Genomic DNA, 283,812 nt, shown 5'->3' on the forward strand with positions numbered 1-283,812 from the left:
TTTTTTTTTTTCTTTAACTTTTGTAATTGCTACCTGAAGAGCAGAAGAAGCAAGTTTTAGATAAATGTATTCTGAAAAAGCATCCTTTCGGATTCAGCCAGGGTGTTGTTGTCAGATCACTGGCTGGAGTCCATAGTAAATAAGTTTTTTTGTGTGCCCTGCTGCAGCTACACCCACTGCTGGAGCTATGGCAAACCCTTGTCGCCACCAGGACCAAAGCTGGCATCTTCCCGTCCGGCAATATCTGAACTCAGGAGATGGCTGTAGTCATTCCCGTAAACACACCAAACAAGCTGATGCGTCTATAAAACAATATTCAAATATTGTTACTAATACTATCAGTGGCACTGCTTGTGGCCTTGTTAACAGCCGATTCTGACCTGAAGTAAATATTCCAGGGGTTTATAATTCAGGTGTAAAAATCTGTGCTAATCTAGTTTAACAACTCAGCCCAAATCTCAGCTTCAGAAGTCATTTCTTGTTACTGCAGTAAAATCAATGTATTTAAAATTTGTTTTGTTGGAATACACGCCATTCCCAGATATTGTATCGCTTGGATAATTAAAGAACAATTAACACCAGTTCTAATGTGAAATTACATTTTATTTAAAATCTTTAGTTCCCTACTAAGGATAATACCAGAAGACAACCGAGGAATTGATATTCCTGGCAAATAGCTGTGGAAAGTCGCCGTGTGGTGAATCTGCTCCTTCTCCACAAGCGTTGATGGCACCTTACAATGAACTCAGCCTAAAAGGCTTCTGGTAAACTTATAAAAATAAAACACATTGGAGAACAAGAACCGCAACGGGTGTATCATACGTCAAGAAACACAAAGGACAACTCAGTACTTTAAGGATGTAACAAAACTTCTCAACTTCGAGCAGAAAACATTTGACTTTTCCACCTCCTGCAAGGGGACAATGGTTGGCAGCACCGCGTTTCCCCTTGCATATATTTAATCGAGCACTGAATAGAAACACGCTTTCTGCTGGCGGGAGGTCCCGAGGTGTCCCCGCTGCGGTTTTTCCCGGCGCAAAGGCGCCTTTTGTTCCTGCCGGGGGGCGCCCCCACACCGCCCCCGGCCCCTCAGCAGCCCGGCGGCCGCCGCCTCCCCGCCGGGGCCATTTTTAAATGGCCCTGCGAGGACGCGGAAGAGGGAAGCAGGTGCCCGATGCTCCACGAAGGGGCTGCCTCAAGCGGGACAGGGCGGATTATCCCCCGCACAGCCTCCTCCGAGCCCTCAGGGCTGGGGAAGAAGCGTTCAAACACAGGGGGCTCAGTGCGATCCCCACCCGACCCCGGCTCTGCCCGACCCAGCCCCACACTGAGGGGACGCCTCGCATTTAAAGGGCAGCCCGCGCGGAGGGATCCCTCCACCGGGACTTCTTTCCTCACACGGCCGGGACGCCCCAGACCTCGTTTCCTACCCCCCCCTCCGCCCTCCCTCAACAAATCCCTGCGCTGCCTGCACGGCGCCGCCACGGGGGCTGCGAGCCGCGCCGAGCCTCCTCCGGGGGCTCGCTGGATGGCGGCGTGAGGGAGAGGAGGAGAAAGAGGAGGAGGAGGAAGAGGCGGCGCAGGTTGAAGAGAAGGCGAGGTTTATTTCGAGCGCCGTATCCTTCCGCCAGGCGCAAGGCGGCCGCGGTGTCCCTCCGCCGCCGGCACCACACGGGCAGGCGGCGTCTCCCCGGCCGGGGCGAGGAGGTCGCGGGCTGCGCGGCGGAAAGAAGAAGAAGGAAAACTTCGCAGCGCCGCGGCTCGCCTCGACCGCCGGAGCGGCGGAGAGAGGGCTCCCCGCGGAGAGAAGGAGAAGCGACAGCAGGGGGGAGCGGCGGCGGCCCGGCCTTGCCGCCGCCCCGCGGGGGCTCCGTGAGGGAGCCCGGGGGACTCTTTTTCGCGGGGGCCGGCGGAAGGATCCGGCGGCGGCTCTCGCCATCGCCTCCCCCCTGCATCGCTCGCCCCTCGGCGCCGCCATCTTGGATTTTAATCCGCCATTTTTTTCCTCCCCCCACTCGGAATTATTTTTTTACCATTATCGCCGCTTTTTTTTTTTTTTCTCCTCCTGATTTTTTTTTCCTCCTCCCCCTCCTCCTTTCTCGCCGGCTCTCCTCTTTTTCTCCCCCACCTTCCTCCTTTTTTTTTTTTTTTTTTTTTTTTCCTCCCCCCCGTCCTTTCTCGCTCTTTTCCTTTTTGATGATTCATTTTTTCCCCCCGGCGGAGGCTGGGGCAGCACCGGCGGCGGGGGCACCCCAGCGCGGCGGGCGGCCGGGAGGTGAGTGACGGGGAAGGGGGGGGGGGGAGGGGGGCGAGATGGCGGCCGGCGACCCCCGGGGCCCTGCGAGCAGGGGGCTGGGGGGGAGGAGCTGTGGGCTGTGGGGTTTGGGGGGGAAGCTGTGGGGTGAGGGGGGTGTGGGGTGGAGTATGGGGTGTGGGGTGAAGGGGGGGGTGTGGGGGGTGAGGGGGGAGCTGTGGGTTTGGGGGATGGGGGGGTAAGGGGGGGGTATAGGGAGGGTAAGGGAGGGGTGTGGGGGTGAGGGGGGGCTGTGGGGTTAAGGGGAGGGGTGTGGGGTTAGGGAGGTTTAGGGTTAAGGGGGGCTGGGGTTAGGTGTGGGGGCTGTGGGGTTAAGGGGGTGCTTACGGGGGGACTGGGGTTCAGGGCGGGGCTAAGAGGGGGCCTGTGGGGTTAAGGGGGGGCTGTGGGGTTGGGGTAGGAGGTGTGGGGTTGGGGGGGGTGTGGGGTTAAGGAGGGGGTTAATGGGGTCGCTGGGGTTAAGGAGGGGCTAAGAGGTGAGTGGTGGGGTTAAGGGGGGTGTGGGGTTAGGGGTGCGTGGGGTTGAGGGGGTGACCGCGGGGTTAGGGGGGCTGTGGGGTTAGGGGGGGCCTGGCGTGGCGCTGCGGGGCCGCTGGGGGCCGGGGGGCGGCCGCAGGCGGGGCCGGGCCCTAGGGGGCAGCAGGGGAACGGGGAGCGGCTCCCGGCCCTCCTCGGCCCTCCCCGGCCCGCAGCCTCCTGGCCGGGCACCCTCCGGGCCGTGGGGGCCGTTTGGGGCCGGGCCCTGCCGCTCCCGAGCCCGCCGCGGAGCCGGCGGCACTCGCCGGGAAAGGCGGAGCGGGGACCCCGTGCGGCCGCGGCACGGACAATGGGAGGGGCTGCGGCACGGGGCTGCGGGCATGCAGCACGGGACAGCGCGCAGGGGGTGGCCGGGGGTGGGAACCCCAGAGCGGTGGGAGCCTTTAATCGACGAGGCTAAAGCTTGTTAGAGAAGTATCAATCGGTACGAAGCCGTGGCCCTGCTCGGGAGGCCTGCCGCTGAAGCATCCTTTGCTGCTTTCGTTTAAAAGGAACTTTTCCTTTGCATAAAGGAAGGCTTAAGGCACTGAAGTGGCACCGTGTGAGGAACTTGGAAAGATTTCAGTCAGATTGAGTAAGCACATCAGGCTCACTTGGTCGAAAAATGAGATATTTTTTTTGTTTACCTTCGTGCTGTTTTGTTTCTGGAGCCCGGCAGAAACACACAAACAGCTCCGCGTTACGCCCGGCCGAGCTGGACGATAAGACCCGCTCAAAGCCCGGCATCAGTGCTGCCCGTTTGGTGGCCGTGCGGCGGAGGTGCCTGCACCTGCTGGCAGCACCAGCGCGGCTCCTGCAGCTCCCTCTGGCCCCGCTGGCGCTGCCCCGCGGCAGGACTACAGCTCCCAGTGTGCTCCTCGCGGGGAGCAGCGGCCCCGGCGCAGCGGGCGGCAGGTAGGGTGCTCCCGGGCTGAGCAGCGAACCCAGTGCTGGGTTCAGGCAGCTCGGAGAAGGATTTGGGAGCAGAACGAGCTGAGTGCTGCTCACCGCTTCCTAGAGCGCGTCTTGCTGCCTCCCCACACTGTCCTCGTGCCCTGCGAGCTGCTCGCTGCTGGAGTTGGGGCTTTGCCGGTCCCTGCTCAGCTGTTGTGCTGCTGTTAGGCTGCTGCGAAGTGCTCGTGGCAGCCAGCTCGTGCCCACTGCGGCCTTGGCTGAACGTGTTGAGCTCATTCAGCCAGCAGAAGGGACCTGCTCCTGCCTGCTGGGTTAACGATGTGGAGCCCTTCAGGGTGCTTGGTGTTGGCTTGCTGCAGACTGAGCTTCACTCAGGTTCGCCCTAAAGGGGCACCGTGGTGGCAGAGGTGAGGGGAGAGAAGGAGCAGGAGCTGCTCAAGCCCTGCTGTCCGTTCGTTCCCTCTCTGCCTCTTCATACTGGCACGCTGTTCCTTCTGTGCCCACCTTGTAACTGGATTAGTTTCCAAACTGGTAGGCAAAAATCTTGTGGCTGTGAAAGAACCGGTACAGGAGAAGGTGGGAATGTGTAGACAGAGCTGTTGCGGAGGGACTGGAGCCCGGTTTGGGGTCAGTTTTGAATCCATGTCCTGTCACGAACCTGCTGCCCAGGGCTGCAGATCTCCAAGCGTTTGAGTTGTCCTGAGTGAGTTTTACCGTGGTCCTGGAGCCTCCAGTGCCATGTCTGAGCCACGTCCCGTGCTGCCCTGAGCTAGTTGTGAGAACTAACTAGTTGAAATGCTACGGGAAAAGCAAATGTTCTCCTTGTGTTTTAATTTGCTGAACAGCTCCATGCTAGGGGCAAGCAAAGTCTAAAGGGGGTGTGGGATCAGGTGGCCAAAGGCAGCACCGCAGCAGCAGGGTTGCAGAAGCTGCTGCCTGGGTGCTTGTGACACCCCCGAGGAGCTGCAGCCTCAGCTCCTGGATCCCTGAGGTGCTTTGGGACCGCCTGAGCTTTCTGTAAGATACGGCTTGGGCTCCAGAGATTTGTGGGACATAAACCAAATCTCTGCTTCTTTTGGGGCCTTCTGTGGTTGCAGAGACCTCTGCTCCGTGGCCAGATCTGCTTTGGCTTATTACCCGTAACAGCAGGTCGTGGTGTCACGTATGGCACCGGGCTCCCTTTGGAAGTGACGCTGGGCCCTTTGTGAGCCAGCAGAAGGGGAGGCACAGTGAGCTGCTGGCCTCAAAGGTAGTAACAGAAATCAGGTGTAGGAAAGCTGTAAGAATGACTTGAAGCTACGGGAGGTTTTTATTCAGCTCAGCTTTTGCCCGGAGGCTTTCTCTCATATCCCCCCAACCTGAGTGCTTTGAGTAGTGCTCATCTTCTGTTGCCCAGGTGAGGCGGTCGCAGCGAAACCATCTACAGCCTGGGGATCCCACAGAGAAACTGACTGCGTGCTCTGGCTCTGCCTCCTGAATGCAGAGGTCTGCTCCTCTTCTAGAGCTCCCAGCAAGGGAACATCCCCCGTCTCTTGCTCTCACTGATTTGGCCGGAGAAGCAGGAGATGTGCTCAGTGGGTCTTTTTTGTTTGCAGCCTGCATGTACTTTAGCTGCTGTCCTCTTGAGGAAGGCTTTTTGCAGCTGTAATTAAATTACAAAATGACTGGGTCAGGGACCAGCGCTTACCCTGCCTGCCTGTGCACTGGAGGGGAGGATGACCCTGCCTGTTTGGGAACCTGGTGGACCAGATCCCCTGTTTCTGCTCAAAACTGTCCCTGTCCTTTAAATAATAAGGATTTATATGCCAAAGCTGTGTTATGGAAGACTAAAGTAAATGATAGCTGAATTCCTTAGGGTCGCTGATCTATACGTTTGTATGGTGTAGGGTTTAGTGATTGGTTGTTTTCGTGCAGCTGTGGTTTTTCTCTTTTCCCTCCCAACAAGCCGTTACTGACTGCATAGATAGCACAGACTGGAGCTCGGGAGGATCAGCCAGCCTTTGAAGTCTATTTTAACAGTCACAGAACTATTTTACTCAAATGCATGGAGACTTTACTACGTTTTCTACTGTACAAAGCCTTTCATATGCAATACAAATCAGAAGGGTTCTCGTTAGTCAGCCTCAGAAACACTTGTGGCAGCAGCTGCCTTCGGGAGGGCCTGCTGAGCAGTGGCAGGGTGAGCGTGCTTCAGGTGCTTCCCGGTGGGGCTGAAACAAAATAACGTTTGGGAAATGTGTTGACAGGTTCAAGAGACTGAACATCAGGTGAAGGAAGGTGGGGCTCTGTTTTGGAAGCACTGAAGTGCTCCATGAGAGGCACAGCTGAGATGCGTTTCGAAGCTTGGGGAAATAGTAAAGCTACAGCAGGAGGAGTGTAAAAAGCAGCAGAGTTACAAGAAGTAGGAGGAGGAGGGGTAAAGGGTTAAAACAGTGGGGATGTTTCCATCGAATTAGTGTTGCTTGGAAGCTGTGATTTTGCTGGGGGCTGTAAAAGCATGGGTAAATCCATCCGGTAGGTGAGCTGTGCGCGGGGTGAGACATTCGGTGGCAGAGCCCTTCCCCAGGACTGCAGGAGTGTGGAGGTGCAGGTGGGCTCCAGGCAGAGCTGCTTGCTTGAGCAGGGAGGTGGATTTCCTCTCTTCCTCTTCTCCCTTTATCCCTAAAGGGCCTGTCAGTCGGTGTGAGCCTGACGGGGCAAGCAAGTCACGTCTGAGGCTGTTAGAGGGTCTCCCGGTGGTGATCAGTGGGGCATCTCTCGCTCGGTTCTGTCTGGGCATAAGGAGCCGTGATGCTCGCTGTGAAGGAGCCTCTGTTGGTGCCATCTCCTGAAAGCAGCATCTGTGTGTTGGTGGAAGGGGAGCAGGGGCAGCAGACGCACGCTGGGGTGCCTGAAGCTCTTCGTTTGGCCAGCGTTGGAAAATAAGAGGCAGCAGTCAGTGGAGACAGAAGTTTCCTTGCTCACCCGGCTGCTGGGCTCAAACGAAGAACGGGTTTTCGTGAGGATTTTTGCTGGGCTTCACTGAGTTACTCGCTGGTTTTGCTGCGGGGGAGACTTTTGGTGTCACCTCTGTAAATACGTTCTGCAGCAGAAGCAAATATTTATTTTTCCTAATGCTCAGTGTGGTGTGAGTGCTCTTCTGTAGCCGTGGTCCTTCTTACCTTGCTGTCGTACTTCCCTTTGCCACCTCGTGTTTAGACAGAAGCGTCTTGCTGCAGATAGCAGCCGCCCTCCTAAAGCCTTGCATCATCTTCAGAAGTGGGTTTCCTTCTCCATGCAGCAGCCACTTTTTTTTCCTAGCTCGAGTGCAGCTCCCATACTTGGTAGCTGCCAGTCAGCTGCTGCCTTGTGCCAGTATTGGTGTGCGGGTGGCTTCGTGCTGCCCTTGGGTTGCCTGCGGCCCCTTAGCTGCAGCGCTCTGCCATGCCAGGGCTTGCTCCTGGTCACAAAGACAGAGCTTGAGTTTGGTAGAAGTCTGTAGCAGTTTGGTTTAATGCTCTTTATTACCATGGCTACTAACACAGAGCACCAGGATTTAAGTGGCATATGCAGACCTGTTCAATCAGTGGATTGAGGAGCGGAGAGAGTGAAAGGTAAGGGTTGTTTTATCAGGTAGATCTTCCCAGAGCGGCTGTATTCCAGAAGAAGTTGGGGTGGCAAGAAGTTTTATTTTCCTTGCTAACGTATCTGTGCGTATATATTTATCTTCAGGTAAAAGCCAACCCCTTCTGTCACTGGCAGCAAGAAAATTCCTCATCCACTGAACTCCTCTTATTTTCCTCTCCACATTGAGGCAATAGCTTGGCTGCTTTGTCCTCGGTCTACTCCCATTGCACTTGGTCAATAATATTCCTGTCCTGTGACAAGTTGTGAAAGCTCCTAAAACCTGTAAACCTCCGGGTGGTGGCTCTAGTGAGACGTTGGAGGCAATGCAGCTGTTAAGTCTCCACTGTCTAATGGCTCGTGTTTCTGAATCTTTTAAGTAACTTGTAGTTACTTATGATCTGGCCATAAATACTGCTGCGGCTTTAAGGAGCCTGAACACATCGGTGCCCAGCAGAAGTCCAGTATTTTGCCAGCCTTGGCTGATGAAAAGCAGAGCTCCTACACGAGATGCTGTTTCAAAACGTCTGGTAGTTTCTGATGAATTTCTTCCGCTGGATTTAAGTGGGGTTGTTCCCTGATAACATGTGCTGAGCGTAGACAGCTTGAGCACTAATGCTGTTGGAGTTTTGTTAATAATAAAAAAGGCACAATTTCTTTGTGCCAAAACTGCAAAGAGGAGAATGACTTTAAACCAAGTAAATGGATCAAATGCATAAATGCAATTGTAAAATTGTGCAGATCACCGTTAGGCTTTTTTTCCTTGCAAGTTATGGACAGTTATAGACACAGCCATGTACAAAAGCATTAGTAGCTTTCTTGTATGATAATTATTTATGCAAAAGGTATCCAGCCTGCAGGCGAAAACTAGCGTGTGCTGTGCTGCCTGTTCCTATGCTGTACGTTTAATGCTCCGCTTGTGACCCCACGTAACACAGCTGGCTCAATGGGCCAGCAATGTGCTGTGTTGGTTGGTGGGGTGGGTGGTTAGTTGGTTGGTTTTGTTACCTGGACCAGTAACTAAAATAGCTGCCCAGGTCCTCTAGATCATCACTGAAGATTTTTTGAACTCTAATTCTCCAAGGAGGTTGTAACATCTTCCTCCCCCCTCCGTTCCAAAAATGCTGCCAGCTTTCTGTGTTTTTTAATATCTCACTGTCGTCTTCACTGCTTTTTAGGGGATGTTTGTATAATGTCATTTGTAGCTGTAGAGCTCAAAGCAGGTTACGTTACATTTATTAGGAAATCCAATCTTAATTGGGGGTATATGTAAAAGTGACATTTTGGAGTCAGACACTTTGTATGTGACATTTGTGGAGTCACATAGCTGTGTATTTGTGTGTGTCTCAGTATAATTACATAGGGGGTGTCTCTCTCACTGTATAGATGTTGCCTTTAATTTATCAGCTTTAGGATTCTGTCTTTGCTTCCAGATGTGGTAGTAAGTTGTAGGACAGAAGTTCACCCATGGATGTCTGTATTTGTGACAGTTTCCCGTACCGGTGCTAATCAACTACTTTTCATTCTTCCTAATGCAAATACAGCTCACTTTTTTTTTTGTTGGTTTTAAAAGTTGTGTCTTGGAAACAGGTCTCCCAGGAAGTTCTAATTATGATTATCTTTTTTCTTCCAGTAGGAATCGGAACTGAAATTATTCATCCACTTCTCCGAGCCTTTTGAAAAGAGACTAAATGCAACTGGGTCAGGCTGTCTGGGGGAATGAAGTGGCTGGGAGAATCCAAGAACATGGTGGTGAATGGCAGGAGAAGTGGAAGCAAGTCGTCTAATGACCACGCACAGAATCAGACCAAACTGCAGCATACAGGAAAGGAGAATCCGAAGACTGGCAAAAATGGAGTCGAGAGAAGATCAAACAGATGTACGTACACATTTGTGCAGTTTATTGTTCTTTGTGGCTCTTCCTTCAATTTGTAAGTCAGCTTCTGTCAGATCTTAATTCGCAAAGGAGGTATGCACTCAGCATGAAGCTCTCACCAGCAGTATGAAGTAGGTTTGTATGTGTTGGATGTAGTAACTAATTTCAGGAATATGGATCTCTTCAGATCAGTTTAAAAGTTAAGTAATTGTATTTTGCACATAACCAGTTCAGAATTTACATACATGATGGGCACTAGCTGAGACCTAGTGTGATTGGAAGTAGATAAGATCCCATTTGAGTTATGAGCCCAACTCTTAGTGAATGTGCATGTAGAAGTAAACCCTGTTTTCAGGGAGGTTACGTGTATCAATAATAGCTATGAAGCCGTTTTAAGGACCATGGATTTTTATTTTTTGCTGTTGACTTGGGGTGAAGAACAAAATATGAAGTTGGAGTAAACCCTTGATTCGGGTTTTAGGACAATCTAGTTTAAACTTTCACGGCTTTGTCACACCTATAGACCTGAATAGAGTTGGGTATGATTGGGTTGCTTACTCTGGAGAGTTGCTTGCATTTGGGGAGGTGGAGAGAGCAGGAAACCAAAATAAAAGACACACATAAAATATATTCTAAAATACTCTCCTTGCTGTCAGCTATATTAACCAGCAAAAGCAAGAGTGAGAAATTTAACTGTGCTTTTGCTTCTTCAGAAATTCTATTATCTTCAGGGTGGTTTCTGTTGTTGTTTCTGTTTTATTTTGTGTGTTTTTTTTAACCTGCAACCTGCAGTTGCTTCTCATTCACCCCCCTGTAGCTGAGTTTTAGAACGTTCCATAAATGATATCTGCTTTATGCTTTCTCGTTTGCAGGTAGCGGTGCTTCAGGATTTGAGGGTCAAAGTCGTTATGTGCCTTCCTCTGGAATGTCTGCCAAGGAACTGTGTGAAAACGATGACCTAGCAACTAGCTTGGTTCTTGATCCCTATTTAGGTTTTCAGACACACAAAATGAATACTAGGTAACTTGTCTTTATTTTCCTAGAAGAGAAATGGTCCTCTGATTACATCAATTAAGATGATAACTGTGGAATTTCCTGCATGTTTACAAAAGTCTGAAAAATGATAATGTGCAAGTGGCTTCAGCCTTTGAAGTGGTGCTGCCTTTGAGACTGGAACTCAGAGCTCTGTAGCGGTGTGGGTTTGTACCGCTGGTGTAGGTCGTCCTATCAGCCTTAACAACAGCTTCTGCTGTGGAACAGAATGTTAATAGACACTGCTTTCTGGCTTAAACAGTTAACTAATCCTAAGTTTTAAACCTTTTGTCATTTGAAATAACACTTCAAAGATCAGAGTTATTGTTTGGGGAGTGTATTTTCTATTTATTTCACGGGTTAGTTTTTGTTTGTTTGTTTTTAACTTGTCCAAGATCTCAAGATTTACTTCTGAGCACTCCAGTGTTGGTGCCACTTGATCTCAAGTTGTTGCAGATCCATGCTGAAGAAATGCTGCTCAGATATGTCTGTATATGGAAGACAAATTAATGTGCACACTGGGAGCCTGTTTATCAGAATTGCAAATGCTTTTGCACTGTTACGCGCCTGTACGGATACTCCTGCCTAAATTCAATGTGGACCTGTAGTTTAGTTGTTGCATGCTTCTTCCTGTTCTGCAGATGTACCACCAATTAGAAGTGTGCTCTGTAGATACCCATTAAGCTTTTGTTTGCACAAAAGATCTGTATTGGCAGCTTAATGAAGAAGCTGTATACAAATAAGTTTCTAAGGACAGGAACTATGTGCTTCTAACTGTACAAATAAATGGGGGAACCTTGGTCTGAGCTGGGGTTTCCAGGCAGCACATCATGAAAAGCAGGCTTCTCAACCCTCACAACTGTTGCTGTGGATGTTTTTAAAGAAGAACCTGTGCATAACCAGAGTATCAGTTGCGTAGAGTCTGTGTGTATGTAACAAGGTGATCGTTTGACAAATGAATGCTAGATTAATTGGTGTTCTCACATAACATAAATGGTCGCTGATATAAACCGACCTTGCAAATTCTACATGAAATTGCAGCAGTGTGGGTCTAGTAACTGTAAAGACTTGCTACAGAGAGATTTTTCTTTTTCCATGGAGTGTGCAACATTCATCTTTAAGAGGAATCCTGGCAGTCTCCCTGGTCTTTCCGTGCTGTTGGTCACAATAGATGTCCACATTTGGTAGATGCTCAGTTGTCGTTGTATGTTTGTGTTTCCAGCAGTTAATTGAGCTAAATATATATGCTCAAAACCCCGTTTTTGTTTGTCTTTGTTGCATGAATGGTAGTCTAAAACTTTATAGAAGTAGCTCATACTTTTGCTTTTCCCTAAAAAAGGGAATTCTATATTGTTCAATAGTTGGAGAGGCTGCTTTTTTAAACATTATTGTTTCTGCAGATGTTTTCAACGCATAAAATACTTTTTGAATTATTAATTTGAAAGAAAAGACTACACAAAGGCTATCACCATGTACTTCTTCTTTCTCAGACCTGGAGAATAGTTACAGGCAGTCGTCAAAGCCAGTAATTAATAATCTTGGAGTGCTGTGGGAAATACTTAGGTGGGGCTTACAACTTCCATCAGAAACCCATCTTCTCAACTCTTTCTTAATGTCCAGTTGAGAGGGTTTCTGTTATTGCAGTGAATGAAAATAAAGATATCAGCATAGTTCTCATTTGCCTTTTGGTGCAGTGATGACTTCTGCTTTTTATAGCTACATATCTTGGATTATCTTTGTTCTGTCTAACAAGCTGCAGTCTTTCTACAACTGTGGAGATTGCTTGTTGCCATATAACTCTGAGGGGAGGTTGGGGAAAGAGAATATGAAAAGTCTAGACCAACTGCAAAATATCAGTACCTGAGTACTGAGTTTGTAAAGTTCTCTGGTTTTGCCAGGAGTATGTTGGTCAGAGAAGAAACGTATACAATTCTAGGAAAATATCTAGATGATTACTGGAAACTCTTTCTTCTCTTCTGGTTTACCATCTTCTTTATACTGACGCAGTAGTAGAGTGGTGATGAGAACCTGACTGCATTTTTGTTTTTTTTTCCCTTGAGGCAATAAAATGAAGGTCCCCAATTCCGTCTTGGGAATTGGGCTGTTAGCTTTGTAAGCTGTCAAGTCAGTAATGTCTGGAAGAGCTGAAAGCTAGTTCTCAAAAGATTTAGGTTGGATCCCCACCTGAATTTGTCCAGTGTTTCGCTGAAATCTTTTCTTGCCACCAAGGATTTGACAGACTGCATAAAAGGTATCTGGAAATGTCTTTAGAGGCTTTACCCAAAAGTTATTTTTTTTTTTTTTTTTTTTTTTTTTCATCATCTTGGATTTCCAAGAGAAAAGCAGATCTGTTTCTAGAGCTTCTGGCCCTCTTTTTACAGGCCATCTGCTCATCTTCCTCATATTGGTAGCTCATATCTCAGCAAAAGAGCAGGTTAGTAGTTTGTTGTTGTTTGTTTGTTCTTTTTTAAAAAAAAAAAAAAAGTGATAGTAAGAATTATCTTGTCAAATGTAGATATTCCAAGAGGTTTTGTCATTTCTTGTACAACTCATGTGAAAGCAGACAAAGGCTATCCTGTGTGTATCATTAATACGGTTTGTATGCGTGTTCTGTTTGAAAAAAACAAAACCCATTTGTTGTTTTGCAAACTATTATTTTCTGGTTTGAAGGTTGTCAAACACTAGGGATTAAAACTGACAATTGGAAAAAGTGACTTGTTGCTTATCTCACCAGTGCTATACTCAGTTGCTTTTCCCCAGGCTGAGGCTGGGTCCCGAAGTTGCGTGTGTCGATTGCTAATCCACCTTGTAACAGATTGCCTAGTGTCAGTATTTCAATCTTAAGCAAGTCTCTTGATCATACTGCTGCTCTTACCTGTCCCTCTTGTTTCCTGATACCCTCAAACTTCAGCATCGTGCTGGGGATCACTGAAAGCAATTCCGTCTTAAGTTTCCTGGCAATTGAGGAAGTCAAACCCATCACAGCCTGTATCAGGAGAAGTTAGGGGTGTTTCTGAGCTCTGTGCTGCTGCTTTGAGTGAAGTTACAAACTGGTGGTTTTGTCTGATGAAGGAGCAAGCTTTAAGAACAATTGTTTTCCAGAGCAAAGGTGAGAAGGCGTGTTTGGGGATGGTGTAGTTGAAGCTGCTTTCTCTCCAGAGCGCAGTGTAAGCAGTTGCTCATTCCTGAGCTCGACAGGTTGTGCCACTCTGCCCCTTGGAGTCCCTGTGGCAATAAAGGCAAAAAGGGCAGAGCAGATCCATATCGCTTACATCCACGGGTCTGTGCTGAATCTCTTCTCTTCAGCTTACTGCAAGCTAATAATTAAAGGAGTCAAGAGTCATCTTGACTGAATAGAGTTCAGAGGTAGAAGAAGTTATTTGGCACCTGCTGAGGGAGGTGGCACGGCCATTTGTAGTTTGTTTTTGGCATTGTGGCACTGTGGAGATGTTGTGTTAGAGGCACGCAGCTCTTTTATGCAGTGATACGCTTTTTCATTCTGAAGTTTGTACGTTCTTCAGACACCAGTGTCTATGTGCTTACTGCCAAAAATGACTTTGACTTCGGTGTAAATTCCATCTTCCCCTATTTTTATTTTGTACTTTACTGAATTCAGTAAAGTTGTCTAACTTGCTCCTGGTTCTCTTCCTCCTCTCTCCTCCTTTCCAAAGACAGTGACACGTTGGAATTAGCTGCTCTGCTGCTGCTGAATGTTTTGGACCTAAAAAAAAAACAAAACAAAGCTACTCTTGCACGTTTTTTCTAGTTGCACCTTTAGCTGCACTGCATTAAGAAGTGTTCTGTTTCCAGAGGATGGAGAGGCTTACACACAGTAGTCAAGCTGACTGTTAAGTTAAATTTGCTGTGTGGAGTGGCAGGGTAAGAATGAAGGGACGTGGGCTTTCCCTGCTGTGTTCTGTCCCTAGCATTTATTGAAAAATGCATTTATTTGCCAGCTATATTAAGAAGAATGGATTTTTGTGGCTGCTGGAATTTTTGTTACTTCTGTCTAGGCTGTATTTGGGCTTTGACCACAGTGGTATGTGCAAGAAATTTTAAGTAAAGCAGATTATCATTAAAAAATGAGATCTTGAACTTCGGCCTTGAAAGAATATGGCATCTTTTTTTCTGATAACAGCACTGGCAGTTAAACGTGGAACAACTGGGGGGGGAATGTTAACTAAAAAACTGTTTCCACTTTGATTATAAACAGATTCTTTTCAGCTCTTGTTATACTGTCTTGAAATGTTCAACAGCCTTGCAGTGCTAGCTTTGTGCTGAATCTCTGGAATGAGCTAAACAGTAATTTGCTGTCTTTCTACAGCCACTGAAGTAAAATACCTATCAAGGGCTTGTTGATGAGAGAGGCCAGTGGGATGCTGTGTTTTGATAAATTCACTCTTCCTGGCATTCCCAGTCAGAATTTAAGAGTTAGGCCTAGCAGCAAAACTCTTTGCCATGCGGTGGTGCTGTCAGATGCACGCATTACATGGGGTTCTATTGCAGAACCCTCTCAGGGCCTGTTATCCTTTTTGTTCAAACTCACTGCTCTCAGTGACTGAGGAAGGTGCTGTGCTTCTGAACTTACCAGAACCTCTCCTTTAACTTCCTTTATAGGCAAGCATCTCACTGACCTTTGGCTTTATACCTTGGAGTTTCAAGATTCTTTAAGTATTCCGGAGGTAAGAGAAACTTGAGAGAGAAAGAGCTTTGCTTCACCAAGCCATTTTCCTACGTCTTGCTTGTTGAGACAGCCTCAGTTTGGCCCTTAACTGGGATAAGATCATCCTCTAGCTGGTTTGAAAATTGCAGTAGCCTAAGGTTATTTTTTTGATCTTGGTGACTAGGGAAAAATAAATATTTCCTATGGAAATTTAAAGTTTTCTATTCTGCAGCTTGTAAGGATACTGGGATAGCTGAGTTTGTCATTCCTAGCTTACTTCTAACAGCCAGACTGTTTTGCAGCAGACTCCATCCATGGTCTGTGAGACTTGGTCCCTGAAGCTGTTTGTAGGATAGCTCAAGGAGTCAGTGCCTGTGGTCAGGTTCAAAGAGCATCTTGTCCAGTTTCCACGATGGAATCTTATACAGGTGCTATTCATGGGAGCAAACCAGAAGTTTGGATCAGCATAATTCAGGCTTCAGTTGGCTCTCTGTTCAGAGACGGGGGTGTCTTGTTTTTTTTGGGAGTTTTGGGATTGTTGTTTGGGGTTTTTTTGTGCTCTCTGTCTCTCTTTCTCTTTGAAGTACTCTCCCATTTTACTGACACACAAAAGCCTTTTTAGGTATGTTTTTTTTTTTTTTTTTTTTTTTTAAATACATTTAGCTGCAGTGTCTCTTCAGGATCTCTTTGTGGTGTTGGTAAACAGTCATGTAGATGCTTCCAGTAGATAAATAGATTGTTAATGTCGTGTGTGAATGAGGAAGCTCTGTAACACCAAAATTGTAGCACTTAAAATAGTTTCTCATAACTAGTTGGCTTCCTTGTAGGTAGTGCTGGGAAAGACTAATGAATAAACTGCTATTTTATAATGCTCCTTGGAGAAGTCAGGTGTCTCTATTAAATACAGCAGGCCCTCGGGTTCTTAAGGAAGATAAAGGTTTTAGGCTTTCTTGGCACGTCGGCTTCCATAGTGTCTCAAATCGGCAGGTACCTGTTCCAGTCTACATGGCGATAGCCACTTGAAAGTACCGGGGCTTTCGTGTGGAATCGGCCTCGCAGTGTTCTCTACTAGCTCAGTCTTCGTGCTTTCAGTGCAGTTACATGTGCTGGTGAGCAGTGAAAAGCTCGCTACCTCAAGGTACAAAGCGGCATCCTGTCGCACTGAGTTTTGGGAACCCTTGAAGTGAGATGCTCTACATCATGTTGCTGGTTTCCAGTCTCTTTCCACATACCTTTGGACACTTCTGTTGCTTGTTTGGACACCTTCTTGTCTTTTTCTTTGTCTCTTTGCCATGTAAGTAATCTCAGTAAAACATTTTGGTAGAGATGCTGCAGGAGATCCTTGCTAAGATTTTTGAACCCTTGGCTAAGGAGTCATGTACTCCAAAAGACCCAGTTCCCATTTCAGATTTCAAATGCCTGACGTACACCCTAAGATTACCTGACCTTTTAATGGTTTGATTTGTTTGCTATCCCTTCACCGTTTTCTAGCCTTCTTTTTGGTCTTTTCAAGGCTTGGGGACATACTGTTCCTGCTTGCCAGGAATGATAATGCATGAGTTACAGCTAGACTACTAAAGGAATTCTCCTAGTGGTGTGGAATGACCAAAAAAAAAAAAACCAAAACTGCAGAAACACGTGTTGAATGTGATTGGTAGAGGTATGCAGGATTGGTGCCTGGTTCTGAGCTACTTATGGTAAGTAGTCCAGGCTAGGTGTCTAGTCAGCCTCTGAGAACAATATGTTGTGGAAGAAGGGAAATAAGAGAGCCACTTTGGGACTATTAGATGTGCTTCTAATCCCTAGAAAACATAGGCTGTAGTTTCTTTTTCTGTAGGTGTGTTAAGAGACACTGTTTAAGCTTTGCATCTGCTTTTATTTTTTTTTTCTTCCTGGGAGTTAAGATGCTGCTTTCTTTAGCCAGCTTGAACCAAAATGCTGCTTAATGTATTATTGTGTCTATCAGCGCAAAACATCTTTCAGATGCTAATGCAATATTGAATGTGATGGTTTTTCCATCTACCTTTGTTCCTGCAGATAGCTCTTCTAGGGAAAAAGAGATCAATTTTAACACAGAAAATGAAAAGGAGAGGGCAGTCATGCATTTAGCCCAGAAAGAATGGCTGAAGACCAGTTTTTAGCAGCAAATCGTACTCCTTTTCCTTGTGTAACGTTTGTAGTTACAGGTGTAAACAAACTGCTGACCTGTCAGGTTTGTGCGTGGCGTGTGCTCTGTACTTGTGCTGCAGTACAGAGGGTCTGTGTTTTGAGAGGTGTCAACGATTCCAACTGAAAACAAGTGTCATCTTCTGAAACTAGTCAGCTTCAGTTCAGGCAATCTCATTTTGAATTCCTGTCATACCTGAGGATGCTTTATGAGTTAGGACTATCAAACCTGGGAGAGCTCCTTTGTATTTTTAGGCTAACTGGGAGATTGTCTCCAGCTTGTATCTGACTGGGAGTTGAGGAGGACTTTGTATTACAGATTAAAATGCCAAGTGTGTCATATGAAGGGAATTTTCTTCCACAATAAGGTCTCACCAGCTTGTTAGGCAGTTTGTTCTGAGGGAGAGAGGATAAGTATGTTGTGTTGTTTTTTTTTTTGTTTTTTTTTAATTAAAATCTTAATTTGAAACTTTGGTGTAATATTTGCTTCATTTTTAAGTGGGTATGTTTTAGAAGCGCATCATCTGTTTCTTGACAGAAATACTGTAATTTTCTTAGCTCTAATCCCAGCCAGAAGAATACTTACCTGAAGTCCCTCAGAACTACGTACTGTATCTTCTGCTCTGAAAGCTCACAGGGTTATGCTGATATTTTTTTTGCAATATTCAAAAAGATCTGAAGACTTGCAGAGTCATTATCTTACATAGAAGCTTTTTCAGATGGAGACTGCAGAGAAGATAGTTCTGTGTAAAAGCATGGAAAGCTGATTAACCTGCACTGCCCCTAGAAGTGATAGTACTGTTAGGAGGCCTTTCTTTATTGTATCAGGAGCATAAATACAGCATTTTTCTTCCTAATGAATCCCCTCCATTATTAGCTATTTCTAATTAAACTAAAATTGGGATGTGCAGCACTTAGGGTTATTAGCCAAGGAGCTGATGAAGTTCCTTCCACAAACTTAAACAACTGAAGAACGTGTTTCCCATTTTTTTGCTTTTGTCGTCAAATCCGGGCTTCATTTGGTAAGTAAGAGGGAAGTAAAATCCATATGGTAAATCCCCACTAAAGATAAGGAAGCTGGTATACACTTAAAGAAGCAAATAATAGGTCTTAACAGCTTTTGATTAAATCCATAAGATTAACTTGTTTAACTGTTCTGTCATACGCTGTGTGAGCTGTAGAAGGAGCTACAGAAAATTGTTTCTTGTGGCCCTAGGAATTCTCTATCTTTCTGATGTCTCCCCTGGGGCGTGCTATCCAATTAAAAGCACACAACTCCACGCCCTCCCTCTGCCTCAAAACTATGTGTGGGTATATGCTTAAAGATAATTTGTAGAGATTTGACATAATCTCAAAATTCTACTTTCTCTTGATGGTTTTGTAGCTCAGAAATGGGGCTGCTCCTTCTTACATTGATATAGGGCATTGTTTTTTCCATAACCATTTTTTTTTCTGTTGAAAATACATGTATGAAGGACAGTTCGTCTTAAATCTCAAGCTTTGGGAAGAAGCCAGAATTCTCTGCTAATATACAGGGGTTTATTTCCAGATTTTTGTCTACCAGTGATTTTTAGTTATGTAAATTCTCTGTAGCAAGTATTTTTGGGGAAAAGATCTTAAAACTCTATGGGTATGTGGAAGATCACTCCTACAGTTTTTTACCTGTGCTATGTGTTACTTATTATCAAAACTTTGTGAAGTCACTAATGGGTGTATTTTCTATGAATGTAAGTAGTAAGTTTGTTTGGTAGGGCAAGAGCTGATCTGGAATCCCTCATGAAAATCGTTCCTTATTTTCTATTTTGAGATTTTTTTTTCTTCTGACTCAGACTTTTCAGTTGCATCATCTAATTGTTTGTTCGCTATTTAAAAAATCCTAAGTGCAACATGTGAAGTTGTAAAGAGCTTAAATTTCAAATGACACTTCTATCTCCCAGCCCAACTACAAAAGCCAGAACTGTGCATAGATCCCTTTATTAGGAAACTTGCAGCATCCAATTAATTTTCTGGATTTTCTTGTACATGTGTTTCTAGTGATATTAAATTGTCCTAAATCTCCTAACCACTGACACTTCTATTATACTAGTTCTTTAGCTGTTGTTTTTTTTTCCAAATGAGAGGTGTTGAAAATATTGAAACGTTACTCTGTGTTGGTCAATCTTAGCGATTTGTTTTATAAATAAAATGTGCCTCTCAGCAGAATAGAGGGCTTCAAAGTTCCAAGCAGTACGCTTGGCTTTACCTTACCTTTCTCCTTATCTCAGGAAATGAGGGGCTGTGATTTGATTGCATAATGGTCAATTTCTTTATGCTAGGAGTCGATTTCTTTATGCATTTATCTGGCTAGCAGAAGATCTATGTGCTGTGAGTTACTGTGAGGAAGAACTGCAAATGAATAACAGTGGACTGGAATAGCTTTATTCTTTATTTCAGATTTCGACCTATAAAAGGAAGGCAAGAAGAACTAAAAGAGGTGATTGAACGTTTTAAGAAAGATGAGCACTTAGAAAAAGCCTTCAAGTCCTTGACGTCAGGTGACTGGGCCCGGCACTATTTTCTTAACAAGAACAAAATGCAGGAAAGGTTGTTCAAGGAACATGTAGGTGTATTTGTAATTAATGTGCTTTTTCAGATGGTTGAAAGGCTAAGAAAATGTACAAGTTTCTTAGGATTGTAGCAGTAGTAAAGGGAAGTAATCTGCTGCTCTGTTATATATTACTTGTTTGACTGCTTTTTAACATGAACTTCCTGTGTTTTTCAAAACCCAGAGAACTTGAGAAGGGGGTTTGGGAAAAGGCTAACTTTCCATTGCCTTTTATTTAATAGACATGTAGAAAAAAACAAAGTTCCTTCTGCTATTGGCTTAAGTCCTCAGCAGAAGAGAGAAGTCCTACTGCTGGGAGAAAAGAGTTTGGAGGACTTTTTTGTTGTTACTCTTGGTTTGGGTTTGTTTTCATTATGGATTTTGGGGTTTGTTCTAATGTACAGCTACTGTAAATCAAATTGTGGGTCAAAGATGAAGGAAAAGGGAGAAGCCCTGATACCGCAGTATACCTCAGCTATTTTGGGTATAGGGCATTTACGTAGAAACATCATTCTGCTTCCTCCACTTCTAACATCCCAAAATGAATTTTGTGTATAGCACGAAGGTTGTTGACACACAAATTTGCAAAGAAATTATAATACTGTTTTACTTTTTTTAAAAAAGAGCTCCTTCTAGAAAGAGTATATTGTTTGCACAGACATCCAAAAGGAATTGGCCTTTTCCTAGTCTAAAATGGATCAAATGTAGTAGCATAGAATAAAGTAACAGCAAATGCTGCCTTCTAAAAATGTTTTTTTGAGTAATAAAACCTCTCTTTTAACTAAAGCCACCAAAAGGAACAACTTGAAAACTTGAACTGATCCAGCAGTCCCTGAATTCAGTAGCTAGACTTCTCATGGAGAAATCAATAAAATTGGACTCGATGAGATTGTTAGGTCTGAGTGGTTCTTAAAGACCCGGGAAGAATTCTTGAACACAAGTATTCAGTGACTTAAAGAAGAAATTATCCATTTTCACTAGCAGGGCCAATTTCGTTCCATTCAAGGCATCTTCAACTGCTTTAAATTTTTTGGATGGTCACGTTATCCATGTGAGAATTTTTGCAAGTCACTTTGAAGAAATAAGGTTATAAGGTTAACATCTTAACTATACGCATTATTTAAAAACATAAATATATGCATTTCAGCACAAAACATTCCTTTGCAATGTATTTCTTTTGTCTTTCTTACGTCATTTTATATACAGCTTTTCTTGCTTTTTTTTTTTTGTTTTGCTTTTAACAGAATAGTATTTTTTTTTTTCTTTCATTGCAGGTATTTATTTATTTACGGATGTTTGCAACTGACAGTGGGTTTGAGATACTGCCTTGTAATCGGTATTCTTCTGAGCAAAACGGAGCCAAAATAGTTGCAACGAAAGAATGGTAAGTAATACAGCTTACTGTTGCATTCTGTTTCTGCCTGTTATTTATTGTTTCTACTTATAAATCAAATTTGGGAATTTTTCTTTGACTAGTTAATACATGCTACATGCATCCATGAGGTATTCCCTTGTATAGCTGGACTTAGTCACAGAGTTTTCAATATACACATTTGTTACCTTGTTTCTGTCGGATAATTATTTTCCTCAAATCATTAGTCATTCGTTTGCTATGAGAAACAAACCCATGTCAAGACTCGGATGATGTCAGATTTGTTACAAAACAGGTAATTGAGGGGAGGAATGAGTTTTCTACCATTGTGAAACTGAAGGATGTTATTTGCATATTTTGATTGTGAAAGATAAATATCTCTTGGAAGCACAAAGCTGGAACCCTGGTGTATTTTTCCCTTCTCCTTTTTTCCTGTTTGAGTTTCAAGATAGACCTGTCAGTGGCAGCACTACAAGATAGCCAAATTAACCCAGATTTTAAAATTAATTTTCCCTTTCCTCACCTCCTCCCTCCCCCAGACATTTCTGTTTGCTTTGCTGTGTGTCTCTGGATGCTCGTAACAGCACATCCGGGATGATGATATGCTATTCTGTGCTGGGTAGGATTGAGTGGCTAGGCATTACACTGGCAGCATACCAAATAACCATGCTGTTACTGTGGGGCTGGGGCCTCAATATGTGGGAGAGCAAGCTTCAAGAAGGCTGAGGCCAGTTTCTATATCATGACTATAGCTGGAAGTTCCACAATCATGGTATAATCTTTTTGTGTGTGTGTGTGGTTTGTTTTTTTTTGTGTGTGTGTGATTTTGTTTTTAATTCTCCCTTGCCTGATTCTTTGGGGTAGAAGCTTTGTATATTTAGATGTGTTGAAAATGAATCAACTTCTTGTGCTCAAAATCCTGCCTGACAACCTGAGCGAGACAAACAAAAGTCGTGCTCCAAAATAGCTGGAAAATAGTCAGTAGTTTGAAAACTACTGTTCAGACATAATGCTAATAAGGAATGTTGAGCAGTCCCTATAAAAGGATAATTTTGCACTTAAAATGCTTGGTTTGAGGGAGTAAGTAAAAATGAAAAAAAATCATTTTAGTTTTAACAACTGTAGTAGATGAAGTAATCGACTCTCAGTCTCTTGCTTGTTTCTTCAGAGACCATAGAAACAATGACGATGATGTCTGTCAGAAGTGATGCATTTGGTACTGTATAGTACTATATATATATATATACACATACATATATACACTGTATATATATACAGTACTATATAGTACTGTACAATACTGTATATAGTACTACACAGTACCAAATACAACATTTATTTCATATAGATGAAAAAATATACTTATCCTAACTATTGACAGCTTTTTTTTTTTTGTGAAGAAATGCCATGCTATTATACTTCGTAATTTTTGATACATATTCTTATTTTTACTACTACTTACAATAAAGGAAACGGAATGATAAAATAGAATTACTTGTTGGGTGTATTGCCGAACTATCAGAAATGGAAGAAAACATGCTGCTGAGACATGGGGAAAACGACTTCAGTGTAATGTATTCCACACGGAAAAACTGTGCACAGCTGTGGCTTGGTCCTGCTGCATTTATCAATCATGGTGAGTAACAAATATAGGAACTACGTTGAATGACACAAGCAATTCTGTTCAAAGGTGTTATTGTATGTGAGATAAATGACACGGGAATTTAGAGAAAATACCTGAATCTGTTATACTGGAGTAGTGCAGGACAAAGCTCTGTTGGGAGTTTAACAAACAACAGCTAATGAGCTATGAACTGGGAAAGTCAAAGGAGGCTCTGGAGAGCGATGCCTTCTTCCTTCACAGAGGTTTTGGAACTGGCGGTTGAATTAGTGGAGCGCATTGGGGTCTACTCTGTCTTGCTGTAGCAAAGTTTGTGAACGTAGTCAGCTGTAACGTATTTTTTAGGTGAACTCATTGTGGCTCCTTCAATCTTGTACGCAGACCCTTTGCTTATTCTGTTGCATTTGTATGCTGAAGGAGAAGTGAGTAGGATTTACCATAAACCCTGTTACCTTAAAAATGAGGGAATTTGAAAACTTGCAGGTAGCATAAGAAGAGCTCAGGAACCAAATGATATCAAAGTGAATATCTCCTGGTACATACCTTCATGCAATACTAATATGACTCCCAGTATTTAGTTGAGATTCTAGAGTTACTGAAGTCAGAGTGAATCCTTACTTTAGATATCTACAACTATTCATGTTTCAGGTCTTATCAACAGTTAATTGACTTTATCTTTTGGACCTTTTTCAGATTGCAGACCTAACTGTAAGGTAAGCAAGACATTAAAAATAAATAAATAAAACACCCCACTCCTATATTTTTTTTTGTCCCTTCACCTTTTCCTCCCCAGCTGTTTTACTTCTTGTTTTCTCACTTAGATACTGTTCAACCTTAATGACTAGCCTTTCTTTTACTTTTTTTTTCCTCCCCTTCCTGTCATCTTCTTCCCAAGTTTGTGTCAACTGGAAGAGATACAGCATGTGTGAAAGCTCTAAGAGATATTGAGCCTGGAGAAGAAATCTCTTGTTACTACGGAGATGGATTTTTTGGAGAAAATAATGAATACTGCGAATGTTACACCTGTGAAAGGTATGTGTTGATATAAGTAAGTTTCCAATTGAAAGTTGATATAAATAAGTTTCCCAATTGGGCATATTCATGATATATTTTGTGAAACTGAAGGCACCTGGTTATGAGTACTCCAATCTTTGATATATTATTATTGCCTTCTAATTATTCATCATAATGATTTTTTTTAATTGTTACTGAATTATCTTGTTTCCTGATAACTCCTGCATTCTGTTTTTCTTTTAGTTTTCTGTCTTAGAAATAGCCAGAATGACAAAAAGTAGTCTAGATTCTTCAAAATATTTTTCTGAATAAGGTAGAATTGCAAGGAAAAGCAGTTTAGCTGCTATGAGCTCATTAGCATCTGGCTCCTAATAGCAGCTTTTTTTTTTTTTTTTTTTTCCACTAGAGAAGGCAAATTTCTCTGTTAATCTGAAGTCCTGTTCTGATGGAAATAGGCAAAGTAGTTTTCACCTTATATTACTAGAACTTAATTGTTTATTGAAGGTCTACAAGTTTGGACAGTACTTGACTGTATCTGTCCATTGCACCATAACAGCAAACTTGTTTCTATTTGTTTTTTACCCAGGTTATCACAACCTAGCTTCTTCACAAAATCAGTTGAAAGAATTTCATAGTTGTTTCCTGCCATGGCTAAACAACTTCTTACCTTGAGCATGGTGGTTCAACATGATTTGTGCCAGCCTTGCCTGGTTCCAAGAGGAACTATGCAGAACCCATAACAATTCTGTTAGTTTGAGCTAATTGTAGAGAGAAGAAACCTATGAAGGACAAAATATTAATAATATTGAGAAATAGTTTAATGCATACATATGTAAATAGTTTCATTACCAACCTTAATTTTTACTAGCTACTATGGTCACTAACAATTCTTGCAATTCAAGGGAAGACCTGCTGCTGTGGGCCTCCAAGGTCATATGATGTTGGTAGATCATTCCAAGTGAAGGCTACAGTCTTAGGATTTATCTAAAGAGTTATTAGTAAAAATGTACATCAGTCCTGGGAGCTGTTAAGTGTTGAATAAATGGGTACCATTTAATATTTTTCCTTGCTTCTTGGAGAGAGATGTTTCTTTTTCTTTTTGCTCAAGTTTCTTTGTTGCTTTTGATGTAATATGGACATACTTCCTTGCAGGACAGACCAAGATCTTGTGTCAGAATATTTTTTCAAACTAGTCATCTTTGGATTTTAAGTCCATGAAAATGTTGTAGTTTAAAGCTAAGACTTTGGTAATTCTCATTTCAAGAATCTACTTTTCAGTCACAAAATTATGTTACAGAAGTCAAATATGGGAAGTTTTGAGTTTAAGGAAGCTGAGCAAGGGAAAATGAGTCTTTAATAGCACAGATAAGCCAACCTAATGGATGACTATGTTATGAAAAAGGAGATGTGTAGTGAAGTCAGTCATCTCACTGAACACCAGGAAAAATAATTTTTAAGTGATGACATTTTGACTATTCTGCAAAGATTGTTAATTTTGTAATGTTAAAATGCTAGACTTGTAAGAGCCTAGGGGATATACTTGGGAGCTGAGGGAAGATGAGCACTGTACAAATATTTTTAAGCCTCCAAAAACCATCACCAAGAAAATGTGCATTCACACTGTTAGGTGAGCGAGCATGCTGTTCATGATGTCTAACTGGGATAACTGGGCACCGAAGATGTGTCAGAAGGCAGTTGTGGTTATTTATGGCATTGATCTGAAGCGACTGCTGCTTGTGCTGGGTTCAGCCTAGTATCTTATTTTAGCTGCCTGTAATTTGTGGAATTGAAAATAATACTGAAAGAATGTTCCATATCAAAGAAATACCAGTTAATTTGAGAACAATTATTGTATATGCATAATAATATTTAACCCTGTGACACTTGAGATCCTCTCCAATCTCTTTCCGGCGTACTTTTGGTTACGCTTTGTGGATTTTCTTCCAGTGCAGCACACTGGAATCCAAACTGAAGTTGTCTTCGATAATTCTCCAAAGTGCAAGCTTACTGGATGACAAGTACCAAAGTGAACATGGTGGTAGTGTTTGAAATGCAAGTGATGGAATTCTTAATCTCCACCCTTTTCTGTGATTAATTTTTTTAAAAAAAGTTTCAAGTTAACTCAGATGTTTTTGTGGTAAATAAAGACTAAAAGTATGTCAGTTCCAAAAGTAAACAGAAATATGAGATAATCTTATTCGATTTTATGCACTTTATAACTCTTGCTGATGCAGTAACAAGCATTGTAACTGCAGCTAGCTTTTTTTTAATTAGGCTGTTGTGAGTAAGAAAAATAATTAATTTAAACTGTTACCTCAGTTGATTTCAAGTAGTGTTTTGGACTACTGTATTTCATTTTCACCTGTATAACTTCATTATGAAAACGTACTAAAATAGACAAAAAGCAAAATTGCAAATTAGGTTTGTTCTTCTTCCAATAAATATATGGAAGGTATTTCGGAACTTCTTGCTGAAAAGAGATATCTATGTGGATATTTGTAGGCTGTTTTAATAAAATGTTAATAAATTCAATGGTTCTTGATATTGTTTATCCAAACACAACAAGATTCAGACTAACATATGAAACAAAGATGTAAGTTTATACTAACAGCTATTAATATATTGTCATCCTCTTCTTTACAGACGCGGAACTGGTGCTTTTAAATCAAGAGTGGGATTGCCTGCACCTACTCCTGTGATTAATAGTAAATATGGACTGAGAGAAACAGATAAACGATTGAATAGACTCAAAAAGTTGGGTGACAGCAGCAAAAATTCAGACAGCCAGTCTGTCAGCTCTAACACTGATGCAGATACCACTCAGGAAAAAGCTAATGCAAGTAAGTATGGGAAAAACTTGGAGTGCAGGACTAAAGGATTCATAAAAAAATGAAAAACTTTCACTGTGATGGAATTGCTGTCTTAATGTTGAGATGCATCTCAAATACTGTTTTTTAGAACTAATTGATTCAGGAATTCAAAGGTAATTTATATAGCAATTTAACAGATTTCCTTAAGCCTTTCTGTGATGAAAGGTAGTACATTCTTATTTTGTTTGTATGTTCTCATTTTCGTTTTTTATGTACACCAGTAGCTAATAGCTAGTGACATATTTCTAAATTTGTCAGCTAAAGAGCTCTGTTGGGAAGTTACATACTTCAGAAATATGGGAAATAATCACATGCAGTACTATTGCTTAGGAAAGAAAGCTCATAGAGCTTGAGGTATCTACATTCTGTAGGAAAACAGTTTTTATATAAATACTCCTAGTTGAGATTACCAAGCAAAATAGTCACTTCCTGTAGAGATGCTTTAAACTGAGCACCTATTCCCTTTACACATCCAGGACTGATAGTTTAAATACCTCTTCTGAAGTGACAGTGTACAGTTAGTAATCTCAGAAGAAATGGGAGGGGTTTTTTGTTTCTGATGCTCTTGACACTCACTACTTGATGAAGAGAAGTCTCATTTTTTCCTCACAGAATATAGGCAAGATATAAGTAATTTCAACTTTGACTTAACTAACAGTTTTTGAGTCACTTCAAATATTTTGGTTCCATATGTCTCCTGTTTGCTGCTCTGAAGCTGAAAAACAAAACAAACAAACAAAAAAACACAACCTTTTCCCAGTTATATGATCTCTAGCTATAAAGCTTTGGAGTTGTAGCTTTGCTTGAGCAGGCTATGCTCAGTTGCTTATCGCTGTAAGTAACAGACAACTGGAGACTTGAAAATGAAATCATTACAGTAGTTAAGTTTTGGGTTTGTCTCCCCAAAAGAAAAAATCCTGGGATTAAAACAAGAGCTTGCTGATCCTCTGCTTTTGCTGGAATAATGCTCAGTAAATGCTGAGGATCATGCATGATCAATTTGTGGAAAATTCAGTAGAAGAAGAAACTGAATAAAAATAAAACAAAACAAACAAAAACCCACCAAACTGCATATATTAGAGGTAGTAAGGGAAGTGTACCTGGAATGTAGAAGTACTTTTGACTTTTTTGACAATCTTTTCATCTCTGAGTTGCACATTAGTCAGTTTGTCTCCTTACTGCATACTCTATAGGCCATTTGACATATTCTGATTAAAGTGATTGCTAGAGCCGTAGTTAGTTAAAGTTTTGATTAAAAATAAATAAAATAACTACAGTGTTTGGGGAGTGGGAACCTTGGGTTAAATCAGTGTCATTAACACCTCTTTCTTTTGCAGCTAACAGAAAATCTTCAATTGGTGTAAAAAAGAACGGCAAAAATAGAACATTAACCAGACAGTCTATATCAAGAATTCCAGCATCATCAAATTCTACCTCATCTAAACTAACTCATCTAAATAATTCCAGGGTACCAAAGAGACTGAAAAAGCCTGCAAAGCCTTTACTTTCGAAGATTAAGCTGAGAAATCAGTGCAAAAGGCCAGAGCAGAAGAACGCTTCTAGAAAGCTCGAAATGGGAAATTTAGTTCTCAAAGAGCCTAAAGTAGTTTTATATAAAAACTTGCCCATTAAAAAAGATAAAGAATTAGAGGGACCAGTCAAAGTTGCAGTCTCTAGTGGATGCTTAACAAGGCATGCAGCAAGGGAGTATAAACTGAATTCTGTGAAAGGTGCTCATGAGCATGGTGATATACCACCCTGCACATACATAACAAGGAGGTCAATGAGAACAAGGATGAGTTTGAAGGAGACCTCTGACATAAAGCTTGAACCAAATACATTGGATAGCTATAAGAATAACTTGACTGGAACGCGATCGGACGTTTTAGAGCAGCAGTCTCATGTGACAAATGAAAATGATCTGGCTCATGGAGCATCACATAAAGGGGAGGTTAGGTGCCAGAAAAACGATGCAGGCATGTCAAAAAAGAAGTCTCGACAAGGAAAAGTGGCGAAACCACCTGCAAAAACAGATGAAACTGATAGTACGCACAATACACCCGTGACCGATGAAGTACCAGATTTGATCAGTTCTCATTCAGAACACGGAGAGAGGAATAATGTGGTAGAGACACCTGTTGGCTATAAAGACTGCGTCCCTGGATCTGGTGGCTGCTCTGTTGTAACATCTGACAATTTTAAAGCGAAGGACAGCTTTAGAACTGCAAAAAGTAAAAAGAAAAGACGAATCACGAGGTATGATGCACAACTAATCCTTGAAAATAGCTCTGGGATCCCTAAACTGACTCTTCGTAGACGCCACGATAGCAGTAGCAAGGCAAATGACCAAGAAAATGATGGAATGAATTCTTCAAAAATAAGCATCAAATTAAGTAAAGACCATGAAAAAGATAATAATTTATATGTAGCAAAGCTAAATAATGGGTTTAACTCAGGATCAGGCAATAGTTCAACAAAATTAAAAATACAGCTAAAACGAGAGGAAGAAAACCGAGGAACGTACCCTGAGGACCTTCATGAAAATGGTGTGTGTTGTAGTGAAACTCTCTCCCTTTTGGAGTCGAGAATGGAGGTAGATGATTATGCTCAGTATGAGGAGGAAACAGCAGATGAATCTTCATCAGAAGAAGATGATGAAGAGGAAGATGATTATGATGATGAATTCGATGACTTTATTCCTCTTCCTCCAGCAAAGAGATTAAGGCTCATTGTTGGCAAGGATTCAATAGATATTGATATTTCTTCCAGGAGGAGAGAAGATCAGTCTTTAAGGCTCAATGCATAAGCTTATAGGTCTTAAACTGACCTGGATGTCATTTTTAAAAAATAAAAATTTAAAAATTAAAAAAAAAAAAAAACAACAATAAAAATTCCATTTGATTATTCCTCAACTGAAGAACTCTCTGAAAGACTTAGTGGCAGCACTTCTTTATTGTTTATTCACCTATCAACATAATATTGTAGAAAGTGTACAGCATACTGACTCTTCTTAAGTCTGATTTGTGCAGATTTTTATTGTACTTTTTAATAGCCTTCTTATGTGCAATTCTAAGTTAGAGTAAGAGGTAATGCTCTGTTGTAAAATAAAGGCTCAAGCAAAGTTATGAAATTGCATCAAATCTTTTCCATGCAGGACAATGAGAATACAGTGTGGCTACACAATTATTTTTGATCTGTAAGAGCATTAGTTTGCTCTTACAATATTTGACTAAACAATTAAAAAAAAAAATCATAGTAGCAGCATATTTAAGGTTTTCTAGTATATGTTAATATCACCAGCAATGAACTACAGCTTTTCAATTTATTTGCTAGATGTTTTTTTCCCCTTGGAGTTTGTCAGTTTTAACACTGTATGCTGTCCCAGACGTACTGTTTGTGGCCTTTGTTATAGTAGCAAACCGTTGGTTGGAAGTCAAATTGATTTCTTTAAAAAAAAGAAAAAAAAATTAAAAGGTGTTGACAATTTGCTGACTTTTTAGTACATTATATGTACAAGGGTAGCAGTATGCAGAATAAAAGTTTGGATATGGTGTATTTATTGCTTGTTATGTAAATTAAACACCTTGTATTTAACACTTTTCAATACTTTTAGATAAAATTGTTCTTTGCAAGAATGATTGGTGCTTATTTTTTCAAGAATTTGCTGTGAAATAATGTGATTACAACGGGCAACATTTATCCAATGAACTGCAGCTATCCTGAATTGGTTCTTCATATTTTTTCTGTTGCACTTGTAAAATGCTACAAGGAATTTAAAGAAAATCTATTCACTTTAACTTATGATAGTTTTATGAAATTAAAAACAACTAAGTCACAGCTTTTGTTCTGTGGTAACCTATAAAATGTTTGTCTTTTAAGAACCAGTTGTAAAAGACTGAAAAAATATGTATATGTTGTAAATATTTGTGTGTTGTGAGAAATTTTGTCATAAGAAATTGAGATAACTTGCCAGAAGGGTTTTTAAGTTTAGAAATACATCCATGCCAATAAAATAGGAACTTGTAAACCTAGTTTTAAACTCTGCATCAGTTGGAGTTCTTTGCTTTTATGTAGTTCACTTGATACTTCAGAGTCTACTTTATAACAATGAAGAGCACCAGGGCAATGTTTGGCTCCTTTTTTTTTTTTTTTTTTTTTTTTTTTTTTTTTTTTTTTTTAATAAAAGAACGTTAGGAAAACTTACCACTTGTGGGCACAATGAACTTGTTCTTATGTATAAATCAGCTAATTTGCAGACCTGTTTCAAGGAAACTCTTTAAAGTTACCGTATTTCATAGTTGTCATAACTGTGTAGCAGTTTGGTATTTGTGTTCTTACTCAACCATGGGTTAAGGTTTAGAGTTCTTGTATCGAAGGGTGTAGAAACAGAAGTCACATCAAAAACCACGTACTGTTGTATTAGTTTAATCCCCTCTTAATTGCATAGTATTTTCATGTCAAGTCCAACCCTCTCTGCCCAGAGGAGCAAGAAATTGAGTTATGTGACAGCTGTCCTACCCAGGTTTGAAAGCACTGAGTAACGTGTGAGTAGATTTGCGTATGAGCTGAGCAGAGGGGTCTGGCCAGCTCTGACCCTCGCGTCTGTATTCTGAGCAGAGAATTAAGTGTAGAATTAAACACAACACTTGTAACTTCATTTTCACAATGTCCAGTCTTTGTTAAAGGCCAGCTGTGTCTCATGTACAGTGTGTGTGTGTATATAAATATATATATATATGAGGGATTTTTTCATCAGACGTGGTTGACTGAAGGCTGAATGCAAAAGGCTTGGGTAAGTATGCTGACGTTTCTGAGTCCTGAGTCAGCTGTGGGGGATCATCTTGTGGGCTTTGTAGTTGGAGTGCATCGTGTGTAACCTAGTTTTTCAGTGACTCACTTTCAATGAGAAGAGAATTGAAGAATTATTAAAGAATTCCCTTGTGGTAGGAAATTCACCAGCAAACGGTTAATGACAAATACGGCTCTTTCTCCAAACCCTCACTCCTGTTTTCACTGGGTGAAAATCCACGTGGCTGTATGAGCAAAGGACGGGACGTGTCCAACATGATGCTCAGTGTAGTGTGCACAGGGACAGCAGCCCTCCAGTTCCCCTTCTTGGCTCCGCAGTTATTCTTTCTTCCATTCTACTTCCATTACAAGTAGAAAACTTCCCTGGGATAGCTGTTCCTACTAACTCATATTTCAACGTGGGCTGGTTTTGGCTGTCAGGTGTAACAGGCTGCAAGGCTAAAGAAATGCTCCAAGCACCCCAGAGACAGCGGGTTGGCTGCTGCTTTACAAGCATCCTTGCACAAGTGGTGCGTGCTGAGGGCCCTTATAGGTGAGGGCAGGGTTAGCAAGAGCTTTTGGATGTGGGTGGTAGGAAGGATAGCTCTGTAACTTGGCTGGCTTGTGTCTTTGGCGTGGAGAGTCAATAGGGAGCAACAGTAAGGCAAAAGCAGGTGATTCTATTTCCCATGTCTCTTTGGCATATAAAATTCATAATTTATAGTTTTATAAGTATTATAATTTCATAGTCATTTCCAGAGTGATTTGGCTAGAAATAGCCAAATAGGAATCAAGCCCTCACCATTTCAGATGTTCAGGAAAGTTGCCCTGGACATCAGGGAATTTGTGGAAAGTTGCTTATGCAAAGAAGCAGCCTTCTGGTTTCTGCAAGCAGCAGAAGCTTGCAATTGTGAAATGCTCTTGTCACATTGTCTGAAATGTGTCTGAGCTAATCAAGCATCTTCACGTCTACCTCATCTGTAGCTGAAGCAGCCTACCAGCAGGGTTTGGACTTCAAAAATTATTTCTCATAAAATTGTTCCAGATTTTCTGCAAGACTTTTATGAACGTCCTGTTACTGGGGGTGTTGCAAAGTTTTTTTTTCCCCTGGCATATTTGCTGGCAATGGGGCGTTCCTGTGTCTGCTTTGAGCGCTCGGGTATTTGTTTCTTGCAGGTTACTGTCACTCAGTGTTGTTCCAGTTACCTTACCTGCCAGTATGTGATAAATGCATCCCAGGAGCTCCCCAAAGCATGGATCCGGGTCTGCTTTTGGCTCACCTTTTTGGTTTGTTTGGTCAGTTTTGCTTAGAGCTGCCAGTGCGCGCTCTTTAAAATAAACTCAGGAACATAATTCCTCTGCTCCCCACGTTGCTCTGGTTTGAAGGCTGGGGATCTGTGTGGAGTAAGACTTACTGAAAACAAAAAGCAAAGTCACTTAAGTTTGCCTTATCTCCTCCGGTATGTGTTTTACTAAATCCTCTTCTCTTCTTTGGGTTGGGTCACAAAGAAACCTATAGCCTCACATAATCCACTGCCCTTTTCTGAACTCCTGGTTTCACAAGTTACCACGTTAAGTTCTCTTTAGCGTCGTTTCATGGCTGTAACACTTAGTACATATCTGCTCTTTATTGCCTGTTACAGCTACTCCTTTTTGCCTCCATGTGACTTCTGTTCTAGTCATAATACCGTGTTTACGCCGATCCCATGAAACATGTTGACAATTGCAAGGCACAGGTGGTTATTTCAACACTATTCCTTCTCTCCACAGGGAAAGGAAATCTGCAGCTTCTCTGAACTAGGCAGCTGCACATGATTTAACTAATTTCACTTCATCCATACATAAAATGTGAGCAGAATAGCCAAGAGCAGCTTGAGAGGTGATGTTGGAGGCCTGTTTGCTGTAGGCACAGGGATGTCGGCTCTGAAACAGGTGTGGATGGGACCAGCTAGCCTAGGTTGCTCTGGAATTGGTTTGACTCAACAGGCAGACTCGTGGTTTTGGTGGTGGGCTGGTGTGGAGCTACCAATGGGTCCAACAAAACATGGATTTTTCCACTGGTGCTTTATGATACGCATCAGAAGTCAGTTCTATAATTAGATTTACAGGGTTTTTCTGCTCCAATTACTATGTCAGCTGCAACCTTTTACAACAGAATTGCTTGGAAACTGGTAGAACTAAAGTAGAGAATGAAAATCGTAGAATTCTAGAATGGCTTGGGTTGGAAGGGACCATAATGATCGTTTGGTTTTATTTTTTCAAAGTAATCTGTTGATAGCCAAATATCACAAGATACATATTTTTAAATGTTAAAGTATCTGTAGATGCCTTTTCTGCATGCTTTCATTTAAAAATATTTTGAAATGAAAAAATACTTTTGTATTCTTCTGTTGAGGAGGAGGAAGGCATATTTTTGAGGCAGTACATTTTTTTCCCCGTCTTCTCTCAACTTTCTGTTAACTTTTATATTGAATGTTGTAAAATTAAGTGGGAAAAACAGTTTCAACTCCCTCCCAAATCCGCACTGGTCTTACTATGAGCTGCATGCATATGAACAAGTCTAGGGTGAGACCCCTTCTGCAGGGTGAAGCTGGGAATTGTGGAGCAGGCATTTAGTGTCAGAGATGATGCATCTGTTGGCGATGACCAACAGGGAACAGTTCCAGCTTGCGAAACACGCCATGTAATTGAATGAAAATCTTCTCTGGATTAATATTTAAAAATAAATAAATAAATAAAGCCCGAAGCTCTCAGTATGTCTACTTTTAGTTTCCAGCACAGGATGGCAAATGTAATTTCTGTTGAAACTAACCGTGTTTGTGTGTTTTGGTTATTCCAGTTATTTTCAGCAGACACAAAGAGCATCAGGTGTGAACAGCACCAGTTTGTGCTGGTTTACTCTTTTTTTTTTTTTTTTCCCCCTCTCTTTTCTTTAAGGGCTTTTCCAATGTCATGCTTCGGTCCTGTGCAGCTGACGGGCGCGCAAGATGCAGTTGCTGTGCTAGAAATGGTTCATCTATAGAGGGAAAGAAGAATTTTTTGGTCTTTATTATTTTTTTCTCAATCTCTGAATATCTAGCAGTCGGGTCTAGGACTGCAGAGCTAGCAGTCAGCCAGAACCCCGAAGGATGCTCCCAGTGAGTGCTGTTCTTTGCCCTTCTGCTGATGTGGAAAGTTCAGCATCACCTCCAGGACTACTGCCGCAGTCATACTCAGACCTGCCTCCATCCCTGTGCAGATGCAGTGGGGTCACATCTCTTGGTCACATACAGGCACTGCTGGAGCAATCAACAGTGACTGGCACTGGCTGCCAGCATGGGCATCTCTTTGTCACCTCAGCTGCTGAACTGTGTGACAGCATAAATGATCCATCCTGCTATGCCAGGGCTTGTATGCTGCACATACCAAAGGAGGCAGGGACCTGGGAGAGGGAAATGGAAGGCAAAATCCAGTGGTGCTCCTCCCTCGGGATGTTACGATACTGTCTGTCAAAAAGCTGGGACGCACTCCCCCTGCCCACACAGTCACAGGGGTTAATTAGTAATGAGGAAAATGATCCATCCAGCTCTTAGTTTGATTCAGCTTTCTGGGTATGTGCGTAGAGGATAACTTTATATGCGTCCCTGGTCTTGCAGGAGACAGGAGGACTTGCTTGGACACGTGGCTTTGGGATTAAACTTCATAAGACCCTTTGAGGTGACAGCAATATGCTTTAATTGTGTTTCAGTGGCACATCCAGCTTTCTTCTGAATATGACCGCATTCCAAACATTATCATCTTTCTGCTTTTGCTCTGGGGGAACACAGTATTGTCCACGTGGTGTTTTAATCCTTAACTGCTGGATTCTGTTTGTGCACAGTTTTCACGAACAGGATACTCGTGCCCTGCTCATTTCCAAGGTGTTTGCAAAGGAATTCCTTCTTTGTCACAGAAATATTTATGAGAAAGTGCCTTTTTCCTTCTGAAGCTTGTTTAAAAAATAATAATAATAAAATAAAGCAAATAAAACTCAAAACAATACTGTCTCTGTATCCATAGGGAGCTTGTGTTTTCACACAGTAACAGCCTCCTGTTTTTAAACAAAATAAACATGTCCATGACCATGGTGAAGCTCTCAGCCAGGAGTGTCCAGGCATATGCTGGTTCAGGACAGCCACTTTAGCAGTGTTTTACATTTGGAAATTGCTGCCTAAAAAGCTTTTGGCTTTCGCAGTGGTGTTACCTAGCGGCTTACGTGTTGGGAACCAGGCTCCAGCATGGAAGTCAATAACACTGAGCACACCTTGGCTTTCTGACACTCTGCTGTGTTTATCCCAGGATGTCTGTGCTGAGGACAGAGTCATCCGTGGTCCATGCACAGTTACATCTGAGGCCTGACTCGTGTGGGTAGGCCCGTGCTGACGTTTGGGGTCAGGGCACGTCTGGAGGGAGCTGCTCGCTGCGGTCCAGCCGTCCCTTCGAAAAGATCAAACCACCTGCAGCAGGGCTGTGTTGGGCTGGGAGGGGTTTTGGCTGGTACCAGGAGGTACCAAAAGCCAGAGCTCCGAACGCAACTTTGCTCCGCTTCTTGCCCCGCTCTGGATTTACAAATTTTAATCTCTTTGGCATTACCACTCCCAGCACAAGGTGGCACTCGCCTTCCGAGAGAAGGATCTCTCAGCCCAGCTCCCTTTCCCGGTTGGTAAGGGTTTGCTACGAGCTGTTTGTCTGCTTACTGCTTTTCCTGTGCTATCCCAAGGGTGCACCTGAATGACAGCCGGGGCAGAAAGCCAGCAGCTGTCTGCAGGGAGGGATTAATCCAGGTTACTGAACAGTGCTTGGCAAGGGGGAACTGGAGCTAACGGGATGCTGAATGCAGTTGCGCTAACTTGAAACGTCCCCATTCCACCAGGAGGTGGCTCCTCCTTTAGCCCGGCCTAGCCTTGTTCATGCCCCTCTCTCTCGAGTTTCTGCTGTTTCCATTAGTCAGAATAATTCCTGCCAAGCTGTGCGTTGCTGTGCCTCCCCTCCAGCCAGCAGCCCCTGTGCCACAGATCCTCAGATGAGGGGACGTGCAGGGTGAGCGGGCTGGTGGAAAGAAGCAAGCAACGTAACGCTCTCCTCTCGTCCACTAAGTCTATAGGAATCCTTGCTTGGTCCAGATCCAGCATTAACACTTGCTTCAGGAATGCTGCATGCATTCTTGGGGGGGAAGGGCTGCTGGCTGGTCTTACACCTCCCAAAATCAAGTGAGAACAAGCTGGCTGCTGCCCCTTCCTGCTGCTATATTGCTCTTAAATCGCCATTTGCTCGGGGGCTGCACCTTCTCACAGCGCTGTCGGCAGTGGGAAGAGCCTGGCTGCCCTGACAGCATCTCTTTCTGGAAGGCTGATCTCTCATCCTTGGTTTGCTTCATGTTCTCTCCCACACTGCAAGGGATTGATTACCTAAAGCGATTAGGAGATTCATTTAAATGAAATCTGAATGAAGGCTCTGGGAGAACTTAAACTGTGAAGATGCAGCCAGCACTGCCTGGCCTTCCTTCCAGCTGGCCTACGTGACCCTTGCTCTTTGTTCTGGCTCTCCAGGCTTGTTACTCTCACCAAGGCCACAGAGTTAAGTCTCAGCTGTTACTTTTGCTCCTGAATTTCTGTGGATCAAGAAATACCAAGAACAACACAGCAGGAACCTTCCACATATCACAGTGGTCGCTGAAGGAGATCAGGTGCCAGTCGTTCTGCTGGAGGCCCTGAGGCACAGAAATGGGAACTGGCCTCCCTAAGGGTGCATGGCATAGCAGTGCCAGACTCTGGTCTCCTAAATACTGCTTATAGTGTAGAGGAAAAGGCTCGATACCCATGCACCACCTTCTGTGCAGGCTCAAGCGTCGCCTGACGTTGCCTGGCAATCACAACGCTTGCTGGCCTCAGTCAGAAAGGCTGCAATAGGCATCATTGTTTTATAGTCTTGAACTCCTCCACCTTATATTTATTACTTCTCCTGTTCCTCTCCTTCATTGGGCTTGCCTTACACATCGATAAAGAATTTGAAGTTTGGCTCCTGATCTGTGCTCTGTCTGTATGACAGGGATAATACTGCCTGTCACCAGCCTAACAGAGCTATGGCTCCTCAGGACAAGGACCTCTTACCCTGCAAAGTTTTCTGTATGTATTATCAGTCTTGAATTACGTAGGCATAACTCCTGTTGTTAGAACACTCCTATTGCTAGAATGAAAACTAAAATAATTAAAGGCCTCTTTTATGGCTTGTAGAAGCCATAGGATGGGTGATAGTAACTTTCTTTTCCTTTTTCTCTCTTGGAATTTTTTTTTTTTCTTCCCTCTATTCAGATCTAGAATATCTGTAAAAAGCAAGTCTTACACCCCTTTTATGTTGGCACACAGACACAGCTGCATTCGGTAGGAATGTGTTTAGGCAAAGTGGATTTTCCCCAAAGCTGGGCTGCCTTTTGCAGACCCAACTGTTATGGGAGGGCTTCTCAGCAGCTGACAGGCATGGCTGCAAAACGGGGTAAGAAGGAGGAGTTTTGGCTTCAGAAAGCAGCTGTAAAGCCACAGGGGAACAGCTGTAGGCCTTGTGACATTTTCTGATTGCGTGGTTGCCCAGTGTGATATCACTTGATGACTCTCATAGACTAGTAAGAATCAAGCAAGACTTTTTTTTGGTTTTTCTTTTTTTTCCCTCCTTGCATCCCCACGATAAAAAAGCTGGCACAGGCTGTGCACCTAAGCAAGGTGGATGACTTTGGTAAAATTCCAGGAATATGAAAAGCCTTAGTTGTTTTTTTTTTGTTTGTTTTTCACAGCCCTGCCACTTCTTCCTTCGCACAGTCAAGCCCGTCCCCCTTTTTCCCTCTGTAAAACTAAGGGAGTTGTCCTCTCGATTTTAATAGTGTCTGTTTGTCATACATTTCCTACAGCAAAGTTCTTTGACTGGGATTGAGAAGGAAGAGGCTAAAGGAGCACTGGTTTGGCACCAGTACCACCCGGTAGGGTTTGTGCCCCTGCACTATGAAGCTCAGCAGAGCCCTTCACCTCTCCCTCTCTCCCAGTCAGACCAGTGCTGCGTGATGTGGACATTTACTGGCAGCTGCCAGTACCATTTACTGTCCCATGCTGGGCCAGCTGGTTCTGATCTTACTGCAAGATCTCCCAAGCCAGCTTCACTGCCAAGATTTTAACTGGTCCTTGGAATCCCAAAGGAGTCAAGGGTAGGTAAGTGGTGAGTATTTCTCACCACAAGAGTACGTTTCAAGATTCTTCCTTCTCCTCACTCACAGACGCTCACATTTATCTTTGTGGCTACAAATACCAAGCCACTCATGCCTGGAACTGCTGATCTCTGTCCTCTTCCCAGAAAAGAGGCATTTTCACCCCGACATTCACTCTGAGGAGTGCTTGTGAGCACTTGTGTTGGGCTTTTTTCTGCCCATTTTCCCCAGGAGGGGGAGCAGGCCACGCAAGCGAAGGCTGGGGGATGAATCAGCTTGTTGCAGCTCTAGCTGAAAGGCCTTTGCTGGGATGTTGTGGATGCCTCCTTTCGTCACCCTACTCATCTTCAGCTGCTCTGCCATCACCTCCTGGCCTCCTGACATGAGCCTCCTGGCTCATGCCACTCTCGTGCCTTGGTCTGTGACAGCCATTTGAGGCTGCTGTGCTGGCAGCATGTGCACCGGCTGCCTTCGCCTCCTTCCTGCTCCAAACTGCCTTTCCAACAACCGTGTGCCCTAAGGGGGCTTCCAGCCCCCAACCCAGTGCCCGTTATTGTGCCACTGCTCCCCCAGCTGAAGCCATCCCCATCCCAGTGCCACTTCCCTGCCCGTCTCTCCCCTGGGAGCGGGGCTGCTCGGGGGCAGCTCCTGCAGCCGCTGCGGTGGCAGTGATCAGACAGAACAGGACGTCACTTCACTCGGGAATTTGGGGCTGCTTCAGTGAATAGCAGCTCCCGGAGGCTTGCTACTTCTTAAATACCTTTTTGAAGCCTGACTGTTTGCCCAGCAGTCGATTGCATTTCCAGTAATGCACGCATAGAAAACCAAGGCAAAGTGAGGGGTTGTGGAGTTCAGAACTGCCACCGCCAAAGTTCCTGTCTTTACGCTGTCTTTTGTTGCATCAGGAAAAGTTCCAAAAAATGGTAGCCTGGTTACTGCTTAAGGAAGGGTTTGTGGCTTCTTGCTGGCCCTTTTGTTCATTCTTTCATTCTTTCCCTGAGTAATAAGCGACAGAGGCTACAAGGGAGCAAAAACCTTGTGATAATTAAGCATCTGCCGCATTATATCCCGGTACATCTGATACAAAAACATCTCCTGACACATGCTGAGGTTCTCAGTGCTGCTGTAAGCTGAACTGCTCTGGGAAATTTTCCAAGGAATAATGGGCAAAGTTCTCAAGGACGAGGCGAGGAGGACAGAGCAAGGTATCTGCTCCAACAGCCGGCGTCTTCCCGGTGACTGGCACTTGGGACAGAGTTACTCCTTATCTCGGTGTGCCTGGAGAAAGATTTAAGAGTTGGGTTTCTTCTTTTTTTTTGGGGGGGGAGGAGGGATGACCCTGAAATGAAGGGAAAAACTTGAGTAGTGGATTTTTCAGCATGAACTCAGACTTCTGCAGTTGTTGGGGGAGTGAGATCTGCACCACGTCGTCTCTGGCAAGGACATAGCCTGAGATAGCAGCAGTCATTTAAGAGCAGGGTTGTGGCAATTAAATCTCTGCTGTTATATCTCTGAATGTTTGATACAAAGACATCTGCAGGCACACGCTGTGACTTTTAGTGCTACTGTCAGCTGAACCACTCCGGGAAATTTTCCAAGAGTGGAAATTTCCCACTCAGGGAAATTTTCCAATGGGCACAGTTCTGAAGGACAGGATGAGGAGGACAGGACAGGGCATCAGTGCCAGCAGCAATGCAAGGAGATGACTTTGCTGGAGGCATAGCCAGGAAGAGGGGAAAACATAGGAGCACAGAGTTTCTTTTAGGCTTGTACAAGTAGGCATGATCCAGTGCATGCAGAAATGCCGTGTTCTGAGCAGCCCCAGTACAGAAAGCACTCTGACTTAAACACATCTAGGCCCACACTTTTTTTGGGATTGTGGTTGCGAAATTGTGTGTGCCTTTTTTTTGGATAGCGTAGTGTATTTATTACCCCTGCACTGTGTTGTAATTCACAAGGCAGAGTCGTTGGATGGTTTACTTCTCTGGTGTTGCCCTGCCTGCTGTTAGCAGGTGTTATCTAAGCCCATCAGATCGTGTAGTTCATGTTGGTTTTGGAGCCTGGTGGGCGATACTGCCGGGTGGTCAAGGCAAACAGCTCACACTGCAGCCAAAGTTCACGACAGCAGGTCTGAGTTGTCATCTTCCAGTTTGCATTGACAAAAAGGCATCAGAAAAGGAGGGGAGGTGGAAGTGGGTGAGACAGCTCAGCCCGTGTTGTTGATGTGTCCATTCAAAGGGCAACATCAGAGTCAGCTGAGCATGAGTAAATTCCCATTTATGAGGGCCTGACCTTAGACTCTGGACCTCCCCAGGCTTGAAAGATCACAGAAGGACTGTGGAATGACATGTCCACCGAAACACAGATGGCTTGAACTTTGATATAAGCACCCTGCCTGCCTGGGCTGCAAGCTGTAAATGCTCTGAGATAACTGCACGTGCCAGCTCAGCTCAGAGGAACCTGTTTTGCCATCTCACCGTAGCCCCGTTGGCAGGTATCTTCCTAGGGCCAACACTCTCACGGAGCTTATCTCCAGGAGTTTCTTCTCTGGGCAAGGAATTCCTGCTTCCTCCTAGGGCTGGGTGTGCAGCAGGTTTTGTTTGTTGACATTGGCAAGCTTCTCAGGCTCCATCTCAGCGCCTCTCTATCTCGTGGATGTTTCATTTAGTGCTTTGTGCTGCTTCGCTTTTGTGCCTTGAGTTCTTCTCAGATGGCCTTCCAACCAGCTTTTTCACTTGAGTCTGGGGGCCTATTCAAACAAAGAGGAGAAACTACCAACCAGGATAAGCTGTTGCAAGAAGCTAAGCTCAGCTGACATTTAGAATGAGGCCTCAGGTGGGTTGTGATCCTCTCCTTTTGTAGAGGAACCTGGTTAAGGGATGTTGGAAGTGCTGCTAGGGACAGGAGGAAGTTTGTCTGGAGGGCTCTTCCCTACTGACTGCCTGCTCTGCAGGGCTGGAGTTGAAAGAAGCTTTCAATTGCACTAGGGGACAGAGAAAGCAGCCCAAGGGCAGTGTTTTTTATTTAATTATTTGTTTTTATATTACCAACTGGTGTAACTGCTGCCACATAAACCAGATTCGTCCTTGACCTCCAGCAGCAGCTCGGCAGCAGCTCCAGGCCAACATTACACGCTCCAGCAAATTGTCCCCTCGGGCTCTGTAAACCCTGGGCTCTCGTCCTCCTTTCGGGGCGCTGAGAGGATGCCCTGCGTCACCCCTGCTCCGAGAGCAAAATGTGTGCCCAGAGGGTTGTGGGGTGGTGCTTTAAGGTGCTAAACCTGGCATGCAGGGGGAAAGCTGCAAATACCAACAGCCAGATCCTGGTCGGTGAATGAGCATCACTTCTCCATGCCGGTACCTGCAGTATGTGCCTTCACCCAGCGCAGAAGGACAGCAACATTTATGCCTAGAGGTATAGCAGGAACATTGCTCCAGCAGCTGGGTTTGAGGGCTTTGGGGCAAGAACGAAGCTGAGTGACCTTGGCAGGGGAGGAAAAATAGGAAGCAGTGGCCCAGGAGATGGAAATGCAATAGGAGAGGGAAGGCCTTGGAAAGATGAAGGGACTAAACTGTACCGAGGAGGAGGGACCTTGCACTGTGATTTCCAGGCACCTGTGCAGCCATTTTCTCATGCAGTGAAGCAGGTAAACACATGCAGTATGTAGTGGAAAGCAGAAATCTATGAGTAAAAGTTTTCTGTTTTCTCTCCCAAATTGCTGAGTTCACCCTTTCTCTGGGGTTGCCAACTTTTCCAAGAGCTACTGCTTCAGAGGGAGCAAGCAATTTTGCAGTTCCCCGGCATGTGGATTTGAATTAAACATGTCAATATAATGCCTTTGTTTGGAGAACTGTTGGGCAGAAATAGAAATCTGAGTTTTTACAGCTGGTGGAGCAGTAATGATTTAAAGGCAATTCCCCTCCATGCAAGCCAAGGCATGGCACATTTACCCCTCCCCTGCAGCTTTGGGTCACTGTCCATGCAAGCAGGGCAGCGGGTCCAAGCAGGTGACATTTCTCATCTGCTTTGAAGTTTCAGGCAATGGTGGGACCGAGTGAAATCGGTGTCCTGCAGCTCTGCCTTCATGCCTTCCTGCAGGACGGGTCCTGTATGGACGTGGTCGCAGCTCTCAGCCTGCCCTGGTCTGCATGACAGCTGGCATGAACTCCAGCCAGGTTCTGCAACTTTGGGGCTGCCTTAGGCCAGGTGCTTCTTAAAAGCAAGATCAGGAGGTTTGCTTGGACCTGAGTGACCTCAGTGAGGGCCTGTTCTCGTTCAGAACAGACGGTTCTCCTGGCTTAACAGCTTTGGCAGATGCTCCTTTTACTTACTTTGCATAAGAGGGGGTGCTTAAAACAAGGCTTAAAAACCTGTCACTCTAGATGAGGTGGGTTTTTTTTGTTTGTTTGTTTGTTTGTGAGTTTTGGCACAGATTGCTTTTCCCTTATTAAAACGCTCATTTTCACTAAATCGTGGAGGACTACCCCCTTATTTTTTATATCCTCTTTGCTGAGCTTTTGCGATTACTTCAAGCCTTGGAAGTCGATAGGAAAGCTTCTGTTAATCCGAATCATTTCCATCTCTGGCCTCTTGCTGTACAAAGGCTCACTAGATCCTGGTCTACTGAAAGAGACCCTCTGGTGGAGTAAGGCCCTGTTCCACGAGGGCTGAAGAGCTGGTGCCCAGGAGTTACCGATCACCGCAGGCTCTAACAGAACTTGGCTATTAATTATCACGGGTTTTACACAAGCTGTGAGCACAAAAGAAAATCGTTGGCCTTATCTGCTAAATAATAAACTGAATTATTGTAGAGACGTGCTGGACTTGGGTTCCTTACTACTCCACAGCATTGGCTGCTTCTAAAGTAGTAAGTGGATTACTTAGAGATGCTTAGAGCTCTCCCTTTGTTAGGGTGAGTTGCACAAGAGGAGTGAGTTTGTTCCTTTGTACTGATATAAGATCCTTGGGATATTTGTGGAAATAGCACAGGAAAGAGGGCCAGGGAAGGAAAGGCAGGAATTAAATGGTGTCCAAAGAGGATACAAAATAGGAAGGGAAGGCACAAAGGGATCAGTAAGCACCAAGGTGTGTGCTGACAGTAATAAGCTGCGTGTGCTTTGGGTGAGCAGGGTCGCCTTACCAATCTCAGCTGAGACCCTGGAAGAAAAACTGCAGGAGTTAAGTAGAGAACAAGAGGCAGGGAGAGAAGAAATAGGGAAGCAACTGAATTACTGCACGGCAGTGCTGGAGGATCAAAGGATGTAGGGTAGTGTGTAATCATAACCAAACAGCTCTCGTCAGGAGGATAACCTGCTTTTCACCCTGCTTTTGTTTTGAATCTTATTTCCCCCTCCCTTACCTCTTCTTCTTGAGTCCTTAAAAGCCGTTTACAGAAGTGGACATTTCCTGAATACAAAGTGCTAGAGCTGCCCATTGCTTCTCTTGGGTGCTCCCCTTTCCTTGTGTGATTTCTTCAATGGCAGCCAGCCCTTATCACTTAGATATGATGCTAAAGCTGCATAAGCTGCAGTCCTCAATGTTCCAGCTGGAAGCAGCACCCCACCTCTTGCTGCTGCTGGGACTGCAACTTCAAGGCACAGGCTCCTCAACTGAGGGCTGGAGCTTTGTCTCTTAAGGATCCTTGGTCCTTGGTCTAAGTCCTTTGCCAGAGCCCCTTTCCTCCTGAACACTGAGCAGAAGCAACTTGTCTTCGGATGGGTTTCATCATACCGAAATGGAGGCATCCTACTCAGGCTTTCTGTGCCCTGCACACCCAGGATGGGCTGAGCTGCCCCCTCTGGCATTACTAGAAGTTGATGGTAAGGATGAACCTTGGAGGAATCTGTTTCTCTCCTTTGAACCCAGAGAAAACTTGTGTTAAGTGAATTTCTTCCTTTCTTCCTCTCCTATTTATGCGTTGAGTGAATATTTTCTATTCAGCTAGTCAATGAGCTGTGCCTACCACTGTGCAAGAAATGCTGGAGCTTGATTTAATTCTCCTTTCAGAAAATTCTGCTTATCCTGCCTATATATAAGACATACAGCTTGCTTAGGAGACCTCTGCTTGCATGCAGTGACTGCGGTGTGTTTTGGAATAGCCAGTCTTTTGTTTGGTTCATTTGTTCCTGCAGGTGTGATCCTTATCACAAGAGGTTTACACTGCTCAGTTGGCAACTAGCTCTGCTTCTGTCTATCCCCAGCTTGACACATCTGCACTTCATGTCATTTTCAGTGCCAGCTACAGTGATTCACAACCTTCCCTTGCAGAAGTGAAGTTTCTTGACCAATTATAAAAGAGCAGAAGACGTTTCTTGCCAGTCACATTATCTGTCCAGGAGTGATAGGAAATAATTTGATAGACAGAGGTGTTTCACCCTTAAAACATTGTTTTCTATGAAAATATGCATCTTTAGGACATGGCAGAGAGAAGGGCTCCGCATTTCGCGTCTCTCTTCCCAAGAACAGCCCCAGACATGGTAGTGCAATCCCTGGTGTTCCTGCTCTTCCTGGTGGTGTGTGCAGGGCTGGTGGTTATGTGGTAGGGACAAGCCTCTTTTACCAGACATTGCTTTGCAGAGACAGAAAAATCAGAAGATCTGGCAAATTGACTAAGCACTTTTCTGATGTCTCCAAGGTATTTCAGTGTTGGGGAGGTGGTGGAAGATGAGGACAGAGCACGGATGGTTATTGCAAAGGCAGAATTGGTCTTCTCTAAAACTATGGTAGCTCCACCTATCTCAAACAGGCAGATCAGCAACATTTTTCCAGCTGTTGGAAGCTGTTAAATTGACGGACTGCAGATATTTGGACTCACTGCTGTGGAGGAGACCATCCTCTAAAAACAAGCTTGCCTTCCAAGGCCCTACCCAGCCCCTGAGCATGTTTGGAAAGGCACCAGGACGTTGCTGACTTGTGGAATTTCTATTTCCCATGATGATTTTTGCCTTGGAAAGGGGAGCTGAGGTTAAGCCGAACTGGAGAGGTTTTTCTTCGTATGGAGCTTATAGGGGAGAAGAGGGAGGCCGCTGTTGCTGTCTCCGGGAGGCCAGGGGCAGGAGGCCTATTTCTATGAGCAGCACAGACGTTTCCTAGAGAGGAATCTCCTGAGTACCTGCTGGCCGAAGCATTCCTGGCATTCCTGCACTGTGCTGCTAAGCTCACACAGCTCCAGATACTGCTTGGGCTACGGCAGCCTGGCCTTGGCCAGTGGCTCTCATTCAGCCACGTGCATGTTGTTAACGCTGGCTGGTTCTCAGATCCATTGCTCTAATTAGCAAATTTGCTACCTGGTAGTGCCACAAGCTGTGAATTTGCAGGTGCAACTAACTGCAGGAGGATTTGGAGGTGGTTTTTGGTTTGTTGCCGTCATGAACAGACCTGCCAGAAGCAGGTGGGAGGATTTGCAGTGGGATAGTTACTGCAGTGTTTTCGTCTCAGGTTTCCTGGTTGCCTTGTGCGTGCTCCAAAATCTGCAGTTCCCCATAGCTGCTGTGTTGAGCTGTGTTTATTCCTACTGTAAGGGGTAGAGATTCACACCATCTCAGGGACAACAAGCTTGTAAATCATCTACTTAACAGTCCTGGGGAAGATAACATATTAAATACTAAAGGCACTAAGAAATCCTTCCCCCCTCACTCACCCTCCCCAGTGAGTGCTGAATCTTGTCCAAAGCTGCACAAACAGGATTCTGAGATAAAGACCTTGGGTAAGAATTACTAAAACAAACAGAGCGTGGAGTGGTTTCTTAAGGGACTGGCCTTCTCAAGGCCAGAGGGTGGGTGTGGGAGAACACACCTTACTGAAAGAAAAGCTAAGCACATGAAAAAAATACAGCTTGGAACGAACAAAGCCCTGCCCAGGAGTCTGTAATATTTTAATTAAATTGGTGTAACATGGGAGGATAATCATACGAGTGCTGTGTGCTCCATGGGAAGTGTATTGACCAGGACTTCAGTAACTCATAGCACAAAAACTTTCCAGATGCACAGGGATCCTGCTCTGCTTGGCGTGATGCAGCTGAGTTATTGCACTGCACTGTAGCAGTGCAGTCCCTGGGGACACATTAGTTCAGTCACCTTGTGGTGTCTGTCTGTCAATGACTGGCTTGATGTCATGTTTTATTATTGTTGTTGTTTTGGTTTGCCCTTTTTTTTTTTTTTAACTATATTTGTTTTTCACAACCCACATTAGAACATTATAACATCTACTGTTGATATGGCTACGTTCTGATTTAAAGAAAGTCTCTGGTTTTGGTAGCCTGTACTCAGTACCTGGGGGAGTTCTTTATAGGAGGGAACACAGTGGACTCTGTGACTGTAGTTTTAGATCAGTACCAGCTCAAAAACTCTTCCTTTTGCATTTTTTCCCCTAGAAGAGTACGTGGTCTGTAGCATCAGTCAGTGCTTGGGGGTGATGGCTACATCCCCTTGACTTAAGGCTTGTTTAACTTTCCTATGCTGCAGTGGAGCTATTGTTAGTCTGCAGATAAGGTAAGTGTTATCATTTTAACACAGTCTAAAAGAAAAGGATAGGAGAGAGCTATTAGATTCTCAACTGTGTTACTCTGCCTGATGGCAGGGTTGTCCTTCACACTGATCCCTCAAACGTGGTAATAACAACAGGAAAGCTTTGTTTTTACTGGTTAGCAGCCAACAGCAACAGCCAGGCTAGAACAGAAAGGATCACCTCTTCTACTTCTGCAGCACATGTGCCGAATCTTCATGCCAACGCACTGACACCTCTCCAGATCTTTCCTGAGTAGATAAGGGGACACAGAGACCTCCATCCTGCCCCAGATGACCTGGGCTACCTAAGCTTGGCCACCACCTCAGAACAAGCCTCTTGCCCTCTTCCCAGCAGGCTGACAGTCTCCTGCCCTCCTCGTGCAAACCTGTAACACGTTCCTTCTCTTCTGTCTTGCTTTTGCTATTAAGGGCTGGTAGTTTTTTTTGAGCTGCCTGTATCTGCCTCTATCAGTTGCTCCCTTGTCTTCCTTCTTCCTCCATGTGTTCATCAGTCTTCTGCCTTTTACAGGGGCTCCTTAGGTTACCCCTGTTGCAGACAAGTTGCCAAGTTTCAAATCAAGGAAGGGAAAGGACTCATGGCTGACCAAAAAGCCCCTATAAGGGCCAGAACTGTGAAAATGTGGGTACTGATCATTGTGTGGGAACTTCTCTGCAATGCAGATGTTCTTTAAGGAAATAAGAGGCTGTCTCTCCCAAGATGTAGAGGACTATACTGAATTTAGGTGGATCTAATCTCATTCATTTATGGCATCATTTTTAGGAAAGAGACCTTGCTGCAAGAGCAGGCCTGGCCCTCCTACTGGAAAAACGAACATGCTCCTGGCATGCTGAGGGTGCATGGCTCAGCTTCGTTTGTGTGGAAACAGTCAAGAGGTAAATGTTGATTCAGGCAGAATTCAGAGTCACTTGGGGTGGTATTCATTTCAGGCATCTACAAAGCGGATGTGTACCCAAGCTGCCTGGTCTGGCTTCCTTTAATAGCCAAACAAAAGAAATCGGTGCTTGTCTGAAGAATTTTCAGGAAGATGTGAGCCTTGCCCTTGATGCTGTTGACCATACACAGAGTCTGAGCTGAGCTGAGAGGCAGATGTCTGTGGTGAAATCCCAGCCATGGCGCAATAAAGTCTCACACAAACCTGAGGAGGTCTTGGGGGCTGAGTTGTTTTTCACCATGAGAGGAAGATAAGGGGCACAGGAAGACTGTAAATGAACAATCTACTAAGAACAAGAAAGTCCTGTTAAGGTTGTAACCCTACTGAGGTTACACAGAGAGTTTTGAATGGGGAAAAATGTAGAATTCAATATAGAGGAAGGCAGCAAGTCCCCCATGTCAGGCCTAGCTTGCTGGACAGCAAGGCCTTAGTGTGCTGATAGAAAGCCCTCGTGGGGCTTCCCAGTAGGTGAAAAGGATGGCAATTGGATTTTCTAGGAAGGCAGGTGGTGTTTGAATAGCACTTCTATTTTTGTTTTTTTGAGATCACTCTGTTTGTTCCGAGGTCATTCTAATTCAGGGCAGGGAGGGAGCAGGAGCCATTCCTGTGACTCCAGCCGGGGTTTGAACTTTAACTGAGCAGCCCCTGGCTGTGGCCGGGAGCCATGTGGCCATGAAGAGCATTTCCGAACGGCAGCGCTGGTGGCGTCACCCAGGCCATGCAGACATCACGGTCATGCACGAGTGCCAGAATGGCCTGACCCAGCTGGGGCTGTCACCGCTGAACCTCTGCCTCTCACTTCCCCAGTGCACTGGGGCTGCTGGGGCTGTGCCAGGGGATGATAGCTGGCAGGCGGGTACAGGGACGCTGGTGTCCCCTAAGGACAAATACACAAAGTCCCGAGCCAAATGGGCCAACAGCAGGAAGGAGTGTCCTGGCTCTGCTCACCTGTTGACACGGTAAGCGGCTCAGTGTCAGGTCCTCGACCTCCCCAGGGGGAGGGGAATGTCACAGGACAAGCCAGTTCTCCGTTCTTGAACCACAGCCTCTTCAGCAAGAGCTATAGCTTTGGCAGGCACATGTGGAAGAAGGAAAGCTTTTACAAAGGCTTAAATGGGCCCAGGGAGATTTCTTGTCCACTAACAGCACGCTTGGCTTCAAAACCCCTTGCAAAACGATGTGTGGCAAAATCTACCATGGTCCCATACAGGGCTAAGGCAAATTAATTACTCATGCTTGGAAGGGCTTATTCTCATCTGGGATCTCTTGCAGACAGTCCCCTGAAAACCTCAGGATAACACTGCTCTAACAGGTGTTGTGCTTGGAGTCTGAATTCAGTTGGGTTTTTCTCTGTTAGTGTGGAGGCCTGTAATCGCAAGTGTTTGATTGCATGACTGATGAGCTGGAACTATTTCTCTTAGCAGAACCAATTGCTGAGATAAGAAATATATTTTGCTCCTTTTCCATCTCAAGCATGCCCAAAACACACAGGTGCTAACTCAGGTACATCCTTGAACAGAAACTCTCATCCTCAGGGAGAAAATCCTCTAAATATTATAACTGTGGTGACAACAGTACAAAATTTCTCCTTTTCCCTGAACTCAGCACAGGAAAGGTGCTGAGAGGGAATTACACAACAATTGACCAGCCCATGCTGAAATACTTTCTCTGCTCCAGCATTGCCCCGAGAGCCTCAAAGTGGCTGAAGGGATCTTTTTTACTGAGCAGGGAGGGTCTGCAGCTGGTACAGAGCAGCAGTGCTGGAATTTAGTTCCCAAATTGGTCAGTTCAGTGTGTGTCTGAGGTGGCTGTCATTCGTCTGGGTACTGCACAGCTCCAGTTCCCTGTGCCGCTGTTCGCTGCCACAGCAGGGCTCTTTCCATGAAGGACAGCACAAGCTGTGCTGGGCAGCCGGGGTGCACATCCCACAGAAATATATATATATGGAGAGTAACAACTTATTGTGACCACTCTCATCCTCCTGCCCAGATGTGGGAGCACATCTCTGTGTGCATTATCTGACGAATGCTGTGAGGGATGCCACGCTTTGGTGAGGTGCAGAGCTGAGATCCCTGAAAGTCACTTGAGAGGTCAAAAACTTGTGGCTAGCGACCAGCCGGGAACCAAGAGGACTTTGTTTTAGTCACAGCAGCTAGACTGCAATAGCATAAAGCTCCTTAACTAGTTTGTCAAGCAGTGGACAAAAGAATTTCTTGCACAATTTAGAGCGGTACGCTAGCTAACGTAAGGAAAGGATTTAAAATTGCACAATATGCTGGAGAATGATATAAGTGAGGATTTTGTTTTGCAGGTATGGGCAATTAGAAAGAACGGAGGGATAACTGAATTCATTCTGTCCTTCATCCCACAGGGTACAGGGAGGTCGTGGTGGTGTCAACCCCAGCAGATACTGCAGGCCAACACTGCTCTGTTGTGCTTGTGTGGGACGTGCACGTGGCGAGCAGAGTCTGTGTGGAGACACTGTTTGAACAGCAATTTTCTGCATGTGCCATGGCATTGTGAAAAGCATACCATAGTCAAATTGTTACCAGAGAATATTTTCTTGGGCTAATTACTCTGAATTTAGTGACTGGATGGTATTGGATAAGAATAACGATTAAGGCCCAGAAGGTTCCCTCCTTGAGGTATTTATTTCCCAAATTTTATGATTTACATAATGTATCAGATGGTATGATGACCTAAGCTTTGATTCCAACCACTCCTTTTACAAGTAGTTTTGTTAAGAAAACAGTGTTACTCTGAAAGCTAAGACAAAGCATAGATGCATATTTCTTTTTCTGAATAATTTGCTTAGTGAATATAGCAATTACAGAGCTACTCTTACAAGTGAATATTCACATGAACTGGAAATTTAGAGCAGCTGGCTTGTATTATTCACAATCCACTTATGTATACTGGTTGGAAGGCAGCATATGTGCTCTTGTCTCTAGGTTGCTGGCTTAGGACTTGCTGAGACATAAGTGCCCAGGAGCCTTTGGGAAACTCATTCTGGTTCAGATACGTAACTGTGAAATGCCTCCAAAAGGAGATGTATTCCTCCTACTCAGAAGAACAATTGGGATTCAAGGCTAAGCGATAGAGATACCTGTATCACAACAGAAGAGCAGATTGCCAGTGTGGCTGTGGCTCACAAAACCTTGTGTTAGTGTGAAAACAAACGAGCAATTCTTTTCCCTTGAGTCTTCCTCTGACTGAGGAGAGGCTCCTATTTTCCAAAGTGTGGAAGATACTCTTCCATTTTATCATCATATATTTCTTTCACCTCAAATTCCTTCTTCTGTATTTTTTTTTTTTTGGGTAGCAGTTGTTACACCATCTGTATGATGGAAAAAAATACAGGTTCCTCTCTCCCCCTGTTCTCAGTGCCCCCTAAAAATAACTTCTCTCACTCCCCTCTTCCCACAAGTTGCATCTATATGCAGTGTAACTAGCTAAATAACGTAGAGCTTATACAGGGTACGGCACCTTTCAATTCTGAGCATCAAAACTAGGTTCTGATGTAGAGTGTTGATACCCAAAGTGAAGGGCAAGGCTCTGTTCCCCTGAACTCCAGCTGAAGTGATGACTTTGATGCGGATCTCAAATGGAGGGAGCAGTTCTCTCTAAAGCAGTTCAGCCGGCACCTGTAACCTCTTAAACTGCAGTCATATCTCTCATGCGAACCAATATTTGCTTAAGAGTTGGGCATGATTTATATGGGAGTCCTGGTGTCGCAACAATTGCTCTGTTACTCAATAGGATTCCCAGATGACTGGTTAATACATAACAAGCCAGGTTTATAAATTCAGTTGGTGCAAATTATCATCAGAGCGGAGAGGGGAAATTCTTGATAGCACATTGTGTTCAATTCCTGAAACTCTCAAATGCCTGTAACGGAGTACCACATGTTCCAGTTAAACCAACAGTGGGTTTTGGTTTGTTTTCAGGGGGATCCTAATTTGGATTAATTACTTGATGACAATTTTCTCATTGTCACGTGTAATTGTGTTATTCTCCTGGGTCAAGATGGAAAAAAAGTAGGATATAATTAGATAATTACAAAATGCCACAGCCAAAACTCTGTGGTGTGCGATATGATTCCAGTAAAACTTAGCAGCGAGCTGAGAACTGAGGCAAAGCTGAGGTACATCACAAAATCACTTTGGCTGTGTATAAAGTTACCCTTAAAAAAAGCAATTTTTTAATTAATAAATCAGCACAGGAAATTTAGGGGGATGTATTTCCCCTTCTAAATGGAAACGTTGAGTTAACACTCTTCAGAGAAGCTAAGAAATCCTCAGTGTCTGTGTAAAACAGCCAACACCTATTATTTTCTAGGTTTCAGTCTAGCACACTTGAAGTCAGTCAGTCTCTCAGGAAGAACACAGGCAGCACTCTGAAATGTTTTAATGTCTTTGCTCTGCAGATACTCCTGTATTTACACACTCTGCTCTTCAGCACGCATATACTTGAAGTCCAGCGATCACTTCCCTGTCAGGCGGCTCCCTAATTAATCCTACTGTTGCATATTTGGAAACGTTTTCTGACTTGATGACCTTTCTTTAACCTCGGGTTGCTAGTTGTTATCACTGGAAAGGAATAAATGTGTCTGAGTGACATGGATTGCTAAAGCTAGATCCTGTACCTTGCCTCTGGTGGAGCCCCATCTGCAGACTTGGCTCCCAGAAGATTCAGAAACTTCACCCTTCTACCTCCTTGCCCCAGCTGTGCCCACTGTGAATGGCAGAGGTGTGACAGCCCACGAGGAGACAGCCAGCTAGAAACCATTCTTTGGCTTAAACAATAAACTATGCAAGGATGCCATAACAGCTATGTCATTATAGTTACTTAAATACAAACAGCGCCCAAGTCAAAACCGTAGTGTCTGGCATCCATATCTGGAATTCACCCGTTTTAAAACCTAATACAGGAAAGAACTGCAGCATGCCTGAATAACCAGCAGTACTGGAGCTGCAAGTTCCATCACAAATCAGTTATTTCAGCTTGGTATTAGTCCATTGCTATGCATACTTAGCATAGCACTTTGTTGCATAATGAGCGAAAGGGAGGAAAAAATGACCACTTAGAAGTCCAAGCCATTTTAAGATTAGTCTGTGACCTACCTCATTGTCTGGGTAAAAAATAGGTTTTGAAATTTGTTAGAAATGCAGGCACATTTTTATTTTACTGCTGGCTGTTGCTCATGATTACAGCACTGTTCTGATGTGAGCATGCTCCGGGATCTTTTTATTGCATGGCACTTAAATATAGAGCATTCAATATCGTGTTAATGACAGTGACATGAACATGAACCTGAACAGGAACAGGAACTCCTTTAATTGGCTTTGCACCTGCTCTGTCCATAGAAGTGTCCAGTGAAGGCTCTTGGGTTCCTTATGGCCATCCGGGCTGAGAGCATCTAACATTTTTTTCTCCCCAGTCACATCACATCGGCCTCACACGAGGCCCCTTGTGGCGGGGGAACACGTCCCAGTGCGTGCAGTCACACGCTTGGGATGGCTGGAGGTGGCACTGGCACGTTCTTACAGCAGGTTTCTTTGGCTCCTGGCCATGGGATTTGTAATGTATTATAAGTCATTAGTCTGTTAGTCTGAGATCTGACTAGAGGAGGCATATTGGAAAAACAATTTTGTGCCGTTTAGAACCTTTTAAGTGTTTTCAGTAATCAGTACAGTCGTTTATAACCACGGGAAGAGTTGCAAAGAGGCGCTGTTGCAGAACAGAGACTGCATCCAGTTTCCTTTTCGGCTGTTGGGCTGACATCCATCCCAGAGAGGCCACGAAGGATGTGCAAGTGATCCCACGAGGCAAGAAGGGAAGAAAAGAGGCTGTTCCTCTGCAGGCTGGGTGGTTACAGGGCACAGCAGCAGCGTCACTGCCAGCAGAGCATAGGGTGCGCAGGATGGTGCCCCTGTGCCTGCAGGGCACCTCAGGCCTCTCCTCCGGCCCCAAAATCTGGCCTGATAAACCCAGAGATGATGAATAAGGAGGAGGAAGCCAGATCAATGCAGGTAGGGGCCCAGTTACTATAGCAACTCTTTTCTTCTTTGAGCATAGGCTGGGAGGATTCCCCTGTGAGGGGATTTCTGCGCAGTCCCCGGGCCAGGAGGGGAGGCTGCTCCGCACATCTCCTTTGGCGAAGGCTGCACTCTTGAACTTGCTGGGGTTTGGGGGGAGGCTGAGGTAGGTTTGTAGAAGTTTGACTCTCGTCCAAAAGTAAAACAGATGTTGAAGTGCCTGGATTCATGGGAGAGATTACTAAACTGGGGCTGTTAGAAGCAAAACTCGGCTGATGGTGCATTGTTCTGCGGTCTGACGCTGTTACTGCACAAGCCCTGCACAAGCAGGAGTTTCAAAGCTGGGATTTTTAACAGAAGAGAACATTTAGCTAATTCCTACTGGATTTTTGAAACCTTTGAGGTCCTGAGTTCCTCAGCCAGGTTATTCAATGAGACAAAATTGGTACAAATTAAGTAACTTCTAATATAATAAAGGTGTGCTCAGTCTGACTCCAGGAAAAGTCATTCTCTGGAACCTCAGCCAAGTAATGTTATCTCAGCATGCTGCTTGGAGTACCTGGCACTGTACAAGCTCTAGGTCTCTGTAGTTATCTTAGACCAACATAGCAAATGAATGAGCATATTATCTTTCTGGTAGGGCTGCTTTCTGCTGTAACACTTCCCTTACAGTCGTGGGAGGCATATGTACCAAGCCAGTTCCTAGGATAACCCCCCGTCTTTGGCCCGTACATGCTCTAGCAGTTACACTTCAAGTCCCAAGTTGCAACTTGGTTTTGGCCTGCATTTTGTGCTGGAAGCTAAGCAAACACAGAAGGAACATAAAACAACCTATCTTTATGGATCATCTCAAATTTCGTCCCAAAATTCTCTCTAAGCGTCAAAGCATAGATGTTGTTGCAAATTCCCCTGATAAGGAATGAGCAAAGAGGGCTTTGGATGGAATACTCTGTTCTGCCCGGGCTGTTCATTGTCTATTTTCCATATAGTATTGTTGCTGGACCTAAAGGGATGTTGTCCTCCATGACCCCAGTACCTTTCCTGTCACCAAGGAAGATGAAGCCAGGACAGCAGTGCAGCCTGCATCTTGCCTAGGTGGCTAATGCAACTTCCAACCCTCCTAATCCCTGGCTTTCAGAGTAGCACTTTTTGGCTGTTGATGCAAGAAATAAGAAACAGTACCCTTAATATCTGTTTAAAATTCAACAAGGATCTTACCAGACGTAGAACCAAGGAGCTGAAAAATGAAAGCATAGAATCAGAGAATATCCCGAGTTGGAAGGGACCCACAAGGATCATCGAGTCCAACTCCTGGCTCCACACAGGACCACCCAAAAATCAAACCATATGTCTGAGAGCGTTGTCCAAACACTTCTTGAACTCCGGCAGGCTCGGTGCCATGACCACTTCGCTGGGGAGCCTGTTCCAGTGCCAACCACCTTCTCAGTCAAGAACATTTTCCAAAAACCGAGCCCGAGCCTCCCCTGTTGCAGCTTCATGCCATTGAAGCAGGCTCTCTGCTCCAAGAGCAATTTGAACACAGAATTAGGCCACAGCAAAATGCTCCCCTCCTAAGGAGGTGAGCTGCCAGGCAGAGGGACGCGGGGACAGCCTTGAACTCTCACCCACACTCGCAATGACTGCACAGCTCCCGTGCCAAAGTCTCTGGCCTCAGCCTAGTTTCAGAAATGGGATCCAGAATCTCAGTAGCAACCCGCTCCTGGTACGTAAAGAATGTTTATTGACAACTGCTAAGATGTCTGCAAGCTTTTCAGCTGATATAAGTATCCGCATCCTTCTGCACAAGTGTCATTCCCCGTGTCATGTGGCAGTTCTGGGCTTAGCTGGCATTTGATCTTGCCAGTAAAATCTGCTGCTTCTCTGTATAATAATGAGAAAGACTTGTGAAAGAAAATAGAGCAGCAATGAGTCAGAATTCTAGACTTAGCTCTTTTGTGAGCAATAAGCAATTTCTACCACACTAATGCAATTGGGGTGAATAAAGTCATGCGTCAATCCAACTGCAATTCCCTTTGCTGAAGATATACAAGTGTTACAGAAAACTGGGAAGAAAAAAAAAAAAAAGAAAAAAAAAGAAAAAGAAAAAAACTTCAAAGCTTTAGAATATCACACAAATTAATAAAGACCAATGTTTCATGTTATGCTGTCATAGAGAGAAAGAAGACATGCTCTCTTGTGACTGAATATTTGACTGACTGCATTGATAATGGTTGAAAAGTAGAAATTTCCATCCAGACTTGGTGAAGAAGCATCTTCAGTATTTCACAGGACATAGTAGACTCACTGACCACTGCATTCTGTTCAGCTATTGAAAGAATAGATTATGTGGTCATGGTATGGGCGTTGAGGAAAAAGTAAATTACAGTGAAAAAAGAAGTGAGCTCCTGTTTGGGGGAAAGGAGGCTTCTGTGACAAGAAGTTTTGTGTCACTCCATGCTGATAGCCAAGGTCATACAAACTCTGGAGTCTCTTTGCGCCCCAGGGAACCTTAGTTCAGATCATTCCTTACTTACAGCATAATTAGTCGCTCGTGTTTTGTCTGTGCCCTAACTCTTACTTATCTCAGCATTACTTCCTTCACAGGACAAGGTAGGTTATCCAGGGGATGCAGGCAGCTGAAGAGTTATTCTCTTAATAAGTCTCATTTATTAGACACTACTGTAGATTAACCTATTAGATGGAATCGAAAATTGAACATAAATACAGAACCTGTGTTTGCTATCTCCAAAAATAGTGTGCTAATGCAGCTTGGTTGCTATGGTATAAAATCTGACATCAGGAACATGAAGATGCATTTGCCTTTTTCCATTACTTAAGAAGATGGCAGGTCGATTGACTAATCCAGTGGGTAGAATAGTGCAGTGTTACTTAACAACAAGGTGCTTCTAGCACACAAGAAATGGAAATAGGGAGAGGGATCAGTTGCTGCTGAGAACATAATCAGGGTTCTCAATTCTGATTCTAGTTATTTTCAGTCTTGGAGTGTTTGAGCTCATAATTCGGTACTTAATTCCCTTATTTGAGTTGTGGTTTTTTGTTTGGTTTTGGTTTTGTTTTTTTTTTTTTTGTGTGTGTGTGTTGTTTGTTTTTTTCTGATGCCTTTTAGTTTTCAGTATATTCTGATGTTAGCAGAAGCCTTAATTTTGTTGAATTTGACTATATGTATTATTTAAGAAATTTTTCCTTAGTAGCAGAAAAAAACAACACACGTATCCCAGTAGAAGGAAGATGTTTGTTTTATTTATTTTTTCTGATTGTTTTATTTGAACGCACTTTAAACTTATGGAAAACACCACCTTAGTAGCTATGGAATGAGAACCTTTCTCTTTTCATCCATTTAAAATATACTGCATGAAGAACAGCAGTGTGAATTTCTCATTCATTGATTCTCCTGTGTGCCTTAAGCCCAACGAGGAGAGATCTTGGGTAAGTGCAGAAAGTTAGTTATGTTGTGGGGGACATATTTCATGTTTTGTGAAATCTAACCAACAATTTAGTGAATTCCCTAACCCACATTTACTTCTGGGAATAATGAAAGAAAGACTTTTTTTTAGAAGTAACATATTGATTTGCCTTTATATGAACTAAGCCTGCAAGCCCTTGTTATTACTCACCTCTATTCCTATCACGTGTTCCTCTGCTGGTTTGTTCTTTGCCTTTATTGCACTGTACACGTGTGTGGCTCTCCAGAAGATAGACTGTGTTTGTTGTAAAACATTCTGAACGATTTTCAAGTGAGCTACACCCTTTTCGTACATACAACAAGAAATCACAATGAGTTACTAATTACTAATACAGTGTTAAAATAATAAATGATGTAATGAGCAAAACAAATGGCTTTAGCTGCTTCCTTTAGGAAATATGTGCATAGACTTCATACGGATCCAGACTACGTATCGAAACGGAAGTCGTTACACGACTGGAGCCTAAGTTACTGACATTACGAAAAGGTGAGTGTGTTGTAATCAGAAGGATATAAAACAAACAGAGCCATGATTTTCGTATCTCCTTCCAAGTTCTCTGAGGCTTTGAAAGAGATTATTTGAGTATTAAAGCAAAGCTCATGCCTTGGTAAGAACAAATGTCGATGAAATGGCCAATATCAACAAGCAGGAGTTTTCGAAGTTAAAGTGGATAGAATACTCTCTACTGAGGAAAAACAAGCCATTTCACTCTCTGACTTTTCTGCCTTCTCTTTCCACATTAAAAGCAATCTAGAAAAAAAATCACTCAAATAACTCTAATTAGAAAGAAAACAAACCTAAAAGTCCTGTTTCCAATGCTGCAAGAAAGTAGTGTGAAGGTCAAGCATGTGGAAACGGAAAGGACAGTTTGAAAGGCAAAATTTTCTCTTATTTTCTGCTTCTTCCTGCACGTGCAGAAATCACTGGTGGTTGTTGCAGAATGAGCTTTCCATCTGTAGAACTGGTTTTTGGTTTTGTTTTTTGATATTTAACTATTCAAAGTGTCTTCAGCTACTTCAACAGGGGCCTGCAAAAGAAGGGGTTTCCCCCCCAGCCCTGAGTTGCCATCTCCAGCAGCCACTGCATCTTCCCTCTCCAGCACCCTAGTCCATCCTCTGATTATGGGATTTTATTTCCACATGAAAAGCTGAGGCATAAAAGGAAGAAAAAGGAATCTTCTGTTCCAGTTTGGCATCCCTGACCCATACCTCACTCTTCCCGTAAACTAGGGCCTGGTATGCCTCAGCCGTGGCAGCGTCAGCGGTGCTGAAGCCACTTTGCAAGCGCAAAGCAGTTCTGAAGCCAGTTCTGGAGCTGCCCTTCCACTTCTCAAAACAAACCCAAACCCTGGGCTATTTGGGGGCTTTCCAGCACTGGAGTGCCACAGTGACGCACGGAGACAAAATGAGAAATAGTTCAGGGAGGGATGAGGGAAGGAGCATGCCACAGCCTCCCCCACAACCCCCAAATCCCATTTCATCAACCACCTACAAAACAACGGCAATTATTATCAGGAGAGCCCGCAAGCTCCTCTTCCCCACAGCAGAAGGCCATCAAAGGAGGGAGGATAACCGAGAGCGGACAAGAAAATGAAGGAAGCGCAGAGGCAGCTCGGAGTTTAAAGGTGATTTATTGCTTCACAGCAACACGACGAGAGGATTTCACACATCACACAGGGCAACGCTTCCCCCCCCCCCAAGGGCAGCGGGGGCTCCCCAGGGCCACGATTAGCGCAGAAACAGCCCCCCAGAGCCGCACATGACGGGAACCCCCTGCCCGCAGTCCCCCGGCCCCCGGGGGTCTTTTCCCCCCCTCCCTGAGGCGGCCGGGGCCGCGACCATTGAGTGGGGTGGGGGGCGGCGGGCGGGGGGAGTCACCTTGCTCTGCACCCCCCACACGCCCTCAGGTAGGCTCGCCCATCACCATGACAACAGCCAATCAACGTGCCCCTTTCCCCTCCCCACTAAGGTTGGCCGTCCGGAAGCCTGGAGAAGGCGCGCACCCCCTACTCTCCCTTTCAGCCAATCAGAACGCAGAGAAAAAGCGCGAGGTGGGCGGGGCCTCGCGCCGCGCCGCCTATAAAAAGCGGCCGGCAGCGGCCGCGCGGCTCATTCGCAGCTGGCACGGGAGGTGGAAGGGTGGTGGGAGGAGGGGGAGTCCAGCCGCGCCCGTCAGCTCATCGCCCTAACGGCCTCCTCACCGCCTTTTCCCCGCACCATGAAGACCAAATTCTGTAACGGCGACGCCGACCCGTCCCCGCTCGGGCTCCTCCTCGGCTGCAGCCCCGGTTCTGCCGGCGGCGGGGGCGGTGGTGTTCTCCCCGCCGGTGGGCAGCCCCCTTCGGCTCTCCCTCACGCCGAGCCCGAGGGGAAGGAGCCCGTCCCGCCGCCTTCCTCCCCGCTGCCCCCGCCGGCCCGCGAGGAGGAGCCGCCGCTCGACCCCCGCACGCGGCGCAGGGCCTATCTGTGGTGCAAGGAGTTCCTGCCCGGCGCCTGGCGGGGGCTGCGGGAGGAGCAGCTGCGCATCGACCCCATCAGGTCAGTGCCGGGGCCGCCTCTTGGCTTTATTTCCCTTCAGTTTCCCTAAATTCGCCTCTCCGCGCCCCACGCCGCGCTCCCCCGGGGCGCCGCGGGCACGCCCCTCCACCCCCCCCCGCTATTTCCCTACGGTTGTGGTGCGCCCCCACCCCCCGCGGCGGGTAATGGTGGGGTCCGGGTAGGGCAGGGAGCGCTGGGGTCCGGCCGCTTCCATCGCACCGCGGGGGGGGGGGGGGGGAGCGGACACTCGGAAAGCCCCAGCCTCGCTGCATCCTCCGCCGCCATCTCGGGGGGTGAGGGGATGGACGGGGAGCCGCTCTGTGCCCCCAGCCGGGCTCCCCCGGGGAAAAGAGGCTCCGAGGATGCCCAGAGCCGCAGAAATGAGCGGCTGGATGCCGTGTGTCGGGGATGGGGAGCATCTCTGGCCGTGCCGAGCACCGCTCGTGACTCAGCGCGCTGACAGCTTGTGGGAGACTGGGCTTTGGCAGCCCCTGGGCGTGAGGTGGGGGAGTTGCGGCAGCCCTGAGGGATGTGTGCAGGATCCTCGCCTTTTTTCCTGCAGGACTGCATCGCCTTTCGGTGTGGCTGCCCTGTATGCTCGTCCAGCCAACACTAGTTCAGGGTTTCGCTTACAGGCTGTGTGGTGTGTCGATGCGCAGTCATCCCACCTGATCAAACATCTGTGGTTTTAAAGGACACACTTGTCCATTATTCACCTCGGCTCACTCCGAGTTTGCCTTTCTGATCATTTATGCTTCTAAATATGTGGCTTTCCTAATCGTCCTAACATCTATCCTACTCTGTATTCATGGAATACATGCAAATACCCCCAGTTAGTGATGATAAAGTATAAAACTGTTGATGAAGATCTCAGATATATATGTGAGCATGATTAACTCCTTAAGAGTCAGTACAGAAAATGTATTTGTAAAGTACTTTTGCTCACTTGACAATGCTACTGACATAATAAGTTGTTAAAGGGAGAGAGTCTTTAGAAAAAGTGGCGCTGTTCCTAGGCAGTGTTCCTAGGCTACAGAAACCACCACACTGATATTTCTGTAATCTGACTTGCCTGATTCTGTTTTCATCCTTAGTAGTCTGTGCTGGTGACTCTAGTACTTTCTAAAGCCTTAGGTTTTAGCACAGTTACTACTGTGCTTCTTGGAAACTTCCTCTCTAAAATACTACTTGAGAAATTGCTTGGTATCTTCTGATTGGGAGGAAGAGAAGATGGGCTGAACTTTAAGAATGTGTTAGCTCACGGGAACTGGTGGTTGCATTTATTTTGGCAAAAGCCGTTTCACCACTGTAAGGAGAACACAGTCACGTTGGTTTGCAGATTCTGGTTTCACAACAGTTGAGCAGTGTGTGTTCTCCAGTTGCTACTGCTGTTTTGTCTGTGTTAGTACAAATCACGTTTATGAATGCCAGTTAAGTAAGTACATAATATCATAGGATGAGGCAGTCCATATTCTTTGTTTCCAATGAAGGAAATCCATGCCTAATCAGAATGCAAACATAAGTACACCTGATTGCTGTGGTTATTTGGGGAGGTTATGAATAGTTTTGAAAAAAGGTGACCCTTTTGGAAGTGCTTACCCTTCATTAATTGGTAGTAGACTAACTAGTAGCTTATCTATCTAAGGGTCCTTTAACTGTGTTAAGCTGCTGAGTACTTTTTAGAAGGAGCATACCTTTTATTACCTTCCTGTATTAATTTCCTTGATTAGAGGTAACTTCTAATGCAGGCAGTGTGTGTTCAAGTAATTTAAGTGTTCATACCGTGTTTGTTTAGCTCTATCCCAGTGTTTTTTATGAAGTCAGTTCCAATGTGTTTCCCTCCTACTTAAATATTGATTTTTTCCTTATGGACTTAGAAAAGGTGGAAGATGATTTTCAAAACCTGTCTTGGAATGGTTCCAGTGAACTCCAAAGTGTAGCTGGTATAACTAACCAGTGTTGATCCCCTCTGAAAGTAGGGTTTTGCTCTTCATTTGATACCCTTTCCATCTGGTTTTTCTACCTGTTCACCTTCATGGCTCAAAGTTCCTCCATGTTACTTCTCTAAACATCTGTTTTTGAATGCCTGCCAAGCCACCTGGTTCTCCTCTGCCTGCTTTCTTGAGCGTGTTGCACAGCTGCTGTTTTACCCTGTTCTCCTGATTTTTTTTTCCTTCTCAGTCATTGGCTTTGTGTCTGTAAGTCAGCTTTTCTGTGTCATCTCCCCGTATATAACTGTCTGCCACTTAATTGGTAGCCTTCCCCTAAAAGTCTTTACTACTTCCACAAAGATTGTAAGAGAATCCAGAAAATCACTTAAAAATGTTGAGATGAGTATCGGGTTGGGGATAAATATCACTTGTAGCATGCTTCTTTACCTGGCTTTTAAATCTGTGCTTCCTCATCCCTTTACTGGTAGCTTCTGTGTTTGGATTGTATCTGTTTTTGAAGGGTGTCTCTTTAATTATGAGACAGGTGTTGCAGTAGAACTGATTTGCATTTCTGTTCTGCAAGTAAACCAGACATTCTGGTGGTACTCTCTCTACTGTAAGAGGAAGTAGAAATAGGAAAAAATCTGCTGCAGCAAGTGTATTTGTGATCATATTAAGAAAAATGGTGATGCATCTAGACAACGTAGTAAAAAAAAAAAAAAGTTGACTAGACTGTCTGAAATGTGACTACCAGAAACCAAGGAAATTCACCTCTAATGTAGTATCTATTTTGTTTGATAAATCCATAGCATACAAAGACGCTGTCACTTTTTCCCTGATGATATGAAAAGCCAGTGTACTTGTGTAACCCCCAATGACTGAAGCACAGGTCTCCCCAGTTTGTGTCCTATCTGATAAGACTGGGTGATTTCTTTATTTTAAAGAATTGTTTCAAATTTAAAACTTAATCCTACTCTTAAAATGAGTCAGAGTGATAGCACAGTATGACTTGCATCAGTACCACAGATAGTCAGCTTTTAAATCTTTGTAGCTAATTCTTGTAGTTGGCAGCTCAGTGATACCAGCTCTTAATTCACACCTAGTTTTGTATGCACTGCATGATGTGAAACTACTGTCATCTCGATCATTTGTGCAAAAAAGTATTTCTGACAAGACTAGTTAGGAGTCTTGAAAATATTTACATTAACAGAAGTCCACATCTTAGCTGTGTAATGTGTTTCACTACAGTTTGTTCATAGCTCAAACCGTAATGTGGATTACAGTGAGCTGTATGTTAGGAAGCATGGGGCTGCCCATCTTTTTCCTGAAGTCTTATGGATTACTGGTAGTGTTGGAAAATTGTTTCTCATGAGAGTAGATCTGTCATGTGTATAGGTATGTTAGTATGTCTCCATACATGCTCATCCAAATTAGATAATCACTAATCACCCTTCTCTTTGCAGAGGTGGCCTCAGCAACATGCTGTTTCAGTGCTCTCTACCCGATACCATTGAGACAGTTGCAGACGAACCACGGAAAGTCCTCCTGCGCTTATATGGTGCAATCCTGCAGATGGTGAGTACATAGAGTGCTTTGGGAGTGGGAGGGCTTCTGTAGCTTAATTGTGCTATGTTTGGAGATCTTCATCTGTGACACACTGCAAGTGTGCTGCTTTATCCATTTGGGAATGTTTTAGTGGCAGTGGGGTAGATTGTTAGCTTAAGGCAGTTCTTTATAGTTTGTTATTGCCTAGAACTTACACTCCTTTCTACACAGATCCTGACTGGCGTGTATCAGCTGAAGGCTCATTTGCTGTCCGTTTGATCAGTAATGTTTTGTTCGTGGTGTTAAGTTTGGACTGTGGTGTTTCAGAAAAGTTATTAAAATCTGCTTCTGTACAGTATTGTAGGGCTCTGGCATAACTAGCAAGATTGCAAGAGACTAAACCGCTTAATTTTAATCTTGGTAGCACTTACGAATCTGAGATTGAAGTTTTTGTCAAACTTAACTGATACAATGCTCAAGCATTTTCTCAGGGACATGAGTAACTGTTACTGGAAAACTTGATCTGTAGTGTTAGAATAAAAATCAAGCACAAACATCAATATCATATAGCTATCTCATTCCAAAATACGTTTTCCTAAGTGCGTGATGTGCCCCGTAGTTGGTGTTAGAAACTTAAGACGTTTACCAAAATCTTCCACTGTTCCTTTTCTTTTATCTGGTCAGTAAAAATAGCAAAACGGAAATAACATTGAAATTTGTCAAGCCTTAGGAGAAATGGTTGGCAAATCCGTTTCAAATTGCAAGGTTTAAAATCAAGACAATTTTGTAAAGGTGATCTCTTCTAAAGCTTACAGGCTATTACTATAGGACTATACAGCAGATCTTTTCTTACCCATCTCTGCTAGACATTTGATTCTTCTGTAATAAATCATAACAAGTGTTTAACCTTACAAAAAATTGCAGCTTTGTAAAATTACATTTGGATGTTGTCAATTTGACTTTGAGGGTCTGATTTCATTATCTATTATAAATTTGTGATATTTTCCAGTACTCAGTATCTATCAAAGTTACTTGCTTTATCAGTTACTTGCTTTGAGTAACTGATCCAATATCTGCAGGAGATTGTTCTTGAAATTTCAGCCCATTCTTCCTGCATCTGCTGCCTTGATCAAGCATACTATCAAAAATACCAGTGATATTGTCACTTAACTGGCTTTAAAGTATTTTATTATGTAATGTGAGATACTAACTTTGCCATGGTAGCAAACTACCAGAAATATGTACAAGATCCTAGTGGCTTGAAATAACAAGGAACCCTTGGCTACAACACCATACATGTGTTGAGAAAGTTAAACTGGTAAACAAGAGAAATGTGTAGAAATTTATTAGATTCAGCTTAAATAGTCTGTCCTTTGGCTTAAGAGAAATCAAAAGCAAAGTGGAGGAAAAAAACTTTGGGAAACTTTTTGAAGTCACTAGGGTTGATAACATTTTTTCATAATAATGGCTTTAATGCAATGCTGACTTGATATGTAGAAGGCTTCAGTAGGATCATGGGCTGTAAAACTTACATAGTGATAGAACTTGTGTTGCCCAAGAGCTGTGAAGAAATGTAGCTTTTCTCCTTTTTCTCCTGTTTTTTTAAAGGAAATGTAGATTTCAGAGTTTGGTTGCCCTTCTCTTCCCTCAGGGTTTTTCTGAACTTGTCTTTTCTGTGCCCCTATTCACTGAAGAAATCAAAACAAAATTTTGGTCTCTAAAATCAGAGAACTAATTTGGTTTGAAAATTGAAAGTGTGTTCATAACTTTCTAACCTTTCTGCTCTTGGTGTTGAAGGATCTTTTGAGATGTCTAACTTCCTTTATTTCCATAGTGGCAGTGAAATGACTGCTCTTGTTGGTGCAGTTCACTAAAGGTTAAGTAAGCAGAGAAAGTCCCAAGGTAAAACTTTCAGATTGCATTGAGGTTCACAATTTTTGTCAATAAACATTTGTCTCTTCCAGCCCCTATACCTTAAGTACAAATTAAAATATAAGCAAACTGTTTTATTGGGGTATTTTGAAAGCCTCATTTAGGGTTTGTATGAATTTCAAGGTGGCATAAGCAGAATCTTATGACAAGCCTGTTGTCATAAGGGAGTGATTTGATAATTTTTTTTACTAATGTCACTGAAGCTTAAAGCCCCATAGAAATTAAGGGACACTGGTTAGCAAGTTGAGTTCTGAGACCTTAATGTTAAAATTGAGACTTTGTTCTCAATGACTTAACTTTAACTGCCACTGGGTATTAGTAGTTACTGCTTGTTTGAGCCTTTGTAGCATGTTTTAACTCTTGTCCATTTTATTTCCTGTTGAAATTGGAGTGCAAAACAGTGATAGCAGCTCCTCTTATTTCTTGCTGTAAATACTATAGATCTGTAGCAATCCATACCAAATTGATATAGGTACAGTTGATGAGTTTAAGTTAAAACATTGAATAGCATAGAGATGAAAAATAGATACCTGATACTAACTGAAGAGTGAATAATCCATCATTTTCTCTGAGCCACCTGTTAAAAGAACCTTTCTTTGCAGTTTGAAAATAGCCCCAGTTTGCTTATTATGAATCTTGGAAGACACAAATGTCAGTACATGAAACTCATCCAAAATAAACCATGCCAGTTGGCTAAAGCTGCCACACAGGGAAGGCTCTGTGCCTTCCTCTGTCATAGCTGATATGTTTAAGCCAATTTTTTTGTGTGCATGAATGTTTTGGGGGGAGCTGGGGGGACATGAACTGACCTGACTTGGCCATTACTATGAATGGTCGCACTGGCATGGATGTTTCAAAATCAAGGACTTCTCTTGAGTATATCCTTGAGCAGAACTTTTTTTTTTTTTTTAAGAGAAGAATTTGTGCTTGTGACAGGTTAAAGTACTAACCACATTAAAACTCAAATGTTTGAGGCACAATGCAGATATGTCATACATTGGAAAAAGGGAAATGTCTTACTCTGCTGCTTATATTCTTGCTCCGGCTTAGTAGCTAAATTGAAAGGGGAGCATTGAAAGTAAAACTTCCTCATTGCAAAATGGCATAACTGTTGGCTGTGTTCAGTTAAAACAACTGACACAAAAGTCTCTCCAACAGTGATATTTAACGTTCAGACTTGAAGATTGGATTTCATACAGATCACTGCAGTGGTTCTACTTAAATTCAGAACAATCAAAAATTCCCAAGTCTTAGAAATGCCAATAGGATTGCAACATGTGCTAGCGTCAACAACAGAGAAGCACAAATTAAGGTGAATTTCTTCAAAGTTCACCTATCAAAAGGTAAAATGGGAATTGATTCCCAGTCTTCTACACATGTCAAAAGAACCTTGAACTCTGATTCACTGGGGCTCTGTTACTTTGCAATAGCCAAACCAAAATCTTGTATATAAATGAGGAATACCAAACCAGTGTACCTAATTTTCATCTCTGCTCTCTCAACTTCTCTGTGAGCAGACACAGAATAAGTATAAATGGTTGCCACTGTTCTGTGGTAGATCTTTTCCCATACCTGCCTTGCTGCCTTTTATTTTTTTTAACTAAATAAAATGCAGACTGCTGTGTAACTGTAATTATCAACGTCTTCTGTGGTTGTTGGTGTCCATGTCTGTTTGTAGCATGGAGTAACTACAAATCCCTGGCACTGGCAGACGGCTTGAAAGAAACCAAGCACCTCTTACGGGGATATATTTGTGTTGGGTGGAGTTAAGGGTGTTCTGGGGGTAATGTACCACTTTAGTTGTATATGCATGTGTTCTCTGCTGCAGGCTTGCCCATGCGATCGTGCCTAGAGCACTCTGGTTTCCAGGTGACAGACACGATTCACGGTATAGTATGAGATCTCTGAAGTTGGAGCGTTCTCTACAGCTTTCATTTTCTTTAGTACTGGATTTCATTTGTTTAAAAATAAGGCTTATGTAGCACCAGCTACTGTCTGTGCATCTGAATGTTTAGTGCAATAACAAAATACCAAAATACTGCCCCTTCCTTTCCTCTGCTCCCTCATAAGAGAATGGTAACTTGAAATGAAGAGGATTAGAGATGTCTTTGTGGCTTTTGTAAGACTTGAACTGTGAATATTTCATGCTCTAGGAGTTCAGCAGGCTAGTTTCAGTTCCCATCAGTGATCAAGGGCAGGTCCTCAGGAGAAGAAACAGGTATTGTTAAATCTAAAATTCACATTCCTATCACGTTCAAATAAATGTCTTCCACTAGCTTCTGAAATTAAAAAAGCTTCCCCTGCATAGGTTGCTTCTGTAACTTCTCAAGCAGTTCCTTTTGGTGTTGTAATTCCTTAGGATTTGAAAATAGTGCACTACCTTGATTTAGACCAACTTGAACACAAATACAGCTGAGTATATTCAAAAAAGTGGAGTTAAAACCTAAGAATTAAATTTGCAGGCAGAGCCAACAGTTATTTTAGAAAAAGGTGAAAGTTCCTCCCTCCTTTGTACAGAATTCTTCTGTCACACGCCATTTGGTGTTTTTATGTAGCGTTGATCTAGCTACAAGAGAAATGTGAGAATAATAAAATAAGGAGAAAGTGCTGGAAGAACTCTATTTTCTCTCAAGTTGCTAGAAGTGTAAGCACTGTCTGGTCATCTTTTTCTAGTCAGAGATCAGGTAATGTGGAGTGTCACCCCTTGTAGGACTTCAATCTCATACCTGAATTGTGCTGCCTTAAAATCAATGTACATGATCAGTAAATTGTAGAGACTATAAACAACTTCTGATGTTGTTGTGCATCTAGTTATCCTCAATTGCTACGATTGTAGTGAGATTTATTAATGTGCTTTGAGAATAAGCCTTATTGCAGCAACAGAACACTGAACTATTTTAAATAGGTTGCTCCCAAAGATGTAGACAGCATGCCCCTTACTAGTTGATATTTCTGTTTAGAGGGAATGATTAAAAACCTGGAGTTACTTAATTGTTCTCTGGGGTAAATAAAATGTCCTCATTGCTGTAAATGTAAATAGCTCCCAGATTTTTTTAGTTAGCGTGCTATTGGAGTTTCAGCCAAGAACACAAGCTAGAAATGTAGATGAAAAATGTCATGGTATGAAATGTTTGAGTTTAATTCTTAAATTAAAATTCTTGCTATATAAAACTGCAACCTGCTTTACTTTGTGTTCCTTGACCACATGTACTAGAGGCTTTCCTAATTCTAGGCTGAGTACATGGCCACTTGTGAAGACTGATCCTCTCCAAGCTCCCATTCACATTTTCAAGTTATTTACAAATTACTTGATATTCATTCTCATCTTGACAATAATGCTCTGTGCTGAGGGAACAGAAAAGAGGAAGGGATGCTGCAGAAGTCTCCTTTTCTGATGACTCTGCGGTGCACATCCCTAACTGCCTCTTTCTAATGGCACGGTAGGTGCCATTGGGATATCTCCAACGCTAATTTGAGGTGGACTCGTAGAACTGGCTAGCTCTTTACACAGTATGACTTCTGTAAAGCGGATGCCAGTTCAGGTTCTAGGGAAAAGCCTAATCTGCTTACCTTCTGATGAACTGACCCATTCTGAGAGCACCATTAATCAGGAAAGACTCCTGGATGGTGAGTAACTTTCTGACTGTTCAAGAAAAATCTGTAAGATGCAATAGTGGTATTGATGTAGGACATGCTTGTTCAGAGAAGCCCTCTGTAAATTACTTTAATATTACTGTGTAGCTACACATTTAGCTTTAGTGAATGTTTTGACTTTATTAATTTCCCTGAAAGGAATATAAACTAATAGTAGTTCTCCTACTGTCTTGTTTTAAGCTTATTGTCCTAGTGGAATGGGAAGTACTTGCTGAAAGACCATCGTTTCCTGTTAACTATACTTCTTCTATAGCTTCTGAAGTACTGTAACTGCATAGCTTGTGTAAATCATTAGCTTGTTGTACTGTATTTAAGGCAGCTGGTGTTGCTTAACTGTATTCTATTAAGTTCCTACTTCCACCCTTGTTTTGGACATGTTAGAAGGTTGGAACAGAAAGGTATGCACCTGGTTCTGGCAATGAAATGCTTTTGTTCAGAAGGTGGAGATGCAGGCTACCTTTATGGGCCTCTGAACCTAGTCTGGTTTAAACAGTCAGCGGTGGAATTGCAACATAAGTAGCAGCCACAAACTGTCACTAAATCTAAGCAAATACTTGCTTTCTCTTCTCCTTACCTTCAGACCTTTAAAGGACAAGGTTTTTTATCGCATCTTGAATTTTAAATGTGCAGCTCCATTGAAAGTATGTGCCACTGAAGGTTTGGGTACTGAGGGTATGTTGTAATAACTCAAACTGCCTTGTAATGACCGTTATCAAACCTAACACAATTCATTATACATGGAATTGGTTAAAGTTTTGCTTGATTCAGCAGTAAGAGCTGCAGTATACTTACACTTATGTGGGCATTTAATTTGAAGAAAAATCCTGGACTTGCACAGCCAGTGCATTGTGGTCTATGCACATATAGCCTGGACAGTCTACAATTAAGAAATCCTAGCCATGAGAATTTTGGAAAATAAGGTAGCTGCAAGTGCTTTGCAAGCCTCAAAACATGCCTTTACTAATAGTCCTTCTAAAGCTTTTATGTAATCTATGTAATTTATCACAAGTGCTTTAGCTGCAAGAGGAATGTCATCCTAGATGTCATTCAGAGGAACTGAATTTTCTCTTAGTTAAAAACATTCCTCAAAGCTTCTGATACATTGAACTCCAGTTCTGAAATACTGGGAAACAACAAGAAGAAAAAAGCTGAAACCCAGCTCCTGGGCTGTTTATGGGAGTGGCTTGGTCTCAGTGGCACATCCTTTCGAAAGGTTTTGGAATTGGTGAAATAGTATTGTGGTCAGAGATGAGATGGATACTAGTGTTGTAGTTGTCACAGATCAAGACAATGTTGAGGCATCTAGTTAACTGTAGCTGGCACTTCTACTCCCTTTGTTCTGGTGGTTGCAGGTTAATCATGTTAAATTTCATCTTCTCATTGTGTTTGTTTTTTCTCATTCATAGAGGTCCTGTAATAAAGGAGAGTCTGTACAGTCTCAGAAGGAAAATGACTTGCAAGTAAGTAATTAAATTTGCTTACTTGACAGAATTTTATAAATAGTAGAGAAATGTTACGAGTCTGCTCATTCTGAACCAGTAGTTAGTAGTAGCCTGGTGTCTGGGCTGGATTTCTAGAAACCATAGAGAGTAATGAAGAAAACAAATCTATTTGTTCACAGAAGAGACACAATGTGAGTATCTGTACATAGTTTAGAAAGATTTAAGCATTCCACGTTTGCACTAAACATCCCTATTTCAACACTAAATGGCTTTTTACTGATTCCAACCCTTATAACACTATAGCTGTTTTGGGTACTAGGCTCTTTATGTGGTAGAGGAATACTGGTACTCTGCTTTACCTAATCCATATTTTATAATCATTCAGCTCTTCTGAGGAAAGTGATATGGAGCTGGAGAGAACTTCATTTTGAGCACAAAGTGGTTTTGATTAGCATAGAATTTGGTAGTTTAGATTTCTACCCTGATATTTCTCCAAAGAAATATCATTTTGGCATGTTAGCCAGATGCTTTCCTTGTCACTTCTCAGTTCTGTAATAGTTCTGGTAGTGATGAGGGAGAAGTACATCTTATTTGAGTTTAAGTGCTGCTTTTTTCTTTTCTGCTTTTTACCTTCTGGGAATACCATCTGAAAACAGTTCAAGCATTTATTTTCTAGTGAGTGGAAATCGACTCAGCTTAAACTGGCTTTAACGTTGTTCATGAGGGACTACTTCTGAAGCTTTGTTGAATTTTCAGTTACGGAGGTGATTTATTTATTTATTTATTTTACAACCCACCACCACTAAAATCCAATAAAAATGTTCCTGAACTTGTAAAAGAAAACAAACCCCACCCTGGTGCCAGCAACGCAGAAGTTTTGCAGTACAGGAAGCAAGGCTTTGAACTTCAGAGCTGTCTTCATTTGTTGCCTGAAAATAGTGATTCTAAGATGTGATCAGTGCTGGTAGACTGTTTTCTGCTAGGAACTCCATGTTGCTAGAACTTCACTGTTGGATTGGTCAATTTAATTGTTTTCAGGAGGCACTTGATAATTTTCTTGAGTCTAGGTAAAAATTGCAGTGAGATATGATCATAGGAGTCCATGGCATACTCTGGAGAGAGCTGTTTATTTCCACACCTGTATTTGACATTAGTGTGTGGAGTGGAGGTCGATCACATATTATGAAGGAGGAACGCTGGCACCAGAGATGTGTAGATTATATTACTCCAGAGCTCTCACTGTCCTTGTTCTCAAGTGACCAGTCTTAGAGCAGTCAGTTCTTTTGCTGCTTTGTTTAAACCTTTTTCCTCTTAAGAGCCAGGCCCCAGAGCATTTGAACTCAAATGTCATCGTGCTGCTGCTGTTAGGTAGTGTTTGCCTATACTTCTATCTTGAAGCAGATTGTTCATGGAGAGAGGCTGTCATTAATACTGCTGAAACAGAAGTTTACAAACTTGCAAGCACATAGTTTTGGATTATTTTAAAGTTCTAAATTCTAGAGTGTTTTACATGACAGGATTAGGCAGACACATGGCAGAAGTAACCCAGAAGTGAACTGTAAGTAAAAGGAAATCTCACCCTTTCTGGTTGTCATTCCTGATGTATTAAAGAACATCTTAAAAAGGAACAGGCACATGGCTTGTGAAAAACATGGCCCCTCTAAGCTCTGCTATTAAAATATGACTTGAAGTTCTACTCTGTAGGTGAAGGACTATAGAAAAACACTAGGATTATAAACCATTCTAGAGTTTTTTTTGTTAATGAATCATACATTTTCTTTGAACTTTCTTTGGGCTAAGGTGTCAAACTAGGTGGGTTCAAGGAATACATAAGTTTGAAATCGGAACAGAAAAACACTTCCCCTGCAGTAAGTGGATTGCAGTGACAGGAACTCATAGGGTATTCTCAGAGATGAAGGGTAATTGAGAAATCTGGTCATATCGGGTTATTCCTTTTCTTTGCCACTTGCTGTTATCCAAACATGGATTCTTCTAGTAAGATGTGGAAACAAGGAACTAACATCTTAGTGGACACAGCCACCAGGATTGCTCTACTCAGATTGTTAAAATGCCCTGTAGCTGTACTGGTAACACAAGTTTAGTGTCTGTTGGCACTGGGGTAGACATTTAGTAACCTACATCTAATTTGCTTTTTGGTCTTTAGTGTTGGGCTTCAGAAGTGAACTGAAAAGTTCACAGCTATAGTGGTGAGTGCATGTGAAATGATTAAAAGTATATTTTGGTGCGTGCATTCCTCCTCAAGGAGATGGAAAAGCCGTGGTGGACATGGATGTAATGCATCCATATACAAGGCATCGTACACTCTCAATTGATTCTTGATGGCCTTTTCACTTTTAACTCTAATAAAAACTTCAGAATGTTGTGCCAGTACTTTGTAATGAAATGCTAGACTTTCTTTAGAAGATACCGCAATAACAAGTGTAGGGGACAGCAATAAAAAAGCAATGGAACTGCCCAAAGTTCTCTTGGGAGTGGAACTTGAGTTATTTACTGTCTATTACTATCTGCAGTGAAGATAGTAATGCAAAATGCTCTGTAGTCCAGAATACCTGAGAGCTTTCCTTGTGTTGTGCTCTTACTGCTTATGCTTATAAGAATTGTGGGTCAGATTTTGAGGCAAGCTGCACAAATGGGGGAAGAATTAGCAAACCTCTAGGATTTAAGTACGGCTGGATGCCTGTTGATATAATGGCTAGATGTACTGATTTATTATTTTGTGGCTTCTGTTTACTTAAAACTAATCTTACATGTCAAGAAAGCTGTACTTCAGTAGTTTGAGACATACACCATATTTCTATTAACTTTAAAGCCTTTGTATGAAGAAAGCTGTCTGGCCTGTGATAGCTACAGAACGAGTTTATTAATTTAAGGAAAACTTTAAGATTGAGGCATGTTTGAAGATAGCAAAGGAATAATGCTTATTCACACCCACTCACCCTCTCCTTAGCAGGAGTTTAAACTATTCTCTCCCTTTAATAAAAAAAAACCCCTAAAATGTGCTTAACAGGCACAAATCCTAATTCATTCTTCTGAATGAAAAACTGGTTAGTTCAGTCACTTGCTTCATTCACTTGCATAATTAAAATGTCCTTTTGTAAGGCAGTGCTCCAAAGTTTGTGTTAAAATTGCTAAGAATAATATTTATAGTTTCTGTGATGTGCTTCAGTAGGATAAGCTGCTTCAGGAAATAAATTTGCAGAGTTCCCACAGGTTAGGGAGGAGAAAATAGTCTGCTTTTTGTGTAGTCTTCCTTTGACCTGGCCCATGTATTGGTATCGAAGTCATGCTTATTTCCTCCCCAGTTTTAAACTTGAAAGTAAAACATTTGTATTGCTGCCATGTTAATTACCACTTGTTATTAGTCAGGAAACTTGAGTTAGTAAAATGCCAAGTTCTCTTGAAGCTAGCCCTAAAATTTCTTACTCTGAAGCAGTTTAGCTATAGCATATACCTAAGTTATTGTTGTGGAAGCACCAGCTAATGTTATGTTTTGGTTTTTTATTTCATTTTTTTAATGAAGGGGGCAGAAGCCATGGTTTTGGAAAGTGTTATGTTTGCCATTCTTGCAGAGAGAGCTCTTGGTCCAAAGCTGTATGGAATCTTTCCACAAGGGCGACTGGAGGAATTTATTCCCGTAAGTTCTGTTCATGATTATTTATTGGGCTGGTAGTTGTTTTAATTGGTTGTGACAAGAAGGTCTCTGGACTGCCCGGAAAAGCAGGGATGTGGGAATGGAATACTTGGCAGTCTGTAGTAATTGCTGGCTGTAATTTGATACAGTTATACTGGGTGTTGGAGAGCCCAATTATAGCTCTTGCCAGGGAGAGATATCTAAAACCTCTTCAGCTGTAGCAGAGGCTAATAAATGAAGATAAAAAGGCTGTTAGATACCAAACATAGCATTGGAAGCTATAGGGTAACACTTTCCTCTAACAGCAGCAAGAGCAGGTACTTATGATGTTCTTAAATGCTTCTGCTCAGTCTGCTTTGAGGATATTCTTGGTGTGAGATTTGATATTCCCCAGGTCTTGATCTAGGAGGAAATTGACTAAGTTATAAGTAAGGTAGGCTAGTTAACTTGGCTTTTCCAAAGGCAGCAGTTCTGAAAGTTCATTTGGGATGGAAGAAAAGTGTATTGCTTGAGTACTATCTCATGCTAGTACTTGTATTTCTCAACCATGTTTACAGAATACTGTATTTTATTACAGAGCAGGAAACTAAATACTGAGGAACTAAGCTTACCTGACATATCCGCTGAAATAGCTGAGAAGATGGCTAGATTTCATGGCATGAAAATGCCATTTAATAAAGAACCGAAGTGGCTTTTTGGGACAATGGAAAAGTAAGTTTTATGTTACTTTAAACTACATGAAACAAGATTTCTTGTAAGCAGAGTACCCAAAAAATGTTCTGTAGTTACCCATGGAATTTAAAATAACTTCGGGGGTGGAGGGGCGTTTCATTTAGTCACTCTTTTAAACTTTCTTATTTTTAGTTTAAATCTTACTGTAATACGGGAAGACGTGTCTGTGACGTAAACACTGTACTGTTTTCTCTGTTTTTAACAGGTATCTAAATCAAGTGCTGAGGATTAAATTTACCAGAGAATCCAAAACTAGGAAACTGAACAAACTCCTCAGTTACAATCTACCCCAGGAAATGAAAAATCTGAGGTAAGCTTATCTACTATCTTCCACCTCACACAGTTTTATTACAAATGTGTACGTTTGCTCTAACACATTGAACAGCATAATACCCTATTAATTTCACTTGACAAGTTGGAGATTTTGTGATTCTGTGACCAACTTGAGTCTAATGTTACTACAAATTGATAATCACTTGCTGATCACTGTCCAACTTCAGTCCTGATCTTGTGCTCATAATTGAGGAAATTGGGTCTTGACAGAAATGAATAGTACTTAAAATTCTCACAGCAAAACTTGTCCTTTACCTGGAAGTTGAACTGAATGTAAGGATTTGTTGCTGACTAGGTTCTCTATTGCTGTTTTCTAGAGCTATGCTTGAAGCTACTCCATCACCGGTTGTATTTTGCCACAATGACTGTCAGGAAGGTGAGCTACTAATGGCTGTGATCAATGATGCATTGTTCAGCCTTTTTCTGATCATTTGTTTGCTCTCTGAGAGGTAGTCCCATTATCCTGGTACTGCCCTGGCAGCACTGGCAAGGCAAAATGCTTTGACTTTAACAGCCCTCCGAGACAGGTTATAGTGTCATAACTGTGTTAAACCAAGCGTGTGACCTGTACTAACACCTGCTGTTAGCGCAGGTCAGCTGATGCTGGGAGCCTTGGGTGATTCCTATCAAGACTGTATACCTTTCTTAGTGGTCTGAAATATGAGTAGGGTAGGATATCCCGTAGCCCTTTTGAAAGAAAAATAATGGAAAAGTACAGTGAATGGTGAAAATGGAGATGTGGAAAGATTGTCAGCAGTTGTCAATTTTTACTGATGAAAATGGGATTTTGTCTGGTTCTTAATTTCTCTGGGAGTCATGGAGGGAATAATACATTTTCTAAACCAGTTCTCCAAGGAGGTGAGGAAAGAGGAGGCAGGGCTCAAGGTGCTGAGTATGCTGTGCTGGGACTTCCTTTACCCTGTATGGAGGGTAAGCTGGGCTGAGCTGGAAGGATGCTGTACTAGGACCATATGTGGGGCTGTCATGTTCTTGTGGGTCCCAGCCTTGGTAGCTAAGGCTGAGGAATGGGCCTGGAAAAGGGTTGTCCTGAGGGATAAGTAGCATGAGGTGGTGGTATGGGGGAAGCCACTGGTCTTAGTTCTGAAGAGCCTGCTTAGTAGTGGTGGAGTTCAGGCTCTTGTTGCTGGTGTGGGCAAGGTGTGATACCAGAGGAGTTGAGCATGACAGGGCTGGGGTGAGCTTTGCAAGTTAAATTTCCAAGGCAGAAGGAAAGTATTTGAAGGCACAGGGAAAAATACTGTGATTGCTCTGTTGGTGCAAAGGTAGGGCATAGAAGACAGGTGTACATATGGGTAGGGGGCAAACTATTAGAGAAATTAGAATTAGTATAAATTGATTTACTGGCAGTAAAAAGTTATCACTTGGCACAGGCAGTCTCAGTGACTTTTAGATGAGTTGTAGTGACAGTGAATTGAAAGGATGGTTAAACCACGTCATACAGCAGAAGGCTGAGCTTTTCAGTGGGTACCTGTTGTGCCACATAGAGCAGCAAAGTAATCAAGGCCATGGCTTTCAGGCTGCTAAAAAGCAATTCCTGTCCAAGTGTTGTGTGATCAGCAATAGTGCTGTGCACATATGAGAGGTGCTGCATAATTTAGACCTCAAGCATTGGAAAGAAGCAATTCAGCAAGGGCTGCCAAGGCTGATGGTGTCACCTGATTTAGCTGCAAGCTAAACATTGTAATGGAGAAGCAGGACCCTTGGGGAAACTACTTCCCGGTCTGTACAGAAGAAAACCTTGCTTTCAGCTTCACAAGTTCTGTAGTATTTATCTCAATTATCTCAACTTCCAGTGAGCTGGTGTATAGCCAGTGCAACTTGACTACTCCTTTTGCTCATCTGTGTGGATGTAAAGGATAACTGGGATGATCTGAACAATGGTTCTTAAAGTGGTGTTGCTTTTCTGTAATGTTCATGTGACTTCACTGAATATGATGTACATCTTAACACTATCTTGCTTAATGTTATCTTACCATTTTTAGGTAATGTCTTGCTTCTGGAAGGCAGAGAGAATTCAGAAAAACAAAAGCTGATGCTCATTGACTTTGAATACAGCAGCTATAATTACCGGTAACCCATTTTAGTCTTTTCTGATCAGCAAACATGTGTATTGCCTTTTAAAAGACACAGTGAGAGCAAGTGCTGCACTGCTGATTATCTCTTCATTCTAATGAGATGTGTTCTGTTCTTAGTGGTGGACAAGAAATGTAACCAGTCAAAACAGCTTTGGTCCTGATGGCTTTGCGTAGGCATAGCAGAAACAGCATGGTTGCAGTTGCTGGAGCTTGTTGGACTAGAGAGCCTGTTTATACACACATAGCTTGTCTGCCCATCAAAACTTCTTTCTAGTGGCAAGATGATAATAGTGGATTGCTTGTACCTAATATATACAGGAAAAGCTTTGCTTTTCTACTTTGTGAAGTTCTTTCGAATGGTTTTCTCATCTGTGCAAACAATGCTAACAGTGATCCTAGGATTTCTGTTACCCAAAATGCTTTCTGTTCTTACCTCAGTCATCTCAGTCATGTGTTTATGGATGACTTAATGATCCCAACAACTCCACATATTTAAATGTTAGCAGAGTTGAAACATAAATAGAACTCTGAATGCCAACATATAAAAGTGGGGTGTGTTAAGTAGCTTGATCAGTATGATCTTGCCTGCAAGAATGCTGATGTTAGATGCATCTGACTTAGCTTTAAGAAGTAATGCATACTTGGGTATTTTAGGTGACTGCATTGATGTAAAACTTTCATGGTAGAGTTTTGATTTATAACTGCTCATTTTTACTAATTGATCTTAACTTGCAAAAAAGGTGCAGTTCATCTCTACCTCCTTTTGCAAAAACTGCAGCAAGTTCTGAGTAGCCTTGTGCTATTAAACTTGATTTTAGGCTTGCTTAAGCAAGAACAGATGACTAGTGTGTAAATAAAGGCTTTCTTTTTTTCCAGAGGTTTTGACATTGGAAATCACTTCTGTGAATGGATGTATGATTACACGTATGAGAAGTATCCATTCTTCAAAGCTAGCGCTCTGAAATATCCTTCAAAGAAGCAACAGGTAGGCACATTAAAATAAGTAATAAGCCAGAGTCCAGAGTTTTCAGATCTTAACCCTCTGATTCTGGTTTGGACTTGCTTTGTCACAAACCCTTTCTTCTATGACTTCCTCATGTATAATACTTGATACAATCCTGACTGTCTTTGCTTTAAAACCTTACAAACTTCATTACAAGCAGCCATTCAGGATAGAGTATTTATGATTTGCCATGTAGATATGCACCACAAAACCAAAATCCTGTAGTTGGGGAGTACAGCACTGAAACAAGCTGGCAGTAACAAAATGTCAGTAGTATTAATATGCCTTTGGTAAACCAAACTTCCAAGCAACTAGTGGAGTTGCTGATAGTCTTAAAACTAACTTCAACAGTGTCAATGTTTGGAAAATGTAAATAACACATGAAAAGGCCTGCTAAGTTCTGAAAGAAGTCAAATATGTTTTGAGACAAATTTGTAACTTTCTGATTCCTTGCCTTCTAGCTTCACTTTATTTCCAGTTACCTGTCTGCATTCCATGATGGCTTTGAAAATCTGAGCAATGAAGAGAAGTTCAAGCTAGAAGAGGAAGTGTTGATAGAAGTTAACAGGTAACTTACCGTTCTCAGCTGTCTTGAAACTTCCATGCTGCCTGCATGTATACCTCATTGGGTGGAGAAACTAAGCTCTTTCCTTATGGTAAAGAAAAATCTGTCAATGTCAAATATTAGACATGTGACATGCATTTAGTGGAGTACATAAAATATTACTCAGTGGGGGAACTAATGGAATCATTTGTAACGGGATATTGAAATAAGTGTTGTGACTATAGCTGGGTATCTTGGTAAATACGGTCATGTTATTTCAGGTTTGCCCTTGCATCACACTTCTTCTGGGGTCTGTGGTCTATTATACAAGCAAAGATCTCATCCATTGAATTTGGTTACCTGGTAAGATCTTTATGATTAAAGTTTTAATTAAAAATGTATGCTCTAAGGAATCTGATACATCAGAGTAAATGAAATGGCTTTTTGACACAACTAAACTTCTAAGTGGAGTAACAAAAAACTTAAATCAACTCGGTACTAGTTTGTGCTCTTTCCTTAGCGTGATAACACTTAAGATTCTATAAATTTCAGAAATGATTGCCATTGTTACATAGACTAGCCTTATGTGGCAGATGCTGCAGTGGCATGACTGTCTTGCAGTGCAGTGATTCTTCTGCAGTAAGAGGTCCCATGCAAGAGGGAAGCTACCATGCAGTAGGTGTGAATTTGTGAAGTGAACACTATCCAAGTGCATGTGTAACAGGTTCATATCTGTTGTGCAACAGTATCAATGGCAGGAAGCTTCTGCTTACAAATCAGTAATTCATGGTACAAGATGCTTAGTGTTCTGCAAAGTGATATAGCTTTCAGGTATGTAGAAAATCCTGTGGGAACTGTTGCAGAAGCCATTCTTCTTAGTGAAATCCTGTCCTTTTAAAATTTCTATTCTTTCTGATGTTCTGGTAGCAGCTAACAGTGTTAGAGTTGAAATAAGACCGTAGGAAATTCTAGAAGCGAGACCACCTTTGGAGATCTTTCTCAAATAGATCTAATTACTTGAGATGATGGATTAAAGTAACACAAATATCTTCACTGTTTCCCCATACCAAATAAAGAAACAGAACTGTTCACTGTATGAATGTTCCTTATTTCCCCAGGAATATGCATTATCCAGATTTGATGCATACTTTGATCAGAAGAAGAAGCTGAAGGTGTGAATGTGAGAGGAGCGGCCTGGTGGTTACTGTATGAAGAGGGCAGCTGGACAGAACTTTCACTGTGCTTAGGCTACTGTATCTGTAACGAAGGTGTCACTGAATTCCAGTTCCTTGGAAGGCAGGTGTACAATACTGAAGGCTGTATAGAAATGACTTGTTTACAGTTTCATAAATACATGGAATGCGGTGGGGAGGCAAAAGTAAAAATACAACAGTGCAATATCTTTAAATGCTTTTAATCTAGAAGGTATTTTATATTGTGGGAGAAGCTTACAATTAAGTGTCAATACCATGTGCATTAGAGCAAACAGTGTTACTCTGAGTATGTTTTCTAGGGGTGTGCTGACATTAGGGTGAATGTTGGAAGCAGAACAGCTGTAATGACGCATTGTAGACACTGCCCCTTAATGAGAAGGAAAAGCAAAGGAGACAACTGTTATACTGTGAAGTAGGCTTCAAATCTTACTGTGAGATTAGATTCAACATGCCCCGTGAACACTATCTTCAAAGCTGCTGATATGTTACACCACTTTAACCATAAAACAGCTAAACACCTTGAAGTGTTATGCTTTAAGGTGTTATCTACATAGACATGAATGTTTCTCTTAAGCTGGTGTGCCTGTGAAGTATGAATGAACTTTGAACTGGACATTCTGAAGGAGTTTGTCTTGAACTGTTCATTCCATATCCTTTGAGAACATGCTTTAGCCCGACCTGGTTGTCTCTTAAAATGCTGCGTCCTGCACAGGGGGTTCTGTGGGCTGGCAGCACTGGGAAGAGTGCCTTGAATTACTCTAGCTACTCCCCAGACAACTGGATTGACGTTGACAATACTTGTAATTGGAGCCCATCTCTCTTCTTGACTTGTTGCCACAGTATATGGCTATAAGGAACAGTAGAGCCAAAGACTGCGGAGAACACTTCAGGAAATTGCTGTTCTGCCCATCCAATGCTTATGTGGCTTGGGAGGTGCTTTTCTTGTACCTCCAATTTTCATGTTCCAGCAATCCAGTAAAGTGGAGCGTCTTGTGGGGAACAATAATGTGTATATTGAAACTTGAGTATAATCTGTGTACATGTCATCTAAAGATTTCTTTAGATTTTTGGGGGAACTCGTTTTATTTTGAACGTTGTTTGTGCTTTCTAACACTGTATTATAAATATAATAAACTTTTAAGTCTACCCTTTTTCATTTGTATAGCAAATACTGTTCCAAGCAGTTGAAGAAAATGTGCAGCATTTCATGTACTGTATAGCATAACTTGTAAAAGCTGTCATTTTATTCTCTAGTATAGAGAATCATTTTGCATATGCAACTATTAATACTTTATAATAAATATAAAGCACTTAAAAATGCCATAGTTGATATTCTTAAGTCTTCATTGTATTTGCAGGATAAACCACTTGCTGTTTCTAGCCTTAATCTGTGCTTGGAAGTACTTCCTTGATTACCTTAAAGGCAGACTAAGTTAAACTTCAGGCTCAATGTGGTGGGGTATCCCTTCTACTTAAATGCTGTACGTAAATCTATCTTCAGCATTTATTGTATAACTGATTACTATTAGAAAGAATGAGGTAGAAAGGCAGTATAGATTAAACCTATACACTTGCCTCTAAAGCTCAGTTTAAAGGTTTAGGTTTCGATGCTTTCCTGTCCCATTAACTACAGTAAATGGCTAATGGGTTGGTTTGAACACTGTCCTGTTAACCATGCTAAAAACAAAGGCGAAATCTGTGAGCATGTATTGTTTTACTGACATACCACATGAAGCATTTGTAGTATGAGTATCTGGGTAATTTATCAAGGTTCCTGAAGGCTTCATTTAACATATGCTTCTGCATACAGTAAATCCAGTGGGAAGGGCAGGGGATAATGGAAGGGATGGAAACAATTCAGAATGATGTTATGAAGCTAGTTGAAAAGAGCTGTATTTATTCCTAAAAGGGCTGTATTCCTTCTAGGGGAGGAGGCTCCAAAGACAAAGACAAACAAAACATGCTGTCTTGTGCCTCTTTTAAATGAGTGTTTTAAAGAGGGGAGGTTCTTTACACCTGGCGCATGGTAGGCTTGAGTGAGGACACAGGTAACTCAAAACTAGTGAGCAGAAACTATTGCTTAGGCTCTTTTTCGAAGTGCAGTTTTTCTGTATTTTCTATAGTAGTTTTCTATAGATGGCCTGCTAAGGATAGATCATTTTTTCCTTTGAACATGTAAGACTGCTGTACTTGCTGTTTTCTCCTATAGTCCCTTAATTTGGGGTAGTCTTGTAACAATGGTTAAAGCTCACTTCTAAACTAGCCAGAGACCTGTGCGGTGTCAAGAGTTGGACTTGATGATCCTTAAGGCTCCCTTCCAACTCAGGATATTCTATGATTCTATGTATCAGCACTTGTGTAATGAGATGCTGTTTTGTGAAGCTGTATTCATAGGGCTTGGCATAAAAGTGGTTATAATTATTCTATAGCTTCAAAATAGTTACAGTTAATCTCAGGCAATGTAACTGATTAATCCATGTGATTTGCAGAGAAAACTTGTGCTTGAGCTTTTTTTCCTGTTTTAACTTTACATCTCACTACTCAAATTCTTATCTTAGTGTTCATATCACCTTGCAAGTTCAGACACGGGAGAAAGGACCTGCTTTTAACTGACAAAAGTGAGACTTTCAGTGTAAGCTACACTGGCAAATCCCTGTTCCCCAGCATTGAAGATGCTAACACAAAAACTTAATGCAACTGTTTAACATTTCTCTTTGAAACTGCTTTCTGAAAAGTAGTTATCTGAACATGTCACTCCCTTCCTTTGTGCGTGCATGTCTCAATCAAATGTGCTGCTCTCAGTAAGGATTGTACTTTCTCTTGTGTTAAGCAGCAATGCTGTGTTAAATCACAGTGACTGGATCTGCCGATGCCTCAAGGTACAAGCTTTCTTTGCAGACCATGTCCATGGTAAATCATCACAGCTTCTTAGGAAGGGTAAAATCACAAGTCCGACAGGTGGAATGCAACTGGCCTGCTGCTGTTTCTCCACCACAATTCAGCTATAGCAGCGAGATACAGCTGGTGCTGGGAGCTGACAGCAGCTGCCAGGCAGTGCAGCACAGCCCTGTATTGTTTCTGTGACTTGCAAAAAAAGCAGGTAGGGGGGAGAAGCCCAGTTTGCTGTGTCTTACAAAGAATAAGGCTTTTAACAATTCAAATCCTCCCTGAAAGATCTTTGAGGCAGCTTTGGCTAGGCTCCCCCTGCATGCAGGCAGGATCATCTCTGATGCCTGCCTGCCTATGTCAACGTGAAACAGCAAATGGAGCTTTCACCGGAGATGAATAAATAGCCCTAATGGTTCTGGACTGAAATAAAATACAGCATGCACTTACAGGGCCTTGGCAGGGAGCAAAAAGGAGCTACTGTACTTGGTACCCAGGCAACAAAGCTGATCACTGGCAAACAGTCCATTTGTTTTTTCCTGATGTGAAATTCACTGTTTATGGCTTTCATTTTCAAAGTACGCAGAGCTCCTACTGACTCGGGGTTAAGTGTGATTGTGTTATAATGTGCAAACAGATGCATATGATTTGTATCTGCTGTTCTCATTAAGCAGGGGTCAGCCAATGGACTCTGAATGCAGCCCGGTCTGACTCGCATCAGCGCTGCCTTAGGAGAAAGCTTCTTGACAGAGAATTGGTTTGAGCCTCAGCCCGGCATGGGACTGAAGTGCTCATCTGAGGAATGGTGCTAGAAAAGGCAGAAGGGTAAGCAGAGGTGGTGTGATTTGTTACAGGTCACAGATGGTCTGTGGCAGAGCCGGGAATAAATAGCACGCAGCAGTTAAGGTCCAGCCCACTCTGCTGGCTCAGAAAGCCTTGCAAATGCTGTTTCTGCTGCCACGCCAAAAAGAATGCTATTTTTATTTGTTATTCCCTTATTATAAAAATAAAATATGACCCAGGAATCAGCCATCTTTCCTAATTTCAGAAACCTACAGCTTTCAAGGTGCTATAAAGTCAGATTTGGCAATTGTTGTCTAAGGTGGCACCGTAGCAGATTTTAAATGGTGACCAGCAGAGCTTGGGAGTTCTGGCAGCCTGTGATGGCATCCATGAGAAACTGCCTGTTCCCACCAAGCCTAGAAGAGACCAGAGCCTTGTAAAGGGTCAAAACGTTACCAATTGCCTGTGCCCTTGCTTGGAGAGGGCATCTCCTACCTTCAAGTAGCACGCTTAACCTCCAATTGGGCAGAGAATCAAACATTTTGAGGTCATTGCTCCGCCTGCAATAATCTCAAAAATTTGCTGAACTCTGCTCTGGTGTTTGCCATCTGGAAACTCTCAGACTTTCCTCTGCATTTGGGTTTTTCCCCCTGCCATTGCACATCCTCCTGCAGCTTGTCAGGAAACGACCATGCAAGATTTGTCTTGTCTACGCCAAAGGAAAGGGCATTGCAACCCAAATTTTCCATGCCACAAAATCCCTCTTTGCCCGTGTTCTTTTTATTTAAATAGCTACATCTCACTGCACCACGCTGAACTGTGAGAACTGGAAGTCAGTATAGACCATGGCCATATAAGCCTATTGCAGATGTAAATAAAGAGAACAACAAATAGAAAGGCGGAAGGAAGCCTGCTGTAATTACCCGAGACAAAGAGTATTAAATAATACAATAATTTCCCCAGGAAGAGATTATAGAGGATTGTGTGTAATGTCTCAGTTCTGAAGGGTTTAAAAAGTCACCTTATAAAGAAAGTCTAATTAGAAGGGTACAGCTGTAAAGGAAAATGGTTATTTCATAAATCCTTTGGTAGAGTAATTTGGAAAAATACTGGTTTCTCTTCAGAAATAAAATAAATCATTTATTTGCATTAAATTATGCTTTGGGTGAAGATCCAAAACTCAAGGTTTTTGAAATTCACTTTGAGATGTTTTTCATTCCAGTTTGAAAGTGTAAGCAACTGAAAGTAAAATGAATAATTTCCATTACATCTTAATTTCCTTCCCTTTCCTTCCCTTTCCTTTCCTTCCCTTCCCTTTCCCTACACTTATTTATAAATATGCAGGCTTTTATAAATTATTTATATTAGTAGGATTTTGTACACCTATAAATGTACAAGTTTATTTCCTGAGGAGCATGTAGATCACATGGTTATGGTAATTTCTACCATTCAATTTCATCAAAAAGTCAAAAAAAGAAAAATGAGTTGTCATACCCAAGCAGCAGTCACTGTGGACACGTGGTCCAATGAGGTTAGATATGAAACCGTTGTTTGTGTCAAAATTTGCGTTCTCACTTCCCAAAAAAGTAAATATAACCCCAAAAAGAGGAAGGGAATGGAGAAAAGGGCGAAACTGGAGACACTGTAAATAGCATTTGCACAAATGCCCTGGTGGCATAAGTCACTGGTTTGACCCTAAACCTCCCCCGTGGCTGGTGCATACCTGTGGGGGTGGCAGGGGAATGCCATGCTGTGCCTTTCCAATACCTCTTGGCTCCCCACCTGGGTGGGCAAAGCGTGTCCTGCAGCGTGGAGCTTCCAGGGAGCAGGGTCCCCCACCACTGGCTCATGCTTCTGCCTTTGCCTGGCTGCTTTGTGGCCTCCCAGGTGTCCCAAAACTCTTCTTAACAAGTGCCGGTCTTTGTCTTGGGATGCCTCAGCCTTTTCCTTTATGAAAGTGCTAGAAAACAGGATTTCCTTCTTGGAAGGGTGAGAACGATGCTCCTAATTGCGTGCCTCCAGCTTTGCACTGTGCAAAGGCTGGTGACAACATGGGGTGGTTTTCAAGGAGCCCAGGAGGCGGGAGTGGGGATCTGAAGCAAAGATCCTCCAGACAAGAATGCCCCGCGGATGGGCACACCAGATCCTCACTGACTTTTGACACCCAAACCGGGCTTCTCGCTTTCACTAGCTGCTGGAGGTTTGCAGAAATCTTGGTGTGGATTTGACCAAATACATGCAGTAATCACTTTCTGTTCACACTGCATATTTTGCTCTAAAAGTAACTTTAACTCCAGTGTACTTGTGCATTATAGATTCTTTCAGTGGCAGAACAGCATAAACCTGGTAACATGGGCATAAATACACATCAAACAGCTTTATTTTGGAAAGCAGCTAATATTTTGTCTCTGGAAAAGCTGAATGCTCTGCGAGTACAAGCTTGCCAACTTCTCAGAAATACATGTGGCGATATGCTGGGCTCAGGATACATGTGTGAAGTTACAGAGACAGAGGGCAGGAAGTGTAGGAAGCTTTCAGAACCCATCTCCAGTGAGTCACCGTAGCCTGGAGAGCAACCACCCTGTGCAGCTTGATACCCTTCCAGTGTATGATGAAGAAAGAAATAATTTTAATAGCTTTAACTGGTGCTCACCAGATCTGGTCCTGAGGGAGCCAGACTCAGGATCTAGTGGAGCTAAGTGTTACTGCTTGGTTTGTCCCCTTGTGGTAGCTGGAGGTCAGGGGGTCGACAAGCTTATTTACACCTTTTGTCCCAGAAATTGCAACAGAGCTTTGCCCATCCTGGCTCTGCTTAGCCCACTCCTTCCTCAGGGGAGCTTTGGGCTTAACCTCTGCCTGCAGTTCCAGCTTCTTTGGGGTCACTGGAAGGGATTTTAGTGGCTCTTGCTGTGTCCTCCCTAAAGAACTGGGGGCAGCTCGCATGAAGGCCGTTTGCCCTTTGTGCTGAATTTCTAACCCCAGTGCAGAAGAAGAGGATGTCACTCAGAAGAGGAGGGCTTTCAGCAGTGCTCTCTCCTCATGCCCCAGCTAAAACAACAGCTTTCCTTGGCTTAACCTTCACCTCCCTCTATTACAGAGCCAGAGAATGTATGCTGATCTCTGCCCTTTTGCTCGCTGTAGCCATATTTTCCATGTGTTTTATGGCTTCATGTTGCAACTACTTACTTTTACAAGTGTTTACTTTGCTCTTTTTTCCTCTTCAGATTTAATTACCTTGTGATAGCCCTTCTCATATCTGATCCTTTAGCTTTGGAAAAGCACTAAATTTAAAAAAAGGTCTTTTGTGGGGCAAAGAGACGTACTACAGATGTGTCTTGCTGCCACCCACTTAGATGGAAAAAGGTAAAATGTTAAAAACAGAGGGCTTAGATTGTCATTATGTGTGTTCATGTGAAGCAAGAGTGGCTGTGGGCTTGTGCCATATGGGTTTGGGTTTGGACACGGCTCACGGCTGCTGGTTTAGTGGTTTATTACGGCAGGGTTGCCATGAAGACAGCAGGCGCTGACTAGTTACTGGGCTGCCGTTCCTCCCTGCCTCAGATTTCCAGCAGAAAGTTATCTGAAATCTGCATTAAGATGCAGGCAAAGGACAGCATGAGCTCTGCAAACAGAGGGGAGAAGGCAGAGGGCTTGGCTTTGCTTTGCTTTGCTTCGGTGCCAGATTTCCTCGCCTGCTGCTGGAGACCCAGGGAGCTCCACGTCTGTGTGATTTGGGCCCTGCCCGTCCTTTGGAGCATCTTGGTTTCAGCTTCAGTACTTGAAAGCAAATTCTGTGTGTGCAGTGAGTGACCGGCTGCAGGGCAGGCTGGTTGTGGGGCAGCTGATAAAGATACTGGGCCAACCACAGGAGAGGATCTGCCCCCAGGTCGGTGCCCTTGTGAGGAAAACCAACAGCACGACCTCTGTTTGCAGCCCTCACTGGCTCCTTTGTCCTCAGCCTGAAGAAACTCAAGCAGAGCTCTACCTTCCAGGGCCACAGGAGAGTTTTGGGTCCATTTGTTTAACAAAAAGTATCCAGTCTGTACTTGCAGGAGGCCATCTGAACACGTGAATATACAGAAAAAGAAACAAACTAGCTTGAGGACATCTTGATGAACAACTTTGTGGGTAGCAGTTGCTCGTTTTAAATGCTTCATTTTGTGGTACCTTTCGCTGACTTGAACCCTTCCTCCTGTGTGTAAAACCATCACATAGTGAGCACAGGCAGGTCTGAAGGCCTCCCTGAACGAGAGACCTGCCTGGCAATGTCTGGATGCTTTTGGTTAAAACGTTTTGACTAGCAAGAGGCATTTGTGTGAGAAACCTTTATTGTTTTTCAGGTAGTAGAGACCAAAACAAGTCCATAGGGGATGTGTACAGTCAGAGTCCCATCCTGGACTCACTGCAGACACAACCACGGCATGACTGCGGTGGGAAGGGAGCTCTGGGCCCACCCAGAGCAGGGTGCCCAGGCCCACGTCCTGGTGGCTTTTGGAGATCCCCAAGGAGGAGCCCCCTCTGAGCAGCCTGTGCCAGGGCTCCAGCACCTGCCGTGCTGCTGGGGGTTTCCAGGGAACCTCTCATGTCCCACTTCTGGCCCAAATCCAGGCCCTCTGCAACCTCTCCCCACTCCTCGGGCGCTACTGGACCCGTGTGCCTGTGCTGGTGGCCTTTGCTGTTATCTCCATCTCAAGCTGTGCTTTCTAAATTGCAGGGAAATAACGTATTTTGTGGTTAATGATTAAGACGTTCTTCTGGGAACCGTGACTTTGCTTGGAGGCATGGGGTTGCTTGCTAACATATGTTTAAAACCAGATGTCAAGGACACTCTCTGGAAGACGCCTGCGGGCACACGTTTAATGTGGGTTTTGACCCAAATCTACAAGTCTGTCTCTCTCTCATTTAGGGAAGGGATCCGTTCTCTTCCCATGGGTGAGAACAAGATGCCTGCAGACTGCTTGCTGAGGGCGTTTTCTCAAAATCCCACCATCTTTTGTAGACCTTGGGGAAACGGCCGCGTTAGGAACAGGTTTGTGCTGTGCAGGGCTCTGGAGGGAACCAGACTGGTCAGAGGCACCAGAGCTGTCTTCAAAACACCAGAACCTGTGCAGGAAGCCTTAAAAATAAATACATAAATACATAAATACATAAAAGAACAGAAGAGAAAAAATAAAAGGAAAAAAATTAGAAAGAAATAAAAAGAAAAGGAAAGGAAAGAAAAAAGGTAACCTTTCCCTATCTGGATACCCAGATGAAAGAGCCTAATCTTAAGTAAACAAAGTGCAACAATTACCTGACCTGGGTAGCAAGCAGTCTGGGGCAGCAGAGGTGCATGTATATTTCTAAAAACGTTACTGCAAGCAAAGATCTTTACACAGCTGGCAGCGAGACATGGGCACCGCTGAGGCTTGCATTTTCTCTGGGAACAAGTTTAAGCAGAATCCCCATCACCAGTCCCCGGAGCAGCGGGGGAAACGTGTTGCAGACAAGGCTGAGCTGAGCCTCAGAGAGGGGTCTTGGGCAGATGTAACACGCTCAGCCCCTGAGCAGCGACTTCCAGCTGGGCCATGGCAAGCACCGGGTGTTTCTGCAGAGCAGAACCTATTTTACAAAAGGGGGTTTCACAATCTGCGAGGACATGTGCAGGCTACTGGATAGTCTGAATCTGGCATCTGGTCAGCCGGGTTTTATTTCAATTTGCGTTTTAGAAACTCCTTAGGCATAGGAGGGCCCGTGAAATATTTCTCCATTATCCAAGTGCTTCAGGAAAACGATATCCAGAGCTCTGTTTCCATGATGTCACCTGGGGAGCACGTTGTCCCATTTCGTGCCTGCTTACTGGGGGGGGGGGGGGGGGGGAGGCGGATGGATAAGCATTTGTCCTTGTTTTAAAAATGGAGCTGTGGTGGTAGGAGAAAAGACCTAATTTTTATGAAATATTGCAAAGGGAGCTGGGTTCCACTGGCAGGCTTTGTGACGTTAGAGGGTGACATTAGGGCTGATCTTGAAGCACCATTCTCAAACCAGGGGTGGAAAGAAGCCTCCTTTTCCCAGAGGGGGTTTCCAGGGGAGGGTTTGTCAGAAGGGGAAATCCAGAAGCAATAACATTGCTCTGTCTCCTTGATGGCTTTCAGCTGCCCAGGCCCTGGGTGGCTGCTGTAATGTACTAAGGCAATGCAAACGCAAAATTGCTGCACCCCACACAAGTATTAGGGCAGACAGAAAACTTGTTGGGCTCTCCTTGGCCGGTTCATAATCCCAACTTTCCCTAAGCCATCAACATCTTGCTTCAGCAGCTCCCCCACCCATGTGGCCACCTATCTCTGCTTTACGTCCCCGTCCTGGCCACCACCCCATAGCTGCTGGTGTAGCAGGAACCTTGTGTACACACGGGGCATGCCGCAGCCCACACCAGCTGGATCCTTTCCAGGACTCTCCTTATCAATACCTGTTAATGCTGGCTTAAATATATTTTTCCAGCTGTCAGTCTTGCTGAGCTAAAAAAAGAAAAAAGAAAAAAAAGAAAAGTCAGATTGCTGCCCTCGGAGATAAGGCTTGTGGATGGATTTGCAGACTTCTTTGGGGCTGGAATAAGAGAAATTCAAAATGCATTTGGTTTGCTGAGCTGCTGGGGGAAGAAATGAATCCAGCAGGGTCCCTGTGTCCAGCAGTGTGTACAGAAAAAGTGCAAGGTGCCCCACGGAGACCTGTCCCCTGAGTGAGAAACTCGGTTGTCATTCCATTCACAAAATCTGCTGAATTCAGTGTCTGCAGGGTTGCCATGGCAAGGACGGAGCTGCTATTTTTGACTCATAGTGCTGCGATTGTCCGGGGACCACGGCACTCCTCTGAGAGAGGCTGTCCCTGGCCGGTGCTGTGCTCTGAAGCTGGGCTTATCATCCCCAGGGGATAAGTGTCCCCCCTTTATGCACTAGGAATTACCTCAAGTGTTAAAAAGACATCGCTAAGCCTTCAGACACCTTTTGTCTCTGTGCTGGGTGCTTCAAATAGAATTACAAGGTTTGGCTGCCCAAATTTTATTTTTTGCTCTGAAAAGAGTTAAAGAAAATTGTGTTTGGGTTGCAAGACCATCCCTGTAGGAGCAGGACTGGCTGCAGGAGAGAGCAGCAGGAGGGTTCATTTCCAAGGCTCAGAGTTTCTCCTAGGGCTGTGGGCTGAGAAGCAAAGTCTTTGCCTCTCATCAAAGAACAAATTTAAGGCTGCATTTGGCTGAATCACTTGTACCTGAAGGAGCCTCTCCCTAGAGTCTCATTTGGCCCCGTGTAGCATTTCCTCCTTTTGCTTACACCTCTTCCTCTGCCTGCCTCAGCCCCCACGCATGCACCTTGTTTGCAGTGTTGCTTTTCCTGCCACATCCCCGTCATGACAGCAGCCAGATGCGGATCATGTTTGCTGAATTCAGGAATTCCGCCCCGGTTCCGCTGCTCCCCAGCCGGAGGATGCTCTGTGTTTGTTGCTTGAACTCTCCATGCTCCATGCAGGGAGCACAGAGCCAGAAAGCCTGGCACAGCACGGCTGGAGGGGTGCCAGAGGCACGGGGGGATGGCTTTCCCCTGCGTCAGTGGGGAAGGGAAGAGCCCGAAGCGAGCCTGAGACCCGAGCAAGCACCCCAAGCAAAAGCCAGATCCCAGAGGGGCTCGGCAGCCCAGGCACCCGGTGCCACACAGAACTAAAGGGCTTGTGGAGGTGCCCAGTTTAATGCTGGTGGGTGCTCAGACCCCTGAGTGAAGGTTGGTGCTTGTTCTGTGCGCAGTGCTGGAGCAAGGTGGACCAAATGCATTGCTGTTAGCCCCTGCACTAAAGTGCAGGACTTCCAACCCCCAGAATGACTTTGCCTGGCTGGTGGCTGTTCTCCGTGGGCAAATCCATGAGCAGCTGATATTATTTTTAGTTCTCAGCGGCCCCACCTTGGGCACAGGGGCACAGCACTCTCTCAAGGAGAAAGATGCTCCCTCCCCAGCCGCTGCATCTCAAACACGTGCCAGGGAGAGCTCATGGGGCTGTGCATGGTGCCCGGGGGGACAAACCCCAAAGGTGCAGGGGGCTGCTGTCCCCAAGGACCATGCGACCAAGGGAACAGGACAGGCAGCGGCCAGCACAGGCACTTCCCACTGCTTTGGCAACGGGAACACTTAATTCTTTGTCACCCTGGTAACGATGCCCCAAGAGCAGCGGAGAGGAAACAGCAGATGTACTCTCGATTATTTTCCCTCAAACTCCGGTAAGCAGGCGCAGGTGTCCTTGGCCTTCCCTCCCGAGGTATTTATTGTGCCCGGCCGCCTCCGCAGCTCTGTGTCAGCTCCCCACACGATGCTCTGCCAGGCAGGACATGCCCTGCCAGCGCTCCCAGCCCTGCAGCCTGTGAGCATCCTGCCCGCCTGGGAGCCATTGCTCATTTCTGCGAGGTGTCTTGCCCAATAGCTCATTTTTTAAATACAGCTAAGGTCCCCGGGAGCTTGTACAGGCTGTTGGGCCACTGCTCCCCATAGGCACAGGGGGTGTGAGGACACTGCATGTCCCACTGGCTGCCTGGGGCTTGGTGAGACTTTGGGAAGCATCAGCATGACGTTGTCTGAAGCCGTGCTCAGATGCGGTAACTACTTGGGGTGCAGGGCAATGACAGTCACACACACAGCTACTTGCACATATTGTAGTATTTACTCTGTCAGAGAGAAATTTCCTACCAAGGAAGCAAAAAGACTGGAAAAAAAAAAAAAAAAGTATTTCCAGGTAATTAAGATCTCTCTCTGAATTCAGATGACATTCAAGCACGTGAAATCCCTGGCGCTTCGTGCTGCTATTGTCTGTGTCAGTGCTGCTTTTGGGATGTTCTCTGTAACTGCGTGTTTTGTGGGACCATCCTTCCTCAGGAACTTGTGGGTGACGAACACTTCTCCTTTCAATTCAGCAGGGAATTCTGCTCCGACACCAAGAACGCTGCTGTCTGTAATTGCCGTGGGTAGGCTGGAGAAGCTGTGCAAGGACTCAAGCCTGTGGTTCGTGCTCAGAGTCCTGCTAGCACAGGCACACCCAAACCAGCCAAATTGCCAACAGCCAGGATGAGCAATTGCACAGAAATAAATCTCCAATTCATTTTAATAGCTCCAAATCTGAAGTTGCTGGAGGCTAATTATAGAAGCTTTGACAGTTCAAGGATTAAAATTATCTTAATAGTTTAACAGTATAAACACACTGACTCATTGCACTGACAGTCTCCTGAGCGGCGTGTTCACCTGTGAGCTAGAGGCTGATTTATTTGTTGCAGGTTGGCCTTGAGATGGGGAAAGTAAGTGAACGATATGGCCCTGCTGTTTGACAGTGCTTTGCTCTGGTGATGTTTTCCTGGTAGGATTTGCAGAGTTATTTGCTCACCTGTATCCATGCCTGTATGTCTTTGTATAATGTGTATATTCATATAGAAATAGTATCTCTTTATTTATAATCCACCTTTTTCTTCCTAAATTTGTAGCTGCTTGGGCCTTTCAGACCTGCTGGCCACGTGCATTCAGTAATTGCTTGCAAGAGCAGCGCAACTAAAGGTCTGTGCTGCAACCTTTCGAGGCAAACAAACACAAGAGGGGAGCTGTGCAAGGCTTGGTGGCTGCAGGACATCAGCACCAGCGCATCCTCCTCTCTCTTCTTTGCTGGCCTCATTTCACTTGCTTCCCACACCACGTAAGTTGTTGTGACCTAAATTACCATATTTTTTTTTGGTCACGCTGTGTGCAGAAACACATTTAACAGCTTTCTCATAAGGTGACATCTTACGTGTCTTGTGACTGGAGCAGAGGTAGGATTTTTGAGGACTGTCACTAAGAAAAAAATGTAAAAAAGGGAAAGTTGGAGTTCCAACCCACACCTGTCCACAGGCAGGCAGGGAGGATGGCTGCTGCCATCCACGTGAGGGAATGTGCCACCCTGAAAGCCTGGGAAATCAGTCAGAAGGACATGCTAGAAGTGTAGGAAATGCCAAATGGTTCTCTTATCAGACCAGGACAGGGAGACAGGTGAAATGTTAAGCTGTGACTCCTCCTCCCCATCCCCTTTTTCCTCTTGTCCACCCAAAGCAGTGAGCACCTCAGGGCAGGCGTTATTTCCTTCCATAGGGGCAAACCTCCAGCCCAAGGCGGTGCTAAAACCCTGCTGCTATATTAAATATGATACGGGACCAGCAGAGAAGAAGAACCTTCTCCCTGCCAGGAGAAGCAGCACGGAGTGGGAGGGAGCCAAACACGGAAGAGATCATTATTTCTGCCTTATCAACAGTTCCAGGCTCTGACCCATCTTTTAGCTATGCCCACCATGAGCGTTGCTCTTTTGTCTTCGTGAAAGACAACTTGGCCAGCTTCAGCATGAGGAACCGGTGCTCCTCTAAATGAGGAGAGGGTGCCACTGAGCTACGGGCTGCTGGATGGACTTCTTCACGAGGTCCCAGTGGTCGGACGCTTCCCTCGCTCTGCTCTTCTCCACCGTGGCCTGTCCGATGAGGTGCCTGGGGTCAGAGCCCACTTGGTAAATGGAGACAAGCACGGTGCAGTCCCACACTGGAGGCTCAGGCATGTGGAACAGAAAAGTTTCGTTGAAAATGATGAGCGGTGTGTGGGCCCGCGGCCTGGACTTCTGGTGCTTTTGTCTGTGGTGCCTGCAGGAAACATCGATCCTCGCATATACATCTGGGAGGGAAAGAGAAAGGGAAAGAGAGGTGCCTGGGAGCATTGCAGCATCTGTCTGTCTCGGTTGGCTTCAGCAATGCTGGAAATCAGACTACTTGGCCAAGGCAATTGCATCTTACTAGGTAAGTAGCTAGTAAGACCTATGTGATCCTGCAAAAGGCAAAGCACAATTGACAGGGACAACCTCCAAATAGCTCTGCAGTTGTGTAACAAGCTCTGAAGTTAGTAGGAACAGGACGATGGAGGAAAGTTTACTTCTGTTAGTCCTACTAATGCTTATGCTAAACCCAACACCTGCAGCAAGGCTCAGAATGAAACAGCAGACAGGAGCCTTTGCCATTGCTTTAGCTGTATTTAATTAGCAAAATGGAAAAGTGTGGCTTTAGAGGTTCAGATAAGAGATCTGAGCACGTAAGGCCATGGGAAGAGTTCAGCCCAGGAGACAGCAGCCTGGGGATATCAAAGTCTGCTGTGCTTCTCTCAGTCCCAAAGACTGAGGATCTTGGGAATACAGCAAAGAGGGAGAGCAGGACACAAAGTGAGGGAAGGGGAAGAGCTGCCTGCCTTCATGCTGTTCATGTGCTGAGAGCTGCAGAGGGAAAGTGGCTTTCCATTCGTCCTCCAACTTGTTGCTTGGTGCAGGAGAGAAATCCACATAAGACAAGGGTGCAAAATGTGAAGTGTGGCTGAGTCGGGCTGGTTGCCTGCATCAAATGTTGGGTTATAGGAAAAAAAGGTGGCTCTACCTCAGCCTTTTCAGGGCAAGGAGCTGTTTACAGCTTATCTACAATGCAGAGCATCTCTAAGGCTGATCTCAGGTGTCATCTCGTTGGTGGACATTGAAGGATGATAGCGGTGCTCTGGTTACAACCCCGAGGAGCACCGTAGTACCTCTGCACTTTCTTCACCCTAGGGCATCCTCAAGAGGAAAAGCAAATTGTTGCTCCATACTGAGGGCAACAGGACTGTAATGAAATCCAGCTTTTGGGGTCTCTGCAGAGCAGAGAAAGGGAATTCAAGTCTTGTGATGGAGGGAAGAGGAGGAAAGGCGCTGCCTGAAAGAAGTAGCTGGGTGTTTCATTAGTGTGATGGGCCCTGGGGACTGATTCAGCAGCGCTTTTCTGCCAAGGCTGGGGTGTGATGGGCATGAAAGGGACCTGCTTCTCCAACACCCCCACGCTCCTCTGAGTGGGTGAGATAAAGGTAGCAGGCAGCAGAACAGAGAGGAGCAACAAGCCCAGCCAACAGGGGATATAAAACCCTTACTCTTACCTGCAGTGCTGCGAGGGGGAGTCGTCTTCGCCTTGAGCAGCCCGACCTCTATCCTCTGAGAGATGGGAAGGCACTTCAGCGACACGAGCACTTCTCCCACGATGTCCTGTGGAGGGCACAAGGGCATGCAGTGAGCAGCCAGTGCAACAATCTGCTGCCACCGGGACCACACGCCAACCTTTCTGCAGCTCACCAGGGTGCTCTTAGTGGCCCATCAACCAAGCCTGCAGGACCACTGCAGCATTCTGGCCGTACCTTGATTTTCAGCATTTTTATTGTGACTGACTTTTAGTTTTTTAACTTTCAGCAATTGCCAGCATTGGTTCTTTATTCATTCGGTGTAGCAGTTTCTCTTTCTCCTGATGAGGAACAAAAGGGCCCCTGTTCTCCTTCATCTGTATTACCTGGGTGCAGTTCTGAGTTTCAGGCTCACCAAACACAGACTGGTTTGTCACCACAGAGCACCAGTACCTGAACCATCACTTAGCAGAGTTAAACAAGCTGCTCTGGGCTACACGAAAGAGGCTTTCAGCTCTCTCTTGTTCCTAGGGGTGGTGAGAGATGAGGTACTACCGTACGGACTAATTTGTGCTGATTTCATGGTACTAAAATACTAATTCTTATGGTACCACAGTGTTTTTTTCCAGAGGGCTACAGGAAATGCTAGAGGCTGCAGACTGTGACATTTTGGGGTGCTATGAGAAGCAGGACTGCAACTAAATTCATGTTGCTCACATTTTGCAACAAGTTCCCATGTACCAGCAACAAATCAATGTTTCTTACAGTTAATTGTTCCGGTTGCTGGACTTGGGATGCCACTTTTTCTCTGTTACATTATGCCCTGCTGTTGTTAGCAACCATTTAAAACGCACAGCTATCATTTAAAAACCATTATTAATTCTTTACCGGAACACATCACGTGTTTTCCTTTTGGACCATCAGTCTCTAAACAAACCAAATGCGCTGTGAACTCTTGTCTCTGTGGGTAGAGGAGGGAAAAGGTGCTGCAACATAAGCCTGGTCATCAATACGCCTCGATCCTTCCCTGGAGATCTCACCTTTAAGAGGCAATTTGAAACTCCACGCACCCAGCCTTCCTGCAGAGCCTACCTGAGCAGAGTGCTGGGAGCAGAAGGGGTCTGTTACCACCTGCATCCCACAGACGGATCCCAGGGATGCAGGGCTGGGCTTTTCCACTAATAAAACTAAGGGGTGGCTGTACTGACATGCAGCTCCCTGGCAGTGTGTGGGCACACTGGGTAAGGCCATGTGTTAGTCATTAATTACCTTTGTGGTCTTCTGCAACTCTGCACACACAGCCAGGCTTCGGGAAGCCTTCAGCTCCCTCAGGGCAACCCTGACTTCCCCCAGCGCAGCGTTTCTGGAGTATTTGTCAAACCGTTGAACCTGTGGGAAAGAGGAAAACGGCATGTCCATCGGGTGAGGTGTGGGACGGGAGGGAGCAAACCTTGCACCAGGCTTTTGGGAGCCAGGCTGTCCTGATAGCAAAGGATGCCCATGGCAAGAAGCAAAATTCAGATGTAGTAGCATCACTCAAAGGAGTGCTTCCACCTCTGCTAACAGCCTGGCCCCTCTGGCCTTGCTGAATCCTGCCCTTGCTCTGTGCAAGGTTTGCTCCCTCCCAGCTGGCCGGGTGGTTGCTGGAATCCCCTTGCACAAGAAAGTGTCTTCTGACAGCTGCCCACATTTGCTCGGGGCCAGCTCGGGGCCTTTTCTGCATGTGCTCACACGTGGCTTCAGTCCTGATTTGTGCCTGCCCTCTGCAGCTGTTTCCCCAGCAGTTTGCTCTCCGGCATGCAGCCGTTTCCCTGCTCTGCTCTGAGCTCCCAGGCCTTGCTGCTTGCTTCCCTCTCGGGAGCACGGTCACAGTGTGTGGCCATGGCTCTGCGCACATGTTTTTTGCAGGCGTGTTTTAGTTTTCAAATGAAATCACTTAAAACTGCTGCCTGATGGGGAACAGATTTACTGCTGTCGCTTTGTCACATTAGGAGCCTATAGTTCAATGTCAGTGCACAGATCTGCCAGGGTCTGGAAGGGAGCAGCGTGAAACCACTTCAGCAGCTAGCAGTCTTGCTCCCCTGAGGTCTCTTGCAGCTCCACCTCCATCTCTCCTTCCACCTCTTGCTCTGCCTGCACAGCCCAGCTCTCCCCTTTGTAGTGTGCTCCTGCCCTTCCGCTGCAGCCATGTCGAGCTGTTGCTTTGCTGCGGTGGTTTCCTTTGATAAACCCGCCAAGTGCTTTTGCTTGTGAAAGGGGCACTCAAAAACTGAACGAGGAGTAAACAAAACCGAGACAGGAAAATGTAATGGCCAAATCAGAGGGGCTTTGAAGTAATGTGAGTCTGGACATTAGTCAGGGAACATGAGATCTGCAGCAACACGTGGGGATCACCATTCACATTCAGACCAGCAGTCTGTCTAGCCCACTGATGCCTTCTGAAACAGAAATTGCTCCGTGGTATAAAGTGGAAAAAGGAAGAAAGCACAAAGACTTCATCTTCCTGCCCCAGCTGACTGCTGGTTCATGTCTGACTGCTGGCTTGTGGGCAGAACAGTGGGACTGGCAAGGAAATGTCCTGTCTGCTGTGGATTTCACTGGTGATGCCTTTGCTGCTGTCCCCTCAGCATGCATTTCAAATACACCCCAGTGTATAGGGTGTCTCACAGCTATCTGTTGCCAAGGCACATTTTAAATCCCTGGGCATTCATGGGTACACTGCAGTGTTATAGGGGCAGACCTGAACTGGCTCTAAGTGAGGTAAGTCTGAAGCTATCAAACCATGGTAAGGAAGAATTAGGTAGAAGAGGTTTCAGGCTGCATCTGCTCACCAAGTTATCCCCATCAGCTACCTCTGCCCTGCCAGCACTGTGGGATATCCCTCAGCTCAGGGGGCAACCATGCGTTTCCCCCAGGCCCCAGCCTCTATGCCATACCCTACTGCAGGACCATGCAGACCAGGGGATGGCTGTGACAAAGGACAAGAGAACACAAGCAAATACAGATTTCAGGGAAATAAAACCATCCCTACAGCCTTAAAATGCCCACGAAACCAGTTGGGCACCCCTTTGAAAGCCAAAGTGTTTAGGATCTCCAGGCTTTCTGACCCTTCTGTCTGTCAGTGCCACATGACATTGGTGACCGTGGCCCTATTTCTGTCACTAAAGAGCCAACATCTCAGCTGGCTGTCATCCAAGAGGACCTGGTAAATGAGCCTGGAGAGTTACCAACCCCTTTTTTCGTTCTTCAGAGGGATAAGAGATGGAGACACCTCAAGAGGCTTGAGGTCAAGGCCTCTATGCCTGCTACCAGAGCTCGCACCCCAGCCCACCTCCAACTTCAGAGTGCTCTTCTCCACCTCGGCATCCCGCAGGGAGCAGACAAAATGGTCCCTGAAGGCTGGCCTGCTGCAGCTCTTCACCACCCGGCTTCTCCACTCCTGGACCACGCACTGGAGCCCGGGGATGCGGGATGGGACCTCCTGCAGCAGTCGGACCCGGACAGCAGAGCCGGTGTGCCCGCGGCCTGGCAGCCCCCATGCCTCCAGGCTGCTCACGAGCAGCTCACATTGCTCTCTGCGGTAGAGGAGAGAGAACTTCAGTTTGCCCCGGGAGCTGGGCAGGGGTCCCCCGTCACTGCTCGGGTCTTCAGTGGTGCTGCAGGAGGGGCAGGAATGTGGCTCGCCCGGCTCTGCTCGTAACTCCGTCATCTAAGGAAAACAAGGATGAGAGGAAGAGAGAGAGAGAGAGATGGGTCTTTTAAAGTGTGGTGGTGTTGAATTTTCCTCTTTTTTCCTACAATGGTAGACACAGAAGGTGTGTTGATACCTAGTGCTTTTGCTCGTGCTGTCATGCCAGCGCCTGACAGGCCAGCTCCCTGGCATAGAACAGCCTCACGGGCTGGTTCAGACCATGGGAAGAAAGAGGTCAAAGAAGCTTTGCTGCCCTCGGGACCTGCATTCAAGCTCCCACCACCCCCAGGTACTGCTCTGCAAACATCCTCTGCTGGGCTCTGTGCCACAGGGGCCTCTCCAGGGCATCCCCAGAAGCTTCAAAGTGTTCTTTGCTTTCATTTTCTCTGAAAATGAGTGCTGTGGACATGACGCTGAGCACCCTGCACGGTGGAGCCCAACAGCCACACTGTACCGGCGAGAGCATGGGCATCAGCACAGCCACCTGGCCGTGCAGGATGGCCACTCTTTAAGCATTTTTCCCTTCTTGCCTTGCTTTTTTTCTCCAGTGAGAGCCCAGCAGCTGCAGCCCTGCGATAGCCATTTTGTACTCAGCAGCTGCTGGTGGTATTTTGGGGCTGTTGCTGAGCAGGCTCTCTGCCCGCTGCAGAGCCGTCTGCGCCTGCCTCACTGCTGCTCTGCTTCCTGCTCTGCAGCGAGGCCTGGCCAGCTGCAGGGAGGTCAGCAGGAACTTGAGGAATTCGTTTTATTGGAAACCACATCCCTCCGGTAACAGAGGCACAGGCTGGAAGTGGGGAAGAAAGCGGGTTGTGGGGGAGGGAGAGGGGATGGGAAAGGCCCACAGATTGCTTCTTTAAGAAAACCAGATAAATTCTGGATGAAAGAGAAGCAAGGAGAAGTGAAACTTGTGATCAAGTGAGGTTTTCCACCAGTTTCCCCAGAAATGGCACGGCGGGTTTCTTCACTTCCCTCAACAACAGACTCCATGGACTCTACAACTGCCCCAAAAACACCTGAATTAGCTGCAAAGGTCCCTGCTGCATACCTCAACACCTGGTTGCAGCCTGCAGAGCTGGAGCATCTCCTAGCAGCCCTACTTAGGAGATGTCTAAATCTGAACTTGTCACCCAGACTCACCCAGGGCATTCCCAGTACCCACTGAGAGGCTGAGGGATGATGACACACATGGCCTGAGTGCACTGGGGCTGTGGGCAGACTGCAGTACCCATAAAACCACTGCACTGGGGTCACTGTGTGTCAGTGTTTTTCTTCTTTTGCTCCCCCCCTTTCCTCCTGTGTCTCTCTGGGACTGTCTGGTCATGCCTGGGAAACAGGGACTAGTGGGCTTGTGGCCCTGAGACAGGTCTGGCCCTGGCACCCCACATGAAGGTTGTTACTTAAGTGAAAGAGCGGTATTTTTCTTCCTCCATTCCTTTCAGCTGGAGACAGTCTCTCTTTATAAGTTTTCTTGCCACAGGGTTTTGCATCTTGTTTTCTAGCAGAGTTGAGAGGCTGTCAGTCAGCCCACCTCTTGTGGGGTTTCTGCAAACAGGGATGGCTCTCGACCTTGCCCTAGCATCAGTGTACTTGCCTTGAAATCCACATTGCTCGGCTTAGAGGTGTCAAGCAGGAGAGGTGGCATCTTCTTCCCCCAAAAGCCGTTCTCTGCCTTTATCCTCACCCTGTCTTCACTGTGGTATTTCTTCTCTGTGGGAATAAAGAAAAGCCAAGTGAGTCATGTCCAGTTTGGATGGAGATGATGATGTTTGGAGGCTGAAAGTCTGAGTATTGGATTTTTATTTGGGATTTCTGAAAGTCTTTAGAGAAGACTTTCACACCAACCTCCTGGTGTGAATGCCCTATATTTTAGACTTTTGGGGACAGCCTTGCAATACGTTTACAATAAAAATGCAGCTTGGAGCTGTCGAGCAAGCTGTGCTCAGATGGCACTTGGCCTGATGCTCCCAGACAAGAGAAGTGGGGTGAGTCACATTCAGTAGCATGGCTTATGACACCATGCAGCTGGGAAAGGAAGGGAAGGATTGGATTTTTCATCATTTTTCTTTTGTAAAAGCCATCCAAGCAGAGAGGGATTGCTGAGGCTGGGAGACAGGAGGCCAAGGAGAGCTGGAATGAGAGCAAGGAAGAGCTGGTGAGCCTGGCATCACCTGGGGCCTGCGATAACAGATGGGCTTGAAGGGACAGGAGAAGCCATGCATACATTTCTGGCCTGGTGAAGAAGCAGCTGGTTTTCTGGCAAAGCAAGGCTACTACAACTGTATGTGCAAGGCATGCTTGTGGGGTCCTGAAATGTGTGCCTCATTTGTCTCCTTACAGGTGACAGCCAGGAGAGGTGGCCTGCCCCAGCTCCATATCATGTCAGCAAGTGGAACCTGGTCCCTCACCTGCCTCGTGTCAGGGCACTGTGGGCATGGTGTGTGGCACAGTGACTGTGACAGAAATGCTTGCAGCTGGAAGCATAAAAACTGAGGACATAACTGTTAGTGAAGCAATGCTCAGCTCCTGCATCTGGTCCAGGATGGAAGTTGCTTTTTGAGAGGAAAAGGTAGCAGAAACAGGCCCCTGGTGGCTGCTGAGCACTGTTGCCCAATACTTACCTTTTCTAGCCCTGTGGCGTTTCCGGAGCTGACACACCTGGCAAGCTAAGATGGTCAGGGCCACCAGGAGCAAAAGGATGGCTATTGCCAAGATCCCATACTTCCAGGTATTGGAAAAGGGTAGCTGTAAACTGTGCAAGGTAAGCGAGATGGAGCTGTCCTCTGTCATGCCTTGTTCCTCTGAGAGAGAGAGAAGGAAGAAAGGGGTTAGCATTGCTAGCACTGCCTCTCCGTGTTGTATGACTCAAGCAGGATGCAGGCTGGGAAGGAAAAGGTCTGTATTCAAGTCATACATAAACTGCAGCTTAGGCCCACACGCACAGAACTAGTCATGTTGCTGGGCATGCAATATTATTTATGTGTGTTTGTGCTCACTGGATCAGTGCTGCATCATCACGGATCTGTTCTCATCGTTGCCACACAGGCAGGCTTCTGCTGGATTTCACTGCTTTTGGCCAGAGCAATTGACAAAGCAGCTTACGGTCTTCCAAGATGAAAGACTGCTGGAAATGCGCCACACCTGTGATTTCCCTGCAAGCTTCTTTTCAGCCTGCTTCCTTGCCCTCCACATACCGCTGCTGCCTCCTACAGTTGGAGAGAGACACTTTATCAGGGAGTGGAGTGATAGGACGCGGGGAAATGGCTTCAGACTGAAAGAAAGTAGGTTTAGATTAGATATAAGGAATAAATTCTTTACTCAGAGGGTGGTGAGGGACTGACACAGGTTGCCCGGAGAAGCTGTGGCTGCCCCATCCTTGGAGGTGTTCAAGGTCAGGTTGGGCAGCCTGGTGTGGTGGGGGTTGAAATTAGATGATCTTTGAGGTCCCTTCCAACCCAAACCGCTTAGTTTGGACTTCCATCTCTGTTCCTTTGCTCCAAGAGAAAAGATGGCAGTGGTCCATTAGGCTATGGCTCACCATAGCCTTTCATCCTGCTTAGCCTAAGTAACCACAATGAGGACTGGAGGAAGGGATTCTTCCAGTCCTCTTAGGGTAAATATTCTTTAAGAGCATTATCTCCCTTCTCAGGAGAAGGTTGAATCCATCTGGAGAGGAGCAGGGATGAGTGCTCCCTCCCCCTAGGCCTTTACACACATTCACAATAGAGCTCTGGTTAGGAATAGCACTTGGTGGTGTTTTTTTTTTTTCTTTTTTTCTTTGTTTTTTTTTTTTTTTTTTTTTTTTCTTCATGATTACTTAAGATGAGATTAGAACACTAATCTTTGCAGGGAGCAAACATTTCACCTAACTCTAGCAAACAAGAGCAGCCAAGAAACAGAGCCCAGCTTCAGATGAGGTCTGTTCCAAGAAATTACTGCTGGTTTACACAGCCCAAAGCAAGCTTGAAAGCAGGAATCAGTTTAGTGAAGCTTTCTGCACAGAATCCCTAAATGTGTGTTATTTCTTCACCTCAGAAGGTGTTGCTGTTCGTACCAGCTATTTTCTTCTATGATTTCTCATGACTGACTGTATTATCCGTACTTTTGTTGCAGGGCCACGTGCAGCTGCTGGGGTATATGCTCTGTGTAACGTACCCCATCCACCTCCACTGGAGATGAAGCAGTAGAAATGAACGGGAAGTGACTGGCAGAGACATCCTTGTGTGGGTGAGAGCTAAATCTCAGTCTAAATAAACACTTCCCTGAAAAAAAAAAATGGACTAAGGGGAGCCTTTAAAACTGGCTGAGAAATTTAACTCACTCCTAACCTGCAATAAGTAGTTGTGCCATAAAAATGCTCAAAGAATCACAGCAGGCTGAAGGACAGTTCTATGGCATCCAGAGGAATTCACCTACAGTATAACCCTCAGGAAGAGCATAGCACGAAATTAAAAGAACCTGTAGTTTAACAGGCAAACAATTGCATATATCAATTAGTCCTGATTCTGCACTGCAGACCCAGAGACCTTAAAGCTTGTGGCTGGCTGTCATTTTCCTGAGAGGTTTCTTATTTTTAAGAATGTGCATCTGTATTACGTGGCAGGAAAGCAGCTATTTAAGTAAAAGCGGCGAGGCTGAATGGCTCCTGAACCATCACACTCAGCCTGGCACTCCTGGGACTTGCTCCAAATCAGCTTCACCTTTCAAGGTCTGCTGTGAGCTGCCCCAGCACTGCTGGGTGAGTTAGCCCAACCCCAAAAATGTGCACGGCCGCTCTGCCATCGCACAGATGGGGCAGGACAGGCCTGGCATGGCACGTCCATCTCCCTGTCCAATGTCCCCATCATCTAAATCTGGCTGTCACTCGTTCCTTGTCATGTGGATGGCAGCCTCCAGCAGGCCAGGTGCTCCCCACACAAACATCCCACCCCCAGCTCCTCCCAGGTGCCTAACTCAACACTGGGCGACTTAAACAAAAATCATACCTTCAGAAATGGCTTAAAAGCGGGTCTCTGGGAGCCCTCTGAGAGCCTGCACACCGCCAGCACACAGCGAGATCGGTTTGTTATTCTAGAAAAACAAGGTCCCACCCTGCTCAGCAAGACGCGAGCCAATATTGACGAAGCGGGTTCGGAACAGGGCGTACATGTGGAACAATGCGATGGCAGGGCTGCCGCTCAGTTAACTCCACAAGAGCTGCAGAGGGATGGGGTTCTGGGTGCCCACTTGGCAAATCTGGCTGTGAGGGTCACCGCGAGAGGTGCTCCATGCTGAGCAACCCTGCAGCTCCCAGCAGGTCCTAAGCAGGGCATGAAGGGGAGAGGCTGGGCTTCTGGGCTCTGGGAGAGGAGCATTTGTAACCCTCTGCTGCTCTTGGCAAAATCACGAAACCATGGCAAATGCTGGTCTAGTCACATGTGAGTGCAAGCCTCCAGAAAACATGGGATAGGTGAGTAGAATAAGAATACATGCTCTTCGTTTGTTTTTGCTGTGCAGTTGTTTTTTAACTCTTCTTCTTTTACCCAAAGCAATAGGATATATATATATTTATTTTTTCCCAGGTCTGTCCTGTGGATGTTGGGGCTGTTGCAGCTGGATACCAGGAGGCAGCTGGATGGGAAGTCTTTGCACACACTACCAGAGCTAGATCCATAGACACCTGAAAGGTAGGAAGGGTTTTCTCCTTCAGAATTAAGAGGGTGGTGCCATGTGGCAATTAGAGGGCCAAGAATTGAGGAGGGAGATGAGGAAAGAGGTAGAACAGCATCCTCCAGGGCTTTCCTTCCTCCCTCACCTGGTTCTCATTCCTTGTCCCATCTGGATTTGAGGACTTGGATCAGTCCTGTTTGGTCTTTCCCGTCGGGAGCTCTGCTCTGTCCATCCAGTCACCCAAATCCAGCCAGATTTCTTACCCCAGAGCATTTGTTAGCAGCCACTAGCCCACCCCATTGGGATTACAGCTATCTTTGATCCCTGCAGTTAAGAGATGTGGCTGCATCCTTGCTTGCAGCATGTCTACTTTAGATTTGCTTTGCAAGCTGTGGCAGGGAAGGGGGGAATGAATCCCCTGGGAGTCTGCTGTGAAGACAGCAGCATCTCCCCTCTGCGGTAAGGGCTGAACAAAGTAGCCCTTTCTCCTCGTGGGAGGTGCTGAGGAGTGAACTCCTTGATGCTTTCTATTCTGGTGATCCCCGAGCGCAGTCTCGCTCCTTGTTTTGTGTTTGCTGCACATTAGAGATGAGCTGAGGCATCAAACCTGGCTAAGAGGAGCTCAATTAGCCACGGCACACCTCAAAGTGATGGCAGGCAGGCAATTCTTCCCAGCCAATTACAGCATGGCCTGGGGAGTGCTTCTGTACCCTGTGCATCATCTGCAAAACGTAATGAGGGTCTCAACTAAGCATCTAAATGAAGTGTGAAACAAGGCAAAAACAATGCATATCAGGTCAAGAAGTTAGGGTAGGGAAAGCTGGCTTTGCAGAAGGTCTGTCCCAACACCTTTTGTTTCTTGGGGTGTGATGGTCCCCAGTGAGGTAGGGCGGGACATAAAACTACCTCTCAGACTATCCTAGTAGAGGAGAAGCTCAGGAGAGCCAAAATTGCTGTTAGCATCCGTGTTGTTCAGAGGGGGCACCTGGGGCCCTGCTGTGCTCCATCCCCTTCCCTTAAAAGCTCCTGCAGCCCGGGTTGCCAGGCCAGCAGTGAAACGACGCTCTTCCAAAGCAAGCAGCAGGTTTAGCTGGGGTATAACCTGCCTGTGAGGCCAATAATGTTCACTTAACTGCTTCTGGCAACGGAGCTGGAACACCGTGACCTCCCCGCTTTAGATCATATGATGCAGTGAGCAAAAGGTTGTTGCAGAGTCCTAAACTACTAGCAGAAACCCAACATTTTAACACAAACTAAACAACTGTTGCCACTACTGAGATGTAAAATACAAACCTGTGAAAGAATATAAGAGCTCTAGACTCAAGTTCTCTGCTCCTGAATCTATTTGATCTCAAGAGCCATGTTTTTTTTTAAAGGGTTTGCTTAAAGTGTCAAGATGTCAGTGTTTGGAAACATGCTTGTGGGGTTAGACGCAGTGCAGAGAGATGGTGCACGGCAGCTTGTTTATGCGTAAATTAGCCTGCTATGTGTATTATAACCCTGGGCTGCACAAAATTTGCAATGGCATTGAGCTGTCTGCCATGAACTGAAAGTTCTACCTGGATTTCTCAATCTTCTATTTTATTATTAACCTTCATAACATAATAAAAGAGAAAGCCAGGATTTGCGAGCTGCTGGTAAAAGGGTACCCGAGGTCCAACCGTTCTGCCCTTGATGGAAACCAAGTAATTATAGAAAAAGGGAAGTTTTTAGCATTTGGGGCAGCATCAAGAGAAGTGTGGAGGAACTCTGCTCAGGCAAATGCTCTCCTTTGTTGGAAGCATGCTCAGATCAATGATTTACCTCAGCCCAAGAACAGCCAGTTACAGCCTCTATGAGATGAATATGTGAGCATCACAAGGCATCTTCAAATTGCACACCACACTAAGCAACTGCTGCATGGAGAGAGATGTGAGCAAGCAGGATAATTCATTTCTTTTGCATGCTTTCTGTAGGGTTAGCTCAGGGCAACATCGGGCTTCTCACCTGCATTTTTTAAACTACATTCTTTTTTCTGTTGCACTGCAGCATTTTAAGTGTGCATCAGATTTATTTTCCCTTGCAAGAAGGTTTATTACAGTTCCAACTGGGGCGAGTAGCCCCAGTCAATAACCCCTGAAACAAGGGATATGTTTTCTAGGCTTGCAGCCTTCCTAGGGGCTTGACTAAGTTCTCGTGACAGGCTTCAGCTAGGAACGTAACCAAAAGCAAACAAGAAACAAATTACAAGTAGCAGAGTAGTTCAGAGTGATGGATTGGCATTAAAGAAGAAATATACAGATTCAAGCTATGGGTTGTATCTTATTTTTCTTTTTATAAGTAGAAAAACAAAGCATTTAATTATTTGCAAACAGATTTTAATAAAATTCCTGTAAAACCACTCTTGCCAGAGCAAACATATCAAACCATTTAATCTTTTCCCATACCAGCAGAAATGTACAGCATCTTTTGTTTGTGGGAAAAATCACTTTTCAAGGGGTGCTAATTCTTGAGGTTAAGCAGCTGAACAGCCACTCGTTTCTTTTTCCTCTAGTAGCCTGGTCATCACTGCTTTTCCAACAACTCCTCTACAGAAAGGCAGTGGAGAGCTGACTTTTAGATTAAAAACCACATTTCTTATGTGGCTTGGTTGTTGTTTTGCTGTTGTTTTGGAGAGCTTTCTCCAGAGACCTGGCAAAGGCACCACCCAGTGATAATACAGTAGGTAGTTCTTCCCTTGCCTTTGGGAAGGAGCTCTCTTCTAGAGCCCGACTAATGCGTTAGGAGGGATTACAGGATTAAGGAGCTCCTAAAGGGTACAGACCCACTTCTAGCAGATGCCCAGTAATTGTTTACTTCAAGGATAACGATGCTGCAGTGAAAATGTACAACGCTTTCATGAGCCTCAGCGCTGCACAGAAGGCTTATCAGCTACCTGGACACCCCACTCAGGGAATCCACAAGTGTTTTTTGGTAAAAGCACATTCTATATTAAATTAATTAGCTTTATGTACGAAAAGTTCAGATTAAGAAGAGGACACTGCTTTGACTTTGCTCTGTAGGCAGTCACCACTCATGAAATGATCTTCACTTCAGGCTTGGACTCTTCCAGGGCTCTTAGTTCATCATCCACTTCAGAACTCCAGAAAATGTCATACAAACTGCACCAAAACAAAAAGGCAAGCTGGTTTATCAAGGATCCTCCCATTAAGGTAAGAGAGAACAGGAAGAGCCACAAATTGCTGTTATGAGAAGACCACATAACAACAGAAAGGGCCCCATCTAGGTTGGGCAGTCTGCCCCAACAACCCGTTATGGGTCTTACAGAACTGGACCGTGTTATTCCCACCATAGCATCACCATCTCCTCTTCCTCGGGCCTCAGGGACCAAAGTGGATTAAGCCATTATGATCACACCACTCAGAAGGGTCAGGGAGGGCTTTGCAACAAGCAGCTGGTGCTTCACGCCCCCTGGGGTCACCAGGAGGACCGGTTCCCCTGGCTGGAGCTTGCTGTTTGCAAGGGGAACACAAGCAAGACCAGAAACATCACTCACATCAACTGCTGCAGCTTGCAGTTGGGATTCCTCACGGCTTCGCAGAGCTTCCTCACGCCTTCATCCTCCAGAGTGTTGTAGCTCAGGTCCAGCTCCGTAAGGCACGGCTTGGCAACCATGAGGGTGGCGAGCGTGGCACAGCAGGCTGCGGTGAGATCGCAGTTGCCCAGCCTGAAGGGCAAGGAGAGAGCACAGCAGAGTGGGAATTTTGGCCCCCAAGCAAAAAAAAAAAAAAAAAAAAAAAAAACAAAAAAAACAGGTAACACAACAAAAGAGGAGATGACTTGTGAGATGACTCCCTTACCATAGGGAGTGGATGTTGCAGTTGGGGTGCAGCAGCCCTTCACACAGGAGTTCAACACCTGCATCCCCCAGCTTGTTCTCACCGATGTGCAGCACTTTCAAGTGTTTGTTCACGCTGAGAACAGAGCTGACTGCCTTGCAGCATGCAGTTGTGAGCCCACATTCTCTAACCCTGCAAAGGAAAAATGACATGAGAACTCCAGGGATCTAGAGAGCATCAAGCACTGTTCACTTCACGTTTACTTCAGAGGAGCCTGCAGAGTGAGAAAAGAGGAACTGAAGCCTTCCCACAACTACTGAACTTCTCTCCACCCCCCTGTCTGCCAATCCTTTCAGAGCAGCACCTCTCCCACCATTTATATTTGGGTTGTTTGTCTCAGAGTATGTATCTAGGACAGACAGAAGCACAGAAACAGACTCCTGTTCAGAAAAGCATGCTGCTCTCTCAGCTCCACCATGCACTCCTGGGGCACTGCACCAATTCCTATGCCACTCGGGTAAGGCAAGAACGCCACTGATGCGTAGGAGCTGAACTTGTGACGTAGAAAAGCTGAAGAGCTGCCTGTTACAGTTTTATGTGAAAGAACAGTTTCCCCCTCCAGGCCATGCAATAGCAGAGCACCCCAACCTGTAATGTAATGTAATGCTGTCAGCAGTGAGAATGCTGGGAATGGTTTTGTCATCCGAACTTTCTCTGGTTAGATTTAGATTGTAAAGTTGGCACCACAGGTTTTGGTGCTGACTTTTATCCAGTCCTTCCAATAAGCAATTATACTCTTCACTTGTGGAACCATCACAACTGAGGATTTATTTTGTATTTTTTCACCTACATCTCTCTTTAGTTAGGTCTCCAAAAAAGTATCGGGTACGTGAAGCCTCACAGCAGCTTACCATAGCTCCTGGAGGTTAGCTTTGGGATCCTTGAGCGCCTGACACAGCATCTCCATTCCTGAGTCTCTCAGGTTATTGTCTATCAGGCTGACCTCTAGGAGGGTCTCTTTTGTACTGAGGACTCTGGAGAGATCTTTACAGCTAGCGCTTGTGAGATCGCAGTCCCATAACCTGCAGGGAAGAACCAAATATTATTTCCCCCCCAAGAATGACTTAGATTAGAAAACACAGTTCTCTGTTAGTACTCTGAACTTCTGGTTACAGCATCTCATTCTCTTCAGTCCTTTACAAAACTTGTCCATGTATCGTACCACAGAGCTTTCTCTCTACTTTCCACCCTTTGCACTGAACGTTGTTTGTAACAGAAAGGGAATATGAACACTCGTTTCTGGTAGACAGACATCCCACGAGGAGGAAAAGACAAAGTCATCACAAATTCTCATTCACCCTCTCCCCAGAATTTGGTCTAAGTGATTTCAGTGCAGCCTTGCTCCTTCATGGTGTCCTTCCCCAGGTTTTGTGAAGCAACTAACTTGCAGTAGAGACATCCTTGTTTCACTAGGGGGTGTAACTGAGAAGCTTTCCACTTTGGAGCAGACCAACCATACAACCTAGGTAGCTCAGAGGCCGCAAGAGGGATTTGAGCAAACCCTCTCTACCCTTACCACAGCTTCTGGATTCTGCAGTTTGGATGCAGCAGTCCTTGGCACAGCAGAGCCAGGCCGGAGTCCCCGATCTTGTTATCCCCCACAGACAGATCTATCAGCGACGACTTGTTGCTCAGCACCGCGCTGATGTCCCGACAGCTGTCACTGGTTATTCCGCAGTTTTCCAGGCTGCAGGAAAAAAAAGCACAGTTTGAATTGCTGCTCCAAACCTGCTGCATTAGGTATGATCCTCCACGCCCTGTTTGGACATTCACCCTTATATCGACTGTCTTTTTGAAGAGGAACTTTTGGACGTATGACATTGTGAGTCCCCAGCAGCCACAAACCAAACTGGGACACGGGGAATGAAGGCAAAGGGACTGCTGGCTGCTGCAGAGCCCTGAAGCCTCTGCACAGCTGGAGCTGGCTCCCTAGATCTACGTAGCAGTGACTTAGCAGCTGTGTGCTCCTCCAGCCAGGCTGTGCTGAAGCACATGGGCAAGTTAAAACAATTGTGCTTCTACCTTGAACCCTCCCTTTCAGGGGCTGTGCCAACAAGAGGACAAATTCAACATCTCTTTCTTGAAGAAAATCTGGATCTGAATAAATATGCTCAGCCAGCTGGTAACTCAGGGGTAAGAACTAGAGCCTCTGAAGGCTGTTGCGCTTTCACTCACAGACACTGATGAACAGCCACTCCTTGTAATTGCAAATTTAACGTGGGGTACGTGTTCACGCCACACCAATAGACATGGGAGTGAACTTAGAATCACATGATAGTTAAAAAAAAACAGATGTGCTTTCAGTTTCCACAATTCTGGAAATCTGAGCCAGCAAAAAGCTGGCCTAAATTTCAAGCGTTCTTGACAAGAGTTTTTCCTTCTTTTGTGCATGGTAGGAATAGCAGCAGGGTTATTTTCAGCTAGAGGTGACCAGCTCTTCCTTACTGTAGTAACTCTAAGTTGCAGCTTGCCTCCACCAGCCCCCGGCACAGCTGCTTTACAGCTGTATCTCCCAGCGTGTTGTTGCTCAGGCTGAGCTCCTTCAGGGTGGGCTTGGTTTGCAGAGCAGCATTGAGAGCTTCCACAATATCAGCCGTGAGTTCACAATACTCCAGCCTGCAAGGAGAAAAGAAACCCAGGCAAAAAAAAGTGTCTCCACCACGTCCTGCTACCAACAGACACATCGAGGCAGAAAATGTGCCAGTGGGATCTCCAAGTTGAGATGAGGCAATGCACGAAGGAGAGAGGACCATAAGCAGACTGCAGCCACTAGTTCTTGCAGCATGTTATTTCTTAAACTGAGACCGCAGGGAAACCAAACAAGACTAGCCCCCCACCCCAACTTTACTCTAGTCCCCCACTGAAGCAACACACAGGCTGCCTCAGCTTTGAATTGCGGCACATCACGCAGCCTCGCCACCAAGCCTTCCCGAGAGGAGCTGGAGACTGCAAAGAGACCTGGGTCCAACTCAGAGGCAAAGCAAGGACCAGGTGCAGCAGAATCAGCCTTCCCCTGGGAGTCGGAGGCATCCTGCATTAACAGGACGCTGCCAAATGAGCTGAATAAAGCCTACGGGAACAGGCACCCAGCTCTGACAAACCCTCAAGACCCGCTCCCACACAATCAGGTTCAGATAAAGCAGGAAGAAATCCACAGCTGGCAACAAAACTCCTGTTTGTCTCAAATTCAAGACCTATGCGAACTGCCTGATGACCAAAACGCCCAGGACTACTTACTGCAGCTTCTGCAGCTTACAGTTGGGGTTCATCAGCCCCTGGCACAGCACCTTCACCCCGGCAGTTCCCAGCTTGTTGTCACCCACGTGCAGCTCTGTCAGCGACGGCTGTGCGCTGAGGACGGAGCGGAGAGTCTCACAGCTGGCGCTCGTCAGGTTGCAGTTCTGCAGCCTAAAGGAGAGACGCAGCTCAGGTGAGATAAATGCATCCCCAGGATTACCCTGGGGCTCTTCTAGGAGAAGTGCAGCTGCTGGGGTTTGGGCACAGGAAGGATACTGTGGCACCTCCAGGGTGCAGCTCTCTCGAAAGCAGTACATCCAGGTAAGTGCTATTATTTTAAGGTATGCCAAAATATTGTACCAGCTAATATTGTACCTGTAACGTGAGCGTGAACTCCTAGGTTCCGTTTGGTCTAATTGCTCATGTACCAGAAGAAGGATCCACCCTACATTAAGCAGTACCACAGCTGCTTTATAGCAGTGTTTTAATAATAATAAGGTTAATCTGTGAGAGAAAGCACATCTTACGATTTCTTATTCCCCTGGAAATGTCATCCAGAGTAGCTAAAAGTAATAGTCTTGTCTTACTTGGCTTAAACCCCTGGATATATCATTCAGAAGTTTTAGTGTATGCTTCAAGAAGGATCTATGAAGCTTCAGTGCTCAGGTGAGGAGAAGCTGTATAGGAACCGGGCTGCTACTTCTACAGGGTGTTTTGAGCTATTGGACGTGACACCCTTGTAATGGAGAAGTGTTGTGCATAGTGGTGCTAACTTTGGCTTGGATTTGGTTGCTCTTTTGGGGTTCTGGTAAGGCATCTTAGGGAAAAAGTGAACAATCATGTTCTTACAGAACTGATGCAACCTAATCCATGCTATTTCTTGGGGCCCTGTAGAGTTTGGGGCTCAGGAGCAAAGCTCTCTGAAAAATATCTGGAGTCAGTCTCCTAGTACAGCATAGCAGAGTTACACTTAGAAGCCCATCTGAGAACTGCTGCTTGATTAGTTTCAGCCTACTCTCTCTCTATTTGCCAATGACCCCTCGTTGCAAGGGGCACAGTGACTTTGAAGCAGGCCTATCTGGTGTAAAAAGGAAACAATTTGTATGAGGTAGCATCAGGAAGGTGCCAGATGCACCTCAGGAGCTGGAGAACTCCAGTTCTCTGCAGAAGAGCTCCTGGACAGAGGAGGCAGCACCTCATTGAGGGTCACTAAAGAGCAAAGGCAGCAACTGCTGGCTTTGACTAAAGCTCCTGCAGCGTGGTTTGGCTGTAGCGCTTGCTAGGGGAAGTCTTTTAATGCCATGGTATGCTGCTGGTGCCTCTGCAAAAACTGCTGGCTTGAGCTGAGCCCCACATCCAGCCCCTGCCCAACTGACAACACAGGGCTTGTGGCAGAGTCAGTTTGGTGTGGTGCAGAAAGACTGACAGCTCCTGCAATGCCAAGGAACACCAATGCTCACAGGAACACCCTTTTGCTTGGTTCCCAGAGAAAGAAGCAAGCAAAATGGATGGGACTGTTAAACCCTGTGCTGATAACTGGCAGAAGAGTACTCTGAAAAACACATTTCTGAGCATGTCAGGTGTGTCCTAACGGCACATACGCTAAAGAAGGTCTCTGTAAACCCTTAGCTTGGCTGGGAAAACTCTACCTGTCCTCCCCTTTGTGCTGGAAGACAGATGGATAATCTGGAGTCTTACAGCAAATATGCTAGCTAAGTAAGAAATCCTGCAGTATTCCAATCATCTGACCTAGGTAGCGGCTGAGGTGCACCAGCACGGCTCTGCTCATACAATCACATACTAGTTTGCCTTGGGACTTCACCTACAGCACTCCGCAAGCCCATCAGAGCGAGGCAATCAGCGTGGCCTTACCATAACTTCTGCAGGCTACAGCTGGGCGTCAGCAGCCCTTTGCACAGGTACTCAATGCCTGCATCTCCCAGCTCATTGTTGTTCAGCTTCAGCTCAGTGAGGGACGGGTTCGTGTTGATGACAGAGGAGAGGTCCTTGCAGTTGCTGCTGGAGAGATTGCAGTCATCCAGCCTGAAAGAGAAGGAGGTGGGGTCTGTTAGCCCTCAGGGTCTCCCTGGCTGAAGCGCTCCCCAGGAAAGCAAAGTGGCCAACCTACGCCTCCTTGGGCCCTGGGACACCTCCAGAAGGCTGTGTGTGGCTCGTTGTGCAACACGTGGCCCAGACCTCTGCCTCTATGGGGCAGAAGACACTCTCTGCCTGTGGGGCTGTGGCACACGAGAGGGGCTGACGGCAGCTTCCCAAGCCCCAGGCCTCCTCCACGCTGCGCAGCCACATGTCATGCCCCCCTCGGCAGGGCTGCAGCCAGAGGACAATGCTTTCATCTGGCCTTCACTAGCAGCAAACTACCCACATCTGAAGCCACGTTTAGCCAGAGGCCAGCTCATGGGCTGCCAGACTGGTTCTGCACTGCAACTAGCCCAGCCAGGCCCGCAGCCAGGCTCCCCAGCCCCTGGGGGATCCAGCCTCCTACGGGTGAGTCACGCAGCCCTCACAGCCTCTCTCAGCGTGGAGCAAGGCTGCGGCACGACAGCGGCCTCGTGCACTGATGCCAGGGTTTTATCTGCTGCCGCTCAGTTGAGGAGGACAGAGCTGAACGGGCTGGAGAGTTAAGGAATGGACTGGGAGCCAGGGACAGAGCAGGACGGGCAGAGGGCGAGACAGAAGAGGCAGGGGGTAAGGAAGGCATTGCAAAGAACCTCACAGTCCCAGGCATAGCCTGCGGGGAAGACTGCAAAAGCAAATCTCCTGAACAGCCTCATCCCATTCCCCTGCTTGCTCTGGGGAACACGGTTCCCCCCAAAGCAGCTTGCTCAGCATTCCAGGAGGGTACTTTTGGAGACTGCCTGTGGAATTAAGAGGTGTTTGCATGGGGCTCGTGCATGACAACCAAAGAACAGTCTCTTGGCAGTGTGCATGAAACTTAATGAGCACGAAGGACATTTGCCTTCCCTCACCTGAGGGATCTGACTGTCAAGAATTACCAAAGCAGTGGTGAAATGTGTGGAAAACCACTGAAGACATCACCTGGCTGAGTGTGCATGCCGTAGTACAAGGGCAGCGTTAGTTCACACCAAGGGATGCTCCTCTCTAGGCCAAATAAATCCTTGCAAGAGCACTTTTATCTTATCAACTTTCAGGGCAAAAATATGTAAAATCATTTCTGTTCCCATGCCTCTTTTAAGTCACGGGTCAACAATAGTACAGCTCAGTCTTGCTACTGACATGCACTGTGCCTTGTACCTCTTCTCACAGCAGAGAAACACAACTCTTACTCTGAGGAGATGGAATGCAGCTAGTGACTACCTGATGCTTTTGCAGGATTTCATGGTAGACAGGAGCTCAGCCCATCGAGATGGGTCCATCTCCTCACACTGGATGTCAAGGTCCATTTTGGAAGTTGAGCTAGGATCTGAAAATGGAAAATCAAGCTGTTATTTCTGCCGCTGGCCAAGAAGCAAGCACAGCAACACTCTTCAAACCCGTTCAGTCCTTGGATACAGGTCAGACCACGCCAAGTGGGCAGGCTGTGCTCTCTGCAGCTTGCTGCGAGCAGCAGTGTCGGGGCAGCCCAGCCTTCAGGAGGCAGCCCCTAAAACTGCTCACACGTGCTGGGTTTCGGCAGCTCTTCCTGACCACTGAATGAATGGCTGTGCATCAGGTTCGGCACTCTGGGTGGGCAAGTCGAAGCACAGAGAGCCGGGCAGAAGGGATTTCTCCTCGCTTTGCACCCCAATTGTGCTTCAGGAGCACCCCGGACGCAGCACCCCGCGATCAACCCACATGGGGGATGCTCTGAGGCCAGCGGCTGGGCGAGGAGCCGATCCTGCAGCCCCGCAGCCAGGTGACGGAGCACACTTCGGGCATCCCGGCGCTGGCAGCGTGACTCAGAGCACGCCTTAAAAAAACCCAAAGCGAGGCGCTGGGTGAGTGAGCGCATCGGAATGGGGCAGCTCCAGAAGCCAGCGAGGCAGCGGCGATGCCCGGCAGCGCCTGCCCTGCGGGGCTGCCCCGTGCCCGGTCCCTAGGAGCGGGGCTCGTTATTCACCTCCTGCTTTTATAGGAATTCCGCCAAACACCCCCCGAGTTCCCCCAAAAAATTATTATTACTCTTTTTTTTTTTTTTTAGGTGTTTTACCAAGCGCCCCCGAGCTCCCTCCCGGGTTATTATTATTATTATCATTATTTGATGTTGTGGTGTCCCAGCAGGCTCCCCCCCGCCCCCTATGGCTCTCGGTACCTTTTGGGGCGCTTTGTGGCCCCCCCTCCCCTCCCCGCCCGCCCCTTACCGCCGCCGCCCGCACGCTGCGCCCGGCCCGCTCCGCTCCGCCGCGCCACGCCCCCTCGGGATGACCACGCCCCTTTTTCCCTCTAGGCCACGCCTCCTTTCCGGATTCCCGCCCGCCCCTTCCGCCTCGCCACGCCCCCTTCGCGCCTCGCCCCGCCCCTTCCCTGCCCGCCTCGCCCGGCCCCGCCCCGCCCCTCGCGGCCCCCCCGCCATTTTCTCTCCCCCCTTCCCCTATTTCCTTTATTCCTCCCCCATTCCTCCCCCTGCCTCCTTTTCCTTCCTCCTCCATTCTTTCCCCGTCCCTATTTCTCCTTCTCCCCCCCCCCTCCCTGTTTCTTACCGCTTTTTCCATCTCTCTTCTCCCTCTTTTTCCCTGCCAGAGCCCACAGGAGCACAGCCCAGTGAGGGAAGGCACAAAAAGGGCCGAGAGGACCAAAAGTTATCAAAAGTGGCGTTCCGAAAGGGACGAGAGGGCCAAAAGTCACCAAAAGTATCACCCCAAAAGGGGTGAGAGGACCAAAAGTGAGCGAGAGTGGCACCTCAAAAGGGATGAGAGCACCAAAATTGGTGTCCCAAAAGGGACAAGAGGACCAAAAGCAGCCACAAGCCATGTCCCAAAAGGGACGAGAGGACTCCAAAAAGTGCCGTCCCACTTTGGGCTCCCCCCATGACTCCTTTGGGGCCGTTCAAACGGGGGACCCCCAAAACCACCCATCCCTCTGTGTGCTGCCCGGCTGCCCTGGGGAGCCCTGTGGGGTGCCTCCCCCCACCCTGGCCCTGCGTTCTCCCCTATTCCCTCCCAGCAGGACGAGCTGGGGGCAGCACGAAGGCCCCTTCCCAAGCCCCATGGCTGGAGGCATGAAGGCTGGAGCCCTGCCGCCTTCCCCAGCGGCCACACGCACCCAGCTGGGTCCTGGTGGTCTTCTCCCGCACATCCCACCCAGCGCAGAGCGGGGCTGGGAGGCGTTCGCCATCCCTCAGCTCGCTTCCTCCTCCAGCTCCTGGCCCCGCTATTGTTTCCAAATGCTTTTAGCCCCGGGTAAAAGTTCACACAGGCCTCCCGAGGAAGGCAGCGAGGTGCTCAGGGGTTTCTATGCCGTCCCCCCTCATTCCCCCTCAAATCTCAGCATCTCCCCCTGCTCCTTCTGGCAGTAAACACCCCGTTCCCCTTCACTTCTCCAGATAACCCCAACCGGCCGCTCCCGACAAAGCAGCGTCCGCCACGCGCGGCCCCAAAATCCCGCGCTTCCCCCTTTTTGGCAAGGGGAAGTTTGGGGAGTTTTGGGGCCCGTTGGTGCGGCCGACACCTACCTCGCTCCGCTGGGCTGTGTGCGGGAGCGTGGCGGGCAGAGCTGACGCCTTCCTGCTGCAGTTACTACGCAACCTCTGCTGCTGTACACACGGTGCCTGCTAGAGGGAGAAGGGCACGGTGAGGCTCTGACCGTGTTTTTCCTCCCGGGAGCACCCAGCATCCTGCTGCCGCCCGTGCTGGGTGCTCCCCACCAGCCTGCGAGCGCCTGCGGGGCACGCCGCCAGTGCTGCCCCCCCCTAAAAGCGGTCCCAGCACCCCCAGCAGGCAGGATCCCAGCCCTCAGACCTCTACCTCCTCCTCCCAGAGCCCCACAGGCTCTCCCCCTCGCTGGCACAAAGATTAATTAATGTTTCACGAGCCCACAAGCGAGGCGGAGGCAGAAGGCAGGCTCCATTCTTCCCTCCAAAAGAGCAGCAGGGGCCGTGAGGCGCCTTTTGTTCCCACCGGGGGGCTGCTCAGTCCTGCCATCTGCGCCGAGAGCCGGGCTTCACACCTGGCCGTGTGAGTTTGGGTCATCGGCTTCTTTTAGGGGCGAGGAGAGCAGCTGCACCGGGGGTGTCACAGCCAGGATGGCCTTGTCTGAGGGGGGTAACAGCGCAGCGAGGCGGCGTCCCCGCTTTGGGGTTGTTTCTTGGCTTTTTGCCTTCACAGCCCAGTCTCCAGGGCTGAGTGTGTCCACATTGGGGAACCCTTTGTCTTCAAAGGTCTCATGGGGTGCTGCCCTGAAAGGGGTCTCAGCCCACGCTAGCTGTTCTCCCCCCAGCTGCCTTTACAACCCTTCTCCGGGGTAGATGGGAACCAAGCAGCAGAACCCTGAAGAGCTGAAACTCTCCTTCCATAGTGCCCAGGAGAGAGCCGAACACCAGAGGGTGCACTGCTTCCCCTTCCCTCCCACGAAAGAACAGGTCACCCACAAAAAGGGGTTGCTGGAGCACTCCTGTGCCCCCTGGCCAAACCCCAAACCCACCAAAGCCTCCATAACCAGCATGGTTTGAGCATGGCACTAGTGTGTGGCCTCGGTGCTCCACTGGACAGGAGGAGGGGAGGGATGCTGCAGGCGGTGAGGGATGACCACCCCTCACAAAGCAGCTCACTGCTGTCTCTGCCTGTCTCCTCAGCACTCACTGGTTTTGAGGTTTCAGAGTGTTTTGTGTGACTGGACTTTCAGCAGACCTCCCACCCTGGATGAAGCACCCGCTCCACACTGGTCTGTGATGGTAAAAAGCTGGATTTACGGTCCAGGCAGCCAGGCCAAGATGTTATCGGCTTCTACCTCCCCTTTGTCCCTTTGGCTGCCCTCACTGAGGGGACAACCAGAGGCATCTCGGGAAAAATCTATTGCCCTTTCCCCAGCAAGCAGGGCCCGGCTGTCCTACTCACAAATACATGCAAGTCCAGGGGAAATGGTGTGCAACGGGGCTGAGAACATCGACAGGACACAGAGAAAGGCATGTGCATGTCTTTCCTCTGCAGCAGCGGAGGAGTCCCAGTGAGTGAGATACCTTCATTCAGGTCTCTGCCTGTTTTTCCTTCTCCTGTATGTCCTCTCTGAGGTCACTCAAGTTTGCCCCCATTTTCTGGGGGGTGTTTGCCTCCCAGCTGCACCTCCTGATGTACCAGGGAGCCTTGTGTCCCACGGCCTGGGGAAGTCGAGATGTGTCTCCGCATTTGCTTCATTTTAAAATTAACATATGCACATAACCCTAGAGCAAGCAATCTAGAAGGATGCTTAAATTGTCTCAGGATTAGACTCATTAGCATAAGCCAAAAGCTTTGTCTTTTCTCCCTCTAGCTGTTTGCCATTCTGTCCTCCCTGCTCTCGCGATGCCCTTGTGCAAGCAATTAATTGCAATTAAAGACATTAACATTTTCAGGCTAGTGACAGATCTTTTGCTAGCGTGGCTGTGTGAGGCCTACCAGCAAACTCCTTACGTAAACTCGGTGGTGGTGGCCGTAACAGCGAGCTGTAAGAACACGCACAGCTCCATGTGTTGCCCTCAGAGCCCGGCTTTAATTCCTGCTCGATCCATTGGCACTTCCACGCTCGGTCCCGCTGTCCTTCCTTCTGCCTGGAAGCCATTTGATCCTTGAGCTTGTGAAGCAGGGCTTTGTTGGGGAGGAAATGCAAAACTCGTGTTGTTCCTCTGGAGACAGCAGGCTGATGCAGCTCTTGGAAGTGAAAGCAGCCCCAGCATCTGTGGAGCCAGGGTGGAGAATCTGACACCGTGGCTTAGCTGATGCCGCAGGAGCAAAACACAAAAAAGGGAGGTCAACACACAGATGCCACTGGCAAGCAAGGGGCTGGGAGCCACGAGGTGGCCCAGCAAGCCCTGGGCTCCTCGGCAAATGCAGGCAACCCCCCCCCAGCTCGCATGTGTGCACACATATGGCTGATCTGCACCGTCACAGCTCATTAGAGATTCCCACAAGAAATGCATTAAGAGGAATTTTTAGCTGCTCTGATGTGGTCATCTTGTTCTTGTAAAAGAAAAGCCGATCTCTTTGTTTCGTGCTGGCTTTATTTTGGGGGTGGGGATGGGAATCATTATAACAAAATAGTTCTGTGAGTCTATGTGCAATATGTTGTCCCTGCATCTACTGTGGTCACCACTAGCCCATGCCGGGCAAGGAGGAGCGTGCAGAAAAAACTACAGCCCGAGGAATTGTTCCGATGAAGGTGCCAGATTGTGCCCTGCCTGTCTGCAGAGGGCGGTGCAGCCTCAGCCTGAGCGGATTTGGGTGCCTGTGGTCACCGAGCTGAGCTACCCACAGCTAGCGGGGAAACCGAGAGCACCAGGCCGTGAACACAACTGTGCTTCGTGACGCAGCCCCCTCATGTCGGCTGCGTGGCAGCTGATGAAACAGGAGACTGCAAGGGATTGCGCTTTCCCATTGAATCCCGCTGCATATGAATGCTTGAATGGTTTGTGCAAGCTTTGAAGGCTGTGGCAGCGACAGCTGGTTATTTCATGGGTTTGTCTGGGGCTCTGAAGGCTGAGTATAAATCAGCCTTAAAAGATGAGAACAAACTTTTTCAAGTTAAAAAAAAAAAGAACAAACTCCATACGCTCATCTGTTTTTCAGACTCCAGGCTGCGTGCTGCCATCGCCATTTGCTGGAAAGGGCTGGTGGGTTGCCTCTGGCAGTGGAGAAGTTTCTCTCCACTGAGAATTCATGGCAATTTGTGCCAAATAATCCCTTTGTGAGAGGCGCCGCATCTTCCCTTCCATCCAGTCCTTTGTGCTGTCGCAGCAAATCCCGTTTTACCAGGCGTTGTCCTATTGACGTGGCCTTGCTGCTTAAAATGAAGGGTAGCGGGGTCGGGATTTTCGAAGGCCGGAGTTGCAGTGTGGAGCAGTGGTGAGGCAGCGCTATGTCTGCGTGTCATGCACTCCGACAGGAGCAGCTCGCCCAGCTTTGTTCTTTTCGGAGGCAGACTTTAGCCAACCCAAGTTGGCAGCTGCCAAGAGCCGACCCCTCGGGATAGCTCGGGCCGAGGATATAGGTGGAGGAAAGGGAGGAAAAAAAAAAAAGAAAAAAAAAAAAGGAGTGGAGAATGCGGGCATCGATCCCGCTGCCTCTCGCATGCTAAGCGAGCGCTCTACCATTTGAGCTAATTCCCCTGGCCAGCTCGCCGCCCGCCTGCGCCCCTTCTACTCTCTTCTCGCGAGACTCTCCCCCCCTTCAGAACTACAGCTCCCATCGCGCCCCGCGCGCGGAGACGGGCCGGGGGCTTGCGCGGGAGGAGGAGGGGGAAGGGGCGGGGCTTGGCGCGGCGGGGCGGGGCCGAGGGGCCGGGGCGCGCGCGCGCGCGCCGGTGGCGGGACCGGAGCGGGAGCGCGCGCCCGGTAAGGAGCGGAGGGACCGGGGGGGGGGCCCGGGGCACCGGGAGGGTCTGGGGGTGCGGGGGGGTCCCCGAGGCGAGGCGGTGCCCGGGGTCGCGCAGGGCTCGCAGGGGATCATCCCCTCGGGATCCCTCCGTCGGTGCCCGGAGGGGTCTCGCCTCCGGTCCTCGGGTGGCGCAGGGCGATTTTTGGGGTCCCGGGGGGGGGTTTGGGGTCCCCACCGTGCTGCGGTGCCCTGGCTGCGGCCGGGGGGAGCGCTGGGGTCGGTCCCTGCGGGTGGCGGGGTCAGCGGGGGGGCTCGGTGCGTGCGGCTTGCTCGCAGAGGTGCCCCCCCAAAAAAAAAAAGCATCCCCCAAAAAAGCGCAGAGCTTCGAGGGCACCGCAGGGGACGTGGCTGGGATGTGGTGCCCCGTGCTGGGGGTGGCTGTGGGGCGCTAGGAAAACGGGGGTGCTTTTGGGGTAAGAAAGTGGCCAAATAGGCGAGTGCGTCGGGACCCTCCTGCGTGGTGGCATCGGCCCCGGCCGCTTCTCTTCCGCCCCAATTTGGCTCCTGGTTTTGGTGGCCGGAGCAGAGCAGTGCCGTGGAGCTGCTCGTGCTGCGGTGTGCCAGGCGCCTGGTTCCTGGGCTCCTTTTCTGAGCGATTCTCGTGCGGTTCTGGTGAAACGCTGCCCGGCTGCGGCAGCATCACGATCGAGAAATGCTCTTTGGGTATTTATTGCTCTTCCTGGACAGGTCGTGGTCTGTCAGTGGGCCTTGCCTCTTGCAGAGCTTTCTCAGTAGCTTGTCTGAACGTTGCTGTCTCTAAACTCCTTGAGTGTTTAAATTTAATCCTCCCTTCTAACACTGCGTCTTCCTTTAAAGGGCCTGAGCAGCATGAGCTCAGCCCTTCAGATGCTCTCCTGGCTTTGGTTTTTCATTGTCGTGGTTGCGGGCTCCGTTCTCGTTCTGTGCAGCTGAGGGAAGACCGGCGAGCACATTCCCCGAGACACATTTATCTTCCAAAATTCCCAAGCAGCAGCGACTGCCCAGGCAGGCTGCCACACCCCCAGCAGCACGACTTCTTACCTTGGAGTGTGTTTCTGACGGCTCCACACCTTTTGTCGCTATTTTAAAATCCCAAGTGCTTCTCCCAGGAGTGCTCGCCAGCTTGAAGAGCACTGCATCCTTCCTTTCTTCGGTGCTCTCCTCTTTTCTACATCCTTTCAGGAACTCCAAGTTTTTCTCCTTATTTTAGGATGCACAGGAACGAGGAGATGCCTGAGAGCATTTCCTGCTGGCAAACCCCACCTGCCCTCCACCCCTTCAGCCTCGCACCTGCGCGCTTCTGCAAGGCTTCTAGCCGGCTCCGCGGGGCTGGAGGAATATTTCGGCTGCGTTTGGGGTAGATGCCCTCAGACGTGAGGTTTCTCCTCCGTGGCGTTACACGTTGTTCCCATCCTGGGGCAGACTGCCTGCCTGCTGTGCATGTGGCAGTGCGGGGCACAACGGGACTGCTTCACCTGGCTGTGTCCGCCCCATCCGTGGTCATTCCCTCGTTCGCTGCTCGTGTGGTTTAATGCTGAGGTTGTTCAGTGGGATCAGTTCTCCCGGCAAAACCTTTTGGCTTTTTGTAGGATCAGAATTGCAGCGGAGAGAGCGTGTGTTAGGATCGACTTTGAAACTTGAAGCCTGTTCAGTCCTTCATGGTCATGCCAGAGTAATTCCTGCGCTTTCCTCTCCTGCGTTTTAATTCCAGGAGAGAGTAGTCCAGCTCCCACCGCCCCAGCCATTGGGGCACATCTATACCCTGCAAATGAGCTTACCCTTGCTTTCTTTTACTTGTTTTGGCACTGCTGAGCACTTGGGTTTCCGTAGCTGGGGATCAGGCAGGAGTTGAGGCTCAGCTGGGTTTCCACTGGGTCGAGAATCCACCGCTCTGTAGCACTGATGCAGGCAAAAATTGTTCAAGTGCTGGTGAATCTCCATTTTCCCCTTGCATTCTCTCTCTGCAAAGGACAGAAAAGTCCCATTGCAGGTGGCAGAGGGGGAAAAACCAACAAATCTCCATCACCTCAGTGCAAAGCACAGTCCCCAGGGATGCTGAAGCCGTAATACACACTGTGGGGCTTTGCTGTAGACTTGCTTGCTGCGTCGAGGTGCCCTGGAAGGAGAGCTGTCTGTCTGACACGGCGATTTTGGAAAAGCTGCTGGGGCTCGGGTGCTTGCCCTGGCGGCAAGGTGCGCTCCTTGGCCGCGGGTTTGCTCTGGCAGCCCCGGCACCAAGCGTTTGAGCTCCAGCCCTGCCAATTAGCCGCTCTTCCCTTGCTTTATTACCCGCGCCGTGCCTGCGCGTGGCTTCATCCTCTGCTGCAGGAGAGCTAAATGGGATTGGAAGAGAGCTGGCACGAGGCCTGGGTGTTCCTAGAAAGATATTGATTGCCCTGGACGGTTCGTGTTTGCTCCCTTTGTTCCCCAGCTCTTGTCACGGCTCGGGCTCGCCTGCCGGAGGACGGAGAAGCGGGGCAGGGCGTGCAGATGGGGGCTGGACGGCTGCCATCCCATCCCATCGCCTCGCCGGGAGCAGAGCCTGAGGCAGCCTGCCTGGTGATTCCAGCAGCAGCAGCCTGCTGCCCAGCAGAGAAATGCAAACCCAGGGTAAACCCTGTGCTCGGGCACACCGTGCTGCTGTCAGTGACGTGCCCCTCTCTTGCCCACAGCTGATATTTTTTAAGCTGTTGGTGTCAGCGTAAAGACTGGGCAGTAAAAAGAAAAAATCGCGATTAGGTCTGCCTGCGGAGAAACCCTTAGCTCTGGAGCCATGCCCCCTTTCGGAGCCCAGCAGTCTGCCTGTAAGAGGTTGTGCCACGAATGAAAGTTTGCTGCTTTAACACAGGGCTGGCCCACCAGCTGCTGCGGGAGCTGGCTTGCAGGGGATGTGTCCACAACAAGCTCGCTGTGTTCAATCCATGCCGAGCAAACAGCACAAAAGTGATACCGTGTGTGAGACTGGGGTAAAAGCTCCCAAGTGCATCTGCACTGCCCACCACAACTGCAGGAGCTGCTAGCAAAGCTCCTCCAAGGCTTTTTGGCCGTATGGCCCACCCTTGACTTCAGAGACTGCTGTCCTGGCCAAGTGTTTTCCCAGTTGCCTTTTTCTGCAGACCGCATCTTCCTGTCCGCAGTCGTACAACACCCCGGCGGCACCGTCAGCAAGTCCTGCGTTGGAAAGGAATGGTTAATTGGGGTATTTTTAGCTCTCCTTTTGTGGCTTGGATCCTGGAAACCAGCACTGTTTAACCGTTCAGCTTTAGACGATGGAAAGCAGCGGGACCTCATCGAGTCTCGCCGCTCCACACCAGTTCGTAAATCCTCCTGCCCAATTTTCCCCCCAGCAGCTGCATTCCTGCGCTCAGCGAATCGCTCAGGGCATGCTTTGCAGGCCTTTTGCCAGCTGCTAAGACATCTGGATGGAGGAAACCTTCATACCATCACCATGATGCCCCTGTGCTGATGGGCTACTGGGCGCTCAGGTACAAGCCGTCAGTCTTCCAAAGTTTCACCCATCTGGATCACGTTTTGATTTAGTCGCGTGATTTTCCTTTCCCAAAGTGAGCTTTCCAAGAGTCTCCTTCCCTGCTTCCTTCACTACTCATCATAGAAGTGCTGATACCTGCTTTGGGTGGAGGGGAACAAAGTTGCATCTATCTCAAGCTGCCCGTCTCGCCCACAGAGGGTTGGAATTAGATGGGCTTTAAGGTCCCTTCCAGCCCAAACTGCTCTGTAATTCTATGAAAACTGTTGTCGTAGTCTCTGATGTCTTGTTCTTACTGTCTTCCCTTCCCCCTCGGTTTCATAAGTCAAAACCGGCCATGAGAGCATCGTTGCCTGAATGGGGGTGACTTACCAGGGAGGATGTAACAAGTGTATTTCCTCTGGGTGATAAAGTTATAAGTAGGTCACAAGTGTTGCGTGTGTTTATTTGTGCTGATTACAGTGCTAACTGGGTAAAGTTACCGAATTTGTTTCAAAGCGTCAGTATTTTCTTGGCTCCCTAGCTCGCCTCACAGTTTTCACAGGGAATCCTGTAGCTCAAAGCTGCTCTGCAAAGTGTTGCTTTGCTTGGTGGCTCTTCCTGGCCTTCTGTTAAGTCACCTCTGAAGACCCACACCATCACCCCCCTCCCTAAGAGCTAGTGCTGGCAGTGGCATCGCTTGGCCTTATGGAGACTCCAAACCCGCTCTGTTTGCTCTCGATGTCTAGAGGTTGAGCTAACAGAGCCTAATGACATCTTCGCTTTGATTGCCTCAAATGGCACAAATCGCACAGCAGGCTGTGCGGGTCATGAGCTGAGGGTACCATCCGCTGCCTGGCTTCCGTGAAATGTCCGAACTGGGGAGCTTCTTGCTGCAGTTTTATGATAAAACACCTGCAGCTGCCAACAGGGAGGGATCGTCCTGCTGCTTATCAGACTCTGGTCCTGCTCCTTGCAGTGGCCAGCTCCTATGGGTGTTAGACCCATCGCTGAGCACATTTAATTCAGTGAAGCTGCAGGGAGCTGTCGAGATAAGCGTATTTATTTTGCTGCCAGGGTGTTGCATCCAGCACAGGGGTGGCTGGCGAGGTGTGATGGACAGAGAGGTCTGGGAGACAGGGCAGGAGGTGCTGGCTGTCCCTTCTGGCAGGGCAGCTTCTTCTTCCCAAAAGGTGAGGAGCCGAGATATGCCCAGCCTTTGCTGCCGGGAGGCTGCGTGCAGGCAATGGAAAGGTCCCCAGCAAAAACATCACAAGTGTCCTGCCTAGCCTCGTGAGGGCTGTGGTGTCAGCTCGTTGCAACTGACTGTGAAGGCTTGCTGTGTTAAAACCAGCCTGAATTAATCAGTTGGGTTTGGTCTTTTTTTTTTTTTTTTTAGGTTGAGATAAGATCTAAGCTTGAGCTTTGTATATATAAGTAAAATAAAACTCACTGTTTTCTTGAGGATGCTTTGGGATATTTCTGGGGTGTGCATGGTGTCAGTTATCAGGAGATCTGAGAACAGGGTGGTTAGAGATGCTTAGCTGTTAAACTGATTTTAATGCTGTGGAAGCTACATTTGAGTACCCTTATGCTTTTTACAGGGGCAGAAAAAACAATGTGGCAGAGCAACACTGGGTATTTCTGTGAAGGGTGAGGCTTGAATGTAAGGGTTTTAGCTGTGCTCTTCTGTTGGTGCTGGCAGTGTTAGTGGTTTTGGTGTGAGAGTGCAGAAGAGATCGCTCGTGGTTCAGAAGTGAGGCCTGCAAGTCCCTGAGGTGGCTCTGTCAGGAGCTTGTGTGACTAATGCTGCATAAACTTGAAAAAGAAAAACGAGCACCCAAAAAAAGAGACGTGAACTCTGCCTCCTCTGTCCTTGAGGTCTAGGGGTGGGGGGAACTAGGTAGGACTGTTGCTGAGATCGGTGGTTGTGTTTAGATGGCATCTCTGGGTGTGCTGCCATTTCTGGGTCTAGAGATGTACATGTATTGTCTCACTTCATGCTTTGTGGCTTTTACCCCTTCGGTGCTGACCATGCTCTCGCTGTTTTTTGAGGTGAAATCACCTGCTTTTGGACCCTAAACCTCAGAGCTATGGTCCAGGCAGTGGCCCCTGCGAAGAGGGCTGGGTGCAAGGGGACCTGGGGACAAGCCTGTTACCTAGGGCTGTGGCAGGCTGGAAATGGATTTGTACTTTGACGTTGAGAAGGGCTGCACGGGTTTATTTTCAGCATGCTGCTGTCTGCTTTCCTTATGAACTTCTGCTAGGTCGTTTGCATATGCCTGGCCTTGCTCATTTCCCCTCCAAAAAAAACCCTTTTGAGAACACCCTTCAGCTATGGCAAAGCACATCAAAACAAAAACAACAACAACAAATCTCTTAAAGAAAATCTCCGGCTGTTCTTTGTTAAGCCACAAGGCTTACGTAGCTGTAGTGTGTGGCTGTCAGGACACATCAGCCCAATTCGCAGACCTCAGGTAGCACGTCACCTGGCTGTTTCAGATGGGTCTTTAGAAAAGTGAGCATCTGGGCATGTTCAGAAGTGAATGGAGCTGTTAAAGTGGTTTTGAGTGACCTAACACTGAGCAGAGACAAACCAAGAGGGTTTCTTCTAGAGCACTTCTTCCTAGTGCTGCATCCTAGCTTGCAGGCCCCACCTAGGCTTCCAGCTGTACCACAGGGCCATCTTTCTGAGGCTGTGCTTCCCATCAGTTTAGCTGATCACAAGCTGTGCTCCTGCCAGAAATCAGGCTCCTTCCCCTCTCATTTTCTTCTTTCTGGGATGGCTTCCAGTTGGATCAAACAAGCCGTGGTTGCTACCGCAAGCGTGGAGGAGATGACTGGGACGCATAGAAGGGGGAGGAGGGAGAAGGCAGGACTGTCTTTTTTGGCAGCAGAAGATAGTTTGGGATCAGCTAAGTTGATGGGTTAATTGCACTCCAGAGGCATGAGGCGAAACACGAGCACTGGGCCCTCCTGTCGCCACAGGGGCTACACCACAGGCAGTCGCTGCGTATAAGGAAAGGCCTGCTTTTTCAGATTTATTGGAGCTATGGGGGGAAAAAAAAGCACATTTGATGGTAGCTTGATAATTCTGTGAGACTTTGGGAGAGGGATGAGGCTGGTCTAGAAGAGTTGGAGGCCCTGTAGAATGGGGCAGTGTCGGAGGGAATGAGCACTACTTTGCTGAGGGCAACCACATGGCTCCAGTGGAGCATCTGGATGGAAAATTAGGTGGTGATTTCATTGCTAACTTGCTTGTGCTACGTCTGCCTCGGTTTCCCTCCCTGCAAAGGACGGGTAAGGGCTGCAGTGTATGTTAACATTTCTGAGAGGCTTTGAAGTTGGTAGGGCCCTTTGAGGTGCACTGCTGACAGCTTCGTGTACGTGCAGAGTAACAGCTGAAAACGTTCAGCTTCCCAGTTAACCCAGGGGAGGTATCCCTCTGGGAAGACTTTGAGCTTTTAAATAAAACATTTTTTTTTTTTTCTGAATGTATCAAGCCGAGTATTTCTCTGCTTAAATACACTGCAGACCTGGGCCTGATGCCTCTCTGGGAGGGAGCAGGCCAGATCCTGCCATCCTGTTCTCCTCTGGCCATAGGCCTAGGGGTAGGTTTATTTTCCTGCCCAACTTGTTATAAACATTATTATGACCTGTCTCAGGCTGAAAAGCTGTCATCTTAGGTGCTCGTTGCTTGTACGTTACTGCCTTGACAATGACTTTGCAAGGTCTGCAGGCTGGGGAGCCTGCATATTTTTGATAGCTCTTCTGGTGTGCTAGCTGTACCCGAGGAATTAGTGATATGTGCTTGTATCAAGGGGACCAAGCATCATTCCTGTTGAAAACCACACAGAAATTAAACCTTGTCGTTGCCTGCAGGGGGCCAGAGCTGTGTGCTTGAGCTTGAAGATGCTGGTATGGCAGGATCATCACCAGCAGGCTGCAGGAGAGGGGAAGAAAATTATCATAAGCCTCTTAAACAAAACTTGATGATTTCTCAGTGTTGACAGGAAACACCTTGAACCCCTATTTAGACTTAAAAGTGGTGTGTATTTTATGGTTGGTGTATCTGCTCTTGATAGGGGCATTAGCAAAGCTGCGGGGTCAGCCCTGGGGACTGGCAGACCCCTTACAGCCTCTGCATCGCCTCGCAGTTCCTTGCCTGCTCTCTTGACCAGTGCTGCCTCTCTTGTTGCTTATCATCAAATCATCTAGGTTGGAAAAGACCTCCAAGGTCAGCTGAGATCACCCAGGCCAGCCAAATGGCGCGGGGCTGTTGCCATCCTTCCCACTGTGCAGAGCCATGCTGGTTCTCTGCCCCATTGCTTTGCTTGAACCCTTCAACCCTTCCTCTTTGTAAGTCACCCAACGTCGCTCAGTCCTCCACCCCTGTGCCCAACTTTGTTGCCCACACGTTGTATCTGGAGGAGAGCAGCCCTGGGGGAACAGCGCTGCTGGACCCTGTGAGACTTTGCTGAGAGGGGAGCTCGGGAACAGAGAGCACGCGGTTGAATCCTTGGCACCAGGCTGTGTTTCCAGTGTATCTGGCTGTTGTGGGACAAAATGCTTTGTCTGAGAGTTGTGGTTGCTTTGGGGAGGCAGGCCAGGCCACCTGCATATGGGTTTTATTAAATCCAGCAGTCAGCAGCACTCAGAGAAGCTACAAGCATCTCTGTTTGCCTTGCTCAGCAGTACTGGTGGGAGATGAGTTTGAACTTTGCAGTCATGTTTCTGTAACATTGTCCAGTAGCAGCAATCGCATCAAGAAAGCTGTTAGAGGAAAGGAGCTGGAGGAGGAGGCAGGGAGCAATGGTTTTATCCACGGGAGCTCTGCTGCTTCCCAAGCAGCAGGCAGGGCCCCGGTGCAGGAGTGGGTTGATGCTGACACGGATGAAGCCCTACAGAGCTCCTGCAGTTCCTTTCAGATGTAAGCCATGTGAAGCTAAAGCAGGAATTTCCTCGCTGGGGGGAAATTGTGTTTCTGTACTGCATAAATAAGCTGTCACTGAAGATTATTGGCCAGGTTGGATTTGTGTTGTGTTATTTCTGTCTTTGTAGAGATTTTATGTTCCAGTGCAGAACGGTGTTCAGTTAGCGACTTCAAAAGAAAAACAACAAAGATCCTCCTGGAGGTACATAACACGAGTAAATAACTCGTGTTCTGGTTAGAGCAGTAATGTAAAGCAACAGGGAGAGCATTTTAAACAGCGATGGAAAATTTGTGCTTGAGGCTTGCGTCCAACGTCCGTGCTGTGGTCTTGTGGTCTTCAGCATTGTTTGCATCCTTAGAAATGACTTCAGTCCTTCTGTAATGGGAAAGGAGAAAGGGAAAAATGGGGGGAGGGTTAATGGATTATGATTTTTCTCTTTTTTTTTTTAAATATTGGTTGGCAAAGGCTGATGTCCTTGAGTCATGCGCAGAGACTAGGGAAAACAAAGTGTCTTTTTCTCAGTCCAAGGTAAACCTATGCACTGCATGAGTAAGTTTTCTTGCATTTTATAACAAGGTCCTCCGTTCGGCAGGAAATACGTGAGACATCCTTGGGCTGATCATTTTCGTTAAAACCTCGGTGCTTCCCCCTTGCTGTTTTGGTGCTTTGACTGAAGAGCTGCTCAGAGAAGTTGTCCCACCCTCGCTGTCCCTGCGGGGCTTTGCCGTGCCTGTTTCCTTACCTTCCCCATTGTCAAATCCCCTCTCAGTTAAAACGTGCTGAAGGATGGTTGTTCAGCAACTCTGCTCGTTGCTGTCCCCAAACCGCTCTGTGAACAGAACAGGAAGAGTAAAACCATCCTGTGTGCGACTGCTGCTACCCTACGTGGTGACCTCCACTTTAGATGTGCGGCCAGGCAAGCGTCTCCTTATGGCTGCTTAGAAATGTTTCCAGGGAGACCTCTCTTTTTGATGTCTCTTCATCAGCATGCAGCGGGGACTTTGAATACCTCCAGCTGGGTGTTTCCACAGCCGCTGGAGCAGCTTTCTGTCCCTGCTTGTGCTCCGTGCTGCTAGTTATCTGTTGGTGTGACTCACCTACGCAGGCTGTATAAAGTGATTGGGAGGAAATAGCAAACCATTTACATGATGAAACCGTCATGTTGAATAAATATTAGTGAAACGAGCAGTGTGGTGCTGATGTCAGACGTGATTCACCCGCTTTAGGAAGTGGAAGGAATTGCAGAAGAGCTATAGCGCAGGTCTTCAGCATCACAAAGGGGTAGGAGAGCTCAGCAGGTGACCACTCATGCAGTTCATCAGCCTATTGTTTGCTCTCCTGCTTAGATGTTAACGTCACTGCATTGGCTGCTGAGGAGGCTTTGCTGGGTGAACGGCTTTGTTTTGGGACAGGTAGTCTTGCCTTTTTTCTTGGCTTCCTTCTGTGATTTTGGATAAGTCCCTTAAAATCTTGTGTCTGGTAGCCCAGCTGTGGGCAAGGACTAGGCAGGAGTATGCTCAGTGCAGGGATCTAGCATCCGCCACTCTCTCCTAAGGTAGACTTGGCCTCCTTTCCTTTCACCAGCCACATCTTATTAATGTCACTAATTAACACTCTCTCATGCTTGCAGGATTTGCCAGTTCCTGTATGCCAATGGGGTTTGTGCTCTGGCTCACTGTTGGTGCCTTCAGGGAAGCTGACGCTCTGAGCAGGTACGTCACGCTGTGCAGTGAACACTTTTTTTTTCTGTGCAGATGTGGAAACACCCATGCAGGAGGTAAGGTCTTCGCTTAGCTTAGCTGACAGCCTTGTGGGAAGAGGGTTGGAAAACGTGCTGAGTGGGCAGCCTGCAGGATGCTGCAGGGTAGGAGGCCGTATCCAGCCCTCAGTCCAGAGTAGAGACCTCCTCCTGCTTCTCCTGGCCTTCACCTGTGGGGAAGCAGTGCCAGGAGCGTGCTTCGAGCAGGAGGAGCTGCATTTGTTGCTAGAGGTTGGACTGTCTTTGCTCCCACACGTTGTGCAGTGCATGGTGTCATCATCAGACACCAGGAGGCTGCGAGCTGGGGTTTGCTTTCAGGAAAAAAAAATCCCCACCTGATTGTCTGAGCTTGAACATACGAGGTGTTTTGAATACGAAACCCATCTCAGTGTGTGTGCACCCATCGTCCTCAGTGTGTGTGTGCACCCATCGTCCTCAGTGGGACCTCAGATTGCTGCTTTCGCCTTGATACATGAGCAAGTCCACTGCTGCTTTCTTAATGTGTCTCTACTTGCAGCCTGTAGCAGCTTATTCTTCCCTGGATAATTATTGCTCGGCTCAGCCACCGATTGCTCTCGGAAGTAGTGGAGTTGTGCCCGGTGCTGCCCAGTGCATCTTCTTGCTTGAGTTATTCAGCATGTTTATTGCTTCAAGGCATCAGTGCTCAGCTGAAAAAGCTCACCTGTGCTCTCTGAAACTGTTTGGCAATGAGAGTGGGTTGCTTGAGCTGGTTTCAGTTGCCAAGATGCTTTCAGTAATTGCCCCTCGTTATGCTAGCAGCAGGCCCACGTGCTCCTGGATTTCAATTACTGCATTACTGTCAGGGCTGCTTTTTTAGTGACTGCAATTGTGCTCCCAGCTGGCCGGAGGCATTGAAGTGGAATATTTTGCCATTTGTGGTCACTCAGGGGAGGTCTAAGGTAGGTGGATGCTGCTGTAGGGGCATTGCTGAACGTGGAGAGGTTGGCCTGGCACACCGAGCTTCAGCTTGCCGCAAATGCTCCTGAAGTTAAAACAAAACAAACAAAAAGCTTCTTTTCCAAACGTCCGTCCCTGACAGATCCCTTCTGAAAATAGCATTGCACTTGGCCAGTCTGAAGCCGCCCTGTTGGTCGTAGGAGCACATAATCCTTAATTGGCTGTGTGAAGCTTTCTTGCTCCCTAAAAAGGCAAGTGGATTAATTAGGGGAACCAATCTTTCTTGAATACCTGGTTCAGCTGGGATTGTCTGGGTGGTGCGGCACTGAAGGAGTAGGAGTTAGGGCGGAGCTGTTCCTACCTGATCCCGGGTATTTCCTGGGGTTTATCACCCTGCGCAAGAAGACAGCGTGCTCCCTGCTTCTGAGCTGATGGCAGAGGCAGTTAGCAGGGCTTGCATTTCCATTGCACTTTCCATTTCTTAAGGTTATGTGCTAGCTCGGAAGACCTCTATTGCAAGGCAGGAACGTAATGAGACGGGGAGCAGTGAAGGTAAGCACGGTCCCTGTTTGCTGCTCTCCTGAGGTGTGTCCGCCTCGGAGGGAAGCGGTGCTGAATCAGTGCCCCAGACTGCTGGTGACTCAGGTGGCAAAAAGCACACGTTGTTTTCTTCCACGCCTGAAACATTGCGGTGGATTTCCTGTAATGGGGTTTTGCCTCCTGTAGGGAACAGTTTGTCATCCTTTTCCTCTCCTACAGATAAAGAGCTGCTGGGTTCTCAGGGAGCACAGGCAGGCGCTGGCTGGAGCCCTTCTCGTCCTGGCATCCTTTTCTGAGTGCCCGGCCTGCTGGAGGAGAGGGGTGTTGGGAGGCTCGGTACTTCTGAGCGGGAGAACTGTGTTTTCAGGGAGCTCCTCTGGCTTCTTCAAAGGGGAGTTTTGTTCTTTGCTGCCCAGTCACAGATGTGCTGGGGTGTGTGCATGTGTGAAGGATCTGAAATGCTGGCAAAACAGATGGAAACTTGATTTACCCCAGTGCCCTCAACTGTACCCCTCCCTCAGTCTCACCTCTCTCTTTTTTTTCCTTTTTTTTTTTTTTTTTTATTCCAATATGGGGCAAGTTAATGTAGCTGCAGATGCTATCTGTTGAGCTTGATGAGATTCTCATGCAAATCTGGAGGCAGTGCTCTCCTGTCAGGTCTGCTTGCATGCATAATCCCCTATTTTACTGCAAAGGGGTCTATTTTTTACTGCAATTGGGTTTATTTTTAGCCAAGGCTTTCCCTGTCTAATTGGCAAAAGTTCAGTGTTTGCGGTGCGATTTGCAGAAGAAGCAATTTCACCAAATACGTAGGATGGGGGAAGGGAGGGAGAGGGGGAGAGAGGAAATGTATTAGCTAGCAAAAAAGCTAAATGCTGATTTGGAAACACAGCTTGAGATGCCGTTGTGAGAGCAGAAGGGTGGTCAATCACAGCTGAGAACCACCTTGCACTTGTTGCATCGGATAATTGAATTGCTGGGAGCTGGGCAGGTAAGGGATGGATATAGGGGATGCTACAAGCTTCCTCACCCCCATATTTCAGTACCCCTGTCGGTCACTGGAATGGATGGAGAGGTGTGTGGGACTTCCCAGGCACTTGCTGCAGCTCTGTCCCCTCTTCCCCAGCGGCTGCCCCGGGACAAACTGTCTTCAGGTGCCTCCTTGGCTTGACCAACTGCCCGTAACCATTCTGGGTCTTGAACCAGCTTGTCTCATGAAGAGCTGCCCTTTGGAGGTGATCTTCTTGCTTGTCCTTCCATCTTCCCTGACGTTTCCACCGCTCCTTTTACGGGGTCACCGTTGTTACCATCAGCAGCAACGCCACAAGCCCGAGCCCCCCAAGCACAGCGCAGGAGGTGGATGGCTCTGTGCAGAGCCTTTGATGCTTGCTCCTCTGACAAATGAGACTTAGCTCCACGTGTGTGTCTAGAAATTTGTTTTCTGCTGCTTCTACTTAAGTAGCTGCCCTGCAGGTTAACCCCTGTGATTTGCTTTGTCCTTTTTGATTTTCCAGAGCCTCTTGCAGACAATTGCACAGCAGGCTTCTTACAGTTCCATTAAGAAAATGGGGAGAGATGTCTGAGTGCTGACTTTCTTCTGAGTGTTTAGAAAACAGAAGAAAGAGGGGAAGCAGCACGAGGACGTTATTTGTATTCTGTGCTCAGTCTGAGGGGATGTGCTTTGCTGCTTCTCTGCTCTGCTGAACAGCATGGCCTGCATGGAGCTGCGTCTTCGTAAAGGAATTGGGGATGAAACTTCTCAGTTCTTTCAGTCACTGGGAGAAAAGCACCAGGAGAACTGAGGTAAGAGCACCCGTTAACTGCCTAGAGCAGTAATCTTCTCTGGGGAATTAATCTAGCCTCACCTGATACAAGAATTCATGCGGTGGGGACTCTGTTCCTTTTCCTGCTGAGCCTCCTGAGAAAACTGGGAAAAATTAAGCGCCGAAGCGACCCTCTTCTCCCTGGGAGGTCTTCTCTTTTCCTAAGACATGTTGTTATCTTCCTGTTGAAAACCATCTGTACCAGTTGGCAAATCAGGATTGTTTTAGCTGCTCAGCTTTGCCTAGTTCCCTGCAAACATATTCCTGACGTTCCCTGTTGGCACGGGGCGCAGAATGCGGTGCCTGATGAGGAGGGACGTGTGTGTCCCCGTTCGGGTCCCTGTGTCACTGCTTTGCCTAGCCCCGTGCCCTCAGAGCCCTCCTGGATGTAGGTTTCCTTTGTCAGTTTGTTCCTGTGGTTAACCAAAATACTAAGGTAAATAAAAATGGTCCTAGGGAGTTTTTTTTCTGCGTTGCATGAGCTCCAGAAAAGCTGCAGCAATTAAAGAGCTAATACAGTAGATCTAGTAGACTGCAATGAGCTTTGGATATATAGGTTTAATTATTTTGAAGCCTTTCCTTAGGGAAAGTTTGTTAGTTTTTTTGCCTTGTACTGCTAATTATTTCAGGGGAAACTCCTTTCTCATTAATGCTTTCTCCCTGAAAGGCGTTTATTTTCCTGTCTCTTGCCCGCAGAAGGCTGGAAGAACCCTTATACATTCGGAAAGTAAGTCTCTACTTTAAATGGCCTTAAGCACGTGAATATTCAGCTCAATTTCCTTTTACAGTGGCTTGTTACGAAATGAACAGGAATCTCGGGGCATCCCTGGGTCAGCTCTTCTTTTGAGCCCTGGCAGAAAGCACAGCAGGTTTTGTTCCAGCGGTTGAGTGCTTGGAGGAGGTGTCCACATCCAGCTTTGAGGACTCTATTAGGAAAATATTTCTCCTATCAGCGAATTCCTGCTGATGTTGTTGTGCTGTGCTGGAAGTATGTGGGCATGCATTTTAATCTGCTGCTTCAGATAGTGCGAAGACAGCTGTACCGGGCTGAACCAGGGCTACATCTGGAACTGACTGCGTCTAACGCAACGCCCTGCCTCCAGCAACAGTAGTGGAGCTACTCTGAAGAGCTGGATAAAGGCTGAGCAGCCTCATTCTGCTCAGTAGTAGCTAAAAACAACCAAACAATGACAAAACAAGCCCCTGTCCACCTACATCTGCCTTTTTCAGGCTGGTGGTTTGATCCTCACCTTCTCCTACAAGGGCTTGCTGGCTAGGCTGAGCTGGAAGAGTTATGCTGCTGGTGGCGTTGCTCTTTTTGTTGAATTACCTGTGTCTCGCAGCCTGTTTCTGAGAAGAACAAGGAGAGGGAGACTGTGGAGCTTGCAGAAAACCATGATCTGCTGACACCCCAAGGCAGCGTGTGTGCCCGGGCACGGTGCCCGTGGCTGGGGGTTCTTCCCCAGCCCGTCCTGTTGCTTCTGAAACCCCGTAAAACTGTGAGCGGAGCAAACACCTCGTGGCAAGGAGTTGCACGGCTCAATTCCACATCACGATGTTGTCTTAGTGAGTAGTTTGGGTCCTGGCACGTCTCCTCAGGCAGGTAGTCGGGGCTCAAACAGAGTGCCAAGGGAGGCTGTGAGCTCCCTGCCCGTGGAGGATGTGCCTGGGGACAGGGGCAAGTGCAGGGTTTCATTTTAGGAAGTAAAACCTCTTTGTCTCTTTTGGGTCAAATGGTCCTCTCGCAGCCAGCAGAAGGGAAATCTCCATGCTCCCAGGAGGATCGGGAACTGTGAGCACTGGAGGATGGACGAGTCTCAATCTGCTGTAGCCTGAATTGTTTATTTTCCCCAAATTTCCTGGGTGTTGAGCAGCTTCGGAGCTCTGTTGGGGTGGCAGCCTTTAGCCCCACGTCGTCTGGCACACGAGGAGCAGCCGTGTACATGGCTAAACGTCGAGATCGAGGTCTGCAGGTGTGGTTGCAGCAGTGGGAAGGCTGTATCTGGGTTGCTGCCAGCAAAGGCCACTTTCACAAGGTCACGGCTTTTTGAGACCTTCGTTCAGAGCAGATGAGCAGTTGTGACATGCAGGTCTGCTTCGCGGGCACTTAGCAGTTTGTGGTTACCCGGCCTGCTGTAACCATGACAGCACAAATTTGAGGCTGTTTGAATTTGCTTTCACATGCAAAGACCTCGTGTAGCCCTCCCTGAAGGCAGTTTGCTGGTTGCCTAAATTGCTGCTTTTCCCACGAGCTGACTCAGGTTCTCTCCTGCTCTGCTCTGCTCTGCAATTACTCACCCCAGGGTGGTTGACAGCTGTAAGATGGGATGCGAGGAAGGTGGTAACAGTGACCGGTTCATGGGCAGCATTTCGGTGACCTGGGGTGAAAGGCATGGCACTAGCCAGGTCTTTCCTGCACATTCAGTTTCCAAGCAAAGCATGCTTCCGGCAGCTTTTGCTGCATTAAAAAATAATGAAAAAACAGCAAATGGACATCTAGGGGGGCTGCTGGGAGGGGGTGAGGGGAATGATGCCTTGCCCTGATATTTGCACGAAGCGTGCTCTCCAGTCAGATCCCACTGAGGCTTTTCCTGAAGTCTCTCTCTCCTTGGCTGAGACTTTGGAAAACCCTTTTCATTCCAAGTTTGGTCTGGAAAGAGAAACGCCCCCGCAGATGGCTGCTCTTCAGTTGTCATTCAGGTTGGGGTTTTTATGTTCCTTTTTGCATTACCCTCAGGTGCAAACCAGGCTTCCGGCCAAAAACCAAGTCCCAGAAGTAGAGAGAAGCTGAACAATAAGGATATTCTGTTTTTCCTCTTTTCTTCTCGAAGCTAGAAATGCAACAGGCTATCTGATGTTTTATCAGTTCATAAGGGATTGTGTTGCTTTTTTCCTCTTTGGCTGAGTCTCAATTTAGTTGAGTTGTTTGTTTTCCTCAGATTAAAAACACAGCTTTCATTAAGACCTGGGCTGGCTCTGTTCTGCTCCTTGCTTGATAACGTCTGAGTGGTGCCACTTCTTCTAGACAAATGCCACTGCTCTGCTTCAGAGTCCTGCTGGTCTCATCTGATAAGCTTTTTTTGTGTGTGGTTTTTTTTTTTTTTTTTCATCCTAAGCAGCTCTCAAAGGAATTGCTGGATTGTTAAAGAATAAGAAATACTTTGAGGTCTTTGAGATACAGAAAGACTTATCGTAGCTGAAGGCAAGGGAAGGAGAGCGATAGCATTGCTGGAGGACTGGGGTTTGGTGTGCCGGTGAGTTACAAAGCTGAAGTTACAGCTGCCTGTTGGGATCCGGGATGCTGTGGATGGCACAGTCGGTATCGGCTCCCCTGGCCTCACAGGAGCTTTGGTCTTGCATTTCTCCTGGCTTTTTAGACACTGAGGAGAGCCAGAGGTAGGTTGTGACTGTGGCTGGGCTTCCCTCTCCAGGTTCCTGCGAGCGGGTGAGCGAGGGCCCTGCCCCGTGCTGCCCAGCTGGAGGCAGACGAGGCTGAGGAAGCTGGTGGAAGCAGCAATGTGGAGACAAAAAGGCTTTGGGGGGGATTTCTAGGAGAACTGGTTGGTACCTAGCCCTGCAAAATCCCTACGACGGTGCCTGGGGTAGTCTGCGGTTATCAAGCAGCGATGCAAGGAGGTGGTGGTACTTCCCTGTGCACTGACTCGTCCCTCAAGTGGCCATGGTGATTGATTTTTATTTTTTTCCTGGGATAGCTGTTCCTCAGGCCTGGCCAGCTGTGCTTTGCATGGAAATGGGACTAGGTGCTGCTTCGGGCCCTGCCGTTTAGCAGGCTGCGTGTAAATCTGCCGAGGTTATTTGCTGCTCGTTAAGCTGCGGCTCGAAGGAAGCCCTTTTAACGAGGCACCCGCAGAAGAAGCAGCAGGCACGGTACTTCCATAGGGAATGGGAAGGAGAGATGTTTGGCTGCTCTTCCCCTCCTCAGCCCCGTGTTTATCCCACGGAGGTGCCTTCCCATCTCCCTGCCTTTACTTTAGAAGGAGCTGGGGGGACGGGGAGCGCTGTGCGTAGGTATCTGCCTCAGGTTTTAAAAACAGGAGGCGGCTGCGACAGCAGAGGCTCCTGGCAGGGTTGAGTAACGAGACGCTGGGCGATGCTGAGAGCCCTACGCCCTGCTCTTGCACAAGCTGCAGCACGCAGGAGGCAGCAGCAGCCTGCCCTGGGTTGAAATTCTCCCCCAGTTGTTGCAAAAACAGCTCCGGCCTTGCAGAAAGGGCTTGAAAGGAATGAAAACGGGCGAACAGCAGGCCTGTGGCAGCTGGAATAGGTGACTCCAGCTCTGTGGCTTTCTTTTTTTTGGTCTTCAGTCCTAGCATGCGGCTGCTGCAGTTCCTTTGTGTTGCTTCTAAGCGCCGGCCATCCTGGATTTCTGAGAGTATGTTTTCATTTTTCTTTCTTTCCTGAGGGTTTTGGGCAGTGTTTCCCAAAGCTATTGTGGTGGGCATTTCCCCTTCCCTCCCGACAGCAGCTTTCATTTTTGCCTGAATAGCTCAGCATTGTTCACATTGTCTTCTAAATTTATGAGCTTTTTTTTTTTTTGATTTTGACCAAAGCAGTTTCCTAAATGCTTTTGGAGTCCTTGAAGTCACTTTGCAGAAACGTGGGAGCGATTCTTCCCCTTGCGGCATGGCTTGTGTTTGAAGCTCCAGGCAGGAAAACCGTTCTGTAGCGCTCACGTTTGAGTTCCTGAAAGCATGATTCTTGTGGGCTTTCAGTTTGTTTTTCTGGACAGTTTTCTTTAAGATCATGCTAAGTTCAGCTCTGACGAGGACTTCATAGGCTTGATGGAATTTACTTTTGTTGAAACTTGAGGTTTCTGACAATGTAATGAACTCTGCTCCAGGTTTCTAAACAGCATCTGTTCCTCCTCTTCCAGCCCAACAACTATTTCTCCCTCCCTGCAATTCTCTCCAGAAATAACAGGTTATTACTAGGATTTGTAAGCATATTCATTTCCTAGGCCTGCTGTCGCTTGGCACTGAGGATATTGATCTCTTTTACCCACTTTGATCTCAGAAGCTGGGCTCTGTCAGCACGATGTCCATCTGCAGATCTCCCTTGCTTAGTTTGGAACGTGGTCTCCTGGCTGTGCAAAGACTTGGGTTTGCTCCCCTAATTGAAGCAGCAACAACAGCTTTCCCCACTGATATTTCTTGGAAGTAGATATCTTTTAGCCAACAAGCGGGCATTATTTGTTTGTCTGGGTGGCTGGTTCCTCCCTCCACTTTGAGGACTGAATACTGGGGAAAGGCTTTGGGTTGTCAGCCCAGGTAGGTGGTATTTGGGGCATAGCAGTGGTGTCTCCTGGGATGTGTGGCTTGTTCCTGGTCTGCTTGTGGATGTTGTTCTTGCTGGCCGGGTGCTAGGCATCTGATCCGGCAGTGGGAGGACTCCAGTGAGCGAAGGGCTCGAGGACGGGCCACGATGATGCGCTCATCGGCTACTGTGCATGCATGGCGTTGGCTGGAGCATGTGGCACCAGGACGGGTGCTCTTGGAGCTGGGGCTCCCCATGTACAGGAATGTATCTGTGCACTTCTGCTTCAAATTGGAAGCAGATCTGCCCCTGGCTGCAGCCAGCACTGTGCAGGAAAACGGTGCTCGCTGGAGTCACCGGTGGTTTGGGACTCCTTAATTCATCTTTCTTTGCAGCGTGCCAGAGCACAGAGCTGGGCACATGAGTGCTTTTACAGTGTTTCAGTGCCTGCAGCAAAAGGGCCAGTAATGTGGTTTCTTTTCAGTGAAGGAAGGGTTGGTTGTTTTTTTTTTTTTTTCCTTTTCTTTAGGTGATGTATTGCTGTGAGATGGCCCTCGTAGTGCTGTTCCTCACAAAGACGTGAAATGTTTTATTGTTGTAGGTTTCCTTCCCCATTCAGATAGGAAAAATAAAAAAGGCATTAAAAGGGTGTGTGGAGCAGGGGGACACACATGTAGTGATTACTAACCTTTTTTAAAGTCACTGTTCTCATTTATCCTTTCAGTCAGTTGTGGTTTTCTTTTCCAGGACTTTGGAATAAAATCACCAGAATTTTGCAATAAAACCCACATGTGAGAAACCAGTGGCGCATCTCCTAGTCAAAACAGGTTGCATGTGATCTAACTACTTCAATGGTCATAGAGAAATGTTTTGATTAAGCAACTGGAGGCCAAACGCATGCTGAATTAATTAGTTTCTACCTACCCTTCACACTGTAATGAAGATGCCCTTACAGAAACTACACAAGATGAACGTATGTCAGAGTGTTTTTTCTGAGTATGTGTGTTTAAAACTGCAAACCTGAGTGCTTTTAATTGCAATTAAAACCTTTCCGGTTTCCTTTGGAAATGCTTTTCCTTGGCTAGGCCTTACGGAAGGGCAGCCCTAGTTTACATGCTGAGAGCACAGGAGGCTGAATCCTCATTTTTCAGCCCTTGACCACTTTCAAATCATAAAATCATACTTGGTCGTGTCAGGCCCTCTGGGAGGCTTGGTGATAGGTGCGGAGCAGTATTACTTTTCTTCAGGATGATGTGGTACTTGCTTGCATTGAACTGGAGTAATGCTCTAAGCACGGTAATGACTTATTTCCATAGGAAGAGGTGCATTTTCTGTCCTTATTTAACCTTGCTTCTCTGAAGGCTGCTCTAAGCAGCTGTTTCTTTGTTTTTTCTCAGTTACCAGCCAAAAATACCGATGTTCACGCTTCAGAAGGCTTTATATGTAGATTAAATGAAGGAATACTTTAACAAAGGACTTGACCGTGTCACACAGCAAGGTGTAATCAGAGGTGCCTAAAAACACAAAGGTGTAATGTAGGAAGTTGAAGGTGCTGCTCCTTGCAAACCCTGGTTAGAATTAGGTCAACTGGTAATTGTAATTTTTTGGAAAAGCTTTTAATTGACAGTTCCCTGAATACCTAAGATTATTTCTGAGTGACAGTGTCTTTTCCTCCTTTTTTGTGCTTTGTGCATTGCTATGGTACGAGCAACGTGCAGAATGCATAGTGTGAAGCTTTACCTGTGTGCTTGGATGATGTAACTATTGCCATTATTCAGAACCGTTCGTATAGCCAACGAAGGGCTGTCCTAACTGTGGGACTAACCTTGAAAAATCACTGTGCTCATGCGTGTTTTGAGTTGGGTTGATCTTCACATTGGGCCATCTTCTTCTTTTTAACTGGGAGATGTGACTCTACCAAATACAAGTCTTCTGATTAATTTCAGTTGCATGTTATTTTCCTTCAAAATCCAGAATTACAATTTATGAAACTAACAATTATTTTCTTGATTTCTCTTAGTTCTGCCGTATAAAACCACAAAAGATATTCAAAGCGTGCAGCTGGCCAGACTGCCTGGTTCTGTTTTTGACCAACGGGCGTTGATTCTTTAGCTGTGAGTGTTGCGGAGGAGATTCCTCTGAGGCCAGGGGAGAAAACCAAACAATACAACTGCCGCGTTTTATCAAAATAGATGCATGCAAAATACTGCAAATCAATCTCTTGATCTGGCCTCAAAGATGAGAGCTGACAATGTTAAAAGAAAACAAAGCCTAATCTGAAACATACTCTGCACACAGCCAAGTGTTATTTTGCGAGTAGGACTTGGGGCTTGCGAAGGCTCCTCAAGTTTTCCATGTGGAGTGGTGAAGCTGGGCACAATCACACGCATGGTGTGGTTGTGGCTGGTCATCGTGTCAGTTCAACGCCAGAATTAAGGCTGGTGACTGCGTTTTCATCAGTCCCCAAGGCTGAGGAAGGATGAGGTTGCGTTGTTGGTAGTGCTCAATAGACGACCAAACACAGACTGGCTAAAATAGATGTAAGGCAAATATAATCCAGGCTGTAACCTGCAGGGATGTTTATCTCAATCCAAACACTGTGCCTACAACCGCATGTCTGCTTTGTTCTTTCAGCTTTATTTTGGTCAGGATTAAAACAGCAGTGAGGTGGATCTGAGCTTCCAAGAGGATTTTTTTTGGGTTACCTGCTGCAGAGGAGAGGTGAGGAGCTGCTCCCCAGGCTGCAGAGCAGATGTTGGAGGGCACCAGCTGGGTCTGCGTGCCTCGCAGGTGTGTGTTTTGCAGACTCTGCACTTAAACACTCTGCTTGACTTGAGATGTGCGAAGTTGCTGCCTCTTTTCCCTAGAGGCTGAGCTGTTTGCCTGGAATTGAAGGGGAAAAAAGCAACGGTTAGTAGTAGATGAAAAAGAGCAGTGTGCCAGCCGTCCTAACGCACAGGTTACGCTGCAGACTGGAGCAGGGCTTTTTTCATGAAGAGCAGCTCAAAAAAAAGTCAGCAGACAGAAATAACCTCCGAACAAAACAGAAACCAAAACTAACAAAGGAAGTGCTTGCTATTCAGATGAACCGATAGAGTTGAGGGAGGAAAAAACAACTCATCAGAGACCTCCAAAGGCTTGCTGCTTTGGCCAGAAAGGTGCAATTTTGAGATGGCAGGAGGTTTGTAGTCTGCACAGCCATCTGAGAGGTGATGCAGACGTTCCTGTGGTGTAATCCTAGGCGAAAGCAGACTGGGGGATGATGAAGAAGATGCTGAGCTGGGATGCAGGAAGGCAAACTTCAGCTCTTGCCCCATGTAGATGAAACCTCTGCAGGGCAGCTTCAGTTCTGTTCCCCAGCTCAGTTTCAGTGCAATGAGAAGTACAGCAGGGAAGAAGGGAACCTGGTCCCAGCCTTCGCCTACACCCCTGTTTCGGGTGCCGAATAAGGTCAGTGAATGTTAAAATCATTTTTTTTGGATATAGCACATAGTTTGTATACCAGCATCTGTAACCCAGAAATAACACCAGCGGAGGAGGCCTGTGTGCTCTTCTTGCTGCCGGAAGCTGGTACGAGGTGGAAGAAGACATGAGAGTAAGCGTTTTAGCTGCATGACGAGAGGCTGGTGCCAAATGTAAAGAGCAGGTAGGAAATGCCAGCGGGGTGTGCTGCTGGCGTGTGAGTCTTGTGAACAGAAAGGACAGGCTGCTTGTATTGATGCTGCTGTCAGCTCTCATTTCCTCACAGCTCGGGGACTGTGAATGGACAGGCCCTGTTGATGGCATGTCCTGGTTTTAATGTTGTGAGTGGAGAGATTTGTCTGCCCTGAAGCGTTACATGGATCTGTGTGCGCCTTTCCGGCAGCGCTGGGTACAGGCCTTCCCAGCACTGCAGCCTGGCTCCTCCTCACCTCTGCCTTCACACAGGACTTGAGGGGAACTGCTTTATGGGTTTGCCAAACCTGGGACTGTTTGGATATGTTGTGTATATATAGAGAGAAAGGGTTGGTTGGTGATTTTGGAAGTGTGCAGGGGAGCTGGTGCTGCCGTCCCTGAGAAAGCAGATGTGCTGGAGGGAAGATGATGCTGGTGCCCGCTGTGCCCCGTGTGCCCATCTCCCCAGACAAGTGCTGCAGCTGCAAAGGGTTTTGCCCCGAAACTCCCCGCCAGCCCCAGAGGTTTGTGCTGTGCCACTTAATCCTCGCCTCTCTGTGGAGTGAGAGGTGCCTGACCAAGGCTTTTTCCTGGCTGTGCTGTCTGCACCCCTCAGTTCTTTTATTAACTAGCAACTTGTGAGAGCATCCATGTTTTTACCCTCATAACGTTTTAGTAAATTATTATTTTATCACCTGCCTCCTTGTATCTGGAGGTGCTGGAACAAGTAACCTGGTGGGAGAGCCCCGGCCACTCACAGCACGTCCGGATGCTTGAAGCAGTCACCGGGAGTGGGAAGTGTAGGGTGACTGCAGAGAAACAGGAAGAGTTGGTCAGCACGGTTGCAAAGTAGCTACAGCAACGAGCCAGTGCTTCCTTTTCTGCGTGCACACTTCTGACACTGAGGCAGAAGGCAAGCAAAGTGCCTTGGCAAAGCAGCTGAGGTCACATCCCTTGGAGGACAAATCCCTGGTGATTACCTCTCTGAAGAAGTGGATAAGTGTGCCAGAAGAAGAGAGCCCACCACCTGAAAATTGATTTTGTTGCTGATGTTCTCTTCTGGATGGCTGCTTGCCGCAGGGAGAAGGATCTCTGATCTCTCTGCTCCTTATTACTGATGCAGCATCTCCTCCCGGTTTGATGGAGTGAGGAGAGGTTTTGGGCTGAAGGAAAAACTCCCCAGCAGCTGTCCTGGCAGGCTCACTGGCACTCACCTCGGATGCTTGCTTGGTCGAATAGAGGAACAGCTTGGAACAAGCATCAAGGTCTTGGCGCTTCAATGCTAGAGGGCGACTGCAGGAATAAATGGCTTTGAAAAGCTTCCTTCAGCAGCATGACCCAGAGCTGTCTTCCTTTTCCCTGTGCGTGTATCAGTTTTTATGGCCTTCCAGCACCATCCACCCATTAATGGTTTTGGTAAGTGTTTACTGGGGAAAAGCTGTGGTTTGGAGGTGATCCTGGCCTGCCTTCCTGGAGATTTGTCCTGACTGCTGGCCCAAGAGCTTGTGAAGCACGTCGCAGTGTCTGATTGCAGCGGTCGATGTGTCGGGGCTGTCTGGGCAGGCAGAGGGGAAGCTCGTGGCCCATTGGGCTGGGAGCAGCTGCCTTTCCGAAGGGGCTGTCAGTGAGCAGGGTGCTTGTGGATGCTGGGTAGGTCTTGTACAACTCGCTGGGGATCACTGGGAGCCTGAGCTGCCTTTGAAGGGTTGCTGGGCTCGTTCTCACCCGTTTGCATGCTTGCAGTGTGTGGTTGGGTGACACGCTGTGGAGAAGACAGGACATGCTGCCCCTCGCTGCCTGGGGCTCTGCAGCCCAGCAAACAGCATTTCCCCTCAGGTCTGCTGCCCAAGGAGGAGCAGGTGGAGGTTAGCAGTGGCCGTGATCCCTTCGTGCCTGCTCCTCTTGCAGAGGTGCTCACCTAACACGCCAGGATGAAGGGCTGGAGCCCGAAGCTCTCTCCACTGGCACCGTACTCGCAGTGCGTGGTGACTCAAGCGTGGAAGATCTTCCACGCTGGCTCCAGCCAGCTCCACCTCAGCCAGCACTGGCCCAGGCACACCCAGTGCGGATCCTCAGGGAAGGAGGGAGAGTTGTGGAGAGGCTTTCGCAGCGACAGATGGCCCTGTTCTCCTGCAGTTTGCGTGTTACTTCTCAGGCAGCTTCTCTAACTCGATGGAAGCAGCAGAGCGTGTCCCAGCCCAAGCGTGTGTCACACGGAAGAAGCATTTCCTCCTTTTGTTGGACTTTTATAACGTGCCATCTGACTGCCTTTCGCCGAGCGGTGAACAATCCTTCTTCATTCCTAACGTGCTTTGCGTGAAACCAGCAGCTCCTGCAGGCTCTTCAGTTGCGTGCCTCAGCACATAGGTGGCTTTTTTTATGATGCCCACGGCTGAATATTTCGTGATGACAGACTGTCTGCCTTGACTGGGCTGCTCTGGAGTCTGCTTTTAGGCAAAGGCCTTGCAGGGGGTTGGAACTGACCTCTTAATTGCAGGGAAAATAGGTTAATTGCAGACTCAGTTGAAAAAAATGGTCTGTGCTTCATCGTATTGAGACTCTTGCCAGAAGAGTTGTTGAACACATACTAAAGAGCAGGAATTTGGAAACAGCCCACATGACCCCGTGTCTATTACTCAGCAGCCGTTTTTGTTGCACCTCTTGCATTTACTCTCCCGCTGAAGCGTTAGGCAGTTCATCAGTCTTTCCATGCCGTAGCTGCACACCCTTTGCTGTCTTTGCAGCTAGAAATGAAGTGAGAGGGATGCTCGCTAGCGGCCTGATCTCCGTGGTTCATCCAGAGGAGGACAGAAGCTGGCTGCTCTCACCACTTAACCCCTCGGTTAAAAGCACTGAAAGCTGCACATGAACTTGCTTTGGTTTTCCAAAAGGTGTGATGTTAAAATAACCAGCCCCATCTCTTCAAATTGCCAGAGCTGACTTAAAAATCAACTGCACCCAAAACCCACCTCAGAGGTCCCGATGTAAGAGTCGTCTTCTTGGGGCTGCCAGATGGAGATAATAATGCACCCAAGTGAATGGATGCACAGGATGCCTGTGGGCTGTCCGAGGGGGAAAGTATGGAGAGCTGTCATCCTCTGCACTTTCTGGCAGCGTAATTATTTACTGTGGTGCATGGGGAGGACAGTTCTGGGGGGTTTCTGGCCTTTCCTCAGCAAAGATTTTCTTTGCTTGTCCACAGGTTCCTGCTCAGTGCACACTGAGGCATTATTTAATGTTGACTTCGGAGGCAAAGGGAAAACTGTGCCAGTTTCTGTGGGTAATGAGAGCTCTTGCTTGATGGAACTGGCAGAGGGAGTAGGCTCGAATCGCCACTTCTGTGCCAAGCCTTGTGTCTTCGCAGTGCTGAGCCTTGCTGGGAGGACTGGAGATGGATAGAGTGGGAACAGGGTGACTGGTTTCCCCTGTGCCTTGGTTTCTCTTCCCAATGAGATCTTGTAAGCTCTCCCCCTTCCCTGTCTCCTGTGGACTGGCGCTAGGAACAGAAATGCTGGAACATGCATGTAGCTCTGGTGTCACCCGGAAGGGCCTCCGGTTGGAGCTGAGATGATTTAAGTGATAAGATCCACAGTTACCATAGTACTGTGAGAAGGGGCTTTATCTGGGACAAGATAAGGGGGAGGGGAGGAGCAAACCAAGCATTATGTGAGTTGATAAATTGTTGTCTAGGGATAGGTGAGCACAACGCCCGTGTCTGTGAAATACGGAGGTGGTGCATGTGTCTAGGGAAGTGTGCTGGCATTTTGGGTGACGGGGCAGGTTGTATTTCCGGTGGTTTTATGCTCGTCTTGCAAAGTTAAAAGCCTAACCTGCTTTTGCGATAGCCCTTGTGGTTTATTTTTGAGAGCTCTTCGCTGAAATCGTACAGTTTGAGACATCTCGGTCGCTAGCAGAGGAGTGCTCGGTGTTTTCAGCAGCTAGAGGTACATCTCCAAGCCCTGTCAGAGGGCTTCTTGGGACAGAACACAGCAAGCAGCGAGAAAGCTAAATAATGCGTCCTCACAGTTTGCTTGATTCACTGCACACGCAGGATTTGTGCCTTACCTGAGACCAGAACCAGGTAAAGTAACGGGATGTTACTGCAGGAGTAATAGGCAAAGCAGGGTGCTCTACTCTGCTGAGTAGAGCTAAAGGACTGCTGTTGCACGGCATTTTCCCCTCTTATCCTTGCCCTGCTGGCTTCTTTGTGTCTTTGAGTCTTTGCGGAGGCAGCTTTGGTGGTCTCAGTTGTGAGATGGTGAACCTCTGGCTGAAGGTGTGCAGCTGCTCCTGGTGAGCTCCCTCAGTGCAATAGTACCACCGGGGAGCCCAGGAGCAGCCCAAAGGTTGCACACGAGTAGGGGTTAGGAGCATCTTCTGTCTTCTCCGCTTGGCTAGCGGATCAGTTTCCCTCCTGGCTCGCTGCAGCCCATCTTCCAACATCTGCATCTTCCTCCTCTCCCACCTGGATTGAGCTCTGCAGTGTGGTTGGGAGGTTTCCTCCTCCTGAGGACAGGCACAGGGCATTGCAGCATCGCTCCTTGCACCAGGGGCTACCACGGGGGAGGCCTCCTGAGCCACAGATCTCTGGGGCTGCTGCACACGTGGTCTCAGGAAGGCCCGAGCTTTGATTTCAAGGTCTCAAGTAGCATAAAAGCCTCAGTAAACACCTGGAAGATGCCCCGTGTTGTTCCTACCCCTGTGCCACAGCAGAGCTTCCTGCTGCAGAGGTGAGTGCTGAACCAAGGTCACTTCAGACTTCTCCATCTCCTGCAGCAAATGGAAGGAGCTTTCTTCGCTCTTCCGTGTGCTTTGAAGAACCTTGTGCCAATGCAAAGCCAAAACCTTGCTGTTCAGGTTGAGGTTTGCCATGGCCCCGTCCTTCCCCTTCAGGGGGGAGTGGAGAGCATGGACCAAAGACCTCAGGTGTCAGGTTTTAAAGATCATCCACCGGACCTCCAAAATCAGAAGCCTGCTGTCTGATCTTGGAGCAGGCCGTGCTCCCAGTGGTGTTCTGAGCCAGCTGTGAAGACGTGATTAAAAAAGGCCTTTGAGCCATGGAAAAAAGGAAGGGGAGTGGTACTCACAGGGCTCGGCAGTGTGCACACAGGTTTGGTGCGGGGACAGAGGAGTCTCCTCGCAGGTTGGGAGCAGCGAGCAGCTGTGGTTGTGCTGAGCGTGGTACGGAGCTGCTTGCCAGAGTGTCTGTAAGCGCCTGTTTGCAAACAGCCATCTCATTAGCCAGGGCAGCCGGGGAACGTGGCAGGGGGCCCAGCTTCGGGGGAGCTTTTGGGCAGCTTGCTCGAAGGAGGAGGCAGTTGCCGAAACATTCACAAACTTGCCAGTGAGCAAACTCTTCCTGGCTTCCCCGTGTGCAGTGAGAGCTGGGGGCGAGCTGGGGCTTCTCCACGTGCTCCTGGTGGTCAGGCTGAAGAGATGTGCTGGGGGTCAGTGATGGCTGCTGCTGGCAAGTCGGGGCAGCCTGGGCATTCCCATCATAAAGTTCTGCATTCAAAGCCCTAACAGAGTAGAGATCTGCTAGGCTGATTTCAGGGTCAGGAGCTTTTTCATTTTTTTTTTAAGCTTTCTTTTGTAAGGTCCACATGAAGGGCAATGCCTTATTGTTATTTTTTCTTGAGACTATAAAAGCAACACACCTGCTTGCTGTACCTGCTTGCCGTAGGCATGTTGCAGTGGCAAGCCCCTTGTGATGCTGGCTCCTTTTCTTTGCTCCTTACAGAAGTGTAAGACCCTTTCTAACGTTATTCCCATGTATTTAGAGCTGAGGGCACAGTAACTCCAACTCTGAACGCCTTCAGTCTTTGCCTTTCTCCCCAGATGGGAGTGTGCTGCTACCTGCTTCTGCAGACCCTCACACAGCTGCCAAGCTGTGCAGCCCTGTCCAGTGGCACTTCGATACCTCTAAGCCCACGTTATCTTTCCTCACTCAGTATAAGGAGCTGTGAATCCCTGCATTGAAGAGGTTTATTTCCTTTGGCAGCAGGTTCCTAACCAGCCCTGAATGCTGCGTGTTCAGCGCGGTCCCCTCAAGCTGCATGGTTAACGCTTTAGGATCACCGTGGGGTTCACCTGAACTTCTGCGTTCGGCCTTCAAAGCGTGCAGCTCTTCCATAAACAAATCTTCAAGGAAAATAACTGCAGTCCCTCTGACGGGCTGTTGTGGAGTAGACTGTGTTGTGAGAATTTCCCAAGTTGTGTTTTCCTCTGTAAGTTTTCTTCTGCTGAAAATTAATGCTGGATGGTGGCAGGAGCAGCAGACTCAGCGAATTCAGAGTTAACTGATCAGCTTGTCCTTAGGTCACCCTTTTCCCTTCTCTGACCACAACAGTCTGTCTCAGGAAAGACAATGTTTTGTTAGCCAGAAGAAATATATTTACTTGGAAGTGGAAAAACCCAGAACCCAGCAGTTGCTCTGGTCAGGTACTGGGAGCTGAAATGCTCAGCCCTTACCTCCTGTGCTGGAGCCATGCCTTGCTTCCCTGCCCATGGAAAAGCTGGATGGAGCAGCGATGTTCCAGAAACCCCAGGCTGGCTGCAGTGAGCACCCTGCAGAAAATTCGCCTGCACTGGTAACCAGCTTTGGATGCTAGGCTGCGATGGCACAGCGTACGGTGGGGCTGTCAGCCACTGCGTTTGGGAGCACAGGTTAGTGCAGCGAGCTCTATGGCATGGCTGAGCTGCTGCCTAATGCCCTGTGGTTGCTGGAAGGTCCAGTGTTCAGCGATGCTTTAGTCTTAAATAAGAGGGTAGATTTAGGTTAGATGTTAGGAGGAAATCCTTCACTCAGAGGGTGGTGAGGCTCTGGCACAGGCTGCCCACAGAAGCTGTGGATGCCCCAGCCCTGGAGGTGTTCAAGGCCAGGTTGGATGGGGCTGTGGGCAGCCTGGTCCAGTGGGTAGCATCCTGGTTGGAACTGGATGACCTTCAAGGTCCCTTCCACCCCGAGCCTTTCTATTCTGTGATGTCTCTGCTCAGGAGGTGAGACTTCATTTCATCTGATCACGTGGGGAATCGGCTAAGCATTACATGCCTCAATTGCCCCATTTGCGAGGCTTTTCTTTAAGGCCAGGCGTTAAACTGCCCCTCTTCCAACGAGCTTGCATCTCCATCAACTGGGTGTAAATTCCGACTCCAAATCAATTTGCAGGGGCTCAAAACACACCGAGTGTAAGCAGGAGCGTGCCCCGCGTCCTCTGCAGCAGTGCTGCGTCGCGCCAGGCTGAACCTGGCTCAGCTCCTTCAGACAAGCACAAAACGTCTTTCTGGGCATCGTTTGTGGCACAGCCTACCTAACAGGATAGACTTTGTTTTTCATGCTTCTCCAATTTTTTTTTTTTTTTGCAGGGTATTTTTGCAGACGTTGGGATTAAAGCCCTTCTATTTTTAAAACCTTTAAAATCTTGGAATGTGGCTCCGTAGCAGTGTGTAGTGGAATTTGGAAAAAAGGCTGTTAAAATGTCATACGAGGGGGAGTGCAGCGCTTAGGTCATGTTTAAGCCGTTAGGCTTGCTGGCGTGTATGACTTCTTTAATGAGCGCAGAGCTATGAATGTTTTTCTTTTTAAAGGAAAACAAACAGCGGGCCTTCCATCTTAGACAAACGTCCCTTTTTTGAGAGGGCCTCTTCACTTCGCTTTTTCCCATTTAATGGCCTCTTTTAGTGGCCCTGTTCTTTCCATCCGACCTCTGTGCCCACACGTCTGAACGTTTCCATTTCAGAAAGGAGGACAGCGGTGCCAGCAGACAAGCTTCCAAATTCTGAAGCACAGAAGCGTTTCTAACACCTCAGAGCTGTGGCTAGCAAGAAAAACCCCACCAAAACCCCTTCAACTTTTACTGCAGCGTAAAGATAACAGGGCTGCTTAGCCGCTTGTCGCGCTAAAATACCGGATCAGAACAACTTACACAAACTCTGTCCTTCTTATAGCAGCAGCACTGCAGTTTTCGGAGCAAGTCGGATGATTTGCCTATCTGATGCTGCAGCTGGGCTGTCAGACGTGTGGTGGCTCAGGGTGGGACGTTTGGGTGTTCCTCAGCTGCAGGACCCAGGAGGAGTTCTCTGTCTCCGTCTGCCATGCTGTCACGCCGCAGAGATGAGTGTCCCCCAGGTTTTTTGGGGGCTGAGCTCACCCCCATCGCTTTGTGAGTGATGCCCAGCTGCAGCCCGATGCCGGCCACCGTGGTCGAGCGGTCTGACTCGGGCGATGCTTTTCTGTCTGCCCCCGAGCCTTCCAAGAGCCTGTTGAGGGGAAAGGGGAATGGCTTTTTCTCAAGAGCAGCTGAAGGCAATGCCCTAGTTACCATGGTTTTTAAATGGAGCACTTCAGGGGTTGTACAAAAGCATCTTCAGCACTCGCAGTGCGAAGGAGAATGAAAGGACGTGGATTATGTCAGCACTGCATCAGAGGCTTAAATGGATGGCATTCAGTTATTGTTCAGAGCTGACCCAATTTGGGCCGGATTGATGGAGTGGGAGGGGAGAGGGGACCTGTTTGGGATGACTTCTGAGGCTAACATGCACTCGCAGGCTTTGTGTCGGGCCTGCGTTGGCTTCCCCAGGGCAAACAGCTCGGTCTGGAGGGTGTTCCCTGTGTGCCGGCGTGGCGACGCGTCCTGCCCTTCCTGGCTGGACGTGCTGCCAGGGCGGGCTGACTCACGCCGCCTCTCCCCGTGCCGCGTGCCACAGGGGGGAAAAATTACTTGTCGGGGGGAACCTGCCCTGCCGAGGGTTGTTTTATTTATTTGGCGAGGTTTCTGAAGCTTCCAGTCGCCCGATGATTTGTAGAGTGGCTGCAGCCGAGCGGATCCGCCTGCTGGCGGCTCTGGATGAGGTGAGTCTGCCTGGGCTCGCTCGGCGTGCGAGCTCCTGGGATTAATTGCCAAGTGGCGCTTGGTAATTAATGACAGAGGCCATTACTGCCGGCACTGGCTGAGGTGGCTGCATGGTGCCAGGTGAAGGCTGTGAGGCCGCAAAGGCATGACGGAGGGAACAGCCCGTTCAGCCTGCCCGTGGCAGGACGCTTCTCTCCGCTTGATCCCCGCACCCTGCGGTGCTTGCTTGAAGCACTCACTGTGCCACGGGCCTGTGCCTCGCTCCTCGTGTAGCAGGAATGCTGGCGAAGAGCTTCCTTCCCATCCCACGGGGCTCTGCAGGTTGCCTCAGGGGCTGCTGCCTGCACCTCCTGTCTGCAGGCCCGTGAGAGGAGGGAAAAAAGAAACACAAACTCCTGAGGAGCCAGGCTGGGAGTTTCAGAGAACCTCAGCCTGTTGAGCAAACGCTCTTTGCTCTCCCTGTTGTGCAGAGCAGTCAAAATCTGAGTTTCACTGTATGTTCGTTAACAACGTTCCCCTTAATTTCAGTGAAGCCAGGGCTGCCTCCTCCAGCCAGCCGCCGTGGTAAGCCCCTGCCTGGGCTCTTGCAGCCCCTCTGGAGTGGCACGTCTGCCTCGCAGCCTGGTCACAGAGGAGGGAAGAGTTTTGGAGGGGGAGGAAGGCTGCCAGGGGGTCCGGGAGTGTGCTGCAAGTAACAGGAGGCCGAGTTTGTTCCTTTTGGAGATGCAACCAGCAGAAAGCCCGGATGCACCAAAGCCAAGGTCACTCTGTGTGTCCCAGCCCCGTGTCTGCATTAAGGAAGGGTTTTGCTCTGTAGGAATCAGTGTCTGAGGCTTTTAGGGTTGCAAAGAACCCCACTGGCTTGGAAAGCTTGCTCGTTCGTGGGTGAGAGCATGAAAATGATGCTAGAAGCAGGTGTCGTGCTCAGCGGGGCTGTGGGGTATGCCCGTGTCACAGTGGCACCTTCCCGGGGGGGTGACGGGCACGGCTGCCTCCTGGAGAGCAGAAGGGTTAAGGCAGAGCCACCTGCCTGCTGGGGGACGCCTGGACCTGAGACCAGTCTGGGATGTGCCCGTTTGCTGACTGAGAGAGCTTTTGGCTTGCTGCTTCCTTTACTGCTGTTCTGCATTTGTTCTTACTGATTTTGTTTTTTAGAGTCAAATTTGATAATGGCTGCCCAAATAAAGGGGAACGAGAGTGAGCAGCTTGCCTTGCCTCTTACACAGCCCCTGCTGGGAGTACTTAGCATTTCCATGAGAAACGAGGCAAGGCAGCTCATTTTGCTTTGCTGTGCCTGAGCTGGCTCTGCGGGGCTCAGAAGTCGGCCGGGGTGCTAATTGGGCACGATGCGATCCCTGTGGCAAGGCTCTGCTTTTAATGGTAGCCACCGAAGGCTGCAGGAAATTCTTTGTGTTCCTCTGAGCAGGATGGAGCCTTCCACGTGATCCTTCTATTGAAACTTAATTCTGCAATCTCTACCCATTACCTGCTGACAGGCAGACTCCCTGAACTTGGAAATGTATTTAATCTGCTTGGAGAGGGGGGAAAAAACCTGGCTGGGTCCATCTGGGGAGCCGTGTCCGTCCCCTTGGAGGGGTTAAAGGCAGCAGCTGCGGGATGGCTCACTCAGTTACGAGAGGAGGAATCATCCCTGGCGTGAAGCATTGCGAATGGCAGCGTCTGCTGGCCACGTGCGAGTTCAAAAAACGCCTCCCGGATTTGAGCAGCGAGGGGCAGAGACGTGCTCGTGTTCAGAGGATCCCAGGGGCACTGCTCGCGTGGGCGAGGGCGGGCTGCGTGCCGGCCCCACAGCCTGGTGCCGGGGCACTTTGCAGCGCCGCGCTCGGCCGATGCCACGGGTTGCCGAGCCGAGGGCGCCGTGCCGAGTCAGCCGAGGCTCTCTAAACTCATCTGTAAGGCTGGAGGGGTTTGTCGCGAGCTCTGCTGCTGTTTAAAGGCTTTGCCTTCCTGGCCGGCCTCCAAGGTACGTAGCCGGCTGGCTGGATGCTCGCTGGAGCGTGCCTCCCCCAGGCTTCCCCTCCGCTTTGGCTGGGGTACCCGAGACCTCGCTCTGCAGCAGCGTGCCCCTGTTCCCCTGCATCTTCCCCCTGCCGTGCCCGCGCTGAGATCCGCCTGCGGGGCGGCCTGCAGCTCATCTGCTCCCACCGGTAAGCTGACTGCTCCCACAGCTCCCTGGCATTTAAGGAGGGAAAAGAGATTTTTAATGCCAGCGCTTTGCGTCAGGAGGGCTGACGGCTGGAGTCCTGATGGCTTTTCTTCTAGAGTTTTTGTGCATGCGAAGGTTATAATTTAGTTCCTTCTTGAATTTCACAGCTGTGAAAGGACTAAAATCTGCTGCTCGTGGGAGCTGTGACTGGGGATGCATGAAGAGGCAGAAACTTTCATGCCCTTCTCTTCTAGAGCAGATAATGCTTCGTGTGAGAAGGAGAGCGGAGAGCTGTCCTGTAAAGTGACCTGCTGCACGTTTACAACTAGACTCCTGTTTCAAACCACGCGGGGTAATGTCTTGGGATGTTCTTTGAATCTGTGACCGCCAGCTTTGAAATAGCATAGCTGAGCAGGCTTTGTTACCTTGCCAGGTTCAAGTTGTGCATGCTGTGGTCCCTGGGCCTGGAGGGCAGCATTTCTGCCACGGTGCTTCTCCCAAAGACTAAGGAGTTAATTTCCTACTTGCTGGCTAAGTAGAGCTGCAGTCCTCAGTTACAGCTCGCCCTGAGGGAAGGACAGATGGGACTTGGTTGCCTTTGGCAGCTGCTGGCAGTCCCGTCTGCTTCTCGTGTGCTGGCAGCCCAAGGAGGGTAGGCACAGCGTGTGCTTCCTCTTGTCCGGTGGCTTGTCACAGGAGATGCAGAAGAGGTCATTAGTGCACTGCCAGAGGCTGGCATAACTCCGGGGATGCAGGGAATGAATCCTTAAAAAAAAAATTGGGCTGCAGCAATTAAGGCATCCGCAGAATAACTTGTGTACGTGTGCTGCTCTGGAGCTCAGTGGGGCTGCGTGACGGCTCGCTGCATGGCAAAAGCCTGCTGATGGAGCCATGCTGCTGCCACGTGGAGCAGGTGGCAGCCTCCGATGGTCCCGCAGGACTGTAGGAAGATCCTGCAGGTGGAGAAATCCATGGAGACCACTGCTGGCTCACTTGTAACATGCACAAGCTCCTCATTTTGGTTCCGGAACACGGGGAGCTCTGCTCCCTGAGGCTCGTGCAAGACTAAAAGCGAAGTGCTACGAACCGCCACGACTTCCACTCTGAAAACACCATAAAAGGCTGTGTCCTTAGGAGCTGGGCATGGGAGTGTTCCCACCCACATTGCTGCAGCATGAGTCACTTGGCTATCGCAACGCTCCTGGTGTGGATGCCCGGCTGAAGATGCAGCGAGGAGCGGAGGGAGGAAGGGGAACTGCTCCGCAGCACTGCTGGGGTGATGGAGAGCTACGAAGAAGAGGAAGGCACGCACGCTTGCATAAACTCGCCTGAGCTGCTGGCTGGTTTTGCTTTCGTTAGTATTTTTTGAGAGCTTCCAGAAAGTGCTGCTTGCTGGTGACGTGAAACTGAAGTGTTTGCAGCAGGGGGCCTCTGAGTGAGCAGAGAACCCCAGCGTGCTTTTAGGAAGCACAGCAACTGCCACATGAATGTGAAGCTGGAGAACCTCTCCGTGTGAAAGTATGTTTTATCCCCCATCTTTAAACTTTTAGCTTAGTTCTTTTCTCTCCTTCATCTTCATCCTTCTTTTCCCCATGCTGGTGCAGGAATAGGCCAAGCTGCTTTTTGACAGGCAGCGTCCACGCAGAGCTCCCTTAATATATCCATACCTGCGCCTCTTCTCCCACACGCAGGTATTGGGGAGTAAATCTGGATTTGTTTTGGTTTCTTTCCCGAGACGCCACCCACCTGCCCCGGCCCCGAGATGGGGCGGTTATTGTTTTTCCCTTTTCCTTCCTTCCGCCTGACGAAGCCTTGGCTATCAAGGCTTACCGGATTCAGTCTGTCAGTGGGAAATCCTATAAAAAGCTTCCTTTATTTAGACGCCAGCCCAGTGATGACATCATGTGGGCAAGTTCTCCAAGCCTGGCCGGGCTGCGTGCGCAGAGGAAGAGGTAGCGGCTGTGGAGCTGTGTGCTTGCGAGGATGTCTCTGTGGACCTGCTGGGTGGCCTGAGAGTGGGGTCCTGCACCAGAACCGGGGTCCCTGTCTCCCAAATTGAGCACCAAGAGGTCCTACAGCAGGTGGTGTGGGTCGCTCTCATCTCACCCTGGTCTCTGGCTGGCACATGTCCTGAAGGAAACTTTTAAAGGCCGTGAAACCTTAGCCATGGTTGTACTGCTCACCGCTTTTCAGGTTAGTCCTTCAATGTGCTCTTGGGCTGCTGTGGGCAGCAGCCACCCAGGCTCTGCTCCTGAGTGTCTCCTTGCTGGCCTTGAGGCAAAAAGGGCAGGTTTACAGATGCGTGTCCCAAAGCAGGGAAACAAGGTGCTTGTCTGGAAACGTGGCAGTGGACAGGCAAACCCACGTGTCCCAGCTTGAAGGCAGGCATGGACATCTCGTGGGTGCACGGTGTGGCTTGGGGCAGAGGGAACGGGCAAGGTTGGACACCAAAGGTGGCAGATTTTTAGCTTTATTTTTTTTGGCATTGTAATGAGAGTTTTGAAATGTGAAGGGTTAGCATAAGGTTACTACCATGTTTTTTTCTGCCATCACTTGTTTCTCATCCTTCTGCAAAACAAGTGGCTTCTTTCCTCCACGTGCCTACCTTTAAAGCTGCTTTTCTGTCCTTCCTCTGCGCAGCATGTGCGATGTTCGCAGGTAAGAACGTGACCTAAACAAGGCCTCCAGGCAGAGGTTACCACTGAGCTTCATTTACATCTCTGGACAAAAAAACATCCTTGTGCATGCTGGCTTTGTTTCAGTATTGCTGTATGGTGGAACAGACTTCTCCTCACCTGCCTGCAGGAATTCCCAGGTATTTCTTCAAGCCAGAGGCCATTTCAGTGTTGGAATGGTACAGAACTCCCACTTGTGATGCACTCAGCTGGCATCACAATTATTCTACTCGCCCTGGTAGTTTTGCAAACCTGAGTCTGATTTACACAGCTTCTTGTTTTGTTTTTTGTAAGGACTAAGTGTAGTCTTTACATTCCCTGGTCTGTTCTGCTATGGCAGGTGCTGCTTTTCGGTGTGTGCTGCCTTTTGAGCGGCTCTGGCATTAATGCCTAGATGTGTTTTCAAAAGGGCCTTTGGGGTGCAGGTAGGGTGTGCTCGGAGCCCCTGGGATTTCTGTGGGGGGGGTACAATAAAGCCACCAGCCAGGACTGCTCGGCTCTGAAGGGATAGGGTTGACGCTGTGGTGTTAAAAATATTCCTTAAAGTGTCAGAAAAAAGTGCTTGTTATTCAGGCAGTGTATCCGAGGCATAGCACTGTAGGGCCCTGTGAAACAAGTGGAGCTGACGAGCAGTCGCAGAGGGCCACGTGCAGCGTTTGCTAACAAATGCCTGTCACTGTGAGCACGCTGTGCCTGGTGGGCATGGCACCACCTACACCTTCCTGGGGTAACGCTCATGGAGAGGAGCGCCGTGTGGCTCTCGGTGTCCCCTAAACCTCAGTGACCACCTCAGGGCTGGGGATATTTGGGGCAGCAGGCTGAGCCACCAGTTCAGTCTGCCCATAATGAAGGTTTCCCAGTGCCCTGTCAGCCCCAGGCTCTTGGTCAGCCGAGTCCAAACCCGCATGAACCCGTGCCTGCGCTGCACTGCTGCCTGTCAGTGTGATCTTCTTCCCGTCTTCTCCAACTCAATACCCTGAGCTATAAAAATAATAATAAAAATAAATCTGCGTGGCACAAGTGTTCTGCACCTCGGTATGGATGGCTAGGATGCTTTGCTGTCTTTAGAAAGCTATTTTGCAACATTAGGTCATGTTCGTAGAAAATTCTGGGCTCCCAGGTCTCTGCCCTCCAGTATGAGAGAGAGGCCTCTTCTCGCAGCTAACCACTGGCAGGACCAGAGGGAACGGCCTCAAGTTGCACCAGGGGAGGTTCAGGTTGGCAGTGAGCAGACATTTCTGCTCAGAAAGAGCAGTCAGGCACTGGGGCAGGTTGCCCAGGGAGGTGGTGGAGTCACCGTCCCTGGGGCTGTTCAAGGAAAGGTTGGGCCTGGTGCTTGGGGACATGGTGTAGTGGGTGACATGGGTGGTAGGGGAACGGTTGGACCAGGTGATCTTGGAGGTTTTCTCCAACCCAATGGTTCTGCTGGAAATGGCCCAACGCAGGTGGCCAAGGGCCTGGAGCTCCCCTCCTGTGAGGAGAGGCTGGGAAAGCTGGGCCTGCTCGGCCTGGGGACGAGGCGGCTCGGGGGGGGTCATCGGTGGCCCTCAGGACCTGAGGGGACGGAGCCAGGCTCCTGTCAGTGGTGCCCAGAGGCAGCGGGCCCAAAGTGGGACACGAGAGGTTCCCTGGAAACCCCAGGCAGCACAGCTGTGTGCAGGGGCTGGAGCCCTGGCACAGGCTGCCCAGAGGCTGTGGGGGCTCCTTGGGGATTTCCAAAAGCCGCCAGGACGTGGGCCTGGGCACCCTGCTCTGGGTGGGCCCAGAGCTCCCTTCCCACCGCAGCCATGCCGTGGTTGTGTGAAAATACAGATCTACGGGTGCCAGATTTAGATGGTGTCTTACCATTAGATTGCATAGAAAATGAGATCTTAGAGGCAGCAAAAGAAGTTTGTTTTTTTTCTAAGGTGCCTTTGTTGTGTTCCCTGGTAAGAAAATCCAGCGTTCACAATACCACCTTAATTAACAAAGAAACGAGCATGTTTTTAACATTGGGAAGTAACATCTGATAATATTTGCTGTGTAGAATGGGTGTGGGGATTGGGTATTTTTAGCCACAGCTATTCAAGTTGTTTTGTTATGACCTTCTCTCCATACCCTTTTATAACATTTTCTTGTAAGTATTTGTAGTTGTTGCTTTTTTCAGCCGAAGACGTGTTGCTGGGGGGAGAAGAGGGTGTAGCAGCCTGTTTCTGGTAGGGGTGTGTGTCCGGTGCTAGATTCTTGGTGTCGAACAGGGTACGGTTTTAGCATAGGGTGCATCTTGGATGCTCTCAAGGGACCTTTCTCAAGGCAGAGGGTTGGCTGCAACAATTGTAAGATTGCCATCGCCTTCTTCTTAAAAGCAGTTCAGGCTCTGACTTGTGAGCTCTCAGCCTCTCTCAACAAGCTGAGTTTGGACAAGAAGTGTACGAGGTACTGGCCAGAGGAGCGGCATGCTGGCAGATGCTGTGCTGTAAGAATCCTAGAGGAAGTAGGGCGTAATGAAAGACAACCTAAATTTCAGGTGTCTGCAACGCTCTGGTCTACAGCTGACTGCTATAGGCTGCTCCATCCTTCTCCGTGCAGCTGAGTGGTTCAGGTCAGTGTGGCAGGCTCACTTTCCGTGCTGGCATCCTGTCTCTTGGGGACAGGACGGTCATGGCACTGTCTTGCACAGCTTTGGGTCGGGATCCCTCCTGGCTGCAGCACCTAGCAGTGGGGCTGGAGCTGTGTCTGGCTCAGGCTGAGCCTGGGGAAGGGATGAAAATGGTATTTAAGAGGTTAATTGCTTATATCTTTTTTCTCAGTGCCAAAATCAGTGATGAGGATTTTCTGCTGATGGGCAGTAAATTAAATTAAGAAACCATTCCCCGAGCCAAGACTTTTTTTTTTTTTTTTGTCTGCAACAAGTGCTTTCATGCCATGGTGCATTTTTAATGACCACAAGCGTGCATGAAGCTGGGCTTAGAGCTGCTAGAAGTGGCAGCAGAGCACACTGAAGGTGTTGAGACCACACTCAGCCATTGGTCCAGCCTTGAGTCAGGAAAAAAACTCAAGTAGCTGCTCCCCAACACGCCAAGCGCGCTTTCTGCAGCTCGCTGGGGCGACAACACCGTGGGCAGGTATGATCGAGGTCTTCGCTAGGTGTTAGCTTGGGCTGTGATATCTGAGTGTTTCACGTCCTCAGTAACACTCAGACTTCTGGTGCCCTTCTGGGTTTTGGGACCTTAAACATGATACCTTGGTTGCTTTAAAAAAATATATTAAAAATAAAAAGTGACTGCGCGTGTTAATGCATTCAGTGCTTTTTCGGGAGCTGTGAGCTTGGCACCAGGGCCTAAGTTTTCATGTGACACCCGTGTTTAATTCTGAATCGCTCGCTGGCAGCATCGCGGTGGGCTCAGTGCATTTCTACGGTTGCTGAGTAAAAACCCAGCGGCAGCGGAGGCTTCACCCTGGTGGTTTTGGGGCGAGGTATGGTGATAAGGGGTCTGGCAGGAAGGAAGCACAGCGCATGGTAAAGAACAGAGAAGCTGACCTTGTGTGGGCAGAATCATGTCTGGAAATGGTCTCTTGCAGCAAGTCTGAGGGTTTGGTGCCTGATGGTGCGTGTGGTCCTGCTGGGATGGGCAGGCAGCGCGGGCTGTACCAGCTGAGAGCCACCTTGGTCCCAAATCCCCCACGGCTGCTGTTATCTGGGAGGGGATTCAGGCTGGGATTCTACCGCCAGCCCTCACCGAACGAGGAGGGAGGGGAGAAACAATCTGGAAAAGCAAATATTTTTGCGCTCGTGTTGAGCAACAGCGTGTGCTTTTGTTTTCTGTCAATGGAAGGAAGTGGGAGAAACGTGTCACAGCTTTAGTGCATCACAGGCTTCGCTGCTGCAAAAGACATTGAGCACAGAGGATCAGAGATCAGGATCCGGGGCGTAATGCCTGTAAGGAAAAGATGCCTGGAGCAGCACTTGGGAAAGGCGCTGCTGGTGTTCAGCTGCAGCCGGGCTTCTGTCAGAAGCAGGTGCTGAAGGAAAAAGAGTAGAAATAGAGAGAATCTGAGCTGAAGCAGGGTGTTTGTCTTTGGTTGTTTGAAACGTGAACATCTCTCGCGGCTGCTTTGCAGGCTAGCAGTGGAAAAGCTGTCCTGTGCGTTGCACAAGTGCTGTGGCTTTCATCACCATGCTGAGTAACGCACTGCTGCCTGCACTGCTGTGCTGCCACAGGTGCCTGCACGTATGGTGCTCTGCCAAGTGGTTCCTGGGCACTCCAGGGGCTGCCGGGGTGGAGCACGGGCTTTGGGATGCTCTGTGGGACGGGGGCAGGAGGTGCAAAGCCTGAACGCTGCCACGCAGCTTCCTGCAGCCCTGTGGCTCTGGGCTGAGGCCCCTGTGGTGCTGCTGGGCTGGCGTGGGCTGGGCCTGGAGCTTGTGTGCCCTCCCGGCTGGGGCTTGGGGTATTTCTGCTCCTGGGCTGAGCGACAGGGGCGTCTGTGAGCAGGGAGCTGCGGTGAGAATCCAAGGCCTGGCACGCGTAGGGACGGGTGAGAGCCCGTGGCACTCGCAACTGCTACAAATAGGCAGCGGTGCAAAGCAGTCTGCAACAGTGAACTTTGATCTTGTAGAGATCAAAGAATTGGGAAAGTTTGTGCATGAAACAGCGACAAGAAACCAGTGTTTAACACCTTTACTGGTGCGCTTCCTTCCTTGATCCTGATGTGAGCAAAAGCTGACGTGGGTACAGGAAAAATGAAGGCTGCTCCGGCCTGTCAACAGCTGATTTGTGTAGTCGAGGAGTTTTATTTAGCTTGCTTGCTGCTGCTGGGGAGCAGTCGTGGTGTCAAGGTGCTGGGTGCAAGCAGACGAGCTCCTCCTGTCCTGTACTTAGCCAGGACAAGGCTGCAGGGGCTGTGCTTCAGGGGCTGTGCGGGCTCCTCTGCCAGGCTGACAGCAGTGACGACAAGCAACCAGGCTCCCATTCGCTCTCTGGAAAAGTTCTTCCTGCTAGTGACTTGATGCTTGTTAAAAATAACGCGCACCATCTCCATGGTTCTCTATTCTGAGGCGTTATTTCAGGGCCTGCAGTCATGTTCTGACTCCGGTGAGCACCTTGTTCTTTGTATTTGCCCCGCTCTTTGCTTGAGGAAAGAATAAAAGCCATTTCTTTGCTCCTTTCCTTACCGAACCCCCCCCGCTGTGCTCAGGTACATGTTTCTTGACAACTTGCCTTTTCAGAGCAATTGTGTAGAGTGCCAAGTCCAGCTGCTCTTCAGGTAGGATGCGTTCAGCTCTCCCACGTTCAGATCATGGAGTATAAAGATGCCCATTCCCCAAACTCCAGTGGAAAATCATCATCCTGGTTCTTTGTAGCAATTAACCAAGTTAACAGACGTGCTTTAAGTGAAGCATCTAACTGTTGCTTCTCCCGGCTGAATGTTAGGTGCACTAATTTTTAAAGTGCTTTTTCAAGTTCAGATCCAAACTCCTTTTTCTTCAGCTGAACACGTCTTCAGACGAGTCAGACTGCGTCTGCTTTTTGCTGTCCTTTTGAAACCCCAGGTGATGCCTGATTTGGCTTCATTTGCTCCCAGGGGAGAACACCACGTGGACAAAAAGACTGCAATTTGGGACAAAAGCAACAAAAAGCAATTTCAGGACAGCCTTGCCCTAGCCAGTGCTGGGAGCTTCTTGCACTTCCTTCACGCTGTCAGGGCAGGGCCCTGCTGCTGTCTTACAACTTATGGATTCCTGCGTGTTTTCCGTGGGCCAGATTTTTTAAGTTTTCTCTAATAGAAACGCCACGGAGCTAAATTGCCAGAAGTGACTGGGAAACGGCTGTGTCCCCAGGTGCTGTGGAACTTGGGCGAGGTGCTGGCAAAACTCCCAGTGCTTCCTGACGGCTCTGCCCATGGATGCCTGCCCGCGGGCTGTCCTCGGGCCCCCTCCTGCTGGGCACAGGACCAGGCGCTGAGCTCATGGGTAGGGCTCTTTCCCCAGAAACCAGGATGAATTCCTGCCCCGTCCCGCTGCTGTGATCATCACGGGAGGTTTCAAAACCAAGCGTGGGGAAGAAGCCGGGCTGGCGAGCCTGAGCTGCTGGTTCCTGCTGGCTTGGGATGGCCTGCGAGGAGAGGTAGGGGGTGGGGGGGGGGGGGGCTTGTGTCGTGGCTTGGTTGTGTGTGCCATGGATTGGTGAAGAAATGCAGAACATGGAATAGCTTGGTTGGAAGGGAGCTACAGAGATCCTCGTGTCCAGCTGCTAGGCGTAGGGTAGGAAGGAGGTAAGGTTTGGGGCATTTCATCCCTGTAAGGAGTGCTTGGATGTGCTGCTCCAATCCCGTATGAATCTCCACCACTGCTCAGTGTCCCCCAGCAAGCACTGGGAGTGCTCCCACACGTCCTGGCCCAGCGGAGTGCTGTCAGTCCCTGGCTCTTGCAGTTGTCCCTGTCCCCACCAAGTGTCCCCTGCAGACCTCTCTGCAGCAGCGCAGCCTGAACCACCTTTGCCGAGCCCTTCAAGGATGATTAAAAGCCAGTCAGGAAATAATTAGGAAGTACCCAGGGAGCAGTGGCACCCCAGAGCAGCGATGGGGCTGTGCTTGGTGCTGTGGGCTCAGCCCCTGGTTTGGGGAGCCCTGGTTCAGCTGCTGCTGATCGCCTGGGGCTGGAGCCCTGCGGTGCACGCAGCGGGGTTTTGCTTATGGCTGGAGTTTGCATCCTCTTCCACGCTTCCCAGCCCACCTGTATGCCTGCTCATCGCTCCCCCGAGCACTGTTTTGTTGCATTTAACTCATGTTGCAGTAACGTTTTTGACTTCTGAACATCCTTTCCTTTGCCATGGCTGCAGAGCCGCGTGGCCGCCCCTCGTCGCGCGGGCTCAGCGGATCCATTTTTAGCGCCAGCCCTGCGCTCTGTGTTGACCCTGGTGAAGTGCTAACAGCCCTGTGAATCGCAAGTAGTACTTTGGAGCCCTGACCAAATCACGCAGATGTTGATTTCAACACCATAAAAAAAAAAGGCTTTATTTTTACATCGACTCCTAAGCTGGTGAGCTGCCTCTAACAGCATGTCCTACCCCATCCCCGCTGTTTCGTAAGCTCGAGGCTGCTGCTAGTACTGCGTGTGCCGTGAGTCTGCCCCTCCAGTTGGATTTTATAAACATGTTTTCCACAAAGGGAAGAGGGGAGGCTTCTTGTGTGGATGCTTTCCTCCAAGGGAACATAACCATTGCGTTTTCTTGTTTATCTGAAATGGTGCTTTTGCACAAAATAGCAGAAATTCCTGCGAGCTTTCAGTTCGGGTAATTTTAGGAATTATCAACAGAAAGGAAGGGAAAGGTTATGTTGTAATTAAAAAAAGATTGCTTTAGTGCTCCTTAAAATGCTGTGTGTCCCAATGCTGCACTGCAAAGTCGTAAAAGATCGTAGAGCTTGGGAAGGCGTTTTCCCAGTGCTGGATCAGACACTTCTTGTTTCCCTGGTGTTTTCTGTTGCTTGGTGTGATTGCTTGGGGCTTCAGTAGTAGAAAGTTAACAACAGTTGGCACTTTAGCGTCTGGAGATGCTGTTTGAAGGTGGTGGAAGTCCAAGGAACTGGCAGCATCGTGGTCACGGAGCGTCCTGGCACGGGCTGCCACATACAGATGGGTTTGGAGGCTGTGCCACCTGCTCAAACCCATTAGGCTGCTTGAAGGAATGAGGGCAGCACTGGGAGAACCTCACTTAAAATCCTGATTTTCCTAGGGGCACGGGCATTGGTCTGGGTCACGGTAACAGCTCAAGCCACTTCTCCTAAAAGTGGAGAGCAGCCAGGGGCTTTGGCAAGGGGTGGGAGACCCCCGCAGTCGGTGCAGTCTGTCTGTAACTGAGCTGAGATGACTGCAACTTAGGAACCATCGGCCTCAGCGCCTATTTTGGGCGACTTTTCCAGAGGCGAGCTGTACCGCACTGTTATTTCCTACCTATTTATCCTATTTGTCCCAGTGCCTCGACATAATGGGACGTTTGTTATTTCCTTGTTCATGTCTCATGGTCCCTCTGTGCCAAGGAGAGCACGGGCTGCTGGCAGCGCAGTCACTGGCTTCTGTGTGCTGCTTGTTCCTGTATCCCTCGCTAAGGACCCTCTCCAGCTCTCGTGGTGCCAAGGGGAAATCTGAATCTGCCCAGGCCGTGGGCCCTTGTCCTTCACATCAGACGAGCCTGTGGTCTGGCAGATCCTTCCCAGAGCATCTGAGGGCCGATATTCCCCTGTTCAGCGGGGTTGAAGCGTTGTCTCGCCGCCCAGCCTGGATTCTCGCTCAGCACTCGCAGTGCAGCCGCCTCCGGGTCGTTTTATCCCGGTGCTGGATCTCCCTTTGGAGTTTGCCTGGCTGGCTGCTGAGGTCCAACCACGCTTCCGTGCTTGGAAGCAGCGCTTGGGTTTGTCCTGCCTGCTCCACAACGGAGTGGAGAGCGATCATTGCCGTGTCTTCCCGTGGCTTGCTGCTAAACAAATGTAAGCTGCTCTTCCAGCCTGAAGCAACCAGAAGGAGTCAGTTCTTGAACTCTGTGTTTATCCTGTTCCTTTCCAGCACCGTGCATCATCCAAAAGAGTTTTGGTTTTTTTTTTCCGTCTTTCTCGCCTTTTTATAGACACTGGAATGGAGGAAGGGGGGAACGCGGAGTAGAGAGAAAATAAGTCTTCAATTCCCAAAGCAGCATGTGGACTTTTGCACTTCCCAGTTTACTTCTCTCCTTTTTTTTTTTTTTTTTTTTTTTTTGTGAGGTCAAGGAGAAATCATTTAAATAGTGAAGCTTAACAACAACAACAACAAAAAACATAATTCATTCATCTTCCTTTATTGTCATCTGCAGAAGACGAGTTCCTAGCAGAAAGAGCCTAAAGCAAATGTTTAGATTTTTTTGTTGTTTTAAAGTTGTTTTTTTATTCCCTGTGAGGTCTAAAAATAGAAGCTGCCGAGGAATTGTTTGCAGACCCGCAGTTCTGCTCGAGGGCTTCAGCTCACATCTGAAGCTGTGGCTTTTGGCATCGCAGCGGTTGCTCTTTGCAGAAGCACCGAAGCTGCTCTGCTGTAGTGCGATCAGGGAGGAGCTGCTGTCAGAGCCTCCTCACCAGCCCTCCTTCTCCCCTCCTGCCTCAGCCCAGGTCAGAAAGCCTCCACCTGAGCCCCAGGGCACGCCACGGTGAATTTGCCTGAAAATGAGAGCGAAACGTAAGTGCTGGGAGCACGAGGAGGACGGTGGGGAGGAGGCTGAGGTTGCACTTGCTGCCACGCAGGGTGTTAGCCCTGAGGGGGGTGGATAGTGTGGAAACGCAGCCTCACCTTTAAGTGTTTCTGTAAGGAAAAGGCTTGGCCCGTATGTTTGCGTCTCACCGCATGCCGTAGTCTGGTGATACTTGCAGCAAAGTGTCGTCCTCATGCCCACAGCTTTCCATTGTGCTTTGCAAACTTGATGTAAATTGGGGGACAGAGGAAAATGCAAGCAATTTGCATTACAACGTGTGCAAGGATGTTATGGGGTACTCAAGGACAACGTTATAGGTACCATAGTCTGCGCTACAGGTTACTCAGTGCTCACGGTGTCCGCCTCAGCAAGGAACACGTGGGAAGCTGCCTGCCCCTGGGGGCTCTGAGGCGCTGTGCTGGGTGGGTGACGGCACAGGAACAGGAGGGAAAGTGCATCACGAGTGCTCCGGGGTGAGGCCGGGTGGGACTGTTGCTGAAGCAGCTTCTCAGGGTGGAATTGAGCCGTGCTTCCCCTAGCGGGCACGTGTGTGGTTCCCCCCTCATTTCTAACAGCAGCGTCGTGCTTCGGAGCCAAGTCTCCTGTCACACTTGTGCAACCAGGGCGTTACTTCTGTGGGCTGCTTGAGGTGAGAATTAAAAATTTGTTTGAGAGAGGAAAATCCCCTCCCCAGACCATCCTGGCGCAGCAGAGGCAATGTTGGAGCTGTGGCCGCAGGACTCCGTAGGCTGATCTGCTGCAGGACATCGGCTTTGTCCTGGGAAGGCTTCTCACCAGCCGAAACACCACTCGGCTTCGGCATCCAAAGCTACAGGATGTGCTCACAGCCCTCAAAGTCACTTGCACAACATGCACGTGCCCACACGTCGCAGAGCGCAGGCTGACAGCCTTCGTGTCTTTGTTTTCCCTTTGTCGCTGCTAAAATTTGGAAGGAATACCAGTTCTTGAGGCTGTCACAACAGCTCCACATTGGGCACCGTCCTTTGAATTGCTTTCAGCTGCTTGGATGTGTTGGGTAGAAACTGAACGTGCTGGGAAGGAGCTCAGCCAGCCCCAGCTCTCCAGCCCCGGGGTAGGGCACAGAGCATCCTCTGCTGGCTGTGTCTCAGGCAGCCTGTCCGCTGGTGCAAAATTATCGTGGGCTCTGAGGAGTGCCGGGGACAGAAAGCTCACCGACTCCTTGTTTCCTTCGCAGTGACTTCGTGGGAAGAGCGAGCCCGCGTGTGGAGAGCCTCCCGGCCTGCCTCTTCTCCCAGCCGCTGGCGCTGAGCTGTGGCACCGCGGGGCCGCCAAGGACAGAGCTGCAGTGAGCGGGGGGCCTGAGCCAGGCCCAGGGACCCGGTGTGCCCCAGGATTTGTTGCTCCCCACGGCGGAGACGTCGGCTCCGGGTGAGGAAGGCTCGCGGCCGGTTAGATGCCCGAAGGGGAGAGCACAGCTCCGGCTGAACGGATGCATCTCGGCACCTGATACCAGGCTCAGGTAAGGGCGTGCTGCTGGGCACCGGGTCACGTTGCCATGCCTGTTCTGTAACATGTCTGCCATGCAGAATCTGTAGGTAGTCATTTCCAAGGACCCTTGGGACAGTTGAAACATTAACCCTGTAGTTCAGCTGGTTTAGTACTCCTTATGCTATTTAAGACAAAAAAGCACATCTGCGTACTCTTGGGCTTGTCGTAGTCAAGGAAATAAACATGCACATGGGATCTGCTGGATGTTGGTTCGTTCTGCCTGCTAGCAGTTTCATTCCTGAAGCTGTTATTCACTCTGTCAGTGGAGGTCTGATTTTCTTTCCTGCGGCCTGTCTGTAGCCGAGCGCCACTTTTGGAGTGAGTATCAAAGCCAGGGGCTGAGGCTGCCTAAAACCATGGGTAGGGGACCGGCATGGTTTGTTTGGGTTGAAATCTCTAGCAAAACCACCAGGCGGCTGTGACTGGAGGTCCTACAGCTCGACATCCGCTGTTGTCACCATCAGTTGTTGAGCAGAGAGAGGGACCTGGGTCCTGCCAAGTGAGGATGTCAGGGTGCAGCCCGGAGCGTGCCGAGCTGCCCCAGCCAGGGAGAGCTGTGGGCTCCTGCTGCTTGCCCCCTCTGTGCCTACAGCTGGCTGCGAGTGCTCTGAAGCACACTGAGCCTGTCCGTGGGCTTGAATAAACCCTCCCGGGGGATTTGTAGCACTCTGTAGCCTGTTTCTTCTGAGCTGCTCCTCCACGGGGCTGTGGGGCGGCCCTGCAGGGCTGCACTCGAGTGCCAGCACTGCTTGTGGCCGCTGTGCCCGGGGCATTGCGGCCTGGGGACACCGGGGGCTCAGCTCTGGGAGGTGTCCTGGGACAAACAGCTGGAGCTCAGCCCCTCTAGGCACGTTCCCCGCAGGGAAATGGCAGGGCCTGGCTCGTACCGGAGGCAGCTAAAGGTTTAAAGTAGCTAAAGCATGCTTTTAAAATAGAAGGCGAAACAGGAACAGAGGCGTGCTTAGTTTCGATGGCAGTGGATGTGGTCGCCAGTATGTACCTTGGTGACTTTATTCCACGGTAGCTTCAGTCTGATGCAAGCTAGCGCAGTATTTAAGCACAGTGTGGCAACACTTGCTTGATTCACTACGTTTTTTCCCCTTATGGCAGTCTGTAGAGGTTATTTGGGCACATTCAGGGCTCCAACACACCTTTAACCCAAACTCATTTCTTCTTCAGGGCAATAGTTATCAGTGCCTTGCTGCTCAGAGAGGCAGCCAGCCTTAAAATCCCCGTCCTCATGGGCTCGGGTGCAGCTGGGCAGCGCTGAATTGCGCTTCTGCAACAGCTGCAGCAAACTGGAGGCTCTGAGTGCTTTGCCCTGGGGTGTGCTGAGGAGGGGTGCAGGCGGCTGGGATGGCTCCGCTTGGGGAGGGACCTGGAGATTTTGCAATTTGGCTGCGTGCCTGTGTCGTGCTTGCCTTTAATTTGCTGTAACTGGTGGGCGCAGCGCAGACAGAGAAGAAACCAAAACACAGAGGCTGTAATCTCGAGCGCGCTGAGTGGCTGCTTCCCTGCAGGATGAAATATTGGCAAATTGCTTTGCAGAACATCCGCGAGTCCGGTCCAGCGGTGAGAACGTGATGCTGTGCTTACTGAAAAGGGGATTTACTGGCATGTTCCCTCGAAAGCCTTCATGCCAGGTTATTACAGACCTACTGTCCAGCAGAAGGGTGAGGGCAACGGTGAGCACAGCCCGCACTGGTGCAGCACGGCAGTTTAAAATCTGCACGTCTGTAAAAAGCTGGTATTTTCCTTGTAAGAAGGCTGAGAGAAAACTGAAAAGTCAGCAGCTGTGGCTCAGGAGGGGTTTGGCTGCTGGGAGGCTGAAGAGCAAGAGCTGAGGTGACAGGGCTCGCTCTCCTAAAAGCCAGCTTCCCTCAGGCCAGTTTGTTTGGTGCTGCCCTACAGCAGCGCCATGGAGGTTCAAGGGCTACTTTAAAGGCAAGGAATGCAGAGCGTGGATTTAGGTACCCCACTTTCCCTAAGTATTTACTGTTACGTATGATAACGATTTTATGGGACAAAAAAAAATAATAATTAAATCTGTGACTTCTTAGGGAGTAAACTTGACTTAAAGATGAGTGTTTGCACATAGTCGTGGATGTTTGATGCTGACGCCTTCATGCTGCTGCCAACACTTGAAATCCCACATGGTGAATTAGTATCAGGAAAGTTGTTCTCATCTAGGGAAAACCTCGATGTTTTGTGAAGAGTTTGCATTTGCTCACGGCTAGGTAGGTATTCGGTGTGGGCAGGCAGTACCGCGCGTTTTCACGGAGCATCCTTTTTGCTTGCTGTTACTGGGGTTAGTTCTTCATCCCTTAAAGCGTAAACCGGGAGCTGCACATTTTGTGGGCGATGGCAGACTGTGGGTTTTTTCTTCTACTCATTATTTTTAAAAGGAACTACTTGAGAACTCTGTTTGTTAGTTAAATTCCGTGGCTTGAGGCTTTGTTGCTCGTATCACAGCAGAATCATCTAATACCCAAACTGTTGATGCGTTCTTACCATTCCTGTTCACGGCTGCTCCACAATATGGGATTGTCACAAAAAAAATAAAATAAAATAAAAGGAAAATACAGTGCCCACAGGAGAAAACTGGGCAGCTGGAGAGAGCCACTGGAGTTGTGTATTTAGGGGAAAAAAAGAAGTCCTAAGCCTGGTGCATGTGAGTGGAGAAGTGAGGTAAGTACGGGCTGGAGCTGATTGAACCCGTGTTGTTGGTTGGGGTTTGGAGCCAGGCAGCTAGCTCTTACCCTGGTGCCATTTCTGTGATGTGAGGGCATTTTCTATGTTTGTTCTGGTTTCCTTCAAACGAAGCAGTCACTGCTGGCTCTTCCATGGAGATTTCGGGGGGTGGCAGCTGGCCTTGTCCACCAGCACCCCCTGTGCTGGCTGCACGAATGGGCAGCCAAGCAAAAGCGAGCACAGCTCTGCCTTGCCCCATTGCCATCAACCTTCTCGTCTGCCTTGGAGTTGTCTTCTAAATTTGAGTTGTTGAGCAGCAGAAAGAACCAGCACGCATGTTCCAGGCAGGAGATGCAAAACGGGCTACTTTGCATTAGTCGGGGGCTCCTGGGAGGCTTTCACGTAGGCTGAGGACAAAAGAAATGTGGTCTTGCTGCGTTCTTCTGCTGTGGGAACCCTCCGTTGTCACCAAGTAGCTCTTCCTCTGGTTATTCTCTTACAGCATGAGGTTAGAGACAGAATAATTTCCACTTCGTAAACACCTTGCATGTTTAATTTGACACAGTTTATTTTTCCCTCCGGCCTGCAGAAGGTTTGTATTTTTAGCAGCACCTGAAGGGTCTCATTTCTTCAGCCTCCTTACAATCGGAAAATGATGTAAGGAGGGGTCAGGAAAGCAAATTTGCCTCTGATTAAACTTCTCAGAAGAAAGCCACAGGAAGGAGAAGATGAAGATATGACAGAGGACACAGTGAAGCTGCCACTCAGACCTTGCGTCGTGAAAAAACGAAGCCACAACTAACACACATTAAGCAAAAGCCAGGGGAGCAATTTAAGTAAGATCCGTGGCTCCGAAGAGTAGAACAACGTGCAGTTTAATGTATTTGTCCTTGCTCTGTTCTGGTTGGGGAGTGAATAACAGGGACATTCCCTTCCTGCTGTGAATTGAAAGAGTTTGCTCTTTGAGGAGCCTCAGCCAGCTCGGTCCTACCCCCAGAGTGGACTGAGGTGCTTCCTTGGGGAAGGTCAGGGCAGCTCCAGGGTTCCCGCTCATTTGCAGTGACAGCTTAGAGTGAACAAGCGGGATTTGCTTTGGGGTTGTAGAGGTGAGCTGGTCTGTCTTCATTTCAGAAAGCAGCAATCTTTCCTACTTGCCTTCCCTCTTACTTATAGCGCTTCTGACATTGAGTGGCCAATTCAAACGTTGCTCATCAGCCTCAATGCTGTCCATTGGTCCCTGTGTGTCCTCAAATTAACGTGGGCAAATAGAAAAGGATGTTTTTAACTGATCTGCTCAGTAAAAATGAGGTGGGTAGGGCTTTTCTTCTGACCCTGCAGCTGGTTAGGATTCGCTATGTGCTGTTTTCCCATAACAGATCCCACATGAAGCTCCGTGCTTCAAGCCCTACAAGAGATCTCTGGACTGTGTTATTAAAGCCGTTCAGCCTTCAGATGTTCTGGGTAAATCACTGGATGATTCATTGTGTGGCAGCGGGGGAAATAGTTTAAGGTTGTGGTGGCTCTTAACAGTTTTTTCCCCAACCCTGCCAAATCTTTTTACAGCAGGCAAAGTCTCCTCGGAGCAGGCAGAAGCAGCCTGACTTTCTAACAAACTATTCGAAGAGGTTTTGTCCTCATAAGTGTTCAGAAATGTCCAAACTCTGAGCCATTTGTAAAACCCCGTTAGAGCTGAGTTCCCTCCCTCCTCTTGAAACGCAAACTTCCCATCTGGGACCTGTGCAGACGTGGCCACGCGGGCGGTAACGCGATGTGACTGCCCGCTGCTTGTCCCCCCGCTGCAAGCAGGGTTCACGCCTCACGGCAGAAGCATGGGGAGCACTTGAAAAAAATAATAATAAGGGATAAGAACTGAGCGCTGCAGGAAGGGGAGCACGGGGAAGCTACCAGCAGATGGAAAGCTCCGGGGCTGGCTGGAGTTTGCTTGGTTACAAAGTGGTTGGGAACGTGCTCCGTGGGCTGGGGGTGTCCCCCGTGGGCTGGGGGTGTCCCCGCTGCCTCCTCCCTGCCCAGGGACAGGGTGGCTCCTGGAGCCCGAAGGTGTGGGTGGCATTGCTTGCAGCGCTCTGGCACCTTGCCTGCTCGGGGAGGTGACGTGGCCGTCTTGACTGGGCCGTTCACGGCGCTGCGTGCAGTGGGGCAGCTCCTGAGCTCTCCCAAGAGGAGGAGGATGAGGTGGAGCTGCTCTTGCCTTCTCCTCCAGGCTCAGCTTTGGTCAGCAGGAGGATGCTCCCGTGGGCCTGTACAAGGAGATGCGTTTGACGACCGAGCCCCACATCGATCACAAAGCAGGTGGGGGCTCTGTGCTCACCTCGCTGCCCCGTTGCCCTTCTCGTAGGGATGTGTGTGGGTGCTGATGGCCCAGAGGCCAGTTTATCGTGTGCACACATCAACCAGCACAGGCAAACATTTCTCCTTTTAGCGCTGCCTTTGATGTTGAGTCAGCCTTCAGATGCCCCTACCGCTCTGGTGGCTTCACACCCAGGGCTGAGGGCAAGAGCTGGGCGTTTTGCTCTCATCCCAGCTGGCGTGCGACCGCGTGGCGCGGGGGCTCTGCGGTAAGCACGGCTGGCTCCCACATCTCCATTTTAAAAATTTTAAAAGCTTGGTGCCTTTCCTACAGGCACGTGTGCGCCTGGAACAAAGGCGCAGCGTCTCATCCTCCAGCCGGCTTTGCAGACAAAGCTCCCACTTGCTCAAATTCAGTTGCTCCCCGTGCGGAGCGAGGAGCTGGCAGGCGTGCTGGGTGCATGCAAGCTCCACGCATGCTTTGTACGGAGGCTTTTCAATCTCAGCCTAATTTTAGCTTTGGGATAGGGCTGGAAGCTGAAGTTGTCAGCAAAGCTTTTTCTTATTAGCACTTGCCTAAAATATTTCCCATGCTGTGTACACATTTACTTATCTCCCCTCTTTTTTTTTTTTTTTTCCCTCTGCCTTACAGCTTCTGACATGAAGAAAGACATAGACACTTTAATAACCCAGGAAAAAGCGGAGATCGTCGCCAAGTATGAGAAGGTACCAAGCTCGTCCTTTCCCCCAGCAATAAGGCTGCAGCTATTTAATCAGGTGGTCAAGCAGGGGTGACCAAAGCATCTCCACCATAACCAGTCTCTCCCTGCCCGCACATCCCCTCTCACGTTGTCCCCAGATTTCCTCGTGGATCCCATCCTCTGGCTCAGGCCATAGTTTGAAAGGTGCTGGGCTTCCAGTGCTTTGGTGCCCCCTAAAACCAGGCTGCCCCGTGCCCATCAGCACCGAGATACACCCCCATGAAGCTGAGTGGTGCAGATTTTTCTCATGTTTGCATCGTGTTTTCCTCCTTAGAACAGGTTTTAGTCTCCGGGCCTGTTGCTCTGTGCTCGTGCTGGGGCTGGGGGGAGCGGGGTGTGGGCACCGGGGTATTCCCGCTGCTGGAGGTGGCTCACGGGCATCCCTTCTGCTCCCAGGGCAGGCAGGAGGGAGCTGAGATTGACCCGTGGGAAGATGCCGACTTCACGCTCTACAAAGTCACCGACCGCTTTGGGTTCCTGCAGTAAGTCCTGCGCTCCTCTCCTGCCCTCCCAGCGCTTGCTCCTGCGGGGTGCCCGGGCTCCGGGCTGCTCTGTGCCTTGGCTCCAGCAGCCCCAGATGCTGGAGGAGAGGCTGGGGGCATCTCCTCCCTCAGCCACCCTGGGGGGGAAACACTCTGCTTTGAGTCTGCTGCAAGGCAACGTTCAGAGCCCTCCAAAACTGCCTCAAAATGCTCATGGGGACCTTCATGAGCGAAACAAAACAAAAGGTTTTGAGATAACCACTCAGTAGGAAAGGTATTTTTTTATTATTTTTTTTTAAAGGTGGGGGGTGTCAGGATGTCCTGATGTCCTTTTCCTTGCTGTCCTCTTTGGGGAAGAGTGGTTTCCCATCACCTGGTGTCAGGAGCTGCAGGCTGCTGCTCACGCACCTCCTTGGAGGCCTGTGGCATTTGTTTGAAGGAGATCATCCTGTGTTCGCCCCTGCTGCTGCAGGGCTGTGTAGGAAGAGAAGAGACGAGATATCTGATCATTCTTCCTTCCCTGAGGAAATCCTTGCTCTAAGCAGGGCACAAAGGGATTAAATGCACACCGCTTGGCTGGGGAGAACATCTAAAGAGCGACTTTTCTCTCAGATGTACAACAAAAGTAAGAGCAGTGGCTGTTCTGGCTGCAGCAGGGGGGATTCAAAGCACTTGCTGTTCAAAATTCCCCTGCTTTTTTTTAATGGATGCCCAAGTGTGCACAGGGTTTCCAGCAGTATCCATGCTTGATATCCCCCCAGCAGCTCCCACGGAGTTTTGGCTGGTGCCTTGGGCGGGCTGTGGCCCAGAGGGGCAGCTGCAGGACAGGCACCAAGCCCTGGAGCCGCGTGGCTCCCTGCAGAGGGACCCGCAGCACGCCGTGCTCCTTTCCCTGCTCACCCCCAGGCTAACCTTGTCACCCCTTGCTTTTCCAGTGAGCAGGAGCTGCCGACCCGCACCGCCTTGGAGGAGAAGGTGAGAGCTGTCGGCTTTGCTGATGTGGTTCTCAGATCCTTGTCAGCCTGCTTTTAGGGAAACGAATGTGCAAGCGAGAGTGCAACAAGCAGAGGGGGGGGACTGTGCATGCTGCAGCTCCAGGACTGCTTGTTGGAGCTTTTATTTGTAGTGTCAGGCACCTCTTTTCCTCCACGCTGCAGTGAAATCTCACACTTTAAAGCACATTTTGCACATTTTTTCCTCCTGGGAAAAGCTTCCCTCAACTGGGCTGTGGTATGGCACTGAATGGCTGCAGCTTAGAAAGGGACTGAAGGCACGGGGGAAGACCACAGAGGTTGAGGGTAACCCTGCTCCATCCTCCTGTGCCCCGAGCTGGCAGCACATCCTCCTGCAGGGACACGGGGCTGCTTGCAGAAAGAAAGCCATTTTATTCTGAGACAGAGCCGAGCCTCCCTGGGCACCGTGCCACAGCTGCAGGAGGTTAAAGCTCACCTGGAAAGCGGAGGTGTCGGTGGGAGCTTGGGTTGTGAGCGGGCTTTTGTGGCCAGTAACAGCTCTTTGCTTCGGTTCATCTAATAAAATACCTTGCCTCCGAGGGACTGGTTTGGGGTCTGGTTTATGGATGTTTGGCTTCTCCGTTGGGATTCTGCTAGCTGGGACTAAAGCATGTCATGTCCACCTGCCTTCTGGCAGAGGTGATGCAGAATGGTCCAAGGCTCACTGAACCCAGAAGGATTTTGTTGTCGAGGGATGCTCCTCTTGGAAATGCTTTCTGTCTGCCAAGCCTGTGCCTCTCCTTGTTTACACACTGCGTTTTTAATGACCGTGGGTTGAAATTGCCAGCTCCTGCAAACACCTCTGGATTATTCCTGGCCCCAGCAAAAGGTGTTTACATGTAGCTGAATGCAAAGTTCAGCTGTGAGAAATTTCAAACTAAAGAGAATGAAGTTTTATTCTTTCGGGAAGCATGTTCTGGGACTTTTTTTCTTACATTTGTCTTGTCTTCTTCCCCCTCACACCAGCAAAAACAGCAGGAAATCGAACGCGTGGACAAGTGGCTGAAGATGCTGAAGAAATGGGGCAAATACAGAAACAGTGACAAGGTGAGGTGGAAAAGAAGAGCGTGTGCAAGGCGGGATGTGATGGTGCAGCCTGTGAACCAGGCTCTCAAAACGTTGAGAGAGGAACCAGAGATCACTGGAAAATATTGCCTGGTTCTACCCATTAGTCTTGAAAATTTCCAATCTTTCCTTGAGCTGGCTGGTTTACCGGTAGAGGGGAGGCCTTGTTCAGATGAGTGTTATTAAAAATGGTTTCCTAAATGCTGCCTGCATGGCACGCTTTGGGGTGTCCCGAGGGACGGGGGTCCCACGTGAGGCCCCAGGAGCCGAGCAGGATTTTCACCACCCAGCTGCTTCTTGGCTTTTGGTGTTCAGCTCGCGAGGTGCCTGACAGCCATCTACCAGCAGGCCTCTTGCAGGTCTTTGTGTCAGAAAACCGCAGAGCTCTTGTCATGGAATAAATGACGTTATTATTTATACCAGCCTCTAAATGGTTCATGACTCCTGGACACAGAAGAGGCATTGTCCCCTGGAGGACTCGAGCCTGGCTGCCCTGGCAGCCGGCGTCAGCCCCCTCAGCGGACGGAGGGAGCATAAAGGAGCTTTGACTCGGTGCTGATGGTCCTGGCAGCCCGGTGGCACTGCTCGCAGGCCACCCTGTGCTGCTGCTGGTAGCCACCAGCGAGTGCCTCAAGCTGCTGCACAGCCCCGTGCTCAGTGCCAGGTGGCAGGGAGCAAGACCCTAGGAAGCACAACAAGAAGTGCTTTCAAAAAAAAATCAGGTTTCATCCTTCACCTGGCTGCTTTTCCTTCCCTGTCTGTCCTTTGTGTGGACCGCTACGCTGTTTGCATCCTTTTTTTCTGAAGGAGAGATGCTGCACCACCCTGTGCTCTGTGGGAGCAGAGAGGCCGCTTGGAGATGCGTGTTGCCACGAGCTGACGGCTGCCTGCAGCTCATAAATGGACTGGGAAGGACAGCAGAGAAAGGAGAACCTGCTGCTGGGAGCACAGTGATGCCCGTCAAACACTTTGCATTTTTTCCTAGCTAAGGAGGCACGACGAGCTCTTGATCTGCTTTTTGCAGTGAGCAGCAGGTTGGGCTTGTTCCTTCCCTGAGCAGTCAGCCTGTCAGCTGCGTGGCTGTTCGTCTTCACGTTTGTTTTCAGCACTTCACTGCTGTGACAGAAGCCCAAGTGTCACAAGACGCCGTCTGCCTGCTATTTTAATAAAGGCTCGGATGTTGTCTTAGGGAAAAAAACCTCTTGCTGACGCCAGGAGCCTTATATTTGATCTTCCTTTTGATAGAGCCTGTGCAGAGGGGCTCTGGGCTCGTCGTGCAGGCGGGTGTGTGCTGCAGCATCTCTCAGCACTTGCGTGGGGCTCAGGTCCTTGCCTCGGCTTGCCTGTTGTGAAACATGTGCTGCGCAGCTGGGAGGGGTGTGAGCTGCTGAACTGCTCTTGGGTGGACCAAAAGCTGCCCCAAGAGGACCTGCAGGCTTTCTCTGGGAGAGAAGGGCTGTGGTGGACCTGTCCTTCCCCCATCTCTGACACCCATCCATGAAGGCAGTGCCCTCCCCAGGCATGTCCCGTGTCCCCCAGCCTGGGGGCATTGGTTCAGCAGTGGCTGCAAGCTGGGGAAGGCTGCACGCCTGGGTTTTGCTCCCTGAGCAGCGTGTCAGCATGGCCCCGTGTGCTGCTGGCCACTGGCTGCCTGCCGTGGCTGCCACAGATGCTAGGGAACAAGGCAGGAGAAGCCCTGCTCTGTGGCCTGGCCCAGTGGGGCACGGCTACACCTAACATCACTCCTGGTATAACCTGTTCGGAGACGAGCAACAACTCGGATTGCCGTAATTAAAGCGATGCCCTGGGGCTCCTGGTGCTTCTCACCCTGTCAGAGCTGTCTGCGGAGCTGTTCCAGCCACGCTTTATAGCAGTGGGATTTGATGTCAGCACAAACAGTGACACCGGGGCTGTTCCTAGCATGGATGCCAGGCTGATGTCACGCTGCCCTTCCCTGGCTCTACGTGCTGTCTCCTGGCTGCCACAAGGGAAGGGATGAGAAAATGCCCAAGTGCATGCAAAGAGCACGTGGCCCTGCAGCACTGATGTGTGCCAGACCTGTGACAAAGTATTAAATCGTCTAACTCAGGGCGCAGCACCAGGTGATGTGTCCCTTCCCCTGCTCTTTTAACCTATATGACTGGGTTTAGGATGCTAGGAAACGCCCTGATAGTGCTACATAAGCATGCACAGTTAAGGCAGCACAGTTTAGGGGAAAAAAGACCGTGCTGGGTGTGCTCCGACAGCAGGATAACTCGCTCCTTGTAGCTCTGGAGTAACGGGATTTCAGCCAGAAGCATCGGTCCCGCAGGACTGAGAGCTGAGGGGAGGCCGTGACCTCTGTCTGCACCGTGCGCAGGCTGCGGGGAGCAGGACCTTGGGAGAGGGATGGCTTTGGCCAGAGATGGCAGGTTTTTAGACAAAGCCGCCCTCTGCACGCAGGCGTGGCCTCGTCTCTACTAAAGGTCACTGGGCTGCTGGGTGGCTTGGGATGAATCGGGGCTCTGTAGGGACAGGCACAGACCCCCGGCAGGGAGCGGTCTGCTCCTGCTGGGGACAGCCTGGTGACGTTTGGCACGGCAGGGGCTGTCCCAGTCAGGTTTTGTCCCCGCTGCAGTGCTGCCAGCAGGAATAGCCCAGGGAAGGAAAGGGCTTGTGCTAGCGGGCAAGCCTCTGTGCCGTGGCCATCACAGCTGCATCGTCCTTGCTGCATGTCCAGCGGGGTGGTGGAAGGCTCCACCTCTGGGGTTCACCAGAGGACTTGCTAAAAAAAAAAAAAGAATATTTCCCTGCTGCATTATGTATTTTGAGCTGTTTGGGGGGTTCAGGCTCTCACCTTCCTTTCTCCAGCAGCTCCGTCTGCCCTGGCAGCAAGGGGAAGCCCAGGCACTTCCTAAGGGAGGACTTCTCTGTTGGGTTTCCTCACAAGGACTCCTGGCTTCCTCCTTCGTTATGCTGATGTAAGCGAAGGCAGGCAGCACTTTCCTCTTTCCCAGAGGTGGCTGTTGTGGTAAATGTACGTGCCCACCTTGAGCCATCGCTTCAGCCACCTGCATCTCCAGCTGGAAAGCACCAAGGTGTTCGCTCCTCCTCCTGAGCTGGGGTTTGTCTGCATGGGTCACAGTCCTGGCCCTCCTTCCCCAGCTGCAAGCACTGAGCAGCTTATTAGAGCCAAGAGGTGGTGACCTTGAGGGTTCTTCATTTTTCCCGTGGAGTGGGGTTCCCATCACCTGCGCTTCCTTCCCCGCACCATTGCCTCTTTTACTGAGAACTTCCCTGTTTTCCTTCAAGTCTCCCGAAGGAGGAAAATTGCTCATTTTTACTCCGCGTGACTCACGGCACTGAGGTTTTATCACTTGCACTTTTGGAGGCTGGGGGAGGAGGCAAGCCCTCGGATAAATGACAGAGAGGCATTTCGGCTTGGTTCGATGGTAGCATGTTTGGTAACTCCCTTGTTCCTGCTGCACTCTCATGCAGAGAAAATCATTAGAGACGTTTGCTACACGCCAGCGCGGGCTGTGCTCGTTACGGTACAACAATACCACTTCAGAGAATGCAAAACAAAATAATTTTCTTCCCACGAGCTGAGCATCTCGCTCTACCTTGGCAACTGTCAGCTGATCTCTCCTAATGCTTCGGAAATAAATATAAATAAATAAAATAAATGAGGCCTCCTGCCTCATCCCACACTAGCTCTTTGGGCCAAGAGCTTTGCCCAGCCCCTAACTCAGTGAGCATCATGCCACAGTGCAGGCAGCGACAGAGCAGAGCTGCGAGTCTTTAACCTTGTGCCCAGGCCTGTGCTAAAAATTCAGGTGAGAAGAGAAGCAGCTGGTTGTGCGAGATGCACCAGGAAGGAAAGGTGGCAGCAGCAGATGGAGGGGAAGGCAGAGCTGCAGGACCACGACCAGAAAACCTGCTGCGGACGTTGCCCGCCTCGATGCTTTCCCTTGAGTCCCAGCCCTTCTCTTGCACCAGCCTCCTGGAAAAAGCAGAGGGATTTTGGAGGAGGTCGGATAGGTTTAAACCAGGCGGCACGAACTGATCACTTGGTGGGACGTGGACCTGCTGTGCTCTGCCTGCGTGAGCACGCCTGGTCCTATGGGGTCCCCCAGCCCCAAGGAAATGATCCTGTCCTAACGTGAGCCCCTGTGGCTGGAGCCTGGGCACACGCAGCGCATCCTGCAGCACCCCCACGGCCCCAGGAGCTGGGAGGGATGCTGCAGTTGGCTTTGCAGTGCAGCTGCAGGGCATTTTGAGGGTGGGATGAATGAAAGCGTGGAAAATGTTCAGATGTAAGGCGCTTTTTGTTTTTAAAGTGTTCTTTTAATGGGAGAAGTCAGGGATGGAACAAAAGCTCTTTTTTTCTGTTTCCCATTGAAATTTAATGGTCTATTCAGAGAGAGAGGGGGCCTTACAACAAGAAAAAGGGAAGAGGCATCTGTGAAATGCATGAAAGGCACACACGGAGGCAGGAGGGGGACACTCAGATGTTCATCCCTGATCCCCATGCTTGCTCCAGAGATAGCGCACACATTGTTACCTTGCTCAGGGTGAGAGCCGTGCCAGCTCAGACCGAAGGCTTGCAGAGCCAAGCTGCTCAGCCTCGCCGTGCCAGGAGGCTGCAGCACGCTCACACACGTGTTTTCCTCCTGGCAGATGTGTCGGCGAGTGTACAAGGGCATCCCACTCCAGGTGCGAGGCCAGGTCTGGTCACTCCTGCTGGATGTCGAGAAGATGAAGAAGGAGAACGAAGGAAAATACGAGGTACGGCTCCAGCACGAGCAACGGGAGCAGGTTGGGATTCACGGTGGACGTGGGTATCTCCGTCTCCATCTGTGATGGGTGGGAGGGACGCGAGAATTCCCAGTGGGAAGCTTTTTGGGGTGGGGGAACCCAGCCCCCACGTCCTCACTCGCAGGCAGCGAGGTGGTGTGCGGTGGTGGTGGGGCTGAGTCCCTGCAGCGACCGCTGAGACCTCTGGAAAGGAAAGGCTTCAAATCAGCGAGGGCTGAGGACAAAAGGGGGATAAACTCTTTATCCTCGCGTATGTCAGGCAGGGATCTGTTGGCCGGCTGCTTTCCTCAGCGTGCTGCTTCCACCTCTTCTGCTGGAAGCGGCTGGCGAAGCTGCTGGAGATGTTACTGCATCTTCGGGGAACGAGAGGGGACAGAAAGCAAAGGTGCTGCTCGTGGTGGCTCCCCGAGCTAAAAGGAGGGACATGGAGTGGCCACGAGCACCTTGAAGCAGGTGGGTGCCAGATGTGGGTGCCCCGGGCCCCTCGGTGTGCTTTAAAACTTCACTTGGGGCGTTGTGAAGCTTTCAGCAAGGTCAGAAGCCTTGAACCAGCCTGTGAAGGGGCAGTAGTCGAGAAAGCCAATTACAGCGGAGCGAGAGCAGATCTTAAAGCCCGTGGCGGATTTTTGAGCAGTTTATGACTTAGCTGTGCAGCTGGAAGTGCATAGGAAGAACTGAAACAGCCTGGGTTGAAGCAGCTGGTGTGTGTCGCCTTTTATCTTCAGACGTCATCACAGGAGTGCTATCTGGAAAGTTTCTATTAAAAATCAATTTCCATTGTTTCCTCTGCAGATAGGAGCAAAGTCCCACTTGCACTGCTTCCTCCCAGAGCTCTTCATGCTGCAGACTTTTCTATGGATTTCTTGGTATCAAACGATTTCTGTGGCGTGTGTTGAACAGCAATTCAAGTAATGGGGCTTGCTGTATTTTTTTTTTTATTATTTTTCACTCCAGATGTCTAGGCTGCTTTACGCTGCCTAGCTTCTTTTCCTCACCTGTTTCACGACGTAGCTTGCGTGAGCGTAGCTCAGAGGCCAAGCAGGCTCCCCGGGGGGCCGCGCACACCCCGAGCACAGCTCCGCGCACCCCTACCAGCCCGCAGCACCCTGCTGGCTGGCTGCTCGCATCTGCACCACCTCCAGCACCACCAGCCGGGCGGCCGAGCAGCAGAGTTTCTTGTGACAGAGCCCCGAGTGTGACAGAGCCGCGTGCGGGGCGAGGAGCAGGCTGTCCCGCTTTTTGGAGGCAGGAGGTTATGTGCTGCGTCCAGCAGGTTGTGGGCATTTCTGAAACGGCTCCTTAATAAGCAGGGCGATGCTAATTCGGCGTAGCTAGTCAAGCGGGGATGTTCATAGCCATGTGCTGCTGGGATGGAGCCACGTGAGGGGGCTCGGGGAGCAGGGGCTGGGATCGCTGCCCCAAGCAGGGATAATGAAGCTCTCCCAGCGTGCAGGTTCTTATCACGCTCCCTCCCGGGAAGCTGTGCCGTGCAGGCAGCGAAGCAAAGCAAACAAATGAAAGTCACGAGGAGTGTTTATCTGTGCTCCAGAGGGGGGTCTGCCATAAGCAGGAGCTTCAGGGTTAATAGGCTTTGCTGGACGCAGCCCCCCAAAAGCTCTTCTTAATCCTCCTCCTCTTTGGTGCCACCTGCCGCCAGCAATTAGCTCTCCATTAATTTGCTCCAGAAGAGGGTCAGGGGCACCTCCTGGAAGAGAGATTTTGCTTTCAGAAGGAACCAAGAGTCAGTCTCAGCCCCTTGTCCTGTAGGGGCTGGCCCCAAGGCTGCCGTATCTCCCTGGGGATAAGCTGGGGCACAAAAAGATCCCAATGGCCTCGAAGTAACTGCTGCCCCTTGGGGCAGACCTATTGCTGGGGGAGAGCAGAGTCCTGCTGCCTGCAGGTGGCTCTGGGAAAGATCCCCTCAGTGCAACGTTTTAGGAAGCAGCTGGCCCAGGAGCTGCCCTCGGAGCTGTGGGTGCTCTCCGTCTCTTCATCAGGGTCCTCTCAGTGTAGCTGGGTTTTGTGTTTGGCAGCCGTGCCCAAGAAGCTCTGCTCACATGCACATGCGGCTCGGCACACGCTTGCTTTCCCAGGCAGGTGTGGTGCTTTTTCAAGCCAAGTCTGGGGAGGCTCAAAGAAGAGAATGTCAAAATACAGGTGGTGTGTTTTCTTTTTCTTTTTTCTTTTCAGGCTTTGAGAGATTTCTGTGCTCTTTTAGTGGGGAAAACGAGGGTCTTCAGCAGGGAACTCTGAACTCAGGTGGCGCAGGGTGCGCACCCTGCCAAGGGGGGATGCAGAGAGCCCAGGATTTAAAGCAGGGAAATGATAGCATTTATCAGATCCTCATTCTCTTGTCATGTTTCTTACCCTGCCTTGTCTTGTTCAGGCAGTAATTCAAAAGAATCCCTCCATACACAGTTGCTTTCAAGGTCGGACTTACATTTCCTTTGCCCAGCCTCCAGCTGCTAACAAGCTGTGGTGCCCCCAGCACTGGTGTGGCCACCTCGGGAGGTGAGCAGCAACCTGCAGGCCCCTTGTGGCAGGCTGGGAAGCATCCAAAGGAGCTTCCGAGCGGGTGATGAAGCGTCCCTGCAGTTCTGTTACCTTCAGTCCCCAGTGAGGAGGGGATCTGACCCTAGGCTTGCTGCTCACCTCCGCTGCCCCTACCCTACTGGGGGATCTCAGGCTGCCTGAAAGCAGTCACAAAATGTAATGTTTTCATGCAGCTAACCCTGGGGATGTTGAAGGAGGGTGTTGTGATCACAAGCAGTACCTAAAGGCTTGCTTAGCAGTACCAGAATGGTCCTTGCCTGCCTGCTTGGAGCAAAACACAAGCTGTGAGGGGACCCTGTGGTGGCTTTACCTGTGGAGCACCGCAGAGCAGAGTAGTTCAGCTGGAAGGGACCTTCAGAGATCACAAAGCCTGACCACATCAGGGCTAGCCAAAAGTTAAAGCATAACGATGAGGCTGGTATCCAAATGCTTCTTCGACACTGACAGGCATGGGGCATCAACTGCCTTGCCAGGAAGCCTGTTGCAGTGTTTTGACCACCCTCACGCCAAAGAAATTTTTCCTAAAGTTCCATCTGTCCAATTTTGGGACTCCTGAGTGTACGGTTGGTTCGGGTGGGCCTAGCTTTGGTACAAATTTCTTTATTTTATTTTTTTAAATTGGGCTTCAGTCCTTTTTCCAGGTGGCACTGCTTTAAATGATAAGCTGGCGTGGGGGGAATGTGGGGATCCTCAGTTTTGAGTTCAGCTCCTCTTCTGTACTCTGCCAGTGCCTTGCAATTGCTCCAGCACAAGGCAGTACCCCAGAACTGCCTTTCTGGGATTCAGGACGAACTCCTTAAACCCAGTGGGATTCTCTTCTGCAGGGGAAGTAGGGATCACTTCCCAGACAAACCAAAGTCTTAATACTTTGGACTTTATTGTGACCAAGCCCCTGAAGAGCTCAGGGACTCGGTGCTGTGGGCACGCGTGTGTCCATGTGCTGGCTACAGGTGTGCACCCATCCTTCAGCACCGACAGCTCTTGGTGCTTCGCTATAGCCCCGAGAGAGAGTGCCAGGCCGGGCGCCAGTAATCCCAGTAAATCTAATTTCCCAGTGAAATTTAATTGTAAGGGTTTTCAGCTCTGAAAACTCCTCGTGTGTGTCTGAAGACGAGCGAGGGCTTGTTTGGGCCCAGCTGCTGTGGCAGTGGGGGTGGTGACTGCGGTGCGATCACCACAGGCCGCGGCGGTGGGCGAGTGGGGTGTGCCAGCTCCGTGCCTCGGGGGTCCCTTGGGATGGGCAAGACATGCTGGCCCTCGTCCCGCTGTGCGGACACATGTCGTGCTCGGCCGCCTCTGCTCTGCCTCGGTGAGGAGGTGAGCTTGCGGCCTGTTGTGGTTGCTGCTCCCCATCCCTTCACCCCCAGCCTGCAGATCACCGCTCGCTGTCCGGACCGCGCTGCGGCCCCCCTGCACCTCACGGGCTGCCGCTTCTGCTGTGGGGAGATGTTTCGTCTCCCGCCCGGCGGGAGGTGGTGGGCTTACACGAGGCATGACTCCTTCTTCTCCTCTGCCCCTCTCCCTTCCAGCAAATGAAAGAACAAGCGAAGAGCTTGTCCTCGGAAATCAAGCAGATAGATCTGGACGTTAACCGCACCTTCCGAAACCACATCATGTTTCGGGACCGCTACGGAGTGAAGTGAGTACCGCTTTTGAGGCTTCAGACACCTCTTTGGGGATTGGTAAGTTGGCTGCAGTGGGGCTGGGTTGAGATCTGGCCGGGATGGCCTCCAGCCCTGGGGCTGGGAGCAGCTCACAGGAGAGCAGAACCACCTCTGCCCAAAAACCACGGGCATGAGGTGAGGCTTGGGCTGCAGGCATTGAGTTCAGCTGTAAAACACTTGCTGCCTCAGTGGCTTCCAGACGACTAAAAAGCCAGCACTGATGCTCCAAACCCGATGAACGGGTGTGTTGAGCACTGTTTGTGTGGGCAGTTCATTTTAGTGTCCTTCTTCTTTCTCCCCAGGCAACAGGCTCTGTTCCACGTCTTGTCGGCGTACTCTGTTTATAACACTGTAAGTAGTAAGTTAGTCCAGTTAAAGTGCAAAGCACTGTCCTGATCCGTGTATATATACATATCTGGCAGGTGTGTATATGTCAGGCAGTGGCAAGCCCAGCTGGAGTCCTACTGCTGGTTTGTACGGACTGCTGCAAGGCTCACAGGCAGAATAAGCCCAGGTTTCTTCACCCAGCTGTTTCATTCCCTTGTTTGTGTTTTCACACGGTAAAGGGATGCCTCACAGGTTTGGTTTGAGCAAGTGCCAGCACAAAACAAGGAATTGCTCTTTGGCTTTCCACAAACCGTCCTCCTGGCAGAGGGCTCGTCTGCCCATCATGTTCCTGACTTGTCATGTGCTTAGTAGCATCCTTGTTGAAAATGCTGGTTTGTTACAGCAAACCAGCCACTTTTAGCAATAGGCAGAACAGCCCTAAATTAGCTGCTGAATGCACTGCCTCCATCCACAGGGGGTCACAGCTACCCCAGGAGGCACAGGTGACTCAGGGTGGCAGTCAAAGGAACAAAGCCCCTGCCTTCCCTTGTGCTGATGACTGGATAAAAGCTTACCGGATTGATTTAATTTTTAACTACTTCAGTACTTCCATGGCTGAAGGAGTCCCAGGTAGCATTGGAGCCACGTGCTGTTGGGCATCCCCTCCCATATTCCCAGAAATAGCTGTGGGCACCACTAAGGGGTTGGCTTGTGGCTGCTCAAGCCCATTTCTTTTCATCACCACTAGGCTCCGGTGAGGCTGGTGGCAGTGGGGTGAGCTGGGTCCAGTCCACTGCAGAAGCAGTCGCCTGCTAACCTACCCCCCAGCTTTGGCTCTTTGGCATCGTTAAAGTCTTGCATAAACATTTGGAAGGTGCTGTTCAGCAGATGATGCAAACCCAAAAGGCTTTTCAAAGGCCCGGGTCAGAGCTTGGCTCTTGACTTAGACTGGGAGAAAGAGGGAGAAGTGCTTTGCGTGCTGGTTTTAACCATCGTGTGGAGGCGCCTGGAGATTTTAAAGCCTTGCAGGTGGGACGCTGTAGACCATATGGCAGACTCTGCAGACATATGGGAACTGTAAACTTGAGAATAAACAGTAAAGACCTGGAAACGGGACAGACCTTGAAATAGGACTGGGAGGCACAGGCAACCTGAGCTGCTCCCAGCCGTCCTGGCATAGCAGCATCAGTAGCACGGGTCCGGAGGGGACCAGGATCTGTGCTGCCCCATCCCCTGGGTCCTCATGTGCACCTTTTTGCCAGCAACAGAATCACTGGGGTCTGACGGGGTTGCACAGAGAACCGCAAGTGGCGTGCGAGCACGTGTGCCCCCTTGGCTCTTGCAGGAGGTGAGCTACTGCCAAGGGATGAGTCAGATCGCAGCCATCCTGCTGATGTACTTGAATGAAGAGGATGCGTTTTGGGCGCTGGCACAGCTGCTGACCAACCAGAAGCACGCAATGCATGGTAAGGATGAGAGGGATGCAGGCAGCAACTCTCCCTTTGGAGGCTTGCTGAGAGAAGGCTGGAGGCTGCTGTTTAATTTGGTCAGGAGAGCCTTGCTTCTCCTTAGGTACTCGTTTTAAAGCAGGTAAAGCTTAATTACATGCCGTCGTGAACAGAGTACGGAGCTGAACTCCACTCCAGGCAGACAGGTTCATCAAAGAACGCGGTTTATCAGCACCAGCCTCTAATACTCAGTAATTAACGCTGCTGCAGAGGCGATATCTTCCCTCCAAAGCGCCTTGCCCTTGGCAATCCATTAACTTAAGCTTACAAGTTTTTAAAAAGCCTAATAGAAGCACATCCAAGAGCAGCACATAATGCTGGTTTTTGTACGCCATGAGCTACGTGCCGTTATATTTTTATGAAGATGCAATTCCACCAAATGGGCTGTATTATTTTTCTTCAACCACATGAAAGTTCCTTTGATCTTACTTGTGGTTAGAAGTCATCTGTGCAGAGGATTATTTTAGAAGTGGAGGGCTAGCCCTTACGGTTTGATAACTCTGGATGGCTTCTGTGAAGGAGCCCCGACAGAGCCTGCTCCGGGTCTGGCCTTGCTTTTATGCTCTTTACTAAAGCACTGCTTTATCTGTGATCCTGGGATTTCAGGGCTGGATAGCCTGCTGGAGGTTTGATAACGCATGCACTGTGGGCTTGTCAAGTGCATCTTCTTCCAGATTGCAAGCCGGTGTTGTACCCACACTGGCACAGACACGCAGGGAATGCATGTCTGCAAAACCAGGCTGCCCCTGCGACCGCTTGCTCCCAGAGCTCTTCTGATTTTTTCCTCTTGTCTTTTCTCCTGTAGGTTTTTTCATTCCCGGGTTCCCGAAGCTGCAGAGATTTCAAGCTCACCATGAGCAGATTTTAAGCAAACTGTTCCCGAAGCTGAAGAAGCACATGGTAGCTCTTTGTTATCAGTCTTCCCATACTAATGCTGCATTTTAATGCCAAAGCAATTAGTGTAATGTTTTGCTAAATACACGCACAACTAAGCATATTTCTAACTATATGGCTGCTTCAGCCACACAGAGGCAAGCGTTTATTAAGTTGTTTTTCCCAGGAATCTTGCTCAGGGGAGTGGCTGTCATTTGCTTGCTGTTTATCATTAGCGCAGGGACTGCTAAAATTGGAAGGCTTCCTGAGCAGAGCCAGGCAGGAGGGCTTAGAGACTGCAGCAGGAGGAGCCGTGGCTCAGCAGTGAGGCCAACACCGCCTTACTAGACCGGCTGCGAAGCCCAAAGTGCAATGCTGGAATGTCTGGAGTTTTACTTGAACAGTTATTAGCCCCGAGTGCTTTCATTTAACGCTTCCCTGCCCTGCTTTGCTGCTTGAAAGGCAGGAGAATCCCTCCCGATTCTGGAGCAGCGTGAGATGTGCTGCGTGTTTCCGTGGCTTGCTGTGTCCAGCTGTGTTTCTCCAGCAGCTGGCACGAGCCCATCTGGTGGCTGGAGGGGTGTCTGCAGGACGCGTCGACTGCGGTCCAACGGCTGGGTGACTGCTTGGCAACACCTGCTCCCTTTTTCCCCCCTCTCCTCCCCCTTTGCGTTTGCTTTAGACATTCGGTATTCAGTGGCCAGACTGCTGAAGGTTTCTTATGCTCCCAGGGGGCTCGGTGGCAGGGCTCCAGGAAAAGCCGTTTATATTGCCATCGTCTGAAACAGCTCCTGCTTAGTGCTGCGAGCGAGCCAGCCCTGGCCGTGTCAGCGACACGGAGCCAGGACAGGTTTTCACTTCATTATAGCCACTGGGGGTAGAGGGGGGAGGATGGGAGTAACTCAAACCCTAGCCAGCAAGCACAAAAATGCCTTCATTAAGGGACTCCGGTAGTCAGTCGGTGCCAGTAGTGGTGGTTTCCTGGCCTAGTGTGCGCCCTCTAAGGTGGGACAACTATTTTCTTGCCGGAGGTGTCCATGCTGGTGATTTGCCTGCGTGCTCCGTACCAGTCCTAGAAAGCATTTCCCCCTAACAGCTGTCTACAGCTGATTTTGTTGTTTTTTTTTTAACACTTGACAAGAGGCACAGCTCCCTCTCCAGTGCCTCTGCCCTGGCAGAAGGTGTAGCTGCCGGGGAAGTGGAGTTACTAGGTGGGGGCAGCGGGGAGCGAGCAATGGCTTGGCTGTGCAGGTGTGGATTTGTGGGTGGGATGCCTGGGGGTCCTCGTTTCTGTGGTGCTCTGAGAGGCTGGGCTGGGAATTGCTATGGAAACACAACTGGTAATCTCATGGGTTTGGTTCCTGCGAGGTTTCTGTAAATCCCTGAGGTGGGGATTAGGCCAGGAAAGCTTCTCTTAGACGTCCCTCCCCACGGCTGTGGCATGGCTGAAGCCTGGCTGCAGACTTTACTCAGTGAATAAAGAACCAGAGCGGGGCTTCAATGCTGCCATTTAAAGCAGGGTCCTTTGTGTGGGAGGCAAGAAGCCTGACAAGCCACAGCCAGAACCTGCACCCAGACCCCAGCGTCAATAAATCACCCAGCCCACCCCCAGGAAGCCCCGCAAATCACTCGAGCTGCCCGCAGCCTGCCTGCTGAAACACGGGTCTCTGTTTGCTGTCTCGTCCTAGGACAAGGAGCAGATGACAACGGGGATTTACACGACCAAGTGGTTCCTGCAGTGTTTCATCGACCGGGTGAGGACCCCGCGGGCTGTGTCCTTCTCTGCCACCTGCTCGCACGCTGAACCCGCTTGGTTTTTCTACTAGCGAATGGGGAGGAAGTATCATAATTTTAAGATGGTTTTAATAATATATAAGGTGGGATGTTATGCACGCTCCCATAAGGCAGGAAATTCAGCAAGGGAGAAGCTAAGAATAACCGCCTGTCATTCCTGGTGGATGACAAGCAAACTCCGACAGCCCCACTGCAAATAGCAGCTGGGAGCTGGGCCTGCAGCAGTGCTGGGAGCCTCCCGGCTCAGAGAGCTGCTTCTCCTGCCCACTGGGAGCTGCTTCTCCTGCCCGCTGGTGCTGCTGCGGCCGTGCAGAGGCAATTAACCTCACTTTGGCTCTGGACACGTGTATGGAGAAGAAGAGCTGGAGGCACAAACCCGAACAAATTGCACTGCAGCAGTTACACACAAATGAGCAGGCTGTGCACTGGAGACATATGAAAGCATGAGAAAATTACCCTGATTTGTCCGAGGCTAATTTGGCAAACCCAAGACAAGACTGCCTTATTTTTAGGGGCAGCCTTATGCTGGCACACGTGAGAATGAGATGGAGGCTGGCCAATATTTAATGTATCTGTGCATCCACAGTCTCAATTTTCTGCTTCCCTGTCTCACATAAAACAGAGGGCAGTCTCTTCCTCCTGGGATTGAGCTCAGGCATGGATGTGCTCTGCCTTTCTTGTCGCTGAAAGCTGTACAAACTGCAGCCACCCGAGTTTCTTAAAATCACGGAATCACCAAGGTTAGAAGAGACCTTCCAGGTCACTAAGTCCAACCATCACAAGCCAGGAAGTTTAACTTTAAATCAAAACCTTAGATGATACAATACATTTTTGCATTATAGACGAGTTCCAGCTGCCTCACCGGGGTGCATGTTTGGTGCGAGGGGACGTAGCCATGCCGCTAAGCTCAGCGTTGCAGTCCCGTAGCCGAGTGCTGCTGCCTTGGTACTAACGGGCTGGGTTTGTTTGTGTTTGAACAGACGCCCTTCACCCTCACCCTGCGGCTCTGGGACATCTACATCCTGGAAGGAGAGCGGGTGCTGACGGCCATGGCCTACACCATTCTCAAGCTGCACAAAAGTAAGTGCCCAGCACGGTGGGGAGGCGGTGAGCCTCTTGGGCAGCACGGGGATGAGCTGCCACGTAGCCACCAGCCCGGGGACAGGGTTTGGTGCTCAGCTCAGGTTAGCCCAAGCCAGTGCTGCCATCCAAAGGCAGTTTTTTGTCTCCAGCTGGAGCGTCTTCCTGCGCAGTCGCCACCTTCAGAAAGCTTGAGTTTTGGCAGCAAAACCCAGGCGAGGGCTGCTGGGGGTGGCTCACCCTGAACTTGTTTTGTCAGCAGTCTGCGTGGGCGTGGAGCACCCAAAAGAAAGCAGATTATAACGCGTGGTCCTGAGCTTGCTGTCCAACTGTCAAAATCACTTTTGGAAGCAAGCAGGCACGCTGAGCTTGGCTGTTGCTTATTTGTTGTGGAATCGAGTTGTCAAACGAAGGGTGATACACTTCTAAAATGACCAAAACCTGGTTTTCATACGTAATGTCAAGGTAGTGACATTTCTGTCGATACCTTTTGGACTTCAAGATGAGCTGACCAGCGTCTCTAGAAAGTCAGAAAGTGCTCCCACCTACCCCCAGGCCTTGCTTTGCAGCCCTGAGAGGTTGTGAGATCCTAAAACTGGGACAGAGAGGTGCCGATACTGCGAACTGGGGACTCGTGGGCCTGCAGACAGGCAGTCAGACTGCAGACAGTCTGCTTCTGCAGACAGCCACCCTGCCCTTCCTTCCGTTGAATTAGGAACATACTGCCCCGAAAGAAATCTGAAAGCATCGGCTTGGTTTGCAAAGACAGCGTGGGTCAGGTTGGCAGCACTGCCTGCGGGCATGGGTGGAGGCAGCTGTTGGGTCGGGGTCTGTCTTGTGGAGCTTTTCCTCCTCCTAGAGGCTTTGGTGAGAACTTCTAGAAACGGCCCCAAACTTGTGTCCTGGCCTCCCCCATCACCTGCCAGCCCCTGCGTTTTGCTGTTCTCACCGCCAGGAAGGTGGGTGAGAGGAGGGGGACAGCATACGCAGCCCCGAGCAGCAGCAGGAGAGGGGCCAGCACCTTCAGACCCCAGCACAGGAAGGGCAGCACAACCCCTGGCTCGACGGGTTTCACTTCTGACCTAGGCAAACCAGAGCACAGCAGCTTGCTCTGCTTCCCAAAACAGAGCCCCGGGGTGCGCCACTGCTCTCACCCGGCTGGGTTTTGTGCCCTTCCTCAGAGCGCTTGCTGAAGATGACGCTGGAAGACCTGCGGGAGTTTCTGCAGGAGAAAATCGCCGCGTCGCTGCAGTACGAGGACGATGCTGTCATCGAGCAGCTGCAGGTGTCGATGAGCGAGCTGCGCAAGATGAAGTTTGACCTCCCCCCGCCAGGTGGGCAGAGCCCCCAGCCCCCCAACCCCTTGCTGCCGTCTCCCCACAGCCTCCAGGGGCTGCAATCTTCCAGGAGAGGGGTGGCCAGCAGCTCGGCCCGGCCGCTGCCTTCTCCCTAGCCCTGGTCCTCCCCCGTGTGCTCCTCCTGGTGCTGTTGTCAGTGAGCGGGACACTGCTGGGGGGCTCTCTATTTATTTAATGCTTTTTTTTTTTTTCATTTTTACTGTTTTATTTTTTACTTTGTATTGCTTTTCCATTTTTGTTTATTGCTTTATTTTTAATATTTCTCATTTGATGTTAATATACATATTTGATTCCAACTTCTATTTTATTTTAATCCCTCTTTTACGTCATTTATTCTTCCCCCTGTCTCCCCTCCCTCACACGCAGCGAAGCCTGAGGAGTTCCCGCGCAAACCCCTGGGCCTGGAGCTCTCCCTCAACCCGGTGGCCGTGAAGGCCAACGCGGCGGCCAACGGCCAGAACGGGCTGCTGGGCGAGCGGCCTCCGGACAGGGAGGCCACGCAGCCTCCACCCCACAGAGGGCCTCCAGGAGGGACACCCACCGGCACCGCCGTGGCCGCCAGGACTCCCGACCAGCTGGGCAGCGACGCCACCGAAGCGGCCGCCAGACACTTACATCCCCCCCGGTGCTATGGCGAGGTGAAGGCTCCCGAGGACGTGCAGCAGCAGCAGCCTCCTCCACCAAGAAGCGAGGCTCTGGCTTTCCCTGCCAGCCAGGAGGCTGCTGCGGTGAGCGGAGAGCCTGCCTCGCACGGCAACCCCCGGAGACCTCGGGGGGAGCATGAGGAGAGCCCGGTGCTGCTCGCCACCGGCCACAGGAGCAGAGCTGCCTCACCGGCACGGCCTGGAGGCCCGCAGCCTCCGCCCCAGTGCGAGTCGCCCGGCCCTGCTCCCTCCCCGCACGGCTCCATGGACTTGCATGACCCCAGCATCTCGTCCGGGACTGCGCCAGCCGGGGAGGCTTTGGCAGCCGAGCAGCTTTCCAACGCAGACAGCTCGCCGAGGTGGCCGAATCCTGCTGCGTGTGGCCCGCCAGAGGTAGAGCAGGCGTCTTCCCCGCATGGGGAGGAAGAGGAGGCACTGGCTGCCTTTCCTCCTCCGCCGCCGGCTCTGCACCTGGACTTCCCCGAGGCCGAGCAGCTGTGCGGAGCGGCGCTGCTGACCCAGACAGACTCGAGGAGCCCGGTACCCAAGTCTGCGTCCACGGGCGAGCTCGCCAGCCTGCAGCAGGGCGCGGGCGCAGCGGAAGGACTGGGCCCAGCCCCACACAGGCAGTCGGGCGGCAGCGCCCCCCTCTTGGCGGAGACCCCGGGGCACCCCTTCCAGCAGGGAGCCGAGGGGAACAGCCCCTACGCCGTGGTAAAAACCACCACTCCTCTGCACGTGGCCCACGCCACGGAACAAGACTTGTGGAACAGAAAGCAGGTGGCAATGCCCTTGCCCGAGGCCGGCCGGCCCCTGGCTGCCACCTCCCTGCTGCCTCCTGCCGCCTCCGTCCTGGGGGCAGCAGCTGCCCAGGAGGGCGCCCCGAAAGCATTCAATGCACTGAAAGCGCCGCGGCCGCCCCTCAGCCCCAAACCAAAATTATCCCCACAGGTTGCCAAATCCCTCTCCGAGAACAGCTTCAGCTCAGCCTCTCCTCCCCCAGCAAAGCTGCCCAAATCGGTGACGTTTTAGCGGGGCGTGCAGGGAGGTGATGAGAGGGGCTGGAGCGGCACCAGTCCCGCGGTGCCCGTGGAGCCGTGCTTCGGTACGAGAGCCCGGGGCAGCCGGAGCTCCAGGAGCCGCCAACAAACTCCGTCTGGGTTTGCACCCGTGGTTTCTTCTCTATGGACAGAAGTGCTTTAATTTCGGGTCGCTCGTTGGAACTTGCCGAGCCCCGGGACGTGCAGGGAGGTGAACTCGTGTGCTTTGTTGCTCTCTGCCTGTCTCCTGAGCTCCAGCGGTGGGTCTGTGGCCACAAGGCAGCAGAGTCCGAAATACTCAGCAAGAGAGGCTGTCCTCCCAGCTGCCCCATCCGTCTGGCCAACGGCGTTTCTATTCCTGTAGCAATAGACCTTCAGTTCTTTTTTCCAGACCCGCGGGAGGCAGCAGCCCTCCGGCCGTCTATGCAATTCCCCGCCGCTCCTGGCGAGGGTCCCTGTCCACCTCCCCCCGCCGATGTTCTCCTGGAGGGGAGGCGTTGGCAGCTGGGGCAGGCGAGCCCCTGGGCCTGGAGGGCTCCAAGCAGCGCCCCCGGCAGCGGGTGCCAGGCGGGGCCATTCTGGTTGAAGTTTTTGAGGGGGCAAGGCCAGCGGGGAGGGGTGAGCCAGGCCTGCATGGCCTTTCCCTCACGGGTCCGGGGCGGCGAGCAGGCTCGCTGCCTGAAACCAGCTGAAGGGGAACAGGGGCTGCTGCTGCCCCGCTCAACCTGGCGAGCCGCTGGAGCTGTGCGCTGGTGGCTCGGCACAGTGCCCGAGCTGGAGCCTGCTGCTGCTCCAAGCGGGTGAAGCTTCAGGGTGGAAATGGTGTAGAAGTTAGGACGGGCGAGCATGTCGCCCAGAAACCTCGGGTCAGCCCTGCTGGTTTAGGCTAGCCAGAAACTGCTGCCTGAGGAAGGAAAACCTGGGCACGGAGAGGGGGAGATGATGCTCCAGAGTCCCCACTTGCTCTTCATGCAGGGAGAAGTCCTGGTGGGCTGGCCATCTCCTCCCCTTCCCCATGAGCACTCAGGATCCAAGCCGATCCTTGCCTCCAGCTCCTCTTCCCCAGCAGCCCCCTGCCCAGGGGGCTGTGGGCGCTAACCCTACAAAGGAATGGGTCCAAACTCATGTTTGCAGCCCTCAGCAGCTGCCTCACCCCTCCAGGCAAGAAGGAGGCTGGAGGAAGGCAGCAGGCAGTGAACTCGAGTCCAAACGTGCTGTGTTCTTTGCTGCTTTCCTGAAGGCATCCTGCAGATGCCACCTTCTGGGCAGCAGCTGGGACCGCTGGCCTGCAAACCCGGGCACGAGCTCCCTCCAAGTCTCAGCAGCCCTCGCAGCCTGGTTTTCATCCTTTCGGCTGCTTCGAGAACATAGCCTGAGCCAAAGCCTGCCTGGAAGCCCAGCAGAAAACACCCCCTGAATTCCTCTGGGGGCGGTTATCAGGTTTCTGTGTGTGTTTGTGCCAGCAGGTAGGAGCAGCTGCTCCCCGGCTGAGTCTCCAAAGCCCCCTGCCCTCACTCTGGGGGCCGGGATGAGCCTGGAGCTGCCTGGCAGGGGTGCTGGGAGGGGTAAGCTCTTCAGGGGACGTCCAGGAGGCGCTTTGAAGAGAAGTGCTGTGCAAATGCTCTGTGCTTGGGCTATGAGACACCACGGGTCACTTTTAGGGTAAAGGTGCTTGAACTGGTTTTAAGCTAGAGTATGCTCTTCAGTAACTGTGCCGCAGTGAAGTCTACTCTGTGTTACAATACCTGGGCAGTATTTCAGGACAGGAACCCATTGCCTTTTGCTAGGAGCTGTACCCTGCTGGCCTCTGCAGCTGCAAGGGAAGCAAGGAGAAGCAGCTGAGGGCTGCCCCAGGCCGCTCTCTGTCCTCAGAGCACGCTGAGGTGAGCTTATGTGCAGGTAAGGCCTGAGCCCCTCATTTCTGACAGCCCTCGCCCAGCGGTGTGCATGCCCTGGTGCACGTCTGTGCCCTTTTGCAGTATTCACATTGAAAAGTTGATTTTAGGGAGCTGGCACTGCGCGGTAGCACTGCACAAGCCACCAAGCACCGGGGTTTCCCTGCCCTCCGAGCCCCCCGGCTGTACCAGAGCCTTGCAGCGGGTCCTCCAGCCATCCCTGAGCCACGGGGCAGCCACCAGCGGGGTCTGGGGACCTTTGGGGTAGGGGGCAAGCAGCGGCCGTCCCCACAACATCCCCTGCTCGGCTCAGCCTGGCTCACTTGCCCTGAGGCAGCTCTTCCCCAGCCTGCTCAGCAGCAGTGGTGCCAACGCCTCGCCCCCGCCCCAACTCCCAAAGCAGCCCCGAGCCCGTAGCGAAGCCAGTGGGGCTGCCGGCAAACTCAGGAAAGGGCTCCCAGCTCCCTGCCCTGCTAGCCCCGGGATGGCTGCCACCAAAAAACCCGGGGGCTGCGTTTTGTCCCCTGACCGAGCACTTTGAGCAGCAGCACCCAGGGCCGGGCCGGGGCCGTCCTTCCCCGGCAGCCTCCGCGCTGGAGGCCGGGGGGGGGGTCTCCTGCGTGCACTTTGCCAGCCCCTGACCATCGGCTTCCATTTGGATTGCTAGTCTTGTTTACAGCGTCGAACGCTTCCTCCTCCCCAACTCCTCCTAATGTATTATAATTATTACTGAAAAACTATTTTTATGTCTGTGCTTTTTTTTTCTTTTTTTTTGTAAGGAAGTTTTTTTTTGGGGGGGGAAAAAAAGTCAATCATTCCTTTTTACTCCGATCCCAACAGACTGTACATAGTATTCAATGCTGTGTTTTACATGGTTGTAATGACGATGGTTAAAGAAGTTTAGCATAAAGCCTGTCTCTTGGTGACCTTTCTTGTGGCAGCGAAGCCCCAGCTGGCTTTCAGCTCGGGCCCGGTGCCGGCTGGGAGGGCCGGGCCGGCACACGGCAGCACCGTGGTGGAAAACCACTAGGGTTGTGTGTCGGGCTCGGTGTTTCCCTGACGTGAGCACGAGTGGGAGCGTCCGTGGGCGTAGATGGCGGAGACGTTTGGCCGGAGCAGATGTCCTGGCTGCCAGCAGCGTGGTGAACGCATCCCAGCTTGTTCTGGCCTTGTGCCTCCCTCCTGAGTCAACAGCCACAGGGCCCGAGCGAGGCATTACAAGCCATGGAGGCCAGAAACCTCTGTTCTACATAAAGCCTTCCTGTCCCGACTCGCTGAGCCCACAAGGAGCACATCCTGCTTCCAGCCTCTGGCTGCTGGTGGCCAGGAGCCCTGCCCCGGCCCCATTTCAGCAGAGTCGGTGCCAACCCGGGGCCGAGGGTTTGCCTGGAGGCCCCGCAGCTGCCTCCGGCATCAGGGCTGTCACGCTGCTGGCAGTCCCGGGCCCTGAGGTGCTGCCCTCGCAGCTCAACGCCCCTTGGGGGAAGCTGTGGGCGGCTGGCACTGCTCGCACCCCCCACCCCTTCAGGTCCTGCGCTTCCTGTGCTCAGTTGCCTGCGGTGCTTTGTGGTTTGGGGGTGTCAAGGTTGTGCAGCAAAGGGTTGTGGGGTTTTTTGGGCTTTGCTGCCCAAACAGGAGGCCGCTGGGGCTAAGAAACGCCAGACGAGACCAGGCCCGAGTGGCAGGTTTTTTTTTTGGTTTTTTTTTTTGGCCTTTGTTTCGCTGTCATGGAGCAGGGTGAGGTGGCCTCAGCCTCATTGCCTGCCCCTTGTCCTCCCTACAAGCCCCGCTCTGTGCCTCCATTGCCAGCTCCTGCCTGAAGATGGCAAAGGGGGAGGAGAAAGCAACAGCAAAGCAACATCGCCTAGGAGCTGCAAGCCGTTTTTGTTGGGTGATTCAGCTGTGATCCTCCTGGAAACCCAGCCCTTCTGCATCTGGTATCAGGGCAGATGAAGCAAGCTGCTCCACGCCCCAGCAGCAGTGACACCAAAGCACTGCTCGGGATGGGAAGGGAAAGGTCTGCTCCTCCTGACCCAGCCGAGCTGCAGGTGGGGAGGCGAGGCCAGCATTGAGCCTGGCTGAAAGGGTTGCTCTGGAAACCTCAGCAGTCCAGCTGCCCCCTCCCCACTGGGGGTTCCAGCTGTGATCTTGCTGGGAGCCCCAGCCCCTCTGTACCAGGGTGTGGGTTATGGATGGTGTCAGTCCCGAGACACCCAAACCTGGCCAGCCCAAACCAGACCCCCTCGGCTCTTCTATCGACGAGCCCAGGCTCCAAGCAGGCTCTCCTCCACCCCGGAGGTGCAGCCTCAGCAGACAAGCCAGCACCAAGCTGCCTGCAGCCCTCCCAGGTGCTTACTCTGGGGCCTCGGCAGCTCCCGAGGTGCACACCTGAGGCACCCAGCCACACGGGGCAGTCCCTGAGCAGCACCTGGCAGCCATGAGCACTGAACATGCAGGGATTGAAGAAGGGGTATTCTCTGACTTTACAGAAATTGCCGAGAAATAAAGGAGTTTACCAGAACCAGAGAGCATTCCTCAGCCTGGAGGTAAACGGACAGGGCCTCCTGCTTTTCAACAGGATGAGGGACCCCCTGTGATGGCAGCCATCAGAGAAGGAACTTGGAGGCCACAGAAATGGCCAATATCCAGCCAAGAGCAATAATGACCAAATGGCAAATAACTCACAGTACAGCATCGATTTGGAGTCAGCTCCTGGATGCTCATTAGCGTGGAGTGATGATAATCAACTAAGTTGCCCTGTGCATTCAAGTTCTCTTAAAGCATAGCCCATTGCTTTCATATCCTGTACATCCTCTCTGCTCTTCTGTCAGCACCTCTAAACCAAGTGTTTCCATTTCAGCCTGATTTAATGCGGAGGCACAGCCAGCACCTAGCCTCTGTGGGCATCCCCTCCCTCCCCTGGGCGGGTCCTTGGCCCCGTAACTTTTTAACTTGTTAGCTTATTTGAGTTAAACGTGGCAGAGGGAGAGAGGTTACAAAAGTAATTAAGATCCTTAAGTAATCAAGTTTCATAAAATACTTCATTTGAGTTACAAGAAAGTGGGGCTCTACGACTACAGGTTCACCTCAGACACGTGTTGAGTCCTGCTGTGAGACGGCAGCTCTTTCGAGGTGTCACTGAATTACCTTCAGGAAGGGGACTGAAAGGGAAAGCAGAGGAACCTGTGTAGGCATACGCTGAAGTAACACTTCAGAAGTCTTAGTGCTCTTCAGTTAGAAGAATCAGTCAAGAGAGAAATCCATAGGAAGCTGCATTGGATGAGTTCTGTTGCTCACAGCCCTTCTTTTTTCCTTTGCTCTCCTGCATACCTCTGGAAAACGTCCGGCTTCCCTCCAACAATTCCCTATTTTCAGTGGAAGTACAAAGACTGCAGAACAAAATCTCTGTTCTTGTAATAAATGCCAGGATTACAGAAAACCCCAGCAAAAGGTCAACACTGAGGCTGTGTCTTCCCTTACATCGCAGACGTGTTTCTTCTGAAATATTATTCAGTGTATTGCATTTACTTGGCTGTAATTGGAAGGTGCCACCCCGTCCATCCAGGGGTCTAGGGTCACCACAGGGCTCCGCAAGCACTCGGCACCGTGTGTGGGACCGGGGAACAGAGGGTCCCATTTTGGGGCCCCGGCAGCCACCCACAGTGGAAGCAGCAGATGCTCACGGGGGCGGCAGCTCGCTGCTTGGGGCAGCGGGGAATTCCCCATGTCTCTGGGTAAACGATCAAAAAACTCTCTGAAAGTCTAACATGGAGGGAAATTTTGTGCAGTGCTATTAATGAACACAGAAGGTTAAAAATGAGTTAAGTAATTAGCATGTGTTCTGTGTTCACAAAGGTTTACACATGTGTAGCACTAGGTGAAGTCACTGTTAGGCACCCTGGTAACCTTCATAAATCCCCCTACGCCCTGCAGAACATGTTATCCCCAGGAGCAATTTCTTCCCACATCTCTCCTGCTGCTCACAGCTGCGACCAATGTACAGCATAACCCCAGGTGAGGAAGGACTGGGAAGATCAGCCACTGGCTGTGTAGCATTTATTCAGCCCAGACACTGTTACCATCTTTTTCTTTTTTTTTTTTTTTCTCAGAAAACTTTCATTTCCATGGTAAAGACTGTTTTTTTCACTTCTACTTGTAGCATTTTCATTCCAGTGCCTCAAAGGTTATTATAAAGGTTATTAATGAAGCCTCGCCTCCCTGGGTGCCCAAGGTCACACAGGGAGCCTGTGGCAAGCTCAGGTGCAGGGCAGGGAGGCTTGGGTCCCGTGCCACTGTACGCCCCAGAGCATCCTTCCACCCGAGGGAGGAAATGCAGGCCGTTCACAGAAAGCATCTTCTTAACACCTCTGTCTCACACAAGCAGCGAAGTCAGACTTTCCTTCTCAGTGAGCATCCTCCAACAACAGCAGCTCTGAGGAGCTTGGTGCAGGTTGTTACCTCCAGCCAGCCCCGTGCTAGAGCCACGTATCTGGGTGTGCAGTGAGGCAGAGCCCTGGCCATGCAGCAGGCACGGATGTGATGTGCTAAATCCTGCCTAAAGAGAGGAAATGTGAAAAGCAGCATCACTTTCTGGAAGGTATGGCAGCCACTGTGCTTCACAGAATAATGCTTGTTGCAGAGAAATGGCAAGAGGGGAGCCAACATGACCTCTAGAAAACCAGGTGTAGAGATCTGACCCATACACTGGGAAGTGGATTACAGAAAAGCTGCCAGCCTGCTTTGTGAGAACAGACTGTAATGCAACACGAAATATAGATTGCTTTATTTAATTATTCTGATCAAATAAAAGTCCAGATTTTTTTCTCCAAGCAGCCAAGAAGCAAAGGCACGATGTGCTAGTCGGTCAGCTGGAAAACCTCGTCTGGATAATCCAGTCCTTTTGCGTTCTTCTTTCACACAGACAATTTTTTCCTACAAAGTGTGCTCATGGCACAGGCACCTAAACAGTGCAAATCTCTCAAACTAAAAGCGTGCCAGATGTGAAAAGTGTGGGAGGAGAACAACAAACCGTTTTCTAGTACTGCCAGCTTGTTTTTGGCTGAAGAACACTACTGTCTGAAGCACATTACTTCCCCGTTTGTGCCAGCAGCAGAGGTATCGCTGCCCAGAGACATGCACGGGGTAGGAAGCGATGCCTGGGATCTGCTGTTTAAGCACAGCCCCCAGCCCACAGCATCCACTCACAGCTGCAGAGGAACCCAGCAGCCCTTCCTGGCACAGGGACACGCACAGGAGGAGCACAGAGGAGATGCCATTAATAGTTCTGCAGCTTTCTGTCAGGAATTTCCAGTGGATCTATAAAACTGTGATACCTAAGGCCAGCGGGGATGTGAATCAATGCAACGATCCCAGGTGGTGCTTCCTCAATAGCAATTTCAGCCTTCGCTAACCTCTTCAGGTTGGTGGCTAAAATTCCCTTGCCTTTGCCACCTGAAGAAATTTATTACAACAGTAGCTGTTCAGCAGACCCCTGTTATGCACCTTGCTCGAGCCAGGTGTCTCCTGCTGTGGATTGGCCACAGCATAGAAGCAGATTTTTTTTCCTTAAAAATCAGAGATTAAAAATAAAAATAATAATAAAAAAGTTCTGTTTTCTTACTGTTACTACCGTGGCTCAACAAATGCTTCTTTGCTCTCATGTAGTGTACAGAATTTAGTGTGTAACTGTGACAGAACTTACACAAAGAGGCAGCCAGTTGCATCACCAAAATAAAGTGCACATCTACAGCTTTCCTAACAGGGTTTTGTCGCATTCAGGTTTCTGCAAACTCGTTCAGTGACAGAGCAGTGACTCCTCCTGGGGGAGGAGAGGACATGGTAATTTCCTGAACTGCTCCAGCCTGGTTCTCAGGAGGAGGACCGCCAACAGCTGGGATGCGGTCAGGCAGCACATTACACACTTTAAGCCCTTGCACCTCCAAGATGAGGTTGCAAGGATTTGAGGAATCCTTTTCCCCTTTTGTTTGGAGGCACACAAACCTTCAGGATGTTTGAGCTGCCTGGCCTAAGGAACGCAGTGATTCAGCTTTGTTCTTCTCCTCTTTAAAGATGAGTCCAAAAGAGTGAACCCCAGAGACCACAGGGGCTGCAGGTGGGACACGGGATCCTGCTCCCAGTGCCTGGACAAGTGCAGAGCAGCCTGCACACAGAGGACAGGCACTAATCCCAAGTCTTGCAGCCTTGGTCCGATTCTGCTACAGACCTGTTATATTACTGCCAGGAAGATGCCTCATCTCTGTGTGCTGCCCTTCCTGCGGCAGTTAGGTCATCGCCTTGGAATAAGGCCCTTGGAAAACGATCTGCTCCTGATCCTCATCAGCAGCACTTCCAGGACACCGTAGGTCTGGTTTAAGCAGGCATCTTTTGCAACACCAAATTATTCACCAGGAAAGGATCGAATCCTGTCCAGGAGATGAGGAACCATCACAGAAGTGCCAAGACAGGGGAGATTAATTCTCATGGCCTGTTTAGATTGCTCACCAAAGGGAACTGTGAATTCCTGATCCCATAGGCAAAGCTGCACGCTGCCCAGAAGCACATTCAAAGCCGTGATCCAAAACCAAGATGTTTCAGCATCCTGGATCACATTTCTGGCCTGTCACAGGAGCCAAGCCACAGTACAACCGGTCTCTTACAAGTCCTTTCCTCTCCAGACTAATTTGAGCTGTAAGGTGCCTAGACAAGAAGAACAGAAAGGCGCATTGACTATTTTATGTGCTTTTATGGGACTCCATCTCGGGAATGGTTACATAAAGCCTAAATAAACTGGTAAACAAAGAATAGGAAATCAACAAAACTAAAGTTTGTGTGAATAACCGCTACAAGAGGTAATGCAACATCCCTGTAGGAAACATGGCTCAATCGAACGTTTCTGTCATCAAAAGGGAGTGACCTGAACAGCTGGATCTGTTCCACGAGTGCAGGGCGCTTGTGTTTACTGCCTTACACCCCCTGGCCTCCTCCAAGCACACATCTCACAGCCTCCTGCTGCATGTTCCCATGCCTCCAAAGTCACAGAAAACCATCAGTTCTCCTTCTTTCACAGCTAATTATTTTTAAAGGTAGAGTTGCACCTAAATAATAATAATATAGTTTCAGCAGTTTTCCTGGACTAGCACTAGAAAGCTAGAATGATATTGTGACAGAGAAACAAGCCCAAAGTCAGCATCCAGGTACTTCTTGGTAAATATATGCAGTTTGTGGCCTTCTGCCCCTGAAAGCATTTTGGGTGTAGTTTACATTGCTACTTAGCACTTTGTTGCCCAGAGAGTTGTGGAGTCTCCTTCTCTGGAGATACTCAAAACCCGCCTGGATGCCATCCTGCACAATGCGTTCTAGGTGATCCTGCTCAGCAGGGGGATTGGACTGGGTGATCTTCAGAGGTCCTTTCCAACCTCAGCCATTCAGTGATTCGGTGATGTACTCCAAGTACCAAAAAGCATTGGTTTGGAAAAAGTGTCCATTTGCCAGAATGCAGCAGTGATTACCTGTCAGCATGTACATGTCCAAGACCAAAGAGCTTCAACCCCAGCAGATCAGATTGGTCTGATTACTTAAAAAATAAATAAAAAGGTTAAATGCAGCCACAGCCCCATGTTGTCCCTGCAGTCCTGGACAGGGACTGCTGCTTTCAGTAAGTCCCAGCTTCACCACACATATCCCAGATATGGATGTAACCTTGAAAGGTACAAAAGCACAATGTTCATGAATGGTAACCACCTTATGCAGCTGGCTTACAGGGAAAAAAAAAAAAAAAAAAAAAAAAAAAGACAAACAAAAAGCTTTGAAAAACAAATATACACATATATCCACATAATTTAAAAACATGTATGTTGTTCCCAGATTCTGCAATACGTGGACATGTTTTAGGGGTGGTGCTACTTCAGTATCCCTATTTGAGAACAGATGGGAATCAAAGTGATGGCTTTACTTACCCATCCTTACAATTTCTGCAATTTGCCACACAAATCAGTTCACCTTTTGTATTTGACTTAATCCAAATATCTTCAAACCTGAGTGCCCCAAAATGGGGCATGTTATTAGTAACTGGAGATCTTCCAAGAGGGGTTGTTACTCAGGTCTTGTACTGAACATATGCACAACTGCACACATAAGGACAAAGATTTAAAATAGCACTGTTTTAAAATAATTAAAATAACATTTGCCTTATCATATTAATGGAAACAGCTTGCTGATGAAGGGCAGGAGGAAGAAGGCGTCAACCAGCCCGCTGGTAGCAGGCTGAGAAGTCTCAGCACAGCGCTTCGTGGCTAGCAGAGGGAAGCACAAGGAGCCCCTCTGGAGGACAAGACCAAGAACCTGCAGCTCTGAAGATCAAGAAGGCAATTTAGGTGTGCACAGGAAAGAGCTCCTGGAGTTACAGCAACCTAGCCACATGCCATACAAAAAAGTGCCTGCACTTATCTGGATACAGGTCGTTTTCAGAGTGGGAAGGCTTTTGCAGAGCAGAAATAGTCCTTGGGAGCCTCCAGAAGCATTAGCTGAAAGCATTGCGATCAGTTATGATAGCAGTATACACTAGGCAACATGACCAGAGTTAGTCAGATATTATTTACTTGCATACGAACAGATGGATTGTGGAACATACCAGACTTGCAGGCTAAGGGTTAATTCAGTAATTACATCAATATTTCAAGTCCTAAAGCCAGTGTGACCTCCCAAGTCACCAGATGACCAGCAGCAACATTACCTTGGGCGGGCCTCCATCTTGGTTCGGTGTCCCGGAGCTGCTCACTGCACAGCTCTGCAGCACCATCCCCACTTTTAGACCACCACAGCTTTACAGAGGGCAGGTAGCTGGGCATGGCTGTAGCCTCCTGCATCAAGTCAGCTCTTCAGGGCAGTCCCAGCCTCCCTGTCCCTACACGTGCAGGCCCTCCCTGCTTTCCAGCTGCCACCTAGTGGCTTCCAAGTGCCTGTATTCACTGCAATTATTCTAAGGCCCTTTTCCCAACCTTTAGTACTAACATTTACGTGCTCTCCCTTGCAATACTCAAAATGCATTTTTCTCCCTCTGTGCAGCTGCCACCCACCGGTGGCTGTGGGACTGGATGGCCCCAGCCCAAACCCACTGGGGTGGAAGGCGCCAGGCCTGTCAAAGGGCCTGGCCTGCCGCAGCGGGGCAGCTCCATCTTTCCAGCGCCACTGGAGGTTTCCAGGAGCTCAGATGTCCGCGGGCAAACCTGACACCAGATGCACCCGCCGAGGAAATCACCCACGGGCTGACACAGGTGAAGGGACCTGGCACCACAGCCTTGCTATGCTGCTGCTAACTCACAGCACAGCACGAGCAGCGAGCATAAGCTTGACGGCAGCCACCGCACTGCATTGCGCTCAGCGTTTGAAGACAGGACTCCAGCAACAAGTCTTCTCCTTCTAAGCTAGAGCTGCCTGGGGAGGAAGAGCAGCTTCCAGCAGTGGCAGCCATGTGAGAGATTTGTCTCCTGAACCCCTGACCACCTGTGGTGGCCAGGAGCAGAGAATGTTGTTGAAGCACAGATTTCCTGGAAAGAGACAGTACTTTGGGCTGGAGCCCAATTCCTCCACAGGAACAGGCCCTGCTCTTATGAAAGAATTGTCACATACAAAAAGGATCAGAAGAAATTGTCTAAGGTGGTTAAAACTCAGTAAGTCCCAGCTCTGTCATGAATAAAAGGGGAAGGAGGAAAGTAACAGAACTTGCACAGGAGGAAAACCACCTGCTGTTACAGTCCCTGGATGCATGCCAGACTACAATATACTGGACCTACAAAGAAGGAAAAGACTTTCACTAGGTAATTTTGTCAAAATTTTACTTTTGAGAGCAGACACCAGACTTGGAGCTCATGGAAGACTACTGCCCATGTTCTTGAAGAGCCTGGTAAAGCCCCATTAGTCAAGACGTCTGAACCAGAGATGAAACGGCTGAACAAGCACCAGTTAGCTCCTCCTACAGATAGTGCATATACCTTACCCTACTAGTAAGAGCATTGGATGGCAGCCTGAGAAAAGCGTGCTTACAGTAAGACATGGGTTTGTTTTGCAGGAAAGTTGAATAAAATGTGCTCTTCTCCATATCCTACCCTCAGCAAGTTTAACTAAAGCCTTAGGCTTGCAAACTTAATGACAAATTGGTAACTTTGGAAACTGGCTGCTCTTGGCTTGGACTGGCGTACGCTTTGTTGGGTTAGAAACTGGCTGGGTGACCGGGCCCAAAGAGTCATGGAGAATGGAGTTAAATCCAGTTGGAGGCCAGTCATTAGTGGCGTCCCCCAGGGCTCAGTACTGGGGCCAGTTCTCTTTAATATCTTTATTGATGATCTGGGTGAGGGGATCAAGTGCACCCTCAGTAATTTCGCAGATGACACCAAGTTAGGTGCGTGTGTCAATCTGCTTGAGGGTAGGAAGGCTCTGCAGAAGGATCTGGATAGGCTGCACCGATGGGCTGAAGTCAACTGCATGAAGTTCAACAAGGCCAAGTGCCGGGTCCTGCACCTGGGGCACAACAACCCCAAGCAGTGCTACAGGTGGGGAGATGAGTGGTTGGAGAGCTGCCAGGCAGAGAAGGACCTGGGAGTATTGGTTGATAGTTGGCTGAATATGAGCCAGCAGTGTGCTCAGGTGGCCAAGAAGGCCAACAGCATCCTGGCTTGTATCAGGAACAGTGTGACCAGCAGGGCTAGGGAGGTGATCGTCCCCCTGTACTCAACTCTGGTGAGGCCGCACCTCGAGTACTGTGTTCAGCTTTGGGCCCCTCGCTACAAGAAGGACATGGAGGTGCTCGAGAGAGTCCATAGAAGGGCGATGAGGCTGGTGAGGGGCCTGGAGAACAAGTCTTATGAGGAGCAGATGAGGGAGCTGGGCTTGTTCAGCCTGGAGGAGGCTCAGGGGCGACCATATCACTCTCTATAGGTACCTTGAAGGAAGCTGTGGCAAGGTGGGGGTTGTTCTATTCTCCCACATGCCAAGTAATAGGACAAGGGGGAATGGGCTGAAGTCATGCCAGGGGAGATTTAGGCTGGGTATTAGGAAGAACTTCTTTACTGAAAGGGGTTAGTCATTGGAATGGGCTGCCCAGGGAAGTGGTTGAGTCACCATCCCTGGAGGTCTTTAAAAGATGTTTAGATGTAGAGCTCAGTGATATGGTTTAGTGGGAGACTTGTTAGTGTTAGGTCAGAGGTTGGACTAGGTGATCTTGGAGGTCTCTTCCAACCTACGTGATTCTGTGATACAAACAACCCAGGCACAAGCTGAAATTTGGGTTGAACAGTTCCATCCGCTCCATCCAAACTTGAAATTATACTTGGGTTGCTAAGGGAAAGCTATTGAAGGAAACCTCGGAGAAAAAATGATAGGAATGAACAGCTGTGAGTAGGTTGAAGACTGTAACAACTTCAATTGCGTCTGCCACAGATGGACATGGCCAGTTCACTGTGCCTCCCCCCCAAGTACTCACACTCAAGTCAATGGGCAGCATTCATGTGGGCAAGAACTTGCACAACTGTTTGTGCAACCTGCCTGCCAGTGTGTTCACAGCCTCTTGGGACTCGACAGATGCAGGGATATCAAGTTCAACCAACACACCATGGAAAGGAGCTTTCTGCTACTCCCTTACGGGATTCATCATTCTTTGTGGTGTGAAGGTCAAAAAACTCTTTATGGAACAAGAAACATATCTCTTGTGTCTAGACATGTTTGCTACATAAAAAGAGCAGCTCGTGTACAAACTCTGAAGTATTAACATGCATCTTTAAACAATAACTCTCTTATTTTCATTCTTAAGATTTTTTTTTCCCCTCTTTTAAACTTCAAACTGGTCAGTCTCCTATCACCATCTGTTCCCCAGGCTCAAAGGAATGCCTGCTCTTGCCAACTCTAAGGCAAGGTAAGCAATACGGGCATAGAAAATCCACAATTACACAGCATGTAATTGTCCAGGTCAGTTGCATTTACAAGCTTTCATGAGGATGCAATGTAAGCTAGCACAGAAATACAGAGAAAAGTTGCTGCAGCAGCAAGCCTCATCTTTCATTTTTTCCTGCCCTCTTCACCCCCAGACTTACGCTCTATGCTGTTCCTCAGAGTACAGCATACTCCCTGCTATGGAGTTGCAGACCTGAAAGCCAACAGCCGGATAAGGAGACCACTGCCAAGGACAGTAAGGATGCTTTACAGAAGCTGCTGGTCAGCTAAGAGCGATGAGATTTTACCCTGATAGAATAAAATCCTAATTAAAGAACCACACTTATAGAACAACTTACACACACACTTCTTGCATCACTCCTTACACACCAACACTTGCATTGGTCAGAGACCAGATAGCACAGTGGCCAGAGCTCCTGAAAATGCTGGTAAGGGTACTTTGTGGTGCTTGTGCGGAAACCAAGTTCGGCTGTGTTCTCTCCAGCAACATGTCCTAGTAAATGAACAGGGAAGGCGGCAGAGCAGTGTGATCCAGAAGTAAAGGTCAGAAGCTCGACATACATTGAAAAATGTGTCATTTTATTTGTACACTTCGAAAGTTGTACATAGAAACTTATAATACAGTCCTGTAAATTTACTCATTGCTAGAACTGCCAAGTAGAGGGGAAGATATTTATTGATTGATCATCAAGAAGTTACAGGGGAATAAACAAAAAACACAGGAAAATTAAAAAAGTTATGGAACTCTTTTTTTTTTGTTTTTAATCCCCAGTACAAATTTTATAAATACAAAACAAATTCACAAATTACTTTGAATGCTAAATAAATATCTACTTAATAAACTCAGACTGAATACCTCCAGCCAGCACTGGTACAGTACTTAAAAAATATGCAATTGTACTCATTCATGTGTAGTGTTGAGAAGATATGCTCAAACAAGTTTTAAACATGCACAGTTTCTTCAACTGTGCTACAGCAGAAGATTTTATCTGAGTTGATAAAGCCCTCAATACCACAGCTCCTACAAAATCTAGAGGATGAAACAAGTCATTTGGTGCAGGAAAAAACAATGCATTTCTGGAAGATATTTGGACACATGAATGTATTAAAAATGTACAAAACCTCTGTAAACCAGTACTGTACCCAGTACATCTATCAAAATTATTAGACACTGAATAAAACTGTAGCAAAGGTAATCTTTCCTACGTTCTCCTGAGTGCTTAATATTACATTGAGAATATAGTGCAGGCCACACTTCAAGGTGGTTAAACAGTTGTTATTGCTTTATACAGGTATGATGACTGCATGATTTAACATTTCATTTTAATGAATTTAACAGATTCCCTCAAAAAAAATCCTTTGGAAGGCAGAGGTTAGATTCGTGACTTCTTTGCCACGGGAGCGGCATGGTCCACATTACCAGATGTGATAGGAAGTCCAAGCTTTTGAGCCTGAATGTGGAAGAAAGCCTGAAGTCTAGTTCCAGCTTTCGCTTCACTTGTGTTACGAGGGTTGTATTCAAAGCAGTTTGAAAACATCAGCTCAATGTCTTCAATGAACTCCGCTAGTAAATAAAAAGTAAATAAGTGAACTTAGAGTGTCTCATGTCATCAAATGGCAGTATAATAAAGGAGTATGACACCGCTGAATGAGGGCAGAGTTGCCACCCTAGAGATATTTTTACACATGCATCAAGTATGTTACCAGTAAACAGCCACGTAAACGTTCTTAAATTCCTCTGATAATCAATAGAGGGAATACAGAACAAGGAACAACTGAAGCTTTTCTGGAACAACTGAAGCTTTTCTAAGTATTTAATCAGTGTCACACACTGACATCAAAGGCTTGAGAAATTAGCTGGATTATCTCAGATGCTCACTTCTTATCTATCCATACATCATGTACTTCGGTAGTAAAAAGCATTTTTAAATGACATTTGTTGAACATGAATCATGTTATTCCAAAAAAAAAAAAAAAAAAACAACAAAAAACCACAAACAGATTTCAGATCCCAACACAGCTCTATTTCACAAGGATTTATTTTAAAGAGAGAAGAGGGTTTGTTACTTTTATTGATACTTACATGCAAGCTTGTATTCACATTTATTCACCTTTTCACGGATTATATTTAAGGCAATAGGTTTTTTGATGATATCATAGTAGTCTGGTACCTTTGAAAAAGAAAAAAATTATTCATACAAAAACTAATCAGAAGCTTAAAATTCTACTGATGTAAAAAAAAAAAAAAAAAGAAGTCTTGCATTAGCAGAAAGCATTTTGGTTTTGTTTTTGAACAAACAGGAGTATGAAGCAACAACCTACACTTCCTGAGCTGAGTGTCAGTTTGCGGGTATTGCTTTTCCATTTTTATACATCATTAAAGTAGCAGACCACAGCAAACATCAGCCAGCAACTTAAATAAATCTCATCCTAAAAGCCCTGTGAACAACTGCAGGAAATTAAATTACATGAGCAGATAAGCATTAGGGTATTACAGCTACTCTGATCTGTTGAGAGCAGAAGTTCTCCAAGATTTTTAAAATGTTTAATTTTCCTGTAACATAATATTAAAATCTCCTTAATCATGAGTACTGGCCATTCTTACTCCACTGCTGTTCACCTTTTTGCACTGTTCATTGAAATTCCATTTAGTTATGTTGAAAGGAAGGTAGTGAACTTTCTGTAGCAAGCAGGATGCAGACTGCAAGTACCAGAGATAGTACCACTCAGAACAGCGTTTGTTTGATAAATACTAGAGGTGAAAAAGGACTGCTTAACCCTTAAGGGTACTGATCATTTGGATGACAGGTTTTGAGGTCCAAGTAAGCACCAAGGTATGGGTGCTATTTTCCACACCACAGAGCAAGAAAAAAAAAGTGGTATCTTTTTAAATGCACAATCTGCTCTAAATATTGCTTTCTTCTAAGAAATACCTCCTGTGCACCACTGTACATGTTCTAAAAGCAAGTTCTTTATTATTGCCTGAAACTTTACCATATCAAATACAACCTGCAAATGAATCTAGAGGAAGAATTAGCAGAGATACAGAATTAGATTATGTTTTTCATTCTTTTCACATTCAAAGTGCTGTTTACATAAACACTAAATAAAATGTAATTTTCTCTTTCTGGCATAATGAAGAAAATCTGGGACCTTCAGGTATGGATTTTTCTTTCTGAACTGTACAGGCTATCCTTCAGTGATTTGTGCAAACCTGAATGCACTGAACTCTCATAGTTTGCTCTCAGGATCAGAATTAAGCTGAGTTCTCCATCTATCCTCCTTAAGAAGCTTCCTTGCATTCACCAGACTTAAGCTTCCCAAAGCAATTCCACTACTCTAGTAGCCAGATGCTCATCCTGAAATCATTCATTCAAAACTCTCCTCCTCCTCCTCTTCGTTTACCAGTTACCACTGATGATTTTAATAGAGCTCAGTGTTTAAATGCTCTAACTCCTGCAAGATGACTATTGCTCCTGTCTGTGCAGAGTTGCTCCAGAGGGGCTGAAGAGGACTGGCACTTTGTTACTGTAGAATAAATCCAGAAGTGTCTTGCAACTGACAAGCTAGTGCAGCCTGCAGAAAACCAGACATGCTTTGGGAACTTTTACTGAAATACAAGTCTCTGAAGCAGTACTAAGGATACCTACTTTACCATCTGGTATTTTATAATCTAAATCAAGAGAAAATTAAATGAACTCAGCTAAGTAGTCACCTTTTTACTTCATCACAATTAATGTTGGAATTAAGCTGTTCTTACCTTATTTTATTGCAGATCTGTTTTGAAAAAACCCTTGCATAAATTAAAGATAAATGAACCAATTAATAACCATACGCTTACCTTTATCAGTCCACTGCTCTATTTTTTTTCCCCCATATCAAAGCATTTCAGTTATACACAATTGATGCCAAGCATACTTTAAATTTGCATTAAATCACGTCATTCGGAAAACGTAGTTCTGGCACCAAATATTTGAGCTGAAGTGTGAAAATTCTCCTGAATCCCACTGTATTCTCCAGTTGGGTAGTGCCATTAAGTTTTATTGACAGCAAACAAGATTCTCTAAAGTTATCATTCCCTCCTCAGTTCTATCGGTTACCTGGATTTTGGAAACCAGTTTCATGAAAGGCCAGCTGTCATCATGTCGTACCAGTTCCACTACAAGTTGTTCGAAAGCTGAGAGTTCGTGAACTCCCCCTTGACGTCCTGAACTTCTTCTGTTCAATGAGGTTTGAGGAGATGATTCTGGGAATGAAAAAAACAAAAACATCCCACCAGATGAAAATAAAAGCCTGACATGTAAAAATTGAAAGTGAAACACCATTATCCTATTCTAAAAGAAAACAAACAACAAACAGATAGTACAGGGTACAGATGGTTAGAAGATGCAATGCCGAGCAGAGTTCTCAGTTCCTGCCCTTTGAGCCCCTGTATCTTGTGAGCTGGAGCTAAGACAGATTTTTCTTTTTGCTTGGCTGTCTCATCCTACACCCTACCCACAGTAAGCAGGGTTAGATTCCAAGAACAGCTACATTACACTAAGAGAGGAGAGAAAACAATAAAAAATCAAGATATAAGCTACAAAAATCTGGAGAAAAATTAAAAGATAAGAAACAGATGCTTTAATCCTTAGACTGTCTAGCACAATATCATATATTGATTTCAATTCTGTGTTACTGTTTTAATTGGGAAAAAAAATTAACTGTCCAATAGCAGTTTCTGGTTCAACTGCTCATAATAAAGTTAATGGCTCCTGCTTTTGGAGACTTGAGGTATTAAAACTACCAATGCCATAGTTTAAGGCCTCAACTCATGCAGTTTGGCCTCAGGAATTTAACAAGATTACAGTTTGTTATTAACCACTAAATGACTCCCTTGCTACATAAAATGCTACCTTGCGTACATCTATGTTCTTCAGCTATTTAACTCTTCAATAAGACTATAAAAGCTATAAGTAAACATATATATGCCTTAAACCATGCAGATTTTCTGTCTCCTTATTAGTGACTGTTTCATACTGCATGCAAATATGAAAATTCCAATACAGATATGGTAAATCATGTATTCTTTAGATGACTGAAATGTCTTTAAGGTTCCCTCCCGTCACTGTAAAAAAAAAAAAAAAAAAAAGGGAATGTTTTACTGGAAATAGCAAAAATGCTTTCAACAATCACTTCTCACTAATTCTAGTCTTTGCTTTACCACACAGACATTTTAGCAAGCAAGCAAGCTTTGTTTTCATTCCAGATAAACAGATTTCTCTAACCTGTGGATTGTCGTTTCCTGCCTCTTCTCTTGGGTTCACTAACAGGAAGAGAAAGCTTTGAGGCAGCAACTGGATACTTTCTAACCCGTTCATTTGAGTCTGCAGTATCAACAATTCTAAATCCGACAGAATTGGAAGGACTATTTTCCAGTGTGTTATCAGCACTCTTTCTTCCTCTTCGTCTTCTTCGAGGACTGAGCAATTCCACAAATACATCTGCTTGGCATGAACTTTGGCTCTGACGAGTGGTCCGACTACTAAGTCGTAAAGAAGGCTTCGTCACTGATGGAGGGGCCGATTTTACCTTTCTTAGACCCCTCCTGGTAACTCTAGATGAAGATCCACCTTGCTTAGGTGTATTCTGCTGACTCCGAGAAGCGTATCTTGCCTGACGGTGGCTGTTCCGACTTGAGAAAGGATTGTTGAGTTTGGCTGCTCTCATTTTTAATGGAAACTTGACCTGTGGTCTTCCTTGCTTTGATGGGCTACAAAAAGTGAATAATTAGATTTATCCTCAAATTCAATTCCCCTCAGTTTTCTAATTCAGCATTTAAAAAAAAAAAAAACAAAAAACACAAACCATTCAAGGCTGGTAGGCAACAGGCTTCCACTGATGCATTCACTCAACCACCAGTCTCTTAAATACTGCTCTGAATTCTTTTAATCAAATATGATGTGCAGCACATACTTTAAGGAAACGCTCAGAATTCCTATCACCGTGGCAGCCTGTGCAATGCAGATTTGTTACCTGGAACACAACCTATCAGTTTCTTGAAACTGCCTACTTAGTTCTCACAGCAGTTCTAGCTACCGTGATTTTTGAACACGGTCAGCTACAGAAATAAATCATGGTTCTAAATAGCTAAATGTAAATGTTACAATCTAGTCCACGTTTATAACTAATATTCAAGCTTCTCCTGCCATTACAGAAAGATCCCAGAGACAACTTTACTTATCAAGAAGATGCAACTTCTGTCTTACTACTGAATCTCAATTTTTGGAGCCAGATATAGCTTTGCTTCAGTCAATTCAAACAATTGTACTGAACAGACAGAAAGCATTCTCAGATTAGAAGTTTCCTTGAGCAAACGTTTATACTCCTGCTCTGTATCAAATCCATCACCACATTGGATTATTTATGCTTGTTTTTTTTCCCCCCTCTCCTTTTCTTAAGTCAGCTGTTGCAGAAGTCCTCAGTCCTTCCAATGTGACACAGGCTCAACAGATGATCTTACCTTCCTTACTGTTCTAATACCTACTATATGCATGCGTCTAGTCCCACAAAATTTAAAATGGGAAGAAAACAACTCCATGTTTTCTCCGGAAGATCTTTACCATTTGAAGTGCTCTCCATTGTACGTTCAAGCAATAGTTGTACAGAACCCCAACCCTGATGGCCATCCCTCACCCACACACCTAAAGGTGGAATTTTCATTCTGAAAAGTGAGTCTAAGTCCAGTGGAGCTCTCTTTTGTTAATTTTAAACCCCATCAGTAAGTGCCAAATTCATAACAAGCTTCCTTCCACCCCACCCCCTCACTGGATTTTCAATACATGTTCTTACACGAACAATTACTCCACCTAATAATCAAGGCATTTCAGTAGAAAGCCACTTTAATGGGTGCCTGCTTACCTCATATCTTCATCCTCTTGAGATTCATCATCTTCCTCTTGCTCGTCTTCATAATCCTCTTCCTCACTTTGTCTCACTTCATCATAGTTTGCATCTTCCTCCCCATCTTCTATTCGTTCAGCAGTCTCCTCATCGCTCTCCACAGATGGTCTCTGTCTGGAGGACAGGCGTCTGGAGCGCTGCTTTGGTCGGCACTCTGGACAAAACCAGTCCCCTTCAGGAATGACCTACAAATAGAAAAAAAAGGGGGGAAAAACAAGCATTAGTAAGACATTTAGCTGTAAGAACTACTCAAATTTTATGCAGAAAGGAAGGTATTTTTCCTCATATACCTTAAGCTTGGGCCTGATACAGTAAGTATGATAGCCTCGATCACAGCCATCACACAGCACCATGCTTTCCGCATCACCTTTCTTTCGACACACTTTACAGCGAGCATTGAGGATAGACTTGGACCAGATGACACTTCGATCCAATGTAGAGAGATGAAGGAAGACTTGGGACAAGCTGGTAGAAGAAAGAAGTGACTCTCTCCAGCGATCCAAAACTGTTTTATAGGATCGTCCACCATCGCTGGCATCTGCCATGAGAGGAGAAGAAAACAAAAAAAAACAGGATCAAACTTCTTTTTCAAACATACAGGTTGCTCCAGATGATGAAGTAAGGCTTGGTATTTTAAACAGAAACGCAATAGCAAACTGAGTTAATAATCTTTCTTATCTTTTCAGCACTCAAGTATTTCCTTATTAGTCTTCCAGCTGCTGAAGCTGTAGGATTTTATCTTTCAATATCAATTCAGCTGCAAACTTGCACATACATAAGACAAAATTCTTACTCAGTTGTCAACCTGAAAACCTAATGATCTGCTTTATACAGAAAGACTTCTTGAAGTTAATTTCTAAGATCAAAATCACACCTTTTCACAATGTTTGCACCTAAATAAACTGCATGACATTGAAAGGAGACTTTGTGGGGGAAAAAAAAACACACACCACGAACCACCACCAACCAACCAGCTCAGAGGGCTCTCACACCTTCCCTTGTCCTGCCCCATTATAATTTAGCAGACTGTTTTGCAGCACTCCCTCCATGCTTCAGTGCCTTTACTCCTATCCTGCACTCTGCCTTCACAGGAATTTGCATGTCAATGTGCTCAGCCAGACTGGGTGACTGATCTGATAGAAAAATACCTGTTTTCTTGATATTTTAAGCAATATAGCACATGAGAAGCTGTGGCACACACCTAGTGGCAAAACAAGAAAGACCTGGGATCCTCCTGAGGTTAGAAATAAATTGGGGGGAGAAGTCGTATCAAAACGAAACCCGTTTGAAAAAGTGAAGTCCAGGCCCTGAAGTGGTCACACAAATACACATGCAGAACAGTGAAAGGGGTGGTACAGAACAGCAATGTGCAGCTGGGAATTGCAGAAGCAAATGGCCTGTTGGAGGAGCTAAAGAAACAAGAAGGCCTAAGTTACACCCTGCATTGCTGCTGCTAAGTGGAAAGGAAATTTGAGTGTTGAAAGCCATTTCTTGCATTTTAAAGCAAGAAGGTTTAAGAAAAATCTAGCAGTACCTTCAATAATAGATTTAATAATAGAAGTGTCTGAAGATGTCCCTTCTAAAAGTGATATTCCAGTTATTGCTGTGTGATCTCTAGCTGATTAACGATGCACACAGGTATGAAATGCTACCTTGCCTGCTCTACCAGTCACAGTGGGCACAGGAACGGCCTGCAATCCTGCTGTCTGCCAAGTGATTTCTCCTCAGAAACAGGAAGAGAAAAACATCTAACAGATAAAATGAAAGAACAAAAAATCAGACTAATTGCTCTCCTGGCAAGGCTGTTCTGCCTTCTCATCTACTGTCTGCCAGGATTTGCCTAATCTTGCATACATTTGCATGAGCAGCAAGCAGCACAGGAGAAACAATGAGCAAAGACAGAGGATAAACAGGCAGCACGGCTCCCTAAATAAAATTTAGCCACTCCTGAACTGCAAATACTGTATTTCTCATAATTTCTTTACTCTGTCCTTAAAAGTTTCCTTTCTCAGGTTCAGTCTTACTACACGTAGTGCACAAGCTCCACTTCATAGCGCTGCAGTACAGCTCTCAGTGTATTATTTAAAATTCAGTTAGACGAAAATGACAATTCCCTGTCAGGACACTATACTAGAACCTGAAAACCTGTTCAGTTCGCAGTTCTGCCACAGATCACTACTGTAACTCCAGCAAAGATGATTCATCTTATCCGTATATACAGTTTAGCAAGCATTTCCTTTTCTGACAATGGCAGCTTGAGCATTATTACTTTTTTTTTTTTAATAATTATTATTGGCAACTATCTGTAACCTGGAATGGTTCACAAATGGAGCTCACCATACAACACAACAAATACATGCACTGCCAAACTGCAGTTGCAATACAGAAGGAAATCACTGACCACTACCTGCTGAAGCACGTCCCAGTGCTGAAAGAAAACGTGCCAAGTGACACCGGCTGTTTCCATTCCCAATTTGGGAAATACAAGTAACACTTTTTTCTTCCATCCCTCAATTTTGTCATTTATATTGTTAACTCTGAGGGGAAAATGGCCTCTTCCTTTGTGTCTGAGCGGCTCTACATGGCTCAGTGGGATACCCCTCTGCCAGCTAAGCCCTCCAAGCCTTGCTACAATGCAAATGAAGTTGTTTGACAGATCTATGCACTCATCTATCAATAGCTAATTGAGTTCAGGGAAGGGTTTTCCATCTTAGTATTTCGAGAAAGGATACGCAGTTGCACAATGCTGCAAAGTTTAAAAAAAAGGCATTAAAAAGAAGGGGGGAAGGATTACGTGAACATGCAGATTTCTGTCCCAAAGTGATAAAAAGAAAATACAGTTCTTTATCTCTGGGTGCAGATTTTATTTTTATTTTTTTATTTTAAATCTTTGAGCCGTATTTGTTTTACTTCCAATAAGGTTTAAACCTTCTAAGCATTTATACTGCAATTCCTTCAGCATAAGGAACTGGCTACAGAATTAAAGTGAAGAAAAAATTAAGTGCTCTTTAATTCTTAGCAATACAAGTAAACATGTAAAATTTACCATCTCTCTGACTAGTCTTGTCTTCCACTCTCTTCCTCTTTTTATCCCCCCTGTGGCTTCTTTTATTATCTTCTGCATTACCTAACGTTAAATTCATACAGTTATTTCAAATACGTTTTTGAAGTGTGGGGGATATTTTCAAATTAATTTTTATAATCCGTATTTGCATAATCTAAAAATGTAACTAGAACAGTTGTTACCACGCATGCATATAGAAGGTAGGAAGGGAAGGGTAAAGAGAATGCTGTGCGTGGAGTGATTGCATAGCCCAGGATTCACTTTGACTTCCACTAGAGCAAAAGGTTTAGACAAAAAGCTTCTTAAATTGACCCTCCCTTACCTTTATGTCCATCTCTGGTACAAATGGCTATAGAAGGACCTTAGTAAACAAAGGTTTTTCTTTCAGCAAACATGTCTGGTCTGTGCTGCCACAAACATCCTAACACTGCAAAAATATACCTGCTTCATGGTCACAGCCCTCAAGGACCAAGAAAACTAGCTTGTCTGTCCACATGAAATGACCTATGATAGTTGTGTGCAGGAACCTTCCTGAGTATCAGAATGCAATTGCTCTCCCAAAAAGAGACAGAGTAGACCTTTATCTGATCCAAATGCAAGGTACCTTCTTTGACTGCCTTTTCTGAAGAATAAGAAAACAAATCTCTGCTGGAAGATGCCATATTTTACCATGAGGAGGTCTAATTATAGACAGAAAGCAAAACAATTTTGAGAGTAGAGGAAACAAAACTAATCTGAGTCTAGGAAAAAAGGAATGGAACATAGATGAGCAAAAAGCAGCAAGAAAGATGTGTTTTTTATTTTTCTTTTTTTGTCCCATAAGTGCATGGCAAAAACCCACACTGTATATGACTGTACCTGAAAGATTCTTATTGACTGGAGTCCTGCACTAGCACAGAAAGCAAGATTTTTTTCTTGGCTGACTCACTGGACACCAGGGTGACCAAATCACATCATTTTAAACCTCAGTTTTCACATCTATGTAATAGGAATGGTGAGACTTGCTTCTCCACTACAAAGTATTTTGAAATGTAAGAAAAAGCAATTTATACTAAAAAAAAAAAAAAAAAAAGCAAAATCCACAACAATTATTGTTTGTACTTCCTCTTTTTTTTTTCCCCTCCAAACTAACACTTCAGTTTCCATCAAACAGCTTAAGTTTTAGAACAAAAAGAAGTAACTGTTTATTACGTGTTTCATTTCAGAATTTTGCAGGAAAAAATGTGTACTGCAAGCTGTACCTCGCCCCTCCCCTCCTTTTTGAGATTCTCCTCAAATATTACTTCGGATTGAAGGAAGAAAATCAAAGTTTTCATGGCTGATTCGTAATGAAAGGATTTCTAAAAACACAATTAATAATAAAGAAATGCTTACATTACAATTCAAGTCGGGTACTGTTAAATTTTATCACCAAACAACAGAAGATTATCAGTCATCTAGCAGTTCTGCAAGGCAGAGGGTGCTGTTTCTGGGGTTTCCAGATCTCCTTTAGCTTTAGTATCTTCTGTGTCAGCCTTTTCTTGCTCTTCAACTTTAATATTTTGTATGCACCTCAACTCTAAACTTATCAAAATCACCAGCAAGGCTCTTGGCAGCCTGATAGAGCCTTAGAACAAAAAAGGAGCAAAGAGGAGCAGCTGGTCCTTTTATTACCGTGCTGGGTCCCTTTGTCTGCTCTGCACCCTGGAGGCCACCGGGATAAACTTGCCAGTGACTGCAATGAATTTCACTATGCTGTCTTTAGTGCTACAAGCTGTAAATAGAGCGAAAACTAAAAATTGTTAAGTATGGCTCCAATCCCTAACGGGAACAGAGCACACTGTGAAAAGAGGTAGGGGGGATGGGGGAAAGGAAGTGCTACAGCAAAGGCAACAACTGAAATAAGGAAGACAAAATAAGGTTTCAGTTGGTTTAAAGCAGAAATGCAATAGTACTCATTTTATCAAACGTGCTCCCCAACCTACTACCAAAACAGACCTCTTGCAGACTTGGCATGTTTTTACTTCAGTGGTAATTAAGTCATCTAAAAAAGATGGGTTTCTCAGGTTTAATATTAAAAACAGATATACAGGCATTTTCTCTAGGGGAAAGTTTCAGTAAGTAGTTGGAATAACTATTAAAAAAAAACTGTTAGAAAAATTGAGTGGACAGACAATAACCCAAATAAGATCAAGACAACAAGCCCACAAACTGTGTGGCTACAAACTAAAAACTAACTTCTGTCCTCGTAGTTATCTTGGCTATTTCCTAGTGAGGTCAATGAAAGAAGGTATCACAGTTCTGGGACAGTCAGTCCCAGAGTAAGCAGCTGTATCCACTTTTTATTAGGATGTTTAGTAACACACCTAATGTCACCTATCTAGGAGAAGAGAGAGCTTTGCCTGTTACACACAGGCAAGTTGCATGCTGAGAAACAGAATTTACTTTGGTGACATACAAAGTCATTGGTTCCACATAGGGAGTCTAACCTGAATAGAAGACTTTGCACATTTTATAGTATTTTCTTTTTGCTTTTTTGTTTGTTTTAAACAAATCTGAAACACTGAAGGGCTATATCCAGAAAGGGCTGCATCCACATCTGCTGCTTGACCTCTGGAGTGCCTCCATTTGCCAGAGGCCTCTCTAGCACACAGGTTTCCTCGACTCTGCAGTTTTGCCCTCTGGTCACATCCAAAAGCTCCTAAGTCAGAGCACCCTTCACATAACTGCCTAGAAGTCAGAAAATTCAGCAAGAAATGTGTGTGTGTTTTAGGCCTTCTTTAGTACAGAGCTGTTCAAAGCCATGTCTCCTCAGATCTTGCTTTCATTCAGACTCATCTCCTGGTAAGAGCAGGCTATTACACAACCAAAAATACAAGACGCTTCGCACCAAAGGTAGAACAAGGAAAAGGGAACCTGACACTGCAGCTTAATGAGTATGGCAGATATGGCAGTAAGGCAGTATAGAGCCCAGGATCCCTTCCTGCTCCCTGAACTATGTAGGTTACCCCATGCGTTACAGTAATCTCAAAGCAGAACAAATCCCCAGGCAGTATGGTAATATAAACAAAGAGGAGATTTGAGACATGTAGACCATGTAAGATCATTTTCCCTATATACTTTTTCCATCACATAAAGTATACAGCCTGTAAATGAAAAGAGGATTACTGAGTTAAAAAAAAAAAAAAAAACAAGAAACTGCATCGTCATCAAAAGGTCAGACAAAAACCCTGAACCACTGTTAGATTATGGCAGAGTTGGAACTACTGAAAAAACAATGAATGAGGTATGAAGTATTGTAAGTTTTTTTTTGTAGGGACACTTTTCTTTTAGCCCTTTTCATCTAACTCAAGATGTCAGATCTATAACCTCCTAATAGTCATTTTCTCCCTTACGTGCAGACTTGCACCTAAAGTAAACTTCAGTAAACGCAGTAAACTTGCAACTGTCAGCAAAATGCTGTTGCCAAAAATACTCAGACAGTTTGGAAATGGAGGCTTATGCTGCACAACGTATTTACAAACAACATATGCAGAATCAACACAACGAACACTAGACGTGCTGCCAATTAAAAGCACCACATGCACTGTGTAAGTCCAGTCATAGGGCAGAAAATAAACTACACCATGCCTGGCTTGGAAAGAGAGGACATATTTGGATTGACCAAACACTTAACCCAGTAAAACTTTTAAACAGCTGTGATTTTAGCTACTCCTATGCTTTACCCTTTCATCTCAATTGTGCTGCATTTTCTTCTTCTAGAGGTAACGGCACCAATAAAAAAAGCTTGCAGAAGGGACCCTGCCCTTGTGTCAGATTGTCTGGCGTAAGTCTAGCTCAAACTTATCTTCAGTGGCAAGTGATATTAAGACAGACTCCATGTAGGGGCAGCAGAGATGCAGAAAGTTTTAAGTTGACTGTGCCATGGAGCAATAATGTGAAGTGAAAACGCAGGTTGCATTGTATGAACGTCTTGAACTGCTGCAACAAAAACTGCTGGAACTGACAGATTCTGTATGCAATCATTATCAGAGGGAGAATACCATGTGTAACAGCTCATGCTCTGGAATATCCATGTTATGCACTGCACTGGTAACCCTGCTACACTCCCACTACAATGAGAACCAGTCCAGCTGGGGCACAAAGCACAGCTCCTCAGTGTGACATGAGGATGGGAAGCTTGCTGGGACAACTGCCTCAGGAAGGACATATCTTCAAGCAAACCTCCAGTGTTGAACTGCAAAAGGACCCAGGTAAGGGACCTGAGTAATTAATCACCAGAAAACAAAGCTACAAAGCTACAGTATGTGCTTTGGATTTTGTCTCTCACCACTAGAGTATGACAGAGGGATTTAAGGAAGGAATATGTGCTAAAGTAAAGCTGTAAGCATGCTTTAAGTTTTCTGAACTCTTTATTTCCAAGTCTTACAGCATAAAATAAAACCTAAGGACTAGAAAGTTTGCAATGTAAATCATTACTACATTTTATTGTAAATATTCTATTATTGTTAAACAGATGATCCAGACAAACCAGGACTATATTGTTTTCACAGAAACAGTATAAAAAGGAGTTTAAATTTTACAACCCAATGAGCAAAACTCATAGTATAGTTCCGTGATACATTACCTTCAACAGTAGTACTGAATTACAGATTATTCACCCAGAAAGCTCACTCACTGCTGCCTAAAGGTACAGCTTATCTTCCAGTGCATCAGTGTAATTGTGAGACCATGTAACCAAGATCACAGAAGTGATCCAAGTTAAATAGGTATGTATTTAAGTAACAACGTATTTTACTCTAACTTTTATGTATGTTCCTTTTTTTTTTTTTTTTTTAACATATATTTTCTTTCTGCACATTGTGAACTACAAATATTGCCTCATGATCTAATGTGTATTGATTTATTTTTTAAACAATGGTACCTAGCAATAGGTTAGCTGTTTGTTCTTCTCCCCAACCTATCCCTCTAAAACATTTAGTCCCACAAAAGAAGCAAAAAGTCTAAAGAAATCTGACACAAAACTGGAGACACACAGTTTCAAACCTGAAAGCTTACCAAGAGGTGCTTTGAGAAACCTGCGCTCGATTCCTTGTTCTATCTGGAGCAGTGCAGATGCCAAGTGGTGGACCACATTATTAACTGGCTGAGGAGTACTGGTACTTGTTGATGCAGCACTTGGAGCTTCGGTTTTTAATCCGACAAGTCTAAAACAAAAGTGTATTAAGCACATTTTAATGTATTTTGAATTCAACACCATGATAACTGCATCTATCTTTATTCACAGGTTTCTTTTTTCCCCACTTAATTTATATGCATAGAATATAGACATGAACAGATACTGCTCAGGTGTGATTAGTCATCCCAGTTCTTAACTTTGTTAATTAGTCCAGTTAATTGAGATAAATCATCCTTGGGTAAAGGAAGATACCTAAATTTCAAGAAACATGGATGCCTGATTTTGCTACAATTAAGATTTTCAGAAGATTCCACCAGATAATTTATAAGAAATTACTATAAAGAGCACAGTTTCAATAATTCTTCCAATAAAAAAAATGAAATAAAACCCTAAAATAATTTTAGAATGTTACATTGAAAAGTCTTTATATTCTCATCTTTTAAGAACCTTCTAAAATACTAACTCTTCCCGTAAGTTAAAAAGAAAAAATCCCACAGCAAAAAAAAAAGTCACGTTCAACATCCATAGCAAGTCACTTAAAAATATTTCCAATCTTTTCATTATACAAAGCATCTCTTCAACAGTTTAGTTTAAACAAATGAGCAAACTACATAATTTCAATGATAAAGATGAAAACAAACAAAGCCAGTATTTCAAGTATATGGTTTCTCCTAAGGATTAATATTAGGAGCAGAATATAAGGCACCCAAGATCCTGGCCTCAGCAACTGTGCTGAATAAAACAAAACATGCTGACTTGAAAGGGATGTGCTGTGGGTGTTTATTTTTTTTCTTTTAAATTCTCAACCAAGAATTAAGGTAGATTTGTAATAAAACAGTCTTTGCTCAAAGAAGGCAGTTAAGTAATCATTTCAAAGCGCAGTTAATCTTCTCAACCACAAGAATAAGTATAGTGTAGGAAAGCAACTCAAACTAATGAAAATAAAATTCAATTTCTACTTGGGGTTTGTAAAAAAAATAACTAATTAAGACCGTCTGGATTGTGCTTTATTCTAGTGAACGTGCAATGCTTTTGGTTGTCCCTCTTCTTTTTTCACACTTAAAAGCTGTTCATTATATTTTGCAGTCACACATTCAGAGAGCCTGAAAGCAGACAGAAAAAAAGCTGCATGCTTATTTACATTTCACTAGTCAAACCCCACAGTCTTAATGAGATGTCACTCTGGGTGGATAAAAAGCTCAGCATCAAAAAGAATCTGTCATATGATTGCAGAATCCCATAGTCTGTTTTAATATTCAAGACTTTTAATATTAAAGTGGCAACAACTCAGGAACTTTGATAGAGTCTGAATCAAGTGCTAAAAACAAAGCAACAAGCTTCTGCCACTGAACTAAGAGACAGCAACAGAAGCAAGTGCCCAGGGTAACTGGAGACAGTCGAATTTTAGCTTCATGATAAATGAAAACAGCAGAATATTTCTGCTGTTACAATTCTCAGGAAGCAAATATCTATAGATTGTGTAATTCATATAAGGGAGATGACCCTATGTATTTTGCACAGAACTGGAGAACTCAGATTCAAAGGAGAGTCTGACAGAAAAGTACTTATTCAGCAAACTGCAATAAAAGGAGAAAAAAAAAAAAAGAACCTTAAAAATTAAATTCCCACACTCAATATAGGATTCAAGAGCCTATCCAGGAATACTGCCTTCATAAAATAAAAATTTAATTGCAGAAAACCTCACAGAATACATAAGCAAACAGTACATTAGTACAAGGATTGCTTCCAGTGAATCTTTTTTCCCTGCAATAATTTAACATTTACATCCTTTCAAGACACAAGTTTGTATGCATTAAGTAAATTAAAGTATAACTATTTCTGACAAGTATGCAACTTCTGAGAATTAAATATTTACAAGTTTTCACAGAAAAAACTTAATCACTATGGTTTGATTTACAAATGCTGATTTGGTAAAAGTCTCTCATCTCTCTCAAGTTTGTTTAGATAAAAAGAAAGTGCTTTTGTAGTTCCAATGCTGATTTGACGTTTCATCTCTTTTTTATTTTTTCATATATTTTTTTAATGTCTGCAGTTTGCTCTACAAAAGGATCATCATTATTAAATTTTAAGGTTGTATTGCTGTTTTGCTACAGCGCCAAAGACTAATGCAGACCATGACCTGTTGCACTGATGGTTCTTACTGTGACTCATGGAGAGGTGCATAGTAAATGAGTATTACCACCGTTCCTTTTAAACACTCTTACTCTTTCCACAAAGCTTTTATTCTGGAAAATGAGAAAACCACCACAGTATTTCTTCCCTGTATTTTAAGTGATTTTTAAATTTGGAACATGTGAATTCATGCTAAAAAGGACATTCACTTTGAGCAGCACAGTATCTGAATGGTAGCACTTGTCAAGCTGGCCTGCAGCTGTCTTTGTTTTATTTGGTAATAGAACTGTGTCATTTACAAAATATAAACCAATGCTAAAATACCACATTTTACAGCTCTTAACTTAAAACTTATCTCTTCAAAAATACCAACTCATACAAATTAAGAGTGAAAACAGTTTGAAGGTGGAAAACCAGAGTACTGTTACAGAACTCACAGAGAAGAGTCATCATTTAAATGGCAGTTCTTACCGGTCTTTCACAATAAATTTATCTTGATCATCAGTTTCCATTTCTTCAGATTCTTCATTCACAGCTTTAATTATACCATTTTCTTTGTTTTCATCATTTAAGAACTCATACCGCCCATGTTCTAAGGCTGCTCTCCAAGACTGTCTGTCTATAACCTGAAGCAAACATACAAATTTTAAGTTTCTGAAGAATCAAAGGCCACAAACTTCTAGTGCCAATTACTGTCTACACTTAATTATATTACATTGTCAGTGAAACCCACAGCATGCAAGAGTTCTCATTTAGGTTACAGACTTGACGGCACCACTGTGCTCCTAGGTGCTCTACAGTTCACAAGTACCTTAATAGCCCCCAGTGTTCCTTGGTAGATCCTGTCTTCAATGTCCAAAAGGAAGTCTCTAAGTCTCAGTTCAAGCTGCTTTTCTGCAGAGATGTGGGATGCATCATGGGCATTCTGCATCCTTCCACGTCCTGAAGGAGGTCTCATGTCACTTTGAGGTTTGTCTGTAATAACATCAAGTAAGTAACCGTTAGAGGACTTCCTGGCAGTGGAGAGAGCAATCGGTTGTACAAGGCAGAAAAATCTAAACAGTGGTTCAGAACTCCCTTCATATAACAGCAGTTGTCAATACCAACACCCCCACACCAACTAAGGCATCTGATCCAGGCAAGCAGAATATCCTTTTAAGAGAAGACCTGAAGACAAGCATCTGTGCATCCCAACACACAGGATAAGAAATTCTTGTCGATTTTAAGAAGTCATTGTTTTGCATTTATCTACTACTTTTATCTGCCAGGCATATTTATCAACAACTCTGCTATGAACACAAGAGAAGAAAAATCGTAAGATGAATAAAGTCACACTTCTGGTATGTTTTGTATTGCATTATTGTTACTTTGCAGACTAGCAGAACTCACCTTTTCTTTGTGCATGGATCTTTATCGTAATATTTAAAACATGCATATGCAATTGTCAAGTCAGAGAAACCAACAGAACAAGGTATAGTCCCTTTTTAAAAAGTTATTTTGAAAGCAAACAGGTAAGTGTCACAGGAACGCACTAGACTAACTGCGTCCTCTAATTAGAAGAAAGTGGAGCTAAAAAAGGAACAAGCCAACAGATATGTTACAAAAAAAGGAAGAGCCGAAGAGCTGATGATATACTATCAAGCAAAAAGACCTCTTCAGAGGAGAACCAAAAATTTATGCAAAAGTTCAGAAGCCACAGGAAAGAGCTGAAGTTATGCACACATCTTAAATTGCTGTTTGTAAATCTGCAGACATGGCAGACATCTCTTCATATGATTTACCTTAAATCCTCCGAATGTAGTGATGAAAAGAATATACAAAAACTCAGAGGTATTTAATCAAAAGTTACCTTAGAGCTGCTGTCGAGGAAGTACAGGACAAGTTTCTAAGACACTCAAGTGCAGAAACAATTCCCTGTAACTGAACGTAATTATGCAAATATTCTGAAAATGGATACTAGCATATTCTGTCTGGATGTGAGAAACATCCTTTTTTGTTTAAATTTTGTTTAAAAATCAGAAGAGAAATGCCTTTTCTAGAGCAGAACTAATACAGCAGCAATTAGCTTGCAAATAATTGATATGGAAAAAGTAATTCCAGTGTCCATTAACTTAATATTACTTAATTTTCATTAAGTAATAGGGTATATCCTATTTCTTTGCTTGCTCTTGTGAGTGTGAGTGGGAAATGGAAAAAGAAGAATGGTAGTCTAGAGAATCACAGAACAGTTCTCAGTTACTTGAATCAGAGTCCTGCAAGTCACGTGAGTGAAGGAACCAAGGCAGCAGCTCAATTCCACTGTAGTAAAGCTCCCTTTAAAGGAAAGCTGTATCTGCTTATTGTTTCTTATCACATTAAAAAGGAAGCATTGGTATTAGGCCACTGTGTTTTAATTTTCTTGCTTTACTACAGTGAAAAATCTGAGGTTCAAAGATTATTAAATTAATCCTATTCTAAAAGTTCTAGCATCAACAGAACTAAAAAATTGTGATTTGGAAATCAAGTTGCATTGCGGACAGAGCAACACACAAAAATGCATATAAAGGATCTTCGTCCAGGAACATAAGGAAAATCCCCCCAAACACACACATGCACGTGCATAGTATAAAGTGAGAGATTTTCACATCAAAATCCAGGGAAATAGCTGTAAGACCTCCAAAGCAAGCTTAATTACTATGCAGAGTCAGTGCTGTGCTAGCTTCCACCAGAAGGGTAGATCTGTTATGGATTTATTAGTACCTGTACCCAAATTGTTAGCAGCATGCCCTGGCATGTACAATCCAGCAAAAACAGAATACAGTCCTGCTGTAAATAACTCTCCCTTGCCCATGTAGAGATGACACAAAATCTTCACAGTAGTTTTGTTATCATACAAAACAAAATGCCATTTCTTGAACATTACCCCCTGGAGTTTACTTTTGGTAACATCCTCTACCCATCACCATTCTACAAACAAACCAGGTGCAAGCTTACATATGCAGGATTTTACCAGCAATTGGAGACAATGCTTTGGGACAACAAATGGAAAAAATACTTGGCCAAGAGGAAAGAGGGGAAAAGCAAACAACCAAACAAAACTTAGGTCCTAACTTTAGCATGGTTTTACACTTTTACTCTTTTAAACCCGTAAGAACAATACTGTTCTGCATATGCTTCCTCCTCCTGTAATGATCATTTGCCAAAGGAGAGGGAGAGAAAAAACAAAAAGCAGCCCAACGCAGAATCCACAGCATTAATGTGAAGTTACACAACAACCAACACAGCTACATTTTTTCCTCCCTAAATGTTTTAGTATGACCCTGCAATAATGCTATCTTTCCCTTGCTCACAACACTCAGTCCAGCAAAGGCCTTTGAGTAATTTCAAGCATTGTTATGAAAGAACGTGTCCCACCTACTCAAAAATCCATGTGACAATAAATCAACTCCCTTTGTGAAGTTTCCTTCTCCAGCATCACTTGAGTCTCACCACATTGGAAATGAGGACATCAAATCAATACTATGACTTAACCATTAACAGATATTTATCTCTATCCCTTAGTAATCTTTTCCCAAAGCTCAAATTGCTTCCTCATGATGAAAATATTGCTTTTTTAAGCATAAAGTATCACAAAATTAGTTCTCAGTTAGAAAAACAGAAACCAAAACAAAAAATACACCATGTTTTCCATAGAGCAAAGTAACACTGAAGTAGTAAGAATTGTTCTTAGGAATTAATTATAATTAAATGAGAGTTAGAAGATTCTAGTATATAATATAGGAATTACAACTGTGGAAGCAAATTAAAATCAGGAACCTTTCCTTTACCTGGAATATGGAATTTTTCCACAGGAAAACTGCTTAGTTGTTCATATATTCTATTTTTCTCCTGTAAAAGAGTTTCTTTTAAGGCACTCTCCCTATGTCCTCGGGAATTGAGAGCCTCTAGAAGTTGGTCCAGTTGTTCCCGAGAACTGTAAAAGCACCAACGGTTTGGTTTATATACTGGCCTTGGCACCTCTACAACAACACTGGTGTGTGAATCTTGGTCAATATTGGAGGTAGATTCAGAGGATTTCAAAGACTCTCCAGTTTTACTGAATACCTGAGGTTCATTTGTGCAAGACTGTACACTATTCTGAAAGGAAGAGGTTCGAGGCAACAACATGTCTTCTGTGAGACCAGAATAGTCCTCTTCTATAAACAATCCAGGAACAGAGGGGAAAATCCAGTAGCGTCGGTACATACGGTCACGACCTAAGGGGGTAATATTTGTGCAGGCTGTTGCATTCTGAATCTTTTCTAGTAGTTCCTTCTCTTTCTTTTGTTGCTCCTGTTTTAAAGCTTCTTCGTCTTCAGCAGTAAGTGGCTCACTCTTTTCAGAAGTCTCTTCTTGTCTTGTAAATTCTTTATATCCATTTTGCCCTCTCCTTCCTAAAAGTTAAAAGAAAAAAGAGCGGTAGCAACATGCTTAGATTTATTTTAGCTAAAGAAATAATTTATAAGGGTTGGTTTAAGTCATCTCCCTTCACGACTATCTAAACTTACACTGTCAAAAACTATCAGCTTAGTCAGGAAACAACTCCAGCTTTAATAAAGAAAAAGAAGTGATTAACCGACTTCCCCCATAAAATAAGGGGAAATTACTGTACCTTCTCTCATTTACCAAGATTGAGATTTTTAGTATTATAAAAAAAAAAAAAAACACAACTCTAAGAACTTAAAAGAATGCCATAAAACTGTCTTATTACAATAAAATAAAACTCTAGCAATCGAATTCAAACTATGTTTTGGACTGTATTTACCATACTCAAAATAATGAACTTAAATTCCCAGAAAACCTCAAGCAAATTCAGAAGTGTTCAAAAATTCATCTTCCTCTCATGAAACTTATGTCTAGTTACAAGCAATAGGCTATGGCAATTACTGTACAAGAGCTGCTATTAACAGCTGCTTAGGAAGTCTGGGAATAAGTCTGATTTCATTCTTACACAAAAGGCACACTGCTTCATTAACAAAAGCAAACTAAATCCAATCACTCGTTGTAACGTATTATTTTAGAAACCTGTTGAAAATTTCTAACAAAAAGAATAAAAAACATTAGATGAGATTCCTTCGAAGTCACTGAGGTACATTACTTGTAACTGTAATTGTCTGTCAGGCAAGTATACAACACAAGAAGCAGGAGAGGAAACGAACATACAGATGACAGCTAGATCTACATCAGGCCAGCTAAACTCAATGAATAGCCCACTATGAGCATGATCTTTTTTTTCTTTAAAAAGTTAAAAAGACAGATGCTTACTGAAAGTTTAAACAAGAACTGCCCAGTTGTGTGCATGCATTCACACAAACACACATGCTTTATAGTATTACCTCTTCTTCCTTTTTTGTTTGGTCCCAGCTCTTCTTCATCTTCTGTCACTGTGTCTACATCTTGCTCTTTACGTTCAGTTTCCTTGCTCTCTGCACTAGTATCAAGGTCTTCCCGTTCCTCCTCCCTGAGGCAATTACAAAAAAAAGGTGACAGGCTGAGCAACCACATATTAAAAGCTAAATGGAATTAAAAAGAATACATGGTATAAACATGGCATCTTCAACACAAACAGTATTTTCCTCTCAGAAGTACTTCAGCTTGTCACAGATCTATAACGCTGCATATTTTCTATTTAAAAAAAAATGAACATTCATAATATATTAAAAACACCATAAGAAACCCACTGAACTGAAACTGGGAAGTTCCATATTGAAGACTAAAACCAGATCTTCGGTATTAACTCTTGCATTTAAACACCACTACTATAATCAGCCCGTTTGGTGTTTTCCAAAGGTACCTCTACTAAGCCAAATTATGTTATATTTTTGGTCATGAAAAATATATATATCCCCTCATCAAAATACATACTACTTTATATAGTGTTTGTTACACATTTTTCTCCCTAATCCAACAAATACGATCCAAAACCAACAAAATTACATGCAACCATTACAGGATAACATTTTGCACAAACACACACAGCAATTATAGCTTCAGAAACAGCACAGATCTGTCTCTGGCCCTTGCTCACCTCTTGCAAGTAGATTTATTTAGCTAACTACCCTCCTCAAGCAGGTAGGGATACAGTGTACATTTTTTTTTCTGGAATCAAAACAGTTGGATACACACAAATTTTACCTCCTAAAATCATACAGTTTTAATAACAGAACAAAAACTTCAGTTCTATGGAAATCTCATGGGATAGCACAGCATTATTTTTTTTTTAATGCTACTAAATTTGGTTTGTAAACTGTTATGCAAGGTCAGTATTATTTAGTTCAGATCAGGCCAATTCTTCAAATTAAAAAACAAACTAGAATGGGTTTCTTATGAGGATATTCATAGTTATGAAACAGGTAAGACAAGTAGTGCAAAAAATACAGATTAGATTTCGCAAGTTCCTTTTATCAGTTGGTAAAGCTGTCAAGCTTTCAACAAAGTTATAAATATAATAAAAATTTAAAAAATAAAATTGCTCTCATAAAATAATTCTAAAACACCAGGAAGAAAAAAACACAAAGGGCTATATACTTTAATGAATATATAGCTTTATATATGAACAAGTCAATAAAACTACATAGGCAAGATCTGGCCATGTAACTGAGAAGTGCTGTATTACAATGTACCACAGTAATACCACGTTATCATACCCAACAGATACTTCCGTGGCAGGATTTTTTTGCTCTTCTTCCTTCAGCTTTTCTTGTTTCTCTTTCATTTTTAACTCTTGTTCTTTTAACCTTTCTTCTTTCCTCTTACGTATCCTAATAGTAAAAAAAAAAACAAAAAAAAAAACAAACAAACAAAAAAAAAAAAAAACAGAAAATCAGTTGCAATTAATCTAGTATCTGATCTGGCTACATCTTTTTCCTTTACAATATCATATAAAAATAACAGTAAAGTGGAAAAGCACAATCCTAAACACAATGAAGTTTCACTGCTCTCTAGGGTCTCAAGAAACCAGTATAAAATACAAACAGTTAGCTTTTTTTATATGCCTTTTGCAACTGAAGATTAGTCTAATTTGTGTCAACAACGTTCAGCTTCCTGCATCTCAGTTCTACCTTGCTGCTGCCGCCTCTCGTTCTTTGCGATGCTGTTCTGCCTTCAATTCTCTGAACTCCTGTTTTGCCTGTCGTAATACATCAACAGAATCCTCAATGAAATCTCGAGTGGAGACGAGAGTCAGAAGTTTCCCACAGAGGGCATGAAGGATCTTCATCTTTTCTCCTAATAAAATTCAGACCAACGTTTACATTTCATTATGAAACCGGTAAGTAATCCTTACTCCTATACACTTCAGACAGAAGCATGTAAAAACACTCCTCAAAAAAGCAAGTAGTCAGAAGTCAAACTCTTGTAGTATAATAGCTGCACTTGCAAAGAGGCTTTTCTTGAAATGGTAAAAAGATCTTTGCTCAGAAATGGAAGTCTTAGCTTTTATTTTATCAACTTCTAGCATGGAAAAGAACTAAAATGCAATATCGCTTTTAAAGCAGAGATGAAAGGAACAGTAGATAACCATTTTTCTCCATTCACAAATAAACAAAACCCAAAATAGAATGGCAACAAAAAACATAGGACTGAATCAAATGCTCAGGTGTTTCTATCACATATAGCCCCTTATGACAAGTAAAACTAACCTTTTTTATAGGCTTATAAAAAGGTTCTTAGACATAATAAGATGCTACCTATGCAATTTCTGATCTGGTGAGACCTACATGACCCCCAGAGATCCTTTCAGACCTAAAATACTCTACCACATAGTTAACTTTGACCACTATTGATCTTAAGGTACAAAAAAACCTGATCACTTGACAAGCAGTCTAATCATCCCTAACATCTATTGTCTTATTACCTGGCAACAAGTCATATACTGAGGTACTTGAAAGTTTCTTCAAGAGACCAGGATTACTTAATCGCAGCTCCATGCAAGCATCATCAGTAGTATCAAACCCTCCTCGTTTCTGGTAGCGATATTTTGCATTGGCTGATGTTACATCGGCACCTGACGCTAGAATGTGAAGTCTGAGAATCTCAGAAAGAGTGCAGCTATCAAGATCCAAGTTTTTCAAATTGCAGCCTATAGTTGAGAAGAACGAACAGTTATTTTATATAGACATTTAAATGCATATACAAATAAAAACGTGCTTTAAAATACAGAGTAAAACAAGAACAGTAACAAAACAAGAAGTGAAACCCACACATACCCTGATGTAACTGGGGCCATGCAGCTGCCAAAGTTGCAACTGCAGACAGTGCAGATTTTGTGGGGTCTGCATCTTCATCCAAAGCCTCTGTTAAATCTTTAAGGAAATAAACACTTTATTCTAGTGCAAGTTAAAACTTGTACTGTGGAAGGGAGGAAAGCAAGCCATTTTTTAAAGTTGCAGACAAAGCGAGAAGAGGCCCGATATTTACAAAAGCATGAATATATTCAAAAATCAATTCAACATCCAAATTAGAAGTAACGTATCTTTAAATGCAACTAAAAACCCAACTAATAACTAAGGACATGCACCACATGCTACACACTATTCTCCCAGCAGTACGTATGTAAGCTGCTAAAGCAACCACAATGCACAAGACATGCACAATGGCAATATAAGAGGCAGTGAAGAAATGAAGCAGGAAACACACTTGAAAGCAAAAAAAAAAAAAAAAAGCAAAATGCAAACACACCTCCATTTTGTCCCTTCAAATGCACTGTTACTTCTTACCATTTAAGTTTTAGGAAAGACCATCCAAGCCAATTAGACATTTTGATGCTGGTTATCACCATTCACTGTATACTTTTAATATGCAACTTAGAGATAACCTCACTGTTCCACACAAATATGATTACCAAGACTTTAAAAACAAACAATATTTTGCCAAAAGAAGCAGCTGCAGTTAATAAGTAGCATCACATATTAGCAAACTGACAAGGAAAGCAGGGGGACTAGAAAGCAGAAACAGCAAAATTCCTGTCTTTTAGACAGAAATTTCCTTTGCACTTACAGGCATTTCTCCAGAGGGCTGGCAGATTTGTTTTCAGCGTTATATGCTGTTTCAACAATTTCACTTTATTCAGTAACTGCCTAATGAGTTGGACCTAAGTCACCAATTGAACAAAGAGCCACAAATCCAAACTAAGACTACATAAAAAGTAAGTCCACAACTGAGTCTTGAATGATGATTAATGTTGTTTGAAACCTGTTACCAAGGCATCGCAAAATTAATCTCTCCGTTTCTCCCTTCCATCTTACCTATCTTGTAACACTGTTTGAGAAAGTACTATACACCAAAACCCTGCACCCATGATATTTTCTGTCACAGAAGCACTGCCTGCACAGAATGTAAGTGAGCACACATTTATGCTGACTATTAACAGTTTGGTTAGCCAGAACCACAGAGGAGAAAATATCTTATTCTTTTACAGGAAAGAAGCTTCTAAACAGGAATTACAAAAAACGAAAGTTCAAATGTTTAAAGTGAAAGTAGGTAACAGAGTGCCCTGCCCACAACTCTGCCAAACTAGAAATGACGCTGCATGTTTTTGCAATTGCCGGCCCTATGTAGTAAAATCAAACAAGAATTACATTGGATTTTCTTCTACTCATTCCTGTGAATATGGAATTTCATCAACTACTCTAAAATTATCTCAATAAAATCTTCATTTATATTGCCCAACTCGTGCTCCCAGTACTTAAGAGGTAAATTTATATAATTACTATTGAATTTAGCGGTTATAGTGCAAATTTCTTAACTCTGCATTTAATCTGTAACTTTACTCAAATAACAAGAGCCGTCTCTCTTCCTGAATACAGCATTCATGTCTTACATAATGATATTTCATAGATTGGACGTAAGTACAAAAGTATTGCACAGTTTTCAAGGGAGGAATTAAAGGAATCATCAAATCAGACAGAAAATGCTCTTATATTTCCACCTAACTCTAATGACATAAGACTAGAAGGAAGAATCGATCAGAGCTTCTCTTTAACTATACACCAAGTTTGACAGTCCATAAACACCAGACCTGGTGGACAACAGCAGCGTGGCAATAGCTGTTGTCCCTTTCCACCAAGCACTGCATGAAGCAAGAGAATTGGGAAAAGTCCGAGACCTCAGATTCAAAACACAGAAGGTACATGCAGCAGTAGCATTTTGCATTTTGAATATTTTGAGTTTTTTCCAGGCTTCCATCCTGGTGCTTCCTTCTACCTCCTCAATCATATTAACACATTGATAGACTGTCATTTTTGGTATGTTTGATAGATGGATGAGCGTAATGAAGAGCTAGGATCAGTCCCTTGATCCACAGAAAGGCTTTAAATAGCTGAACTAAAACAAGCAAGGGAGAAGTGCCTTGCAAGGGCATAATCAGAAGACTAAGTCTGTGTTATTGACAAACCCTGGGAAAGCACCCTGGGTAGCATCAATAGAGTACAACGCTCTGCCAAATGAACCTTAGAGCATTCACAGACTACTGGCTGAATCACTGATCTGCCCCAACACTACACAGGAACAGCTTATTAAGGATGCAGACAAAATGTTGTTTACTACATAAATTTGGAATAAATTCTGTGCTTCCTTCTGAGTAGTGTTTATAGTATACTGAATGCCTGTAAAAACGTGTGCAACTTTGAGCCTTACCGTGAAGCCTAAAGACAGCGACACTGGAAATCTACAAACCCAGTAAGCATTTCATCACTGTAACTTTACACTTGTATGTCTTGAAGGATGATGGATATTGAAATCTCCATTATACACCAAAAACTTCCTAGCACAACTAACTAGATACAGACATTTTTTTCCTAGGTAAAGACCTTTGAAAAGATTCAGGAAAAATAACTCTTTCCTGACCCTCAGGAGAAACATCTAGCAGTGCTGAAGGAGGAACAGCAGGAAGACAAAAGGTGAACACACGTTTCCTTCACCTCCAAAGCATAAGCAGTGCTGTTAAATGCTTATTATGCTTTACTGGATACAACTGAATGAGCTTGCTTTTTCCTATATTTTCCCCAGCCCCCACCCTCCATGCCCAGTTCAAATCTTTAATTTCAGATAAGTGAAAAAACAAGATCATTTATATACAATATCCATGCATAATAAGATGAGGTTAAACAAGGAAACAACACAAATCATGCAGTTTGAAGTTAATTCAAGTGAAATTTCATTTTTTCAGCAGTAAAATTAAGGATCTGACCTTTGGTCTCAGCATCAGCTATTTGATCTTTGGCCACTTCCTCCTCCTCTTCGGCCATTGCCTGAAAGATGGCAGTCAGGAAGAAAAACAGCAATTCACATAGTGGGCCTTCAGTGTCATTTCCTACAAGAGCTTCCTCTAAAACTTCTGTGAATAAAGTTTAAGAAGCGTCACTTTTGCCACAAAGTTGGAAAACAATTACCTACTGAAGAATGTAAACATTTTTTTATTTTTCCTTCAGGTATGACAATCAAGTTACTTTTCCATAATTTACTGCAAATATTCCTAAGGCGATGCTGTCAGAGTGCTGACCGAACAAGGTTATTTTCTTAATATACAACTCCAAGAACGAAGTACCAGGAGGCATTCATAATGAGTGGATTAACAGCTTCTAATTGAAATTAATTTTCTTTTTATAAACACTGCAGAAATTGACTGTGAGGAGAAAAATTGATTGATACACATGTGTAAGCACGACTTTATCAAAGCTGCATGGACAGCTTTGTAGCAGTGGTATAAGGGTGCACCTAAAATGGTCAGTAGGAGAAAGGACACCACAAAACCAGGGCACTTGGCCACATAAATGACAACTTGCCTAAAGTCACTCCTTCAGGAAATTCATCTTGAAGATCAAAAAGTTCACCAAACGCATATAAAAACTCCAAAACCATCAGAGCATCACCAAAGATCTCAGGAGGAAGTCTTGTCTTCACTGGCATCGGAACAGGAAGTTCCTGCAATCCAAAGGGAACAACTTAATATTGTATCTGGTTCCTGCAGAATACACAGGGTGATTAAAAACAATCTGTGATTCAACGGAATATATCTGTTGGACTTTGTTTGCTTATATTTTACTGGAAATAGTTCTGCAAGACAACCTATTACCATGGTAACATCTGTTTAACACTTGTAACAAAAAACAGAACAGTATGCAACTTGGACATAAATCTTTTGTAGATATATAAGTTATTTGACTTCACAAACAAGTAATTTTTCTTGTCATTGTTTAAAGGAACTCAAATCCACAAGTTAAGAACTGTGTGTGTAGAGATATTTCCTTTAAACTCATAATATTCCATAAGACTTTGACTTTAAAGGTTTATGGAATTGTCCAGACAAGCAAAAATAAACATTCTTAGAAACTACTCATCACTGCTTGCAAAGACAAGCTAACAAAAACCCACATATATATAAAACACACCCATATGATACTAGGATACACGAGGTCATGCCCAATGACTGCATGTTCTGGTATTTGTCTTTTTGCGTTGGTAAGGCAGTTATGATACCTGAAGACATTTCAAAGGGAGTTGATAAAACTATGTAACAGGACCACTTAATAGACACTACCAAGAACTCACAGACAACAGTGTCTAACTCTTTGACCTTCAAGTTACTATCTTGATGCAACTTTTCAAGGTTTGTCTTCATGTAATGGTTCTCAGTAGACATAGTCAAACTACTTCCAGAAAGCATGACTCCTTTCTCAGAAGTGGTAGTTCACAAATACGAATGAGAAGAATACGTGATATGATGCTTTCAGAAGAACACACCAAGCATTTCATTTATCTCCTGAGACGGGTATTTTTTGAGAAGCAGTCTGTGGATAGAACTGTCTTATTGCTTCCTCAGCCAGGCTCATATTTATATTCTCTGTTTTCACTTGAAACAGCAGCACTGTTTTGCACAGCTTCATCTCATTATGACAACCCCCTTCACTTTTTTTCAGTTTCTTCTTTTCTATACTCTAGTTAAGTTTTCATTCCTCTTCAAAGGCCTATTACAGCTCAAACTGCAAACATATTCAATGTTTCATATATTCATATATTCTTCCCAACACATGCTATCATTTCAATTACTTTACTATTTTTCTACTATTACTTGTCCTCTTTGCTTCTATCACCTTTCCCTATGCATCTCAAACTCATCCTTGTGTTTTTGACAGTTTTGCCTCCTTTTGCTATCTCCTGCCAAAATTTATCATACAAAGTAAAAATTCATGATAAACATATAATAGCAGACAATCTTCTGTTACATAGAACCACACTACTCTTGTTTAGAACATTAGCTTCAGGAGGTAAATTCTTTTTATTTTCTATAGGTTTCCAGTATTATCCAGAAAGATTCATTAAACAAGCACATCTCTAGATATGTACTACAGGTAGTAATGAACTAACATCCTTTGTCTTTTCCATCCAGATGTGTGGTTTCTTCATTACATAGATCTTGTAAGTAACTCAGGCTTACTCTAGGTGAACTCATGTTGCATAATTTTAAACAAAAAACATCTTAGAAATATATCTGTTCCACAATAAGACTAAGAACAGCCTATTAAGTTTTTCTGGAGTGCAAAAATGCAGATACACACCATCCTTGTAGCATCACCATTGGGAAACATGACCACAGCTGATACACATCTACCTCTGTATAAAAGAATCTGGCATGGAGATCCTAAGAAGTACGAGTTTGAGCTATTCCAAATTCAATCATACCTTAAGATCATCACACTCCATATCCTCTCTAGGCTTACTCCACTGTTTAAGGTATTCCACATATCTTCTTTTTTCTTCACGCAGCTTCTCTCTCTCCTGAAAAAACAGTCAGAACTGTATTGAAGATACAGTTGGATCGCCCTACTACAATTTCTAAAACTATGCCATTTACTGTTTCCATCACACTGAAAAATAAAATCAAACCATATTTCATTAGAATAATCGTATCACTTATGTTGTATAAGATATTAGCAAATTGTTTTAAAGTGAACTTCAGTAATGCTTTGCTAGATTAGACTTTTTTTCATGTGTTTGATATTGAAAGATATTGAAAGGAGGCCCACTGAAGGAAAAAAAAACATCTAAAATAAGAGTATTCATGAATGTTGCCCAAGAAAGACCATCAAAATATATATTGATGTGGCTGTGGCAGAATATAGTGGCATAAACAATTTATTCATATTCAAAGTGACAGAACTCTATTTAGCAATTTGAATCCAGAGAGAAACCACAAGGAAATCCGTATCTAATATGCTGTGAATCTGACACAGTATGACGTCTCTAAACTGACGACAACCATCAAATCAAATGCTATTATGCAAAATTGAAAAAAAAAAATCAAAATATTTCTGAAGTATGTACCAAGTAACTTTCTCTAGTTTGTAACATTAGTTCACAGAAAGTTTATCTAGAAATGCAGTTCCCAGTATGTCTTACAAGTATCTATTCTTCTAAAGCTGTATTTCTAGGAACTCAAAAACAGTTAATGGAAAATAACTAGAAGCAGATAGCAACTAAGAAACAAGTTAGGAAGCCACCATGCTGTTCCTACATGAAACATATACCGCAAATGCATTACTTTTTCCTTTTCAATTTTGAGCCTCTCTTTCTCTTCTTTCTTCTTCATCCTTTCTTCTTCCACAATCTTCTTTAATTCCTCTCTCTTTTTTTCCTTATCTTCTTTCTCTCTTTTCCTGGCTTCCATAGCATTTGCCTTCTCTCGTTTTAATCTAGCTTTTTCAAAAGCTATGCAAGAAAGAAAAAAACTTATTTACAAAGTGTTAATTTTATTTAGCTGTGCTTAAATATACTGATCTTTTTATAATTACCATTTGAAAAAGTTATTGTTTTGAAGACTGAATTGTTTCAGAAATTCAATCACTTGGAAGTTCTTTAGAGAATCAGAATTTTAGGGCTTAAGTATTATACATGTTTTACAAGGTTGTCATCACTGTAATAAAGTCAACTTTCTCTGTTCTTAATGAGTAAACAGATGTTTATTACTTATTTTTTTCTATCAAAAAAACAAGGATGACAACAGATTCCAACTGCGTATAATTACAGCAGTATATTTAATAACATCTGCCTAATAAAACCATGTCATAAGTAGTAATGACACATAACCATGAAATACTTGTGATAATAAGACCCTTTAAAGTGGTTTTTAAGTATTTAATATAGTTATTACTGAAAATTCAATACATTTCAAATCTAGTTAGTACTTGAGTGTTTTTTGTGCAAGTTTTACTTCTGTTATACAGCTTAAGCTGAACTTTAGTTGTTAATAAATGTTATTGCCTGAGGAGATCCAGATTTTCTTGTAGCTGTCTGTAGGAAAACAGCAAGGCACGTACTTCCACTTTCTGTGGATAGACGATATCTGTAAACTGCCACACAGGCTAACAAATTAAAAAAAGAATCAGCAGGCTTACCATTTTAATAGAATAAGCAAGAAGGCTAGAATCACAAGTGAAGAAAATGAGAAAAAGATCCTTACTTTAATGCAAAGTGTGTAACACTGGAAAAGTTTCTGATTCAGTTTTCCTGTGAAATTCTGAAAATAAGCTAGATAGTTTTTATAGCAAGGTATGGGACATAACAGTAGTGACTCTCACCCAGAAAATAAAAGCAATGATGCTCATTCTCCACAGTCTTCAACATAACAAGGTTGATTTTCCAAGGTACTTGGTATTTTGCTACACCTTTTCACATTAGTAAAGTGCTATAAGCAGCTCTTTTTAAGAGACTTCATGAATCTTACTAATTACCATTCCAATTAAGTATTATTTACAGGTAAAAATATTTAGCTTAATATTCAGTTACACTAACAGTGCATTTGAAAGTGCATGTTTAAGCTTATTTTACAAATGGGATCATTTTTTAAGAAACTGGTATAATGTCCTACTTGTTTCAACAAGAAAAGATGCAGTTCTTAAAAAAAAAAAAATAGTTTAGAGTCATGGGACAACAGTAGGCTGAAAACAAACACACACAAGCATGACAACGTGGTATTTAAGATTTTTTTATTCCATTTGATTCCTTCATTATTTTGTGTCCCCAACAAAGATCAGAAAGCTTTTTACCAAGTCTGAATATCAACCTGCTTCAAGAGCTTTTTAGCCAGGTGGCAGAAAACATTAAGAATACATTTGGATCTCCATGTCAGGCAACTTATTACAAGACCAGTTGCTCTGTCATTGTTTGAAACCAAATGTTCTAAGAGTTTTGGGTTCTAGCATGTAATCAGATAACAAAGGTAAAATTAAGCCAAAGCACATCTTAACTAGCCTTCCAGAAGCTGCGGTGAGTGCCACACAAGAAAGGAAGCAGCTTTGATGGTGTTCCATTATTACCTTAGTCCATGCAGTCAGTTTCAGCACATAAGAAATAAATGTCAGTTGTGCAAAGATGGGGACAAAAGATTGCAGAGCCCCTTAAACCCTAGCATCCTCATCTGCTCGGAAGGAAAGGCCCTGATCAGCCACATGCAGCTTTGCAGTTTGTCCAGTTAAAAGCAAATAGTGGACTACATAATTTCCCGAGGTCCCTTCCATATTAAAACATTGTATGGCAATGGAAATAAAAGACAGAAACCACAAGTTCACTGGACTATGTCCACAGATGAAAGCCTCATGAAGGAAAATTGTGCTTATAATTCAAAAGACCATCTCTTTGTTTGGGCAAGGAGATGTTCTCTACTATGTCTCCACAAGAAGACGTGCCAGTTTACCTAGTTAAACCCACAGAATAGGTATGTAGGTCCTCTTATTGCATTTGAAACCCAGTTTAAATAGATCAGAAACACATCAAAATTAAGCCAAAAAACACTTCAGTGATTCGTGCTCATTCAATTAGAAAAATGTTGGTAGTTTTTCTATTTACAGACCCTCCTTAAATCATATATCAGTTTGCGTAAGTCTGTGCTTTGATACACATTCAGCAGATAAAATTTGGATTCAGAAGATATGCATGAACTTCTGCAAAACTTTATTTTGCTCCTTACTTCTGAGATAGAGACCAACATAGCTGGACTGCAAGCCTCATCCCCTTCCACAGTATAGTGAAATAAATAGAATCAGGAAACAATTCTAACCACTGAGGTATCCCTTGCAATCCAACTGTGGCAGTACATTCTTATTACTTTCTCCCCTTGAAAGGCGCAATCCAAAAATATTCTTATTATGGCCAGCTCTCAGACCTGCAAGAACAGGTTCCACCAGTCACAAGACTAAACCTCAACTTACCCATGGCTTGCATACCTTCTTTTTGCCTTTGGAATCTCGTCTTCTCCTTTGTTACTTTATTTTTGTTTCCTTGGGTATTTTGTTTAGCTGCAATGTTGTCCTCCTGATAAGATGGTTGGGAGAGGGGAGTGGGAAGAAAGAATATAACATCTACAGTGAAATGACCTACAACAAATATTCCCATTTTTTTTCCATCTACTCTCTAAAACAATTAAAACTGTAACAGTTTATCAAATACATTGACTATTCAGAAATCCTGTCTTGCAATGGAAAAGAAATATAACTTTCATTCAACTTTCTTTTTAAATAAAAAAGATTTGAGCATTAAGCTTTTATGTGTGTAATTACAGACAACTGACAAAATCGTATCTGAGAGTATGAATTCTGTTTTCAGCAGATTATTTATTAATCATTCCCAGAAGGGACAGGTACTCCATATGCTTTCACAACACACTGCAATGCTAATTTCTTGATGGGATTGCAGAAATAAGAATGACAAGAATGAGAAGATAAATACAGAGTTTGTTCTCTCTCACAGGCTTAAATACAAAGCAAGCTACTTCAATAACAATTATGCAATATTTCCCAATTTATCCTCAAAGAAAAAAAAGTGTCAACCTTAAATTCCAACTGTTCTGAAAGTCCTCAAAGAAAATGGAAGAACTGAAGTCTACATTGATTTGTCTCGATCTAAAGTTTAAAATTTTGTCATTACTTACATGACTAATGGACGCCTTCTTTGGAGGTCTCCCTCGCCGTCTGCTTGCTGGACTGAAGATAAATGTGGGTGGATCATCAGGAAAGAAGTAGGAGAAATGTTGTTCTGCTAGATTATATTTTGCAATTGATGTTGCCTTAGTAAGAGAGATGAAAACAGTACTTGCTGTGAGATTGTTACCTTTTCATAAATATTAGTTAACTAATGAATCATTCATTCAAAAGGACTCTAAAAGTAACTAGATTCACAAGTGGTTATCTTAGTATAAGAAATAAAACTCTGCAATAGTATAAAGGTAGAGTTGATTCATTAACAGGATAATAAAGTAAGAGTACACATTTGAAAACCAGAATTTGGCCTAAGTTGAGACTCAGTTCAGTATACAATATTTCCACAGCTAAAAGCATCACAACAGAGTAATATTAGCTTACTGTATCAAAACTGAAATGGATAGTTTAATGTGACTTAGAAATACTAGCTGCATACCTTGGCGAATGTAAACAGACTAAGCAAAAAAAAAAAAAAAAAAAAAACACATTATCTAAATGTTTGTTTGTTTTATGTAGGTAAGAGCTGCCATTTTTATTCAGGATCTTTTCTAAACTGGTAATTAATGAAGATGTTACAGAACTAACTTCTGCCTGGTCTACAGGCAACTACCATGTTGTTTACAAGCAAAAGTTAAAAAAAACATTTATAGAAAAAAAAATACAGTATTCTTCATTTTGGAAAAATACTAACAACATATTATACTCAGAATAAGCTAAATTCAAATGTAGTTTAAAAACTGAGTAACAAGTAGAGAAGTGCAAGAAAGGACAAAAGATTGGTTAAGATCAATATTCTTTCACGTAAGTCATTCCATTTTATTTACCTTAGTTTTAATGACTCCATCATGTGGTTCACAGTGTTGTTTCAGAAAAAGTTTAAGTCTATCACGAGAAAAGAGATGTTTCCTCCGGCTGTTTTAGGAAATAGAGGTAATATTATCAACTAACAATGTAATCATTGTTTAAATGAAGCTGACAACATGTGCAAGAACTCATGTAACTGATCACATGATTAAGCTTTTTGCAATTTTCTTAATTATAAACTACACCCTTACTATTTATGCATATTGAAGCACAAATATGCATCCCTAATTTCTGTTTTGAAACTCCTTTTATGTCCTCTGTCTTACACATACACACACCTCCACAGCCTATTCAACTTCACTAGATCCTCCACAAACATTCCATACAAACAGTGGCATTTATAATATCAAAATAAAAGGAAAATCCCATTGCTTTAAATGAGAGTACAAAACAAACATTAAGAGAAAAAGAGCACAAATGTGGTATTCACACCCCACAAATGACAAGATAAGGCACGAAAGTCTCAAGCCAGCAAATGTGAGAGGTGAATTCTCAGTTTGGTCAAGCTGTTTAACTCCTCTCTACAGGGCTAGTGGACATTCTAAACGCTTCCTGGAATTTCAGGGAATCTGTACTACTTCACAGAAAAGAAAAAACCAACCAGAATTGCTGAGCTTATAGAAACCATCTGGCTGGAAGTACCCTGGTATCATAAAATTCAGTAAGTGCTTAAGCACACAGAAGAATATAGATGATTACCTGAACAAGGGCTAATTACATCAAGTGACTTGCCCATTACACAGGAATAGTTTATGAAAAAAATAATCCTGATTCATGTTGCAACAAAATTACTTGAAATCCCTAATATTTTTTTCAGAGCATCCACGTTATAGAGTTTTAATTCACAATCTACTCTTAAAAAAACATAACACTTGTTTTCAACGAAGTTCAACAAAAAGTTATGTTATTTTTAAAAGAAAGTCTTTGCGTCTTTCTATTTTATAATAGTAAAACAATCATTGTTATAATGCCTGCTTCAACACTTCAAACCAGTATCATAACAAAAAAGATTTCACAATGCCGATATTTAGTAAATGTTACACGATAGAATTCTCGAACTTTTTTCACCTACTTCATTCACAGCAGTAGGGACAGGTATTATTAGCAATAGCAGGTCTCATCCTTACGCCAGTAAAAGCACAGATTTGAAAAGAACTGGTTTATGCATTAGAACTAGTAAAGCTTAGAACCCTTAACACAGAAATCTCAAGAAACACAGTAGTTTGTTCCAATACCTCTAATTAATAGTTCTAATGTATTATGATAAAATGACATTTCACATCAAAAATGTCTTCTCAGTGATACAACTCACACAGTTGTAGAAAACCATTTTAACTTTCATACACTAATTTTTACCTCAGCTGAGATGCTTTAACAATAACAGATTCATACAGTTCTTTTTTAATAGGTTGAACTTTGTATTTGAACAAAGAAGGATCAATTATGGCTTTCTTCTTCCTAAAAAAAAGGTTAAAGAAAAGTTAAGTTAGCTACAATCACAAAATATTCATTTTTATTCTACGTGTTATATGTATTTGTATACATACACAGCAGACCACTTTAGAATACCCAACCAGATTTAACAGAGACCATTGGTACCAAACTGGACCTGTTCACTCCCGCCATCTTTTCTGCTACTTGTTTTAAATCAAAGTCAGTAGAACTGCCAGAAACAGGAAAGAGAAATTTTTGTGGACTGTACAGATGATTTGTTGGGATGATCAATTTTGCTCTTCAGAATGTCAAACCCATCTCTTCATATTTCTCAGAGGTTATTTTGAACCACTGGCAGATACAAATCTTATCAATCCTTTGATTGCTTTGGCATGGTGACCACGTGGCCCTGCTGTATTATATTCAGACAGCATAACCTTAATGCAGCCATTACCACAAAACTGAGACAGATTAAAACATATTCAGTCCAGGATATGACCATCTTAATATCCAGTCAGAGTCTGGCTGGAGCTATCTATATGCTGCAGTAGTCATGGAACTACAAAAGTTGCAAGGGAAAATACTTGAAGACTGATAGCAAAACGCTGGTTATACCACTCTGGGGAGAAGACAACTGCAATTAGAAACAAAGCCCTGACTTTGAACATTTTGGTGAAGGCTTTAAGCTGCCTTAAAGCCAGTACTTCAGTTTTTCCTTACAGTAGGTGGTAGACTTAGACCTACCATCACTATTATTAGACCTGGGATGAAAGAGCAAAAGAGAGAAAGAAAATAAGAATTGAAGATGAAACAAGATTAATGCTACTGAAGATACTATATAGCTTTATTGACAAGCCATGACTACACCTTTTAACATACTCTTTTCATAATTTTTTTCCCCAAATAAGGGCAGAAAATTAGGATGAAGATCATAAAAGAAAAAAAAAAAAAATCAGAATGGTGAGGTTCCACAGGCATTATTTCCAAAAAACTCAGTTACCTCTGCAATTCCCCAATTCGGGAAAACAATTAACCATTCCCCAAAATAAAGATGATACAGTCACTTCAGACTGAATAAACAACTAAATTTACTGTCACAAACTAGCTGGCAAGCCAGTAGGATTTATTTCTAGTATTTCTGATGTTGATGGTTCAGTTTACCCATAGCCCTTCCAGAGGGAAGGCCATGAATTACACAGAATCACACAGAATTTTCTAGGTTGGAAGAGACCTCAAGATCATCGAGTCCAACCTCTGACCTATTAAGTGCAGCTGATATTGTATAATCACCAGCACAAGCACCTCGATCTGTCTGCTGCTGACAGGAAAGCAAGAGCCTTACCATTAGCACACTGTGACAGAAGTCTAGCAGTTGGAGGTATGAACACGGCTATTGTATCATCACCACTACTCTCCTTTGTGTCAGAGGATTCCAGGCCATAGCATCAACAGTTTAAGAGCTAAGAGGACTACTACCTTTTGCTTTGTAACTCAGGCCTTGCGAGGCAGCCTGTTTTTCTAAGTACAAGAGTGAGACTGTTCTGGCCTTTCTCTCCCCATATAACCTAAGTTTTTACTGCAGAACACAAAAAAAGCCACCAGGAAATTCCCCCCTTTCTCCCCCCGAATACTTGACTATTTCTGCCCCAAGCAAACACGAGTCGGGTCAGAGAAAGGTTGGGATCTCTAATGACATCTATTTTCAGTTAAGATTCTCTAGCCTTACAGATTCTTTAGGAAAAATATTTGCAGATGGCCCATCAATCTGTGCTGTGCTGCCCTCCCCCCCTCCCAAATACACCCAGCATCTGCTGCACCATTGTTTGGAGGCACTGCAGCTTTGCATGGAAGGTGGCTCTCAAAACCTGGGGATTTGTCCGCAAACAGAGGCTGAACCATAGTTCTGAGTACATCGACCTGACATTAGTCCCAAGGCTAACAACACCCATATTCTCCACATCCAAGGTTCCCCTCAAAAAACAAGATACAGCCTCGCAAGGGTTAGATCTGCTAAACCATGTCATCCATAAGGGTGAGATGCTAATATACAAAATCTGATAAGGCTCTACTTTCAGATAGAAATATTATTTGCCAAACCTGCAAAACCTAAGTTGCATATACCCAGAAACTAATCAGAATGCTAATGCATTTGTTATTAAAATATTAGCTCAAAACTTTTCAGTAGGAATTTTAAAGCCATAAGAGGTTTACACTTAGAGCTTGTAGAATACTTTTATTTATTTTATTTTTTTTTAAAGCATGGCACAGAACAGTGCCTCAAAAACATACTCTTACAACTTCTCTTGCTAAGAGAAAAAGTTTTTCTTCCCTTCTCTGCATTGCCAAAATAAGTAATCAGGTGGGGAAAACCAGAGACTGATAGCATAAGACTGATTTACAAACAGCTCTGCACGCTTAAAAATGACAGCATTATAAAGTGATCAGTCCTGCAGTCAGCTCTGTGTGCACCTGCAATATTCCAACAACCTCCTTTCATATGCCATATGCCTTGCGGAACAGAAAATGCATTAATTTTCTCAAAGACATAGCACCTCTTCATGAACAATTTGGACAATGCCCTCAGAGGACAGGAGAGAATTAAAAAAAATAAAAAGTTATCCTACGCTACTTTCTTAGCCAAGTGAGGAGCTACACCTTAGTTATTCAAGGCATGTCAGGCCACGGAAGTCTTAACACGGCAATCAATAACAGATTAACTTCTGCATCTATGTGATATCTCAAAGTCACTAACAGTTTGGGTGAAAGCTGTATGTTGCTAGATACAAGACTAGGCCCATTTCAAACACTCCTCTTTCATCAACATTGTGCTTGCGAAGCCCAGAAATCTTTCTTCTCATAGTGCTATGATACAGTGGGCACGAACTCAGTTACAGGTCAGTAAAGGGATATTCCGCTTTTAACACTCCCATCGTAGACCAGAAGCTCTCTTACTCAATGTCACTAAGCTACCGCAGAATAAATACAATTCCTTGATACAAGATGCATGCTTTTTCATTGCACCTAAAATTATAATCAAATCAATGAAATACAGTGGTATAATATTTACACACACAAAAAAAAAGCTTTATAGACTTACATTTTGGACAAACAGGACGACTATGAAATGACTTCAGTTATAACAAAATCATGTCCTCTGAGGCAATCTGAATTTTGAGTGCCATTATGGGATATTTACAGATGAAGTGACATTCTAACTAGTACCACACTGTAGAACTATGGTATAGAACTGCATTTTCCAGAATATAGCAGCACAGGTTCTTTACCACAGAGAGAACCTGTGACAGGCATACATGGCTCTTCCAACACCTTTCAACACAAACACTGTCATTCCAAATAGATTAACAACAATTACTCTGTAGGTACTCAATTTCTCATAATGCACAGCTCCCTGGCTGATTATACGTGGCATAACTGGCATGACAGAGTAAGGCACCTGCGAACGTTCAGCTTGTCACTTGCAAGCTGGCTGAATATTCACGATCCATACAGATGGAGCAATTTGTTTCAATCAGACCCTGCCACATCTGCTTTAATCTCATTTCCACCCAACCCTCATGCTTTTTACTGTAAAAGTATCATTTACCCATTTTGTGCAGAACTATTGTGCGTTTCTGAATCATCACTGTCGCTGATGACAATGGTGTCTCCGTCAGCACTGCTGACATGGCCGTTCGCCATGCCGTTGTGATGCGCTGGGGCAATGACTTCCAAAATCTTGCACTGCAACCTGAAACAAAAACAGGCATTTAGTACTGCTGAAATTTTTCACTAATGGAGGAAGTTGAAAGTTATAGCAGCTGTTATTTTAAGACTACACCTGTAACTGAAGATTATATTATCTACTGAATAAATGCTTAAATTGTCTTGCACTGAAGTACTAGGTAAAATATTCATTTCATGAGTTCCATCTAACAAACAAACTCATCTGCTTACACAGCTGCCACCTTCACTAACCAGTGCAAATTTCAAGTCATTGGCAAAATTAAGTAAACTTAGCATCAAAATGAAGCTTAAATAAAGTTTGAAAAAATATATTAAAAGTTAATGTGTTACTTGTGTTACTTTACTAACAGACACCACCGAGTCTTTTATGTTTATTTTTGTAACAATTAAAGAAAAGCAAAAGACTTTTTAAATACCAAAATGTTTTTACTCGTAAGAGATCATAATCTACCGTTGTTGATGACCTAAATAAACAAGGCTGAAACGATCATTATGCATCTAATCTTAATAATGGCCCATTTATCTGCTGACACATATTAAGGCTCCATCTGGCATGCACACAATTGACAAAACAAGTCTATCCCTTTGCCATCCTGAATGTTAGTTATAAAAAAAGACAGAATTAACTATATATCAAAAAGTATAATTAATTGACACTTAATGCTGGGTAACTACCATAGCTGATTCTTAACCACTTTCACCCTTTCCTGGAGTTCCGTGGTTCATATTTTTTAGTTTAATCTCCTAAAGCCTTGTCTGCTTCATGAAAATTAACCATTGCAGTCAATGGATGCTGTCATATACTACCACTAAAAGCTCAAAGGGTTGGGGAGGAAGAAAACAATGATTCTCTTCTTCTAGGCACCAAACACTACCCCTTGAAATGAATAAAACAGAACACATGAAGCACAGGACTTGAATTAGCTTGGCATAATGCCTAAATTTTAAAAAAAAAAAAAAAAAAAAAAAAAAAAAATAAGCTAAACTAAAAGAAAAAAAAATCTGCAACATACAAATTTTAAGGGCCCTTCTATCTAAACTGAACTAAGCACTTGCAAAAAGGAAAAAAATGTGAAATTATTAAAATATTTCTTCAAACCAGCACCTCTTTCTGAAAGTGAATAGCACTGTCCAAAAACCTGCACACAGAGAAAAAAACAGATGGGCAGAGAGAGAAAAGTTGAAAATATTAAAGTACCCTAGGTCATATTCACTTGCGAATTTAGCAAGGACCACTAAAGCAGTTAGTGCCTGCAGGTGTCCTCCCCAAACCTCTATCCAACAGAGAGAGCGCTCCAAGATGCTCCAACAAGGCATGTCATCAAATAAATAAAATCTATTAACAGCCTTATGTATTCCTAGAGTAAATACAACAATATGTTTAATTATCCATGGGGACACCAGAGTTGTCTTCGTGTACAGTCAGCTTGAGTCCATCAGACTTATTAACCTCAGGCACTCTGCCATTTAAACGCAGCTGGCCCCATTTCCAAAGCTAGCTGGTTTTGGTCTGGAAGACACATTTTCCTGATGAGCAGAGCTCAAGTTAATTAACTGTGCAAATCTAAACAGGCTCCATGTAAAGGACCAAGAACCAAGTGCAGCCGACCACATAGCAGAGACAGATCCTAGTGGCTGTTCACAATGTAAGTTCAGGTCTAAGGGGGCTTAAGGTCTGGCCCAGCACCAGACACTGCCTCACTCCTAAAAGAAAAGTCAATCACATCAAATACTCTGTTCATTACAGTATCTTGGTTTTCCAGTATTTAGAATATGACACCCCCTTCCCACCAATTCATATGGAATAATATGGAGTTGAAAGGATGGCAGAATGTATATCTGGCTATTTTTTTAAAAAACAACAAAAAAAATACCAGATAAAAAAAACGTATTAGTAAAACTATTTCTTCCACATTAGGAAATATTTTTCCTAGAGAGTTCAGTACAATTTGTTCAGTTCAAATTTAAAACACTTAATGACTTTCTAATGGAAAAACAATCAAAAGCATCAATGTTTAAGGCTAATTACACTTGTCCATTTTTCTAAATTGTTTACTATTTAAACACCACTAGAGGGAGTGCATATACACTGAATTTGCAATCTCTGTAAAAACAGCCACATGAAAGCTTAATCACAACCTACGCTACCCAGTGCCATGAAAGGACAAAGAGTCTGAAACACACATACACGAATCAATCCTCCTGGACAAAGGAGATTTGAATATTTAGTCACAGAGTATTTTATCAACACTTAATTCACCTGTTTATCCATCAAACTGCCCTGTAATTTACAGGGTATCACATCTTCTCTATAAAGAAATTATACATTCTATATGCTTGATTCACTAAGTAGTAAAATCCCCCAAACGGCTGCTTTTTATTGTTATTATTAAGCAGGGGGAATACTAATGGAATAAACTAACACAGAAAGCAAGTGTCTCTGCTTCCTCTGTATCTTCATTCAAATCATTGGGGAAAATCTTTGGGGAAAGGAAACAAATGAAACACACAGTACCCAACCCAATAAAAGCATAATCCAATGAAATTTAATGGCTAATGGTAGACAGTAGATTAAAGAAAGCAATGCAACCATTCCTTCCAGCACTACAGAAACAATCTAGGAATGAAGACTGATTTTAACCTTGTTACAGTCAATTCATGGCTAGTTGCAGCAAAATTCCCTGGACAAAGATGCTCCACTTGTAATGGGAATGAAGGTCTGCTGCTTCAAGAACTTAAAACATTCCTAGTGTTCATTTATAACATTTCTTATTTTATATCATAATGCATATAGAAGAGCAGAGCTGAAAGCTGAAGCAAGACATCCAGGTGAAGTACACTAACTTAAATAGGTTCTAAAAAGGATACCTTAAGATCTTTAGAGAGCTTATGTCAAAGTCAAACAGATCAGATTAGAACTCCTCTTGCAGAAAAACACACACAGGAGACCAAAAAAAAAACACACACCAGAAACAGTGCAGTTTACTTATGTTCAGTAGGCCTGTTTCTAAAAGTTACATGATAAGCTCTAATTCTAGCCACAGAGACATAACAAATTGGTCCCAAATCCAGCTACCTGCCATCACAGACAAGCACTTTATGAGACCATTGATTGATCAGATTGTAATTCATCAGATTAATCAAATAATCAGATGTAATTTTAAGAGCTTCTTATGAATTTCTAAAATAGATTACTTCAGTACCTTGAATTATTCAGAGTAAAAACCTTTTTTTGTAACTTCCCAACCTATTTTTTAACATGCCCAGTCTCAACTCAGTTAGTTGAGAGCTTTAGTTTTTGCTAGTCTCAGAAAACAAGCTGAGGTCTCTTTTGATAGGTTAAATAGATGTTACAGGAAACAGGAAAGGTTCCAATAAATGCTTGGCCTAGATGATTGATTTTTTTAAAGGAAGAAAGGAAGAAACAACACAGGAGCCCAACAGTTTTAAATAAAAAGCTACAAGATGGATCACTAACGTTTTTTTATTATTATTTTATTTTTAAATACCAACACACATCTGTCTCTGAGAAAAAAAAAAAAAATAAGATCTATTCATTTCCATTAATTTCAGGTAGGGCTGGTCAGCTGCACAAAGTAGAAGAACATCAGACCCTAGCAATCTAAAGGTTCTAGGGACCTCAGAGAATACAATATTCAACACTTCCATGCTGTAAAATGTCATCTATCTACACACAAATGTAACAAGAGCTTGAGCTTGCTGCAAAACAAATGAATTTTAAGCATACACCTCTTAGAATGGTTTGGGTTGGAACAAACCTTGAAGATCTAGTTCCAACCCCCCTGCCATGGGCAGGACACCTCCCGCCAGATCAGGTCGCTCAAAGCCCCATCCAGCCTGGCCTTGAACACTGCCAGGGATGGGGCATCCACAGCTTCCCTGGGCAACCTGTTCTAACACCTCACCACCCTCATACGGAAGAAATTATTCCTTGTATCTAATCTAAATCTACCCCCTCTTAGCTTAAAGCCACTACTCCTTGTCCTATCACCACATGCCATTGTAAAAAGTCCCTTTACAGCTTTCTTGTAGGCCCCCTTTAAAGCCTACTGGAAGGATGCTATAAGGCATCCCCAGAGCCTTCTCTTCTCCAGGCTGAACAACCCCCACTCCCTCAGCTGCTGTTCATAGGGGAGGTGCCCCAGCCCTCTGATCATCTTCAAGGCCTTCCTGCAGGCTCACTCCAACAGGTCCATATGCTGGGGCCCCAGAAAACAGTACACCAGGTTGGCTCTCACAAGAGCAGAGTAGAGGGGGGAAAATCCCCTCCCTCAACCTACTAGCCACACTTTTTTTGATGCAACTCAGGATATGGTTGGCTTTCTGGGCTGCAAGCACACACTGACAGCTCGTATTGAGCTTCTCATCAACTAACACCCCAGGTCCTTCTCAATCCATTCTCTGCTCAGCCTTTATTTGTGCTTGGGATTGCCCTGATTCACGTGCAGAGCCTTGTGCCTGGTCTTGTTGAACCTCATGAGGCTCACCCAGGCCCAGCTCTCAAGTCTGTCAAGGTCCCTCTGGATGGTATCCCTTCCCTCCCATGTGTCAACTGCACCACACAGCTTGGTGTTCACAGAAAACTTACTGAAGGTACACTTGATCCCACTGTCCATACAGCCAACAAAGTCACAACACCAACCCCTGAGAAATGCCACTCATCACTGGTGTCCACTTGGAGACTGAGCCATTGACTGCAACTCTTTGAGTGCAACCATCCAGCCAATTCCTTATCCACTGAGTGGTCCATCTGTCAAACCCACTTCTCTCTATATTAGAGAGGCATATATCATGCGAGACAGCATGCAAAGTACTTGACAAGGCCAGGTAGATGACATCAGTTGGTCTTCCTTTATCCACCAGTGTTGGAAACCCCATCATAGAAGGCTCCTGAATTTGTCACACACGACTCACCCTTAGTGAAGTCACGTTGGCTGTCAATCACCTCCTTATTTTCCATATGCCTCAGCATAGCTTCCAGGATGATCTGCTCCATGATGTGCACTTAAAGCTGTACAGCTACAAAATTGTATTATATTTTTTGAATTCCATATAAACTGCTCTGTAGTCATATTGTTCTGACACTGAGACAGATGTTTGGCGCCTATAAAGGCACAACAGGCAAGAGATACCTACTGGAGCCTGTGGCACAAGGCATGGTTACTCCAGAAGCAAAACTCCATCAGTCTCTCTGAAGAATTATTCTGGGATGTATTTTGAAGAGCAGCTTGACACGACTAGCAGAAAACTTTAGGGTAGGACTGAACCTTGTCATTCCCAGAAGAATGGTAAGGATGTGGCTGACTGAAGGTATACAAAACCAAATTGCATCTTCAGCCTCTGACTACTGCTCCAGGAAATGCAGAGATGACTTAACACTTTGACTCTGCCAAAAGAGGGAACTCTTCCCTTGCCATTACACCTTCCAGCCACGTACTTACCGTGGTGCTTGCTTTTTGTAGCTCTGGCATTCAGTATAATTTATTAATTGCCATTAAATTGAATTCACTTAACTGACAAAAAATAAAAAAAAAACAATCCAACATGAAGAGCTGGGTAGGTGCATTTCATCAGCTACTTTCAGTGGCTCACCAAAGGATCTGATGAGAATTAGGTTTTTTTCTGAACTCAAAGGCATGTACACAAGCCATTATTACTTCAGGAACAAGCAGGTATTTCCACTCAATTCTGCTGAAGCAGTGGAAGAACACAAGGAGAAAGAAAAGCTGCATTCCCGTAGGTAGCTGGCCAGTAACAGGCATCAGAGGATGTCAAGCTTAAAACTTGATCCTGCGGCTATATGCAGCTTCATTTATTCAAAGTTCTTCCCAAATGCTCAGTAAGCTTTTAAGTGAAACGAAGGTTTGCAGTTACGAGATCGATAGGAGACAGACCATTTCTTACTGTCCACCAAGTGTTCTGCACAACAGCTTTTGATCTAGTTGATACTACATGTTGCTGCGATACAAATAATGGTCTGACACTCTACGTCCCCATCTCAAGTCAAAAAATCGAGACCACTCTTGAAGGCCTAGGTGAGTAATAAAGGTACCTCTTGAACATGTTACAATAAATGGACAAAAAATCCCTTTGAATACAGGACATTTATTTCTTAGATGCAAAGCTCTGTTTCAAACTGGGGCAGAGGGAGTTGGGGGGAGGAATACTTTGATGCCTACATTTAATATAAACAACAATAAGTCAGGAGCAAAAGGAAAATCACTTTTTAAAAACAGACCCCTAAATGAAAGTAAAGCTAGTGTTTCAAATACCAGAATCATAAAAGTGTTTTTTCTAATACAGCAACCACTTTGCCTGCCCAACACTTGCTTCACAATATTGCACTGATTAAAAAATAAAAACGAAAAAACAACCAAAACCCATACCTTAAAATTTATACAGTTATATTAGTAGGGAGTATGCACAGAAATGAGAACTAACAGAAACTGGCACCAAAAGTAGTTTTAACACCCTTTTGATAACTTGTAAGAAATGAGTTGCAGGTTCTCTCCCACATATCATCATCTCAGCTTCCATTAGTCAACTACAAATATTTTTATTAGTCAACAAATATAAAGATATTTATATGCCAAAGGACTTAAGGGCAACAGAAAGTGAATTCTTTAAACATGATTTTTCCAGTCCAGAAGTTGAGTGATCCTTAGATGGCAATGCTGGAAATATTCAAACTATATTTGCTTTATGAATAAGCAAGCATATTTGACAGTACTGGAGAGCAGCTATTTCATAATCTTCACATTAACTTCGCTACTGGAACTCAAATTCAGCTTTTGTAATCAAGCAGGAAACTTTCATTGTATGCAGAAGTTTCTAAAACCTTTCCAATACAGAAATGCACTATAACTTTCTGATTCTATAGACATTAACTCCAGTGCCTCTGCATCCAGCCAGCTTTGAAAACTATATATCAAAATAGAAAACATATCAGTGGACTAGAAATTGAATTAAATTCAGGTAGCTCATTACAACCTGAAGGTTTTGGAAAGCACTTTGTCTTTTACTTCTTGGTGGGCTTATCAACTTGTCCCAGCTCTCAGTAGTCAATTATTTATATAACTATGTATAATAGCCAGTTGTCAGGTCAAATGGAAAAGTTAGCAAGTTAGTTATAATCACCTTCTACCATGCTAACCCATATCAAGTAGGCATAGTAATGTTGGCAACATGCTACCGTGCATCCCAGTTAAGACTTACGGAGAAGAAAACAGTATGCAAGTTTTTAACTGCCTGAACGCAGTGGTTAACCCATGATGAACAGGCCCAAAGCATTAGGACATGAGCCAAACAATCAATGAGTTTAAAAATTTTCACTGCAGACAAGGTTGTTCCATGATTATCTACATTTCCTGTAGTTTAGCAGTGGCCAACACCAGATCATTCAGAGCAGAGACTGTGTATCAGCCTATACCTCAATCTTCCTAGCAGAGAACATCTACTAGTTCTGTAAACTGTAGTATTTGTAAAATGAACGCAATCTCTTAAAGCATTCTGGTACGGCTTGCTTACAGACACCAAGCAATTACTCTTCTGCAGTGGTGTCATCTAGTGGTCACATTAAGTGAAAAAATGCATTCCCTTTTTTATATTTTTCACATTCTATATGTTGTTGTGTTTTTTCTTTTTTTTCCCTTCTTATTCACTACCTCTAAGCAACCTACTTAGGTCTGCAGGTGGTCAACTTTTTAATTAGGTTCCTTACTAACTGCTGGACAACAACTGGTTGTCCCTCAACCCCAGCAGGGAAGGGAGGGCATCATCCCCTAAGCTTTTTTTTTTTTTTTGGGGGGGGGGGCAAGGGGGAGGTGTAATCAAAGAGTTCATAAACTAGTCCAACCTCAAATCTCAGATCTTTTTACTGCTCCAGCCAGACCGCAAGCTTACAGATTAGTTAACTAATTATCACGCTGCTCACCTGTTTACCCTAATAAAGAAAGCCATTATTTCTTTTAATACTATTAAATCTCAGAACACTGATGATAAATCACATCTGGTTGTTTACACATGCTTTAAATCTAGTTTTTCCTCTGACAAATTAAAAAAAAAAAAAAAAAAAGCACTGCTGACCTCAAGCAGAAAAAAAACAGGTCCTACAGCTGAGAGAATCACACAAATGTAGGTTTTATTTGGTTGCTATTCTGCCTACTAAGGTATTCGGTGATGTTATTTCAGGTAGGCTTCCCATACCACAGATAACTGACTTCAGATTCTAAAATACTGTAAATCACTTTAACAAATTTTAAGCACTAATAATACAAGACAGTACTAAGACAACAACAGATGAACAGATTGCTGCAAGATATGCCATTTTCTGTGGAAAAACAGAAAAGACAGACTAGTACATATGGGTCTTAAGCTCCAGTTCTGATGTGCAATAGGAAGCAATTCCAGTGACGTGATCAACGTTTATCCTTCTGCTTCAATAGTGTGAGCTAAAACATTAACTGCTTATTTTAAATCTTAAGGGACAATGGTTAACGCGAAATATTACTGTTACCCTTCCCTCTCAATAAAATAGAGAATTTCCATGTCGTTATCAATAAAATTATTTCCATAAACAGTAATTTGACATTTTAAGTTAACAGTGTTTAGCGACAGCTGTTTTCAATGCATTGGCAACTCAAAAAACTTGCACTTAATTTGAAAATTTGAGTCTATATGATATTTTCTGACTGGTATTTCAAAAAAAAGTATTTTAGGAAAGGAATAGTAGGAAAATGTTACACAACTCCTACAGTTCTTTACCTTTGAATCTGAGCACCTCCTTTTTAAAGCATGGCACAGCTGCCACTTTGGAGGAAAGTCAGCCCACGTTTCACCAGGAAAGCTGAACACATACTAGCCATTTTTAATCTATACGTCATCATTTAAAGAGTTAAAGAGCAAAGAGAATTGCCTCCTTGTGGCTTCTACCAGACTACCAAGTTGCACGCATCACTTACACTGACTGCCTGACCACACCACACCATTAGACTCGGGGCATGGGGCTCTCTCTGCTATTTATTGTTCTGGTCAATAAGGACTGTTAAGGCACCAGACATACCAAAATAACAGGAAGGACAAAATATCTAACAAACTCCCCAAGTTCCTCCTACCAGACCTCAGCAACAAGGCAGAAGCAGACAAATTCAAAATGGAGCAGTGCAACAGAAGGCTAGAAACTGTAAGAGCCTGAAAGGGACCAGAAATGTCACTGGGGCACGAGATTCTCTAAGAACCAGAACACGCAGGTAGAAGACAAAAAACACAAATCTCCAAAGTTGCTTTCTGCCTACCTTCTGGACAAAGCACCTGTCTTCTTACCCTTCCAGATCACCTGTCCATTCCTTACAGTCCTATAGACTGCTTCTTGTACTCAAAATAAAAAATATGTACATTAAGCCAAAACACTAACTCTTCTCATCTTTGGGTTCCCGTCCATTAATTTTGTTCAACATCTAGAAAATCACATCAAAGTAATCCATCCTACAAGAATATTAAACGTGCAAAGTTAAGAATTATAAAATATTAATACTTAAATTGCTTTAGCAGCCGTTATTTACCCTTGGTTACATGAGCATCATGGTATTAGTTTCACATTAAATGATGCATGGAGCTCAGGTAATAAACAATCTTTGTGTAGAAAGAGTCATACCTAAATGCAGTGTAACAGTTTACAACACTATGAAAAATGAGTTCTCACGATCTGCCCAACTCTGTTGGTCTGATGCTACTTCACTGTAGATGGACTGTGACCATTTTTGTGAGAAACTATCACAAAAATGCAGCTAGTCACAACAAACACACCAATCAGTGCTGAACAGCAGTGCTATTTACGAGTAGTGAGTTGGTATACTTAAGCCCCAACACAGTCCTTCAAAATACAGGTCAAAGTCAACTGCTAACTGGGCAGAAGAATAACTACGTCTCACCTCCTCCCACTTTGTATTCTTTAATTATTTATCTCCAAACATAAAAATCCCTCTGCAGTACCATGTTATTTGCACTGTTTCCTGAATTTAGTATTAAAGACCTGAAGTAGCTCCCTACTATACATTTGGCTAGAATATCCGTGGCATACAGTCAGCTATAGATAATTTTTCATTCTTCATTTCAACAGAAACACTTCACACTCGTGCAGTTTAAAGCATACAATTTCTAGCAGGTTAGTTTTTGATGGAAATAGATTTCATCTGAATCTCCAGTATTTTGAATGATTATCTAGCCTAAGCCAAAGGCTGAAGAAATCTAGCTTAGGCCTTATTAATAGATTGTTCTGTGAAACTAGAACATAAACACAATGTTGTTAGATATGCATCTCCACACAATTTTGAATAACCAAGGAGACTGAATAGAAAGGCTGCTAGAAAAAATAAAGATAGCTTTATCTTCATGAGATAGACTGATATCACAACTTTATCTGAACAGAATTAAGCCCAGATGGTAAGTAGAAGCCATTTTGTTAGGACAAACTTAAAACATGATTCATGATGGTGCGCAAGGAAAAGTGAAACAGATTCTGAATTTCGTAAGATGAATAAACAAGAAAGATTTGTATTTATGGCACATAATCCTACTTTTCACGTAAGTTTTAAAAAGCAAAAGATACACAGGCATATTTTAGCTAAGAGTTTAGAAAAGCAATTAAAGATGAGAAAGTTGTTCTTAGAAAAAAAGTTTGATATTCTGAAGTACTCTTTTCATTAATAGTTTGGAAATTGACAGTATCTTCAAAGATGGGAAACAAAGGCATTGTATTATGGTATTGAAAACTAACAGCTGAGCTACACTTATATTTCTTAATATTCAGGTTCCTGGTAAAATAAAATCTTATTCACAAAGCAAAATTAGTACAGTGCTAAGGGTGACATGGGTTTATTCACTATACAAGCATAAGATGAGAAAGATAGAAACAGACTTTGGATTTAGGTTTTCTATACTGGAAGCAACAACTCTATCAAAGGTGTTCTTGTCTAGGTTTTGCAGACTGAGACTGGTTGAAAGGAATAGAACAGGGAAGAAATGGAAAGATCTTATATTAAGTCCCATCCCATCAAGTACGTACCCATACAAATTTCCTTACAAATTATCTCCTGCAACACAGATTTCTCTTCCCGATGTAGTACAAGATTTGCCTTTAACAAGATCTGGATCAGCCACTAAGAAAACCCATACTGAACAGAGACACTCTCCGATGACCACACTGAATCAGCCCACTCCTACCACCCAGTATGTACAAGGTTATTATGAAGCCCATATTGCCCAGGTTGTGCCCTGTCCGCTCTGCACTGTAAACTGGCATCTTCCTCCTGGCCAAACAAGAACAGATGAACCCACAAAGGCTTTAATACACATTCTGCAGGTATTTCCAAGTTAAGCATGTTTAAGTCTTTCCATTTTATATCTCAGTTACAAGAAACTGCAGACTCATTTAGACTAAACAAAGACCTTTTCTAATCCTCTCCCAGAAGTTGCTTAAAGAAAGACTCAGGCTAGCTAGGTGTTGTAAGACGACTTACTTATACTACAGAGCATATGTACTGATGATATGAAAAAGCATCTGAAGCTCTTCCAAATTTTATCAGTTTAAGATAACAATAAAAATGCTTACAATATATAAATCGGTGCAAGTATAGCATTAACCCTGAGGGAAGCAGAATTGCAGATAATCTCCTACTACAAATATTTTACAGTTAATTCGTAACTTTTCTGAGAATATACTTCCAATTTTAGTTACCACCTAGAAATCAAAAACCCAACTCTAATCAATTCTTTAAGTTTGCTATAGTTTAGCCACTCTGGGTACACAGTGCACCACTTGATTAATTGTATCTGGATGATTTCATCAAAACTTCCATATGAATTCTAACTCATAGCTTCCCCTAGTTCCTAATTAGATCTCAGTCTAGGAGCAGCCCACCTTTTTTTCCACAGATGAGCCGAGAGACTGCCATTCCTTTGCAAATCCACCACCAGGACTGAAAGATTGCTGCGTCAAGACCCAAGAGAACCCTCCTGCCTCCACAGCTACTTCTATGCTGAGGAATGAGAAACCAAGCCCAGCAATACAATTCTACTCTTAATTAAAACAGTTAGGAGCAGTAACAGTATCGCTAACTTAAGTATCACACCTGATCTCTGTTATGTTTTATGAAGTTTATTTTCCTGGTTTTTGGTTTAAAAATACACATACAGAAAAGGGTGCACACCAACCCAAATGAAACACATATTATATATATATATATATATATATATATATATATATATATATATATATATATAAGTACACACACACACACTTACCTTGCACCATTATTTCTAACTACTTCCACCATTTCACCAACAAAATACCGGTCCTTGACATAAGCAAAGATTTCATCACAGATCTCATGAAGTCGTGAGCGATGGGTAAGGGTGGCCAAGTAGAGAACTGGAATGATGAGTGCCTCTGGAAAACTCTGTAGATTATGTCTGGCTTTCTTCTCTGATTCCAGTGCTTCCTGATATGTGAGTCCTGGTTTACCTGTGACAGCACAACTCCATACAAGGCTGTTACACAGGATGGTGCGTTCAAAAAAGTCACTGAAAAGAAGGGGAAGAGGGGAGAGAGAGAAAGAAAATAATTACATTCTAACATCATGTTCAGCATGGTCACAATTAACACAGCAGCAACTTTTTCTTTCGAGCTTGAAGTTCAAAGACAGCTCTACTCCTCTACACGTTGCAGACACAACCAAAGGTTATTTATCACTTCTTAAGCCATGGCTGGGTAAATTGTTACTGTAAAACCAAGGTCTGCTCGCACTACAGAGTGCAGGCAGAGAGCATCAAGACCTACAAGTGCTGTAAACACACTCACATGAAGTAGCCTTACACACAAGAATAATCACACAGTTTAATGTGTCATAGCCTTGTTGCATCCCCTGCATTTCCTCACATATTTGCAGGAGGAGGGTCTAAAGTTGTATAAACACAGAACAACCTTAAGATCACACAAACATGTTGAAACTTGAGTAAGTTTCAGATTTGGAGTGCCCCAGCTCACAAATGAAAAGATGGAGTGCTAAAAAAAAAAAAAAAAAAAAAAAATTAATGTCAAGTACTTCTCTAAATAGTTTTTATTCCTTCACTGTTTGTACTGCTCTTAGAAAAAGCATTGAACTGTTTTTTCCCATACTGATTCTTCTCCTCCTTTGTTCCATCAGCAAATATTGATTCTCTTCCTTCCCTGTATTTCCAATTAATGCTAAAATTACAGCGTTGCTATTGCTTACTTACTGGTTATTACACTGGGATCGAGAAAGAAGGGCTTTCATTAGTCAATAGCTGTCAATTTTTGACAAGTATCAGAAACACAGTGATTTGTTAAAACACTGTCTAGATGATATAGATAAGGTAGCCACTCAGAGAACCACGTTAATACATATCACATACTACAAATCAGTGATCTGACAGCAGAACAACATTTCAGTGGCCCCACTGTAGGCATTTATTTGCCTTTTCCAACTCTTAACAGACTAGTATTTGTAGGTATGCAACATGACAAATTTGGGGGTTTTTGCCTTGTATCGGTCTAACATAGCTGTTTCGAGGCAGACACAATACCTACAGAGGGTTGCATGCTACTTGAGACCCTTACACTGAAGTTTAATTTCTTTAAGAAAAGTTACACAGTGCAGTGTTGCCATTTTTATAGGGATGGAACTGCTCAAATCATTTCTCCTAACGGGGTTAAAGAGCTGTACAGTTCACACTTCAAGTTTATTGCAGGCTCCCTGCAAACTGAAGCCAACAAATGTGCACCAGTTACACCGATGGTAACACACAGTGCAGCTGGACAGACGCAGCAATAACCATTTGGAAATGAACATGGAAATTCCAGATTAAGGACAATAGAGGGTCCTGGGTCAGATAATCCTTTCTGTGCGAGCACAGGATTCCTCTGAGTGAGAGAAAGATGCTTTAGGAAGAACATCAGCTGTGACAAGAAGGGAATTAGGACAGAAGAGGAAATACACATTCTGTGAATAATATCTAACAACTACAAAGTTACAGAATTTTTGTATCATTTGTGTCTAACTCATACATCTGACAACACCTGTTATAATGAGTAACTTCAATTTGCCTACTCTAAACAAGAAATGGAGAACAAATGAGAGAGAAGGAGATTAATTGTTCTTCAAAGGAGATGGATTGTTCTTCAATACATGAAGAACGGCTGGCTGGCAGTCAGTCTGTCTGTGGATAGGACAGAACACTGCCTGTTTGCTGCTGTCAACCAGATTGGATCCAAACAGGTATTAACACAAAATAAACAAATGAGTAGCAATAAAGCACGGAACAGTTACTGAAACATTTAAAAAAAAAATGGTTAGATAAGGAGGAATTGACAGATTTTTAAGAAAAGGTAATGAAATAAACAGCACACAATTCCTTCAGGTCTATTTCTGCCCTGCATTTTACTACCTCTATATGAAATTTGTGATACCTTGAAGTAGCCTTGCTGACTTCAGTGGATGAAGTTATATATTTACTAAAGTCTTCATACTGCTGTCTCTCTACATACACTTCTGTTTCTCACTTACCAAAGAGGTACCCAATAATTACCTTCAGCCAGGAAGCACAAAAGCAATCTAAGACTTATTCAAAAACCCATCAGCACATAGTTTTCAGAAATTACTGAGGAAAAGAGAGCGTGCACACAGAGGCAGGGAGAGCCGGAGGCTGACGGTGCCTTTAAGGGCTGCTCTCTGCGAGGGGACACCGCGCACTCGGGCTATTTAAAGCAGCAACATTGAACTTCTTTAAAAAAAAAAAAAAAAAAATCCACACACAAGAAAAAAAAACACCTTCTGAAGTCTCTTTTCCCATGATTACCTCAAGCACAAAATTCTAAGATTACTTGAACTGAAACATATTTGAGGAAAACATTTTTCCATTTGCATACAATGCTTTGTGTATCTAGTTTCATTGCAGCTCATTTCCTCTTTTGTTTTGTGTGGATTTTTCCCCCCGTAAAGTCAGAGGGAAGAAAAAATTTGTACCAAAAAAAAAATTTGCTTTCAGTTTTGAAGGCGTTATTTGTCTGTAGCTAGTCATTACACAGAGCACATCAAAACCATCTGTGGCTTAGTCTGTTAACACAGTTTTATTGCAATGTTTTAATGATCTCACTTTAACTCAGTTTGAGAGAGAGGAAGAAAAAAAAGAAATCACAACAGCACGGCAGCAGATTTTATTTGTAGCACTCCTCCTTTCCCTGTCTCTGTGGTACGTTTCGGTTATCACAAGAAGATTTCCAGAGCGTGCACACACAGCAGCTACCAAAACAACAGCCCAGCAGCAGTGCTGTACTTTCTCCTCCCGGAAAGAGCAGCCGTACACTTGATCATATTCCACGCTAGATTCAAATTCACAAAAGCAAGTGCATCTGCTGCCACGTCATACCTAAAGCCTTATCAACATCCTTATCTAGGGATTACAGCCTGTGGGGCTTTCTCACTGCTCCAAGACCCGTGCAACTGCCTACAACATGGTTCTCACGAGACACGAGGGCTCGTGCAAGCGCTCAAAGCTCATCCACGAGGCCCCATCAGGCCCAAGGTGCCCATGTTGCACCCTGCTGCAGGCCACTGAGTAATTAATGCTGACTTCTCAGCTGGGCATCTTTTTTACATGTATGTTATAGAGAGAGTTTGCCACGCAAGGTAAGTTAAACTGCAAAGCGATCAGCAATCATTGAGCAGTTTAGTGCCGCTGCTTGGTAAGTATTTGACACGAGGCAGTTCATTAGGAGAAGGAAATAATTGTGGAAATAGATTACTTGCAGTTTATATCCATTGCAAGTGCAGTCAGCAGAGAAAAAGAAAGAAATCAATCAATCAAGCCTAGCAGCAATAGGTAGCTTGTGCTTGAACTAACCCAGTATTGCCACTGAGTCTAAGTTCTACTGTATTTTTAGTATTTCAAGCACGTGCTTGTTACAAACCATTTACTTTCATTCATTTCTATTTACTTTTTTAAGCATGTATTAAAAACAAGTCAGGAGAGGGCTTGTTCTCATTTAAACAGAAGAACTATAGTCTGGAGAATGTAAAAACGGAGAAAGTTATGTGAGATCTAAGAGAGAGTAAAAACAAAATCTATTTAATGGCTAATTTGTAAACAATATAATTTTTAATCATGAAGCCCTTTAAATCTAACATGTAATCTATATAGGCTATGGTATCAGGATATTCACAAAAGAACTTTACCATCCAGTACGTGGCAAACAGGGGTGTTAATGTACTCTACCTGTTTCCAGAAGTGGCCAACACTACATACAACAAAGTAACATACCAAATAAAATGTAAGAAAAAGACACTTACTCCTTAAGGCTTACAGATTAATTACACACTAAGAAACATACGTCCAATTTATGGGCTTATCTTCAACAAAATAGAAAAGTCCACCTAATTAAACTAAGGATACTTTAAAAAGACTTTTAAAGAGACCTCTTTCTTACTTTTACTTATAATCCCACAGGCCAATCTACAAGTAACATTTTAGTAGGTTTTGAAGATACAAAACTCCTTCCACCCATTAAGTCCCTATGTTTTAGAATGAGAAACATTCCTTCCGCTGTCTCTCTACTACTTTACTCTCTTAGCTCTATGAAATCCTCTCTTTAAATCAATGGCCTCTTAAATGGGAAAAAATAAGTGAGGCTGTCTTCATGAGCAACACTTCCCATAGTTTCCAAAGCGAGGTGAAAAAGACTGGCAACTACATCCCACTGTTTTAACGTGCGCCCCCTTACTTGCTTTTCCATCTACTACGCTTCCAGCTCGAGACACTCTTTTGTTGATTTATCCCCTGATCCACCCCCAATCAGGATGGCAATTAAGCATTAAAAACATCAGTTCCCTTAGCTCCTCGTAAGTACAACTGAACTTTGCTACCTCACTGTGCCCCCTTTTAAAGGATTACAAAATTATGTGATAGTATTTCAGATCAGAAAGGAAATGCATTCTTAACAGGAAAGTCACTTTACGAAACACTAGTCTTGCCAAATTCTCCTTGCATTAGTATGAGTTTTTATGGAGAGAAGAATACAATGTGTGATTCGTACTCATCTCTGCTAGTGCTGCTGTGAGCATGAAAGAAGCTTTTCAATGTTCTAAATTTGTACTCTTAAAAAAACAGCTTAAGTGCTAGTGGTTTGTAGTAATTAAAAGCATACATATGTATTTGAGGAGGTGGGGGTGAATTCAGGTTACCATGCGTATCGATACAGCCTGTTTGATCTAGTCAGATTATGCAATCTTTAAATTTCCCCCTTCAAAAAAAAAAAAAAAAAATCCAGTTACTATGGCAAAAGTAGATGCAGAAAGGACTGATGTGGACAACAGTTTTCTTTCATGAAAGAACTAATACAGTTTTTTAAAAGTGGGCCCTCCCTATCATTAACCTAATTGCCCTTGTTTAGACAAAGAAAAGGGAAGTGCTCTCAGAGGACAGTAGCTATTTGAAGCATCGCTTTGCAAGTAGGAAGAGCTGCAACCAGGAGGACGGAACAGCATCTGTAAAACTTGCCAAAAGGTGACCCAACGTTCTTCAACAGATTAGATTATTGCAGGTTGTTTGTGGTGTAAACAAATACAGTTGTGCCAAAAGAACATGCCACGTAAAAAACACTAAGCTTGTCAATCAAAGCACCAATTTGATCCAAGGTAGAGAAGTGCCGAATACCAGGGAAAATATAAAAGTGAAAGAGAAAAAAACAAGCAGGGATGAAATTTCTGTGGGAAAGGCAACGGTATTTTCCCAAACACCATATCCTAGCCCTGACCTCTGAGCTAACCACCCACTGCCATTTGTAGGGATAGCCTGTGTGAACACAAGCCTAAATTCATCCCTTAATTCACGAAGTTGGGTTACATACGGAATTTGGTCTTTCATGCTTTTTCTTAATGGCAACATCCTCGCAGTGTAAATAAGTCTGATTTAAAAAAAGATACCTTTCATGCTAAAATTTACTCAAAACTATATATACCTGAAGCACATTTCAGAGGTGTCAACAAACACAAGAGTCATCTAATTACGTGATAATAATAATTGTAACCAGAAAAGCAGCTTTCAAAATATTAGGAGCTGGGGGAGGGGGCCTCCATTCCTACAGAAACAGGAGGCTGTCAGCTCTCGCTTGTTACCTCCTCACACGCCCTATAATGAAAACACTCGGCAGAAAATTCCCAACGAAACATTCAACGCCCCTCTCCCCCCACACACACAGCGCATTGCCCAGGAAACAGCGAGGCATTACCCTCCGGAGTTACCTAATCCAACTTCTTCACGATTTTATTAGGTGAAGTGTATTTGAGTCGGAAAAACAAGCCTAAACATGAAAAAGATCTAGGTGTGCTCTCATTCCATATGCTGCGAATGAAAAGTATTTCAGATACAAATCTCATTAGTCTACACATCTTTTTTTTTTTTTTATTATTATTATTATATATATCAAATGAGCTTGGATTTGGGGGATTTTGTAGGCGGGGACGGTGCTGGATGAGGCTGCGGGTCCGGAGACACGCACGCAGCAGCCTTAGCGAGCCGTCCCAGTACTTTCCGTCCATTGTTCTCGCAGGCACTCAAGTCCCTGACACTAACTTAGGGACTACCCCTGCCTTCCCTCCACCGCGCCGCCTTAACGGCGCTTGCACAATCTCCACCGGGCTTTTTCACCGAATGGGGAAAAAAAAAAATAAATAAATAAATAAATAAAAAGAGGGGGCCGTGACGGGACAGGTGTCCCTCCCGGGGCCAGCTTCCCGCCCCGGGCGCTCCCCGCGCTGTGAGGGCGCCGGGCCGGGCTCTGCGCCCCGCGGACAGGTGCAGGTGCAGCGCCCCGCGGCCCTCCCGGCCCGGCCGAGCCCCTTCCAGCCGGGCCGGGCAGCGGCTCCCGGGCCCGCGGAGGGCGGAGCGAGGGCGGCCATGGGCGGCGCGGCGGCTCTGACACCCCGGCCCGGCCCGGCGGGGGGTGCGGGGGGGAGGCCGCCGGGTACGAGGGGTTCAGCGCGGCGGCCGGGGGCCGGCCGGGAGCTCCCCCAGCGATGGTGGCCGCCGGGCCCCGCACGCAGGGGCGGCCGCCGCCGTTGTGCGGCCCGGGCCCGGCCCGGCGGCCGTTGGCGGCGCGTCCCGGCCTAGCCACATGCGGCGGGGCCGGGGCAAGGGCCGGGGCCGGGGCTCGCAGCGCCCGCCGCAACTTTCACTTCCCCGCGGGGGTGCGCGGCAGCCGGCGCCCCCTGCCCCGAGGCGGCGGCAGCAGCAGCAGCAGGAGGAGGAGGAGGAGGAGGGGGCCGGCGGGATCCCCCCGCCAGCAGGGGAAGGCGGGCAGGGATTCCCCCTGCCCAGGCCGGGAGATCCGCCCTCTCCCCCCACCCCTCGGTGGGGCACGGGCTCGGCGCCAGCCTCTCCCCCCCCCCCCCTCCCCGAGCCGCCGCCGCCGCCTCCCCTCCGCCCCGCCGGGCTCCCCGCGGCGCTGCCGGGGAATCCCCCGGCCGCCTCCCCCCGCCTCCCCGCCCAGGTGTCAGCCGTTGGGGGCTGCAACCGCTCCTGCCCCGCGGAAAGGCCGTGGGGGGGTGGTGGTGGGGGGGGGGTGTCCGCGGCTTACTCGTAGTCCCTGAAGATCTCGTTGGTGACCCTGCAGTGGAAGACGCGCTCGTCCGGCCGCAGGTCGGCGGGGGGCTTCTCCCTCACGAAGGGCTTGCGGTGCAGCAGCGGCATCGCCCCGCTCCGTCGTCTCCTTCCTGCCCCGGGACCCGCTTCGAACCGGAGAGGAGGAGGGGGGGGGAAGAAGAAGAAGAAGAAAAAAAAAAAAAAAGAAAAAAAACAGACGGAGGGAAGGCGGGCAGTGAGTGCGGGCGGGCGGCGGCGCCCCCGGCCCGGGGAGGAGGGAGCGGGCCCGGCGTGTCCCTCCCCCCGGGGGGGCCGGGGAAGGAGCGGCGGAGCGCGGCGGGCTCGGGCGGCGGCAGCCTTTTGTGTGCCTGACACGCCGCTGCCTGCCTGGGACTGCGCGGGGAGCGAGCGGCGGCTCCTTCCTCCCCCGCCTCCTCCCGCAGCCTCACAATGGGGCCATGACGCCGAGCGCCGGGCGGGGGCGGCGCCCCCCCGGCCCACCCCGCCCGCGGCCGCGGCCCCGGCCCCGGCCCCGGCCGCACACAACGTGCTCGCCGCGGGGATACCCCGGCCCCGGCCGCCGCCGCCGCGCTTTGTCTCCGCCGCCCCCCCCCCCCCCGGGTCCCCCCTTCCCCGCCTCCGAGCCGCGCACGCCGGCCCGGCCATCAACTTCCACTCCTCCTCCTGCCGCCCGCCGCCGCCGCTCATCGCCCTCCTTCGCTTCCTGCCGGCCCGCTGCCCTAGCAGGGTCCGAGCCCCGGCTCGGGGGGCTCCCCGCCCTCCATCCCCGCCGCTCCGGGGGACCCCGGGGCTCCGCTGCCCCCCTGCCGCCTACCTGGTGCTGCCCCGAGCCGCCCCGGGGTGCGAAACGCGGCGCCCTCCGCTCGTCCCTGCTCGCTGCCCCCCCCCCGGCCCGGCTCCCGGGAAGTTTTTGATCTACTTCGCCGAGCCCTCAATCAGGAAGAGCGGCGGGGAGGAGCCTTCCACTTCTCTCCCCTACATCTTTATTGGCCGCTCGGTGCCTTCCAGCGTGTGTCACACAGGAAGACAGCGAGCTACATTATTAATTAATGGCTGAGAGGGCTCATCCTCCATTTTCGAATTATCAGCCTGCGATCTGCGGCGCGCACAGGGAGGGAGGGAGAGAGGGAAGGGGGGGGGAGGCCCGGCCGGCCGGGCTGCGCTGAGGCGGCGGCACCCGGGGCACCGGCACCCGGGCACCGGAGCCCGCTGCCCCCGCCACGGGCCGGGCTGCGGGTCCCGAGGGGCTCCCCCCAGCCCGGGCCGGCCCCGAGGGCAGGGCTGTGCCCTCGGCCAGGTTGCGAACATGTCAGACGGGGCCCTGCGCGCCGCTGCCTCGCTGCCCCCCCTCGGGTGAATCGCCAGCGCCAGGACATTGTTCTGCCGCTCAGCTCATTTGTCCCCGCTTTTCTTACGGCTTAGCCCGGCGCGCTCAGGGTGCCGTGGGTGATTAAGAGCGGGCTGTTAATCTAATGGTGATCTGCGGAGTGCCAGCCGGCTCACAGACGTAAAAACACAGAAGGAGGTCCACGTCCAGCGCAGCTCAGCGCTGCGAGGTCCCGAGCGTACATGAAAACCGACTGCAGAGTTGTAAAAACCCCACAGGACCGCTTAGGTGACTGGTATCTGAAGGCTGACACCCAGGTACAGGGTTACAACCTGAAATTGTGCTCGGGCAAATAAAGATCCTGTGCTGTTTCCTGCACCTGTGCATAGGTTGTTTTTCATTAGCACTGCAAGCGAGGGCAACGAGCAGCACTGCGGCAGCCCGGATGACTAAAACCTAGAAGAATGTTTACACTCCAATTCGTGAATTACTTTGTTTAAAAAGTGATCAGGTCTTAATCAAAAGCACCGAGAAATGCCAGTGCTGCCTTCTAGTTCAGTTTACAAAATCTGAAGGTTGAACTACAAAACTGGTTACTTCTGAGTCCTCCCAACTTATTTTCAGTTGCCAGTTGGCTTCACTTTCAGTTTTTAATTAATTTCTACCAAAGGGCACGAGTGCAACTCCAGCTAATGCACTTTTAATGCCTCTAACATTTCATACGTTTTAGGTTTGCATCAAAACCGTACAGTTTGCCACGGTTATGACATTTAGTGTTGGCAATTCTTACGATTACAGTGAGATTTTGCAACCCTTAGCTTTGTTTTAAGCTCTGGCTCTTCAGCAGATGTGATTAAATTGGAGCCTCAGCTTCCCCTGCAAATAATTATATTTTTAAATCTCACGTTTGAGAGAAGAGCCTGAATATGTGATCTCAAAAGGCTCACAAATTAGAAGGAAAATAAAAGTTTTGAGTTTATAATTTTTGTAAATCTTATTATTTCTAAGCCACTATCATGATATTTGGGAGCATGGCTGTTTGTGTGCGTGTGTGTGTGCTTGGACTGTCAGCACAGCATTATTTCAGAATTAGTTGGTATCCATGAAAAATGCATGAGTTGATAGAACTGTGACATCAAAAGCAAATCCCCTTTTCCTTTTTGCTCTCTCTTGCCCTCTTTCTCTTTTCTTCTCACCTTTTTCTCCCTCTCTTGTTCTTCCCCCCTCATTATTCCCTCAGTGATTTTTCCAGTGAACAGATCCTCACTAAGTATTAGGGCTGTGCTAGGGTTTGATATTCTTAGGATACAGAGGAGCAGTTCAGTTTTCACCTCTGAATCCAGCTCTGTTCTTTAAAATCCACTAATTCAGACTCTGATTCTGCTCCCAGTAAGGTCAGCAGGAACTAGGATTTTTTTTTTTTACAACACAGGATAACATCTACCAAGGGGACATTGAGATTTCAGTGGAAATGAATTCTGAGAAATCTGAAAAATGTTCCTTTCATGGGAATATTTCTTGTGTTTTTACACTGTATTCAATTTTTGTACTAATTTGGGTTGGATTTTTTTTAGGACATCACTGAAAGTATAGTTTTGACTCAAGACACAAGAACAGGGTTGTTGATGTGGATTTTACCACAAAAGGGCAAAAAAAAAATAAGTTGGTTTGTTTTTAAAAGATGTTGTTGTACACTAACAGCTATACTAGATGGAGTCCCTTTGCCAGTGAGCGAGGCTGCAGTTCTCATTCATAGAACTTGAAAAATAGTTGTACTGGGAAGATAAAATCTTACAAAATCCTAGGTCTCCATGCTTTACAGCAGTAGGACAATTTTCTATGGACAGTGCTGGCAAATCCCCCAGCTGGTCCTTCAAAGCTCCCCACAGTTTTGCTAGTTTTTTACTTCTTTTCACTTGCTATATCACAGATTTGTTCTTCTCCTCATCTTATTCTATTTCTTCCTGTCCTTAAGCCACCAAGAACTGATTTACACAGAGATACTCCAAAATACCTGTTCCCATCAACCGTTACCAAATAGTTCCATATGTGACTCTCGTTATTCTGGAACAAGTGCAACACATGGAATTGTTTTAGTATAGTCTTACCACTTTAAATTGACACCTGACTTTATATTGGAGTAACTAATATTTAGCCAAATCATATACTTGGAGCCATGCAAAAATAAAACTTTGACCCAACCTGTTTTACCTGTAGTATCACACAACTGGGAGAGTTTTATCCTCAGAGTCTGTTTAGCCACTTGCTTTGTAATAATTTAGTTTGGAATTTTGTAGCACATCACTTATAGTTTTGATTCATTTTGTTCATCTTTTTTTGTTCATCTTCTTCCCAAAAGTTGCCACTTTGTTCTTTCAGGTTTTGGCTGAAGCCAGAAAAAAGATAAAATAAAAAATAAAAAATTAATTGGACTCAGTTCTTCATATAGAATTTCACTGGACTTCAAAAGAGACTTTAGGCTCTCAACTCTATTTGTTGTAAAAAACGTGTTTGAAAAGATAAACTTGAAAAATGAACATATTTGTTGAAGTGATATATTACTGGTGAGTTGTTCAGTCAAACGACATAGTTATAATATCAACAATCTCTATATTTTTCTGCATTGACAAGTGTGTAAAAAAGAAGAAAACTGTAACATATTCTTGAGCATCATCTCAGTTTTAATGCACTGAATAGATTTTCTTGGGATAGCAGCACCCTTTTTCTTTCCAAATGCAGTTTTGTAAATCCTTCCTTTCCATAACACAAGCAAACCATAGATCACTTTTTTAAAGCTTAAGGCACCCAGCAAAAACACCTTATTTATCTGATTGTGCGTTTTACAACACACTGATACAGCTTCTTTCACCTTTTGCCCTTTCTCCACCACCTTGCTGAGCATTTACTCTTTTGATCATATATCTTTATTTAGACTTTAAACTATGTGAGGAAAGACAATGTGCTGGTTTTATCAATACACTCCAGCTGTGTGTAACAGTAACATTTGGTCTATTGTCTTTTACTGGCTGTAAGGAACTATGCTCAGTTTTTAATAACTTACTCGCTTATAAATAACATACTTCAGTCAAAAAAAGGAAGAGATACACAGACGATTCTTTACAACAGATCTCATTTTTCTTTCATTCTAGCTCAGTTGCATTTCAACATGTTTCTAAGGCAGTTCTGTAATCACAAGGAAAGTAGGTTCCTTATTCTGCAGCTACTGGGTGCATTCAACGTGAGACACAAATAAAGGAGGAGATAAAGAATCAATTCCTATGGTCAGTGACTTTTTGGTATATTCACTTTTTTTTTTTTTTCTTTTTTTTTAGTTCCATAATAGTCTTAACACAGACATCACACTTATAGCAGAATAGAGGGCAATAAGTCATGACCAGAGTCTGCTCTGCCTATTGCCAAGTTTTGATACCTTAATATACACCAGGGCCCATCTCTCACCACAGCCCTCTGAGAGCAATGAGGTGTTTCTTACCAGAATAGTTCTACAGAGTTATTCCATGTTCTTTTGTTTTCATTTTTTTTTTCACAGCTTAGTAGGATTTAGAATATAGCTCTCACTACTTTTAGTGGATATTGCCTGCTTAATTCCCTTGCAGCTCCAGAAGTGAGGGGATACATTCCTTTAAGGTTTCCTTTAATCATTTCCTATTTTTTTCTTTCTCAGAAAGGGCTATTAAAGGTATTTAGGCTGATAACCTTATACTAGTGGGGAGGAACTCTGACCTCATCTGCTTTGCAGCAACAACTGTGTATGATTGGCCTCCGACCTGATTACAAAATGATAAAATGATGTTGTGAAATCAGTATTCATTTCCTAATAGTGTCTCTGAAACCAGCTTAAACTCTTGAGAGGATTGGTACTACATTTTCTTAGTTACAGTTGTAATGCACAGGATACAGAGTATTGACACTACTGTAATTTTCTCACACTAAAATATGCTGAATTTCTCATTGCTAACCAATATTTAGAATGATTGATGACTGCTGAATGATTCTGATTGAAAGATGGCTGAATTTGCTATCTTTTGCCATATATGCACATTGTCACTGCTACAGTGATGTATGGCATTTTAGAATAGATTGAATCAACCTGTTTGAAACCTGGACCTTAATCAACAAGATATTCTTTATGCAGTCAAATTTAAGATTAAGAACTCAAGAACTGCATAATACTAACCTGTGACTTACTAAGTTCACATTGACTCTATTTTAATTAATTATATTCAACACATCTCTGCCCAGTAAATGAGCAGAATCCATAATTTCAAGGATGTTGCTTTATGATTTTGCTATGACTCTGAACTCCTTTTTTTTTTTTTTTTTTAAATTTATTTTTTCTTTTCAGTAACAGTGAGATTGGACAAATTTGTTTGCTTATCGAAAGAGATCCCATGTAGTGTAGGTGCTGCCTAGTAGCACATGAAGAGAAGTTGGCCCAGTAGCTATTCTGGGTCATTTAGTTCCCAGATTACAGTGATGAGCCAATCAGAAGCATAAAATTCTGCTCAAATACACACCATGTTGGGCTTTCATTGAGCCATTCGTTTGACAAATATAATGACTCGTGACTATGACTAGTATTCTGACACCCGTTTCAGACAGGCCTGCTTTGGCCTACACCTTATTTTCCTCTGTCTTGCTACTCACCTCTCATAGAGGGCTTCTGGAGGGCTGAGGCACAGAGACTGACTTGTAGGCACTATTCTGATGGCAGATGCCAAATAAGATGCCAAATAAGCTGCTTGAGTCTCATCCTGTCTAGAGGGGGACCCTGGATGTCTCCCCACATGGCGTCACACAGGCTAGCCCTGGGCATAGGCCCTGGGCACAGGCCCTGGGCACCACTTCAGCCCACGTAGATTGAGCGCAGGACTAAAGCAGTGCCTTGTCCTTTTTACTGCAATTTTTGTCCTTGTCCTGCAATTTTTACTTCATGCTTTTGCAGGACACTGCTGGAACCTCTCTGTTTTTCTTTAACTGCTTGTGTTAAAAGGGTGCCGGCAGAGTCATCCAGGCCTGGTGTGCCCAGTCCTAATGCTGCAGGGGAGGTCACTGTGCTATGTCACAGCCACAAAATACATTCCTTAGGGGAACACTATCCGCAAAGGAGATCCTCTGGAAGGAGAGCTCCTTCAGCACAGCCTCCATGATGACCTTCCCTCCTCCCACTGATCTGGGGTCAGGAGTGTATTAGATGTACACCACTGCCACATGATGCCCCTGTTTCGGCCTCAAGCACAAGAGGAGTTGAGATACTGATGGAATTTCTACATTTCTTAAAACTCAGGCACTTGAAAATATGTTTATTTTATAATTTTATACAGATCATGCAGAAAAAAAAAAAAAAAAAAAAAAAAAGTGGTAGATCCAGTGCATGCTTTGGTCTTGATGGCTTTGGAAGACTTAGAACAGCTGGCAAGTTACTAGGATTGTTACTGTATTACTGTTATTGTACAGCTAAGCTTTCAAAGCAAGGAATAACGTTTAAACCTTTTCATTATCAGCACCAATTTAGTGCAACAACTGATAGGAAATTGCTAAAGATTCAGTAGTTTGTGCATTAGGAATTTAAAGTTATTTCAGTAGCAATTGCCAGACATCTAGGGAGCTCATAAACAAAAAGCAAAGACGAGACTTCACAATCTTAATACCAGGTTCAGACATGGAAGTTATAGTAGATGAGACCTAATTCAGTAGAAACCCCCAGTGTAGACACAATACATTGTTGTAAAAATGCTTCTACCTGTACAGTTTGTTGTTCTACAGGGACACCTTCTAGTGAAGCAGTTTATGCATCTCCAAATATGCCCATGTTTAAGGTTGAATTGAGATAAATATTTCAGTCCAAAATACTTTTTAAAGTTTGCACCCTAGTTATCACAATTACAAAATGTCATCAAAAATTGAACATTAATAAATAAATAAATAAAAATAAAGGTTTACAGACAAGGACATTAAAGTTTAAACAGGCGTACCAACAATCCCCGTATCCCCCAGGAAACAGAAAGTGATTTTTAACTACAAGCCTCCTTTAAGGAGAACCAACAGGTCACCTACAGCTCTGCCTAGTCCCTAATGGATGCAACTGGTTAGACTCCTCTCTCCCCCCCACCTTAAAAAAACTTTAAGTTAGAGGTAGCACCACTTACTTATCTGATCAAAACACAATTAATAATGAGAAAAAGGAGAAAGTGTTGCAAGGTGCTCTTATCTAGGCAAGTGCCCCCACTAAAGCCAGTATGAAGGAGAAAGCTTTTCTCATACTGTGAATTTTGATGGCTAGAGCACTGGAACAGGCGGGTAGCAGTTTAGATGCCAGACCTCATGAAAATTCAAAATATCAGATTATGCCAAAGACGTTTCTACCAATCAGATCAGTGTATAAATGCCTATCCCTCCTCATTACTGCCCTCAACTACCTTGATTTTTCGTATGAGTGGGTGTGTTGTGCATCTGTGACAAAGCTAAAGTTTAGTGAGAGAATTTCCTGCTTCCTATATGGGTTTTTAACCATGCAAGGCATATGCATGACCTCAATTCTCAATTTCTTGCCTGTTGTGCAACTGAGAATTTAGCAGCAAAAGGAGTTACAACCTCAGCATTATCTAGTACTTGTGCATATTGCATGTACATATGCTTGGATAAAAATGCTTAACAGCTGACATAAGTTGAAATAAAACACTTTTTTTTTTTTCTTTTCCCCACAAATAATACTTCATTCACACAGTATTAAAGAATCTTCTGGCAGGAGGACAATTTGTCGTAAAAATCAGGAGGATTGGAAAAGGTATGCCAGGAAACAAAGCTCAGTTTTGTGTAAATGGTGAAATTCTCAATGAGTTCCACAACCGCCTGTGATTAAAACCGATTTCTGAAGCCAACAAATATGAAACCCTTTTAATGTTCACATAAAAACGTTGCTATGAAAAGCTTTAACTTTTTTTAACTACTTTTCGAAAGCGAGCAGAAGTAGTGCTCTTCCAGCTAGCGAAGCCCGGCCAGCAACACAAAGGAGCGAGCAGCTCCCGAGCACTCCTGGCCGCAGCCCGGCTGTGCCTCGGCGCTGGGCAGACGACACCGAACCGGGCGTGGATGAGCTCTGCGGGTGTCAGTGGTGCTAATGTGGGCTTTGGGAGGCAGGGACCTTCGGGAACTGCACGTTTTGCCTCAGCGGCTGCGATGGGTATAAAGCAGCTCGGGGGCACTTATAAATCAGCGGGGATTTTCATCACTGAGGCACCGCCGCGGTACCTACGCGCGGGCGGCTCCCCCACCTCGGCCAGGCACGGACGGACATTTTCTCCCCCTGCCTCGGCCGGGGACAGGGACACGGGTGCCCGGGACGGACGGGACCCTCAAGCCGCCAGCCCCTGAGGCACGCCAGCCCAGCGCCCTATGCCAGGCTCCCTCCCGCCTCAGCGGGGCCGGGGCGGGCGGCCCCATGGCCGGGCAGCGGCTGGGAGCGGGGCCGGGGCCCGCAGCGCGGCTCGGCACGGCTCGGCTCGGCACGGGGCTCCGGGCGGCCCGGCCGGGGCTCCCCCTGGCGGCGGCGGCGGTGCCGGGCGGGGATGGCGGCGCGGTGCCTTCAGCGGGCCGCCCCCCGTGCCCCCCTGCCGGCACCGCCGTCCTCCCGTGCGGGTGGCTGGGGCGGTGGGTGGAGAGAAATCCGCAGCGACCCGTGCAGGAGTCAGCCCCTCCGCCGGCGGCCGGCTGGCAGCGTGTCTGCGCGGCTTGTTCGAGATAAGGCGGCCGGTTAAAGCTTAACCCGCGCAGGCCGGGGAGGAAGCGCTTCGGAGAAATGCCCGCCCGGACCTGCCCGCCGGGGCTGCGCCACAGCGGGAAGCGGCCAGGGGCCAACCCCAGCGCCAAATGGCGGCCGGGGGCTGTGGGCGCCCCGGCCGGGCTCCCCCGCCGCGATCCCCGTCGTGCCTGTGAAGCCTCTCGGCGAGAAGGGGTCCTTCTGCCCCTGAAGCAGGCCACTAGCCCCGACGGGGGGCTGGGCAGCACGGTGCTGCCCCGAGCTGGGAGCTTCTGCCTTCGGTTCAACCGGAATTAACATTGAGTCTTTCGTACTGCTGTGGCGTACGGACCTGGCGTACGAGGCAGGCCTTCGTAAAATTCAACCCGTCCCTTCTATTTTTTGAACTCTCACTTCATAAGTATTTGTGGTGTAATAAATAGCTCCTGTAAATTGTTTCCCATCATTTGGAAACACAGGAGCGAACATTTCTCTTTTTTTCTAAACACAGTCTTCTCCTAAACCCTAATCTGAGATACATGGTGAGCCATGCACGTAGACAAGGCCATGAACTAGTTTAACTAGAGTTATTTTGGCATCAGTTTAGCTGTTGTGGTGTGAACCATCATGTGGACATACTGAGAAACAAGGTGTAAACATCATATTAGCACATTAACACGGGGTTTTAAGTGTGTTTAGTTAAGTAGGTGTAAAAAGTGATCTAGATGAGCCAGCTCAAGCTTTGTGCGTAGACTAGTTTTAGCATTATTTGGAATTAAGTTCCTTTTGTCTGGAGTGCCAGTTTGGCAATGTAGGAACTCAGCCTAATTCTGTATCAGATGACTGCTATAAGTAAGTATATGCTTGTTCCACCGCCGGGAGATTTGCCTTGAAGTATCTGAAGTATGTGACATAATACGCTTTCCTGCTGTAGTAGCAGTCAAGCTAAAAATCCAGCCCTATCACCTGACTTAACACGCTATTTTCTTTACATTCAAATTTAATTTATTTATTCATTTCAGATGGTGAAAGTCAACAGCCATGTATATCAAGACATACATACTTTCCCCTCATAAAAGCATATTCCAGAGCCTATGCAAAAAGTCTGTGAGAAGAAAAGCTTGTTAGTGTGCTTGAACTTTTAAAAAAATGCAGAGGTTTGCTGAACAATAAGACAAAGTATTCAGAAGGGGAAAATGTTACACCCATAAGTTCAATCATATTAAAATTACTTTTTAGTTCATTATAAAACCTGATGATTCTGTCCTAACAAAAAATAATACAGGCTAAGATTGGCAGCTTCACATCAGGGAAGAATATGATTACAGCTTTTCTAAAAGAGAAGGTGAATACACATACACACCCTTAGCAGGACTTTAAAACATTTGGTAGTGTTTGATATGTCAAAACACTTGAGTAAGGTCAGAGCCCAAAGGCCTACATGCAAGGATGCAGCTTCTAGGGAGGGCAATTAGGGTAAAGTGAAAAATGCTTACAGGAGTCCTATTATAGTTGCTCTTTAAGTAACCCTATCTGAACTTAACCATTGTACTAAAAAATATTCAAGTCTTGCAGGTTACTTATGCTTATGCAACCCGAAAACAAAATCTATCAGTTGAGCCAGACCCTTGGCACTACTCCAATAGTTCAAAACAGCTCTGGAGCCAGCTTAACTGCCCTAACCATAAATATTTTCACATCTCCAGGAACACCTCTGCAGGGCACAGACCCATTGAGACAACCTACACTTCACTATTTCTGAACTCTGACTCCCAGAGCACATGCAAAGAAACAAATGGCATGGGCCGCATGTACCTGATCTGCTGTGATTCTTTGCCTGGGGAGCACTCCCCCTGGGCTAGGAGTCACAGATTGATTCTTCAAACAACAAAACAAACCCCAGGATACTTAAAATGTTCACCATCCCTTCTTTCCTTCTTTCCTTCTTTCTTTCCTTCTTTCTTTCTCTCTTTTTTTTTATGACATCTGTGGAGATAGAAGGATAGACTCCGCAATAAGAAACAATTATTTTTTAATATCAACAGATAGGATTCAGACATGTTTGCTTTTAATTGCTCTCCACTGAACGAGCCCAGGTACCGTTTTAGAATTCCTGTTGCTTGCTTATACAAACATGCTCGCAAGCTTCTGTCTGGTGAGAAAATAATGAGAATTTGTACAGCAATAAAGAGAGTCAACATTTCACCATGCTGAAAATTGTTCATCATCAATATCAAAAGGTTTTAATCTGTTGACGGTCATATACTTGATCTATACAGCCTGCTGCCCTACTGACTCCTCTCAGGCTAAGTGGAGGGTGCCCTGGGATATGTGTCTTTGTACACTGATAGCTCTGGAAACACCGAAGCAACAACTGTGCAAGGCAATGGGTTGAATAGGAAGGCCTGAGCAAGAAGTAGTCTTGGCAGTCCGTGTGATTTTCCCAGGTTGATGTGAATGAATTAAGAGCAAAGGCACTGCCTCCAGGAGTCAAAACAAAACAAAACAAAAAAGCCAAAGCAAAACAGAACAAAAAAAAAAAAAAAAAAACAACCCTCTGTCTAGCAGTTGCCTAGAGCAAAGGGACGGAAATTTTGTTTTTGTGTTCCTGTTGCCTAGAGTCATGTAAAACCTTTGCCCTTTTACAACTAGCTACAAATCCTGGGGCTGACTGGGTATTACACTGTTTGAGAAGGAACGAGAAAGAAAAGAGAAAGAGCCCTCTGGGGCATTGAATGGACCTAAGGGCCAAGCATGGGATTTGGGCAAAAGAAATTGCTTACTGTCTGTTTATTTACAAGGACTATAGAGGAAGGGACAGAGCCAGTATTATCCCTTTGTCCTCCTGATAGACGCCCTAACTCAAAGACTCAAATAATAACTTCTAAGCCAAGAAGAAAACGCTATTTTCCCCTTTTATGACAATCAGATGTTTAGTGGGAGGAACTCTCAATGTGCATCTAAGAGATAGGTAATGCCAGTTACAAGGAAAAAGGAACATTGCACCCTCAAACTAAATTAGCTTGGTTGCCAGTACAGTGAGCAGCCTGAACGTTGCAGAGATAGCTTCATAATCACTTAAAGTATACTAGGTAACACACACAAAAAAAACTTATCTAGAGACACCATAAACTTACAGGCTTTGCTTAGGAAAATGAAGTGGCAGGGAAGGTTCCCCAGATGTGGGCTATTCTCTTCCAGGTTTACCTGAGAAGGGAACAGAACAAGGACATCTGAAGGAGATGCTGATTTCAGCTGGTTTAAAGCTGCTTCACTGGCATAAGTGATTATCATGTCCGTGGTTCCTGCAGGTGCATGAAACCCTGTTTCAAAGGAGGATTTTCATCAGCACCATATTTTGAACAGGCAGGCAGTGATGGTGAAAATGATGAGAACATGACAGCCAAAAAAATAAAAAGGCAACGCAGATTCCTGCTTGAAAGTACTCTTTTCATCATTTCAGAACTCACCTCCTGATTTGCTCCATCTCCTTATCACTTTCTGTGAACTTTGTCTCGTGAAAAGATAAGAAAAAGATTATGTACCAAATGATTCAGCTGGGTCCCTGTTCTGACAGTCTGCAAGGGAAGTAAGTGGTATGCAAATATTAACTGTACAAGGTGAATTTCACCTTGTTTTTCACAACCCAATTTTAAAAGACACGTTTCTACAAGATATTCCATGTAAGATTTATAACCTTTCTGTTAACACATTCCTTTTCAGTTGTGTGTGTTTTTTTTTTTTTTTTACCATCTTTGAACACATTAGTTTCCTAGAATTTCTATTTCAGAATAATATAGATTGTTATGAAAAATAAATGGAATAAATTGCTAGTATTACTTTAAGTGCATTCTTATTCATGAACACAGCTCAGTGCTGGCCTGTCATATCCAGTTTTACAGTAGTAACATACATCAAAAGTTAGCTTGCTCTGATGTTAAAAAACTTTTCAGGAGAGAAAGAAGTCACAGTTCATTGCGATATTTATAGGATTTAAGAATGCTTTTAAGTATCTTGTAATAGCAGATGCCATCAAGTACTCTGTCATAAGTGGTTTTCTTATTCATAACAAGTAATGCATATTATGATACGTTCCAAGCAAGGCCCACATTAAATTTTGTGGGAAAAATAAAGACCACATCTGTATTATTGTCTCAATTCCATTTGGGTTTTGTTAATGCCACGTTGCATTTTTATTTTTGTTTTGAATGCAGCTCTCACGTGTGGTTTTTAGCCATCAGTTTGGTAGTCTAATGTACGATGTATTTTAATGGATTGTCTAAGAAGTTCCAACACAAGTATCAAAGGCACACTGAATGGCCTTACCCTGGGGTGGAAAAAAGATTTGTTACAACGGGACCAACCTTTCGATAGCGTGGACAAGAAGTCCACAAAATGAGATTCCTGCTCTTCCAAGTGTTGGCCTCTTTCTCCCTTTCAAAGCCATTTCCTCCCACCTCTATTACTCAGCCTCTCCCCAGGAGTGTCTTCTCTTACCCTGGGGTACATTCTTGTGGCTTGCTGCCCCAGCAAACAGGGAGATGCTACAGCGTATCCTGGCTTGGGCTAGAGGAGCAAGAGGGAATTGCAGGACCACTAGGAGCTCAGAAGGGCTGGGACACCCATTCTAGGATCTAAACAAGCTGCATTGTTCAGTACCTCTGCTCCAGAAGGATCCATGATATGGAGCTAAGAGCTGGCAATGCACTGGAAAGACAGATTTAGGACTTGCTGACCTGTAAGTCATAGGATCAAGTCACAACACTATGAGTCTTCCTAGAACAGGACTAGGCCACATTCTAGCAAAAATTGACAAATTCGACCACACTTAAAGTCTCATTCTGGCTTCTCCAAGCTAGAAAGCCCAACTCCCTTAAGTGGCTCCCAAAGCTTCATGTGTAAGGCTCCCAGCACTACCACAAGAAGCTGTTACCTTCCTTCAGACGAGCCATTTCTATGTGCCCCAGCCCTACTTACTGCCTCTGGCCTTACCTTTGCTGCCAACCCTGACCCCTGCCAATGTCTGCTCTTAATCATTCAGTTATAAACAGTCCTTTAACATATATTTGCAGCTGTCAACTTGCATCTCTTCTAGAGTGGCTGTGGTCATTGATTATTCAAAGCTGAACTGTAATTGGCAAGTTAGAAGTTGTTTCACAGCTGTTTAAGAATGTCCAAGGTAATACCTTTGGAACTTCAGGGCATGTAGATGAAAATATTTACACACATTGTTAAATAGGTTAAAAAGTAGGTCATCCCTTTTATTTATTTTTTTCTTTTTCCTCTGCCATTTAACATATTGTGTGAGGATTTTCCTTTTAGAAGTTGCAGAGCTGCCTTAATCAGCACTTCTCGCCCTTGTCATCAAAACCAA

General features: G+C 46.0%; 6 protein-coding genes and 1 non-coding gene across 11 annotated transcripts; 3 read left to right on the top strand and 4 right to left on the bottom strand.

The window, feature by feature from the left end:
• The first annotated feature begins 2,186 nt into the window (after nt 1-2,186).
• KMT5B (lysine methyltransferase 5B) lies at nt 2,187-30,664 on the top strand. Of its 3 annotated transcripts, none has more exons than XM_032188422.1 (10): nt 2,187-2,275; nt 8,982-9,227; nt 10,097-10,244; nt 19,519-19,684; nt 20,944-21,053; nt 22,511-22,677; nt 23,356-23,375; nt 23,558-23,694; nt 26,320-26,516; nt 27,884-30,664. In XM_032188422.1, the coding sequence occupies exons 2-10, from the start codon at nt 9,068-9,070 to the stop codon at nt 29,350-29,352; spliced, it is 2,574 nt and encodes an 857-aa protein (XP_032044313.1). In that variant the 5' UTR covers nt 2,187-2,275; nt 8,982-9,067; the 3' UTR covers nt 29,353-30,664. The 3 variants fall into 3 exon arrangements, with proteins under 3 accessions (XP_032044313.1, XP_032044312.1, XP_032044314.1); XM_032188421.1 differs by having other exon boundaries at nt 8,985-9,227; XM_032188423.1 differs by lacking the exon at nt 2,187-2,275 and adding an exon at nt 3,405-3,425 and having other exon boundaries at nt 8,985-9,227.
• A 28,986-nt stretch (nt 30,665-59,650) lies between these two features.
• On the top strand, nt 59,651-81,460 carry CHKA (choline kinase alpha). Its single transcript, XM_032187866.1, has 12 exons — nt 59,651-60,061; nt 63,456-63,567; nt 70,530-70,583; nt 74,107-74,220; nt 74,795-74,928; nt 75,155-75,259; nt 75,600-75,658; nt 77,286-77,373; nt 78,255-78,363; nt 78,843-78,949; nt 79,207-79,288; nt 80,044-81,460. The coding sequence occupies exons 1-12, from the start codon at nt 59,742-59,744 to the stop codon at nt 80,101-80,103; spliced, it is 1,344 nt and encodes a 447-aa protein (XP_032043757.1). The 5' UTR covers nt 59,651-59,741; the 3' UTR covers nt 80,104-81,460.
• A 12,740-nt stretch (nt 81,461-94,200) lies between these two features.
• Nucleotides 94,201-104,628, bottom strand: LOC116489539 (synaptotagmin-5-like). The gene is made up of 7 exons (XM_032187965.1): nt 104,571-104,628; nt 102,102-102,281; nt 101,075-101,190; nt 99,124-99,501; nt 97,062-97,181; nt 95,775-95,880; nt 94,201-94,502 (listed from the first exon to the last, which is right to left on the bottom strand). The coding sequence occupies exons 1-7, from the start codon at nt 104,626-104,628 to the stop codon at nt 94,201-94,203; spliced, it is 1,260 nt and encodes a 419-aa protein (XP_032043856.1).
• A 2,842-nt stretch (nt 104,629-107,470) lies between these two features.
• On the bottom strand, nt 107,471-118,025 carry RNH1 (ribonuclease/angiogenin inhibitor 1). Of its 2 annotated transcripts, none has more exons than XM_032189313.1 (10): nt 117,874-118,025; nt 115,581-115,686; nt 114,117-114,287; nt 112,245-112,415; nt 111,453-111,623; nt 110,524-110,694; nt 109,859-110,029; nt 108,969-109,139; nt 108,665-108,835; nt 107,471-108,269 (listed from the first exon to the last, which is right to left on the bottom strand). In XM_032189313.1, exons 2-10 carry the CDS (start codon nt 115,664-115,666, stop codon nt 108,182-108,184), a joined length of 1,371 nt encoding a protein of 456 aa, XP_032045204.1. In that variant the 5' UTR covers nt 115,667-115,686; nt 117,874-118,025; the 3' UTR covers nt 107,471-108,181. The 2 variants fall into 2 exon arrangements, with proteins under 2 accessions (XP_032045204.1, XP_032045205.1); XM_032189314.1 differs by lacking the exon at nt 117,874-118,025 and adding an exon at nt 116,564-116,584.
• A 3,399-nt stretch (nt 118,026-121,424) lies between these two features.
• On the bottom strand, nt 121,425-121,497 carry TRNAA-AGC. The gene has a single exon. It is a non-coding gene; the product is annotated as a tRNA-Ala (tRNA).
• A 10,316-nt stretch (nt 121,498-131,813) lies between these two features.
• LOC116490309 (USP6 N-terminal-like protein) lies at nt 131,814-195,055 on the top strand. 2 transcript variants are annotated; one of them, XM_032189375.1, is made up of 15 exons: nt 131,814-131,856; nt 168,220-168,504; nt 174,184-174,257; nt 174,689-174,774; nt 175,710-175,749; nt 176,754-176,834; nt 181,512-181,619; nt 185,732-185,841; nt 186,169-186,217; nt 187,539-187,659; nt 188,507-188,601; nt 190,263-190,328; nt 191,349-191,448; nt 192,630-192,782; nt 193,173-195,055. In XM_032189375.1, the coding sequence occupies exons 3-15, from the start codon at nt 174,192-174,194 to the stop codon at nt 194,480-194,482; spliced, it is 2,385 nt and encodes a 794-aa protein (XP_032045266.1). In that variant the 5' UTR covers nt 131,814-131,856; nt 168,220-168,504; nt 174,184-174,191; the 3' UTR covers nt 194,483-195,055. The 2 variants fall into 2 exon arrangements, with proteins under 2 accessions (XP_032045266.1, XP_032045267.1); XM_032189376.1 differs by lacking the exons at nt 131,814-131,856; nt 168,220-168,504; nt 174,184-174,257; ... (1 more) ...; nt 175,710-175,749; nt 176,754-176,834 and adding an exon at nt 181,064-181,405.
• Nucleotides 195,056-209,100: 14,045 nt separating this feature from the next.
• BAZ1A (bromodomain adjacent to zinc finger domain 1A) lies at nt 209,101-269,493 on the bottom strand. Its single transcript, XM_032188757.1, has 26 exons — nt 269,327-269,493; nt 261,979-262,257; nt 249,518-249,661; nt 245,836-245,937; nt 244,440-244,527; nt 243,567-243,701; nt 242,848-242,950; nt 240,183-240,349; nt 239,324-239,419; nt 237,427-237,565; nt 236,832-236,978; nt 233,851-233,946; nt 233,499-233,723; nt 232,705-232,870; nt 232,291-232,404; nt 230,980-231,104; nt 229,432-230,037; nt 226,437-226,600; nt 226,097-226,251; nt 223,372-223,520; nt 215,561-215,808; nt 215,229-215,455; nt 213,596-214,080; nt 212,429-212,574; nt 210,412-210,499; nt 209,101-209,892 (listed from the first exon to the last, which is right to left on the bottom strand). The coding sequence occupies exons 1-26, from the start codon at nt 269,437-269,439 to the stop codon at nt 209,702-209,704; spliced, it is 4,698 nt and encodes a 1,565-aa protein (XP_032044648.1). The 5' UTR covers nt 269,440-269,493; the 3' UTR covers nt 209,101-209,701.
• Between the last annotated feature and the right edge of the window lie 14,319 nt (nt 269,494-283,812).

The sequence above is a fragment of the Aythya fuligula genome, chromosome 5 (genome assembly GCF_009819795.1).
Source record: "Aythya fuligula isolate bAytFul2 chromosome 5, bAytFul2.pri, whole genome shotgun sequence".
Lineage (NCBI taxonomy): Eukaryota > Metazoa > Chordata > Aves > Anseriformes > Anatidae > Aythya > Aythya fuligula.

Excerpts from the sequence above, each read along its gene's own strand:
- KMT5B (XM_032188422.1), top strand. The coding sequence starts at position 9,068 with ATGAAGTGGCTGGGAGAATCCAAGAACATGGTGGTGAATGGCAGGAGA. Across the intron at positions 23,376-23,557 it reads ATTGCAGACCTAACTGTAAG|TTTGTGTCAACTGGAAGAGA; the intron begins GTAAGCAAGACA and ends CTTCTTCCCAAG. Across the intron at positions 26,517-27,883 it reads TCAGGAAAAAGCTAATGCAA|CTAACAGAAAATCTTCAATT; the intron begins GTAAGTATGGGA and ends TTTCTTTTGCAG.
- CHKA (XM_032187866.1), top strand. The coding sequence starts at position 59,742 with ATGAAGACCAAATTCTGTAACGGCGACGCCGACCCGTCCCCGCTCGGG. Across the intron at positions 74,929-75,154 it reads CTTTTTGGGACAATGGAAAA|GTATCTAAATCAAGTGCTGA; the intron begins GTAAGTTTTATG and ends TGTTTTTAACAG. Across the intron at positions 79,289-80,043 it reads CCATTGAATTTGGTTACCTG|GAATATGCATTATCCAGATT; the intron begins GTAAGATCTTTA and ends TTATTTCCCCAG.
- LOC116489539 (XM_032187965.1), bottom strand. The coding sequence starts at position 104,628 with ATGTACGCCCTGTTCCGAACCCGCTTCGTCAATATTGGCTCGCGTCTT. Across the intron at positions 102,282-104,570 it reads CTCGCGTCTTGCTGAGCAGG|AGGAACAAGGCATGACAGAG; the intron begins GTGGGACCTTGT and ends TCTCTCTCTCAG. Across the intron at positions 95,881-97,061 it reads AGTTGCAGAAGACCACAAAG|GACATCGTGGGAGAAGTGCT; the intron begins GTAATTAATGAC and ends TGCCCTCCACAG.
- RNH1 (XM_032189313.1), bottom strand. The coding sequence starts at position 115,666 with ATGGACCTTGACATCCAGTGTGAGGAGATGGACCCATCTCGATGGGCT. Across the intron at positions 114,288-115,580 it reads AAATCCTGCAAAAGCATCAG|GCTGGATGACTGCAATCTCT; the intron begins GTAGTCACTAGC and ends CTTCTCTTTCAG. Across the intron at positions 112,416-114,116 it reads TGTAGCCTGCAGAAGTTATG|GCTGCAGAACTGCAACCTGA; the intron begins GTAAGGCCACGC and ends TCTCTCCTTTAG.
- LOC116490309 (XM_032189375.1), top strand. The coding sequence starts at position 174,192 with ATGAAGAAAGACATAGACACTTTAATAACCCAGGAAAAAGCGGAGATC. Across the intron at positions 174,258-174,688 it reads TCGTCGCCAAGTATGAGAAG|GGCAGGCAGGAGGGAGCTGA; the intron begins GTACCAAGCTCG and ends TTCTGCTCCCAG. Across the intron at positions 187,660-188,506 it reads CCAGAAGCACGCAATGCATG|GTTTTTTCATTCCCGGGTTC; the intron begins GTAAGGATGAGA and ends TTTCTCCTGTAG.
- BAZ1A (XM_032188757.1), bottom strand. The coding sequence starts at position 269,439 with ATGCCGCTGCTGCACCGCAAGCCCTTCGTGAGGGAGAAGCCCCCCGCC. Across the intron at positions 232,871-233,498 it reads AGTATATGACTTGTTGCCAG|GAGAAAAGATGAAGATCCTT; the intron begins GTAATAAGACAA and ends GAATTTTATTAG. Across the intron at positions 210,500-212,428 it reads AACTGGTTTCCAAAATCCAG|GTACCAGACTACTATGATAT; the intron begins GTAACCGATAGA and ends TCTTTTTCAAAG.